General features: G+C 44.4%; 4 protein-coding genes and 1 long non-coding RNA gene across 10 annotated transcripts; 3 read left to right on the forward strand and 2 right to left on the reverse strand.

The window, feature by feature from the left end:
- The first annotated feature begins 1677 nt into the window (after nucleotides 1-1677).
- Nucleotides 1678-112028, forward strand: MOB3B (MOB kinase activator 3B). 4 transcript variants are annotated; one of them, XM_079959834.1, is made up of 4 exons: nucleotides 1678-1985; nucleotides 51273-51837; nucleotides 97442-97644; nucleotides 107396-112028. In XM_079959834.1, exons 2-3 carry the CDS (start codon nucleotides 51424-51426, stop codon nucleotides 97601-97603), a joined length of 576 nt encoding a protein of 191 aa, XP_079815960.1. In that variant the 5' UTR covers nucleotides 1678-1985; nucleotides 51273-51423; the 3' UTR covers nucleotides 97604-97644; nucleotides 107396-112028. The 4 variants fall into 4 exon arrangements, with proteins under 4 accessions (XP_079815960.1, XP_079815957.1, XP_079815959.1 ...); XM_079959831.1 differs by having other exon boundaries at nucleotides 1682-1985; nucleotides 51273-51841; XM_079959833.1 differs by lacking the exon at nucleotides 1678-1985 and adding an exon at nucleotides 2249-2342 and having other exon boundaries at nucleotides 51273-51841.
- Nucleotides 112029-113561: 1533 nt separating this feature from the next.
- Nucleotides 113562-116930, reverse strand: LOC307206581. Its single transcript, XR_013834377.1, has 3 exons — nucleotides 116730-116930; nucleotides 116282-116305; nucleotides 113562-114513 (listed from the first exon to the last, which is right to left on the reverse strand). It is a non-coding gene; the product is annotated as an uncharacterized lncRNA (long non-coding RNA).
- LOC307206382 (uncharacterized protein) lies at nucleotides 116927-126327 on the forward strand. Of its 2 annotated transcripts, XM_079959617.1 has the most exons (8): nucleotides 116927-117098; nucleotides 118398-118517; nucleotides 120354-120443; nucleotides 121521-121586; nucleotides 122639-122704; nucleotides 124454-124625; nucleotides 125345-125769; nucleotides 125842-126327. In XM_079959617.1, the coding sequence occupies exons 1-8, from the start codon at nucleotides 116969-116971 to the stop codon at nucleotides 125958-125960; spliced, it is 1188 nt and encodes a 395-aa protein (XP_079815743.1). In that variant the 5' UTR covers nucleotides 116927-116968; the 3' UTR covers nucleotides 125961-126327. The 2 variants fall into 2 exon arrangements, with proteins under 2 accessions (XP_079815743.1, XP_079815742.1); XM_079959616.1 differs by having other exon boundaries at nucleotides 116928-117098; nucleotides 125345-126327.
- Nucleotides 126328-128282: 1955 nt separating this feature from the next.
- Nucleotides 128283-149092, forward strand: LOC307206243 (RNA exonuclease 1 homolog). Of its 2 annotated transcripts, none has more exons than XM_079959223.1 (16): nucleotides 128283-128611; nucleotides 129650-131001; nucleotides 131396-131491; nucleotides 132146-132353; nucleotides 133486-133628; nucleotides 134681-134818; nucleotides 136902-137016; nucleotides 137173-137232; nucleotides 137692-137841; nucleotides 138329-138442; nucleotides 139728-139801; nucleotides 142135-142245; nucleotides 143079-143194; nucleotides 144075-144213; nucleotides 145446-145566; nucleotides 148588-149092. In XM_079959223.1, exons 1-16 carry the CDS (start codon nucleotides 128443-128445, stop codon nucleotides 148677-148679), a joined length of 3198 nt encoding a protein of 1065 aa, XP_079815349.1. In that variant the 5' UTR covers nucleotides 128283-128442; the 3' UTR covers nucleotides 148680-149092. The 2 variants fall into 2 exon arrangements, with proteins under 2 accessions (XP_079815349.1, XP_079815350.1); XM_079959224.1 differs by having other exon boundaries at nucleotides 131399-131491.
- A 785-nt stretch (nucleotides 149093-149877) lies between these two features.
- On the reverse strand, nucleotides 149878-201717 carry TEK (TEK receptor tyrosine kinase). The gene is made up of 23 exons (XM_079959190.1): nucleotides 201272-201717; nucleotides 187156-187467; nucleotides 183803-183913; nucleotides 183206-183358; nucleotides 181860-181991; nucleotides 178391-178531; nucleotides 176097-176228; nucleotides 174637-174791; nucleotides 173816-173966; nucleotides 171953-172108; nucleotides 169994-170128; nucleotides 167959-168252; nucleotides 165542-165838; nucleotides 164710-164876; nucleotides 162838-163048; nucleotides 160630-160740; nucleotides 157992-158182; nucleotides 156652-156765; nucleotides 155948-156018; nucleotides 153380-153420; nucleotides 151838-151934; nucleotides 151129-151228; nucleotides 149878-150266 (listed from the first exon to the last, which is right to left on the reverse strand). The coding sequence occupies exons 1-23, from the start codon at nucleotides 201342-201344 to the stop codon at nucleotides 150192-150194; spliced, it is 3420 nt and encodes a 1139-aa protein (XP_079815316.1). The 5' UTR covers nucleotides 201345-201717; the 3' UTR covers nucleotides 149878-150191.
- Between the last annotated feature and the right edge of the window lie 10611 nt (nucleotides 201718-212328).

Raw genomic sequence — 212328 nt, forward strand, 5'->3', positions numbered from 1 at the left:
CCCAAAGAAGAGTTCCTTAGAGGAATGGAGATTATTGCATAGAAATTCTTCTCTCTACAGAACAAGGCTGCGTAAACATTGCCATTTTCTCCAGCTCCCATGTGCTCCCATTGCTGACTTTTGGACCAAGGTGTCCAGATCTCAGGATCGTGGGTTCGAGAGCTCCACACTGGGCCAAAAAATTCCCTACATTGCAGGGTGTTGGACTAGATGACCCCACACATCGGAGTAGCCAGGATTTATGTTGGGGGGGAGCAGGGTGCCCATCTGCCAACCCGTCACCACCCTCTGTCTGGCTCTGTCCAGCAGATTTAGAATGAAATGTCTCAGCAACAGTTGTTCTAAATTACTTTCTTTGGACTCCCAGAGCGCTCAGAAAAAATCTGTCAAAGCTTTCAGTCCTTTGTATAATAATTGAAAAATTAGCATTTCCTGCAGTCTTTTTATTTTTTTGCAAAATTATACGCCTTCTTTCAGGTGTGCCAGTTTGGCCCCATGACCATGGGTGCCCGGGGCCCTGGGTGCCCTGCAGCTTGCATGGCCCTGGCGCCGAAAGTTGTGGGTGGCCCTTCATGGGGAATTTTGTGGGTGCTTGGAAACCCAGGGAGCTGGAACCTAGGCATTCTCAAATTATTATTATTTTGTAAATCTAAACTAAAACAAGTTTCCTTGCATTTGTTGAAAACCTTTCCAGGGCTTTCTCCCCCCCCCCCCCAGTGCAGTTTTCCTGTGTCCATTTATACTTTTGAGCAGTGCTTTTTTCCTGGGGGATATGCATACCCCTAAACATTTTGCGAATCTAAGTTTGGCCTCATTGTCAGGGCCGGATTGAGGTTTGATGAGGCCCTCAGCTACTGAAGGTAACGGGTCCCTTTATATGTCCAGCTGTCCTTTGTCAACAGCAAATTGTTGCTGTTTTTTTGTGCTGAATATATGCTATATGGTAATTTATGGACCTAATAGGTATCAAAAGCCATTTGCACATAACAAAATATGAATTTTATCAAAGTTGAACTGAAATACAATTAAGAAGTGATATTTTAGAGAGCAGGCTAGCCGGCAGGGCCCATTACTTACATCAGGCATAGGCAAACTCCGGCCCTCCAGATGTTTAGGACTACCATTCCCATCATCCCTAGCTAACAGGACCAGTGGTCAGGGATGATGGGAATTGTAGTCCTGAACATCTGGAGGGCTGGAGTTTGCCTGTGCCTGACTTACATCATACTGTTGCTGTATGTAGGTTTTATTTTATTTATTTTTTTACCTTATATTTTGGAAATGTACATCCCGTACATCTCAGAGTGGGGCCCTGAGCTATAGCTTCTTTAGTTTATGCGTAAATCCGGCACTGCGAGAGGCAGTATTTCAATATGAGTAGGATAATGAGAGTACCTTTAAACATTTTTGGGGGGAAGGAAGCACTGCTTTTCAGTACTGTATTTTTATTTATTCACCTGATTTAGAGAGGGGGTGCGCAGCTGCTACGCCCATCATGCCCCCCCCCCCCCCCGCTTTCCAATCCCACACTTCTAGGGCTGTAAGGCACTCCAGGCTTTCCGTTTAGGGACGGGACTTTAGCCACGCTCCCCGGGCCGCCCCCGGAGCTTGCAAGGCTCGGGCTGCAGCGCCCGGCCGCGTCCGCCAGGGGTTGCGCCTCGGCCCTTTCCCTGCTCAGCCGCCAGGGCCGCCCGAGTCCCGGGCGAGGGTGGACGTCGGCGCGGCAGCAGCAGCGGCTCTCCTCCGGCTCCTCCGCCCCAGGCACGGCGATCGGAGAGCGCCATGCCCCCTGGCCCCGTGCAATAGATCCCTCCCCTCCTCCCGCCTTCCCAGGGCCAGATCCCCCTCTTTTGGAACCGACTCGGCGTGCGCTTTTTCTTTTTTGTGTTTCCACCCGTCCGCAAAGCCTTGGATTTGCGGGTGCGCAAAGAAAGAAGGGAGCGCCAGGAGAAACCATCGCAGGCAGCCGCCAGCGGGCTTACAAGGTAAACCCCCGGGGAGACGTGGATCGCTTTATTTTTGCGCGCGGGGGGGGGGCTGCCCAACCCAACCCTTCCTCCGCTTTCCACTTGGGATCGCTTAAGATCCTTGCACCGGAATGGAAGGAGAGAGATGGGGGGGTGGGGGGGGGTGGACGTGCGTGTAGGAGAAAGCTGCGCATCTTGAATTGTGCAACAATGTGTGCGTGCGCGCAAACTTGGCGCGCCTCCCCCCGTTCCTCCGTTTGCAGCCAAAATGCAAGCCAGATCCCAACTCGTTCCCCCTGGGCAGCAAGTCCCACGGCTGCTCGGTGCTCTGTGTGTGTGTGTTCATTTACTCCCGAGTAAGCGTTGGATGGAGGAGTAGGTGGGTCGTGGGGCAGGAGCGGCCGGTGTGCGGGGGGGCATCCTCTCTCTGCATGTTTTTCACTCGGAGGTGACTTTGGAACTTTACTCGCGAGGAGAGCGTGCAGCAATGCGCCCCTCCAGTGGTGCAATTTCAATGATCCAAGGGCTGGGCATTCCCGACATCTTCTCCCCCCCCCCCGCCAAAGAGCTCGTGCCTTCTGTTCCCTCCCCCCCCCCCCTTCTCGGAGCGATTGCACGGTGGTTTGAATTAAGACCCTGTAGCAACAGCGAGCACAAAAAATGAAGTTCTTTCTTGCCTCGTTGCAGTCATGCGCTCGCCTCTTGCCCTTTTGGCTCCGCTGCCTTTGGCTGGAAGGAGGTTCGAGAAAATAAGTGCGCGTGGAAGAAAAAATTGCGACTTGAAGCAGATCGATATATGTGTGTGTTAAGGGGGGGGGGGAAATCCAGCCCTTGGTGATATTTGGGGAAAAGGGGAAATAGCAACGCCTGTTGTGACTTTTGTTGTGCAATCCCATTCAACTGGTTGTTGCTTGGACTTTTTACTTTACTTTTTTTTTTGCGGCGGGGTGGGGGTGGGGGGAGAGAAACACAACCCACATGCAATTTAGTGACACAACCACATTCCACGAGTTGCAGTTAAGATTCCTTTCTCCTCCGCTGGGGAAGCTGGAGATTTGTTGTCAGGGAGCTGTTCTGGGTCTTCTGTCAAACATCTGGATTTTCAGCCTCTCCCTTTATTGCATTGGGGGTGGGGGGGTGGGGAGAAAAGTTTCCTTCACTCTTCTCTGGTTTTTCTTTTTTTAAACATTTTAAACAGCAGGCACACAGAGGATGCAACAGCCCCCTTTTTATTTTCTTCCTGCACCCCATTCAAAGATTCCTAGCATTCTCTTAAAACACACACACACATACCCCAGTCACCCACAGAAACAAAGGGCTTTTGTTTATCCTATTGTTTAAAAGTCAGATATCTGGAGATGAAGAGAGCAGAAAGGAGGACCCTTTTTGGAAGCAACCGTGTGTTTTTTTTAAAAAAGGAAACCCTGAGGATGGTTGGTTTTGAAAAGCTGAAGTATGCATTGAACCACATTTGGTAAGGAAGGGGAAGAAAGCAAACATATGGATTTGTGCAGAGCCGAAATCCCAAGTGGCCAAGTGTGCTGTCTGTTTATTCCCTGCTTAAGGGATTTGCCTGGTGCTTTTAAGGGAGCTCTGATTTTGCAGCCTCGTGGGGGACTGGTTATTCCAGGTTTGCTGCTTCAAAGTAGGTTGGATTTGTATTTATGGAGGGAGGGGAAAGCCGGAAACGTGAGTGTCCCGCAAGGGTGTCTCTGTTATCTGACAAAAGGGCCGGGGAAGAAGGCCTTTTCGCAACAGCTCTTAGCCCATTGCCTCTGCGCAGCCACAAGGCGGGAATCTCAAAATGGAAGCCCCCTCCCTTCGTTTCCGGGTGCGGGGGGGGGGGGGAGGCCCAGAGCCGAAGCCCAGGGATTGGTGACCTGTTTGTCACCTCTCGGGCAAAGCTCATTACAAATGGAAGTGACACACGGTTATTATGTAAACTGGAGGCTGCAAGCGCCACAGCTGAGTAGATCCCAGGCGCCCGTTTGCATGTCAGAAAAGCAGTCCAGGAGGCTGGTTCAGCTCGACGGGTTTCCAACTAAAGCCTGGCAAATGTGGAAGGTGAGTTGCCTTGTTGTTGTTGTTCTTGCTGGGCAGGTCGTGGGGCAGGCCACATCCTTGTTTTTTCCAGCGAAGGCGAAACAAATAGGGCACCTGGGGACCTCTCTGTAATCATGGGTGTCCGGTGGCAATTGCTTTTAATTGCGAAAATGTGGAATTGAAAAATGAGTGGTCATTACAGGCCTTTGACTAGCCTATGCAGGAGTCTGAATTTCTCCCAGAGCGGATGTGACAAGCTGTGTCGTAATGCTACATTGCATTACATTGCAGGCATGCAAAGCTAATTAACCCATATTAGTTCTTTCGAAAACATCATTTGCTGAGTGTTGTTGTTGTTGTTTGCTGCTGCGTAATCTCACTTCTCTCCGCGCCCCTCAAAACGAAAAACTGGGGCCGGGTGGAGATTTCAATCCCCTCCCAACCGCCCCATTCAGTATTCGTAACCAACAGTTGGGTTGGCACTGATCCTGGACGGTGTTAGAAATTAGCCAGGCGCGTTTTGCGACTGGTGTGGGTGCGATGGTGACCACCTGGGGAATCTCTGGTTGGCAATTTGGGAAAGCAAAAATGTCACTTGGAGAAGAATCTGAACTATTTTCCTTGAAGCTTGACTTTCTTTTATTCTGGATTGTTTTATTGGATGGTGTTGTAAACTGCTCTGAGATTTGTTCTTCAAAATATAAAGTGTTATTGAAATGAAAATAATAAAAATAATCCACAGCAAAAAAGGTGTCTAGGCATTCCATTGTGGTGACTGTAACCTGGGTTTAAGGTGCCATTTGGTGATTAGATTATATATCTGAGTTTCGAACACGGCTGATCCAGGGGCCTTTGCATGAGTAGAGCCTTCCTCAGAAAGCAGTCATCCAACGGATCTTGCAGAGGAAGCCCAGTTACAGCTTTTTGGATAGGATCCATGCAGCCCTGACAGCTGAGTTGGACAGACGAACCTCACACTTGCCTGCTCAGTTCATTATCAAGCCTTCCTTCCACCAGCTTTGGTTGGTGGCCCAGCTGCACCCCTCTCTGCGCAGGGACAGCCTAACTACTGTTGTCTACGCTCTGGCAACCTCAAGGTTAGATTACTGCAATGCATTATATGTAGAAGACGAAACCTCAGCTAGTGCAGAATCCAGCGGCCAGGTTGCTTGCCGGAGCAAGACGGTTTGAGCATATTACATCGATCCTGGTCCCACTGCACTGGCTGCCAATTAGATTCTGGGCCCAATTCAAAGTGCTGGTTTTGACACTTAAAGCCTTGAACGGCTCAGGACTGCAGTGCCTCAAGGACTGCCTCTCTCCATATGAACCGACCCAGACCCTAATCTGAGGCCCTTCATTGTGTGCCTCCTCCATGAGAGGTCTAGAAGGGTGGCAACACGAGAACAGGGCCTTTTCTGCATTGGCTCCCTGTTTGTGCAATTTTCTCTCCTGGGAGGTTTGGCTGGCACCTCTAGTTGCCGGGCAAATGCGTTCCTCTTCAACCAAGCCTTTGGCTGCTTAAATGTCTTGTGGGAGGGGAGTTTTTGCTTTTAGTCTTGTTTTTATTACCTATTTTGTGTTTTTCTTTTTTTTAACTTGTGCTTTTGTGTTCTGAACCGCCCTGAGATCTATGGATGGAAGGTGGCCTGCAAATTTAATCAATGACAATAAAATAAAGCTGGAATGTGTGGGCCCAGAGTCCTTTCATTGCACCCACATTTGATGCAGCGTGTGTTCGTTGCCGGCAGTTTCTCCTGCTTTCAGTTGTGCCCGTGGACCCTTGAGTTAGAAATTCGCTTCCCTGTTGACCCTAGCTGCATGTGGGAGTCTGTTTCTAAAACATGCCCTACTTAACTTCAGATGATACCTCCAAAACGAACCAGTTTATGGAAAAAGGATTTAGCTCAGTAGTAGAGTGGGTTCGATCCCTGGGCAGGGTGAGTGCCAAATTGTAGCTTCAGAGGGCAGGAACGGGAGATGTTGAGTCCAGCCCTTGGGGATATCCCGCGCGGTCGCTAGGCTGTGGATGGGAAAGTTATGTGATCTCAGCATCCCTGACTGTATCCTCATGGTAGCCCTTCAGGAAAAGCATTGGCCTATCCAATATTCTGGCGTGGTGTTTGCTGGGAGAACCCCAGGACGATGGCTCTGGTTAACTTCAGCATCCCATGCAGAGGTTGCCATTGGGGCATCACACGACTTTGTGTTCTCCATGGCAACCGTGTGGCTGTCTCCAATATCCATCAGTCCCACCCTTCGTGCAGGGGATATGATGGGTGGACTGCGGGCAGAGGGGTGGCAATGCCTTCCCTTGTTGGTTATACGTACAAATTTAATAAATAATACAGTGGTACCTCTGGTTGCGAACGGGATCCGTTCCGGAGGCCCGTTCGCAACATGAAAGGAACGCAACCCACAGCGGCGCGTCTGCGCACGTGCAGGTTGCGATTTGCCGCTTCTGCGCATGCGCGTGACGTCATTTTGCGCTTCTGCGTGAGCGGCGAAACCCGGAAGTAACCCTTTCCGGTACTTCTGGGTCGCTGCAGGACGCAACCTGAAAAAACGTAACATGAAGCTAACGTAACAAGAGGTATGACTGTAATAATAAAATAATTTGGCTGGTTTGGGCCAGAGTGTAGCCCACTGGATCTGATGAACTGGTGCTGCGTAATGCTCGTGTGGGTTGTTTTGTGTGTGTGTGTGTATATATATATGTGGCACAATGTAAACTTAGCAACTCCTTGCCTATTGACATTAGGCAGATGCCTTTGCTGTTCTCTTTTGGGACGCCTCCTTAAAACATTTTGGTTTGGGCAGGCCTATCCAGACATGTGGGACGCGGGTGGCGCTGTGGGTTAAACCATAGAGCCTAGGACTTGGCGATCAGAAGGTTGGCGGTTCGAATCCCCGCAACGGGGTGAGCTCCCATTGCTCGGTCCCTGCTCCTGCCAACCTATCAGTTCGAAAGCACGTCAAAGTGCAAGTAGATAAATAGGTACCACTCTGGCGGGAAGGTAAACGGCGTTTCCGTGCACTGCTCTGGTTCGCCAGAAGCGGCTTAGTCATGCTGGCCACATGACCCGGAAGCTGTACGCCGGCTCCCTTGGCCAGTAAAGCGAGATGAGCGCCGCAACCCCAGAGTCGGTCACAACTGGGCCTAATGGTCAGGGGTCCCTTTACCTTTACCTTTTATCCGGACATGCAGTTGTTGATTGTGTTTTAAGCTCTTTGGTTGCTGGTTTTAAGTATCTGATAATGTTTTTAATTTTTGTCATTTTTTTAAAGGTATTTTTACTATTTCGTGTAAACTGCTTAGAGGTTCTGTTTCAATCTAATGGTACGTACAATTCGTTAAATAAACCAGGGATGTAGCACACGGAGGGTGACCTCTAACTTTGGCCCGCAAGGGGGGACCAATTTGGTCCGTAAGGCCGTTTCACAGGGCGATGTGCAAAGATGGAAGAGGTGTGTGGTTCGTTCCTGCTGATGAAGAAGACCTCTGAAGATGAGCAGAGAGTTCAGTCCTGCCTGCTGCTTCACTGGCATGTTGTCTGTCGGTGGGCATATCAAAACATATCGCTGTGATTCCCGGTGTCTCGTAGGAGATGGATCTACTAACTTGTTTTCTTCGCTTGGAATCGAAACGTGCCCAAATTGCCTTTTCCTTCTTTTTTCTCAGCATCTTCTCTCCCACAACAAAACTCCACCCAGCTGTGAGTCATTCCAAAACTTAACAAATCCCTGATTTAGATAAGTTTTTAAAAAATGAAGCAAGCATAGAATGAAATTATACTTCTCTGCTTCACCAAGTTTAAATTACAGATATTTAGTAAAACGGGTCAAGCTCTTTGATTGGAGCGAACCGCCGGAATACGAAATAACGTCGTGCGGTTCTACTGATCGGACGGGTTGTTGCAAAGCTGTATTAAGTTTAGACTGAAGGCAAATTGTGCGTTTGGCTAGATGTCTACTGGTTACAGAATTAAAGGGAAGAAAATCCCTGTAACACCAGGAGACTTACTGAACAATCTGGAACAAAACAAAGCCCTTGTGTTCTGTGGATTGTAGCTGCCTTTCTAAATTGTGATTCCATTGTGCCTGGCAGATACCAGTTTTTCAACATTGTGGTATATCACCAGCTAAACATCGCGATACACCGGTATATCACGATGTCTGAAATAAGGATGGAGCTATATAGAGGCAGTGGCTGGCTTCATGGTTTTTCCAGCGTTGTGATTTTTGCATGTGAGACTCAGTTTAGCCAAGGATTCTTAAAGCGCTGTGCATATTAGAAGTGCTATAAAAATGCTTAATGTCCGCACATAATTAAGAAACAAATGGCACAGAGGATGATTTGGTTGACTAACTCGTCTGCCTGTTTTTTTGTTTGTTCATCTGTAAATGCAAAGCTGGTGGAAGTGGCAGCGGCAGCAAAAAAAAATAGAATTGGTGAAGCTGGTCACAGTTGTTGCTCCCTGAATGTTGTGGACATGGGTTTCAGTGTCTGTATGCTGGTTGAGGTAACTTGTAACAAATCGATGAGCAAGGGCTTCTTTCACCTGTTCCTAGGGGAAAAGAAAAAGTGGGGGATTTTTTGCATTAGTGCCATTATTTCAGGGAATTAAGAATAAAGACCATCTGGACACAGTGTTAGAAATTCAGATATACAAGCTAGGTACCAAAGGGCTGCAGTTGCCAAAACGGAACGTCTAGTTGCCATTTTGGGGCCAGATGTCAAAGTGCAAGTAGATAAATAGGTACCGCTCCGGCGGGAAGGTAAACGGCATTTCCGTGCGCTGCACTGGTTTGCCAGAAGCGGCTTAGTCATGCTGACCACATGACCCGGAAGCTGTACGCTGGCTCCCTCGGCCAATAAAGCGAAATGAGCGCTGCAACCCCAGAGTCAGTCACGACCGGACCTAATGATCAGGGGTCCCTTTACCTTTACCTTTACCACCTTGCTATGCCATTGTGGGTCACATGTTCTTGGGGCAGGGGCCCAGTAGGAATTTTCCCAATTGGCTGATGTACTGGTGCCACTTGGGTTTCGCCTGCCGCGTAGCAAATCGCCATAATTTTGTAATGTTTGGTGGTTAGGCATTGGTTCAATGTGGAGGGTAGGGTAGGTTGTCATACCTGCCCCTCCCAATGTGTGATAGGGTATTCCATTAAAAGAATCCAGGTGTTCGCCATGCTTTTGTCCGATCCCCTTCCAGGGTTTGTTTACCCTTACTGACTTCTGCCTATGTCCAGTTGTCAGTGCTGCTCTGCCAGAGGTGTCGGCGCAGCTAGTCGTACCAATGCCTAAGCAAACCACTCACATTCTGTAATCGATAAAGCTGTGGCCAAAATTATGCCAACAACCTTCAACTAATATTGGTGTCAACTGTGTCTTTCTTTGGGGGGGGGGGGTCTTCACACGCAACAGTTGTACAGTGCTGCAACCCTGGTGTAAGTTACGTGAAGTGCTTTGAACAATTGTTCTCTATAAATATCACATATTATAATTATACAGTGGACGCTTGGGTTGCGAACGTGATCCGTGCGGCATGCACGTTCGCAACCCGCATCTGCGCACACACAGGTCACGATTCGGCGCTTCTGCGCATGTGCAAAGCGCGATTTAGCACTTCTGCGCATGCGCAACCGCCGAAACCTGGAAGTAACCCGTTCCGGTACTTTCAGGTTTTGGCTGTCCGCAACCCGGAAAAACGCGACCTGAAGCAGCTTTAACCCAAGGTGTGACTGTATATATTTTTTAACGATGCTTTTAAAAATGCCAAGAATAATGCAGATACAAAACTAATACTCTAAAGAACAGGAAACCGTACAATAATATGGTATATAGGACAGTAGAAATATTTTGAATCGCTGATTTTTAAAAACGTGATTTGAAAGATCCCAAGGGAAAAGACATGATTTAGACTTCAGCCTTAAATCAGGTTTCCCATTTTGCAATTCCTATATTTGCTGGATAAGCATGCATGCCAACTGATTGCTTTCGCATAATGGTTTGCAACTAAATACAGCCTTTAGTATAACCAAGGAGCTTAATCGTTAAACCTTTGCTCTTGCAACCAACATGCCTTTTGCAGAGCAGAATTAAGCCTGCTTAGGAAAAAGAGGCAGATTTGTTTGTGACGACCCCCTGTTCACATGCGAGGAAGCAACTTCCATTTGATGGTTGGAGCCCCACAATAGGCAAAACAGTCCTGCATTGTGGAGGGTTGAACTAGATCAGGGGTAGGCAATCTAAGGCCCGGGGGCCGGATGCGGCCCAATCACCTTCTCAATCCGGCCCGCAGACGGTCCGGGAATCAGCATGTTTTTACATGAGTAGAATATGTCCTTTTATTTAAAATGCATCTCTGGGTTATTTGTGGGGCCTGCCTGGAGTTTTTACATGAGTAAAACTTGTGCTTTTATTTAAAATGCATTTACGGGTTATTTGTGGGGCATAGAAATTCATTCATTCCCCCCAAAAAAATATAGTCCAGCCCATTTTCAATTCCCCCCCCCAAAAAAAATATAGTCCGGCCCATTTTCATTCCCCCCCCCCCCAAATATAGTCCTGCCCACCACATGGTCCAAGAGATGGTGGACAGGCCCACAGCTGAAAAAGGTTGCTGACCCCTGAACTATATCAGGGATCAGCAAACTTTTTCAGTATGGGGATGGTCCACTGTCCCTCAGACCTTGTCGGGGTGCCGGACTATATTTTGGAAGAAAAAAAAATGAACCAATTCCTATGCCCCACAAATAACCCAGAGATGCATTTTAAATAAAAGCACACATTCTACTCATGCAAAAACACCAGGCAGGCCCCACAAATAACCCAGAGATGCATTTTAAATAAAAGCACACATTCTACTCATGTAAAAACACACTGATTCCCGGACCATCCGCAGGCCGGATTGAGAAGGCGAATGGGCCGGATCCAGCTCCCTTAGTTTGCCTACACATGAACTAGATGATCCTGGTCGTCCACTCCAACTCTGCAAAGTATATACACAAAGTATCAAATGGGGTGACAGTAATAATAATGCAACGAAACAACACCTCCACAAACTGGCTTATAGGTATAAAACCAAATTTACTAGAATAATAGCTAGAATAGAGATAGACTTGTAACCATTCAAGCAACAAACATACTGAGGTGCCATGAGCAAAACAAAGCCTGGATATACTGTAAACATGGAGTGGGTAAATGTACAACTGTATCTTAACAAGCGTGTAGCGAAACATGTAATATATCCAGACAGCAGGTCTCCTTTTGCTTACTTGCGTTATTCTCAACAGTGTGGTGGCTTTGATTTGCCTTCCTGTGATTGATCCATGTACACGGCTTTGTGTTTCCAACTCAAGACCCATTGAAGAACATCTCATCCAGTTCAATCTTTGAAAAACAGCTTTGAGAAACTTTTTCATATTCTCCAGTGTGCTACCCTTGCCATTGTGGCGACATGGGGTTGCCATTCCGTGATTGGACTTACGCTACTTGTTGAATGGCTCATTTATCCAGTCTGTCTAACATTTACTGATTGCACATGTAACTTGTTAAGATGCAGTTGTACAGTGGTACCTCGGGTTACATACGCTTCAGGTTACATACGCTTCAGGTTACAGACTCCGCTAAGCCAGAAATAGTGCTTAAGTTTACGAACTTTGCTTCAGGATGAGAACAGAAATCGTGCTCCGGCAGCGCGGCGGCAGCAGGAGGCCCCATTAGCTAAAGTGGTGCTTCAGGTTAAGAACAGTTTCAGGTTAAGAACAGACCTCCAGAACGAATTAAGTACTTAACCCGAGGTACCACTGTACATTTATTCACTCTGTGTTTACAGTATCTCCAGTCTTTGTTTTGCGCATGGCACCTTAGTAAGTTTGTTGCTTGAATGGTTACAAGTCTATCTCTATTCTAGCTATTATTCTAGTAAATTTGATTTTATATTTTTAAGCCAGTTTGTGGTATGATTGTTTTGTTGCGTCCAGTCCAACTCTACAATTCTAAGATTCTAAGGCTAAGCTTCCAATCCGGGGCTGAATTGTCTGGGAAGAAAGACCCCTCTCCAAACATGGTTAGATTTACTCCGAGCAAAATGCACAGAATTTGGCTGCAGGTGTTCAGAAACGTCCAGAACAAAGAGAAAGTCGCTATTGCCTTTTAAAATGTGGCTCTTTTTTGGGGGGGGATGTGTGTTATTGGGTGGTTGTCTTTATTTTGATTATATATATTGTGGTTTTTATTTTGATCTTTGCTGTGAACTGCCCTGAGACATCCGGGTATAGGATGTATATAAGATCAATCAATCAATCAATCAATCAATCAATCAAATAATGGAAAAAATAGGTAAAACAAGAGTACCGCACCCTGAGTGAATTGGTTAAAATGTATAAAAAAGGGATCTAAAATGTGTTGGAAATGCCAAGAAGCAGAGGGGACCTTCCTACATATGTGGTGGGGATGTAAGAAACTAAGGGATATCGGGAGAGAATGGAAAAGGATTTCTCTTTGCTCCTCCGTTTGAAGCAAAACTCCCCAGCTTGTGTCTGAGGGATCATGTTCAGATCAGGTCGACCAGTGGTTCCTAACCATTTTTTGGCCATGCCCCATCTAAGCATCTCTAAAATCCTCATCTCCCCACCCCTGTGACATATAATTCTTCTTATTCAAAAAGCGAACTCCTCTTCCTATGGAAGAAGCCTAAAAGGCCATTAACTGTTAATAACTCATTCTCAAATTGCCCCCTGAAAAATCGAATTGTCCCCCTGTGGTGTATGCGCCCCACGTTGGGAACCACAGATGTAGACAGTGTGGGTTGGATCCCATGTTCTCTATGAATCTTTCAGAGCATCCGTTTACTCCTTATTTACTCCCAGTTGCCCTGAGTTGGAGGAAGGCACATTCTCGTTCCATCCATCACCCAGGAAAACAAGGACTACTGGCTTGTGTGCGTGTGTTGTGTACTTAAAGGCAGGGAGGTTCACCTACCCAGTTTAGATGGCACTGCTGATACTGGAACCTGAATTTGCTGCCTCTCCCCTTCCTTCACTAAGTTATTTTTTATTAATAACAATAATTCACAATGTGGTGTTTGATAGACAGTAATGATTCAGTCTTTTGTAATTGTAGGCTTCAGCACATTTGTTCTACATTCAGAATTTCACTTAAGACTCCTTATATATTAAAATAGACACACTATAATATATTTTTAGAAAACAAAATCTATCTTAATTTTTTAAAAAGCTGATTTAAAATTACAGATTTTTATCTGTAATTAAACCCCAAAAGTATTTGTTCTTTCTACACTAGCCGTGACCTTTCATATTGAAATGTACCCTACACATGAGTAAATACTAAGATTTAAGCGAAAGAAGGGAACCATACACATTCAGGATACTGGATGTGATTTTAATTATATGTTGCTAAATTTTTAATTCCTTATGCCCACCTGTAGATTAAAACTAGATTTTCTTTCATCTTCATGCTGCAATATCTGGTATACTATGCAGTCATCAATTCACTTTTTTTAAATTAAAATTGCTGTAAATAAGACTTCTTTAGCTGTTTTTTTAGACGGATGCTACAACCACTCCTGGCTAGTTTCCAAAGAGCATATTTAAGGTTTTGGGGTGTTAATACTTCGATATAGGTTACCAGGAACTTCTGTTATAGGTTACCTAAAAGATCCTTCCAACTTAATGGGTTTCCAATTCATTCCTGTTGACCAGTTCTGTTCATTTCAGTGGGACTTCTCTGACAGTGTTCCCCTGTGTTTTGCATTGTATGAGAATATTCTTAACTGTAAATGCATACATACATACATACATACATACATACATACAGAGTTCTCCTAACCTTAAGCCTTCTCCCTGCACTCCCCCAAGCTCTTACGCCAAGGTATATGAAAATACTACTTAAACAATATTACCTTACTCCTTTAGCTTGCTGAGAAGCTGGGTTATGAACAAAAAGCAGTCTTTCAGTTCTAGGTGGACCAGCTCCCAGGCGCAGCGACTCTGCTGGTTGGCGGCTAGGAAACTGTTCATTCTTTGAAAGTATCGCTTGACTTTCATGGGCGAAGGAGATGGTGCCCTGTTGGCGGAGTTTGCCAGTTTTCCTCCCTGTGTTTCTTTTGCGCACGCCTCCAGCTGTTTGGTTTGCTGGTAAAGGTCGCTTTGCAAGGACTCGAGACACGTCGCGTTCCAGGCGCCGCAAGGATGGTCTTTCCCGAGAACGTTGAGGCTCTGCTGGAGAACCTCGCGGATGATGATGACGGCGCCGTCGCTCTCCAGAGCGTTGAGAGCTTTCAGAGGGAACCTGAAGTCCGTTGTCTCAGATATGCATTGCAGAGGGAATTGTCCAGCCGTCCTACAGAGGTGGTTCAAGTTGGTCTGGATCATTTGGTTCCACCGGGTGTGGAGCACAGGGCATTTGGAAAGGGGGCTGGATTGGGCGAGTTTGCCGGAGAGCACCAGCACGAGACAAACGCTTAAGCCGTTCCCACCAGTAGTGAAGCCCATGATGAACCAATGGCTATAAGTACCTTATCTTCCTGGAGTCTCTTTAAATATATTTCGGAACACCTATAAAAATCTGCCATCCTGAATTCATTCAACATGAGACATTTGTATTAATCATGATATGAATTTTCCCCACCATCAAGATTCCAAATGCCTTTGAGGAACATGATTTGGTTGCTTTCAGTTTCGTTCAATGAGTTTTAATTAAAATGTGAGGTTTTGTTTTGTTTTGTTTTTTACTACCTTCTTACAGAAAACCTAGCAAAGTTTCAAGTGACCGTAGCCCTTCCTAGGAGAGGAGAGAGAGAGAGAGTGCACATTTTCTTTTTCTCTTCTTTCTGTTTATAATATTTTAAATTAATTTCCAGTGCCTTCTTAGAATTAGAAAATAAACAAGAGTTCAGCATTAGCTCTTTGCTGAAATCTGAAGAGATTTCCCATCTCATATGTCTACATCCTTAAAAGGTCCTTATTTGTTTATTCGTTGTTTAGTTTATACTTTTATAATGCTGTTATTCAGGCAAACTGTTCCCAGTTAATGAGAACACTAAAATAACAATAAAATTAATCTTAAAATCACACTAAAGTGGTCAATAAGACAACTGGTTAGAATAAAACCCAGAAGACTGGGAGAATAGGGAACTGTTTTCCTGGCCCCAAAGAGAAAGCAAAATGGTGGCAAGATGGACCTTTGATGAGCGGGATTGGCAAAAGATCACTACTGCAAGGGGTTTTTCTCTGGTTACCTTAAATGCCCTTGGATAGCTCATGGGAAAATACTCCATTTTTTATTTCTTGACATGGTGCAGACTGAGGTGGTAACAGCTATTCCTTCAGGTACTGAGGTCTCAAGTTCCTATTTTATTTTTAAAACAATGTTTGGTCCCTAGCCAGTTAATAACTTCCTATTTTCTTGTCTTTGGCACTTGAGTTGTAAGAGGCTGTTCTGTTTTTTCTACATGCACTTAGGTTATTGTTGTATCACAGAGAAGCCACTAAGGGAGCCCATTTGACTGTGAATTATGGTATCTCTGTTGTAGACTTAATTTTTCAGGTTTCTGTTACTGGTCAAAAAGCGAAAACTGCTTCGTTTCCTACTGCATTGCCCCAGCTGCCTAAGTGGTGGCAACTTAGCAACTCTTCAAACAGGAATTAGGGTGGGTGTAATTTGATAAAACTTGGAGGGCATAATTTACCGTATTTTTCGCCCTATAGGACACACTTTTCCCCCTCCAAAAATGAAGGGGAAATGCGTGTGCGTCCTATGGGGCGAATGCAGGCTTTCGCTGAAGCCTGGAGAGCGAGAGGGGTCGGTGCGCACCGACCCCTCTCGCTCTCCAGGCTTCAGGAGAGCCGCAGCGCCAGTCCCACAAGCTCCAGGGACAGTTGGGAGGCGCAGCGCGTCTTCCTGCTGTCCCCGAACCTGGTCTGCAGGCGGGAAGCGGAGAGAAGAGCGCTTCTCCCTGCTGCCTGCCCCGCAAGCTCCGGGGACAGCTGGGAGGTGCAGCGCGTCCTCCCGCTGTCCCCGGACCTGGTCTGCAGGCGGGCGGCGGGGAGAAGAGCGTTTCTCCCCGCTGCCGGCCCCACAAGCGCCTGGGGGGGAAATAAATTTTTTTTCTTTGTTTCCCCCCAAAAAAACTTGGTGCGTCCTATGGGCTGGTGCGTCCTATGGGGCGAAAAATACGGTAAATCCCTGCCTGGGCTGGTTTTTTCTCTGCTTATAGTTGCTTGTGCATTAATCTCAAGTGAGACTCAGTTAACCGGGATTTAACATAAGGTCCTATAGGTCTAGGGACACGGGTAGCACTGTGGGTTAAACCACAGAGCCTAGGACTTGCCAATCAGAAGGTCGGCGGTTCTAATCCCTGCGACGGGGTGAGCTTCCGTTGCTCGGTCCCTGCTCCTGCCAACCTAGCAGTTCGAAAGCACATCAAAGTGCAAGTAAATAAATAGGTACCGCTCCGGCAGGAAGGTAAACAGCGTTTCCGTGCGCTGCTCTGGTTTGCCAGAAGCGGCTTAGTCATGCTGGCCACATGACCCAGAAGCTGTACGCCGGCTCCCTCGCCCAATAAAGCGAGATGAGCGCCGCAACCCCAGAGTCAGTCACAACTGGACCTAATGGTCAGGGGTCCCTTTACCTTTACCCTTTTTACCTATAGGTCTGGCTGAAGGATGGGTGAGGAACTTGTGTCCCTCCAGAAGTTGTTACACTACAGCAGGGGCCAGCAGACTTTTTCAGCAGGAGGCCAGTCCACTGTCCCTCAGACCTTGTGGGGGGCCGGACTAGATTTTTTTTGGGAAAATGAACCAATTCCTATGCCCCAGAAATAACCCAGAGATGCATTTTAAATAAAAGGGCACATTCTACTCATGTAAAAACACGCTGATTCCCAGACCGTCCACAGGCCGGATTGAGAAGGCGATTGGGCCGGATCTGGCCCCCGGGCCTTAGTTTGCCTAACCATGTACTATAGCACCCATAATCTCTGACAGTTGGCCATGCTTCCTGGGGCTAATGGGAGTTGGGAACTCAACAGTGGCTTACTGTAGATCCTTAGTAGGTTATGCTTACGGAGTGATGTGTACTCACTTTGAACTGGGGCTGGTGAATTTTACTTCCGAGTAGAACCTTTACTTGGCCATGAAGCTCAGTGGGCAGTATTGCGCTATTTATACTTTCTCAGCCTAACCCACCTCACAATTTTTGTTGTGAGGATAACATTGGGCAATGGGCTGGGGGGGGGGATAACCATGTTATCTTGAGCACTTTGATGAAGGTAGAGAGAGAGAAAAAATAAAGATAGAAATAAGATAGAAACAGCAGTTTTATATCAGCTCAAGTGTCCTGGCTTCCCCTAAAGAAGCTTGGGAATTCTAGTTTGGGGAGGGTACTGAGAGTCTGTAGTCCAGCTTCTTGGAAGTATAATCTTCAGAACTGGAGTCTGGAGAGACAAAAATGTTGAAACAAGGGACTATAGTAGGCACCCTCAAACTCGGCCCTCCAGATGTTTTGGGACTACAACTCCCATCATCCCTAGCTAACAGGATAAGTGGTCAGGGATGATGGGAATTGTAGTTCCAAAACATCTGGAGGGCCGAGTTTGGGGTTGCCTGGACCAATAAAGTACAGTCTGTGATTCCTCAGTCTATGCTAATATCCACTTAATCATGAATTTAGGCAAGAGGAGATGTGATAAAAAAGGAACATGAATGGCTCACTTTTTCTGCAGCTCCCTTGAGTTTAATTTTGGAATATGCTTTAATTTCGAAAGGGCTGGGCCCTAGCTTGAAATGTGCAAATGACAAAGAGTCCTTGGAACAACGTGCAAGTTGTCCATCACATTCCTTCCCCATGCATCTTTGGCCATTTTCTCCCCATTTCTCCATACATGTTTTCAAAGTATCTGCAGAGAAATGTAACGTCAGAAGCAACGATCACCCTGTGTCCATCATGACGATTTTCACATCAAGGGAAGTCATAGAACCACTCTATTCTGCCTCGGTCAGGCCACACCTGGAATACTGTGTCCAGTTCTGGGCAGCATAATTTAAGAAGGATGTTGAGAAGCTGGGAGGTGTGCAGAAGAGGGCAACCTAGATGATCAAGGGTCTGGCAACTGAGCCTTATGAGGAACGGTCGAAGGAGCTGGATATGTTTAGCCTGGAAAAGAGGAGACTGAGAGGAGATAGGAAAGCATCTTCAGATATCTCAAGGGCTGTCGCATGGAAGAGGGAACAAGCTTGTTTTCTTCTGCTCTGGAGGGTAGAACTCGAAACCATGGCTTCAAGTTACAAGAAAGGAGATTCTGACTAAACATACAGAAGAGGTGTTCGACAGTGGAACAGGAGGAGGGAGGTTGTGGACCTTCCTTGGAGGTTTTTAAGCATCTGTCCTGGATGCTTCAGCTGAGATTACTGCATTGCCAAGGGTTCAGACTTGATGACTGTTGGAGTCCCTTCCAACTCAACAATACAATGATTTCATTTTTGTTATACCAGTGTTGTCATCAATTTGCTGTTTTAAAACCTTTCATTCCACAGTCTGCAGCCGTCGGGCACAAGACGTTGGGTAAATTCAACCAGCTCAGCCACCTAGTGGGAAATAAGATTAGACGCACCAGTTCACCAAATGTCTTCCTTCCCAAGCGGAAGGGGGTTCATTTTTGTCCTTCGGAGCGTTTAGAGCAGGAAACAAATCAATATTAAAGGGATTTATACAGATTCATGCTAAGTCTGTGTCTCCTCAAAACAGATGGACGAGAGCTGTGCAAGTGCGGTTTCTAAATTTGGCCCAGTGGAGCATTTAACTATTTCTCAATTGGGCTACTGCAGGCATGTCCAAAATCCATTTCGGGGGCCTAATTTGGCCCGTTGGTTGGTTTAATCCGGCCACTGTGGCAGTTTATTTTCTGGGGTAGAATCCTAAAAAAACCCTCAACAAATTCAATCCTAAAAAAACCCCCAACAACTTCAATCCTACTAAAAAGTTCAACAACTTTGGTTGGCCCTTCGGTCGGCCCTCATGGCCCTTCACTTCATCAAATCTGACCCTCTTTGAAAAAAGTTTGGACACCACTGGACTTGCAAACGGTTCTGAAAAGCCCCTTTTCCATTCCTCAAATTCTCACTTACAGGTATTTTAATTCCCTCCATTGCAAGCACATGCACAGGTTGGATGCTACCCAAGAGTGACATAATGACTTCTTATGTTTCATGATGACTGTGCACAGCTATATGGGTCGGGTGATTAAGAGCACGCTAAGCATTGGTATATAAGGAAGACGTATACTAGACAGAATGACCCAGACAGTGCTCTTAATTTGTGCGGCATCGCCTCCAGCATTTGTGACGAGGATAATTACTGTTGTTTAAGTGAGAGTGTTTTTCTATCCAGAGTTATGACTAAAGGAGCCAGTGTTTGAATTATTTGTGCTGTGCTTTTTTCTATATATACAGTGGTACCTCGGGTTACAGACGCTTCAGGTTAGAGACACTTCAGGTTACAGACTCCGCTAACCCAGAAATAGTACCTCGGGTTAAGAACTTTGCTTCAGGATGAGAACAGAAATCGTGCTCCGGCGGCAGCGGTAGGCCCCATTAGCTAAAGTGGTGCTTTCAGGTTAAGAACAGTTTCAGGTTAAGAACGGACCTCCGGAAAGAATTAAGTACTTAACCTGAAGTACCACTGTATATAAGAAGGAAGAAGAAATTTTTGAAAATTGTCATGATCCATAATCTTCTCTGATGTGCAGAGGCTGTTTTATGGAGGATGTTCCATGGTCCTCCTACCTGATTGCTTTAGGCAAAAATGCCAGGAATTGAACCTCGAACACTGTGCATGCAAAGTATATGTTCTGTGTCAAGGACCAATCCTAAATCACCAGATTACTATGGCTCTGCACATGCTTTGCAAGTTCCTGTTAAATAATAGTCTCTGAAAACTTTCCTTAGTTTGACTTAGTGTGAGTATTGTATAGACCAGGGGTCAGCAAACTTTTTCAGCAGGGGGCTGGTCCACTGTCCCTTAGACCTTGTGGGGGGCCGGACTATATTTTGAAAAATAACAATGAACGAATTCCTATGCCCCACAAATAACCCAGAGATGCATTTTAAATAAAAGGACACATTCTACTCATGTAAAAACACACTGATTCCCGGACCATCTGCGGGTCGGATTTAGAAGGTGATTGGGCTGGATCCAGGCCCCGGGCCTTAGTTTGCCTACCCATGGTTCAGAGTGTTTGCACACATGGAATCAGCACATCTGATCTCCAAACAGCTCTATGGAGAATCTTGGAATCGTAGAGTTGGAAGGATTCGTCTAGTCCTGGCATGTCCAACAGGTAGATTGTGATCCGCCAGTAGATCACAGGACATCAGTGGTAGATCATTGGTAGATCACTGGCTCCCCCCAACTATGGTTTCCCTAGAAAAATGGTTCCCCTGAGATTAAGAGTCTCGCGTTCCGCCAACTGAAGAGGGCAGGAATCGCCTCTGTTCGTTGTTCCTGGCTCCACTGTTGGGACAATCCAGCAAATAATGCCAGGCTCCAAAATGTGGAGCTGGAGTTTGTCCCAGATCTCGCACAGAGGCAGATGTCTCGTGCCAGGAGGCAGGCTGGGTCTTGCCTACTGCAAGGATCTGGCTTGGCTAGGAAGGCAAATCAAGATTTGTGGGCCTAAATAAAATGTCGGTATCAGGTCAAGGGGCGACATCAGCAAGTGGGGCACAGGTGATAACCTCAGTGGGTGGGTGCCCACGGGTGGAAGCCCAGCAAACCGTTTCCTCAAATGGTATTTTATTCCCAGTGACTGTTCTGCACAAACACTGCAAACACAGGTGGGAGATTTATGGGCTGCTCCTGAGCATGGTATAATAATTAAAAAGCTGTCAAGAGCAAAATGTAAATATAAATGACACTATAATCCTACACATTTTACATAATCTGACACTTTCTTCAACAGAATTTAATATGTAGTAAAAAGCGTTCAGGACTGCAGCTTAAACTATACAGTGGTCCCTTGGGTTACATACGCTTCAGGTTACATACGCTTTAGGTTACAGACTCCACTAACCCAGAAATACTACCTCGGGTTAAGAACTTTGCTTCAGAATGAGAACAGAAATCGTTCTCCGATGGCGTGGCAGCAGCGGGAGGCCCCATTAGCTAAAGTGGTACCTCAGGTTAAGAACAGTTTCAGGTTAAGAACAGACCTCCAGAACGAATTAAGTACGTAACCAGAGGTACCACTGTAAATGTTTATTTAAAAGTAATTCCTACCAAATTAGATCTCTGCAGTAAATGCAACCTAAATCACATTTGTCCAAATACACTTGCAGCCCATTTCCTAAAATGACCTGTGGATCAACTGTTTTGAGAACTGACGGCTTTTAATGGCGTCGTGCTTTTTTTATTGTAATTATTTGTATGTTTGAAACAAGACTTTTTAATGTATGTGTGTAGTTTTAATTCTGATAATGTTTAATTGTTTTTAATCATTTTTTTTCTGTGTTTAAAAGTTCTGTGTTCAAAACTTGAAACAGCTACTAGGTGTGGAAGAAGATCTTCTAGAATCGTTACTCGGGCCTTTTATGCCACTTGAAATTGAATTTCTTGTCTTAAAATTAGTAACATGTGTCTCTGTGTTTATTATTATATTTCCGACAGGTGAGAATCTTACCAATGCATGCAAACATCTTTCATTTTTATATTGTATTGCCCTGCAAGGACAAATATAAGAAGACTTATGAATGAATAATTTCACAGAATTGATTGTACGATCGCATTCATAAAATGAATATGACTTACTCGTCTGATGTAGCTTTTAAAGGATATTTTAATAATTTCTCACCACAGTGTTATTGCATCCCAGAGTTGGGGGGGTTTTTATTTAAAAAATGCTAATGCAATAGGCATGAACAGGCAATATCAGGCAAAGAATACAGACTTTATGCATATAAGACAGCAGTGCAAAGTGTTTTCCTGTAATGATCAAAGAGGTAATTGGGATTGATTTTTTGTTTAACCTACAAGTCTGACTGTTAAATAATTCCAAGGGACCTGCTGGGGGGAAATGTGCAGAAAACTAATGAGCGGTTTGCCAACGCTGGCTCAAATCGTTGTGGCAAATGAACTGGAAAAATAAAGAGAAGCCATCAGAATAGAAGCAGTTTAGGAACATTGGCATATAATCCTAGTGGAAAAGACAATAGCATTATAGCAAATATGGGGAGGAAAATTACTACAGTTTCCTCTGTATCTGAGCCATGGGAGAACTCTTCAGAACATGTGTAGAACCTACTGGATGAGGCCAGTGGTCCATCCATTCCTGCATCTTGTTCTCACAGTGGCCAACCAAGATGCCTGTTGAGCAAGATTCACACACGAGGACTCTGCCCTTTTGTGTTTTGATCTAGCATCCCTTGTAAATTACGTTTCCTGAAATAATAATCACAGTTGTAAGACTACGAAGCATCTTTTGTACATCCCATCTGCTCATGTTTGACATTTATTCATTCCCGTGAATGTGTGTTGTGCTACAAGTTGAGTAACGCCAACAGTTACGGGAAGGTAGTCTCTCTTGTTAAATCCCAGAGCGCCTATTTGCAGAGCATCTTGTTGTCTGTTGGCTCAGAAAGATAACTAGGGCAAATTAAGCGACCAGCTGACTTGGGTCATTACACATGACTAGGGCCATATGGTGAAACAGGATTACTTAAGTATGTCGCTGCTGGGCATTAAAAGAGAGCAAAATGGGTCAGATCATTAAAAAAACACACCACAATTTTAATGGCTGAATAGTGCCAGGGAGGTTACTCACCTAACAGAGGTCAGAATAATGCTTGTGACCTTACCTGGAGCTTATAACAGAGGCTGTAATTGAAAAATTGAAAAAGCTCATTGTCCACCTGGTGCATAAAGATGTCTGTGCCTTGCTCAATATTGGCAATGCTGTCTCCAGGTTTTTTTTTTTTGGGGGGGGGGGTCTGTGGTCCAACACCCTCAATAAAGGTAAAAGTAAAGGTAAAGGGACCCCTGACCATTAGGTCCAGTCATGACCGACTCTGGGGTTGCGGTGCTCATCTTGCTTTACTGGCCAAAGGAGCCGGCGTACAGCTTCTGGGTCATGTGGCCAGCATGACTAAGCTGCTTCTGGCGAACCAGAGCAGCGCACGGAAACGCCATTTACCTTCCCGCTGGAGCGGTACCTATTTATCTACTTGCACTTGACATGCTTTCAAACTGCTAGGTTGGCAGGAGCTGGGACCGAGCAACAGGAGCTCACCCTGTTGCGGGGATTCGAACCGCCAACCTTCTGGTCAGCACGTGCTAAGCTCTGTGGTTTAACCCACAGCGCCGTCAATGGCCCCCCCTCTAACCTAGACCAGAAAAGACTTGGAAACTGAGAATTCTTTGAGGCTGGTCTGATCTTTGATATTCGGTTCAAAGTGGCAATGGAAGCACTGTTGGGGCAAGGAGTCCTCTGCAGGTTTGGGGGCCATGGCAAATGTCCAACTTTGCCATCCCCTGGGGGGAGCCCTTGGGAGCGTGGCCTTACCATTTGGAAGAATGAGATAGCTGGTTTCTGGGCGTCACAGAAGTGCAGAAAACCTATTATTTGATTTATTATTGCATATTTTTTTCCGTCACAAAGAGGTGGCTTGTGAGATTTGGTGTGTCAGGTCTTGACTGGTCTTCGACATTCCTCACCTTGACTCGTGGAGAAAAGGGGAGACGTTTGCTATTCTGCTTCAGGCAGCAAAAAGTCTTGGGGTGGCCCTGCAAGTATACATGTCCCTTTGTCCGTGTGCAATCTGTTTATGGAAGTCCATTGATGGAGGCAAGAATGGGCTACCAAGTATCAGGGATTGTCGTCAGATTTTGTTCCCTATAATGGTAATGCTAAACTTTGCAAAGTGGTGCTGAGTCATTATTGAGTCGTTTCTCAGTCATGCTGAAGTATTGGGAAGTGGCTGTTCATGATTTAAGTACAGTCGTATCTTGGAAGCTGAACGGAATCCGTTCCAGAAGTCTGTTCAACTTTCAAAACGTTCGGAAACCAAAGTGCGGCTTCTGATTGGCTGCAGGAGCTTCCTGCAATTGAAATCCTTGTCGGATGTTTGGCTTCCAAAAATAGTTCACAAACCGGAACAGTCATTTCCGGGTTTGCAGCGTTTGGGAGCCAAAACGTTCGACTTGCAAGGCGTTCAGGATCCAAGGTACAACTGTAATATGGAAGATCTTTCAGATATTTATTATTAATAAAGCTTTGAGATGTACTGTATTTTTCCATGTATAAGATGTCCCCATGTATAAGACGTTCCCTATTTCCAAGTTAAGGGACGCGGGTGGCGCTGTGGGTTAAACCACAGAGCCTAGGACTTGCTGATCAGGAGGTTGGCGGTTCGAATCCCCGCGATAGGGTGAGCTCCCGTTGCTCGGTCCCTGCTCCTGCCAACCTAGCAGTTCAAAAGCAGCTCAAAGTGCAAGTAGATAAATAGGTACCCCTCTGGTGGGAAGGTAAACGGTGTTTCCGTGCGCTGCTCTGGTTCACCAGAAGCGGCTTAGTCATGCTGGCCACATGACCCAGAAGCTGTACGCCGGCTCCTCCCAGAGTCGGCCACGACTGGTCCTAATGATCAGGGGTCCCTTTACCTATTTCCAAATTAAGAAAACACCCCTTAGCACTACCCATGTATAAGACAAGCCCCAATTTCAAACCATTTTTTTGGGGTAAAAACCCCCCCTAGGCTTATACATGGAAAAATACAGTAAAGCAAGTCTGCATTTTTAAAAAATGCATTTTAAATATGGCTTTAGAAACCTGGAAGAATCAGGAAGGTGTGGAATTGGACAAGATCCCAAATGCTTTTGCACAGGTGTGTGTTGCCTTGTGTCTCGCTGCCCTTGGCTTGCGTTTTCCTGCCATCTGTTCGAGCACGTTGTAAATCGGTTGTCGCTAGGCAGCTGGTCCCCCGTTGCCGTATCTGCAAAGTGGTCATCTTGGACGCCAATAAAATTAGCACTCAACAGAGCTTATCGCAACATAACTGGAGAAGGGCTAGACATCTGTGTGGGATTCTAAATGCTCTGCTGTTTGCACCAATTAACAGCATCTGGACGGCAGTCTGTTTTCTTAAAACTTTCCAGCAGGGGAAGGTATTGGGGGAAGAGGAGTAGGGGAGGAAAAAAATCATAATAATCTAGTTAAGATGATGTTGTATGAGCATGCCAGATATATATCCCTGAGAGAATACAGGCTCCCAACTAGGCGCCTTATTAGATTATCAGAGTTTCCTAGCATGTTGTTCCCAGAGGATGAAAGATCAGAACAAAAATAAACTCTTGCTATGTGTCAAGGCTAGTGGCTACTTGAGTGGGTCAGCTGTTCATACAAGGAAGACGCAGGTGGCGCTGTGGGTTAAAGCCTCAGCGCCTAGGGCTTGCCGATCGAAAGGTCGGCGGTTCGAATCCCTGCGGCGGGGTGCACTCCCGCTGCTCGGTTCCAGCGCCTGCCAACCTAGCAGTTCGAAAGCACCTCCGGGTGCAAGTAGATAAATAGGGACCGCTTACCAGCGGGAAGGTAAACGGCGTTTCCGTGTGCGGCTCTGGCTCTGGCTTTGGCTCTGGCCAGAGCAGCGATGTCACGCTGGCCACGTGACCCGGAAGTGTCTCCGGACAGCGCTGGCCCCTGGCCTCTTAAGTGAGATGGGCGCACAACCCCAGAGTCTGTCAAGACTGGCCTGTACGGGCAGGGGTACCTTTACCTTTACTATGTGTCAAGGCTAGTGGCTACTTGAGTGGGTCAGCTGTTCATACAAGGAAGAAGGTTTGCATTGATTTGGCTAATAGGATTGTGGCTGACCCAAACCAATAGGGACTGTTAGATTAGTTGCAGAGCCCAAGCACTGCATGCAAAAAGTCCCAGGTTCATTTGCTGGTTCATTCTGCTTCTTCTTAGGAGGGTGATTAAAACTTCTTTTTAATTGGCCAAATAGATATTTGAATAGCTGTGCTGACCTGCTCTGTTTGTTGTTGTTGTTGTTGTTTTTATTGTGCGGTGCTCTGTGGAAGCGTGGAATATAAATTACTTAGAATAAATAGATTGGCAAACAGTTTGACTTGGTGTAAGGCACATCCTTATGTCCCGAGAGACAACATTCTTAAAAAGCCTTAAAACTTAAAACTGTCTGATAACTTATTAAATGAGGTCTGGGGCATTAGACTGGAGACAAGAACTCCATAATTTTGTTCCCATTTTTTGTATTATTACACAGAATGGCTTCTAATGGTCAGTTCTATTTTATATAACATGTAATGTAAAAGAGTTATTGCTGTTAGAAATTGACAATGTTTTTAGCCACTGCTATTTAATATAAAGCAATATGACATCCAAACACAGACTTCCCAGTAGATTGTATTGCCCAGTCCTCATACATCAATCCCCCTTTATGGCTATGTAGCAAGGTGGTAGAGGAATTGGAGCCTTTTATCCATCAGGGATATCAGTCCAACCTTCCATGTGTAATAATTTCAAGCACAATTCAAAGTGTTGGTGCTGACCTTTAAAGCCCTCAACAGCCTCGGCCCTGTATACCTGAAGGAGCGTCTCCACCCCCATCGTTCTGCCTGGACACTGAGATCCAGTGCCGAGGGCCTTCTGGCAGTTCCCTCTCTGAGAGAAGCCAAGTTACAGGGAACCAGGCAGAGGGCCTTCTCAGTGGTGGCACCCGCCCTGTGGAACGCCCTCCCACCAGATGTTAAAGAGAAAAACAACTACCAGACTTTTAGAAGACATCTGAAGGCAGCCCTGTTTAGGGAAGCTTTTAATGTTTGATGGACTGTTGTATTTTGGTATTCTGTTGGAGGCTGTCCAGAGTGGCTGGAGGGGCCCAGCCAGATGGGTGGGGTATAAATAATAAATAATAAATTATTATTATTATTATTATTATTATTATTATTATTATTATTATTATTGATACAGATGGGGCTCATCCACCTGGAAAAGTAGCCCATCTGGGAGGTGGAAAACTCCGAACCTGACCCTTGCAGCTATCTTGATTCATGAGGCTTCAGGAGTAAACCCTGAGGAAATATCTGTAACCGCTGCCTTGCGGGGGACATATTCTGGAGAAGAAAAGGTTAAGGAGTAAGCCCTACACAAAGTGGGAGTCCCTAGGATGGTTGGGTGGTGCCGTGTACACCTCCTTCCCGCAACTCCTTCAGCCAAGCTGGTGCCAAACATATTGCTCTGCTTTCCTTTGGACCACACCAGCAAGGCCGAGAGTGTGGGCTCTTGTTGTCTGGGCACCCCCAGGACCTCCATACACACTGCCCTGGCTTGCACCCCAGAGGGGTCACTTCAGTGCTACTGATGCAGCAAAAACAATACAGGAGGCAGCCCTTTACAAGCTCCTGATCTTTGCAACCACAGCTGGCGCTGCGATCCCCCAGCGGTTTGGCTTGACCCCCAGCAAGCTCACTCCATTGTCTCTTGAGCCAGACGGATGCCAACTGTAGATTGAAATGCCTTACTGTTAAATTAGCGAAGAGCGTGTGCGTTTTGCATGTTGACTCTTTAAAATCCTTTTTTAAAAGAACGTTGCCTTAAGGACCGTACACTTGGGAAGGCATCTAAAAATGTCACAAACAGGTAACATTTCTGTCGCTAAGACATGAATATTAAAATTAAGGAACAGTAAATGCAGGGCTGTCGCCACTTATGTTGGTCCCGGTGATATTTACACGGGTTGTTAGTCCTTGGTAATTGATCCCCCGCCCTCTCCGCCTTTATTGATGAAGGAAGGGGTTGAAAGTTGACTGCAGAATAAGTGATTCAAGATACTAGTTTTGTGGCATTGGAATGGGATGTGCGACAATAGCGGAGCGTGGGGTGGAAAGCTGCACCTGCAGCTAGAGACACATGGGAATCAAACTGCGCATTATGCCTAACGATGATAATTGCATAAATTAAAAACCAGAAGGCAAAAGAAATTGCATGTTATGCTCCATGTCAAGCGTGGCTTTACATCTCCTGTTGCTTTTAAAATCGCAGCCTCTGTGTGTGCAGTTAATGGGATTGTAAAGGTAAAGATAAAGGACCCCAGGACGGTTTCAGAGGCAATTATGGGGTTCGTCTCGCTTTCAGTCCAAGGGAGCCTGCATTCATCCACAGACAGCTTTCCAGCAGGACTAAACCACTTCTGGTGCAACAGGACACTGGGACGGAAACCAGAGTGCACTGAAACGCCGTTTACCTCCCGGCCACAGTGGTACTTATTTATCTACTTGCACTGGCGTGCTTTCAAACTGCTAGGTTGGCAGGAGCTGGAACAGAGCAACGGGACCTCACTCCATTGCAGGGTGTCAGGTCAGGTGTGCGTGCAGGAGCCAGGTTCTGTGACCAATAGGACTTTGCTGGACTGGGGCCTTCCTAAGTTTGTTCTGAAGAGGCAAGGTGCGGCTTCACAGGTGAGGCTGACTGGTAACTCACAGCACCTGGTGGCAAGAGCTGGGAAGGGGTATAAGGTCAGCATTTCCCTTCGGCTCTTGGCCACAGCAACAAGCCTCCTGTCTTAGGCTTCTTGCTTCCTGATCCTTGAACCTCGGCTTGTTGACTCCCTGCTTCTTGATCCTCGGACCCCTGACTTCGTGACTCCTTGCTTCCTGACCCTTGGACCCTCGGCTTCCTGAATCCTGGCTTCTGGAACCCTGTTCCTGCTCCCACCCCGCCATCTTGCCCCCGGTCCTGACGTCCCCTGCCGAGACTTTGATCGCCCATGAACACAGGGATTCAAACCGCCAACCTTCCGAGCGCCCAAGGAAGATAGGGTCATTTTCTCACCCCTGGACAGGCCCAGTGTTTGAAATTACCCGGGTGCCAGGTGCGCTTTGCAACCAGGTGACAGTGCCCAGCTCAAGATATTCATCTGAACTAGCCAGAGGTTCAAGTGAGAACCAACCACAATCAGTCCAACGTTTGAAAAATAAAACATTCGAGCTGTCTCACCCCCAAATGGCAACAAGGCGACCGCAACCTTGGTTTAAGGAGCCATTTGGCGCCTAGCTTAGATACCCGAGTTTCTAACACTGCCAGAGAGGTGCTGTCAGTCAATATTGAGCTGGATGGATTGGGACCCTGACTTAGCATAGACAGGGTCGGATGTTGCAGTATTGTGTGTTTCTAAAGCTGGCCTGAAGTCGATGTATTCAGTCTGACGCTTTCAACCGCAATGGTTCGTTTGCAGTGGTTTGAGAGTTTTAAGATTTGGGTCTAGTTTGAGTCTCTCCATGCCCTCCGGTGTAAAATTCATGTGCTCTTGGTCTATAGGTTTTGACTCATCCCGAAGGAAAGGCATTGTTTGTGCCAATAAATAAGAAAGGGCTGCAAGGTATCCAGGTGTGCCTTCTTCCATCTTCAGACGCCGATGATTCACACCTAGATAGTCTGCGGGTAGCTGCTGTCAGCTTCGGGCAAAGACAGTACAACATTAAAAAAAGAGGCTGTTTGCATGTTTCTCAGTCATGCTACAAGCTCACGTTTGCAAATGAGACAAGGGTACCAGCCCGATGAATGCTGTGGGTTGAGGCTCACAGTCTTGTCTGGTAATGGGGCTTATTTTTTAATTTCATGAAACGTATACACCACTTGATTTTTTTAAAAAAACAAAACAAAGCAGGTTACTATAAAATCGAGAAAGATTCAAAACCGTACAATATTATTATAAATTATTATTACTATTATTAGCGCTCTCCTTGTGGAATGCCTTCCCATCAGATGTCAAGGAGATTAAGAGCTACACAACTTTTATAAGACATCTGAAGACAGCGCTGTACCGGGAAGTTTTTAACGTTTTATTATGTTTTTAAAATCTGCTGGAAGCCGCCCTGAGTGGTTGGGGAAAGCAAGCCAGATGGGTGGGGTATGAATATAACAACAACAACAACAAAAACAACTTCAAAACCTACAAAAGTTAAAGTACCAAAACAGATGTTTATTTCACTGCTAGCTCTATTTTGGGAAAGTTAACCAAAACGCCCTCTAGCCAGATGTCTGACACAGAAGCCTTCCAGCATCCTTCCATCTCAAGCAACGAGGCGCTATCCTCAACCACAGGAGGAATGAGAGGCAAGAGCCAGTGGCAACATCGGCACCAACTCTAAGGGGCCCAGATCCCTTTGCCCCCCATAAAATATTCTCACCCCTCCAATGTTGAGAACAATCGGGGGCAGAGGAGGCCAAGTGCAAAGCTGAGCAGGGTATGGATTCAGTGACCGGTGGTTCGTCCGGCTCCTGCCACGGAGGGCAAGGAGCGGGCCAGCTGCCCTGGGCCGGTGGCGGCCGCAGGGGAAGGATGAGGTTGACCACGGAGCCGTGTGTGGCGCAGTGGCAGTGGCTGGTGGCTTTCTTTCCCCCTACTCCTGCTGCGGAAGGGGAGGAGAGGGGAGGAAGCAGCCCTGCGGCAGGAGGAGGAGAAGGAGGTGGTGGTGGTTGATCCCTGGAGAGGAGGAGCTGCCAGCCATTGAAGCTGCTCTGTAGCCGCAGCTGCTTTCAGCTCTGCCCCTTGGCTCTTCTTGGTGTCCCCGTGCCATACACACACACGTCATGTGCGTGTAATACGGTCATATACCCCACAAATCTTCTGCTCATGTTGGTGCCTCTGAGTGTGAAGAAGAGGCGTGGCCAGCTTGAGCCAGGGTTTGTTTGCTTTGCTTTGAGGAGGACATTGGTACCTCAGGTTACAGACGCTTCAGGTACAGACGCTTCAGGTTACAGACTCCGCTAACCCAGAAATAGTGCCACGGGTTAAGAACTTTGCTTCAGGATGAGAACAGAAATCGTGCTCCGGTGGCGCGGCAGCAGCAGGAGGCCCCATTAGCTAAAGTGGTGCTTCGGGTTAAGAACAGACCTCCGGAACGTATTAAGTACATAACCAGAGGTACCACTGTACATGGAAAAACACTGCTCTAAAAAGAATATGTTGATATGCGTGGATTAAGTATGTAAAGTACAAGTGAGAACAATAATTAGAAATGGCTACAAGAGATTATATTATCCAAAGAATGCAATGATAGTATTTAAACTTGAGCTAAAGGAAGTCGAGTCGTGGTGGAGGAAAGTCACGGGGGTACGTAGGGTTTATGTTTGCAATGTAGGGTGTACATGTATTTTCTTCAGTTTAATTTTGTTTTAGTATTTGTTTATTTTATTTCAGTGTTCTGTATCATTTATTAAGAAATTTTAAAAGAAGAGGAGGAGGCGTGGCCAGCTTGAGCCAGGGTTTGTTTGGTTTGCGTGCTCATCTGACGGCTCGGAGCAACGTGCGGAAAGGCCAAAGTGTGCCATTTCTTTTTCATGCAGCTGCTTCTGACGAAAGCCGTTGTGGCCTGTGCATTGTGAACTTCGAAAGCTCTGCCTTCTCTTTTAAAAGAAAGGGTAGCTTGTTATCTGCTGTACAGGATAATATAGCAGCTGGCCTGTAAAGCTGAGCTAACCTTATAAAACCAAGCTAACCTTAAACCTCTCCTGCACACGGAGGGGACAATGAGGCAACAAAGGAGATACTGTAGTTCCATCCTGGAAAGGACATTCCCATTGTTTTCTTCGTTGCAATGGCATTGTGATTCCACCGCAATTAAGGCAAATTGAGTTAAAATGCCATTGGAGACAGTGAAGTTAAAAAAGAAGCCTGTGTTTCTAAGTTAGCAGGTGGAATTGCTGATTTCTTCCTTCCTTATGGAGTCGGTGGGAGGAGATAAGGAATCTAAACCATAAATGATTGCTTTGTTGTTGCAGTTTCCACTGATGATGACTTTGCTCTTAAGTTTCAGTCTGTCACATTTTACATGCTAAGTTGTACAGTCAAAAAAATCATACTATATATTTTTTTAAAAAAAAGGGAGAGAGAGGAAAAAATTAAGAGGTCTTTCCCCATCCTTCAAAAAATTAAGCATGCGTGGAGCTGTTTGTAGATCAGATGTGCTGATTCCGCCTGTGCAATTACTCTGAACCATGGGTAGGCAAACGGATCCGGCCCAGTCGCCTTCTAAATCCAGCCTGCGGACAGTCCGGGAATCAGTGTGTTTTTACATGAGTAGAATGTGCCCTTTATTTAAAATGCATCTCTGGGTTATTAGTGGGGCATAGGAATTCGTTCATTCCTCCCCCCCAAAAAATATAGTCCAGCCCCCCACAAGATCTGAGGGACAGTTTGCTGACACCTGCGAACCTTCGCTCAGAACTCAAACCTGTTTTGTATCTTGACAGTTTCAAAGCTGACACCATCCAAATGGCTGAAGTCCCACAGCGTTTCTGGTATCCTTCCAGATTAGTCTAGTGCCTGTTCCCAGACAAAAGAAGTTCCCAAACCCAAAATGTTAGATTTTGAAATCTGCTGCTAATACAATAACAAGACCTCAGCCAGCATTTTGACTTCTATGCTCCCTATGGTTCTATTTTCATCTGTAACCATGGCCAGGTTTATTATTTATTACCATTATTATTATTATTAATTACAAGGCAGTTTACAGATAAACACAGAAAATCACTATAAACACAGAAAAAACAACCATTAAAAACAATTAAACATTAACAGAATTAAAACTACATACAGATATTAAAAAGTCTTGTTTCAGACATACCAATAATTACAATAAAAACAGCATGGCGCCATTAAAAGCCGTCAGTTCTCAAAACAGTTGATCCACAGGTCATTTTAGGAAATGGGCTGCAAGTGTATTTGGACAAATGTGATTTAAGTTGCATTTGCTGCGGAGATCGAACTCAGTAGGAATTACTTTTAAATAAACATTTATAGGATTATACCTTTAAGCTGCAGTCCTGAACGCTTTTTACTACATGCTAAGTTCTGCTGAAGAAAGTGTCAGATTATGTAAATGTGTAGGATTATAGTGTCATTTATATTTACATTTTGCTTTTGACAGCTTTTTAATTATTCTGCCATGCTCAGGAGCAGCCCATAAATTTCCCACCTGTGATTGCAGGGTTTGTGCAGAACAGTCGCTGGGAATAAAATACCATTTGAGGAATCGGTTTGCTGGGCTTCCACCCATGGGCACCCACCCATTGAGTGCCCTGTGCCCCACTTGCTGATATCGCCCCTTGACCTGATACCAACATTTTATTTAGGCCCACAAATCTTGATTTGCCTTCCTAGCCAAGCCAGATCCTTGCAGTAGGCAAGACCCAACCTGCCTCCTGGCACGAGACATCTGCCTCTGCGCGAGATCTGGGACAATCCACATTTTGGAGCCTGGCATTATTTGCCGGATTGTCCCGACAGTGGAGCCAGGAAGAACGAACAGAGGCGATTCCTGCCCTCTTCAGTTGGCGGAACGTGAGACTCTTAATCTCAGGGTTATGGATTTGGGCCCCACATGGGGCGAAGGATTCCCACATTACAGGGGGTTGGACTAGATCAGGGCTGGCCAACTCCCAAGAGACTGTGATCTACTCACAGAGTTAAAAACTGGCAGTGATCTACCCCCTTTTGGGGGGTTCAGGTCAAAGTTGTTGAGCTTTTATTAGGAATTAAGGCACTGTTTGGGGGGGTTCAAGTCAAAGTTGTCGAGCTTTTGTTGGGGGGCAGCCAGTGATCTACCACAGATGTCCAGTGGTCTACTGGTAGATCACGATCTACCTGTTGGACATGAATTCTTGTGGTCCCTTCCAACTCTACGATTCCAAGATTCTCCATATGGTTATTTGGAGGCACTCCAAATACCCGAATTGCAGGCCCCTGTTTTTCTCTCCAGCTTGCAGTGAATCCTATCTTGGGGAACATACATTAGGAACTCCATCTGGGATGCGGGTGGCACTGTGGGTTAAACCACAGAGCCTAGGACTTGCCGATCAGAAGGTTGGTGGTTCGGGTCCCCGCAACTGGGTGAGCTCCCGTTGCTCTGTCCCTGCTCCTGCCAACCTAGCAGTTCGAAAGCACGTCAAAGTGCAAGTAGATAAATAGGTACCACTCCAGCGGGAAGGTAAACGGCGTTTCCGTGCACTGCTCTGGTTCACCAGAAGCGGCTTAGTCATGCTGGCCACATGACCCAGAAGCTGTACACTGGCCAATAAAGCGAGATGAGTGCCACAACCCCAGAGTCGTCTGCGACTGGACCTAATGGTCAGGGGTCCCTTTACCTTTACCTTTATTCTCCATCTAGCTGATTATTGTCTACACTAATTGGCAGCAGATCTCCAAGATTTCAGAGGTGGGTCTTTCCCAGCCCTACCTAGAGAGGCTAGGAATTGAACCAGGAAATCAGCTGCCCTGTCACTAAGCTATGTCCGCAAGCTGAGGAGGAAAGCTAAGGCTTACCATGAGCTAGTGGAATTGTTGGCTGCTGCTAAAGACTACAGCGGGTGGCACTGTGGTCTAAACCACTGAGCCTCTTGGGCTTGCCGATCAGAAGGTCTGCGGTTTGAATCCTGGCGACGGGGTGATCTCCCATTGCTCTGACCCAGCTTCTGCCAACCTAGCAGTTTGAAAGCACACCAGTGCAAGTAGATAAATAGGCACCATTGCGGCGGGAAGGTAAACAGCGTTTCCGTGCACTCTGGTTTCCGTCACGGTGTCTTGTTGTGCCAGAAGCGGTTTAGTCATGCCAGCCACATGACCCGGAAAGCTGTCTGTGGACAAACGCCGGCTCCCTTGGTCTGAAAGCAAGATGAGCACCGCAACCCTATTTGACTGGACTTAACCGTCCAGGGATCCTTTACCTTTTTACCTGAAAGACTACAGAAATCTGTTATGGGTTGGAACTGTTACTTTATAAACTATTATTAAAAGGCGAAAGATTTATACGATCTGAAGAGAAACCAGAGTATCTTTAACACCTTCTGGGTATTGTCGACCAGAAGGTGTTAAAGAAGGACCGAACATTTTTTATGTATGCAACAACGGCAGCAAGGATACTCATCGCTAAGAATTGGAAAACTCAAGATCTACCCACACTGGAAGAGTGGCAGATGCAGCTGATGGACTATATGCAACTGGCCGAGATGACTGGTAGAATCCGTGACCTGGGAGAAGAGAGGGTCGAGGAGGACTGGAGGAAATTTAAGATCTATTTACAAAAATATTGTAATTTGGTTGAATGCTAAGAAGGATGCTAGATCATAAATAATTGCCTACCATTGAATTAGATCTGATTTTGACGCTAAGTGAGATTAAGGAAAATACAAATTTTTTGGAGAATTGCTAGATATTATTTAAACGAGTGGAGATAAGATTGTAAACAAGAGGGTAATTTGCTTGAAAAATTTCTTTTATGTAATGATGTAAGTGGGAGCGGGAGATGTGAGGGAGTCCAAAGATGTAACAAAATTATGTTACGATATAAGTAATGTTGTTTAATATTTACGTATTTGTATTTAAAAAAACCTTAATAAATCTGCATATATATATATATATATATATATATATATATATATATATATACACTAGCGAGCATTAGAAGGCCGCTCTTGGGAGTCAAAGTGCATTGCTTGTAACCTGTGTAGTTCATTGGAGTAAATATTACCCTTCTCCAGTATCCAGTGCAGGCAGACTGGCTCCCGCATTCCATTAGGGGCGAACACCTTGCTGTCCACATAATCAATGGAATGTTCTTTTTAAAAAATAAAAACCAAACCCCAAAGCAGCAACTTAGCTTAATTAGTTCCACAAATGTAAGCTTTCCTCACTGATTGGTTTTTGCTTTGCAGTTGATGCTCCTGGCTTGAGTTCAAGTGGTCTGCTGTGTCCCTGCCTGCTTTTAGGAAGTTGAGAGGCTCCTTTGCCCCTCGTATAACTTCAAGGAGGTGCTTTCCAAGATCAAATCCAGAGACCTAGCTTCAGGAGGGAAGAAAAAAATCTAATTAGAGTGGAACACGGCTATGCACTTTAGGGCCGTACAAAAGCCCAATTAAACAACATTCTTTCTTTTATCGGGTAGGGCAGGTTGGGCTTTGGTGATGGATGTGAAAAGCAATACTTTTTTTTACCTCTTTAAAAGTGTGCTGGTTTTTTTAACCGTTTCAGGAGCAGGTAATAAGCTTTTAGGTGGTTTATGTCTGTAGCTGAGTGAAAAAGCCATAAAGTGCCTTTCCCCCTTAAAAATTAAACCCTAAAAGGCCAATAAAGGATAGGGGGAAGAATGTGAGAAATGGAGACTTGGAGCAAAGGTCTTCTCTTAATCCTTTTACATTTATGTGAGTCTGGCGTTCCCAAGCTGCTCTTTTACCAAGGCTAATTCTAAGTACTCTTTCTTTCTCTTTCTGGGAAGATGCTGTTCGGATGAAGCCTAGCTACCTCTCCGCCTGGCTAAATGGTACTTGGGCAATCACAATTTTTATGTGACAGATTTCCCCACAAAGTCATCCTTCTGCTAAAGTTCAGTTTGCAGGATCCCAGAAATTGCCTGCATCAGGGACCCCTCCTGCAAGACAAACATCCTGAGCTTTTTGTGTGGCTGAAATGAAGAATAGGGTAATGTCAAGCTCAAAACTGCCCTTAGGTTGCTGCCTTTTGGCCTTTGCTGTTTGTGGACTTCCAGTTAAAGGTAAAGGTACCCCTGCCCATACGGGCCAGTCTTGACAGACTCTGGGGTTGTGCGCCCATCTCACTTAAGAGGCCAGGGGCCAGCGCTGTCCGGAGACACTTCCGGGTCACGTGGCCAGCGTGACATCGCTGCTCTGGCGAGCCAGAGCCGCACACGGAAACGCCGTTTACCTTCCCGCTGGTAAGCGGTCCCTATTTATCTACTTGCACCCGGAGGTGCTTTCGAACTGCTAGGTTGGCAGGCGCTGGGACCGAGCAGCGGGAGCGCACCCTGCCGCAGGGATTCGAACCGCCAACCTTTCGATCGGCAAGCCCTAGGCGCTGAGGCTTTAACCCACAGCGCCACCTGCGTCCCTCATGGACTTCCAGTTAGTTTTTCAGTAATGCAGGAGGACCAGGCAACTGAAGCATCACCCCGCCTGGTCCTCAGCCCTTGAAGACTCTGACACTACCAGAGTCCCTTTGGAATAAATTAATTGGCAACTTCCCTTCACCCCCCTTAACCGAGAGAGGGGTTGGATCCTGCAGCCATTTCATGCAATTTTCAGGTTCGCCTTCATAAGCGCTGCACTTAAAACATGTGCGTGCACACACAAATGTCTTATTTGGATTTCTGTATGGATTTGGAGCACTGTTTCCATGCCCATATGCCACAATCACAACATTTATTATTATGCTCCTGCAGACAAGAGATTAAGGGCCACTTCTTGGCTTCCATCCTGCCTCTTGCAGATGACTGGTGATTTTTAGATAACTGTCCAAACCATGGCCAGGTCAGCAAATGGCTAACAGCATAAAGCAGGCTAGTAAAATTTAGATGCACCAAACTGACAGTCTAATTTATAGAGGCTCAGCTTCCTTGAATAGATGTGGCCTCTGTTGCAGACAGCATGTGCACCGTTTATTGGCAATATCATTTGCAAAGCCATGGCTGTTTCTCTCTGGATCTAGCCCAATTGTTGCAAAATCTGTTTGGGACTATCAAGGAGACAACAAGGGAACGCAGGATAACCCAATAGCACGGCTGCCGTAACAAAACCATCTCCCAAATACAGTGTCCTAATTCGAAGCAGCAAATTCGTTTGGCAACAAGTTTACTAGCATGCCAATATTCAGATATGATCCTCGTTAATCGTACCCACAGGCGTCATTTTCCCCCTTGCGGTTGATGTAGACATTGGCAGGAACAGTGCCAGCAGCCATTAACCACTGTCTGGGCTTGTTGGCAATATCAGAGAGGCTGGTAGAGATGGTGGCTGAATCAAGTTTTGGCGAAGGCAAATAAGAAGCAACATTTATAAAATTAATAAAATTATAAAAAAGTTTTTCTCCCTCCCTCACTAATGTATAAGTCATGGACAGCCAGTAAACTGCTCTGTGTAAGGAACAGTGGAATAATATTACAGTGGTACCTCAGGTTAAGTATTTAATTCGTTCCTGAGGTCTGTTCTTAACCTGAAACTGTTCTTAACCTGAAGCACCACTTTAGCTAATGGGGCCTCCTGCTGCTGCCGCGCCGCCGGAGCCTGATTTCTGTTCTTATCCTGAAGCAAAGTTCTTAACCTGAAGCACTATTTCTGGGTTAGCAGAGTGTGTAACTTGAAGCGTATGTAACCTGAAGCATATGTAACCTGAGGTACCACTGTAATCTTAAGACGAGGATGAGGTTTTTCCAGTCCAGTTATTGAGCCAAATTTGACTCGGAAGTTTGATTTCCATTCACTTCCTTTATATTAAATTCTAAATGCTACTTAGGAGTGCAAAAGGGCTTTCAAAAACCAATGTATAGTATAACAACACACACACACACACACACACAAATGCTATGAAATGAGAGTAACGCATGCTATTAAAAATGGTGTTTTATATTTTAGGGAGTTGCAACCAGTCTTTCAATAAAATTCCCAGGATGGCTTACAAAATTTAAAAGCACAATAAAACAAATGTAAAACATTCAAATTAACACTAATAATAATAATAATGGAGACCAGTTCCCCCAGGTTTCTGATGGTAACTAGCAATCTTGAAGGTCAGGTGTGTGTTTTTTTCCAGATGGCTTGGAAAAGCAAATGAAATCCTTGCACTGGATTCTGGAGAATGTGGACTTCTTAACGAATGCCAGGTTGTTCTGGTTTTTTAGAAGCTGCTGAAGAGCCCAGCCTTTTTACTGGAAGTGCTTAGTTTAGAATTGCTTCCAGCTAATTATTGAACTTAAGGGATTGTGTCAGCAGCTGCTGCTGCTTTTTCTGGGATTGCAGCGTTCGGCTTCTTCATAGACGGAGTTGATCTCCGCAGAAACTCGTCACCGTTTTATAATGTTCTTGTTGCATACAAACCCTCCGTTCCAATTACGAAGCAAGTTGTGTGTGTGTCTTTTGTGTCACCCATGCTTCCGGGCATCCTTGTTAAAGCCTGCTGCACAATGTACTGTTTCTAGTGATCCGAGATAAGCTTCCACTTAAGACATGCCAGGATTTTTAGATTAGTGCAGGAACAGCAGGAATAGGCAGTTGTTTGGGGAGGAACGCAACTGCTGAAAGCTGCTTTCAGATAACGGCCCCTTAACATGCCCTGGGGATTTTTAAAACCATTTTAAAATCCACCTGTGGATAAAATAGCCCATTGCAAATATTATTTCCACGTTGAACCTCAGCTGTGGGGAATCTTCGAGGGCCGAGATGGGGGAACCTTTGGCCCTTGAGATGCCAAAGCATAATAATTATCATCCTGCCTGAGCTGAGTGTGGCCTCAAAACATGCCCACCTGTGCCTGTTCATTGTGAGGAGAGATCCACAGTGGTGGATCAGGCAATATCTGGTTTTCAACATTGCAATGTATCACCAGCTAAACGCTGCAATACGCTGATATATCATGATGTCTGAAAGAAGGATGGAGCTATGTAGAAGCATTGACTGGCTTCACGGTTTTTCCCACATTGCGATTTTTGCATAGTTCTCCCTCCCTCCCTCCCTCCCCCCCCCCCTCTCTCTCTCTCTCACACACACACACACACACACACGAGAGAGAGAGAGAGAGAGAGAGAGAGAGGATTCACAATGCAGTGGTACCTCGGGTTACAAATTCCGCTAACCTGGAAGTACCATATTTTTTGCTCTATAAAACGCACCAGACCACAAGATGCACCTAGTTTTTGGAGGAGGAAAACAAGAAAAAAAATATTCTGAATCTCAGAAGCCAGAACAGCAAGAGGGATCACTGCGCAGTGAAAGCAGCAATCCCTCTTGCTGTTCTGGCTTCTGGAATAGCTGCGCAGCCTGCATTCACTTCATAAGACGCACACACATTTCCCCTTACTTTTTAGGAGGGGAAATGTGAGTCTTATAGAGCAAAAAATAAGGTAGTTGTTCCGGGTTGCGAACTTTGCCCCAGGATGAGAACGGAAATCGCGGCGTGGTGGCCGCAGGAGGCTCCATTAGCGAAAGTGCACCTCAGGTTAAGAACTGTTTCGGGTTAAGAACGGAACTCCGGAACGAATTAAGTTCATAACCAGAGGTACCACTGTGTACTGCCGAGTCAAAAATTATAAAACTGATATCAGGATATGGACTTCAAAATGGTTTTGGACAATATATTGATATACCCAGTGCTTTTTCTTCCTTAAAAAAAGTGTTTAGGGGTACTCAAGAAAACCGCCATTTTATAGTTCAAATTGGGAGAAATATAAATACAGTAAATGGACAAAAGTGCAAAGATTCACAAAATGTTTATGGGTATGCATACCCCCATAATTTTTTTTACTGAAGATGCTTTTAAGAATACTAGCGTTCCTTGTATGCAGGTATCAGACGAAGAACTTGGAAGAATGGCACACGCAGAAAATAAGACAAGGATTCCAGGATAATTGTATTTCCTGATCAATCTGCTGGACTTTAATTTCTCATAATATGTTTTGTTTATATGATAAGTTGGTCTATAGAACCATATATTTTGATACGATCTGTTGAATCCCATTTAATAAGAATTTACATAGTTACATACAGCCTGTTACATTGCTTGTGTTGCTATCCCTGGATTAGGCAAGGCTTCTTGCTTGGTATCGGTGTCGACATGCGATAGCGTTCTGGAAACCAAACCCATGTCACAGTTTAAGAAGATGACAACTTGAATGCTTGCTTTGGTATTTTTCATGCCCCGGTGGTGTGAAACTGCTTCATTTCATCTTCCCATTAATAGGAGAATTAGTGCGATGAAGCTGGCAGAGGGATGTGGCGGATCAAAACCAAGCAGGTAGGGTTACTTATTACCCGTCGGCGATCTTGTGTTGAAATCTCCTTGCTTGTTTGTCGATATTGTTCATGGCCTATCGAAGGATGTGGCATGCAGGTCTGCAGCAGCCCAGAACCAGGAAATCCTCTATGTGCAACTTGAGGCCTGGTATCCAATAGTTGTTTCCAACCTCTCCATCTCTCGGATTTCTCGTTTTAGGAAAGTCTTCCTAGATCTAAGTCTCGTGCAGTTGTATTGCCTCTGTGTATGCACAGAGTTATTAGAGGCACATTGCAGGTTTGCAACTGAGAGTAGCACTGTGTCGATTTCAGGACCAGGAAAAGAGCTGCCTGCTTGAGTAGAGAGCTTATGGTTGCCACTTCTGGGAATTTTTTCCTCATGCTGTCATAAATTTGCTACCTGCCCCTGTGTGAGGAGTCCCAGCATGCAGAGTCTTGCACATGGATGTGTGGGAGTTGGGGAACAGCATAAGCGCCAAGCGATGTGATTGAGTCGAGTCGGAGAGACATGGAGGATCATGTGATTTGCATGTTTTAAATGAAAAAGGAGGTATGGACTAATCCAGACACAAATTGAGTAGATCTGGCCAAGTGCTGATTGCAGAGGATAAAAAGGATGCGGCTGATAAATAAGCTATATAACTGAATCATCCTCTAAGTTATTAGTCACATACTCTGGAATGTGGTGATAAACAAGGATGAAAGGAATTGGTTTGTGTGAGATCAGGTATTCTAAGTTTGTTTTGTTGTAGAGGTTTCTTTGATTGTGGGTTTCTTTGGGGGGGGTTATTGGAACTTGAATGGGCTTTTCTTGCTTTTTTTAATTACAGTGGTGCCCCGCAAGACGAATACCTCGCAAGACGGAAAACCCGCTAGACGAAAGGGTTTTCCGTTTTGGAGGTGTTTCGCAAAACGAATTTCCTATGGGCTTGCTTCGCAAGACGAAAATGTCTTGCGAGTTCCTGCGGGGTTTTTTTTCCTCCTCCCCCCCTTTTTCTAAGCCGCTAAGCCGCTTATCAGCTAATCCGCTAAGCCGCTTAACAGCTGATCCGCTAAGCCGCTTATCAGCTGATCCGCTAAGCCGCTAAGCCGCTTAACAGCTGATCCGCTAAGCCGCTTATCAGCTGATCCGCTAAGCCCCTAAGCCGCTTATCAGCTGATCTGCTAAGCCCCTATGCCGCTAATAGCGCTAAGCCGCTAAGCCGCTAATGGGCTTGCTTCGCAAGACGAAAAAACCGCAAGACGAAGAGACTCGCGGAACGGATTCTTTTCGTCTTGCGAGGCACCACTGTAATTTGTATTTGAGCATTATAAGGATTTCATTATAAGGATTTAAGAGTCTGTGATTCTAAACGCACAGATGTACCATCTGGGAAGGCAAGCAACCGAAAGTAGCCCAGCTCGATATTGGAATGCCAAATTACCAAGGCTAAGGAATTATATTACCATGCTGGGGAAATCCAGCCTTGAATGACTGTAATAAATTTATTAGAAGCTCAGAATAGATGACTTTGGTTGGTAGAGTAAAAAGGTAGTTAATTGATGAGGGCTGTTTTTTAATTGGCAAAGGTAAATGTTGCTCAGCCGTGCTGAGTAACATTTTGGAGGCTGTTCTCAGTGCCGGCCCTATCTTTAGGCAGGGTGAAGCAAGTGCCCGCAAACCAGTTGCTCCTCCTCAGTTCCCTGAGCAAACCCTTCTGCTGGAGAATGAAGCTGTTTGTGTCGCAGTTCTTGTCCTGCATCTCTGCTTTGATCAGGGGCATCTGAGGACATCGTAGTGTTCCCAGCGCTGAAGGAAGAGTCATTTTCCATTTGGCTTCTGCATATGGATTTGTAGCAGGAAGGAGAGCATCTTGGGGCCCATCCTGGCTATTCTGGTTCTGGCTTAATAACTATAACCATAACAGACAAAGGTATAACTTAAGTTTGCACTACCTAGCACTCTCTTTCCCACGCCAAACAGCCTCCTTTTACAAACCCGCTTGTTCAGATTAAGTTTGCATTGTGTCAGATTCCTCCTGAAACCTCTCACACACAAAAAAAGGTATTATGTCGAGGCGGGTTAGGGACTGCCAAATCTGATGCCGTGTTTTACATCCGTGTTGTGGGAAGTGGATATATTTAGATTATTTTCTCCCAACTTAATAGTAGGTTACTCCGGCAAAAATGACAAGTCTGTACACAACTAAATTGTAGGTTAGCGCTCCTAAGTGGGTTTTGGGAGAATTTTGTTGGGGAACGGACGTTGAGCAAACTTGTATTGGAGACTGGATTCATGGCACAGTCTCTTTCTGTGCCCTCCTTCCAAACATTACAGGTCATGGGGTCTATCAGTACTTGAGAAACATTCTCTCACTGCAATGATGGTCACTAGGATTTGAGACGAACCCTATCCCCGTGGAAACTGCTGGGAAGCTCGGTTTTTTGTGTGAAGTGCAGGATTACGGCAGCCAACAGCTCGTGCCAATTATGACACCGCAGCCCCGCAAGAGTAACCCAGGCGTGGAGGACAGAAAGTCCCCCCCAGGGGAACCAGCAGTGTTCTCAATCCAGACTCGAGCTGTAAATGCTTAAGAGGGATTCCTTTGAACTCTGAGATACCATTTCTCTTTGACAAAAGCTGTCAGAGGAAGCGTTGAACCAGCGGAGCGTTGCTTTCTGCACTTCCTCTCTCAAAGTTTCTTTAATGAGCGCTGCGTGGATATATATATGGTAGATTTGCAGCACCTCCAGCTTAAAAAGAATGATTTTGAGGCAGGATTTTACCGCATGCCAGCAAATCCATGTTGTGCAATCCGAGCAGATTTGGAGATTTTGCCCAACAAATCTAGTCCCCCCAAATGTTAAGTTGTTGGTGAACATATCAGACGACACAACGATTCTTCAAACAGCTCTTGTTTATTCACAGGCCAGAACAGAACTGAACTGAAGGGTTCAGCCAGCCTGCTTATATAGAGCTCCCCTAGAACGCAACAGTAACCATTTTATGTAACTATCCAATCACTGAACGTCACTTTCAATCCCTTATTTGCATATGTGGACCTGAGTGAAAACTATCTACAGTATCCCCCTGCTGGCCCAGGGTGAGAACTTCAGTACATAACACAAAATATCAATTTCCCCATAGGGAAATTGGCAGGAACATGCAGCGGAAAGTGTGGGATAATGGTGTGACAGAATGCTGTCTAACCTCCCTGCAAACAAATCAGGATGAATGTTCAAGAAAAAGGTCCTTTGGAAGCATCCAGACTCCCTTGTGTGAAATCCAGGATACGGAGTTACATTTTGGGGTGTGAAAAGGAGGCAGAAAGGAGTCCTTTGGCCAAGACAGGTGGGAATTGCAAGTAGCAGAGGCTCTTCTATTTGGGGAAATGGGACGCTATTCCACCAACCCCTGTACCTACCTGGTTTCTTATTTACAACTACTCCAGAGGTTGTAAGCTGGCTGACAGCTTCCTCCTAATTAGGCTCAGTGGGAGCCTATGGTTGAACTCAATAGGGAGGACAGTGGTGGCAAAATTAAAATCGGTTGTTTATCTAGGGGGGAAAGTGCTGGAACTCACCGCCTCAAGTTGCCAACCCAGACACCGACACCATCTTGAAACCAAAATCATGTGCCAAGATGCCGGGTTACACCATCTTATAGGGAGATTCGGCACCTTCGCTCCTTAGCGGGGAGCAAGATGCACACATACTGTTCCTTGCCTTGGCCTGCTCTCCTCCAGTCATACAAAACGCTCAGATCGGTGCGTCGCAAATAGTTTGAGTAACACAGTTAGCACAACCCTTCCGAGACGGCTGTGTTGCCCACATTTGCCTATTGGCTGGCTGCTTCCTTTTTTTATTGGCTCCGGAGCCCCCTACCCACCCCAAATGCCCATGTCTTGCTGTTTCTGATTGGTAAAACCATCCCACTTTCCTTGTCGAATTTTCCTGCAGCCCGTCGCCTTTTGGGGGGTTGGCTCAGAAGGGCCTTACATCCTCCACTGGGCGCCCGTGTCTGATCTGGCAGTGATAATTTTGCCTTATTTGTTTTTTACGTGAATGGGCTGCCTAGCGACATTGACTATCTCGCTGTGTCTTGTGGTGCTGGCGTCGTCAACACTTCCCACCATGCTCTGGGGCACGTACACTCAAGGCACAAGATGGCGGCACAAGGCAGGTGACAGAACTGTGTTCCGGCACATTCCAGCAGGAAAAAAGCGCCAGCTATGGCTCTTTCTACTGTTGGCCTCCTTGCCTTGCATCCTGCTAGTCCAAATAGTCACTAGTCACCACTGAGTGTGAGTTCTGCTGAGCCCCACCTCAATATACTCTCTAGACCCCTTGGGATCTAGAAGTGGCTTATCACAGACTTCTGTTAGGTTAAGCTGTTACATTTAACAGCCAAGGTCTGTCCTCCTTTGCCAGTTTATATCCATTGCGGAAATGATCACTCTATAACGGATGAATGCTCTTTTGGCTCTGCAAAAACCCAAAAAACCAAACTAGGATTTGCTAAATGTCTGGTAAAATCAGCTCAGCTCTTGTAGAAATCAGAGCTTCTCGCCTTCTACCCAGTATTTTATTTTTTAGTATTTAGCCTCGGTGCCAGTGAATGGAACACTTCAAATATCGGTCTATTTAAACTAGTGGAGATCGAATTGCCATTGAGCAGACGGATTTAAAAAAGCACACCTTCTCCTTTATCTCTAATAAATAATTGGCAGTGTAGAGTAAATGTTTGCTAAGAGTGAGTTTTCTCAACGTGGGTTCATCTTCACTTTGGAGATGTGGATGGATCCTCTCGTTTTATATATTCTGGTCAGCTTTGCCATTCTTATTACAGTGGTACCTCGGGTTCAGTACTTAATTAGTTCCGGAGGTCTGTACTTAACCTGAAACTGTTCTTAACCTGAAGCACCACTTTAGCTAATGGGGCCTCCCGCTGCCGCCGCGCTGCCGGAGCACGATTTCTGTTCTCAACCTGAAGCAAAGTTCTTAACCTGAAGCACTATTTCTGGGTTAGCGGAGTCTGTAACCTGAAGCGTATGTAACCCGAGGTACCACTGTATATGTTGTCTATGCCACTGCGCTGCCTCCATCTGCATTTTCCGAAACTTCAGAGCAAGGAGAAACCTATCTCATCTGGATTTAAATGGGAGGCAAAGTGGGCTACGAACAAAAGGTTAAGAAGCAAACATTACTTTGGCAATAAATTCTTATCTGTCAAGGAGTGGGGGCTGTTGTTGGCTGAATTCTTGAATGCCTCATCTGTTCTGCCCCTCCTAATTGAAGGTTGAACGAGGCTTAAACGTCTAGCATAAAAGGTCTTAATTTATCCCTCTCGAAACTGACTCAAGCTCGTTCGCCAAGCAATACACGTGCCACTACAATAGCTGCCTTCTATTGCTGGAGGAATGAGGTACTAGGTCGTACATGGTTTTTTTGAATAATGGCATATATTGTTTTACGGTCTGCAGCTTGACATAATTGTTGCTCCTGTCCCTCTCTACCATGTTCACTATGTGCTTCTGAATCTCCAGTGATGGTAGAGGAAAGGTTACAGTGGTACCTTGCTTTAAGAACAGCTTAGTTTGCGAACAACTTGGATTAAGAACGCTGCAAACCTGGAAGTAGGTGTTTTGGTTTGTGAACTTTGCCTTGGTTTAAGAACATGTTTCGCTTCCTGTTGAGTGTGTTCCATTTGTAAATTGAGACCCCCGCTGCTATGGGAAAGCGCACCTTGGTTTAAGAATGCTTTGGTTTAAGAACGGACTTCCAGAATGGATTAAGTTCGTAAACCAAGGTACCACTGTACATAATAAAAACAAGAACACAAACACATTCAAATGGATGTTAAATCAGCCAAGCACATTCAATTAGGATGCTAATCAGCCCAAGGCATGGTTGCAGAGAAACATTTCCACCTAGCGCCTTAAGCTATATCATGAAGGCACCAGGCGGACTTCCTTAGGCAGAGCATTCCTCAAACGGGAGCCACCACAGAAAAGGCCCCGTTCTTCTGTTGCCACCCTCCAGACCTTTCATGGAGGAGACACACGAAGAAGGACCCCAGAGGATGATTTCAGGGCCTGGGTAGGTTCATATGTGGAGAGGCAGGCCTTGAGGCATTGCGGTCCTGAGCTGTTTAAGGCTTTACAGGTCAGAAGCAACACTTTTGAACTGGGCTCCAAAACTAATTGGCAGCCAGTGCAGTCGAGCCAGGATTTGCGTTATATGCTCAAACTGCCTTGCCCTGGTGAGCAACCTGGCCACTGAATTCTGCAGCAACTTAAGTGTCCGAATCATCTTCAGAGGCAGCCCCACATATAACACATTGCAGTAATCTAACCTATAAGTTACCAGAACATAGACAACAATGGCTAGGCCAGGGGCCAGCAAACTTTTTCAGCAGGGGGCCAGTCCACTGTCCCTCAGACCTTGTGGGGCCGGACTATATTTTGAAAAAAATATATGAACAATTTCCTATGCCCCACAAATAACCCAGAGATGCATTTTAAATAAAAGCACACATTCTACTCATGTAAAAACACGCTGATTCCTGGACTGTCCGTGGGCCAGATTAGAAGGCGATTGGGCTGCATCTGGCCCCTGGGCTTGAGTTTGCCTACCCATGGGCTAGGCTATCCCTGTCCAGATAGAGGAGAAGCTGGGCCAGCAGAGGACCATTCCGTTGAGCCTCAGGCATGGACTTGGTGCAGACCTTGGCCACCATCTGAGAGACATTGAAACAAAGCTGGCATTCAAGGAAGGAAGAGGTGACTGATACCAACATAATTAGGTCCTGTAGGCTGGCAGTAAGGTTCTGCACAGATCAGGAGCGGTGTTTTTGCTGGAACAATGCAAGAATTCTTGGCATCTTAGAGAGGCGGGAACATGCAAACCCCACAACTTTTCCTGACCGCACTGAGATAGTTGGAAGCAGTTGCAAAGGATCCTAGTTGTTGTTGTTTAGTCGTTTAGTCGTGTCCAACTCTTCTTGACCCCATGGACCAGAGCACGCCAGGCACTCCTGTCTTCCACTGCCTCCCGCAGCTTGGTCAAACTCATGCTGGTAGCTTCAAGAACACTATCCAACCATCTCGTCCTCTGTCATCCCCTTCTCCTTGTGCCCTCCATCTTTCCCAACATCAGGGTCTTTTCCAGAGAGTCTTCTCTTCTCCTGAGGTGGCCAAAGTCTTGGAGTCTCAGCTTCAGGATCTGTCCTTCCAGTGAGCACTCAGGGCTCATTTCTTTCAGAATGGAGAGGTTTGATCTTCTTGCAGTCCATGGGACTCTCCAGAGTCTCCTCCAGCACAATAATTCAAAAGCATCAATTCTTTGGCAACCAGCCTTCTTTATGGTCCAGCTCTCACTTCCATACATCACTACTGGGAAAACCATAGCTTTTACTATACGGACCTTTGTTGGCAAGGTGATGTCTCTACTTTTTAAGATGCTGTCTAGGTTTGTCATTGCTTTTCTCCCAAGAAGCAGGCGTCTTTTAATTTCGTGGCTACTGTCACCATCTGCAGTGATCATGGAGCCCAAGAAAGTAAAATCTCTCACTGCCTCTATTTCTTCCCCTTCTAGGATCTTGATAAGGGACCATAAATCTGTGGCACCATATTCCTTGACGGGGCACTGGTGAAACTGTTTTAACCCCGTGGTTTTGGTGATGTTGGCACACACAAAAACCCAGTCCAATGCCCTTCATTATATTCCCTTTCTCCTCTCTCGTTACGTTAATTGATTGCAGACTTTAGCTTGCAGCCAAATACGTTTCCCAAGTTTGAGGAATTATCTGGGGAACAATCTCAGGGGAAACTGTTGGACCCCAAGTTTGCACAGAGGAAGGCGGAGCGGGGCATTCATGGCATTTTCAGAAAAAAGGCGTTGCTTCTGTGTTGCTTCCTGAGTTGAAAACTTGATCGCAGATGACCGCAGAAAGCCTTGGGAATGATCTCAGAGGCTTTGGTTCACCACAGAATCCCATGAAAGTCAGATGATCATGGACTTTTAAAAATACTTTTCTACACAAGGAGGAAAGAGAGGAGGGGTGCAGTTTTCTAACTGAATGGTTCTCATGTGCCTTTTCCACAGCTGTTGTTTTGATAAAAGCAGTCGAGATCTTTCCAGTCCAACAATTTTCCAGTCCTCAGAAGTTTATCAGAGTTTCTTGGTGACAAGATGAGTAACAGTTGTTGTTGTTTAGTCGTTTAGTCGTGTCCGACTCTTGGTGACCCCATGGACCAGAGCACGCCAGGCACTCCTGTCTTCCACTGCCTCCCGCAGTTTGGTCAGACTCATGTTTGTAGCTTCGAGAACACTGTCCAACCATCTCGTCCCCTGTCGTCCCCTTCTTCTTGTGCCCTCAATCTTTCCCAACATCAGGGTCTTTTCCAGGGAGTCTTCTCTTCTCATGAGGTGGCCAGTAGGGAACCTTTTTATTGAAATACAGTAGGGAACCTTTTTATTGAAATACAGCTTTCCCCTAAAACACATCGTTGTAGTGTTGAATATGTACTTTGAGTTTATGCAGAGCAGTGGCCCAACAGCCTTGCCACACCAACTGATTTAGGAGAGAACATGGAACATGGTCTAGGCAAATCACAAACTAGGAAGCAGTGAGTGGACAAGCCGGGAAGTTGAATGAAACCGGCTACTTCTAGTTTCCAGTTTCTCCTTTCAGTTGACACTCCTCAGCAGACCATCCCCTATTGCCATGGGTGAAATCTCCAAATCATACCTGCATCACAACCAAAATTGCTATATGTGCAAGGCTCTGATGTTGCAAAGACGCCTCTCTTGCACAACCACCTGAAATGAAAACGAAAAGTTAACGTTGGTGGCAGTTGATAGGCTAGCAGTCACTACGGGGCCATTCCTGTGACATAATGAGATACTGATTAGCAGTCCTTATTGTGTTTAATGTGTCAAGATGCATTGGAAAAGGGAGACACTGTAATTTCTGGCTTATTTTTATTGTCCTTATTTTTATAGTTGTTTTTCCAGTCTGTAAACGGGCAGTATAACAGAGTCAGCCTCTTGTCTCTCCATTTCTTAATTGTACTCGGGATGGATAAAAATCAATGTGGTTTTTTATTTATTTATTTAAATCAGGTTTTTTTTCTTTATTTAAATCAGATTTTTTAAATAAAATGCTTTCGGAGGAAACATCTTTCTAAAGATAGTTTTCTGTTTAAGTTACATTATAGTACAAAGGCTGTTCATCAGGAAATAAGGATTTGTTTTAAGTTTTTCATGTATGCTAAGACTCAGTCTAAGTTGTTTTTTTAAAAACAAAAACAAACGTTTAACCACATCAGTTAACAAACATGGATACATATGCTATGTTACTGCTTTAGTTAAATAAATTGTTTAAATTGTTATTAAGAAAATGATTATTTTTCTCCTTCCAATAAAGTACAGCAGAAACGTTGTCCAAATATAAACAATTATTAAAACCTCACAATCATTTCATAATTATCTGTCTATGTATTTCTAATAGTATAACCAAATCAGAAGTTTTTTATATAACTGTAAAAACTACTCTGAATATTTATTATTATTCCAAAAATGAAACCTTCCTCTGGTTGTAAATATTAAGATTATACCAGCAAGAATGAGTCTTTCTTTAAAAGAAAAAAGAAAAAAAGAGAGATTTAAATCAAGTCTTACTAACTAATGATTTAAATCAAGTCTTGCTGACTCGTGATTTAAATTGAGTCCACCCTGATTATACTGTTGATATGCAAGCCACCTTTTGGCATCCTTGGGATGCAGTGAGGTAGCATATATGGGACGAAAATACCGGCAGCCCTCAAATAGTAAAGGTAAAGGGACCCCTGACCATTAGGTCCAGTCGTGACCGACTCTGGGGTTGTGGCGCTCATCTTGCTTTATTGGCCAAGGGAGCCAGCGTACAGCTTCCGGGTCATGTGGCCAGCAGGACTAAGCCGCTTCTGGCAAACCAGAGCAGCACACGGAAACACTGTTTACCTTCCCGCCGCAGCGGTACCTATTTATCTACTTGCACTTTGACGTGCTTTCGAACTGCTAGGTTGGCAGGAGCAGGGACCGAGCAACGGGAGCTCACCCCGTAGCGGGGATTTGAACTGCTGACCTTCTGATTGGCAAGTCCTAGGCTCTGTGGTTTAACCCACAGCACCACCCGCATATATGGGATGAAAATACCGGCAGCCCTCAAGTAGAGCTCAGTTTAATTTAAAGGGTGGGTGGGGAGAAGAGACTGAAGCTTGTCTGGCTATCTGAAGTGCCTTCTTGATATGGGTGTAACTCTGCATAAACCTGTTAAGTAACAACACTTTTACCCCGGTAGACTTGCAGGTAAAGGTAAAAGCAAACAAAAATCAAATGAGTGCATGTCAAATTTACCACCAACTTGCTGATTTTATTCATTTACGTTTTGTCTCTGAACTTTCAGGACCATGAAGTCTCCTGGGAGAACTTTCAGCAGGAAGAGCTAGTGGACCAAAGGACCTCCTGCCGCTGTTGAAGTCCACTTTTACCTTGGATGTACCAGGGTATTCTAGTGCCTGATTGTTTGCTATAAGGAAACTTGAAGACTATAAGACATGTCCATTGCACTCAAACAAGTTTTTAACAAGGACAAGACGTTCCGCCCCAAACGGAAATTTGAACCCGGGACCCAGAGGTTTGAGCTCCACAAACGAGCGCAGGCCTCGCTGAACTCTGGGGTGGACCTGAAAGCAGCTGTGCAGCTGCCTGGTGGAGAAGATCTAAATGACTGGGTAGCAGTTCACGTGGTGGACTTTTTCAACAGGATCAACTTGATCTATGGAACTATCTGTGAGTTCTGCACAGAGAGGACCTGCCCTGTGATGTCGGGGGGCCCAAAATACGAATATCGGTGGCAGGACGATCTGAAGTACAAGAAACCTACGGCGTTGCCAGCACCCCAGTATATGAATCTTTTGATGGACTGGATTGAGGTGCAAATCAACAACGAGGACATATTCCCTACTAGTGTAGGTAAGTTTACACTTGTGTCTTAAGAATCGCATGCCACACAACAGGTTCCTCCGAAGACTTGTCGGATATGGTGTTTGGCTAAACCATCGGCCTACTCTTCAAAATCCCTCGCACATCCCTTATTTGAATCTCCGTTGGGTTTCCAAGTCTCCCCACACCTTGCAAAGCCCACCCAGAGGTGCTCTTTTCAGTCGGCAATTTGGAGGTTTGAACAAAAACCGTGTGGTGGGGTTTGCAAGGCCTAAAGAAGCATGGAAAGCCGGCTTTGAAGGAGAGGCATGTGAGGGATTTTGATGCGGGGGAGCAACACACCTATTGGTCATGTGATGTCACTGTGACACCACATGAGCGACAGATGGGTTGCCTGAAGACCTGTCACAGTTGGTCTACAGGGTTCCAAAAAGCTGGTATAAGGTCTTGGTGCCAGGTGTGCGTGCAGGAGCCAGGGCCTGTTACCAGTAGGACCTTGCAGGACTGGGGCCTTCCTAAGTTTGTTCTGAAGAGGCAAGGTGCGGCCTCACAGGTGAGACCGATTGGTAACTCACAGCGCCTGGTGGCAAGAGCTGGGAAGGCATATAAGGTCAGCATTTTCCTTCAGCTCTTGGCCACAGCAACACACTTCCTGCCTTGGGCTTCTTGCTTCCTGATCCTTGGACCCCTGACTTCGTGACTACTTGCTTCCCAATCCTTGGACCCCTGACTTTGTGACTCCCTGCTTCTTGATCCTTGGACCCCTGACTTCGTGCCTCCTTGCTTCCTGACCCTCGGACCCTTGGCTTCTTGACTCCTGGCTTCTGGACCCCCGTTACTGCTCCCACCCTGCCATCTTGCCCCCGGTCCTGACGTCCCCTGCCAGAACTTTGATCACCCGTGAACTGGACCGTGGCACTTGGTTGATAAAGAGGTGTGGAGAACATGAATGTTTGCCATACTTTGAGGGACATTTTGATTTGTCTCAATACAGTTGTACCTTGGAAGTCAAACATAATCCGTTCTGGAAGTCCCTTCGACTTCCAAAACGTCCAGAAACCGAAGCGCGGCTTCAGATTGGCTGCAGGAAGCTCCTGCAGCCAATCAGAAGCCGCAGAAGCCCTGTGGGATGTTCAGGTTCCAAAAAAAGTTCGCAAACCGGAACAGTCACTTCTGGGTTTGCGGATTTTGGGAGCCAAAAACATTTGAGAACTAAGTTGTTCGAAAACCAAGGTACGACTGTATAAGCATTGTCCAACTGTGGGTTTTGGAGTTTTATGGACCAAGCTACCCTTCCTTTATATGTACTATTAAAGTTTAGTTTTGAGATTTACATGGATATACAGGTGACCCTCAACTTACTCTGGGGTTACAATCTGGGAATAGTGCTGAAAGGCAGTGTTAGAAATCTGCCAGGTCCAAATTTTAAACTAATGTCTATGTAACCTGGCAAAGTGAAGAGTAACCTTACTGATTTATCAGAAATATGTTAGTGTGTTTGGGAGAAGGACGACTCGCAGGTGGGATGTTCATGCCCTTGTGGCTTGTTGGATGGATTTGTTAAGAGACACTTGCAGACAGCAGAAGCTACAAGGAAATGCCAGAAACGTTCTGTTTGTTTGGATGAACAGGTGCAAGCTCTGCTTCCCAGTGATTGCTCTGTTTCTTTTGTTGTGTGTTCATGGGAAAGGCAACAAACTCCCTTGTTAGAAATTAGCCAGGCGCGTTTTGCGACTGGTACCGGTCCAATGGCGACCATTTGTGGATCTCTGGATTGCCAGGTTGGCGACTGGGAAAGCAAACTGTCACTTGGAGAAGGACCTGAAAGATTTTCCTTGAAGCTTGAATTTCTTTTATTTGGGATTGTTTTATTTGACGTTTTAATGTGTTTGTAAACTGTTTTGAGATTTGTTCTTTAAACATACAAAGCAGCATAGAAATGATATGAATAATAATCAAATAGTCAAAAAAAGAGGCGTCTGTGCATTCCATTGTGGCAACCGTAACTTGGGTTTAAGATGCCATTTGGCGATTAGATAATATATCTGAGCTACTTATGGACGTATCAGTGCTTCTGAAAGCAGTAGATGTTACACAAAACCCCATCTTATTCTCAGCAACCAGGACATCTTAGACTAACGAACAGGGCAAAGGCCCCACATGTGAATGTGGGCCTATAAGGGGCAGCAGCAACTCCTCTATATGTGCCTGAACTATTTTGTCGTGAATTTCCTAGTTATTTGCCATACTTAAGATGCTCAAGATAAGCAGGTGTGCATATCTCTACGCAAGAAGGAACATTTTCCAGAATATTATTTGTGGTCTCCATAAGCAATTGCCTGCTTCGTTTTGTTCCTAAATCCCTGTAGTGTCTTTGAGAGAGATGGATTCCTTGCTGCCCCTTTCGGAACGAGTAGCTTTAAGGAACTGTATCTTTCCCAGCCTGCTCCGTCTTGTTCCAGGACAAAAGCCAAGAACAAAGAAATCAATACATGATCTCCTGCCAGCTTCCTCTTCCCTCGAGTCTGTTTCATCTCTGAAGGCAGCAGTAATAGCTAGGGGAAGGAGTTCCTGCATCAGCCTTGGGCAAGCAGGAACAAGAGTGCCACTATTTTAAAAGACATATCTGTAGCATGGGCCTAGCCAGGATTTATGTTTTTTGGGGGGACAGGACGCCCACCTGTCATCATCCTCTGTCTGGCTCTGCTGAGCAGATTCGGAATGAAACATCTCAACAGCAGCTGCTTTGAATTACTTTCTTTTGACTCCCAAGTGCTCAGAAATACCTGTAAAAACCTTCCGTCATTTGAAAACTAGGAAGTTAAGTGAGCATCAGGTAGTACCTCAGTTAATGAGTATATTTTGCAAAATCACAAAGAACACTCCTTTTCCCCATCTTGGTTTTTTTAAAAAATCTAAACTGAAACAAGTTTTATTGGATTTGGTGAAAACCTTTTCAGCACTTCCTTCTCAAATTCCTCCTTTCCCCCATACATACATACATAGTTTTTCCCCCACTGTTCACTAGGTACTTCTCCACCAATTTTACCTAAAAGAAAAGCTACTGGTTTTTTCACAGAAACTACCTCCATCATTCCCCTCACCCCTAACTCATTATAAATCATTTCCCAGAAGTGATCAAGTCACTTGTTAATCATTTCTTTCTTTGGGTAAATGAAACTCCTGTTTATCTTGCAGGAGAATACTGCCGGTGTTCCTTTCACAAGCACAGCCCTGTTGTTGCAAGTGCAAAGATAGAGGCTGGTGAGACTTTCAGATAATGGACTTACAGTGGTACCTCAGTTTACGAACTTAATCCGTTCTGGGAGTCCGTTCTTAAACCAAAACCATTCTTAAACTGAGGCACACTTTCCCTAATGAGGCCTCCCACCGCCAGTGCCCTTCCACCGTTCAGCTTCTGTTCTTAGACCGAGGTAAAAGTCGCAAACTGGGACACCACTTCCGGTTTTGCGGAGTTCGTAAACTGAATCGTTCGTAAACAGGGCTGTTCTTAAACCGAGGTACCACTGTAATTCCTGATTTCACTGAGCTCAATGCGGCGATGACCAGGAAAGTGTTCACTGGAAGAGTGCCCCTCCTGTATCCTCGAAAGGGTGTGCCTTTTTTTTTTTTTTTTTTTTTAGGAAGGAGGGGGCTTGGCATGGAAATATCTGACCCATGACCTGGCATGGCGTCATTTTGGATGCCATAGTAGTTGCGGCCAGGGTGATGGGGCGGCAGAATCTGCCAAATTGGTCTTCAAAGTCTTATACCAAGGAAGTGGCCGTAAAGTTCTCTGTGGGCCATTGGCCTTGGGAATTACAGTGGTACCTCGGGTTACAGGCGCTTCAGGTTACAGGCGCTTCAGGTTACAGACTCCGCTAACCCAGAAATAGTACCTCGGGTTAAGAACTTTGCTTCAGGATAAGAACAGAAATTATGCTGCGGCCGCGGGAGGTCCCATTAGCTAAAGTGGTGCTTCAGGTTAAGAACAGACCTCCAGAACGAATTAAGTTCTTAACTCGTGGTACAACTGTATAAAATGTACAAGTCGTCACCAAATGTGCCTCATCAATCAGGGATAGGGATCTTGTGGCCAATGTGGCAACGAGACATTCCATTTTGACAACCGCACCCTTGGTTTGAGGAGCCACGGCGGCACCTAGCTTACTGCATATCTTGAGTTTCTAATGATTCGAAAAGGTATGAATGAGAAATGACTATCGGGAGTGGCGTTTGAGGGTTAAACCTGCTGTGCTGGTCCCGGGGGGAAGGAACCGTGATCGTAGTCAGAGTTCACAAGATGAGAGGCGAGGTCCGAAACTGGGAGCCGGGCGGGAACAGGAATGCTGGAAGGTCAGAAGCAGGAGGCCGGGCAGGGAACAGGAACACTGGAAGGTCTGAAGCCAACAACGACGTTGCTCCCGCAACCTGGGACCGGGCTGACTGACCTTTATTTTCTTCTAAGGCCAGGGGCGGTCCCGGCCCCCAGGAGCCCCGCCTCCTCTGGCCTTAAGGCGAGCACTCCTCCTGGGAGCAACCAGTTCCCTTCGCCTCTCTGCCCTAAGCCTCTGTAGTTCAGGAGAGGCCGAAGGGTTACTGGGCCCCGGAGGAGGCTCACCTGTAGCCACTGAGTGAGTCCTCAAGCACCTCTGGGGCCAGAAGGGTTTCACCTGGTGCCTGCTCTTGAGGATCTGACACAGGTGCAGGCTCCTCAGAATCTAGGCTTTGCCCCAGTTCAGCCGGCCCTGGAGGCGGGGACTCCTGTGCAGGCTGGGATTCCTCTGGTTCAGCCTCTGAATCGGAATCCCAGGCCATCACACCTGCCCCTGTGGCGAGCCTTGCCCAGTGGGGCATGAGAAACAGCAGGAAGAAGAAGAAGAAGAAGAAGAGTTTGGATTTGATATCCCGCCTTTCACTCCCCTTCAGGAGTCTCAAAGCGGCTAACATTCTCCTTTCCCTTCCTCCCCCACAACAAACACTCTGTGAGGTGAGTGAGGCTGAGAGACTTCAAAGAAGTGTGACTGGCCCAAGGTCACCCAGCAGCTGCATGTGGAGGAGCAGAGACGCGAACCCGGTTCTCCAGATTACAAGACTACCGCTCTTAACCACTACACCACACTGGTGGGTTTCCAAGTCTCCCCACACCTTGCAAAGCCCACCCAGCGGTGCTCTTTTCAGCCTGCAATTTGGAGGGTGAAACAATAACCATGTGTTGGGGTTTGCAAGGCCTAAAGAACCAGACCGATACAGTGGTACCTCGGTTTAAGAACAGTCCGGTTTAAGAACAGTCCGGTTGGTTTACCAACTCCGCAAAACCTGAAATAGTGTCCCGGTTTGAGAAATTTACCTCGGTCTAAGAACGGAAGCCGAACGGTGGAAGGGCACTGGCGGCGGGAGGCCTCATTAGCGAAAGTGCTCCTTGGTTTTAGAACGGTTTTGGGTTGAGAACTGCACTTCCGGAACAGATTAAGTTCATAAACCGAGGTACCATGAAAGTTCCATCTAGCTCAGTGTTCCCTACACGAAATGGCAGGAGCTGTCCAGGCAGAGTCTCTCCTACCTGGTGATGTTGGAGATTTGATGCTGTGACCTTCTGTATGCAAAGCTGGTGACCTGTCCCTGAGGTCAGTTTGCTTCACCTGTCCCTGTTCCTCTTTTCATGGATGTGGCAGCTCCTTTGTCTCTGGAAAAGGACTTACCCTACCCTCGCTGCGGCGGATGGTGTGAGAGGCAAGGACTTCCCCAGACTGTGTATCACAAATGGGTCAACGTGGTGACTTTAAGGATCTAGTTGTATGGCTGGGTGCTTAGTTATTAACAGTGAATTACAATTTGATGCTGTGTGGTGTTTCAATGCAACACCCCCTAATTCGATTCTTTTAGGGAAGCACGTTTGTGTTTGTTTGCTGGATTTGTGCTCCATTAGCGAATGGACTTTGCAGAAGGAAAGTCGGCGAGGAATTCACAGAAGCTGTAGATGTTTTCTGGGTTAATCTTATTAAAGCCACCCTCTTTAATTTTGCATGCATCCATGCACAGTATTTAGAGAAGGATTTCAAGAAACGCAGTTAAGTAGGGCTTTGGTTAAAGAGTCGGTTGCAAAGGGGTGGGAAACAATTTCAGGGAAAGCACAAGCCTGCTTGGACAAATAGCTGCCCCCCCCTTCCCATTCTTCTGTGCCTTATGATGGATAGTATTATGGGATTGGGTGATCTTGGGGATTACCCCTATAAAGTTGGAACCTGGAAAAGAAGACAGTTAAAATGGCCAAACCATTTTCTTCCATTAGGTAAACAGCCAGGTCTATTAAGTACCTCCTTTGTTATGTGGACTAGGAGCAATATGTTGCCCCAGGAACTAAATATCTGGAGGCAAGGACAAAGAGGGCCTGTCTTTCTTCCTCCCTCCCCTCCCTTGGCTGGAGTTGATGCCATGGAAGTGGGCTTCTTGTGCAGAAGGGTAGGTAAAAAGATAAAGATAAAGGACCCCTGGATGGTTAAGTCCAGTCAAACTTGACTATGGAGTGTGGTGCTCATCTTGCTTTCAGGCCGAGGGAGCCAGTGTTTGTCCGCAGACAGCTTTCTGGGTCATGTGGCCAGCAGGACTAAACTGTTTCTGGTGCAATGGGACCCCGGGATGGAAACCAGAATGCACGGAAACGTTGTTTACCTTCCTGCCACAGTGGTGCCTATTTATCTACTTGCACTGGCATGCTTTCAAACTGCTAGGCTGACAGGAGCTAGAACAGAGCAATGGGAGCTCACCCTGTCTCAGGGATTCGAACCGCCAACCTTCTGATCAGCATGCCCAAGAGGCTCAGTGGTTTAGACCACAGCGCCAGAAAGGTACTTGCTGTGCACATTCCCAGCTCTTTATCCTCCACTGATTCCAGGACACATTTCAGGCTAGGCCAAAACACTTGAGGAAGGTTTGAAGCAAGGGCAATGAGGTGTGGCTGTTGAAAAGATGGTGTGGCCGGGGAGGATGCTTGGCCTCCCTAGAACCAGATGTAGAGGTCCGGAAGGCGGGATTTAGCTCCTCAGCCTGCGGTTCCCGAACCCTGAACTAACGGGAACACTCATAATAAAGTTGCAATGTCATCAGTGGTGCACTTTGGGCTTTAAAATCTCAGCAGTGCCTCGTGATCCACATATATATATACTTTGTAACTAAGTCTGCCTTCTGTGATCCAACTGTGAACAGAATGTGAGTAAACTACCTTTATATACTTTATATAAGATTGTGGTGTGTCTATTCTTTTAAGAGGGATATATGGGAACCTACCAGGAACCTAATATTCAGAGGCTTAAACAAGCCTGCAACCAGCTACCCGCTGTACGTTTAAAAGGGGAATGCAAAACTCTGCGAAGTTCTAGAACTTGCTAGCGCAAGTTAGGAAGGATATTAATAAACAATATATCCTCTCCTGCCTCCCTGAACATTCCCACACCATATTCTGCTGGTGGGAGGAGGAGTCTGTTTTTCTTGGACAGTCCTTACAGCTGTTTGACTCCTCTTGTTCCCTTGTTCAAAGATGGTATTCATGACTGTTCAACCCGCACACTGTCTTTGGATTCACCAATCAATACTGAAGCCTTTGTGCATTTCGATAGCTAATAATGCCAGGCTGTGTTGTCTTGTCTCTGAAGCAGTTTCTGTCAGTGCCTTATATTTGTGAGGAGCCTATTCCGAAGAATCAAGAGAACACCTTCTATCTCCCTCTCATTGTATCCAAGTTCCATATTTCCTGTCTTGGAACAAGAAGTTATACGCTTTCATTCTACCCTCCACCCCCCGTTTCTGTTATATGAAACAAGCCAGAGTATTTGTTAAGACCAGATGTCGCAACACTATTTAATCATTATGTCTAATTACAGTTAACTTTCCCCAGCAGCCTCACGTGAGCTCTCTGGATTTAGTGGACCAAATTTTACTTTGCTAAACTGAAAAGATAGATGTGTAACTGAATTAATTAAGCGACAAGAAGCCGCTTTCCTTCACATAACAACTAGCAAGTATGTGTTTTATCTATGCACGTGTGCTTTTTTGCAAATGCTACACCTCAACATTGTCAGTGATTCATCCTCCTGCATGGCAGCTGTTCTGATGCATGCAAACAGATTTCCCGTATGGGAAAAAACCACAGTGGATCCCTTTCTCTTCATGCAGTGATCATAGCTATTTTTCTAGAAAAAGTGATGCCGGAACTCGCCACGAAGTGCCACACTTTTAACATTGGCTGTGTGTGCCGGTACTGAGTACCATTGAGTGCCACCAGGAAAACCCACTGGCCAGAAACCATATTATAAGTGCTGGAACTGAGTTCCTGTGAGTTCCGCCTGAAAAAAGCCCTGCCACTGACCATCAAACGATTGCCCCGGGCCCCCAAATTTGGGTGCAAACCAGCACCCGTGCACCTGGGAATGCCATTACATAGCATTGTTACTGGTGGGATTTTTTCCACGAAAGTGGCCACTTCCAACAGATTGCAGTGCTTCCCCGCCCCTTTGAATTTAACACAAGATTTATCTTAATTTGTTAATTATTCCATGGAAATGAGAGCTATTCCATTAGATTTCCACAGGTGGCTTTTATACTTGTGCGAAAGCTCCAACAGAATATGGAAGCAAACAGGGAAGTGTCAGGAAACGGAGTCAACAGCCGTGTGAATGCAACCTTAATGCCATTAGAGTGTTAGTTACAGGTAGGTAGCTGTGTTGGTCTGCTGTAGTCGAAACAAAATAAAAAAATTCCTTCCGGTAGCACCTTAGAGACCAACTAAGTTTGTTATTGGTATGAGCTTTCGTGTGCCGTGCCCTCAAAGTCTCTGAATGTTTGCCCCTCTCCCCTTTGGTATAGGGTGAATTTTGTCACACAAAATTGAGGAGCAGATTTTTGTCTTAACACGAGACAAGCCCCCCCCCTTAAAATGGTAATTCAGAGAAGGCTCTGAAACTGTTAAAATCATTTGACACCTAAACAAAACACCCCAAAACCTGCTGGGTGAAGGCAGAAAGGAATGGCTGAAGATCTGCTGCTGCCAAACTGCTGGCGTGGGAACAGGGTCGTCTTTTGAAACAAACTCCATGAGGAAGAATAGAGAAGACACTGTGAGGAAGGCATATATGCAATGGGGGGTTGCAAAGAAACGGCTCACTCTTGCTGAACCAGTTTGCCTGCTATTTCCTTGCGCCTGGGATCACTTTTGCCAGACCTATGTAAATTTAATGGGCGCTTGTCTCGGCTGACAATTGAATGCCTGCTGGAAGAGGAACAAGATAGCGCAGCTCAGCAGATGCCAGAGGTTAAAAACGCGAGGGATGGAGCTACAGCAGGAAAGCTAATTTCAGCAGCCCAGCCGACTGCTTTCTTCCACGTCCCACCATCTGGCAAATGGCAAACACCCCGCTTCATTTTATATCGCGTCACCCTTTCATGTTTAATTGGTGCTCTAGCCTTGCGCAGATGAATTCCATAATCTGCAGGCAGCGCTTTAGACAAGACTCGCTTCTTGCAAACTCAGTGGGCGTCAGGAAACATAGGAACGTAGGGAAACACAGAGCTACAAGGCTTTGTGGGGTCCCTGATATGACCAGGAGGGTCTCTTGTCATCGTGTTTCGACTTAGGGAAAATAAAAGACAGAATCATCCCCGTTTTCATCAGTATTTAGCTCATGTACAGAGCCAATGCACATGAGTTGTTTTTAAGCACTGGATTTTGCTGTAGCACCTCAGAAGTCATTGTTCTTTTACGCCATAGCTGTGGAGAATGTGTGCAAGCCGCTAATGGGTACAGCGGTGCCTTGGTTCTCGAATTTAATCCGTTCGACTCTCGAAACGGTTCAAAAACCAAGGCGCGACTTCCAGTCGGCTGCAGGAGCTTCAGATCTTCGGCTTCCAAAAACCATTCGCAAACCGGAACACTCACTTCCGTGTTTGCAGCGTTCAGGAGCTGATTTGTTTGGGACCAAGCCGTTTGATTGCCAAGGTAGCACTGTATTTTTGAATTAAGGACAGGGTAGGTTTTCACTTAGAGGGACACGGGTGGCGCTGTGGGTTAAACCACAGAGCCTAGGACTTGCCGATCAGAAGGTCAGCGGTTCAAACACCCGCCACGGGGTGAGCTCCCGTTGCTCGGTCCCTGCTCCTGCCAACCTAGCAGTTCAAAAGCACCTCAAAGTGCAAGTAGATAAATAGGTACTGCTCCGGCGGGAAGGTAAACGGTGTTTCTGTGTGCTGCTCTGGTTCGCCAGAAACAGCTCAGTCATGCTGGCCACATGACCCAGAAGCTGCACGCCAGCTCCCTCGGCCAGTAAAGCGAGATGAGCGCCACAACCCCAGAGTCGGCCATGACTGGACCTAATGGTCAGGGGTCCCTTTACCTTAGGTTTTCAATTGCAAAAATTCTGACACCTACTGCTGAGTAGCTCTGGGCATGTGTGAAGTGCCTTTCCTTGCAAAGAATACAATTTCTTTTCCTTGCCTGTCCAGATGCGCTGTGGAAACCAGTATCCTATGCCTCAGCCAGCAAACGTGCCCCACAAGAGAGTTAACGGTGGGGTGCAGAGGCAGGCAGTTTCTTGTTGAAGAGTTTCTGCTCTGGGCTGGCAAACTTGCTTGCATCGCGGCCGAGGGTCTAACACAGAGAGGTATCCTTTCACTTGCTTTTTTTCTTTGCAACTGGTGCAGTGCGAACCCAGAAGCAAGCACCAAGCAGTTGCTAGGAAATGCCCCAATCGACGTGCCGGATTCACGTAATTAGCAGGTCGTTGCGTAACGTGCCATTTTGGCTGCCGGGGGTTTGTGGATAGCGGCACATTGCAAACGAACCTGAAGCCATCCTCCTTCCAAATGGAAGAGCAGAAAAGTTAGAAGTCTGCAAGGAATGTTTGCAAGCTTGCCTGCCAGCAGATATCTGTTAGTCACATATGCCACATCGACAGCCAAAGAAAGAAAGAAAGAAAGAAAGAAAGGAAGGAAGGAAGGAAGGTAGCAATTTACTTCCAGTACGTAGAAAATACTGGCTGTAAAATTGCCCCATTATACCGTATTTTTCGCTCTATAGGACGCACTTTCCCCCCTCCAAAAATTAAGGGGAAATGTGTGTGCGTCCTATGAAGCGAATGCAGGCTCCTTGGCTTCAGCGATAGCAACGCGAAATCTCCGAAGCGCAGAGGGAGCGCTCCCTCCGCGCTCCGGAGGTTACGCGTTGCTTTCGCTGAAGCCTGGAGAGCGAGAGGGGTCAGCGCACACCGACCCCTCTCGCTCTCCAGGCTTCAGGGTAGCCCTGTGAAGCCTTTGGAGTGCAGCGGGAACTCGCGCTGCGCTCCAAAGGCTTCCGGTTCCTTTTGCTGAAGCTGGGAGAGCAAGACTTTTCTGGCTTCAGCAGAGATTGAGAGCTGCGCACCGCTCCTTCAGCAAAGCGGGAGAAGAAATGGAAGGGGCTCCGTTTCTCTTGCCGCTTCGCTGAAGGGGTGCTGAGCAGAGAGGGGGAGATTTTTTCTCTCTTGTTCTCCTCCTCTAAAACAAGGTACTTCCTGTGGTCGGGTGCGTCCTATAGAGCGAAAAATACGGTATATGGTTACCAGTTCTGGATCTATCAGAGTCTTTTTCCTTTTAGAATTGCATCAAAGGTCCAGCTTTGCCAAGCGCACCTTTTCCTCATCATTTCTGAATTTATGAGAGGACCCTCACCTGGATAAACCTCCTTCTCCTCCCCCCTCCCACCCCATCCTAAGGGCTTTGTGCCACAAGCCTTCCAAGATTTGAAGCCAGGAAGACTTCTGTTTCAGCATAATTTTTGCCATTAAAGATAATTAACCCGTGTGCATTTTATTTAGGGCATTTTCAGCACAGCTGGGTGTTTTAAAACGGAACAGGGCACTCACCTATAGCAACCTTGTCTTGTCAGGAATGTGATTTGGGTTGTTTTGGTTCATATCTAGGCCTAAAAGAAAGCAAGGGGTGAATCTAATCTCATCTGCCTCCCCCTCAACCCACTTCCTTGGATACAATACTTAGGTGTGTGGTTTAAAAACAGCACAATTTCAATTATGAAGATACATTAAAAAGAAAGAAAGAAAAAAATACAATGTAATATATTCTCATAAATTCTTATATAAATATATATGTGATTATTGTAATACATACACTAGTGGCCAAAATTGTGGAAACTTTTTTGGGGAAAGTGTATTTCCGAGGTTTGATAGCTCATAACACCACTTTTTTTGGAGAAATACCATAACCATTGATATATAATTTTATGGCATTACTCCAAAAAAAAGTGGTGGTAGGAGCCATCATTGCCAAAAACAAGATGACACCTGATTGGCTTTCTATAAACACTCCCTTTTCTGGTTATTTTGATAGAATACAGATAATTGGACAAACTTTGTTGCATTACATTCTTCATTAAACTATCTCTCCATTGATATATATTTTTATGGCATTTGTCCAAAAAATAAATAAATGGTGTTATGAGCCATCAAACCTCAGAAATAGTTTTCCCCAAAAGGTTTCCAGAATTTTGGCCACTAGTGTATGTAGATATTAATAGCCTGCTATATTGTGTATAGACTCGTTCCAAATGTCATATTTATCCAAGCAAAGTCTACATCTATAAGCAGTCTGTTCAGAAAACTGTGAGTGTTGTCGAATTGTCAACCCGTTGGTTAAAGGGTATCATATCTTTATTCTTCCAATCTGTCAGTTGGCCACCATTAGGACACGTAGAATCCATTTTTGTTGTTCCATTAACTTCCATACAATAGGTATATAATTAAAAAGAATATTCTCTGCTGGAAGTTTTAACTTTCTCTGTAGAAAGTTAAGTATAGAACATTGTACAAGCATTTGTTTCAAAGGGGCACGTTCCTTGCCCCTTCTCCAGCAGAAAGCTACCTTAGATAGTCCTTTTTTATACAAACGTAAAGGAGTCCAGTAAATTCCATATATATATATATATATATATATATATATATATATATATATATATATGTAGTATAAGCAGTGCTTTTTTCTTGAAAAAAAGGTGGAGGAACTCATCACAAAAGTGGTTTATGCCCAATCGCAGTGCCAACGCCCCCCGGGCTAAATGTAAGATGTGATTAAGAAACTCAAGCAGACGGTGATCTGGTTTAGAAATGGCCACAACTTTATTGGATTACAGATATAGATGGATTTTTCGCTCAAGCATTGGGTGTATATTCTGGGGGGAGCAAATCAATTATTTAATTTAAAAACTAGGTAGGGGAACTCAGTTCCTGTGAGTTCCTGCTCAACCCCCCCCTGAGTATTATTATTATTATTATTATTATTATTATTATTACCCCGCCCTCCCCAGCCAAAACTGGGCTCAGAGTGGCTAACATCAAATGTATAACACATTAACATAAAATCAGGCAATCAATTAAAATACATCCTAATTTTTTTAGTTTAAGGTCCATTGATACCTTTGATATTGAGGCTAAAACACTGCCCCACTGTCTAGGAAATATTGAAAGTTCTGATTCTTAGTTCTCATGGGTGACCAGGAGAGAGAAAGAGTCTCTTTGCAAACTAGACTGCTGCAGGTCACACTTGTACCAGATGTTAGGGGCAAACCTGGGGTAGCCACCCCCATTTTGCATGGCCACCTGTAAATCTGGAGACCTTGGAGCAGGCATTGCCAGACTTGGCCCTCCAGCTGTTTTGGGACTACAACTCCCATCATCCCTAGCTAACAGGACCAGTGGTCAGGGATGATGGGAAGTGTAGTCCCAAAACAGGTGGAGGACCAAGTTTGGCTATGCCTGGCTTAGAGGATCTTGCCTGTTGATAATTGGAGAAACAGGATGCTGCAGGGCCCCTTAAATCAGTTTTAGGGCCTGCTTACTCACGACTGGCTGGGCCCTTTCAAAAACAACACAGAGAACCCATCTCTTACAGTACGCTATTCATTTGTTTCACATAAATACAGACCCAAAACCCCACACGGCTACTTAAAATAAGCTGTCACACCAGGAAACCCGAAAGAATGCTTTGATACCGAAGGCACTTTCGTAAGTTGAAAGAATCCGCTTCTTCCAAACTTCCAAACATCCGTGGGAGTTTTGGAAAGCGCATCTTTGTTGATAAGAATTGATTCCTCTCAATGCTGGGATGGGGAACCCACTTTCTCCCCTAGATGTTACTGAACTACAAACCCCACCATCCTACAAACCATGCTGATTGGGAGCTGACAGAAGTTGGAAACCCACAACATCTGGAGGAGCCACAGATCTCCCATCCCTGTTTTAGTGTGTGTCAGGGTGGATTCGATTTAAATCACTCATCAGTAAGACTTGATTTAAATCATTGTTTTTCCAGAAAGACTCATTCTTGCTGGCATAATCTTAATATTTACAACCAGAGGAAGTTTTCATTTTTGGAATAATAATGTTCTGAGTAGTTTTTACAGCTATATCTAAAATGACTGATTTGGTTATACTATTAGAAATACATAGACAGATAATTATGAAATGATTGTGAGGTTTAATAAGTTAACTGTTTATATTTGGACAACTTTTCTGCTGTACTTTACTAGAAGGAGGAAAATAATCATTAGTAACTGTCAGGGAACTGCCATCGGAAGGACAGGTGGTGAGAAGGCTTCAGGAGAATAGGAGAGCCTCTTCTTCAGCAGAAGAGGGAACCAGTAGGGGGAGTGCGAGAGCTCCAAAGGAAAGGGAGTCGGAGGGGAGGCTCTGGGATACTTCCAGTGGGAACAGCGAGGAGGTATCAGAACAGCCCTTAAGAACTCCCACCCCCCGCCGGAAACTGTCACGCAGGGAATCCAGGAGGCGCATGTCTGTGAAACAGCTTTTATGCTGGAAACGCTTCCGCAAACGCCCACTGTCAGATTCTACCAGCGACTGAGGGAGCCATGCTCAAGGGCTCCTCTCAAGGCAGGGTTTCACTACACTGAGTGAGCTCTGAGGGATCGAGTTTCAACGCACAAGCAGCTCATTATCCCACCACAGCAATCTGACAGTCCCTGAAAGCAGCTTGTGCAAAGAGAGGCATCATGAGCAACCCAGCCGGAGCCGGAGATGGGAGAGCAGCTGCAGCCGGTCCTAGCCTGGAAGAAAGGTACAGGATGTTGGAGGTACAGTTAGCTCTGCAAACGGCGAGGTTGGAGGAGAGGAGGGCTCATGATGCAGAAAAGGGGAAAGCCGCCCAGCTCTCGAGGAAAGTGCCAGGACTGGTGCAGAAGTTTGGGGGTGATCCCAGGAATTATCAAGCCTTCAGGACTGAGATGCAATATGCCCTCAATCTGCAGTTTGATGATTTTCCTGATGAGGATTCGAGGGTTGCTTTTGTGATTGGGCATCTCGAAGGCCCGGCCAGAGATTGGGTGAGACCACTAATGGCAGCCAATAATGAAGCCCTAAGGGACACAAGGAAGTTTTTTCGCGCCATGGATCTGATGTTTTCCAGCGAGATTGAGCAGGGAGTGGCGCGCAGGCAGTTAATGGCGTGTAAACAAGGGAACCGATCTGTCCGTGAGTACTGGACTGAGTTCACCATGTTGATCCATAAATTAGGATGGGATTTGTCAGCGGAACCGATACAAATGCTGTTCGAAGAAGGACTATCTTCGGCAGTGAAAGACGAACTTTCCCGGGGGCCCAGGGCGGAGTCTATGGACCTTCTGACTAAATCAGCGCTGGCCATAGGCTCACGCCAGGAGGCCAGAGCCTTGGAGAAGCGGGAAGGGAAAGGGGAGCGTTGGAGGGATTTCCGCATTCCAGAGATGCCAGAGCAGCCTTCTCTGCCAGCAGAGCCGATGGAAATCGGAACAGCGCGCGCGCGCGCAATTTCAAACCCCAGTGAAGGGCGGAAGAAGGAGGGAAAAGGCGCCAAGAAATGTTTTCTCTGCCAACAGCCAGGTCATTTTGCCAGAGTTTGTCCGCAAAGAAAGGAATGGCAAGGAATGGCGGGAGCTGTTGGGGAGGAGGGAGAAGGAGCTAAGGAGCAAGTAAAAGCCAACGCCTGGCTGCCACCGACGGGGCACAGCAGCCAGGCCAAGGAACAGTAAATGTGCCCACGCCAGAACCCCCAAGACCAGCTCTTGTAATAGAGGTGTTGCTGGAGCTGGCAAACGGACACCCACTAAAAGTGAAGGCGTTACTAGACTCAGGCAGCTCCTGCAACTTTATGAGTAAGGAGTTTGCAGCCGCCCATCAGATACAAACCATTCCTTTAAAAAATCCCCTGCAGGTGACCACGATTGATGGGAGGGCGCTGTTGGGGGGAGAAGTAGACCAGCAAACTGTCCCCATGACAATGAGGGTGGCAAGACACACAGAACGGATAGCGTTTAATATAGCCACGTTGGGAGGAGCGCCCATCATTTTGGGGATGAGCTGGCTAGCGCTGCATGATCCGCTTGTGGGATGGCACCAGAGAGTGGTTTCCTTTGGGTCAGCACATTGTATGGGACACTGCACAGAAAGAGGGGGCCAAGTGGGGACTCAGGCCACGTTAGCAAAGATAGAAGCAATGGAACAAGGTAGGGTACCACGACAGTATGCAGATTTTGCCGACGTCTTCAGCGAAAGGGAAGCAGATAAACTACCCCCGCACAGACCCTTTGACTGCCAAATCAACTTACTTCCAGGGGCGCAATTGCCAGTGGGCAAGGTGTATGCAATGTCTGACAGAGAAATGCAGGAGCTAAGGGAGTTTATTGACAAAAACCTCAAGCGTGGGTTCATCAGGGAGTCACGAGCGGTGGGGGGTAGTCCAGTGTTCTTTGTAGACAAAAAAAACTCGGACAAACCGAGATTAATTGTGGATTTCAGGGCCCTAAACGCCGTGTCCGAACCCGTGAGCTTCCCTATGCCCAGAATCGATGACATTCTGACCCGGGTGAGAAAGGGGAAGATTTTTACCAAGCTGGACCTGAGGGGGGCGTATAACCTGATACGTATGAGAAAGGGAGATGAGTGGAAAACCACTATGTTCACCCCCTTGGGGGCATTTGAGTACTGCGTTATGCCCTTCGGCCTCCAGGCGGGTTCCGCAGTATTTCAATCATTTATGAATCACGTACTAGGACCATTGCTGTACAAGAACTGCGCTGCGTTCTTGGACGATGTACTGGTGTACTCGGAGGATGAAGAGCAGCATGTGCGAGATGTGCGAGAAGTACTGAGCAAACTGCAAGAAAACCAGCTGTGGGTGAAACTGGAGAAGTGTCAGTTCCACACCAGGGAGGTGGAATTCCTTGGGTACCGGTTGTCGGACAAGGGGCTGGCCATGGATCCTAGCAAGGTGCAAGCGGTGCTGGAATGGAGGCCACCGAAAACTAAGAAAGATGTGCAGAGGTTTTTGGGGTTCGGAAACTTCTATCGGAAGTTCATCAAGAACTTCGCCCATTTAACAGCCCCCATCACGGATTGTCTCAGCAGTAAGAAGAAATTTGTCTGGACGGAAGAAGCGCAGCGAGCTTTCGAAAGTTTAAAGAAGGCGTTTGCTTCGGAAGAACAACTCTTACACGTGGATCTGCAGCAGCCGATGAGGGTGGAAACCGACGCGTCTGACAGAGCGGTGGGGGCCGTGCTTCTGCAGCCAGGAGCGAATACGTCGGAATGGAGGCCGTGTGCCTTCTTCTCGAGGAAATTGAACAAGTCTGAGAGGAATTATACAGTGTACGACAGAGAATTACTCGCTGTCCACGAAGCGTTCAAGAGATGGAGACACCTGTTGATTGGAGCGCAACACAAGGTTCAAGTGCGGACAGACCACAAAAATCTAGAATACTGGAGGACAGCCCGAGTGTTGAACCAGAGACAAGTAAGATGGGCGCAAGAGTTCTCCAAGTTCAATTTTGAGATTCGCTACGTGCCAGGGGCTGAGAATGTCAGGGCGGACGCTCTCTCCAGAAAACCTGAGTACTTGGAGGGGGAAGGAGGGGCGGAAGAAAGACATATCATCTCAGAGGACCACTGGGTTTGTGGGGCGGCATTGGTGGGGCAAAGAGAACTGGTAGAGGGTATTGAAAACGATGAATATGCCCAAGAGAAACTTAGGGAACTCAGGGAGACAGGTGAGAACGCAGGGGGGTTTGAGGAAAAGAACGGAAAACTATATTACAAAGGGGCGCTCTACATACCAGGTGGGGAACTAAGAGGGCGGGTGCTTAAGCAGTTGCATGACAGCCCCACGGCGGGGCACTTCGGGCAGCACAAAACCATGTGGTTGGTTACCAGGGAGTTTTGGTGGCCCAAGGTGCGGGAGGACGTGCGGGAGTATGTCAGGGGATGCGACAGGTGCCAAAGAGCAAAGGGAGAGAGGTTGGCGCCAGCGGGGTTATTAGAACCCTTACCCACCCCAGAAAGGCCATGGGAGATGGTATCCATAGACTTCATGACCGATCTACCGAGATCCAAAGGGAAAACCACGGTCATGGTGGTGGTAGATCTACTAACTAAGATGTGCCACTTTATAGCTTGTTCACATGCAGTGACAGCGGAAGAAACCGCAAGGTTGTTTGTGGAGCACATTTTTAGGTTGCATGGCGCCCCCTTGAGGGTTTTGAGCGACAGAGGAAAACAATTTACTTCTAGGTTCTGGAGGAAACTAATGAGCATGTTGCATGTGGAGGTAAGTTTTTCCACCGCCAGACACCCAGAAACAAATGGGCAAGCAGAAAGGGCAAACGGGGTTTTGCAACAATATCTGAGGTGTTATGTAAAGGACAGAGAAACGGATTGGGTGGACTGGTTACCTCTGGCAGAATTTGCCTACAACAACGCGGAGAACGTGTCCACAGGGATGAGTCCCTTTCTAGCCAATTATGGGTGTCATCCTCGGGCGTTTCCAGGAGAGGGCGGGGGAAGGTGGAGTGTACCTGCAGCGGAAAATTTTGTTGAAGAGATGGAAGCGATCCACCGTCAGCTCCAACTCAACTTAGAGAAAGCCAAAGAAGAATATAAGAAGCAAGCTGACAGAAATAGGAGGGAAGGCGAAACCATAAGGGTGGGTAACCGGGTGTGGCTATCCACCCAAGGACTGCCGTTCAAGGGAGGGTGTAAGAAATTGAGACCCAAACGGTTGGGACCCTTTGAGGTCATACAGCAGGTGAACCCAGTAGCATTCAAACTCCGATTGCCCAGTCACATGAAATTGCATCCAGTATTTCACAGGTCATTACTGTCGCCATACAGAGAGGGGTGTGAGTGGGGGGAACATGAGAGGGAGGTCACCCGGACACCCGTCATAGAAGAGAGAGAACGCAACATGGATGTGGCAGGGATCATTGATTCCAGGTGGAAGGGGAATCAGGTGGAATACTTGGTAGAATGGGAGGGGGAGGAAGAGTCAGAAAACGCATGGGTACCGGCAGAGGAAGTCAAAGACGAGATTTTAATAGAAACGTTTCATCGGCGTTTCCCAAGTAAACCACAACCAGTGGCAAGGTTTAGGAGGGAACACTTCGGGACTACAGATGAGGAAGGGGAATTTGAAGGGTTCCCAGAGTCGGAAGTGGAGGTGGAAACAGATTCCGACGAAGAAGAGGAAGAGGGGGAAAGAGGCGGTAAGCCGTGGTTAGAAGTGTTTGAATCCTCGGAGGATGAGGGGAGTTCCTTCCAGGGATTTCCGTCCTCGCCGCCAGTAAGAAAAGAGGCGGGAGGGGGTGAAGGGGGCCCTGGGGGGGAGGTGGATGTCAGGGAACTGCCATCGGAAGGACAGGTGGTGAGAAGGCTTCAGGAGAATAGGAGAGCCTCTTCTTCAGCAGAAGAGGGAACCAGTAGGGGGAGTGCGAGAGCTCCAAAGGAAAGGGAGTCGGAGGGGAGGCTCTGGTATACTTCCAGTGGGAACAGCGAGGAGGTATCAGAACAGCCCTTAAGAACTCCCACCCCCCGCCGGAAACTGTCACGCAGGGAATCCAGGAGGCGCATGTCTGTGAAACAGCTTTTATGTTGGAAACGCTTCCGCAAACGCCCACTGTCAGATTCTACCAGCGACTGAGGGAGCCATGCTCAAGGGCTCCTCTCAAGGCAGGGTTTCACTACACTGAGTGAGCTCTGAGGGATCGAGTTTCAACGCACAAGCAGCTCATTATCCCACCACAGTAACAATTTAAACAATTTATTTAACTAAAGCAATAACATTATAGCATATGTATCCATGTTTGTTAACTGATGCGGTTAAACGTGTTTTGTTTTGTTTTAAAAAACAAAACTTAAGACTGAGTTTTAGCACATATGAAAAACTTAAAACAAATCCTTACTTCCTGATGAATAGCCTTTGGACTATAATGTAACTTAAATAGAAAACTGTCTTTAGAAAGATTTTTCCTCCAAAAGCATTTTATTTAAAAAATCTGATTTAAATCAAAACAATCCGATTTAAATTTTTTAAAAATCCGATTTTTAAACAATTTTTTAAATTAAAAAAATCATTGATTTTTATCTACCCTGGTGTGTATTCATGTGCTTGTGGGTGGTTTGTTTTTTTTTTGAGGGAGGGTGGGGGTAAGGGTGTGAGCCTTGAGGCATTATGTTGTGAAGTGAAATCCCGAGGTGATTCCTTGAGGACTGTTGAAAGTGACCCGGAAAGTTAAAGGGGTAAAAAAGAAAAGCAGTCAACTTAGAAGAAGTGCTTTGCATATCTTAGGGAAAGAAGTGAATCAGATACACCTCACCGCTGACGCATGGTGCTTTATCCTCCCTTCTCATGAGTTGAGTTCACATGGCTACTTCATTGCACAGTGGCTGCTCAGACACGTTCAGAACTTGGAATTCTGCCTCTTCTAGTGAATCTACATTAACCACACAACGTGAGAGGTCCGGTCTTTCACCCTGTTTTAGCAACAGCTGCGGAGAGCATATTTAAGGATGGTGAGATTTTGTGTGCTGCTTTCCAGGCGTTCGTCTTCCCAGAGGGTCGGTAATGTTGACCCAGGAAGGACCTGTATCTGCAGAACGACATGGACTTGACTCACAAAGAACGACAGGTCATGGCTTTGGAGAGATGCTCAAACTTAAGTTACTAGAAACTGCCATGCTTCTTGTAACGTTCACATGTCTGCATCTGTCCAACAGATCTACATGAGCTCTCTGACATGTTTAGTGTTACTTGCTTTCAAAAGCGTGACCGGCTTCAGGGTGGAGTTGGGATTTGAACCACAGTATGACTGCTACGCTGCACAACTTAAATGAAACTAAATGACAACAACAATTATTTTATTATTTATACTCTGTCCATCTGACTGGGTTGCCCCCAGCCACTCTGGGCGGCACCCAACACTGAGATCCAGCGCCGAGGGCCTTCTGGCGGTTCCCTCATTGTGAGAAGTGAGGTTACAGGGAACCAGACAGAGGGCCTTCTCGGTAGTGGCGCCCATCCTGTGGAACACCCTCCCTTCAGATGTGAAGGAAATAAGCAGCTATCCTATCTTTAAAAGACATCTGAAGACAACCCTGTTCAGGGAAGTTTTTAATATTTAATGCTGTACTGTTTTTAACACTCGATTGGGAGCCACCCAGAGTGGCTGGGGAAACTCAGCCAGATGGGCGGGGTATAAATAATATATTATTATTATTATTATTATTATTATTATTATTATTATTATTATTATGATATAAAAACATAAGAAACCATCACACGTTAAAAATTGCATGTCGAGGTCCCCAGGGCCACCCCAATAACTCACACATCACACAGAATTTTTGTTTAAGATTTTTGGCATAATTTTGGCCACAACTTTATTAAAATACAAATTTGTGTGTGGTTGCTTAGGCATTGGTTGTGACTATCTGCCCCCACCATGGGGGACAGACTGACATTCCACACGATGCGATGCTATGGCCCGAGCCCCCTTGACAGAGTGGACAAGCAATAGTGGGCCCCCAATTCCTTTAACGGAATCCCTTGCAGCAGCAGCAGCATTAGAGGGGCAGGCACAGCCAATCCATGCCCCTCAACCAACCAAACCATAAACCACTGCCTAACCACGAACCCTACAAGTTGTGATGATTTGCTACGCAGTAGGCGAAAACCAAATGGCCCCAGCCAATCAGCCAGATGGACAAAATTCCTACCGGGCCCCTGCCCCAAGAGCAGATGACCCCATGACAGGCATAGCAAGTTCAAAGCGAACAATCCTATTCTAGGGAGGGAGGGACGGGCAATCCGATGCATGGGAGAAAAGAGGAAGCCCTAGCCTCGTGCAAGAAGTTTTAGCATTTCTGGCTGTCACTCAACAAATGGCAAAATTAACTTCTTTCCAACAACAAGGGAAGCCCCAATTGCATCAGTGGCCAAGGGTCAATTAGCCCACCCCCAACTTTGGAGTGTCCTGGCGGCCCCCACCGCAACACGTGCTCTCCGTGAAGGAGAACATGCTTTCCCGAAACAGAACTGCCTTCAGATGGCTTCTAAAAGTTGTATGGTTGTTTTTTTCCTTGACATCCGAAGGGAAGGTGTTCCACAGGGAGGGTGCCACTACTGAGAAGCCCCTCTGTCTGGTTCTCAGCCTGTGTATCAGATGGAGCTGGTAGACAGCTGCCCTGGACACAGAATTGACTGCCATGGACATCTATGAGTTCAAAATGACTCCCAGGCTGCACAGCTGGTCCTTCAGGGGCACAGCTTGAAAGTGTAGAGCCGCCCAGAGTGGCTTTTAAACAAAAGCTTTAAAGCTAAACACATTTAAAAACAACCACCAAAAAACAAAACAAAAAAACCCGGTAGCTGTTTTATAAGACTCTGTATCAGCTGAATATTTTATCATGAAACCACTCTTGGCATGATAATTAGCTTGAAAAGACGACGACTGGAAGCTCTGTCTAAATTGCAGCTATTTTGTTAGTGATTTCTGTGCAGTTTGACCTCATCAAGGCATGGCATTTGGCCGCTCCTCTGAATTGCTAATAATGATGCATTGTTTTGAGCTCTGAGCTTCATTAAGCTTCCTCCGTCATTGCTGGTCGCAACTCTAGGCAACTTAAGAAGATTAGCATCAATCCCGTCTGGGTAGCATCTCTTAATGTCACAGTGTTTTGACAGAGTTATATGAGCTTTTTAAAGAAACTCGTAAAACGGGAGTGGGTTGCGTGCAGCCCCCCAAGCATACTTGCGTTGGCAACAAATGTTAGATTTGGGGGTCTTGGACAGGGAACCTGGCCCTACAGTGACTTGGAGCTCGAATGCTTTGCCGTCCCCATAACAGCAGTCCCCCCCCCCCCCAGATCGGGGAACCCTTGAAACGAGGAGAGTGCAGGGGTCGCCCAAGCTTGTGTCACAGGCGCCTGCCACAAATGGCTGCCGCATCTGAAAAAGGAGACAATGCCATCAAACTATGTGGACACCTCCTTCATCCAAATCAATGGATGCCGCAGCCATGTTTGCTTGCAGTGAGAAGCTCTTTGTTCAGAAAGGGATGGTGTCCAATCCTGGCATCCAGTGAAATGTGAGCAGGTTTAATGTGGGACAGGATAAGGGCAGATCTACATTTCCATTTGCCCCACTGCTTTCCCCAAATCGGAGCGAATGGCAATTCGCTGCAGTTCTCTGCAGAAGTTTGCTTGTTCCAATATTTATCCTAAGAGCCGTTTTTTTTCCAGGGAAAAGGGACAGGGCAAAGGCAAGCCTGCTTGGACCCGTACCTAAAAAGTGTGGGGCAAGTGGAAAACCACTCGAACCCATGCTTTCTCGGCACGCAACAAGTGGACGATCCCTAAGCTGATGCAAACAGGAGCTGAGCAGGAGGTAGAAACAGTATTGCGTGCATTTTTGCGGGTTTTTGACTGGGTGGCCCTGCAGGTGTTGCTCCCATCAGCTCCAGGCAGGTTTGCCAATGATGAGAGATGATAGGAATTTGAGTTCCCCTGCATCCTGCTGCTGGGCAGTGATTCGGATCTGAGATCTCCAAGGCTGTGTTTTGTAAACAAAGAGAGCTGGGCCTGTTGCAAGCACATGAGTCAAAACTGCGGTTAAAATCTGACCCTTGGAACCTGTGGTTTGTGTCTGCCTTCCTGCTAAATGCCAATATTGCTTCTGACACAACATTTATCTGTGGTTAAAGTGAGAGGGATGGTGCTGAAATTTGCTTTGGGAGGTTGCGAAACGGAACAGATGACCTAGTAGTCCATTTGCAACCCCTGAACTAATAAAAACCACTTTTTGGAACCAGTGGTACCTCGGTTTTTTAACGCCTCTGTACTCAAATGTTTCAGAACTCATACACCGAAAACCTGGAAGTAAGTGCCTCAGTTTTCGAACGCGCCTCAGAAGTCGAACAAGAAACACGGCTTCTGTTTTGAGTTTTCCATATTGAGGCTTGTGTTTTGAGGCTTTCAGTTTTCGAATGTTTCAGAACTTGAATGGACTTCTGGAGCTGATTATGTTCGAAAACTAAGGTACCACTGTATAGTGGAATATTGCACAAGTTTAGCACCCATTTCCATATTGTTTGCAAGTAACACAGAAATGAGCCCTGAGCTTCCAATATTGCGTCACGTGAAAGCTCAGATATATGAACTTAACAATTAAGGGAAATTCATGGAAACAGAATGAACTACCATGTCAGGGCAGCCAAAGCAGAAAGATGGGAATTTGGGGGGGGGGGGGAAATCCATGCAGATAAACTCTACATGGAATTTTTCAGAAAGTCTCATAACCCACTGCATATAGAAAACTAGATATTAGGCAGAAAGGCGCTCACATTGGCCTCCCCTATTGTTTTATGTGTATTGTGAAGCCTGTTTTCCCAGGAGAGAATGTTCAGACATGCAACTCCTCCCTGTTGTCTGATGCAGTCCAAAAACAGCTTGATCGCCTTCCCAAATGTTTGTTTTAGATCATGCCAGAGGTATAAAGGGAAATGTCTGCCATGAGTTGGTACCCATTTTTTCTCTTTTTTGCAAGTTACTACTTGTCTTAGTCTGTTAAAGTGTGTGGGTGGGGGAGAGATTATGATGTTTTAATTGTTTTCTCTACATCTAACAGGGAAAGGCACCCGTTTAAAAAACCTGACAACCAGCAATCGGTTATTTGAATGAACCCTATATTTACTAGTAATTTTGGCAGTGGCATTGCTCAGATACTGATCTGGCTTTTCACTTTGAAGCAGCAGCTGTTACTGCCATACGCATGTGAGCTGGAAACATTAAAACAAGTGACATGCATTTGTAAAAAACCAGGATGGGTAGGAAGTGGGTGGGAATCTTCCTTTAGAATGTGGAAATGAAGGGTTTACTTGTTATCTTTTCTGTCATCTGCCGGACTGGATGCCAGCTTCCCCTGTGATTATGAGAACTCAGCAGTTAATACACATGTTGTCAACCTCCTTCCATTCATTTTATATAGGCAGATCCTGCGTGTGTATGTGTGTTGAAGAAGGAAAAGAAGATTTTTCTTTTTCTTTTTAAGTTTCCGAGCGAAAAGTGACCAGTGTGATAATAACCTTGAGGATTTGGGCTTATCAAAAAGTTGACATTTAGAAAGTTAAGATATACTGATGAGGGAGGATCTTGTAGTCCCTTTTTTCTATTCATTCTTTACTTCCTTTGTTTATTTCTTGCATATTAGTTTGCTTCTTTTACCGTATTGTGAAAAGAAGAAGCAATTTAGAACAGGGAGCCTAATTGCTTGGTTGTATTGTTTTCTGTTTGCTTGGCAGTTTCTTGTGCTGTCTCACTAGCAGCGCAAACCTATTCACGTTTACTCTAAAGTAAATTCCGTGGCCTTCAATGCAGCTTACTCACGGCTGAGCGTGTTTTCGGATTGCAGCCGAAGAGTGTTGGTTTATTGATGAGAACATTAGATATTGGAATAAATATTTATGGGATGGGAGGCGGGGAGGCAGCAGAGGTAAGAGCACAAATTACATTGGCAGTCAGTTGATAAAGATGAACAAGCGTCCCTTGAAGCTGAGTTGGTTTATGAATCTGGTTTTCTCTATGCTGAAACACAAGGGACACAGGTGGCGCTGTGGGTTAAACCACAGAGCCTAGGACTTGCCGATCAGAAGGTTGGTGGTTCGAATCCTTGCCACAGGGTGAGCTCCCGTTGCTCGGTCCCTGCTCCTGCCAACCTAGCAGTTCGAAAGCACGTCAAAGTGCAAGGAGATAAATGGGTTTCCGTGCACTCCTCTGGATCGCCAGAAGCGGCTTAGTCATGCTGGCCACATGACCCGGAAGCTGTACGCCGGCTCCCTTGGCCAACAAAGCAGGATGAGCACTGCAACCCCAGAGTTGGCCACAACAGGACCAAATGGTCAGGGGTCTCTTTATCTTTACCTGTGCTGAAACACAGTTATTTTGTGTGTTTGAGGTGTCTTTAGTTATTTTCCCGTGTCACTCTGTACATTCTTGGTTCTCTTTCTTCCCTTAGAGACCATTGCTTCTTCTCATACTGACTGTGAACACAATTAGATGGTTATTGTTTTAACTTTGGTTTTAACGATTCACCCCTGACCATGGGTCCTGCTGGCTAGGGCTGATGGGAGTTGCAGTCCAAAAACAACTGGAGGCCTTTAAGTTTGGGAAACCCTGGTCTACTCCGGCCCCCTGCGATGCAGGAATCTCAGCTAAAGCATCCATGACAGATGGCCATCCAATCTCTGCTTAAAAACTTCTCAGGAAGGAGAGTCCACAACCTCCCGAGGGAGACCGTTCCTCTGTCAAACAGCCCTTACTGTTAGAATGTTCTTCTGTATGTTTAGTCAGAATCTCCTTTCTTGTAACTTGGAGCCATGGGTTCGAGTCCTGCCCTCCGGAGCGGGAGAAAACAAGCTTGCTCCCTCTTCCATGTGACAGATATTTGAAGATGCCTATCATATCTCGGCTCACTCTCCTCTTTTCCAGGCTAAACATGCCCAGCTCCTTCAACCATTCCACATAAGGCATAGTTTATCTCAGGCATCCCCAAACCTGGCCCTCCGGCTGTTTTGGGACTACAATTCCCATCATCCCTGACCACTGGTCCTGTTAGCTAGGGATCATAGGAGTTGTAGTCCCAAAACAGCTGGAGGGCCGAGTTTGGGGATGCCTGGTTTATCTATTTGCTTTTTTAAAAAAACACACACAATGTTTTATAGTGTGATGAATTTTGCGATAGGTCAGTATGGAAATACTTTTATTAATACATAAAGAAATAGAGAGGGGTAATCATCTTCACTTCAGCCAATTTTGTGAAGCAGAAATAAATCTTCCAAGCTCTCTCAAGAGGAAATATAAAGCGCAGAACTTCAGTTCAACTAGCTGAAATGAGCTAGTTGAAATCCAAGCGCTTAATTAATTACCTCTTCGGGGACATAATGTCATACTTGCATTCCTTCTGCTGATGCTGCAGGGCAGGATTTTTCCAGCATGCCCAAGAATCATCTGTTCACTCCTAATTGTCTTCCAACTCTAGCAAGATTACAATTAGCAGCCCTTTCCCCAAGGATCTCGTTGTCAGGAGTGCGTGCAGGAGCCGGGCCCTATGACCAGTAGGACTTTGCAGGACTGGGGCCGTCCTAAGTTTGTTCTGAAGAGGCAAGGTGCGGCCACACAGGTGAGGCCAATTGGTTACTCACAGCACCTGGTGGCAAGAGCCAGGAAGGGATATAAGGTCAGCATTTTCCCTTCGGCTCTTTGCCACAGCAACACATTCCCTGCCTTGCTGTGTTTGGTTTCTTGCTTCTTGATCCTCGGACACTGACTTCGTGACTCCTTGCTTCTTGATCCTCGGACCTCTGGCTTCATGACTCCTTGCTTCCTGATCCTCAGACCATAGCTGTCAATCTTCCCTTTTTTGCGGGAAATCCCCTTATTCCAGCGCCGTTTCCTGCTGCTTCCCGCTGCTATTCCGGATTGTTAGATATCCTGTAGACTGTCCCTGGGACAGGTGAGGCTGCTGGTCCCTTATTTTCAAGGCTGCTGATCCCTTATTTTCAAATCTGAAAGTTGACAGCTATGCCTCAGACCCCAGACTTTGTGACTCCTTGCTTCTTGATCCTCGGACCCCTGACTTCGTGACTCCTTGCTTCCTGATCCTCAGACCCTTGGCTCCTTGACTCCTGGCTTCTGCACTCCCATTCCTGTTCCCACCCTGCTATCTTGTTCCCGGTCCCAACGTCCCCAGCTGGGACTTCGATCGCCCGTGAACCAGACCGTGACAGTCGTTTAAAGTTGGTGTCAAGGATCACCTTGACTATAAGAAGAGAGAACACAGTACGGAGTGCTCACGCTCCGAATAACATTCACCCACAGATACATGCTGTTCTAGGCAATTATAGTTTTATGTGAATATTTATTTGCAATCCTGGCAATGATTTAATTCCTCCCAGGTAATTCCTGCCAAGATTGCAGGGGTTGGACTATGTGACCCTTGCAATTCCTTCCAACGCTATGATTCAGAACACTTCCTGCGTTGTATTCAGTAAGCTGTTTAAGAGAACTTCAGATCCTGGCAGTAGATGCTACTGGCATTGCTCACCTTTTTGTGGGCAGAGAGTTGACTTCCACCTATCTACTTATTGGTTCAGTCATTCATTTCTACCTGTTGTTTTATCCAAAGAGACTACAAACATTTTTGTACTGTACTGCGGTTCCTCCTCAGGACAGTGGAGTTCACAATTTATAAAGACAACGTTTAGCTTTACTTTCTGAGTCATGTGATGGCTTAGCGCGCTTTACTCTTGGGTAGGGTTGCCATATTTCAAAGAGTGAACGTCCGGACGCAAAAATTGTTGGGCATTTTAGGGCAAAGTTGTTGAGCTTTTTTTTTTATTGCAAAATCTGAAAAAAAAGAAAAGAAGAAGTAGTAGTAGTTTTTGAGCTATTTTAAAGTAAATCCCCCAAAATCCACACTTCTGACATGGTTTGCCATTTTCCCGGACACTTAATTCCAGATGTATGACAACTCTGCCCTTGGGTTTAGGTCTCTCACTCTCTCTACCATTAATTGTTCACTGGGTGGAATCGGAAGTCCTTGACGAGACTTTCTTGCACAGTTTTCATATCTAATGATCACCTATTATTATTATTATTATTATTATTATTATCATCATCATCATCTTCCATACATTGCTTTAACTTACCTTAAGCTCCTTCCACTACAGGGAAGTGACCCTATCTCAGTGGTGGAGCATATATTTTTATTTCTGGTTAAAAGTATTGGGTAGCCATAACTGGACAAATAATATGCATGACTTAGTCTGTGGAAGTTCTCTTATGTTCAAATCATAGAATTGTATAGTTGGAAGGGACCATGAGGGGCATCTAGCCCAACCCCCACAATGCAGGCGCACTCCTCCCAAGACAGACGGATGCCAACAGATGCTTTGCCCAACGTGGGGCTGGAACTCTCGACCCTGAGATTAAGAGTCTCACGCTTTATGGATTGAGTTGACTGCTACTTCGATAGGAAAAAAGCATATATTTGCATAATGCAACAGCAGTATTCGTTAGCTAAAGTGAAATTTGCAATTTGTTCCTTCTACAAATGGGCTAGGGGATGTGGGTGGTGCTGTGGGTTAAACAACAGAGCCTAGGACTTGCCAATCAGAAGGATGGCGGTTCGAATCCCCGCAACGAGGTGAGCTCCCGTTGCATTTGTTTCAGCCGTTTTGTCGAGGAAGGCCAGGGCATTGGATCCTCTCCCGGTTTAGCTACCGTTTTCTTATCTTTTCGATAGAGTCTGATTACAGTGATGTCTTTTTTTAGTATCGATGCTGTTTTGCAAGCGTGGCAAGGCTGAAGGTTGACCTATAGCCAGTCGAAGTTTTATGACGGGTTACCATAATAAGGGCCAAGAAGAATTGGCAAAGAAAGGGGGAGGAACGGGGAGCAATTAAATAAATTGCAATGCGGACAGACCACTGGGAGATCAATGCAAAGTAATCACATATTTCACCTGGGCTCTGCGAAGTTGATCGGAAATCATTGCAGCTGTTGGCGACCGTCTTGTGATTCCAATTATTCTTACATGGTAGACATCAGGGGTAGAAAATTTCTGCAGTGAAGCAAGTCTAAAAGGAAGTCAGCATAATCGTGGCCCAAAACATTTGGAACAGTGGTATGTTTTGGTGTGATAGACTATAAGGTGGCATGCAAAGACTATCGTCCCCAAAATCCATCCGTTGAATTCTACCAACAGGCTGTAGCAGATGTGTTTGCTTGTTTTAGCACCAAGCTGGCAAAATGCTACTTCCCATCCCCTCATCTCAAGGATAAACACCAAGCTGCAAAATGGTCTTAAGGCTACTAAAGGTAAAAGACCCCTGACAGTTAAGTCCAGCTGCAAACGACTCTGGGGTTGCGGCGCTCATCTCGCTTTACTGGCCGAGGGAGCCGACGTTTGTTCACAGACAGTTTTTCTGGGTCATGTGGCCAGCAGAACTAAGCTGCTTCTGGCGAAACCAGAGCAGCGCACGGAAACATCGTTTGCCTTTCCACCACAGTGGTACCTATTTATCTACTTGCACTTTGACGTGCTTTCGAATTGCTAGGTTGGCAGGAGCTGGGACTGAGCAACAGGAGCTCACCTCGTTGCGGGGATTCGAACCGCCAACCTTCTGATCGGCAAGCCCAAGAGGCTCAGTGGTTTAGACCACAGCGCCACCCGCATCTTAAGGATACTAGAGGTACCTATAAAACGACCCATCTGGCTTCTGTGGCTTGAGATCAGTGACTCACAGATGCAGATCAGAGCTCAGATTCTGAATACACAGGCCTTGTTTTAAAAATGGTAGCCCTTTCCTTCCCCTCCCCCCTTTTATTTTATTTTTTAAAAGACTGATTAAACGTTAAACTTGCCTTTTCCGACACACGCGAAGTCAGACCACACATTTCTGCTGCAAAATTGTTCAGATATGCTCAGTGATGGTACTGAATTATTCTAAATAACCAGAGAACTTCTTGTATCTCTAGCCTTGTTTGAGTTACACCGATTGCCAAGGCCATTTTAAAATATTTATTTGACCAGGCAGGCAATGGGGATGATGAGGTTAGACGCTCTCCCAGTATGGCCCACGGGAGGAGATTTGACAGCCAAATTGAGGACGGCTAGAGAATTCGTTGTGACACTCTCTTGAGGGATTTATAGCTCACTGAAATAATGAACTCGTGGGAGACAAAAAATAATGAAATCCCTTTCCAGGGCAAGCTCCAAATTTGGCGACTGCGACTTTTGTGTTAGTGCGGCATTTGGCCAAAGTCCTTGCCTCATTTTTTTTTAAAAAAAATATATATATCTGTGAATGTCGATTTTTTGTGTTCTAGATTCAGGTAGGTAGCTGTGTTGGTCTGACGCAGTCGAAATAAGTAAAACAATTTAAAAAATTGTCCAGTAGCATCTTGGAGACCAACTAAGTTTGCTCTGGGTATAAGCTTTTTGTGTGCATGCACACGTCAGAACATTTGGGTTGTGAGTGTGAGAGGTATTTCTTACAGGATTTTTAAGTAAGGGTTTTTACTGATTTAAAGTCCAAGGACAGTCAAGTCCAAAGATTGTCAAGTCCAACGATTACAACATACAGTTTCTGTTGGCAATGCCATTTCATACTGATATCTTCCTTCTGCATCGTCCTGTCTTAAAAGTGTAACAAACGAACTTGCCTTCGCATTCATTTGTTTGTTACACTTTTCCTTTGACTATCCTTGGACTTTACGACAATAAAAACATATAGAAGGCTAATAGCAATATGATATGTCATTGCCACCACAAACTGTGCTTTGTAATTTTTTGATACGACGATTACAGTTTTATTATATATAATGTTATGTTACTTCACAGCCAGTTACATGTGTGTTGTGGTATTCTGAACATGATTTGCGTAATGAGGCAATTGTGGTGTGTGTCAAATCTGCAGAGAGCCCAGCTTGGGACAGAGTTATTTGCAAAAATGGGCTGCTTGCTGGAGCAATGTATTGGCAGCTCAGCCTCAACACGTCTCTGAAGGAGACAGGTCAGTGAGATTGGCAGAGTGCCACCAATGTTTCATGGTTCAGAAATGGGCGGGGCTTTAGTGCTAATCCAAAGTTTCCCACAAGGAAGGAAATGAAATTCCTCACCTCTGGGGGGCAAAAGGCTTTCTTTCAAACATTCCCCCAGGTGTGAATGAGAAGACATCATTGGTTGGTGATAGTACATCTTTGTGGTTTAGGGAGCTTATGTATGTTTTGTGCAGTTAATGAAAGTCTAGACAGGATCCAAGCGAAGCTATTGAGGCTTTGAAAAGGTGTCTAGGTTTCTTCATCAGAATTAAAAACACTGTCTGGTTATTGGTATTTTTTGTATTCCTTCCAGCTAGGAAACAGAAAGATTTTCAACCATTCATAGCACATGATATGAATAACCCCATAAATATGTAGATATTCATAATGTGCTGTTCTGTTGCTTCAATGCAATCCCACTTTTATGAGTTACCGTGTTTGCTACAATGCCTACATATTTGCTGCATCCCAATTATTTGTTGCATTTAAAAAAATAGGCTTTGCAAAAAGAAACCTGTGTGGCCGGGAACCAGGAAGGAAAAAAGCAGCGTTGTTTTCCATGGGACTTCCTTAGGAATTGAATTGCACAGTAAATGTTCTCAGAATCACAATCTCTGTTGGTTTGCTGTTTAGGCTGGGGGATCCAGTTCTGTTTTCCTGAGAATGCAAAGTCGCCTAAAGGAAATGGGCGTCAGGTTGGTCTCTTTATTGTCAGGAAGCAATAACGACTCTTTGGCAGATAAAAATGCAAACATTTTGGAAAGCAGAGGCTTTAAAGGCCTTTGGTTTGTAATTATCTAGCAGTAAAAGACTGTTGCAATTAGATTTGGAAATGACAGAGTAGGGTTTCTGTCCTTTTTTCCCTCCAGTGCATGCTTTCCTTCCATGTTTTGGTTCCACTGGGCTTCATTTCTGCTTATAAATGTAGAGGAAAGAGATTGGTTGCCCTGGTCTTTCCTTTGCCTTTGCAGAATAAAGTCTGCTGATGGCTATCTCTGCAACGAAACATTAATTCAAGGGAAAACGTGTTAATTGTGTGCAGAAAATGTGCATTTATTGTACAGGAAATGGACAGTGTGGGAAGATCCCATAAAATATTAAGGCATTATTGCATAATCTGTAAAAGTCCCCTATGATACTGGCCAAGTAACGATGACATGCAAAATATAGGGTACAATATACGTATATCAGGTCCATCAGTTTAAATGGGCCTCCACTGGATGCAACCACTCAGGCAGAGGGTATTTTCTTTGCAGGAATACATTTGAGCCAATACAACTTAGGGCTCTTTGTCCATATTTTCAAAGTGAGGGGTGATTCCCCAAAAAATAACCTTGGTCTGTCGGGTCAAACAGTATTGGGCAGTACAACTCATGGAAATTCCAGGAATAGAAAAGCAGTTCAAAAAGTCCTTTTCAATACATGGCCTGCTTTGCAGCCGAGAAAAGCAAATTTGAAAATATCCAATAAAATAAAATCCAGTTAAGCCACTGAAATGTAACAGTATAACATGCAAACAATTACTGAGACTTCAGAAACCATATGAAAAGTTCCCAGAATCAGTGACAAGGCTTTCCTTTTTCTTAACAGATTGTTTTCCCATTCCTCACCCCTTGAAGATGTTTCTTGCTTTGCTGGCCATAAATTCTCTGTACCTGGCATAGCTGTCAAGCGTCCCTTATTTGGAGGGACAGTCCCTTATCCCAGCGCCATGTCCCCTTATTGATGGATGTCCCTTAAATTTCTCAGGTTTCAAAGGAAGCAGCTCCTCTCCCTCCCTCCCTGTCGCCCAGGGAGGAGGGAGGCTCCAACTGTGTCGCTGGGCTGCCCGGCTTGCCCCCCTCCGGCCTCCTCTCGCCACCCTCGGCCCCCGGGAACCCCTCCCTGCCAGGACTGGAGGGAGCCTCGGGCCCTTCTACCACCATCCTCCTCGCAGCCGCCGAACTGAGCGTCTGTGCCGCCGAAGGACCCGAATGAGATGGGCAGCCTGGCATGATCTATGAATTGATGAGGAGCCTTGAGAGGAGAGCGAGGGCAACCATAGAGAAAGCAGTTCAGAGAGAGGAGGAAGAGGAGGAGGTGGAGGCGCGGGCAGGTGTTCCAAGGGCTACAAGGGAAGGACCGCAAGCGCTTCTCCCATAGATTTGTAGTGGTAGACTAGCATAGATGGTCTGATCTGTGGGTTTACTTCGGGCGCTATTTCCCCCCCCCCTTCCTCCCGCCCCACCTGATGGAACTGAGAGCTGCAGATGGAGCACGAGAGAAAAGATACAGAACTGCAGCAGCATCTTTGTAGCTTGGATTTCGTTTTGCACGAAAAGTGGTTGCTGCTTGTAGTTATTTAATTACAGTGTTTCATCGGCTGGTGTCTTAAGCAGCAACCTCTGGAAACGAAGGGCTAAAAACCGGTGCTGCTCTCCAAAATTATCTGGTCCCTTTTAACTGGTTGACTAAATTCCCTTATTTTGGCTGCTGGTCCCTTATTTTCAAGGCTGCTGGTCCCTTATTTTCTTTCTTTCTTTTTTTTAATTTGTTTATTAAACTTTTACAAAATACATTAAACAGAAAAAAAAGATAACATCAACAGACACTTTAACAGACAAATACCAGATAAAAAAGCAAAAAGAAAGGAAAACAAATTCAGTAGGAGAGAAAAGAAAAGAAACAAAAAAGAGAAAAGAAAACAGAAAAAAGAACAAAATTGGCGTTACCATGTTTCGCTATACAACAGACAAATTTACATAGACTAGACCTCCGTCCAACTCGGTTTAGGTTAGATAAACTTATAATCTTACTGCAGTTGCAATTTTGCTAGTCCTGTACATCGCAGGTGTTAAATACCGTCTACTGTGACATTAATAGTTCCCAGATTAACTTCAATATAACTTAAATATTTATTCCATTCGTTTTTTAATTTTGCGTTATTTTGATGCCTAATTCTTTGTGTCAGTCTCGCTAGCTCTATGTATTGAAACAGTCTCATTTGCCATTCTCTGACTGAGGGGGTGTTGGGAGTTTTCCAGTTTTGCGCTATTAAGATCCTAGCCGCCACCGTGGCATACTGGAAAAATGTTTGGTCCTCACTTCTAATCTCCTCTCCAATCATGCCTAAGAGGAACGCCTCCGGTTTTTTAGGAAAATTATATTTCAATATTTTCTTTAACTCCTCATAAATTTGTCCCCAGAATCTTTTCACCACATCACAGGTCCACCACCTATGGAAGAAGTTTCCTACCTTGATTTTACATCTCCAGCAGGTGTTGTCTCCTGTTTTGTACATCTTCCCCAGTTTTGCCGGGGTGATGTACCAGCGATACATCATTTTTTCCAAATTTTCTCGGAGAACAGCACAAGCTGTGAACTTCATACCCTTCTTCCAAAGTTTCAGCCATCTGTCATATTCCAGATTATAACCAAGGTCTCTATCCCATTTAACCATCACTCCTTTCACTTCTTCATCTTTAGTTTCCCAATCCAGCAATTGTTTATACATTTTGGAGAGAAGTTTAGTGTTACTTTCTAAAATTTCCACCTGGTATTTCGACTTTTTTTCACTCATCCCTAATTTTTTGTGTTCTTGCCACAGAGTGTTAATTTGGTGGAATTGTATCCAACCATTTAACTTATCCTTCACCTCTTCATACGGTCTAACTTTCCACCCTCCTTCTGTTTTGACTAGGAGGTCTTCATATGTCCATCTTTCACCTGTCAAATTTAGTTTTTTTATTCTTATAATGTCAATTGGTGAGAGCCACCAGGGCGTACCTTTTTCAATCAGATTCTTATTCCTATTCCAGACTTCGAGTAACGAGCCTCTAATAATATGGTTAGAGAAGCCTCTGTGAACCTTTCCTTTCTCCTGCCATAAATAGGCATGCCAGCCAAACCTATTGTTAAAGCCCTCAAGGTCTAATAAATCTGTGTTCTTTAGAGTGGCCCAGTCCTTTATCCAACAAAGGCAGACTGCCTCATAATAAAGCCTTATGTTCGGAACTGCGAAGCCCCCTCTTTCTCTTAAATCCGTAAGGAGTTTAAACTTGATTCTGGCCCTTTTCCCTTGCCATATAAATTTAGCTAAATTTTTTTGCCAGTTTTTAAAACATGTTGTGCCTCTAATTACGGGGATATTCTGAAATAGAAATAACAATCTTGGGAGAATACTCATCTTGATCACTGCCATCCTACCTGTCCATGATAATTTCAGCCTATTCCAGGTATCTAGGTCTTTATTAATTTCTTTCCATACCTTGGTATAATTATCTTCTACTAAATTTATATTTTTCGGGGAGATCCATATTCCCAGGTATTTTACCCTTTTCATCACCTTAATACCTGTTTTTTGCTCCAGCTGTTTTTCTGTATCATCATCCAAGTTCTTTGTTAAAATTTTAGTTTTTTTCTTATTTAATTTGAACCCAGATAATTTACCAAATTCCTCTAAAAGTTCTATTGCATTACTGGCACTGTCTATTGGGTCCTCTAAAGATAATCCCAGGTCATCGGCATAAGCCTTTAATTTATATTCTTTTTCTCCATCTCTTATCCCTCTTATTTTTGATGACTCCCTTATTTTATTTGCGATTATTTCCAAAACCATAATAAATAAGAGGGGAGACAGTGGGCAACCCTGTCTTGTGCCCTTCGTAATCATAAAGGAATTGGAGAGGTTATTGTTGATAATCAGCTTAGCCCTTTGGCCTGAGTATATTGCCTTTATACCCTCCATGAAAGGGCCTTCTATTCCTACTATTTTCATACATTGTAGTAGAAAATTCCAAGAAACGTTATCGAAGGCCTTTTCGGCATCAATGAAAATCAGAGCCGCCGGGATGTCTATCCTCATATCTAGGTATTCAATGATGTTTAGTATGTGCCGGACGTTATCTTTCTGTTGCCTATTGGGGAGGAATCCCGCTTGATCTTTATGAATAGATCTCTTTAGGTACTGCTTAAGTCTGTTCGCTAAAATGTCAGCGAAAATTTTATAGTCACTGTTGAGCAAGGAAATTGGCCTGTAATTTCTTATATCTGTTTTTTCAGTTTCCGGTTTTGGTATTAATGTAATATGGGCCTCTTTCCATGAATCGGGGGTCCTCCCTCCTTGGAGAATATTATTAATAACCTCACTAAGCACCGGAGCTAAATATTCCCCTAGAGTTTTATAATATTTAGAAGACAGTCCATCCGGACCAGGGGCCTACCCGGGCTTCATCTTCTTAATAGCCTCCTTAATCTCATCCACTGTGATCTTCTTGTTTAGTTGTGCTCTATCTTCTTCAGTTAAGTGTTGCCCTCTACATTTATCCAGGTATTTTTCTATATCTGCCTTATCTTCTTCTCCTTTTTCATACAACTTTTCATAGAATTGGATAAATCTTTTTTCTATTTCAGCTGAGTCTTCTATTATCTTATCATCTATTATTAATTTGTTAATCACATTTTGCTTTTTGCTTTTTCTTAACTGCCACGCTAGTAGCCTCCCCGTTTTATTCGCCGACTCAAAATACTTCTGCTTCATAAATTTAATTCTCCATTCTACTTCTTGGTTTAATAAAGCTGAATATTGTGCCTGCAACACTTTGGAGCTTTGTTTAATCCTTTCATCTCCCGGGTTTGTTATCAGTTTTTTCTCACAATCTTTTAGCTGAGTAAGGATTTCTTCTTTCTTTTGTTCTCTCATTTTCCTTCTATAGCTATTTTGTTGTATTAAGAAGCCCCTTAGGACTGCCTTACCTGCATCCCAGACTATATCAATGGGGGTATCCTTATTTAAATTTAGATCAAAATAATTTTTCAGAGTGTTTTTAGCCTTTTCTATCACTTCTTCAATTTCAAATAGGTATTCATTCATCCTCCACCTATACGGGCCCGTTGCTTCATTTTTTATTTCCAAAACTATTGGGCAGTGGTCGGAAAGGGTCCTGGGTTGTATTTCACATTTCATTACTCTTGTCGATAATACCCTTGACACCTATATCTGATCAATTCTACCCCAGCTCTGGTGGGGTTCTGAGAAATGAGTAAACTGCTTTGTTAGGGGGGTATTATGCCTCCATATGTCTATTAAGTCTAGATTCTCCTCAAGATTATTAAATGTTCTCGGGAGTTTCCCTTGGTTCAGTTTTCCCTTCTTTGCACTTCTATCCAAATCCGGTACTGGTACACCATTCATGTCTCCAAGCAGGATTAATTTGTGATCTTCTAACTCTAACAAAATTTGTTCTAATTTCTCAAAAAATTCAGCTCTGTTTGTATTCGGGGCATATACCGTTACAACATTAATCCCCCCCCCCGATGGTTAAGTTGAATTCCCAATATTCTTCCCTCATCATCCTTACAAATTAGAACGGGGTCCCACTTTCCTTTAACATAAACCACTACTCCTTTTTTCTTATTTGCCTCCGAATTGATAAACTCCACCCCCAATTTTTTATTTATCAAGATGTGTTCATGTCTTTTAGCTATATGAGTCTCTTGAAAACAAATCACGTCATAATTCTTATTTTTCAAAGCCTTCTCAATTTTATTTCTTTTAAGTTTCTCATTCAGCCCGTTCACATTCCATGACAGAAGTTTCAGTGTAGTGGCTATTGTTAACTTTTAACTATTAGTATCTCTCTAACCGGGTTATCGAGTTTATAATCTAGAGCCTTTGCTCCCTAGAAGCTCCTCCTCCTTCTGCCGCCTCTGCACGGCTTCATCTTCTTCACTTCCTTCTTCATCTTCTTTCTCGCCCTTCTCCTGCCCCCTCTCTCTCCCTCTCCCTCTCTCTCCCTCCTCATCCTCCTCCCTGGACCTTAACCTGTTTTCTGCCTTACCAAGCTCCCTCTCGTATCTTCTTAGGAACTTCTCCACCTCTTGGGTGTCCATCAACTTAAATTTTTTGTCTTTATAGAAGAAGGTGATCCCTTCAGGGAACTCCCATCTATGTTGTATACCGTTTCTCTTTAAAACGCCTACCACTTGTCTGTACCCTTCTCTTTTGCGTAACAATCTTACTGGTGTATTTCTTTGTAAATAATAATGGGCTTGTCATCAATTCTTAATTTATTTTGGTAGCTCATTTTTAAGATCAAATTTTTCATTTCTAATGAGTTGAACATCACTAAACAATCTCCCAAGAACTTATTTGCTTTTAGATGTTGTGGTCTCGTCCTTATCCTAAATGCGTTCTCTATAGAGAGGGCCATCTCTTCTTCCTTTAATCCCAGCCACTTAGATAATTCCTTAATCATTTTCCCTTTTATATCCTCGTTCCTTTCCTCTCCAACTCCCCTAAATTTTAAATGGAGCTGTTTTTGTCGCATTTCTGCCATGGCTAGATTGCCCCAGATCCTGTCTTGCGTTTTATTTAGCTCTCTTAATTCCTCTTTCATCTTTACTGACTCTTTTTTCTGTTCCCTCATCTCTCTCTGCATTTTTTTGTTGGATTCCTCAATTATTTTAGATTTTGCAGACAGATCTTGAATCTTAATTGAAAGTTCTCCAACAGCACCTTCTATCTTTTTATCAATCATTTCCTGCACTTCTCCCAGTTTGCTTTCCATATATAATTGATTTTGTTTAAATTCTTCCTTTATTTTTATCCATAAAATATCTAGATCTTTGATTTCTTCCTGACGTGATAACTTCCTGTCTCCTGGGGTCCCTCCTCCTCTTTTCCCGTCTCTCCCCATCATTACTGGATCTCTCCCTTAAAGGGCTCACAATCTCCTTCTCTTTTTTCCTTTAAAACCCCAGGTCAGAAAATAAAGATTATAACGAATTTCAAGTAAATCGTTTTCAAGTCAGTTTCCAAGTCAGTTTTCAGACACACTTGGAGAGGGGACCAGGTTTTGAACCGCAGGTCCTCACCTACACCTCCTCTCTCTCAAAACAAACTTCCAATATTACGCGTGCAAACCTGTGAGAGTCAGAGGGCGAAGTGACGATACCGTTGTTATCACTATGATCTCCGAATTCTCAACGAGAAGTAGCTTAAGCTAACCCCCCCCGAGACAACTCATAAACAAAATCTGAATGCTCCAATAATCAACTAAACCGCACTGTCACCAAATCTGATCAGGAGAGAGGGGGAAGAGGAAGAAAGTGGAAAAAAGAGAAAAGCATACTAGTCCAGAGGGAAAAACTTCGCCGAAGGGAAACCCGGGAACAATACTCCGCCAGAGGGATCTCTCTCACTTAAGTCTCGTTACTTCTGTTATCTAATCAGATCAGTCCTGTATACACGGCGGTGGGGCAATTATCAATCCACGGCGGGAACTTGACGACGTATTATTCGTATTAACACGGCTCTGATAAAAAAAAGTCCCACATGTTGTTGTTCATATTAACACAGCTCTGATAAGAAAGAGTCCCACACAAAATAACGTCAATGGTCCCTTATTTTCAAATGGTCCCTTATTTTCAAATCTGTAAGTTGACAGCTATGGTACCTGGTAGGCTTTGGAGAGAGCATGTGTTAAACATATCTGAGACATAACGGTGTACATCTAATTCTTGAACTCCTTTCTCCCTTCCTCCCTCTCTATTTCTGTGTTTTTAGGAGGAAGGGCAGAGATGGTATTTATATTTGTGTAGCTTAATGTGCATGCACATTGAGCTTCATGTAGCCAGCTGTATGTAAGGGAAGAACACAGTTACTCTATAAAAAAAAAGAATTACAGGCCAGCAATTGCTCTGACCTTCAGTTATTCCAAATTTTCAAATTCTTGGGCAATGTGCTTGGTGCATTTTCTTTCTTTTATTATAATGCAAAGTACATGGCCTTGGCTGCCAAATTCTGATGCCTGCTTAAACTTGTTGGTGCATATGCAAACCCTGATCCATTAGTGCTCTGAATGCCCAAGAATAGGCAGCACCTAGAAAAGTGACTATTTTAAAATAGCACAGCTGGTTTAAAAAAATGTTTGTGGTTTTAGCTTGAGGCTTTTCAGGTGCTATGGTGTAGCTAGAAATAATTTCAAATGACTTCTGCTTGCATGATTATCTCTCCCCCCCCCCTTTCTTAATAAGGCATGGTAAAAGAGAGAAAGGAAATTGCAGAGAAGTTGGAACACCTTAGCTTCAGAAAATGTAGGACAGATCTCTGTCATGTCCTCAGAAAGGGAATCTGAGGAACTGTGGCAAATAGTGGGAACGAGGCCAAGTTCGATGCAATAGGGACAGATTGCAAACTGGAACGCTTACTTCCGGGTTTGCAGTGTTTGGGTTCCAAGTTGTTTGAGTACCAAGGTGTTTGCGAACCAAGGTACCACTGTACTGAGAAACAAATTTGCCCATCTCCTGCTGTGCTCCAGATGTCAAGCTTGGCCCCAAGGGATAACATATATCTGCGTTAACAGGGCTACTGTACGAATCGCCTTGTGAAAATCTGCTTTGAAAGGGGGCTTTTCAAGAGAGAGATGTGGGCAGCGCAAATGAAGGACTGCTCCACGAGTTGACAGCGGCTCTCTGTGCTTTAAGGCCATTAGAGCTGCTTTTCACAGTCCTTTGCTGAGCTGGTGTTTATCACAGCTGATGGCATATAATTTCTCCATTAGAGGTGAGGGCGCTCTGTGATTTGGTAAAGAAAACCGAATGAATGAAACGCCCTTCTCCATAATGGAAAAACGATGGATGGATCAGGATAATAATCCATACCAAAAAAATAATAATGTAACGAGTCCTCAGGGTGTCTTTAGAAGTAGATCTTAATTTATGCTAACTTCATAACATCAGCTTTTCTTGGGTTGTTGTATTTATTTTGGTTATATATTTTGTGGTTTTATATTTTGCTTTTGTTCTGTGAACCGCCCTGAGATCTCTGGGTATACGGCAGTATATAAATTAATAATAATAATAATAATAATAATAATAATAATAATAATAATAATAATATCACAAGGGTTTCCCAGCGGTGGACCTGTGGTTCCCAATGTGGGGCACAGGCTCCACAGGGGGACAATTTCATTTTTAAGGGGGGCGATTTGGAAGCTTGTTCAGACCAAGTTAATGGCCTTTTAGGCTTCCTCCACATGAATAGGAGTTCACTTTTTGAAAAATAATTATTATTTGTCATGGGGGGAGGGGCATCAGGATTTTAGAGATGCTTAGGTGGGGCATAACCAAAAAAAAAGGTTGGGAACCACTGCTTTGGACCCAGGTCTTATGCCCCACCCAGGGGTGAAAAAACCTGACTAGCCCCCCACCGTAGCCATGGCTATGTCCTCACTCTTTAGAAAGCCATGTGCATTCTTCTTTTGCGATCACTTGTAGCCGAGTAAGATTGTCTTACATAAACACGGATTTAACAATGAGTCCGTAAGTGGTTGTGGAGGCCAATTCTGGATCCACACATCCTTCCACAGTGGGGACATTGGTTTCTGGGCGGGCAATTGTCTTTTACGACCGCTAGGTGATGACCCCACTGGGTGCGGTAATCCAGTCAGGGAAAAAGGGAGGCAGGCTTTTTTTTAGGGCACCTTTTCTAGCCCCTTCCCCTTTTCGGGGTGAGCAGAGTGGATCCTAAAAAGGGCTGCTCAGTCATGGATACAGCTGCTGACCGGCTCAACTGCCTCCTTCCTTGAGTCAGAACGACTGAATCTGTATCCACCGCCCATGTGCCGGTTCATGACTAGGGGCTTCCAGATTTCACAATCCTGGCCCTGTTACCATTTGCCGATCGCCATGGGACTTTTGGGGTTTGGGTTGGGTTTTTGGAAGACGCCTGTGCATGAATTTGTTTTATGTGCGTAGATCAGTGCACACTGACCAACATTACTTTAGTTGTGAAGGACACATTCCATTTTCTTCGCCCTTGTCCAGCCTAGTTCCATGGCAGCGCTCCTGCTTGTCTCAAGCATTAGGTTGTTTCAGAGCTCTCCAACACTAGTAAACCAGAGGTTAAACTACACAAAGAGCACGGGAAGCTGTGTATCACAATATGCACAAGGGCAGCGCTCTCTGATTTTATAGGACCTGCCTATGGCCCATTCCCAGAAACTCACAACCACTGCTAAACTGGTTGTGTGTGTTTTTTACCACGCTGAACATTCCATTTTGCGCATTGTGCCTGGAGAGCAATTAAAGCCCCATCCATAATGTGTACATCAGCTCTTAAGACATCTATGGAACATTGAAACTTTACTTTCTGCCCACCCTCTAGATCAGGGGTCAGCAAACTTTTTCAGCAGGGAGCCGGTCCACTGTCCCGGATTAAGGATGGATGGCGGTTAACAGATCGAGGTTGAATCCTGACAAGACAGAAGTAATGTTTTTCGGGGACAGGAGGCGGGCAGGTGTGGAAGACTCCCTGGTCCTGAATGGGGTAACTGTGCCCCTGAAGGACCAAGTGCGCAGCCTGGGAGTCATTCTTGACTCACAGCTGTCCATGGAGGCGCAGGTCAATTCTGTGTCCAGGGCAGCTGTTTATCAGCTCCATCTGGTACGCAGGCTGAGACCCTACCTGCCTGCGGACTGTCTCGCCAGAGCGGTGCATGCTCTGGTTATCTCCCACTTGGACTACTGCAATGTGCTCTATGTGGGGCTACCTTTGAAGGTGACCCAGAAACTACAATTAATCCAGAATGCGGTAGCTAGACTGGTGACTGGGAGCGGCCGCCGAGACCATATAACACCGGTCTTGAAAGACCTACACTGGCTCCCAGTACATTTCCAAGCACAATTCGAAGTGTTGGTGCTGACCTTTAAAGCCCTAAATGGCCTCAGCCCAGTATACCTGAAGGAGCGTCTCCACCCCCATCGCTCAGCCTGGACACTGAGATCCAGCCCCGAGGGCCTTCTGACAGTTCCCTTACTGTGTGAAGTGAGGTTACAGGGAACCAAGCAGAGGGCTTTCTCGGTGGTGGCACCCGCCCTGTGGAACGTCCTCCCATCAGATGGCAAGGAAATAAACAACTATATGACTTTTAGGCGACCATTGAGGGCAGCCCTGTTTAGGGAAGCTTTTAATGTTTAATAAGTTATTGTATTTTAATGTTTTGTTGGAAGCTGCCCAGAGTGGCTGGGGGGACCCAGCCAGATGGGCGGGGTATAAATAATAAATATATTATCTTATTGTATCTTATCTTATCTCAGACCTTGTGGGGGGCCGGACTGAATTCCTGTGCCCCACAAATAACCCAGAGATGCATTTTAAATAAAAGGACACATTCTACTCATGTAAAAACACGCCGATTCCTGGACTGTTGGCAGGCTGGATTTAGAAGGTAATTGGGCCAGATCCAGCCTTCGTTTGCCTACCCATGCTTTAGATTTTTGCCCATCCTAGAAAAGGTCCGGACTGGTACAAACGCATGCGTACACGTGGGCAACTCAGTACAGGAGTTATTGTGGCAGCGTGAATGGGATTCAGCTTGCATGAGCTCTCCAGCCGTAGGGCTGGAAGTTGGATCAGATCAGCTTCAGGTTCTTTCCAGGCCTGCCACCACATCTGCGAGGATGATATTTTAGGAGCCTGAAGTGCGTGGCTGGAAAGCTCGCAAATCTGTTGTGTAATAACTTGGCAATTTGTAAAGGGGGGGGTGGAATATATCTGGAGCCCCCCAGGATTGTAAACTCCAGGTTAACCGAATTTTTCTGTCATTCTCCTTTGTTCAGAGACTGGATCTTGGCTGAGTCAGTAGTGCTGCTTGAACTACAGCCAGATACTTCATCCAGGAGTAAATTCTTTTCTTCTATTTCAGCAAGTAGCTGCTAGCTCAGAAATTCCACCAAGCATCTTTTCTTCTCCTAATAATGACAGCAGCTCAGTGATCTAATTTAATGTCTTTATCCTTGTTTGTCTGCCCACTGTGCGTGCTTTTGTTAAAATTGATCTCCACTGTCGGAGATTATCGTATAAGTTTTCATCTTCGTCTTCTTCTTCAGCCACTTTTAAGTCTATTTAAAATCATTATTATTATTTTGCAACAACGCACCAGGAATTATTAAGTGCATATGGGCTATTTGCCAGTGTGGATTTTTAACAATGGGAAGAATGGAGCCATTATGTTGTGAGATCTGCGGCACAGGGCAGTATACAAATTTAAATAACAATAATAACAATAAACAAATAAGTGGGAAAATGTAAATTACCCAAATATAAATTGTTTTGCTTTACTTATTTACTTGTCTTTATCTTGTATTTTATTCCGTGAACCACACTGAGATCTTATGATGAAGGACACTATACAAATCTAATAAATAAATAGACTGAAATCAAATCAATGTATGTAGGCTGCTCTGGAGAACTGGTTGTGCTTCGCGGCTGATTTACTTCTGAAGGAGCACTGTCCTCTTTGTTATAGAAGCAGTGTTCAAAACTAGCCAGATGCTAGGCGCATTTTGCGACTGGCGCAGGTCCAGTTGCGACCTCGTGGAGATCTCTGGATACCCAGTTGGCAAAGCGGGTTCTCCTTCATGGAGAGCATGGGTTGTGGTGGGGGCAACCAAGACATCCCTCTTTTACTGGGTGAGTATAGATGGCCACAAATCAGATTGGGCACCCCTCAGTCATTGGGGATAATTTGGTGTTGCAATTTTATGAGTGACTGTTGAGGGGCTGTTTATTCCCTGTGCGCAGCATTGAGCTTCCCCTTTTTGCTGCGTGCATCAGATCACCCTCCCTATACTTACAACAACCGCCATCATGACAGGGTGGGAGATCTCAACTCCTCTCCTTTTCCGTTCCCAGGCGTGCCGTTCCCAAAGAACTTCCTTCAGATCTGCAAGAAGATCTTGTGCCGGCTCTTCCGGGTCTTTGTCCATGTCTACATCCACCACTTTGACCGCATTATCATCATGGGGGCCGAGGCCCACGTCAACACCTGTTACAAGCACTTTTATTATTTTGTGACGGAGCTCGCCCTCATAGACCGCAAGGAACTGGAGCCTTTGGTAAGTGTTTAGTGCTTTATTTATTTATTAGCTGTGGAGGGAAATGCAGAGCCAACAGGGGCAGCTGCTCCTTCCTTGGTCAAGGGTTTTGGTCAGGCCAGTCTTCCACTCAGCATGGACCTTGATTTCTCACTGGTGGCAGAAGTGAGAATGAGTCTCTCTTCAGTTCTGCAGTTCCAGGGCAGAATGAAGAAACCAAAGATCTGGTTTTGTTGGCTTTCCAGATTGTGTTATCCTGCAGATCTCCTGGGCCAATAGAGTCCTACCAGTTTTCTGTCAGTTTCCTTGGGTGTATTTTGTTATGAAGGGAAGTGATGGCACTGACCCATGCCTCGGATGTAATTTCTGTTCCCCCAGGACTTGTAAGTCTTTCCAGAATTGGATTGATCATTCTGGGGAGTATCAAGATTGATTTTACATTCAACCCAGAAGGGTCCTGTTTGTCTCTCCACCCCTCCAATCCATTTGTGTAAGAAAGCTTGCGCATCATATTGCTTAAGTACGGCATGAATAATTTCCCCCCTGTGAGCACACGGCAGTGTGTTGGCTTTTAACCGAATCCAGCTACAATTGCACAATCTACAGGTTGTAGTTGATTGCTTTGCTAAGTTTAATTAATGTAATGGAGTTGCATTTCGGGGGAGGAAGAAAAATCAATCATAATAAAGAGCAAGGAGTGTTTCGAAAGCAGATTCTGGTTTTTCATTGCCAAAGCAAGACGCTACCAAGCAGCTAACTTTTTATATTTGATTAAAAATATAAAGTAAACAAACGACTACATCACCTGTTTGTTGGACCTTCTAGCTATGTGGAAATCTGCACGTGGTTGCAAAGGGCCTGAGAATGTACACCCAAGTTTATGTACCCAACGCGTACTTTGAAACTTTATCTCAAGGTTCAGGGGGCATTGGGGGGGGGGAAGAGGTATATTCAAGTCTAAACACCCACCAGACCTCATCCTCTGAGGCAAGCCATTTCGTGAGAGAGGCACATTGTCGCTCAAGTGCTGGGAAGTCTCAAAATACTAGTATTTGCGTAGTACAAGCCAGTTTTTTAAGAACGAAACTGTTCCAAGTATGTCCCTCCATACCCATGAAACTGACCCGGCAAGGTTAATCTTTTTTATGCAATGCTAAATACTGCTCAATTATTAACTTGTCGCTCACTCATTTAGTCCTGGTTTTTCCCTTTTGTTTCTAAGAGGCTCTCCCATCCCCTCCTAGAAAAAGACGGGAGAGAGAGAGAATAAAATAAAGAACAGGATTGTTGTCTCTATGGATTTCCACTCTGATTTGTAGCATTAATTTAGGGGCAACCAGTGCAGTACTTTCCAGATGTTGTGTCATGCCTGATCATTGGCCATGCTGGCTGGGACTGGTGGGATTTGGCGTCCCATCAACATCTGGGGGACCCCACTTTGCCTATCCTAGTACTGTTTTCTGCTGCTAGATTGCATAGGCAAGATTCCTAGAACGGGAGCAGATATTCTGTGGGGCAACGCTGTAGAAAACAGAGGCCCCATAGAGAATTCTCCTCCTCGCTTGACTATCATTACTATCCTGATTTTCTTTTTCCTTAGGGGGAAACAGCCATGCATTATGATGTTACAAGTTTCTCTGCTCCCACCAGCACCATTTGACAGGATGTGAAGCAGAGAAACTTGACTTGATGTCAAGTCATGAGATGGGGAATCTGGGACGTTCCAGATATTGCAGGACTCCGACTCCCATCAGCCCCTTCGAGCCTGGCCAGTGGGGTCAAGGGAGCCGTGGTTCTGTCCTAAACATTTCTGAAGGAGGGAAGAGCTCCCCATGGGGACTCAGTTTTGGAAGCACTCCCAGAGCGCATGTGTGGCATCTGTTCTTTCCGTGCTGAGGCTTAAGGTTGGTGCAGAAAGAGCCCACCTTGAGAAAGAGCCCCATGTAAGTTTGAAAGGACTGTTCGAGAAGCTCCCATAACCTGGAGGCTCCATAGCACTGAAAGCCTAACAAAAAAGATATCAGGACACATGAATCAGGTGCTCACGCAATTGGCAATTGGTCCTTGCATACTCCAGGTTCTCCCTTTTGGCACTTATGGGCACAAATTGCAGGGGCAGGAGGGAAACATCAGTGAATGGGAACTACTGAGAGTGCTCTGGGCTTTCAGGTCCAGGGAGAGCCTAAACAGAGGAAGCAGGGACCTATTCGGAGGGTGCATGAGAGTTCGCCCAGCGCATGGGAGCAGGGCTGGATTTAGGTTTGATGAGGCCCTAAGCTACTGAAGGAAATGGGGTGTCCAGCTGTCCTTTGTCACCAACAAATTGTCGCTGTTTTTTGTGTTGAATATATGCTATATTGATTGAGCTTGATTGAGAGGTTTCTTTGAAAACTCTTTGAGTTTTTCTTACAGTCAAGGGGTATGTATAGTCTGTTAAGTAATCTCCACATCAAAGATATGTGTTGCATGGATGGAGGGGGACCATGTGATTATGGACGGAGCTCGCAGGTGAAGGGAAGAGGTGGAAAATGCTAACAGGGGCATGGATCGATGGAGGAAGAGCATCATTGTGCTGAGAGTCTTACTGACCAGTTCTGCAAGGTTTTGGGGGCAGTGCTGCAGTTATAGCACATGAGCTGCGCACAACTCGAGCCTCAGCTCAGCCAGATACTGATTCTATGTTTATAAATAGGAGCAATCACCACATTTTGTGCTACCCACCTCCCTCAGTTGACGTGTGTGCTTGGAAGAATTTGGGGAAAGAAATATATCAAAAATAAAATATGCAAATACAAAGTCCATCGTAGCGTTGCGCAAGGAGAAATCTCCCAGCGTTCCCTCTAAATCTGTTTTGGAGCATATTTAGGGGTTGGTTCGTAGAGGTAATTCTACTGTAACTGCACTAATTCAGTTGAATATTGCTCAAAGTTTGGGACGCGGGTGGCGCTGTGGGTTAAACCACAGAGCCTAGGACTTGCCGATCGGAAGGTTGGTGGTTCAAATCCCTGCAACGGGGTGAGCTCCTGTTGCTCGGTCCCTGCTCCTGCCAACCTAGCAGTTCAAAAGCACCTCAAAGTGCAAGTAGATAAATAGGTACAGCTCCGGTGGGAAGGTAAACGGCGTTTCCGTGCGCTGCTCTGGTTCACCAGAAGCGGCTTAGTCATGCTGGCCACATGACCCAGAAGCTGTACGCTGGCTCCCTCAGCCAATAAAGCGAGGTGAGCGCCGCAACCCGAGTCGGTCACGACTGGACCTAATGGTCAGGGGTCCCTTTACCTTTACTCGAAGTATTTCTGCAGGGAATTGCAAAGAGCCACAGAGAGTGGCTGCTCCTGTTGCTATTAGGGAGTCACTTTTAGTCCCAGAGCCAAATGTCATTCTGGGCAAAGGTCCAGAGGTTGCGTGCCTGAGATGTGCATTTTACCTTCATATAGTAGGCTACTTTCTACACACACGCACCCTCTATATCAGGTGTGAGGTACTTTGGCTCTCCATATCTTGCTGAACTACATTTCCTGTCAGCCCCAGAAGCATGGCCAGTGGCCCTGGGTTTTGGGAGTTGTAGTTCAGCAACATCTAGAGAGCCAAAGTTTTTCTACACCCAGTCTATATCGTCCATCCAGGCAAATGAGCAGCATTTCCTTCAGACTTTCGCGGGAATCTTCTCCATTAAATCTTCGTTGCCATGTTCGTAGATCTAAGGAGAGCTCGGTTCAGGTAGCAACAAGTATATAATTAAAAAGGGAACATTTTGCATTTCTTGATGGCTAAATACCAAGGCAGCTGCTTATTTCCGTGCACGTTGAAAATCTGTGCGCAGGTTTGCTTTGCCTCACGTCCATGTTGCTTTCATAATTAACTGGATGTTTAAATACGGGACTGTAATTTTGCAATGCTGACATTTGGAATTATGTGAGTGTGTCGTGTTTGTTTTTCACTTAGCAAACCGCTTTGTGTTGGTGCCTTTGTTGATTGGCCTTTATGGGCACGGAATGATTTAAACGAGGAAAAATCTGCTTCTGTTTTGAAATTGCAAACATTCACAAGCCCACAGAGTCTTATCATTTGGGTCTGCGTAGGCTAACGGGTTTGCTTAAACCGTTGAGTCATCTTGTGCGCTGCAGCTTTTTAGTCTGCTTCCAGTTCAGATGTTTCCAGCTGCAGAGCATCTGTTTCTCATGCAGAAGGCCCCACGTTAGACCCCTGGCATCTTCAGGTGCGGCTGGGAGAGAACCCCCCGATTCTCTGGGGATGCCTTCTAGGAAGATGAGACTGCGGTAGATCAGGGGTCAGCAGACTTTTTCAGCAGGGGGACGGTCCACTGTCCCTCAGACCTTGTGGGGGGCCAAACTATATTTTGGAGGGGGGGAATGAATCCCCGTGACGTGGTGAGGGATGAGCTTCCGTTGCTCGGTCCCTGCTCCTGCCAACCTAGCAGTTCGAAAGCACATCAAAGTGCAAGTAGATAAATAGGTACCGCTCTGGCAGGAAGGTAAACAGCATTTCTGTGCGCTGCTCTGGTTCGCCAGAAGCAGCTTAGTCATGCTGGCCACATGACCCGTAAGCTGTACGCTGGCTCCCTCGGCCAGTAAAGCGAGATGAGCGCTGCAACCCCAGAGTCGACCACGACTGGACCTAATGGTCAGGGGTCCCTTTACCTTTACAGCAAACTTTTTTAGCAGGGGAATGGTCCACTGTCCCTCAGACCTTGTAGAGGGCCAGACTATATTTTGGAAAGAAAAAACCCAGAGTTGCATTTTGAATAAAAGGACACATTCTACTCATGTAAAAACACCAGGCAAGCCCCACAAATAACCCAGAGATGCATTTTAAATAAAAGGACACATTCTACTCATGTAAAAACTCACTGATTCCTGGTCCGTCCGCAGGCCAGATTTAGAAGGCGATTGGGACGGATCTGGCCCCCGGGCCTTGCTGTAGACCATGTGTGTCCCACATATGTGAGTTGCAACTAAAATGTGAGGAGGGTACCAGCTTGCAGAAGCCTAAGCTATGGCAAAATCCTGAGATATGAAGCCAGATGCTTTGGAGGACGGGATCGAGACCAACCCTTCGCACCTGAAGTGGTAGATGATGTTCCCCCATTTTATAGGCATAAAAACTACAGGGAAGACACTCATGTATCAGAATGACTTAGTGGTGAATGACAGCTTTGCTGTCTAGGTCATTTTTTAATCATCTTAAAAAAAAATAGACTCACACCATTACACTTGGTTCCTAGGCAATGGTTGCGCAGGCAGAAAATTCATCTCATTCTGCATAAATCAGCTCTCAGAAGCTGTAAAAGAGAGGGGTACTTTGGTATGGCCCTATAGTGCACTTGCAGCAAAGGGAGAGATGATAATTAATTAATTTAATTTCTGTACCTCCCTTTATCTCAAGATCATAGAGCAGCTTACAAGATAAAAACACAAAATGCCTTACTATAGTAACAAATAATAATAATACTCCCCCCCCCCGAGTTTAAAAGACCATAGGTTAATTACTCAAACCTTTACAAACTCAAGGATTTAAGATGCCTACATGCACTTCAGGTTACATGCACTTCAGGTTACACACTCCGCTAACCCAGAAATAGTGCTTCAGGTTAAGAACTTTGCTTCAGGATAAGAACAGAAATCAGGTTCTGGCGGCACGGCAGCAGAAGGAGGCCCCATTAGCTAAAGTGGTGCTTCAGGTTAAGAACAGTTTCAGGTTAAGAACAGACCTCCGGAACGAATTAAGTACTTAACCTGAGGTACCACTGTACACCTGAGACAGCATTTGTTTAACCCAGATACAGAACCAGATAGGAATCTTATTTTGCGTGTGTTTATTTTCCCATTCAGAGCTGGGATAACCAGTTAGGAGTATTTTGATCATAAACATTTGAGCCTGGGACTGTCTGAGGACAGGATCTGGAGTGAATGAGGCAAAAGCTATTTTGCAGGGCAGTGTTTTCCAGATATTCTGCTGTTTGTATTCCTAGGTATATCAGAACAGAGAAGCTCACAGAGGGTCATCTTTTAATGATTGGGAGAGAAGGCCGGGAGTGGTCCAAAAGCTGTTTTGGGGAGCAGATGTGTTTAATTTCAACATCCACATTCAGGATGCATCTGCACCTTTAAATCAAACAGGGAATTTGGAAAAGTGGGCAAGTAACCACCTGTAATTCATCTCTCTTTGGAAGGCTGTACCGTTAAAAATAGTCCCGCATCAATTTTCATCTCCCGGCCACAGCAATAGGCTTGGCGCCGCTTAGTGGCTAGAAGTCAAAATAACACAAACAGGAGCTGATGCTTGAATCTGTTTTGTCCATTTGAGAACCATCAGAAAGCTGGGGTCAGCAAGGTTTATCTTGCCTGGGCCGGATCAGTTCTGCGGAGATCCCTCCATGGGTTGGATCTCGATTTTCAACGTCTGCACAGGTGCGATTTTCGGCACCGCACTGCGCCGGTTTAGCGCAGCGGGCAACTCAGTTCGGGGGCGGCTCGTGGGCTGGTCAAACGACCTCTGCGGGCTGCTTCCGGCCCATGGGTCTTAGGTTGCTGACCCCTGATCAGAAAGTATCGTTCGGCAAGTCTGTCGACTATTCCTCAGAAATCCCGCACTCGGTCGCTTCCTATTTGCAGTAACAATTCCAGTTTTTGCACCGTCTGCAAATATGAACTGTGGAACTCCCCACCATAGCTGTCAACCGTCCCTTATTTGGCGGGAAAGTCCCTTATCCCAGCGCTGTGTCCCGCTGCTGTCCCTTATTGATGATGTCCCTTAAATTTCCCGGGTTTCAAAGGAAGCAGCTCCTCTCCCTCCCTCCCTCCCTCCCTGCCGGCCAGGGAGGAGGGAGGCTCCAGCTGTGTTGGTTGGCTGCATTGCTCACCCAATAAGGAGTCTAAGAATGACTGGGGGGGTGGAGCTTGCATGCCTTGTACCAATCAAATCGGCCGCGTTGCCTGGGGACTCGCCTTTGCTCAGCGCTTCCCAGCGGAGAGGTGATGGTGGTTTTCCTTGCTGCATCCCCTTTGCTGGGTTGCTATGCTGTGGGAACCATCGCTTGAGGCTTTGTTTGGCTGCTGGCTGGGCTTTCTGCCTTTGGCTTGGAGGGGCTCAGAAGTTGAACATATCTGTGACCGGAAAATCCCTTATTTTGGCTGCTGATCCCTTATTTTCGAGGCTGCTGGTCCCTTATTTTCGAATCTGTAAGTTGACAGCTATGCTCCCCACAGAGACTTAACCCTGGCTTTTGACTCTTGATATGTGTCTTTTGAGGATCAGCTTGGTTTTATTAGTTTTTCTCCCCACTGCGTGGGGAAAGAATTAGAAGTCATATATTAATACCACTGTTACCTGTAAGAAGCAGCTCTGTGACCTTACATGCGTCCATTAGTATTGTGGTGGTTACAAGGCAAAATACATTGTTTTCCCTGTTGTCCTAAGTCTTCTGACATTGTAAACCAGACCTGCGCAACTTGTAGATCCACTAAGCTAAGCTCAAGCCCACCAGCCATGGCATCAGAGAGTATTTGGCGACCGCTTTGTTTTTGAAGTCCTGTTCAAGCAGCAAATACAGGACATTTATTGGGCTGCTGCTGGCCTCAGTCGGTCCGTAGATGAGTAGTAGAGCAGGCAGAAGGTCTTAGGTATTATTCCCAGCATCTCCAGGCATGCCGGGGAATGTCCTCTGCCCGAGCCACAGACTAACTGGTTGTAGACATTATTACTGAGTTAGATGGACGGCCCAGTGATCAAACTTGCTTTATGGCAATTTCCCATGTCCCTGTGCCTTTGTTCTGCACAGCCCTAGCCTAGCATACCCCTTCATGCATCACTGCCTTGCTGTGGCGAAGGGGCTTGGCTCAGAGAAGCTATGAGCTATGCCACGCAAGGCCACCCAAGATGGACAGGTCATAGTGGAGAGTTTTGACCAAACGTGATCCACCTGGAGCAGGAACCGGCAAGCCACTCCAGTATCCCTGCCAAGAAAACTCCATGGACAAAGACAACGAAGACAGGGGTGCCTGGCGTGCTCTGGTCCATGGGGTCACGAAGAGTCGGACACAACTAAACAACAACAACAAAGCCTAGCATAAAGCCCTCTAAGAAATGGTGCCAATTCAAAAATGTCTCTTCCTTCCCAGCCTCAGCCGGGGAATTGCAGGTCACAACCAAGGCCCTAAAATTCACCCATTTAAGGTTAGATTAGAAGCTGGCTTTTCATTTGAGTTCAAAGTGGAGAGTGCAAACAGCAAAGTTCAAATTTTCTTTGTCTGACTTATACAATACAGTTTCTTTTATTGGCTGCTTGATATTTCTTTATTTGTTACCTATAGTTTATCCCACTTAAGGTGTATCCCATTCTATTGGTGATTTGACTGCAGTTCCATCAGCTGCTACTCCCTGATGGAAAACTAACTTCCAATGAGGGGTTACTGGCATATTAGGAATCCCATTGTATGATCTTGAACTGCTTTTTGCCTATCTGTGCAGCTAATTTCCTTGTTTTAAGGTAGGATGCAGAAGATTAGGAAATTAAGCAAGCCATTAGAGCTGTCAGAATGATAAAGGATAGCACACGAATTTGCTGGTTCCCAATACTGCCCTTGAAGATGGCAGAGAGAAGACAAACAGAGAATGTTATGAATACAGTGGTACCTCGGGTTAAGTACTTAATTCGTTACAGAGGTCTGTTCTTAACCTGAAACTGTTCTTAACCTGAAGCACCACTTTAGCTAATGGGGCCTCCTGCTGCTGCCGCGCTGCCAGAGCACGATTTCTATTCTCATCCGGAAGCAAAGTTCTTAACCCGAGGTACTATTTCTGGGTTAACGGAGTCTGTAACCTAAAGCGTATGTAACCCGAAGCGTATGTAACCCGAGATACCACTGTACAGGTGGTGACTATTTTAGGGATGTTCAATCGACACACAGGTCCTTTTTGACCCGGAAGAACGCAGAATAGAAGTGGGGCAGGGCGTAATGGGGCAGGGGGCGCTTATATGCTCTCTGATAATGCATGTGGGGACGCAGGTGGCGCTGTGGGTTAAAGCCTCAGCGCCTAGGACTTGCCGATCGAAAGGTCGGCGGTTCGAATCCCTGCGGCGGGGTGCGCTCCCGCTGCTCGGTCCCAGCGCCTGCCAACCTAGCAGTTCGAAAGCACCTCCGGGTGCAAGTAGATAAATAGGGACCGCTTACCAGCGGGAAGGTAAACGGCGTTTCCGTGTGCGGCTCTGGCTCTGGCTCTGGCTCTGGACAGAGCAGCGATGTCACGCTGGCCACGTGACCCGGAAGTGTCTCCGGACAGCGCTGGCCCCTGGCCTCTTAAGTGAGATGGGCGCACAACCCCAGAGTCTGTCAAGACTGGCCCGTACGGGCAGGGGTACCTTTACCTTTACCTAATGCATGTGGGGTGCCGGAAACAGAACCCCCGCCTGAAATGGCTGCCCCTTGCCAGATCATTTAGCTCAGCATGGGATTGAGGAACTTTTTTTAGCCTATTTGTGTTTCACCCCCCAGGCCTGAGACTCTCCTCTACTTGTTGACACTGTCTGGAAATACTTCTCCAGGGTTTCTGACGGGAATCTTTCCCAGGTTTTCCTGGAGATGCTGAGAATTGAACATGGTGCCTTCTCTATGCACAGCAGGCGCCCTGCTGCTTGGCTCCCCAGCCCTGTAGAGATGCACATAATAACCGCTGCTGGTGTCAAAAACCTGCCCAGATTTGTGATATGTTAAAGGAGCGACTTGTGACTTTAACTGCTTCCATTGTTTTACAGAAAGAGATGACAGCCCGGATGTGTCATTGAAGAACCACTGTTGAATGAACGAAAAACACAATTTCCTGCTAACTAAAGAAGACCTAGAGGACACGCCAGCCCTCAGAGGGAAAACTTGCCTCCTTTAATCCTTAAAAAGCAGGAACCGTCAGGGACAGAAGTTTATTGCTTTCACAGACACCTTCCCACAGTTGTGTATGCTCTTAACCCTAAAAATGCTGCTCAGTACCTCCTTGGAATGATGTGGATGACTTGGAAAGAAAGGACAAAATGACTCTTTTTTCCGTATTCCCTGAATTGAGTGAGGAGGAACTCGTCAGACTACAATTTGATTCCGTCCACCTTCCTGCTCTTAAAGCTTTACTGCAAGTTTGGTCTCTCGGTGTACTTTCAAAACCAACTATTGTTAAACTGTGGTTATAAATACATTGCTGTCGGGTATAGTACATGTTAAAGACCTCAGCAGAGTATCTGTCAGCCTGTTTTTTGCCTAAAAGGGGGGAAAGAGATGATGTGCATTACATACACACACTCACACACACACACACACACAAGAAACTGAGATTGATACTTTAGGCATCAATCTTTGTTATCCAGAGCTCAGGTAGGGAAGTGGCCAATTGCCTAGTGGAACAGACAAACTGGTTTTTTCCACTTGAAACTGTCATGCCTTAGAAAGGTGGCGACTTTCAAAACACCATGAGTTGTGTGTGTGCTTCTTGCCTGTGCTACATACAGCTCTCTAGGATTGATACCTACAGACCTTAACTCAGTCCTGAAACCACTTGCAATGATCACCACAGTCCTGAGATCTCAGATAAAAACTGGGGGCTTTCTCTCTACTTTCCCCTGGCAACAGGCTCACTCAAACCGGGAAAAGAAATGCCAAATCTTACACACACACACACACACACACACACACACACACACACACGTTGTTTTCCAGCTCATGTTAGTGAGTAGCAATGGCAGTTTCTGGAAGGAGGCCATAGAGAATGCTCTGATGCATGAGATTCATGGATTAAATACAGTGGTACCTCGGAAGTTGAGCGGAATCCATTCTGGAAGTCCGTTCGACTTCCAAAACGTTTGGAATCCAAGGCGTGGCTTCTGATTGGCTGCAGGAAGCTCCTGCAGCCAATCGGAAGCCGCGCCGGACGTTCGGGTTCCAAAGAACATTTGCAAACTGGAACACTCACTTCCGGAACGTTGGACTTGCAAGGCCTTCAGGATCCAAGGTACAACTGTAATACATTTCAGAATTTGGAAGGCACAGTTTGCGTGTGCACGCAGAGTCCACTAAGGAAACAAAAAGCGCAGGTATGGGGAACCTGTGGCCCTCTAGAAGGTATTGGACTACAATTGCCAACATCCTTGACTATTGGCCATGCTGGCTGGAGCTGATGAGATTTGTAGTCCAACATATGGAGTGCCACAAATTCCTGTTCCTGATTTCGAGAGAATTATTATTGTTGTTATTTTAAAAAAGGAAGGCAGTGACAACTTCTGAGTGACAGTAAGAGAGAGATAATATGAGTCGCAAAGAATTCCAATTTGTTAGCCCCATAAGCGTCACTCAGCTGCACCATGTTTATTGAAATCAGTGACTTGTAGGGCATTTTCAGAGAGCTGGCTTGTGCACACCCACCTCTGAACTGCAGTTATAGTGATTGAGAGCTACACTATGAGACCATAGTACATGTCGTGATCACCTATGCAGCTTTCTAGATCTTCTTTTACCTTACTCAAGATGACCTGGCAAATACTTCGAAACGCCACTGTGCCTCAATTATTTTTCTACTAAAACGTTTGTTTTCTTTCTTGACACTTCACTTACCAGGAAATTGGTGGTTGGTGTGAGTGTGATACTGGTTTCAGTGTTGAGTGGGGGAAAGGAGACCTTTGTTTGAGGAAACGATAAAAGTAGCATGGCTTTAAGGCGGCATCCCAGTGCTTGTTAAAAAGCGATGCACTTTGTATGTGCAAGAGATCTGTAGTTGATAAGTTGCATGTGTGGCTGACTGGAGTGGTTATGTACATGTCTTGTTCTTCCGATTGCTGTCCTTCATTCCTAATTTTATCCCTTCTCATAATATGAAAAACAAACTCCTTGTTGAATGTTGCAAGAATCATGATTGAATGTTGCAAGAATAACGATTAAGATGATGATGTTAGACTCATTCCATTTTGTCTGGTGTCTGATAAAATACCCTCACTCCAAAGCTTAGTAAACAGATGAATTGTCACCCAGTCTTAGCCAGTGAAATTGATATTGGTGACATCAGCAAACAGCCAAGAGATATCCACGGCTAAGCCTATTAACCAGTATTTACTGACAGTTTTAGAGATGCAATTTAGAAAACGAAAGGAGTACTGCAGAATTCGCCATGTGCCTTCTGTGGAATTTAGTCCAGTCTTTGATCATATAAATAGCTTTGGAATTTATTTGTCCTTTGACTAACTGGTAATACTTTGACTTTTTGAAAATCAATAATTTGGAAACTAATCCCACAGGAGGTGAAGATTTAAAAATATTGATGGGACAAGGCAGCATGTATTAACCTTGCAGCATAATGTGCATCGAAAGATGTTGGAAATCTGCAAGAAGTTATTTTTGATATGCACATGTTTTTGTTCCCATATGGTCTGAATACCAACTTTTACAGTTAACACAAAAATGTGAAGTTTTGAATCACAATATCAGTGTAATGTTTTTCTATTTAAAGATGAAGGTTTATAATATGCAGAAGTGCTAAGGGAATGGATTTGTGATGTCACAAGGGCAAATCTCATCACTGTTAGGTAGAGGTGGTTTCTACTGCAAACTGGTAAGAACCAGTTTCCCCTAACCTCAGTCCTGACAAGAACATTGTACATTTAAACACAACACAGTGAATGAGCTACCCCACTTCTACCACTCAGGATTTAAGTGGTAAAGATTACTGTTTCCATTTAAAAAACCACACCACTTTACTGGTTTAACTTTCTGCTATTTCAAGAATTTTCAAACCTAAGCCAGGATCAGAGCAAGCTGACAACTTCCACATGTTAAGCAATGTTTTGGATACTCAACTTCCTGAACCTACCGCCCATGGCACCATGCCAGCAGATGGCACATTTATATTTTGAGGACGAAATTCTTTGTGTCTGTTTCTTTTAATAACCTGGCATTTAGAATTTATTTTAACATGTAATCCCAGGGGAATTAAATAACAGGGACCTTGATTGGGTTGATTGGAACCACTCTGGGTAAGATTTTGGAAGAGCTTTGAGGCAGCAGGACAGCTTTAATACAATTTGGTGAAGCGCTCTTGTCTCATTGCACAGAGTTGCTTTGTAAGGCGTGAAGTGGCCAAATTCTAAGCCACTACTCTGGGTGGGTGGAATCGACTATTGCTCTCCATGGTTCCTAGTGGTAGAAGATGCACTGGAAGCTCAGTTTTTCAAAAGTAGTCCATATAAATGAGGGCTCAAAGCCTGCAAACTGGCCAGAGATCTCTGTTGAATTTCACAACGGTTAATGTCCCAGGATACAAGATAAAGCTGATGGGAGTTTATCAGAGAGGCCCTGGGGTCCCTGTTCACAGATTGCCGTATTTTTCACTCTATAAAACGCACCAGACCACAAGACGCACCTAGTTTTTGGAGGAGGAAAACAAGAAAAAAAATATTCTGAATCTCGGAAGCCAGAACAGCAAGAGGGATCGCTGCACAGTGAAAGCAGCAATCCCTCTTGCTGTTCTGGCTTCTGGGATAGCTGCGCAGCCTGCATTCGCTCCATAAGATGCACACACATTTCCCCTTACTTTTTAGGAGGGAAAAAGTGAGTCTTATAGAGCAAAAAATACGGCAATCTACAGAAGGTAACAATGCTGCTAAGTCTGGATCTTAAGCAGCTCACTCTGATGATGATAAAATATTTTTGGGAGCATTCTATTTTACGGACAGTGAAAGGTGAGTACAAATTCTTTGCAGCTGCCTTTCCCTAAACTGGTCGCCTGCAGATATATTGGTCTACAGCTCCTAGTAACGTGGCCAGTGATCAGGAATCATGGGAGTTGTAGGCCAAAACATCTGGTGGCCACTATGAACTGATTTTCTCCTTCTGAAGTTTTGAATAAAACATGGCTGGCCTGAAATTTCAACAGTTTATTAAACACAGGCATAGAAACGCCGTCTGTCATGCATTCCCAACTCTGTTTTGAGAACCCAGCAAAAACCAGATATTTGAAACTGATAAATAATGCTGCTTCTTTTTGACTGTTCAGGTGTCCCTGCTTTGAAGTGGGTATAGTTTTATGTCGGAACAGTTTCCCAAGGAGCACAGGTAATGTGTCTTACCTGGTCTGTGATGGTATGTGGAAGTTTCCCCTCCACTAATTTAGACAAAGACTATGGTTTGTTTTGTAGTGTTTTTAGGGTTAACGTTTTTCAGCAAGTAATTGGTTAGATTACATCGTTCTTTTTCCGCCCCATCAACCGATCAAATTCTACCACTGTGGGCTTTAGCAGTGTCAAAGTCAATGCATTTGCAGAATATTTTAGTTATGTGTGTGATTAAATTAAGAGTTCAACTGTATGATGAGACCAATGCTGTCAATGAAATAAAATGAGTTTTACAAAACGATATAAAGTTGCATCAATCATAATTCATGCTTTTAAACAACTGAAATATCACACAAAAAGCAGCACAACCCAACAGGTGTTCTGCATCAGCATCATAGAGCGAGATGAGCCCACAACCCCAGAGTCATCCGCAACTGGACCTAATGGTCAGTGGTACCATTACCTTTTTACTTTAATTAAAAATGTTGAAAAAGTTTTGGAGTCAGACATTTTTCTTGGAATCTGCTTGCCCTGATTTATGTCTTGAACAGCCCAGCACTAAAAAGACCAGTTTAGATCCAAGACATTGTCGTATTTAAATTAGACTAATTAAAACCAATGTGGCTTAAGTTATGAGTAACTTAAGTCTCATTGTTCCAGTGGGCTTACTCTGCATATGACTTAAGTCTGGATCTAACCCAGCTAGCTAGATTCATTCATGCTGTGAGCAAACTGATGAGCCTTCTCATCTGTTGCAGTACTTTTCAGACTGGTCCAAGAAACTCAGGAGCTTATCAAAAGAAAGTACCAGCAATGGAGCACAAGGAGTTTGAAAGCATTTAATCTGCCATTACTCATGTTCCCTAGCAGGACACTGCAGCAAGGGAGTTATGGATATATGATTCCATGTGCGATGAGTAGAAGAGAGTTTGGATTTGATATCCCGCCTTTCACTCCCCTTCAGGAGTCTCAAAGCGGCTAACATTCTCCTTTCCCTTCCTCCCCCACAACAAACACTCTGTGAGATGAGTGGGGCTGAGAGACTTCAAAGAAGTGTGACTAGCCCAAGGTCACCCAGCAGCTGCATGTGGAGGAGCGGAGACTCGAACCCGGTTCCCCAGATTACAAGACTACCGCTCTTAACCACTACACCACACTGGCTCTCAACAACTGACCTAGCGTCAACCAGTCTCTCTGGCCCCCGTGTGAACAGAGCATACCCTAGAAAGCACATTCAAAACCTAAAATCAGGGTCAACCCACAAGTTACCTCCATTATAAGATACTGCTGCATGTTCTCTCCCTGTCTTAGAAGGACATCTGACCTGAACAGGCATATTATTGCATAGATTGGTTGGAGAGCCAATGTGGTTCGTGTTGGACAAGGTTCAAATCCCCAAGAAACTCAGCCAGGAAGCCTCACTGAGCCAGTCACTGTCTGAGCCCAGCTTGCCTCGCAGAGTTGTTGTGGGGATGAAATGGGGAGGAGGGAACCATACCCAGCACCTAATAATAATAATAATAATAATAATAATTTATTATTTATACCCCGCCCATCTGGCTGGGCTTCCCCAGCCACTCTGGGCGGCTTCCAAAAAAATATTAATATACTGTATTACATTAAACATTAAAAGCTTCCCTAAACAGGGCTGCCTTCAGATGTCTTCTAAAAGTCTGGTAGTTGTTGTTCTCTTTGGCATCTGGTGGGAGGGCGTTCCACAGGGTGGGCCCCACTACCGAGAAGGCCCTCTGCCTGGCTCCCTGTAACTTGGCTTCTCGCAGTGAGGGAATCGCCAGAAGGCCCTCGGCACTGGACCTCAGTGTCCGGGTAGAATGATGGGGGTGGAGACGCTCCTTCAGATATACTGGACTGAGGCCATTTAGGGCTTTAAAGGTCAGCACCAACACTTAAAAAAATAAAAATGGGAGCTTCTAGGAGCATCTTGCCAGCATCAGCGTAGTAAGCTAATCATGGCTTGCACTTCTGTTATGGAAGTCTGAGCTTCCCTAACTTAAATGACGCTAATATCATTCCCTAACTTAAATGACGCTAATATAATAGTTAAACTACCACTGAAGTTCCTCAGATGTTTTGCCCAAGGAGAAGCCTCCAGTGTCGAAGATGGGAGCAACAAGACAGTTTTGCTGATTTTCTCCACCTTCTGCTACCCAAGTTTTTATGTGCATCTTATTCCCACCAAATAAATTAAGATATTGTGCATTCTAAGATGCTTAATGGAATCAGATGGATTGTGGACCACTTAACATAATTGGAAACTAGGATAAGATGCCTACAGAACCTTAATCCTTCTAGCCAAGTACTAATATATATTGCACACACCATGAGCACACCACAGTAGACAGACTTCACTTCTCTCAGCAACTTTTAAGAAAACCACAATACAGAACACAGAATCATCGATCATTTCAGCTTGGAAAAGACTTAACTTGCTGACCTGGCTATGCAAGAGAGAGGAAGTGACCCACCTGTTTGCCTACAGATAATCTCTGTCATTGCTGCCATTGCTTTCGGTATCTACTGCATTTTAAATGGGGTTTCCTTTGGTGCCTTCAACTGGTGGTACATCGTGGGCATTTGCTGCATTGTGGCTGGTGCCTTTGCCACCTTCCGCATCTATGAGGTCTGCATCTCGGTGTCGCGCACAGAGGCATCCCCAGAACTCAGCCTGCATCCCTAAACAAGAAAGTTCCAGGAGATGGATGCGATCCAGAAAAGTTGCACCACCGCATAAGAAGCCCTTTCTGTAGGATGTTAGTAACTGCATGATGCCTCTGCCCGAGGAAGAAGAGGGGGAATTTGGATTTGATATCCCACTTTATCACTACCCGAAGGAGTCTCAAAGCGGCTAACATTCTCCTTTCCCTTCCTCCCCAACAACAAACACTCTGTGAGGTGAGTGGGGCTGACAGACTTCAAAGAAGTGTGACTGGCCCAAGGTCACCCAGCAGCTGCATGTGGAGGAGCGGGGAATCAAACCCGGTTCACCAGATTACGAGTCCACCACTCTGAACCACTACACCACACCGGCTCTCAAAGGAGCAAGATATTAGTGGCTGAACTGTAGTCTGTATGGCGAAGGGGGAATACTTTTTTATTTGCTGCATTCCAGGATATAGCTAAAGGCACAGAACGTGTAACAGGTAATATTTTTAGCTCCAGACCAAAGAAAGCAAGAGGGACAAATAGTTCCAGCTTCCTTATGCATCATTCCAGGGCAGCTCAGCCAGCTCCTTCGGTTACATTGCCTGCCTCTCCTCCTCCCTATAGTATTCTCACAACTACCCTAGCCCAAGGTTACCCAGTTACATAGCTGTCAATTTTCAGATTTGAAAATAAGGGATCAGCAGCCTCACCTGTCCCGGGGACAGTCTATGGGATATCTAACAATCCGGGATAGCAGCGGAAAATGGCGCTGGAATAAGGGAATTTCCCACAAAAAAAGAGGGAAGGTTAACAGCTATGCCCAGTTATTTGATGGGGATTTGAACCCTGGTCCCTCCAGTCCTTGTCTGACACTAACCATGACACTGCACAGGTTGGCTTACAATAATATTCTGTTTCCATCCTTGGGCTGAGGCAGAGCTGGGCAAACTAACGTGGTACAGGGTGGCTGCTTGGCTTCTCCTTCTCTCCCCCCCCCCCCCAAGTCCCTTGTTCTTTTCTTCCCAGCCAAGCTGGCATCCTTCAGCAGCCGCTGCTGGGCAAGGACTGGATCTGAAGCAACCCTCAGCAATAGGTCTGTCTTGTGCAGAAAAATGGTGGGCTGGACATTTATAGCAGGGCGTACAAATTACTTTTGCTTTAGGTTTCAGAAGTGTCGTTTTCCTGCCTTCACTTTCAACCTCCCCCAATCCCTGTAACATTTTATTTTATAGATAATAGGGAAATGGCTCTCTTGTATTTGCCCCTGCACTCTACCCCATGGTGGTAGTCTGGGTGGTGGTGGTGTTTAAAGCGGGGTTTGCGAAACAAATGTCAGTCAATGCCTTCTTAACCAAATGCTTCAGTATGCCAAATGTTCTCTTTTTCCTTTCTTCCTTGCCTCCTTTGCATTTTAAAAACTATCTCAGTACCTCACAGTCATTCATTCTTCCCTTTTCTCCCATTAAGTTATCTGAGCATTTCCATTCTTTTCTAATCCTGTCGTGCCTAATTTCCACACAATTCTCTCTCTTTTCTGACCTTTCCCAAAAAAAGTTGATTTAAATATACTTTTTTGACGCAGACCTTGCTTTTCCTTCTTGGCCTCTTTTTCCTGTTTCCCATTCACTATTTCTACCCCACACCCTAAATCATTTTGTTTCCCTTCCCCCTTCATTTTTCACTTTTCTCCTTTCCTTGCCCCTATGCCTCTTTGTATACACCTGTTTCCTCATCCTGTTCCTCCCCTCCCTGACCCACTTCTCTGAAAGGCTTTATTTTGACTAGGACTTCCCAAAGCACAGCTCTAGAACACATTTAAATGCTTGGGATCAGCTCTGGAAATGGGTAACAGTATTAAAAAGAAGAGTAGCTGTGAGCATATGCAGAATCCTTTACCTTATCACAAGCAGCAGACAAACACTGGAAGCAAGAAAATATTACTGTTGTTGTTGTTATTTGCATTTATTCATCACTTAGTACAAAAATGTCTCAGAGCAATACAATTATTAAAGCATAAATGGTAACAAAAAATCAAGCGTACCGAAAAGCTAAAATAACAATTGACTGAAAGCACTCAACCTTCAGTAACATACGGACCAATTCTACCCTACCCTGGTAAAAGATGAATAGCAATACATACTTGGATTATCACCCAATTCAGAGCCAAATGCCTGGATGAACAGAAGCAATTATTTCCAAGGAAGCTTGAGCCATTAGACTTTTGACAACACTGCCTATGGTCAAAGTTGAACCTCAGGCCGCCCTAGGCCTCTCTGGCCGCCAGAAGACTTCCTGGCCTCAGCTACACACCCTCACCTCAAACCACACCCTTCATAAGCCTTACTTTATTCTGTCCTTCAGGGATTTTGCTTGTACATTTAAGCTGCGCGTGCGCTGTACACTTACAGTACGTTTGATGCACATCCCCCTCTCCCAAGAATTCTGTGTAGTTTGGAAATTGATCCAAGTTAGATGTGTTTGTTTTAATTCTGCAAAATGCCCAGTCTTCCATTCTTCTCCAGCTGGTTCATTGTGAGGTTAAAGGGCATGGTGATGTCATAATGAGATACTACAGCATGCAACATGAATGATTCCAGCAGGGAAAGAGTGAGAGTCGCCCAGAAGAATGATTTGAGACGTTGGACAGTTTCCCTTATGAATCTGCTACTGTTTATCTTTTTATCATCATTAATATTTGCAGGAGCTACTAAAGGTATGATCTCTTTGAAAGCTATATGCCTCATCTAAGAACATGATGTTTATTGTACACTACTATTGTGCTGCAAAACCACAAACAACGGCCAGCCGGGGGGGGGGAGGGGAGGAAATGAAAGTGACAATAATCAGACAATAATCACTGTATGGTGTCACTCAGAACCTCTCTTCAGCTGGACTCTTCTGTTCTCTATTATATTTGGTGTACTTTGTTGAATATTTTAAGCTCCTGCTCCTTTAATTTCTGACACCACTCTACTGGCAACAAAATTCAGTGATTTGGGGTGTGTTGGTGGCTGGATACCTTGTCTTCCTGTCCACAGCTATTATTTGCCTTTTGTCTCCATCTGTAGTCATGTTAAGAATATGAGAAGAACCCTGGTGGAACTGACCATAGCTCCATATAGGCCAGGTATGCCTTCAACCTTTACAGACCCAGGACCCACATTTAACCCAAACTTGCATTTGGGGACCCACTTCTTAAATCTTTTAAGCATATATTTGCATGGTGGTAGTGCTCCTATTGCAACTCATCTTGGATCAGTCTGCAACCCACCGGTTCAGGACCAGGATGTAGGCCAGCAAATCCACTTCTCACAGTGACCACCCTGATTCCTTTATAAAGCACACATGTGAGACCATGAAGGCAGTTGCCCTTCCCTGCTGTCATTCCTCAGCCACTGAGATTCATTGGTATATCTAAATCTGGAGGTTCCATGTAGCCATAATGGACTGAATCTAGCACAGAAGTTAGTCTCCTGGTTTCCATGGCCTCAAGCAGACCTCTGATGGATTAATACTCATGACCTAAGAGTAATCCATTTGAAACATATAAACCTGTTCTATAATTATCTTAGAGCCGGGCTGGAGAAATATTTGGCTCCCCAGATGGTGCTGTACTACAACTCCCACTACCCCCATGTGAGTTGGAGCTGATGGGAGTTGTCGCTTGACAACTCCTGGAGGGCCAAAGGTTCCCAACCCCACTCTTAAGAGTATTGGTCTTCAATTGCTGGGTTGGGACCCACTGCCAGAGCATGGCCTGATCTAAGGCATGGGTTGCAACGCTAGCACTAACAAACCTACAAGTATATGGTATAACATTAAGAAATGGGTCCTCGAATGCATGTTTGGGTTAAAGGTAGATCCAAGGTCTGGAAAAACTGAAGACTACTGTCTCAGAGTATTGTTTAAAGGCCTGATGTTGGGTTTGGATGAAGAATTCATAGCAGGCTTCTGCTCTTTCAACCATAATTGAATAAAGTGATTTTTTAAAAAATGTATCTTATTTATCTAGAGAAACATAAAGTTATTATTCGGATAAATCATGAGAAGAAAGCAAACGAGGAGGAGGAGGCAGGAAGTACGAAGCACATCATCATACACCCTGCTGTACATAAGATTTCTATAATGGAAGGTAAACTTTTTTATTATTCTTTATTAAAAATAAAAAGAACTATAAGGCAAAAGACCAACAACTTTTACAGCCTCAGAGGCCCAGAGTTATTAAAACATCTGATCAACACTTATGTAACAAAAAATACCCCACTGTCACCTTATGAAAATGTTTATACAGCAAACCAGTTTGATATGCAGATATTAAGGGACGAATGGAATAACGTATTAGGGATGTCAATCTCAACCAAGCAAAGGGAAACTGTGCTAAGTTCTATAACAAGGGTGTTTCTGGACCTTAGAGTAAGGCGCATACAAAAAAATTATATTTTGAATTTACTGGAGTTAGGAAAGGGCTATCTAAGCTGCTGGAGATGATAATGCTTCTTTAAAACTTATGTTCATACAATGTCCCACATTGGTATATTTTTGGGAGAGGGTAGCAGAAATGATTAATGCAACTGTACGAAAAAACATTAAATTTGCAGTACTTGGAATCTAACTAAGGGGCAGTATGGAAAAAAGACTAGTATTGATGAACTGGAAGGAAAAAAATGTGGCTCTCTTCAACAAATGGATAGAAGATATGTATAAATTCACAACGCATGAACAAGTTGCAAGGGATAAAGTCAATGTATAACAGTGTCCCCAGCTCCTCTAGACAGTTCAGAAGGATGTCATGGTCAATGGTATCAAAGGCCACTGAGAGATCCAGCAGAACTAGGAAACAGCTAGTTCTGGAAAATGGCAGACCTCCATTTTCATATGGAGTAGGCAGTGGTAACAGATGCTCCATCTGGTCTTCAGTGTAGCTCCCAATCAAAAGAACCCCTCTTTCTTACTTCAAGTGTTTGCTTCTGCATGCTGTATAGTCATGAGCAACAAAACTCTACACTTGTGTACCAATGAATAATAATGGCACCGTTTTAATTACAACAAGGCTCCAGCTGTTCATTCTCCTTGATCTATGTCTTTCATGGCTGATATTGGAATTTGCACAGCCAAACTATACAATAAGGAGAGTACTGCCAAAGTCGTTGTTCTTCTTCACACTGGGAAGAGGGCTATCTCTGCACTTAGAAAACAAAGAACTACAGTAAGCCTGCAAATTACGTGGGGGTTATGTTCTGAGGATCATGCCTAAAGCCAAAATTGCATATAGTCAAAATGCACTGGGTTCAGTGGCAGGTGGGATTGCCAAAGGCATTTTTCCTGGAACCCCAGGAAAGTTGTGGGCTTGCTGTATGTACATAACAAAACAATGGACAAAGAAAGTGGTGGGTGCATTAAAAAATATTGCATACTTCTGCAACTTTGTTACAGAAGTATGGGATAATGAAGAACTTGGCAAACATCCATCTAGAGGTGTCTTTTTCTATTGAGTAGCAGGTAAGGACATAGTTCAGCGTGCTTAAAACTGAAATTTGTGTGTGAACCCACATTATGTATGTGCATTTTGCATTGCCCATATCTAGGACTGGGGAAAACCATGTAATTTTTCACGGAGCCATCACTGGGTTTTCAGGAATTGGTACTACTGCTGAAAAATGTTGGCAATGTATGTGTTGGGTCTGGGCCACTTTATTCTTCCCTGCTAGTATGCGAGAGAAACAAAACAACATCTGTGGCTTAGCTTTATGTCTGAGCTGGGAACTGTGGTCTGTTTTGCCTCAAACAAACTACAATCTGTAGCTGATATTTATTCTTAGACTACTGATCATTCATCAGTAAAAGAAACCATAATCCCCAGTTAAGACATAATACTAAGCCAGTTCATTAACTAGAAACAAAAGGATTGCTTATTTTTAAGTGATTGCTTAATTTTAATTGAATTGCACAGTTCTTAACTTTACTATAGGGCCACAGAATCATGAAGATGTTGGATTACGAGATAATGAAGATGTTGACAAAAGTCTATCCATTGATCACCTTTTCCATCCAATACCACGTAAGAACAGTTAGCGGTGATGAAACCTGGAAATCCCATGTGGTCCAACCTTACATATCATATTTGCATGTCATGATAAACCATAGTTACTGGTTTGCACAAAAAGTGCATTTTCATGGCCCATAATTACATTTTCAGGGAGCCATCACTAGATTTTCAGAAACCAATTTAAATTCTGAAGAGTTGATAGTGACCTCATTTGCACGTCACAGTAAAACCATGGATAATGAAAACTGTGGTTTACTGTGAACACATAGTTCTGGGCTGCTTTGCTTCTTTTTTTATACCAAGTGGACACAGAACCCATAGACTGCACACTGTCTTGTCACGCAGCGGGAGGGCGGTGGAGCAAAGCCAAAATTTGACAACATGCAGCCTTCCCAAAGCTAGGTAAGTGAGGTACTGGGTTTGGGGAGGGAGGTGTGAGGCTCTGGCAGGGTCCTATAGCCCTTCTATCTCCTTCCCAAAGCTGGGAAAGTGCTAACTGGCTTTTAGAAAGGAGGTAGGAGGACTCTAGGACCCTGTCAGGGCTCTCACAGCTCCTTCCCAAGGTCCAGTGCCTCACTTACCTGACTCTAAGGCTGCTGTGGGCTGCACATCCCAAATTTACCTATATGGGGTGGGTGGGCTTAACCCCTTCCTGTCTGGAATCTCCACCTGCAGTGAGAGTGTGGCATATTAACCCTTTCCTGCCCTGAGGGGAGAGGTTTAACTCTTCCCATAGCGTCTTTTTTTTTTCTCTTAGAGGGAAAAGCATGGAGGAGGGGCCCATTCAGTTACTGCCCTTTCTTCTCACCTACCCTCTACAACTGCAATCTAGAGATACAGACCACTTACCTTTATGAATCAACTGGGGATTTGTTTTGTTTTGTTTCAGACAAACCACAATCTCAGACAAACAAGTTTGGATTACTGATTGTGATTTGTTTGAGCAAAACAAACCACGGTCCCAAGTTTGGACATAGTACAAAGCCAGTTCATTAACTACCCCATGACCTATGTTCATAAGAAATTAGTGAACAAGGAATCTGATTTATTTTTTTAACCGAATCACATATTTATTAACTTTTATTATAGTACCACCAAAGAATGAAGATGTTTATAAAAATCAACCAGAAGATGTCCTTTTTCATCCGGTACCGGGTAAGGGCACAGTTAGCTGTGGAGAAACTTCCATGTGATCCAACCGTACAAATAATTTTTCAGAGGCCATATCTACTTAGGTCTCACTATTGTTCAGTTACCAAAGCTACCAGAACACCTAGGCCTAATCTCTGATGCTTGCTATGTATTATTTATTTGGGGTACAGGCAACCCCCCATTTATGTGCATTCGATATGTGTGCGACCACACATCACATCCAGTGTTTGAAACTCCCATTGTTCTAGGCGCATTTTGCAACAGGGAATTTCCTACGTGCAAGCAGTTTCTGAGCTTTGGGCACAGTCCTGTGCCTAAGATTTCAGATTAAAACTGCAGAGTGGAAGGAGGACCTTTTTCTGCCTCCCAACTTCCAGCTATTCTCTGAAGATTGGAGAAGAGAGCCTCTTAAGAACATTAGGGGGTGGGCAGGGGAAGGACTAGACCATGTGAAAAACGAACATAATATTTCAGCTGCAGTTCATTCATTTTCAGCTTTGTATTCTTGCTATAAAAAAGCACGCCTAGACATTCCATTGTTGCGCCCATAACCTAAGTTTATGCTGCCATTTAGCTCCTAGCTTTCATATCTCAGTTTCTAACACTTATCACATTAAAGTCTGGAAGTGATCTAAAAAGTCACAAAAGGGGGCAGAATGGGGTGGAGGTGGAATGGGGTGTTTGCAGGCTTTTTCAATGGTGTTTCAAATATACGTGATTTTACTTAAGCATGTGGTGCCTGGGAACTTAACCCCCACATAAATGAAGGGTTGTCTGTATATACTTTGCCCCCCATGCCCCCTTTGGGAAGATTCCTGTGTATTTTCAGGAATCAGTAAAAAGAGTTGACACTGATCACATTTGCATGTCATTATAAACCATAGTTAAAGGTTAGCTGTGAATTACTGACCAATTTGTTTGAAGAAAGAAACCATGATCCCTGGCTTGGACATAATGGACAGTCCATTAGCTATGCTTGAACTATGTACATAAGAAGTATTGCACAAATTAAATATTTGTTTTTAATTGAATTGCATTCTTAACTTTTATTACAGGACGAATGTTTAATGAAGATTTTGACAGAAGTCCAGTAAAAAATCTCTTTTTCCAACCGGTACCAAGTAAGGACACAATTTAGCAGGGGTGAAACCTGAAATTGCCATATGATCTTACCTTACATAACATTTGCACAAGAGATGAACATTTTGTATTGCCTATATTTAGAGCTGAAAAATAGTTAAATTTTCAAGGATCCAGCCTTGACTTAGCTTTATTTCTGGCCTAGAGATTGTGGTATGTTTTGCCTTAAACAAAGTATGTTCTGCAGCCACTGCTGCTGCTTCTTTTAGTGATAATGATTTGTTAAAGCAAAAGAACCCATCCCTACATCAAACATGATACTAAACCAGATCAGCACATTCACAGTTTAACATCAACTATGGATTACTTGCAGGGGTCACCAGCCTGTGACCCGCAGTGGTGTGTCATTGAGCAGGTGCCCCAGACTGAGTTTTCAATTACAAAAAAAAAAAAAAGGCCTCAAGTTCTCCTAGAAAGAAAGATAAGGGGCAAATTGTGCAGGTACCTTCTAAATGATTTCTGTGAAATGAGAGTGGTGTGGTTATCTTATATATTTTCCTCAGTATTGTACAGTGGAACCTTGGTTGTTGAATGTAATCCGTTCTGGAAGAGCGTTCGACTTCTGAAATGTTTGACAACTGAGGCGCAATTGCCGGTCGGCAAAATCCATTGAAAAAATGGAGAAACGTGCCTCAGAAGCTGTTCGACCTCTGAGGCATGTTTGAAAACGGAAGTATTCACTTCCAGGTTGTTGGCATTCAAAAACCAAAGCATTCAGCTTCTGAAGCATTCGGTTCCACTGTATTGAGGAACGCTCTCTGTTGTTACTAGACAACAACAGCATCAGTGAGTGTGTGTGTGTATAATCTCCATAATTAGGAACCATTAAGACATAGCTGACTTCCCATAGTATGTGCATAAAGTTGTTGGGAGTGATAGTCTCTCTAATTTTATTATGCCATGCCTCCTCCATGGCAGTCATTTTGTGACTGGTAGGTACTCTAACACTCTCTCAAAGTTCAAAATCTGCCTGCTAGTCAAAAAATGTTAGTGACACCTGGTAGACTGTGACATGTAAACTGGGTTACTTTTTCAAATCCCTGGGAATTTTCTATCCAGAGGATCAGGTATCTAGGATTCCTGCAGCCCTGCCCATGTATTTTCAACATGTGCTGTCAAGATCTCTCAGATAAACCAAGAATACACTTCTCTCTATGACATCTGTGCACCAAGTCCAAATGGCAAATGCATGCACAAAAGTGTTTTTGGATTGCTCCCCCATAGTGGATTACCCATTGCCTGGAGAACCACTATAAGCTAAATCTTTCAGGATTTTTTTTTCAGTCTGGGCTGGCTTCAGAAAATCTACAGTAGAACAACAAAGGCAACAATGGCAACAACTGCAGATAAAACAGTGACCTATACAAAGATGTACAATAAGCAGTTTTCAACATATATTTATAAATTATATTCAGAGCTTGATGATGATAACTTACTTACATAGTGAATAATTGGTTTCCATTCATTTGTTCATTCATTGCTATGCCGATGAATCTGTTGAAACTTGTAATTCAGTTAATTTAACAACAACAAAATGCTTGGTACCACATCTTTTTCTTTTTCCATCATTTAGCAAAAAGAATGCTTCATAAAGTTAAAATGCATGGTTTTAATTCTTGCTGATCACACATTGACTTCTTTTCATACAGAATTTGGTAAGCAATTTAGTGGATTTAAAGGTAAACAGCTGTTTCCATTTGATTAATTTTAAACAACTGCCCTGCCTTAAGTTTCAGACAATGCAGAGATTGAGAAGCGCATACAACTTGTCTCCAAAGAAGAAGAAAGACCACGACCCCGGGAACAGATACTGTTGGCTGTATCCTCAGCAACTCTGTGTGTTTTAATATTGCTTACAATGCTTTGTGGTATGACTATATACCAATGTAGCAAAAGAATTAGGTAAGTCTTCCCATCACACAAATGATGAATTCCAACAATCCATCTGTATATTCTGTATTAATAGTCAACACATTATCTAAATGTAGTTCCTTGTGTAGCCAAAATGGCATCGTCCACACACAAGAGGAAGGCATCAATAGGCTTGGGGGAATCCAAAGGTTTAGAGAAGTATTTTTTTAAAAACCCCCACAAAAAAACCTAATTTGTAGTAGAAGAGGCAAAACAACTCAGTAAAGACAGAACATGCTCAGTGGGCGCAGAACAGTGGCTAACTGCTATAGGGGCAGGGGAGGAAGAGCAATGGAATGGAGTATCCCGGAAGGCGGAATACACGATTAACTGACTCAAATCTTGGAATGGGAACACTCCATCTTGCAACTTTATACTTATAGGTCCTATATGTTCTTGCTCTGATATTAAAGGGGGGCAGGGCCCTGCCACTAGGGGCAAAAAGTTGCCTGTCCCTTTTTAACATACATTTTTCGCATCTCCCCTAGTATGCCTGCATGCTGCCATCTCCACATGGAAGTGGCTTGGTAAAGCAACTGTTTGTCAGATGACCATGCAGGTTGCAGGCAAATGTTCTGCATTGTGGAGAAACCTACATAGGAAATGCTGTGCATGGGAGTGTCTTCCACGTGGGAAGTTATTTCGAGTGACACAGCCCTGAGATCCTTAGAAACAGCAGACACAAAATCAACACCCTCTTTGCATTCCAGTTTCACAGAGCTCTCATTTACTTCTTCTGAAAATCAAGCACTATTTGGGCCATCCTTTTTCCATCCCTATCCATCCGAATCTGCAATGTCTAGAACTGAGAGCTTGATATGGAACGAGTCCGGACCAAGATCAGTAGGACGGAGCCCCTCGGTGGCTAAACCCTCAAGGATGCTAACATTTGATCCTGTTGTACACTCAGTAGATGAGGTGTCATCATTTTCTGATGAATCAGCCCGCACTCTAGAGTCAATCAGGCTTAGAGAGACAGAACCATCTGAAATAGTGGCACCCTCTCAAGCCCCATCAACTGAAGCACCACCTCCAAGTGCACCAGCAGCAGCACCGCCACCAAATGAGCCAGCAGCAGCAGCACCACCACCACCTCCACCAAGTGAGCCTGCAGCTGCAACCCCGCCACCACCTGGTGGCCCAGCAGCAGCACCACCACCACCTCCACCAAGCGAACCTGGAGCTGCACCCCCATCTGGTGGCCCAGCAGCACCACCTCCACCTCCACCAAGCGAGCCTGGAGCTGCTCCCCCACCCCCACCCCCACCTAGTGGCCCAGAAGCACCACCAGCACCGCCGCCGCCGCCGCCACCACCACAAGGTTAAATCCTGATGTTGACGATGATTTTTGAAAAAGGAGGAAAGAAATCTAGATTACTAACTTCACAGTTGGCTGCTCCGTACAAAATTCAGAGAGAGAGAAATATTGAGATTCTGAAGTGAGGAGAAAACCAACAAGGAAGTTGGGACTACAGGGGTCTGAAGGCGTGCTGGAACGGTATTGATAGCTGAGCTTAGTGAGAAAAAAGTGGTGTCAGAAAGTACGTACTCCCAAGAGACATTGGAATAGTTTCATATTATGATGTGGGAAAATAAATAAATAAAGCTTTGAATCACTAGCCATGGCAAAAGCCACATAAGGTTACGTTACATGAATAAATTTTCTGTACAATAAATCAACTATATGAATGAACTCTCGTCTCCCCTACATTAAGATGTAGACTTGATGGCTATTTTCAGCCAGACTAATGCAGAAGTCACTAAATATGGTGGTGTGGACAGTCAGCTAGGTCCCCTTGCTGGTGTTAACTGATCCTGGGAATAAAACAGGTTTCTGTGGGGTTTGGGAGTAATACGGTATGGAGCTATAGGAAACCTCTTTCCATGCATCCTGAAATTTATGAAATCAGCAAGGCATTCTTTCCTGAAAGACAGCATTAGTATGGGGTCTCCCCTATGTGGAGTTCATAACTTTTCTACTGGGCTTGTTCAGCAACCTAACCTACAAAAAGTTAACTACTGTACTGAAGCTTTTTCTGACATGCCAGTAAAAAGGGATGTGATTAAAAGCAAGGAGGCTGGGTATGCAGCAAGCGAGAAACCCTCTGTGTGGTTCTGATTGTCCACTGAAATAACATCCAAAATGTTCAGCGCTTACGGGAAGCCTGCTGGGATCGGCTGTGATAGAGTTCCCTTGGGGGAATGCCATAATGCAGATGGTCGCTGCAGGCTAACTGTCACCGCCAGTTGGCTGATCAGCAGTTACAAGAAGCACGGCCAGCAAGCTTCCCTTGCCAAGGAACAATCAGGAACACTTTAAGGCTCCCAGTTGTTCCTTGGAAGCCAGCTCAGGTTACTACTCTCAGCAACAATAAGGCCACAAGTGCATACCTATCCAAATGGATGGCATAAAACACACAACGTAATGCTGCAACCAAATTCCACTGCATGTTTCTTACCACATGTTGCACACACCTGTGCAATTACAAGTCCTCCCCCATGTAATTCTCTATAAATTCACCTGCTCAACACAGACATAAGCAAACATGGGGGGGGGGGGCAATCAACTCATCAACAGCAAAACCTTAGACCCACTTCAACCACACACATTGAGCAAATAAACTTTAATATGCATAATGAAACACAGTATTCTACCACCTTAAACATAGTTTCCCCAAAGAATTCTGGGGGGTTTAACAATCTCTCTTCCCAGCAAACTCTGGGAATTGTGGCTCTGTGAGGGAAATAAAGGTAAAGGTAAAGGTACCCCTGCCCGTACGGGCCAGTCTTGACAGACTCTGGGGTTGTGCGCCCATCTCACTTAAGAGGCCAGGGGCCAGCGCTGTCCGGAGACACTTCCGGGTCACGTGGCCAGCGTGACATCGCTGCTCTGGCGAGCCAGAGCCGCACACGGAAACGCCGTTTACCTTCCCGCTGGTAAGCGGTCCCTATTTATCTACTTGCACCCGGAGGTGCTTTCGAACTGCTAGGTTGGCAGGCGCTGGGACCGAGCAGCGGGAGCGCACCCCGCCGCAGGGATTCGAACCGCCGACCTTTCAATCGGCAAGTCCTAGGCGCTGAGGCTTTAACCCACAACTCTCAGCACCCTAAACATGCTACACTCACCAGGATTTTTTGGGGGAAGCAATGTTTTACACCTGGTATGTCAGAGCACAGGTAACCCTGGCAGGACAGCTTATTCTATGGTGTTAACTCCTTCATGCATTAATTAGATAGAAGCACGTTAGCCATACAAGGCAGATTACCCCACATTATGTATTTAGGGGGGTCTCATATTATGTCCTTTATTTTTTCCTGACCAAAGAGGCCTGTCCTGACATTACCCAGAACGAAAGCAAACTACAACTCCCAGCGCCTCTAGCCAACCACAATGCCCAAGCTGTATAAGACAACACAGCACCAAAAACAAGGAACCGAGACGCTTGGCAGAAACGCCCAGCCAGGATAAACCCAGTAGGGCGCATGCGCGGGGGGGGGGGCGCTACTTCAGGCAGGCTTAATCAGAAGCAACGTGCCTTAACCGCTCTCGGGGGACCGTTGCAAAAGCCACGCCCCGAAAGTGGGTGGGGCTTGCGTTTTTCTCTTCATTTAAATATAAGGAGGCGCCTTTGCGGAATGAGGGCCGTAGGAGCTGCAGCAAGCAAGCAAGAAAAGGGGCGGGGCTTCAGTAGCAGCGGCGCGTGGCCTCGCCCCGCCCCCTCCAACGGTCTCGCGCGTGAACGAGGCTTCGCCGGGAGCGTTGCGCGCCTTTTCTCCGGCGGCGTGGTGGGAGGCGGGAAAAGGCGGGATGCTCCCCTCGGCGGGTTACTTCAGGAGCCTCCCTTGCCCCTTCGACGCCCGCGGGTGCCGGCGGCCCCACTGCCAGTACAGACACGAGGCCCTCCGGCGCCGTCGCCGCCTTCAAGGGGAGCCCCCGCTCCCTCAGCCGCGGCCGCTGAGCGGCTCTTCCGCGCAGGGTGAGGGAGGGGAGCAGCCGCTGGCGCGTGTGGACGGCGGGCCTTAAATGCGCGTTTTACTTCACGCCTCCGGGAACCGTGCGTTCCCGCCTTTTCCCCACACAAGTTTCCCCGAACTGGAGCCTCTTCCCCACGAGCCGGATAAAATATCAAGGCTTGTCATCCCAGCCTGCGCTTTTAAAAAGCGATATTCCTTGCTTTGTGTCTCCTCGTTCAGAGAAATGAGATTGAAAATAGGCCCTTTTTAATTACCGACATCTGTGTTGTGCAGTGCCGGATTTAAGTGTAAGCTAAACAAGCTATCTAGGACACCCCCCAAAAAAAATTTTAAGGGAAAAAACAACAACTGGATGTACATTTCCAAAATATAAGATAAAAAGCAAATAAAACTTAACATACAGCAGCAGTGTTTTGTGTTGTGTAGGCTCCTATGATGTAAGTCAAGGGCCTCGTCTGCTGGCCGCTCCCTAAAATATCACAGGTTTGCTCATTTCTGTATATAGGATGCCTACATTCTGCATGTGCAAATGGCTTTAGATACTTATAGGTCCATAAATTACCATATAGCATATATTCAACACACAAAAAACAGCGACAATTTGTTGTTGATAAAGGACAGCTGGACATAAAAATTACAGGGCATCAGACCTAAATCTGGCCCTGGTGTGTTAATAGTCTTTTTACCTTTCTTCAGTAGTTCTTATTTCTATGTTCCTGTGTTGCCATGGCATTATTTTTCAGGTGATTTGGGATATGGTTTCTTTAGGCACCCCTAAAATGCATTCACTTTGGCTCCTTCACAATGTCTTTGTTGAGTAATTCTTAGAGACAACACACATGGTGTGCTGGGTTTTTGTATCGTGTGTCACTTTAAAGCAATAAAGTATTCCAATGCCCTTCAAAAATAGTTGATGACAGAACTAAGAGTTCGGGCTAAGTTCTGTAATTGTATTCTTTAATGCTCTGTTTACGTATAATTGAAATATTAGTGTATAACCTAAGGCTATGGTATTTATAAAACTTTCTTTTAATCAACAGGTCTTGATAAAAATATCCAAGAATTAGAAATGATCAACAAAGCAATTCAATCACTCAAGACTGAAGTTGAAGAGCAGAAGAAACTATTTTGTTACGACTGGGTGCAAGATTTCAAAAATAATGTGATTCTTGCAACAAATCACAACAAAGGAAATAAATCTTTCTCTGATGAAGGTGATGCCTGTAATAGTCCTGTAGAAGTAAAAAATAATGCCATTTCAATCTCAAAAGAATCTAAAAGGTCCAGTAAATATAGTCTTGACCATAGCTGTCCAGCTACTGATCTTGAATATGACCCATTACTCAATTATTCTGCAGATCTCGGGTCTTCTTTGAAGGAAGTAGATAAAAATGACACATGCCACTCTAAACATTTTAAAATCTCTCATTGTAGAGATTTACAAGCATCTATAAAAACTTTTCCAGGTGAAAATAGATTTAGATCCCCAAGGAAGAGATCAGTAAGTTCTTCACCAATAAAACTCCAGGAATCAGATGATGATATGCTTATAATAGATGCCCCACCAATGAATGTATCAAAGAAACCAAGAATAAGCAAGACCTATAAAAAGTGGAATAGGGAAGTAAATGAGATGAGTTTTGGAGCTAATTTAGAAACTGTTCAGAACTCTGGAACATCAGATATTTTTAAAAAAATAGAGGGAGAAAGATCAGAAGTCATCACTGTTGGCCTGCATAGTGTTAATCAAAGTGATGGAAATAAAAGTAAAATAAAAATTTCAGCAGCAGAAAGTGATTATTTAGCAGATGTCAAAGCGAGTGCTTTGAGTGTAGGAAGCAAACTTCGGACAAAATATTACCCTGCTACTAAAGGCAATAATGTATCTCCTCAGATGAAGTTTGAAACGAACAAAGAAATCTTGAAGGAGGAGTCACTGAATGTTATTTCTGTTAAAGCATGCAGTATGACTGAGGAGGTTAGTAATCATAAAACTTTGCTGAAAAACAAAACTCAGACTAACCTATATTCTAGAGGTAGTACAAAAGATAAAGTTACCGCCCTACAAGAAAGCTCTAAAAAAGATCCAGTACCTTTTGGGAAATGGAGTATTCAGCTACATGGAAAAAGCAATGCATTGCCTATTAAACGAAGCTGTGTTCCAGTTTTAAGTGAGGACACATTTGTTGAAAAAACTGGCGAAAATTGTACTGATAAAACTATGAAAAAGGATGCCAAAGAAAATGAGATAATAGTATTAGATTCTTCTGAAGAAGATGACGTTGAAGAGGATAATGAACTTTCTGAATCAGATGATACTATGGAAGAATGTCGGAGAATCTTCAATGAGTATGTTGAACATGAAGCACAAAAGGAAAGATTAGTAAAGCAGGTAATTTTGCTTTTCTCAGTTTATTCCCTCCTTGTAAAGGCAGACACAAATTGTTTTCTATTTAATCTTTTTTCTGACCAGCACTTTTTTGGGGGTGTATCAATGCATATTCACTTGGTGAGGATCTGGAATTAACAGATGATAAAATTCCAGCTAATAGCTAGGGGGAAAAGTAGTACTTTTTTGTTAAACGAAGGTTTTTTGTAATATTAAAGATTGCCTTTGGATTTCCATCCTCTGAAAGTCTTTTAAGTTTCAGGAAGCCAGAGTTCATTACAGAACTGCAGTATCATGAAAACAAACCGTAATTTGTTGTAATTTTATAATTTATAAACAACAATCTTGCTAGTTTTTGCAGTTTGTGTATGGCTATTTTCCTTTCTTTAAAAAAAAGCAGGCCCTTGCAGTGCAAACAGACGTAGACTCAGATTTGAAGACAAGTATGCTTCCTGGACAGAAGAGAAGAATTGCACACACTGCAAAATTTGATGTGAGTTTCAATCTAGCAGTTTGGGGAAACATTTGCTAGTATTTCATTATGTAAACATGGATTATGTTAATGGCAAATAAGTGGTGTTAACCTATTGAAGTTAACGGACCTAACTTAGTCATGTTAATTAATTTCAATGGGTCTACTGTGAGTAGGAGTATCAACAGCCCCTCGTGTGGGAAACAGTTCTTAATATCTTAAATGAGGTACTAACACTTTGTCTGTTAAAGCATGTTAAACCTGTCAGGCAGGTTCTAAGTTGCATTTTCATCTCTGCATTTTCCTCTCTTTACTACGATTCCAAATGTTGACTTAATTTGTGTTTGTTTCATCAATAGATTGTAGATACAATTTGCATATCACCTTAAAGTTAAGAGCCACCAAACACTAAGATGCCAAGTGACAAAATATCAAATGATACATTGGTGAACAGGTCCAAATTGCTAATGGACAAACCGTTTTCTGATGCAAGGTGCTCTACTTTTAACAGAATGGTATTGATAGTCACTGAAATAGTGACAAAACTGTTTGACCATTTATCTTTATGAAGAGATGGGAATACTGCTTTACATTCTTGGGGTGTAACTTTAGGGTAGTAAATACAGTATTGCACTTACTGAATTTAGAAATTGTTCATTCTTCAATACTCACCAGGTTAATACCACTAAAGAAATAATTGTGCCTTTAAAAGCACCTCTTCCACAGCGGACCTGTCATTCCAGAATACTGCAAGCACAGCAACAAGCAACACAAATAACAACTGCTGTTAAAAGTGGTCAAGCTTTTGTTGCTGCAACTTGCGGCCCAAAGAGAACTACATCTGTAATACCAGCTACTCAGATTCAAAGCATGGGCCCCATAGGTATGACTAAGTAGTATATTACACTTTTGATATTTGTTGAGTTTCATACGAGGGTTTGTGTGAGTTAAAACAAGATCTCATAAAATTTAGCTTTAATTTGCTTCCCAGTCCCCCAGACCAAGAAACCAACAGCAGGGTGTGTAGAGAATGAGTAGTTGATTGTTCCTAGGTTTCTGATTCAGATCAGGTTTCATCAAAACAGCCAGTGTCCATGCATTGATAGCTTAGAATTTGTGAGAGACAAATGTGTCTTCCAGATGTTTTCAACAATTCACATCAGCCCTAGCCATGAAGGGAAAAGGGAATAGAACACTGTTCCACGCTATTTGAAAACATGCCCACCTGTGTGTATAGACAATACAGATGGTATCTGTGACTTTAAATGAAGTGATTGCAAGAAGGTGTGCACAATTGGTAACCACTGTACAAAAGCACCCTGTGGAAAAATGACCCCAGTGCATTTCAAAGGCTACATTGTACACAGCTTGTATCACAGCCATTGCATCTTACAATACTTGTTTTCTCCAAAGCAGAACTAGATTGCTTTTTCCCCTAGTGTCTCTGATAGAATTAGTGATGTGTGAGGGATGAGCTTCCGTTGCTCGGTCCCTGCTCCTGCCAACCTAGCAGTTCGAAAGCACATCAAAATGCAAGTAGATAAATAGGTACTGCTCCGGCAGGACAGTAAACGGCGTTTCCGTGCACTGCTCTGGTTTACCAGAAGCGGTTTAGTCATGCTGGCCACATGACCGGGAAGCTGTACGCCAGCTCCCTCGGCCAATAAAGCGAGATGAACACCGCAACCCCAGAGTCGGCCATGACTGGACCTAATGGTCAGGGGTCCCTTTACCTTTTTTAAGGGATGGTTTTGGGATTTTTGCTTTATGTACCAGTAATCACTGTTATATGTAAAATAAATGCCGGTACACATGACAAGTTGTATTGTCTGTCATACCTGTGGCAAGGAATGGTCACCACACAAAAGCTGTTCATCCCATGTGACTGCCTTAATGGTCACTCCGGCATTTACTGTAATCATTCAGCTTCCAGATGAAGTTTAAGAAGATAGTTTGGCTATGTGAAGTGCATTTACAAATGAAGCTTCAAACTACACAATATTTGTCTATTTCAGTTTGTTTAAATGTGTTTGAAGTTCAGCCTGTTGGAACAAGCACTGGCCAAGTGAATGTACTACTTCCTGGAAATGCATTAACATCAGTGCCATGTAGACTTCCCAATTATCCTGTAAAAAGAAATACTCCCATGCCAGTTAAGGTATTTCATATTTTCTTTTGTGTTAAAATAGAGTAAAAGGCTTCTGGGTTTATAGTCAAATTTATTAAGAAGTTATTGGGGGACATATGCGGGGGGTGGGGGGGAGTTTGGATTTGATATCTCGCCTTTCACTCCCTTTTTAAGGAGTCTCAAAGCGGCTCACATTCTCCTTTCCCTTCCTCCCCCACAACAAACATTCTGTGAGGTGAGTGGGGCTGAGAGACTTCAAAGAAGTGTGACTGACCCAAGGTCACCCAGCAGCTGCATGTGGAGGAGCGGAGACGCGAACCCGGTTCCCCAGATTACGAGTCCACCACTCTTAACCACTATACCACACTAGTGCCATACAAATCTAATTTGAAATGGAGATGTCGTAATAGTATTTTTTTAATTTAAAAATCAATGCAGTAAAGCCGAGGTGGTTTGTAGGTTGAAGGTGACCAATAGAGCCTTCCTATCCAGTCTACAGCCCCTTCTCTTCACTGCAATGTGTTCTTTAGACTTTGACATAAACTGAAGACTGTGTTCAAGCCTAATTCTAGTATGAACATTTTTGGTATGTAGGTTGTTTATCTGTGTAGGGATAATCCTCCATTCCTGTGTGCTGTGACCCAATAGTAAACAGTGCTTATTTTGATTTCATTCACATTTGAGCCAGGTCAATGGGTGTGTGGGTGGGTGTATGTCCATGTCCATGTTTGCATGTGTGTGAGAGTAGGCCAGGACTCATTTTTGGCCCTGCTGACCATGATGGGCTGGCAAAGAGGGAATGCAGCCAATGGGATTTAAAGTGTGCACAAACCACCACAATACAGTATATTTAGAGAGATAGTTTGCTGTTGAAAAATATTCTGACTTTGCCATACTCTTGCAATTTTGGGGATAGGATTTGAGGGAGAAGAGTTTGTAGCTATATAATAAGGTATTTGTTCAGAAGTCTTTTCAGTGATTTAGAATCCTTTTCTTTTACCCAAAACAATACTTTTCAATAAGTTTAGGAATGTTATTTCAATTCATGCACGTAGCAAGTTAAATATAAGTTAACATTTCAGGCATCAAGTCGGAGAAGGCCTCCTGTGATTGCCGAGCTGGGATCCAAAGTACCACATGACACAAGGCAACGATATGTCAATTTTTTTTTGGAAGAATTCTTGAAAGTTTGTGCAACAGTCAATGAAGCTTTTGACAAGGTCTGCAGTAGTTTTAAAAAACAATGTAATTTATTTTTTATGACAGTTATATGAATTGTGGATATGTGAAATAAGTGCTGAGTGCTTTGTTGCAAACATAACATGCAGTGTGATCCTGTGTGTGTGTATACTCAAGAGTAAATGCCATTTATTTTGATTGGACTTTTGCTCCTAATGAAGCCTGCAATGTACTGCAGTTTTAGGCTGCAATCCTAAACCTATTTACTGGGGTGAAAGTTCCTTTGACCATAATGGGACTTGTTTCTAGGTGAACATACAAACGTTTGCAGTGTTAACTGGTACCATATTGGCCTGAATATAAGCCTCACTTTTTTCCCAAATTCAAACCGTGAAAAATTACAAAAGTGCGGCTTATATTTGCGACTTGACGATATGCAGCCAGGAGCGTGGGTCAAACAGCGCCCGCCCAGCGCATATTCCTCCATCCTCTCCCCCAAGGCCAGGGAGGAAGGGGAAAGGCCGCCAGCAACGCAGCTCCATTCCTTGCTACTCCCAGTATGCAGCCAAGAGCAATGAGGAATGGAGTGGCTTATATTTGTGTATTTTTCCCCCTCTCCAATTTTATTTTATTTTTTATTTTATTTTTGTAATAATTTTTATTAAATTTTCAATAAACATTCCACCAAAATTTAACATCCACTTCTCTTCAAATACATCTTTTAGACTTCCCTCAGCATGTCTGACAATTCTCCGTATTATCACTTTTGCTCACATTTCCTAATTTTATATTGCACTTTAACATTCTTAATCTTATATTTTTTAAACAATATTTCTATCAGTTATTTTCACAGAGCTTCTTGGAAACCAGCAAACGTTACCTGTTCATCACATACATTTTTGATATACTTTGTAAATTTATTCCAGTCCTCGGTGAATCTTTGGTCTCGTCGGTTTCTAATCCTGCCTGTTAATTTGTCCATTTCTGCGTATTCCATCAATTTCATCCTCCATTCTTCTCTCATAGGCATTTCTTCCTGTTTCCACTTCTGGGCCAACAAAATTCTAGCTGCTGTTACTGCATACAAAAATAACTTCTCATCCTTCTTTCTAATTTCCGTACCTAATATTCCCAATAGGAATGTTTCCGGTTTTTTAACAAATGTATATTTTAACATTTTCTTTAACTCATTATAAATCATTTCCCAAAAACTTTTCACTAAATGTATCTGTCACTCATCAATTGAAAAATAAACATTCCTTAGTAATAAAAAGGCTAAGAATAGAACGCTCATTATATATTATTAAATTGTTACTGCATATTTAACAAAAGAAACCTAAATTGGAGATAACAGGAAATCAACTAACACAATCTTCTTGAATGAAAATAATTGATTTCAATAAAGAATCTGATTTAAAATAAATTTTGAATTTAAATTGAAGGCGGATATGGTGATTGTACTTATCTCTGAATCTGTTGTGAGACCATCACAATTAAACACTTAATGCGGTGCAAAACTATAGGACTATTTACAGTACCGTACATCACTAGTGGAGTGTTGAACTTGTTTCTCAAACTGCATACAAGCACACATCAGTGCCACACAGAAAGCCACTGATGAAAACCAGAACACCTTTAAAAGCAGTTTGTGATGGAGGGAATGAAAACATTAAATTGTTGCAACTGAAATGGATCTCTTGAGTTGTGACCACTGAACTTTAAATGCCACTTTCTCTATATATATCGGGGGAAAGGCAGGATATAAATAATATATTATTATATATTTATTTATATCCTGCCTTTTCCCCTAATAGGACTTAAAGTCGCTTACGTATAAAAACAGAACCACTAAAAAGGACATCCGAAGGCAGCCCTGTTTAGGGAAGTTGTTAATGTTTGATGTTTTATCGTGTTTTTAATACTCTGTTGGGAGCAGCTCAGAGTGGCTGAGGCAACCCAGTCAGAAGGGCAGCATATTATTATTATTATTATTATTATTATTATTATTATTATTTGTTTGGATGCTCTTCCCCGTTACATACTCTGTTCTATCGCAGGGGACGGAGTGCAGGGTAGATGTGCAATTTACAGTATGTATCATACACACTTTTCTTTTTAATGTAGGCATTGAAAGAAGAAAAAGCAATATATGACCGTTGTGGTAGTAAAAATATATACTTGAGCATAGCTGTGAACAAGCTTAAAAAATTGAGGGATCATAGCAGTGTGTCAGCAAATGGTAAGTTCCAATGATATGGGAAGGGAAAACTGGTAGTTACAATGGACCAATTTTATTTCTCTTCTAAGTACATTAAAATTACGTACATACAATGTTTGTTTGTAGAAATAAGTTCACATTAACAATGTGAGACATCTGTGCTTTTATTTTGTATAGGCCAGCCCTCAGACAATAAACACACTACTTCAACTGGCTTTAGAAAAGAAGAAAAAAATGGTAAAATAAAACTATTACTGTCTTTTGAATAATTTGCAGAAAGTATTAAAATTCTTTCACAACTGAAGTACTTATAATATAAAAAGCTACTTTTTTCTAGTTCTAATACTCTTTGATTACTTGCTTATAATGAAAATGAAAAGTAATGAAAAAAATTCAGTGCTTTCAAAATATTTTTATTCTTGTTTTTATTATATATTTTTCTTTTTTGTATTTTTATGCTGTGAACAGTGCTGAGATCTTTGAATGAAAGGTTGTATATAAATTTAATAAATGCTATGACAAAAGGCATATATTTAGGATGAATTTGTAAAGTTTCACAGTATATATAAACTTAACCAAAGAAAAAGTAGCTGCTACTGACTACCTATAAGTTAAATCTGAAAATAATTCTGACAGTTATAATGTCTGAATGACAGCTCTTCAGAGTTTTTTAACTGTTTTGTTGGGGTGATTAAGATTTTACAGGAATTACTCTCTATAAACTTCTAAAAGAATATGCTTTGACTGATGAACAGTTGAAGGAAAATGGCTTCCCTGAACCAAATCCTGAGAAACCTGGCAGTGCTGTACTATGCAGTGGCGCCATAAAAACAGCTTTATCTGACTGTGAGTAAGTGAGAATGGCATGAAAAATCAAAACCCATCAGAAAAATCTTCCTATATTGTTCAAAAAATGCCTTCCAACATTAGATTTCATCCACAATGTGCTACAATAAAATGCTTGTAAGTGTCACTCATTGCCAGTACTGTGAATCAAGTCATCCTGGTTAGTAAAGCTTGAAGAATAACTATATTTTTTTCTGCTCCTGAACTATCAATTTAATAACTTAATTAATATTGTTTGGATGATTATCCATCTGTTCCATGCATAATTGGAATATATCTGAATTACTCCTACCAAAGTTTTACTATTTTGATCTGTAATTACACAAGTATTAGCAATTCTGCTGCCTGATAATGTGAATGAGAACCAAATCTATTAGATTTCTTGCAGTTGTCTCTGATGATTAAAATGGTTTCTGGGGGTAAGTGCAGATGAACATCTTGCAGGTCTCAATTCTGGCTTACTACTGGATTGTGTTACTGGTTACAGCTTCCAGAAGAATTTGTTGTCGATGCGGAGAAATATATACTGTAACTTCATCAGGAAGGCATGTTCGGAAAGAAGAATGCAGCTACCATTCTGGCAGGGTATTAAGGCACAAAGGTAAGAATAAACTCCTGTCTCTCCAGACATAGACTGGACATGCCGGTGAGTTTGAGACTACTAAGGTAATGTCCACTGAAGCAGGGCCCCAAGTTAAATTTTGATTAACAATGGATTAAAAACAGTTTTGCTTGCATTTTTCCTTATTAAGCCGCCAATCACTTACCATTAGATACAGACTTTGCACTAATTTGTGGTGTAATGTTCTTAAGCAAGGAGCAAACATTGAGTCTGTGTTCTTCTCACCACTTTCTGTCACACATGGTTTTTCATGCTTGTTTCAATATATAACAATACAGAGAACTGTGACTTAGTATTTTAGTAGCCAGGATCTTAAACTGGAATTGATTTTAATATTATGCTTAATAAACCAACATCACAACACAGTGCCCTATTTCAGATCTAACAAAACTGATTCTGTGATGGTGATTAAATTAAACCAAAGTTGGCATCTGAGGGAGGAACATCCAGGTCTAATGCTTGTTCCAACTTTCCTAAATGGTGGTTTAGCATGCCAGGACTGTCACCACCCCCAAAAGAGCCCATGTAGGTAGTGTAGTTAAAACTAATAAATTATATTCAGCTATTTATGCTTGACTTTGAACAGTACCTCACCTCCATTTTCCTGCTCTTTTTAGTAAAATATATGATGGGTGATAAGGTGGTTGTTTCATATTCTCAGTATAGCTACAATTTTGAGAGAAACTGACACACATTTGTAATAAAACTATAATTTCTTTGGATAGTTAGAAATCCAATTCAGTATCCCTTTCTTCAGTGCATGTATATTTGATCCTCGGAATTCAACTTGGTTTTGTTAAACTGATATTTTTTTAAGCAGAGCTGCTCCCATAGTGTTCTGGTTTGCATATTTAAAATAAATTATGGTTTAATGTGAATGAAAAGTGTATTGGTGTATGCTGCTAAAATTATGGGCGCTTCACGCATCCCTCAGTATTACTGCTGCCAGGAGACAGACTGTTGTGTTGTCAAAACCTGGGGTTGTAGTTTCTTTCTCCAAACAAACCATGATTCAAAACCAAAGTATGGTATGTTTCCTGACAGCAGTGAAGGGAATTTTTTTTTTCGATTTCAGCAGTGTGCATCAGCTTGTTTGTTCACATTAAACCATTGTTTATTTTAATTATTTGATTGTGATTTGTGAACCAAGTCAGGGTAAGAAGATAACTGATAGTTCACAGTACAGTTGATCAAAATTTTAATTTTTAGGATAAGAATTGATTTGAAATTACTCATCTGCTTCCTATTACTTACCCTGTAACAGTTCCGGGTGGTTTGGAAACACGTTACAGTTGTTGCGAAGGAGTGGTAGGATCTCCTGGATGCCAGGTTGCAAAGGTGAGAGTACTCTCCAGTTGCTGTTCTCAAACTTTTCACAACAAACCAACAACACCAGAACAGGCTTATGAATATAAACAACAATTTTACTAGAATGAGTATAAAACCTCATAAACCAACAAGACAATGAACAAACTAAAGTGAATAACCAAGCCTGGAGATACTCATAAACATAAAATGTGGCAGTGTCTCTCTCGTTGCTATACTGGTTATGTATGCGATAAGAATGTCTTAACACAGCTGGAACAAATACAGTGGTACCTCGGGTTAAGTACTTAATTCGTTCCGAAGGTCCGTTCTTAACCTGAAACTGTTCTTAACCTGAAGCACCATTTAGCTAATGGGTCCTCCTGCTGCTGCCGCGCCGCCGGAGCACAATTTCTGTTCTCATCCTGAAGCAAAGTTCTTAATCCGAGGTACTATTTCTGGGTTAGCGGAGTCTGTAACCTGAAGTGTATGTAACCTGAAGCGTAAGTAACCCGAGGTTACCACGGTAGCCATTCACTGGAAGTACAAAGCCACAAACGTGGGAGCAGTTGCCAGAAAGCTTTCTTTAAGAAGCCGTTAGCTGGAAGCGCAAAGCCAAATGATCAGTTGAAGCCAAGTAGATGAGACCTGTTCTCTGGATATTATCCAGGTTTCGTAGCAAGCTTCATCAGTCCATAATGCTAATCACTCAACACGGTTCAATAACTGCCTGTGAGTACCTTTTGTCTTCAGTGAACTATGTGTTAAGACATTCTTATCGCATACATAACCAGTATAGCAACAAGAGAGACACTGCCACATTTTATGTTTATGAGTATCTCCAGGCTTGATTATGCACTTTGCACTTTAGTTTGTTCATTGTCTTGTAGGTTTATGAGGTTTTATACTCATTCTAGTAAAATTGTTCTTTATATTCATAAGCCAGTCCTGGTGTTGTTGGTTTGTTGTTTAATTATTGTTTATAACACCTGATACATTTTGTGTATACTCGGACTTTTCACAGCATATATATTTCTCAGGATTTTGTTTTAGCTTTTGCTTGCAGCAACCTGCCTATAGCCACTGATTGGCTGTCTACACAGAGAGGGGTTGGCAGGGGTCAAGCATGAAAGACAAAGTTTTAAAATCTCCTCTTGAATTCCAGATACAGCTGTTCTGTTAGTCTTGTTATCTATCAGAACTAGAGCAAAATAGGTGACCAAGTTTCCTTCCAAGAAGCTCCAACCCTCCTCCTTTGTGTAGAGCAGGGTGGTCCAATGTGCAGCTCAAGGGCCACATGGAGCCCTAGATGTCTTTTTTTTTTTTTTTTTTTTTGGTGACCCTTGGTAACATTTGACACACACACCCTGTGATGCAGCTCTCCCACTGCCTTCCCAAAGCTGGGTAAGCAAGGCTCTGGGCTTTGGGAAGGAGGCTTTGACAGGGTCCTAGAGTTGTCCTACCTGCTTCCCTAAGCCCAATTAGTGCTTTCCCAGCTTTGAGAAGGAGATGGGTGTCAAATGTCGGCCTTGCTTCCCGCCCTGCAGTATGCCACTTGCATGTTCCATATCAAAGTACTCTGGCGGCCCACTTGGTATGAAAAGTTGGGCTGCCTGGGTGTAGTGTGTGCTCTGAATTTTTTCTTGGCCCTAGAAGCAGTTTCCTGAACTGAATATTGGTGTAAGTGTAGTCTTTGGCAGAAAGACAAAAATGTATGCATTTCTGAAGTTCTTAAAAGGTAGATGAGAATAGGGGTAGATTTTTAATTTGTTTTTGGGAATTCTGTTCTCATGATAGCATAATATGCTAGAAAACAAGATGGAACTGGTTCTAAAAAAGTGTTGGGGTTCAAGCCGGTCCTCATTTCCTTAAATTTAAATTTGAGAGAGAAAAGCAGATAAGTAATAAATTAGTGTAGAACATGCTAAGGGACACTTTACTTTACACTTTCTGGGACTTGGTCCTGCTATTAAAACAATCTGTATCTTGATGGACCAGTGGCAGATGCTGCAATAGTTTTGCTTTCTGTCTTAAGGTTTAGATTGTGGTCTTCTATTTAATTTTTTTGCTTCCCTCATCTTGGTTACTGTGTGGGGAAAATGAACATTTGAAATGCATGAAGAAGTAGCATTTAAAATTTAAAAGACAGATAATGAACTATGACGATTTCAACTTCATATTCTTTGACATCAACCAATAATCAAGTGCCTGACAAAATAGTCTATAAACTTCCAAAAGATACTTAGTAAATTTCTAAGGTGAATTTCCAGAAAAGGGAAGTTGGAAATGCTATGGTAACTTAATTAAAAGTTACTGAAAATATGTCACTTCTCAGACTAATTTGAATATTCCTTGGTGCTTTGTAGCTCCATGTTCATGATGGCAGAAAAGAAAATATAGATGGCTTTGTGAAGACTTTCATCAAACCACCTCCACTTGATGGAAATCATGGTGTATTTGCGTTAGATTGTGAAATGGTATGCTAAGTTAGGATCCTTTTAAAAAATGCAATTTAAAGTGCAATTGTGTTTTCTTAGCAGTATGACTTAAGGACAGATGTTATTTGTCAGGACAGGACAGGCTGACTTGAGAAGGAAAAACTGCCTCATAAAATGCACCTGCTTTTGTTGCTCTCCTGAATTGTGATTGGGAACTATTTTTCATGGTTTTTATTCTGATTGTATCTAACCCTGGTGTTGCTACATGATGAAGCATGGGTCAAAAACTTTTTAAATATTTTGAAATTAAATAAAATATGTAATCCTGGCAATATACTTCTCTGGGGGTTGGATATTAGTGGCTTTTTGTTTTTGTTCATTCCTTCTCTAGGTATAGAAAGTACAGGATGTATAGGAAAGAGTATAGGATATATAGGATTGTTTAGCAAAAACAAGTACACATTTTTACATGCAGCTACCTATGTATTTTTCCTTCAGTGTAAGAAATTACTTATAAAACTTGACGTAGAACTTCCATTGTAAATTAACAGTATAATCTTTTGGGTAATCAAGTAGCTTACTAAGAGGTAACTGATGAATTGAAAACACATTTTATCATAATAGCTGACAGGAATTTCTAGAAATGCCCGAGAGAAAAATGTTACTTTAATATTTTAAAGTTTCTAGTATATACCTACGCCATGCACTGCCATGATTTTCAATGTAAAAAATATGTTTACAAAGTAGCAAAGATGTGTTCACCTATCTCCACCATTTCAAAATTAGATTAGTTTTCATTTCAGTTTATTCAGAACATAATCAGGAACTAAACTTAATTATGGAAAATTCTATTTAACACATTTCTCTTCTAGTGTTACACAACACGTGGATTGGAACTCTCCAGAGTGACAGTAGTTGATCCTTCACTTCACGTCACCTATGACACGTTTGTTAAGCCTGATAATGAAATAATAGATTTTAATAATAGGTATGTGTCTTATTCAAACACCAAAACATCAAGTGTTTGAAGATAAGTAACTGTGTTTACACTCAACAGAAAACCAGAAATCCTGAGAATAGGTCAGACTCTGCATGAGCTACATGTGAGTGCAATAGGGCTCCTTTGCATTTGCTTCACTCCTCCCTTTGTGTGAGCAACTGAACAAGCCAGGTTTTAGTGCTTTAGCATGTGAACCCAGGTATAATTAATTGTTTCTAATCAACCCAAGATATTAAGCATACCTTAAAGCATAACTTCCTAAGTGTAATGGCAAATGGCTTCAAATCAAGCTAGGTTATGAAGCTGTGTTTGGCTTAATATCTTCAGTTGTTTTGAATCCACAAATTATGATTCTAATCTTCACGTGTAACTGATAAGCTATTATTTAAGTGCTGAAACCCAACTTTGATCAGCTGCGTGCATAAAAGGGAGAAGAAGGAGGCTGTCCTTGTGCATAACTTGGCTCATTAAGACAGGATTTTTGATTAGCATTGCATGTGAATGCTGTCAGTGATGTACCCATGGGGTACTTGTATAGCGTCACTGCTTTTTGCTGTAGTATTTCTATAAGAAGTGCATCAGGGCTCTGGAGTTAAGTTACTTATTATTTTTTAATTGAATTTTATAAGTAATAATTAAGTGTAGGTAAAATATATGCAAAATACCAGCAGAGAATAGGATTCAGACAAATAATAGACAGATAATGTTATTACTTTGTCATGGTCTGATTCCTTCCCCAAATCTTTCATTCCAAGAGGAAAATCAAAAGTCTTCAGTTGTATCAGTTGTGGGATAAGTGAATCTGGTATTTCTAAAATATTCTTGTCTCCCTATTATTTTACTTCCTTGACACTCTGATTTGCGTTAGGTTTTCTGGAGTGACGGCAGAAGACATGAAGAGTACTGTAACATCAATTCGGGACGTGCAGGCAATATTGTTAAACTTGTTTAGTGCAGACACAATTTTAATTGGACATAGTTTAGAGAGTGATTTGTTTGCTCTTAAGGTAAATTATACAGGATGATAATTTATTTAAAATGATTTGAAATGTTTTGCTTAAAACCTGTTCAGGTTTAACTTCTGTGTACTGTCTAATACTGCACACAGAAGTGCCCTGCTGGATTTATACCATCTAGCGCAGCATTCTGTTTCCCACAGTGATTAACCCACTGCCTCTGGGAAGCCCAGAGACAGAACTGGGGGACAATAACTCTCTCTTTTGCGGGTCCAGGTTCACTGGTGTGGGGTGGGTGAGGGATAGATCTAACATGAATTGTAATAAAACAGGATAGGAGTATTGGAATTTAAAGAAGCCATAACTTTTTTGATTACAGATTTCAGCAGGTTTTGGCACTAGGTGTATATCCTGAAATGGACCAATTGTTGTTCCCCAGCAACCGATATTCATAAGCACACTGCCTCTAGTCTTAGAGGTGACATGCAGGCATATAGTCATCATGAATAATAGCCATTGATGGGTGCCTGCATACTTGATGAATTTGACTAATTTTTTTAAAATAAGCAAAGCTAGTCATCATCACAGTATATTGTTGCAGCAAATTCCAAAGTTTAACTATGCTCTGAGAAAGAACTGCTATGGTAAACATGTTACAGAGAATGGGTGGATGGGTTGTGTAGCTTGCTAGCCAGGAAAGAGTCTAGGATGTGTAGTATGAGGCCTTTTATAACCTTCCCCCAAATCTAGTTAAAATGCCATGTTGGGCCAAAATCCAAACCCTTGTGAGAGTACCTTGCCCTCTCACCCTCAGAATGGCCAGGGCTTCCCAGCCATTGGATGCTATGCTACTGGAGAGACATGGGAATAGTGCCACAAGGTAGCTGCATGCAGCCTTTTCACCACTTCCCAATGGCATTGCTGTGGCTCAGAGGCCCCTATGTGAAAAAGTTAATGTGATACGGTTTTTGTTGTTGTTGTTTAGTCATTTAGTCGTATCCAACTCTTTGTGACCCCATGGACCAGAGCACGCCAGGCACTCCTGTCTTTCCACTGCCTCCCGCAGTTTGGTCAAACTCACGCTGGTAGCTTCGAGAACACTATCCAACCATCTCGTCCTCTGTCATCCCCTTCTCCTTGTGCCCTCAATCTTTCCCAACATCAGGGTCTTAAAGCTTTAACTGAAGCGATAGTGTGTTTTTTAACCACAAGAATATTTTAGGAGGCAAGACCCAATCCAGTTTGAAGTGTCACTGAATCATCCAGCTTTGTTTCTTTTCCAGCTGTTTCATAATAAGATTGTGGATACATCTGTAGTTTTTCCTCATCGTTTAGGCCTGCCTCATAAAAGAGCACTTAGAAATCTAATGGCTGATTATCTCCAAAGAATTATTCAAGATAATGGTAAGACCTGACAAAAATGACAATGTATTTTACAGTTAATGGAGAAGAACCAAGAAGCAAGCAATACCTATGTTGTCACTCAGACTTTCCAGTTTGATCCAGGTTTCCCAAAATAAGGATTGGATTGGTCATGTGCCTTGTTTGATCACTGGAAGCTGAGTGTGTGAACTGACTGCATTGAAAATAACTGTCTCTGAGGTGATATTGAATGACATGAAATTCTCCCTGTGATGTCAGGTCTCTGGTGCCTATTCACACATGTTAATCATATCTCAATTGCTTATTTTAAGTTATGAGCATGTGTATCTAAGAATCAGCTGTAAGTTCACAAGAATTAAATAGTACGGGCTGTGTATTAGAAGAGATTCACAAGCTGTCCTCTTTTCCTTAATTCAAGAAACTAGCAGCATGTGCCTTCCCCAGGTATAATTAAAACTAATCACGCAGATACTACACATTTAAAACTTGGCCAGAGGCATGCCGTAGCAGAGGCTAAGTTAGCTGGTTTCCTCGGTGATTTTAAGATCTTAAATGTAAATTAAGACTACAGATGTATGGGATTACACGTAAGTTGAGCTAGTAAGTGGAAGAATGCACAGAGAATATGTACTATTAGAACAAATATCACTCAGAAGACAGCTTTCAATCCTCTCATCATTTTCAAGAGCTACACTGCTAAAATTGCAATAGTATTAGTGGTTTCATGTCTAGCTTGTATAAATCTGTGCTCACCTGCAGCGCTGTCATGCTATTAAAGCATCTTCACCTGTTCTAAATAGATGGTCTCCAAACACTGGATGTATTTTGTATGACTGATACATGTTCTTGAATTGAGTTATTCACCTATACATAATGCATGTTGTCTTTTTAAGTCTCATGGGGTTACAGTTACAGAAAACTAATGCATATAATCACACATGTACTTTACAGTTGCTCCATTACGATGTAATGCTGGAGTCATCAGGAGTTCAAAAGCCTTTCTTCAGGATTCAGAGCTGGAGTGGGGAACTTGTGGCCCTCCACATGCTGTTGTACTACAACTCTCTTTAGCTCAATCAGCATGACGAATGATGGGAGTGAGTCCCACAACATTGGGAGGGCCAAAGCCTATCTGTACCTTCTGAGTTGCCCCTTTTGGAGCCCTAGAGAAGATATTCAAAGCCTATCTAGCGCTTGTTTTATGGGCTATGCTATTTTTCAGTATTAGGCCCTGAAGTGTATTTTGCTGCACAAACAAATTCTTATGAACTGACGAGCTCCAATCACACATGAAGTTCTAAATAGTGAATGATCTGCTGTTATGGGACACTGTCAGGGACTCAGCGGGAGCGCAGGGAGGAGAGGAGATGGAAAGCGAGGGGGAGCAATCCGAGGGGAGCGTAGGAGAATATGACAGCAGCCCGATAGATTCCATGAGCCTCTCCAGCGAATCGGAAGATTCACAGAAGGGGGCGCCGATGGGCAGGGCAAGGGGCGACACAAGGGGGACACCCCAGAAGCAAGGGGCCAGCGGGGACTCCCAGAGCAGCAGTTGCAAATCAGGACCAGCTTCCCCACCAGAGCGTAGTGGGGGGGAGGAGTCCCAGGTGTCAGAGCCCACACATGCACCACCAGCGAGAGAAGATGAGTCAGGGTGGACCACGCCTCCATCGGAGAGCGAGTTAACGGTTAAGAGGAAAGTTGCAGGCTGGGCGCGCGCGCCAAGTTCAAAGGTACAGGCGAGCGGCACAGAAGGTAGCCCGGATAGGGAACCAGGTCCTAAAGCCCGCCGGAAGGAGGGGCAAGAATCGTCAGGGTCAGCGTCAGAGGAGTCCAGGAAGGATGAGACCCTAGCGGGCAGGAGGGCCCAGAGGAGAAAGGAATTTAGGAAGAGGTGGAGCAAGGCGGGGGTCTTAAACTGGTGTGGAGAGGGAGGAGACTCAGACAGGACTTCGCCGGTCTAAGGTCGGGACGTAGAGCTGCACGCTGCGGCTTTGAAATGGAGACTGAATCTCAATAAAGACTTTTGTACATAACTACAGCCTAGCGTTGGTCCTCTGTGAGCTGGGACCTGGAGGCAGCTCTGACAGACACGTATGTTCGGGCATAGCCTTGCATACAAATGCTTATTTTAAAAAATCCAAAAGTGATGTAGCATTAAAATGTGTACTACCTGTTTCTTGCATCTGTAAACTTTTCCTTACAAAACTAATACTTTGGAGTGAAAGGTGTCTGATTGCTTCAAGTGCTTCAAGTGCCAGCAGTATCAGCTGCCAGTTGGCAGCTTTTGATCTAGTTGAGCATAGGTCCTATTCTGTGACAGATCTAGATCATATTGTAGTGTGACTGAAATCTGAAACCTTGAAACCTATTCAAGTTTCTTCTGTAACACTGTGACATTTTTTCTATACTATTATCCACCCTCAGTACAGTTAGGCTGTGTACACATTTGAAATAGCAATAATTTTATTATTTATACCCCACCCGTCTGGCTGCACATTCTTTCCCTCAAAGAATTATGGGCACTGTACTTTACCCCTCCCAGAATTACAGCTCCAAGGAGCAAACTATAGTGCCCAGAATTCTTATGAGGGAAAGAATGTGCTTTGAGGAGATAGTGTACAGACTGCCTTAGCGATCCATTATCTTCAAGATAATTTTCAAACTTGCTCTTTTAATGGGTAATTTTGGAAACAAATGCAAATACCGTATTTTTTGCTCTATAAGACTCACTTTTCCCCTCCTAAAAAGTAAGGGGAAATGTGTGTGCGTCTTATGGAGCGAATGCAGGCTGCGCAGCTATCCCAGAAGCCAGAACAGGCTGCGCAGCGATCCCTCTTGTTCTGGCTTCTGAGATTCAGAATATTTTTTTTCTTGTTTTCCTCCTCCAAAAATTAGGTGCGTCTTATGGTCTGGTATGTCTTATAGAGCGAAAAATACGGTACTTGAGTTTATTACTACAACCATTAATGTTAAATATTCAGTGCCAACTTTCTAATCTTTTAAATACTATGCATATTCATGAATGTTATTTTTTTCTAGTTGGTGGTCATGACTGTAGTGAAGATGCAACTGCTTGTATGGAACTTATGCTTTGGAAAGTAAAAGAGGATACTAAAGGCAGAAGATATTAATGCTTTGCAACAACAGCCTTTCTTCATCATTGCCTAGTGAAAGAGTTTTCTGCCCCTGTTATTGTCCTAATTCAAAGTACTGTGATAAGTATATGCACTAGTTAGTTTTTAGTTTTGCTGGAAGTTTGGGTTAATGTTATTCAGGATTATATTTTTGTTCAATATAATATTAGAGTTGATTATGGGAGCTTTGTGCTAGTCAGAATTGTTAATGTAAACAGCGAACATTTCCCCATTTTGGCAGTTTGGAAAGAACACTGTACTTATTTTCTTTTTATGAAGAATCCTGTACTTATTTTCCCTTTATGAAACTTCTGTGTGTCCTAAGCAAAAAAGTTGTTTTCTGGCTGTCATTGTCTGCTGAAATAAAAACTCAAAAAAGCTGATATAAATAAAACAAATATTAAACATTATGCAGTCCATTCATTTGGTTAGCAGATCTCTCTAGCAGTTGCATAGCTGGCCATAGGTAAGCAATTTGTCACTGTCACTGCTTTATGGCTTTGATCTATTTGTTAATCTTATGGAACAAAGTAAGTTAAATTGCAATTAGAGATTAAAGGCAGCAGTGAAAATGTAATTTTTATTTTTAAATAAAGAGTCAAAGGCTGTCCATTACTGAAATTTCTGTCAACTCCATGTTCCAGTTCTCAGTTGTATATATCAGCTTGAGATGAGCATACAGCACTACTTAAAATATTTAGCTAGTTAGCCCAATGAGCCTAGGAGAGCAACACTGGATCATCCAAGCTGGACTGGAGCAAGTCTCTCACTAACTTTTAGGAAGAATCTAAAAACATTCCTGTTCACCTCATATATTTGATGGCTAGAAGGTCTGTTAAAGGCCAATCCTGAAATAACCTATGATTCTTTTAAAGCGGTTGTAAACTGTTTTTAGAAGTTTAAATTGTTTTTTCTTATTCATGTGTGTGCCACGCAGGACTCCTTCAGGGAGGGACATGATATAAATTTGATAAGAAAATAAGCAAATATACAATATTTGAGAAGATGGGTGCAGAAAGAACACCGCGTACTACAACACAAATATACATGACAAATCACTGTCTCCTTTACATTTCTACCGTGTTTTGTTTTGCTTGCAGTGGCTCACAGGATTGGCGGAGGTTAAGTATGCAGTGTGACTATATTGCTTGCAGTAAATTCCAACATTATAGGGGGGAAAATACATAACAGTCTATGAAATGTAACATGTATTTATTTCAGTCACTTTCCAAAAAGTGTATGTGTGTGTGAGTGCATGTATAGGCAGACAAAAGATTTATATAGATATATATAGTGCACATGCACACAATACACATAAACACACAAACATACCTATGTACACACATACATACACATTCCTACAGCATACTGATTCAGGATTCACTCAAAAAGTGTGTATATAGCTAAGAAGGTATTGTACAGAAAGCGTTCTATGCAGTTTTGTACATCAGCACATTTCATCTTCCTTTGAGGTTGCTCAAAACGATAAATAACTGAAGATTTTCCATCTCAAGCAGCTTCTTCCGCAGAACAGTCAATGCCTGCATAGGTGAACTTCTCATACAGGGTTGTATTCACATAAGTCTGGAATTACAATTAAGAAGAATAGGCTCAGTATTTTCTCTTTGCCCTCAGCAACGCATAGAAATTTTCTGTGTTGCAGATAACATCCAGCTCCCAAGCCCAAATTGTGTCCTTTTATCCCTAATGTGTCACAAAGCTGCACTGGTCACAGGACTGGAAAACAGTTTTAGGCTACCAGTTTATGCCAGAACTGCAGGACCTTCAGCTGTTGTTTGGTTAACAAGTTGCATCGACCCTGATCGTGGACTACAACAACAATTGTTGGGTGACAGGTATCCCAGCCCTAGTTGATGCTTTTTCTTTCTCTTAAAAAAACAAACCTATTTTAAAAAGATACTGTTGATGCTCCTGCTGATCAGACCCTCCTATGTCAGGACATAACCTATAAGCTGCAGACCAAGGGTTAGACCATCTGACAAAAGTCTCCTTTAGAACCTGGTGATGCACAGCAATTCTAGGTACAGTCATACTTTGGTTTTCGAATAGAATCCGAAAACCAAGGCGCAGCTTCTGATTGGCTGCAGGAGCTTCCTGCACTCAACTGGAAGCCGTTTTAGACATTCGGGTTCCAAAAAACATTCGCAAACCGGAACACCTCTAGGCTTACAGCATTCGGGAGCCAAAACATTTGAGTCGCAAGGCATTCAACAACCAAGGTACGACTGTACACCCAAATAACTCATCACATTTTATGTGAAGAATCATATGTGAATATGGCCAAACAAACACGTGCAAAGTTTTCACATGGGACAGGAGCTGACCAGAGGGGAACGATTTACAGTGGCAACCAAGCAGACCTGTGAGCTGGGGAGCTGAGTAATGCTTGTTTGACCCCAAACTGACAACCGTGATAATCTTTTACCTTTCTTTCTTCCAACATTCTGTTCAGTGATACGAGTATTTGGGCAAATGATGGCCTCTCATAAGGTTTTTCTCTCCAGCATTGTCTCATTAGGTCATAACTGAAAAAGAAGAAGAAGAAGGTCATTACAGCACTTGAATCTCTACAAATCCACAGCAAGCAGCCCAAAATTTAAAAGTGGGAGGTGATGATTGTGATAGCAAAAAGCAGAAAAGTCAGGCTTTCCAATGTCCCTGGAGTAGAAACACGAATGGCAAGAGGCTGGGGGAGGTTTTCCTGGACAAACGGTCTTGTTATTAAAAGAAGATGTAAAAAAACCCCTCACATTTCATTTCAACAGGGCTTAAAGTAAGAGAAACAGCAGGTCAAGTGTGTGTAGGGAAAGGTGTGAAGCTTTCTCTTGACCTATGTGAAACATCAAAACAGCAAAGCTGTGAACACAATCAATTGACAGATGAAATTGTGGTTTCTGCTCCAGGGTAATCACTCTAGAACTTCAACTTCTTTCATGGTTAGCAACTTCCTTCTGCTTTCCAAACTAAATTGGTCAAAGTATAATTAATTCTAGGAATCATCTCCTAACCTAACTTACCAGAAGTAAATTGCCCCATATTCAACACCTGTCAATGACAGATGCGTTTTCTAAGAGAGGTTGTCAGCCAAAGAGGGCACAGGGGAAAAGGGCATCCAGTGAGATTGAGTTACTTACACCTCATCATCGCAGTTGAGAGGCTTCTCCAGTCTGTACCCTTGGGGCAGTTTCTCATACAGTTCTGCACAAGTCATCCCACAATATGGTGTCCCTCCTAGAACAGAAGATTCAACAGATCAGTGTCCTAAAGATGCTTGGGGGAGCGGACGGAGGACTGTGCACAGGGTGGGCACCGCTTTGCCACGCTCCTGGCGCTGTTTGCCCCATGTTCCTGGCTGCATACCGTAAGGTCGCAAATATAAGCTGCACTTTAACTTCACGGTCAGAATTGGGGGGGGGGGAGTGAGGCTTATATTCAGGCCAGTACAGTATTATTGTCAGGAGTGTGTGCAGGAGCCAGGCCCTGTGACCAGGAGGACTTTGCAGGCCTGGAGCCTTCCTAAGTTTGTTCTGAAGAGGCAAGGTGCGGCCACACAGGTGAGGCCGATTGGTAACTCACAGCACCTGGTGGCAAGAGCCAGGAAGGGATATAAGGTCAGCATTTTCCCTTCGGCTCTTTGCCACAGCAACACATTCCCTGCCTTGCTGTGTTTGGTTCCTTGACTCCTTGATCTTCGGACCCCTGACTTCATGACTCCTTGCTTCCTGACCCTTGGACCCTTGGCTACTTGACTCCCGGCTCTCTGACCCTCGGACTCCTGGCTTCCTGATTCCTGGCTTCTGGACCCCAGTTCCTGCTCCCACCCCGCCATCTTGTCCCTGGTCCCGACGCCCCCAGCCGGGACTTTGATTGCCTGTGAACCGGACCGTGACAGTTATCAGCAGTGAAACCACAATAGGTAATTAGTCTAGGCATGGTCTAAACAACTGTTGCACCAAGCCCAGTAACCATGTATGAAGGCTTGCCAGTATTTGGTAAAAATACTATATGTAGTTGTGGGTTAAGCCAATCAGGGTCACCCAGTAGCTTCAGAACTGACCAAAGAAAACACTTTGCACAATACATAATCTGCTTACAGAACTCCTTGCCCCCAGTGATAGTGATGGCACTGAGGTCTGATGGATTTGAATAACGACTGATTTGTATCATTTTGTCATTGCATATTATACTTTGTCAATCATATATGGCCGAGAGCTCTCACAAAGGGCTTTAGCTGTGTTATTAAGAATTTACATAGTGCTCACAGACTTCTTAGTGGTTTACAAGTATAAAAACCAATTACATAAACATTATGAATGTCCATAATTAAAACAACACAGCAACTAAAACAGGAGAGACTCGGGTAGAGAGAGACTCGGGTAGCTAGCAGGATGCCAATACAGTTGGGGCTTCTTGCATTTTGGCACGATAAAGTTTCACCCTTTCAAACGTACCAAGACCTGCTGGCTTTCATAGTGAAAAGGTCAGTGATTGCCACTGAGCGATTCTAGCTAAATTGAATCTCCATGTTCAAAGGCAGTGTATCTTTAAAGAATAGTTGCTGGATATAAGCAAAGAAATTACTGCAATGGACAAAATGGACCCTTGGTCTGCTCCAGCTATGTTGTTCTCATATTCTTAACCAAAATAATGATGCTAAAAGCACACACATTACTTACCTAAGCTAACTATTTCCCATAATAGCACACCATATGACCACCTATGAAAAGAGTAAAAAGAAAAGCTGTAACAATTGTACAGTGGTACCTTGATTTGCATACGGCTTGGTTTGCATACGTTTTGGATTACAAACACGTCAAATTTGGAAGTACATGTCCCAGTTTGCAACCTTTTTTTGGATTACAACCCATATATTTTTATTACGAACAAATTTCTTTTGGAGGCTCCATTGGCGAAAGCACGCCTTGGGTTACAACCTGTTTTGTTTTACAAACGGACTTCCAGAACAGATTATGGTTGTAAACCAAGGTACCACTGTATTTAGAAGTACTGGGTATTATAAAATATCTAGTGCTAGTTAAACAGGCACACACCTATAATTATTACAGCTAAAATCAGGTCCAAGATACTTGCGCCATTACAAAAAATATTTGTTTTGCCTCCCCCTTCCCTATTTTTATTATGAAGAAGACAACTAAATACAAAACCAGAAATAAACCTCAATGTGCTTGAAAATAAGTTGGTTTTTCCGGTTAAACTGGCATGAACACATCTATTTTAAAAGAAATGAAGCAGAAGTAATAGAAATAAAAGGATGCAATCGGACAATTGCTTCTTAAAATGTAAAACCTTTGCCTTTCTGTAAACATGCTGATACAGGGAACTTGCATGGCATTTAAAGGCTCAACTACTGCTCTGAAAACCATTGGGATTGCATTGGCTGTCCAATCTTGTCAGTGTGAGGGTTGACAGACATTGTATGCTATTCTAGAGGAGGAGACCAATGGTAGTTGGTCTCAGCCAAGCCAATGGAATGTCCCGGTAACCACTGGAATATATGTTCCCATTTGCATCATATGCTAGACCAGGACAGGACCTCTCCATCAAGGGTCCTCTAATCCACTAATGGAGAAAATCCATTGCTACAGCATCTCAGATAGACCTGTTGTCAGGGAACTGCCATCGGAAGAACAGGTGGTGGGAGGGCTCCAGGAGAATAGAAGAGATTCAGCAGCAGAAGAGGGAACCAGTAGGGGGGGAGCAGGAGCTTCCAGGGACAGGAAGTCGGAGGGGAGGCTCTGGGACACTTCCAGCGAGAACAGTGAGGAGGTATCAAGGCTCCCTTTAGCGACCCCCACCCCTCGCCGGAAGCTGTCACGCAGGGAATCTAGGAGACGCGTTTCCGTCAAGCAGCTTTTATGCTGGAAACGTTTCCGCAAGCGCCCACTGTCGGATTCTACCAGTGACTAACGGAGCCATGTCCAAGGGCTCCGCTCAAGGCAGAGCTTTGCTACGTTAAGCAAACTCTGAGGGACTAATCCTTTTACGCACAAGTAGCTCATTGTCCCATCACACCTGTCAACCAGCCTCTGCTTAAAACCTCTAACACAGGGCTTTCCAAACTGTGGTTTGTGGGCTGCCAGTGGTCCACAAGCTTCAATCAGATGGCCTGAGGCATGTCCGCATTAAATATCCATATTGATTTTTTTTAAAAATTGCATTCTATTGCATTACAATTTTGAATTCCATGGAGGGCAGATTATTATTATTATTATTAAACATTTTATTAAAGTTTTCTTGGTTTACAAAGGTATGTGCAATGTCTCTTTTTTCAAGTTACATTTTCCATAGGTCAGTTTCATTTGTTGAGACATTAGGGTTACATTAGGAAGAAAAAAGGGGAGAAGAGGTGGAGGGGGCCATGGTGGGTGGGGGTGGGGTCGGGAGGCAATATTTCTATTTTGCTTAATGTATGTGTGGGTTTTTGTGTCAGTGTCGTTTGTGCAGGTTCTCTTTGCTATTCGCTTTTTGTTCCTTTGGTGGTGAGAGAAATTGTGGTTGGCCTACGGTGCGGTTGTTTGTTCGTGATTGGCTGTGCTGAACTTGGTTTTCGTGTGTGAGTGGGGTGTGGGTGTGTGTTTTTGAATCGGGTTAGCCATAATGATTCGTATGTTGTTGGTGGACTCTTGTCATTGTCTTGTTGGGCTGTGTATGTGATGAAGGGGAGCCATACCGGGGTGACGCTCTGCTCAGGAGGCTTCGGGAGGCTATCCCTGAAGCCAGGAGAGCAAAAGGGATCTATCCCTCTTCAGCAGAAGCAACGCGAAGCCTGCATTCACTCCATAAGACACACACACATTTCCCCTTACTTTTTAGGAGGGGAAAAGTGTGTCTTATAGTGCAAAAAATACGGTAAGTTCTTAGCTCAAGGTACCACTGTACGGTGGTACCTCAGGTTACATACGCTTCAGGTTACAGACTCCGCTAACCCAGAAATAGTGCTTCAGGTTAAGAACTTTGCTTCAGGATGAGAACAGAAATTGTGCTCCGGCAGTGTGGCAGCATCAAGAGGCCCCATTAGCTAAAGTGGTGCTTCAGGCTAAGAACAGTTTCAGGTTAAGTATGGACCTCCGGAACGAATTAAGTACTTAACCCGAGGTACCACTGTATTGTTACAAATCTATTTATGAATTTTTATCCCAGCTTTCCAATGCATCTGCATTACTGAAGGTCACTTTAAATCCCAGCATCACAGAGTCAGAAACTACATAAACGGAGTCACTTACACATCACTGTTTGAGGTATACACGCTGTAATTTAGGGACTCAATCGCCATCCATCGCACTGGAAGCCTTCCCTAGAACAATGAATTTGGAATGGTGTTACAGCCTCACAACAGTTCTGTTCTGATGCATTACCAGAGTCCCCTAACCCAGAATGGCTTTCCCCTTCATTTCGATAGTTAGACTTCTTTGTAGGCAGCCCTTTGCAGACTGGCTCCCTGCCCTTAAATTGATGGATACTTCCCCCGTGTTTGTTTTTTGTTGTTCCCCCATGCACAAGAGAACCAGGGATGCATCTAGAGTGGCACTGGTGAAGGTTTTCAAATCTGTACATTATGAAGTTTGCACTTTGATCTTGCTCCTGCATTGATGAACTCTGAGGTTTGTGGAAATGCAAAACTCATCTCAACTTTTGTCACATGTAGCAGCTGGTTCTCCAACTCTGAATGGGTGAAATCTACAAATAACAAAAGCTGAAAACTTCCCCCTTAACTGTCCACTGTCCCAGTCCTAAACTATTAGACTTTAGGCTTAAGTCCCAGTAGTTTCAACAGGACTGCAGCCTTTGTCCTCTCAGATGTTATAGGAAGCTCCATTTTTAATTTCTGCTGCTTCTGAAGAGGTATTTCATTTTTTTACAGGTAATATCAAAGGGCAGTTGTTACCTCTGCGCAAGAAACATAGCTGACAAATTTGGTCTTTCTTACCATTGTCTTCTTAACATAAACCTCTTGGCCTCTAGACAGTCCAAAATCTGCTATTTTCGCAACATAGTTTTCTCCAACCAAGATGTTCCTTGCTGCCAGATCCCGGTGGATAAACTAAAGGAAACAAAAACATTATTGCTTTTTCTCTCTTCCCAAAATAGAAAATGTTTGTCCTATCTTTCTGATGTGTGCATCACACATTGCAAAGGCTTATTGCAACTTAAGCCCTGTGCATACTTCACGGGCTTTTGGCTGGTAATTATGAGGTCGCAGAACCTGTAGCCCTCCAAATATTGCTGAACTCCAACTAGACAGCTTGGCCAATGGTCAGGGATGATGAGATGTGTGGTTGTTGTTGGGCTGGCATAGGCAAACTCGGGCCTCCAGGTGTTTTGAGACTACAATTCCCATCATCCCTGACCACTGGTCCTGTTAGCTAGGGATGATGGGAGTTGTAGTCCCAAAACATCTGGAGGGCCGAGTTTGCCTATGCCTGTTGTAGGGGAAGAGGCAGGCCATTCAAATGCAGGGGGGGCAGACTTGAGTAAAGCTTGCAGGCTCAGTCAGGTCCTCCCTTCATCCAGCTTAAAATCCATACGCCTACGTGTGATTGGCCAATTAGGCAGGCAGGCAGTATTCGATCTCCCCAGCCGTCAGAGGGGAGCCAGGAATCCACCGGCCAAGCAGTTCCCGTCGGGGGGGCTCTGGCGGGAGGTGACAGTGCCCCACAGCATAACTGCACCTAGGAAGTAGGTCAACGGTCTTCCCCACCCCTGTCGCTGATAGAGTTGCTACCTTTGGTCTGGCAAAATACAGGACAGAACGGAGTGGGGGACTGCATACCTTGCTAGTGTCCCAGACTGGGACAACCCATTTTTTATCACAAGAGCACAGTGGCCATTTGGGTTCCCATGATCTCGTGCGATTTCGTGGTGCAATTCCCTGCCCCCAAAAGTGCTTTCTCCCTCTGCATGTGAATTCGTGCAGTGCCCCCAAAGTCACATTTGTGGGTGCTGTGTGTGAAAAAGATCTTTTTTCAAGTGTGGGGAGCACGGTGCAAAATCGCAACAAAAATGGGCACCGTGCTCTCGCGACAAAAAAACCCAACAAGATGGCGTCCGGCAAGATGGCCTCCTGGATTTTGGCTTCAAAGTGTTGGAGTGTATGGGGGAGAGAGACAGAGGGAGAATCAGCAAAACTGTATTCTGCATTGATTCATCTATCCTATGTTGATTCAATGATAGCATTTTTACATTGAAATATTACACAAGATGGGTGGCAAACCTAGTGGAAGACTCGGTAAATAACTTGCATTAACAAAATGAAACAAAGCAACCTACCTGTTTTTGACTCAGGTAGTCCATCCCTCGGGCCACATCCGCTGCAAAGTGCAGTAGCTGCTGCGAGGAGAGTGTGGAGGCTGTGCTGTTGGCAATGGCAAAGGCTGGGTCGGTCTCTAAGACCCTGCTCTTCCTCAAGAAGTCTAGCAGGTTTCCATGGGGAGCATATTCAATGGCGAGGTAGAGGTACCCTGGCATAAAACAGCGAGGAGTTCAGAGAGCCTGTGCAAAAAATGTTGGCCTTCCAAATTTAGGAGTCTTGGGGACAGGGCTTCTTGAAGGGTTTGGGGGGCCCAGAGCATTTTTCCCCTCCTCACCCCAGCCCCAAATGAAGCTGACCAAAGATTTTCAGTTCTCTCTATGCTATCCCTGCAGGATGAAAGGTTCTAATGCAAATCCTATCCTACCCACAACTTCTCTTGCCTTTGGTGTTTCCAATACAGTGGTACCTCAGTTTTTGAACAACTTGGAACCCGAACGCTGCAAAACCAGAAGTAGGTGTTCCAGTTTTCAAACTTTTCCCCGGAAGCTGAACGTGCTCTGTTTTGAGTCCTGAGCTTCCGTTTTTACTGTCGCCTTCCATTCAAGCCTTCCATTTCTGATTGCAGTGTTCTGAGGTGATATTTGGAGCTTATATTTGGTGCTTTTATTTTTGATATTTACTCTGTGTTTTTTGTTTTTGAGGCTTTCTCGGTTAATTTGTTTCTGTGACTGTGTGGAACCCAGTTCAGCTACTGTTTGATGGATTTATTGAGTGATTGTGTGACTGTGGAAATGGATAAAAGCCTCCCATCCAATGACTATCATCAGTGCAGGTAAGAATAAATTTAAATTTAAATTTTTATCATCTACAATACTGCGTATTTTATAGTAAAGTACATTATTGCTTTCATTTTATGGACCAATGGTCTCATTAGATAGTAAAATTCATGTTGAATTGCTGTTTTTCGGGTTGTTTTTAAAAGTCTGGAACGGATTAATCCGTTTTGCATTACTTTCTATGGGAAAGTGTGCCTTGGTTTTGGAATGCTTTGGTTTTGGAACGGACTTCCGGAACGGATTAAGTTTGAGAATCAAGGTACCACTGTACCCGGTATGTACTGAGCAAATGGCAAAAGCAAGTCAAGTCTTCTTGACTCAGATTCTACTCTGGGAGATGATCTTCCATCTTTTATAGCAGAGGTAGGGCAGTACCACTCTTGTCAACCCATGTTGTTGGCCATGCCAGCTGGGGGATGATGGGAGTAGCAGATTCCCCACCCCAGGTATTAAATGAAACTAATTCTCCAAGTGCTAATCCTGAGGCAGCCAAGACAGCCTGTGCTCACATTGGAACAGGGAGTCAGTGCAGATGTTGGAGCACTGGAGAAATGTACCTCCAGTGGCCCTCAACTGTGGAAGTGAGCCAATCCCACTTTGTACTGGCTGAAAGGACGCGGGTGGCGCTGTGGTCTAAACCACTGAGCCTCTTTGCCTTGCTGATCAGGAGGTCAGTGGTTCGAATCCATACAATGGGGTGAGCTCCCGTTGCTCTGTCCCAGCTCCTGCCAACCTAGCAGTTCGAAAGCATGCCAGTGCAAGTAGATAAATAGGTACCACTGCAATGAGAAAGTAAATGGCATTTCCATGCACTCTGGTTTCCTTCACAGTGTCCCGTTGTGCCAGAAGCGGTTTAGTCCTGTTGGCCACATGACCCAGAAAGCTGTCTGTGGACAAATGCCAGCTCCCTCGGCCTGAAAGCAAGATAAGCGCCGCAACCCCATTGTCACCTTTGACTGGACTTAACCGTCCAGGGGTCCTTTACCTTTACTCTTTTTTTTTTTACTGCACTGGCTGAAACTTTAAAACAGGGCAAAAAGCAGCAACACTCCCTGTTCATTTCTGGGCAGGATTCAAAGGGATGCTTCTTTCTTACAAAGCCGTCAAAAGCTTGAGGCCAGGATATCTGGAAGACTGCCTTGTTCCATATGATCCTGTCCACCCAAGGCATTCTGCATCAGAGGTGGATATGCTATGCATCTCGCCACTCTCAGAAACACAACTGGTTGAGAAAGAGCCTTTTCTGCTTTGGCAAGTGACAGTTTTCGAGTCCTAACCAGAGAGAAAGGATTCTTCTTGAAAATCTGTGCTTTCGTATTCTGGAAGAGATGCCTTTGTGTTTGTGTGGTGCCTGAAGCATATCATCAAACAGGAATATACATATATGTGTGTGTGTGTGTGTGTGTGTGCATGCGCACGTGTGTGCGTGCCTTTTTGTGTTTAAAAAATTGTGCAACCTGTCTACCTGTGCACAAATTCCAGCTGATCTTATTTTGAATATGTTTTAAAACAAATGTAGCCACAAAACTTTAAAACAAACACCTATAGAAAAGCATTGTAGCAGGTGAGAGCTGGGAAGATTCAGAATGTAGATTTAATTGTGATTGAGAGCTCTGTATAAAAACACACACACACACACACACACACAACATTGTTGTTGTTGTTTTATTTCTCTTTCCTCCTTTTTCTTCCGTTTCTCTCTCCCTCTTTTATCCTACTTCTTTTTCTGTATTTTTAAAATAATTTTTAAACTAGTTGGGTTTTTATTGTCTCGTATGTTGAAAACTCTTAACAAATCTGAAAAAGAAAAGCATTGTACCTCGGTGTTCGCATGCTCCCAAAAGGTTTATGATGTTGGGGTGATGTCCAAGTTTACAAAGTACTTCCAGTTCCCCAGCAAAATCTCTGTGATCATCCTTGGAGGCATATTCTGCAAATTAAAAAAAAAAAGTGCTGTACATCAGTTACTCCTGCAATGTTTACCATGTGTTTGTTTAATGCACCTGATGAAATGTGCTTTAGCCCACAAAACCGTACGTCATAATAATTTACCGTATTTTTCGCTCTATAGGGCGCACTTTTTCCCCTCCAAAAAATAAGGGGAAATCTGTGTGTGTCCTATGGAGCGAATGCAGGCTCCGTGGCTTCAGCGATAGCAACGCGAAGCCTCCGAAGCGCAGAGGGAGCGCTCCCTCTGCCTCCGGAGGCTTCAGGTTCCTTTTGCTGAAGCTGGGAGAGCAAGACTCTCCTGGCTTCAGCGGAGAGGGTAAGCTGCGCAGCGCCCCTTCAGCCAAGCGGGAGGAGAAATGGAAGGGTCTCCGTTTCTCTTGCCGCTTCACTGAAGGGGCACTGAGCAGCGAGGGGGAGATTTTTTTTTTCTTGTTCTCCCCCTCTAAAACAAGGTGCATCCTATGGTTGAGTGCATCCTATAGAGCGAAAAATACGGTGTTTCTTAAATGTGCTTCCAGCTGAAATTTGGTCACATGCCCAGAAGTTCAGGTTGACCCTCTTGCACAAAACCCCTCTCCCCAAATAGACTTCCTACAGTAAGGAAAGTGATGGGGAAGATTCGCTAGAAAGCGTGGGATAAGAATTGTTTGACACTGGGCTCATCCACACTCTCCCTTGATCCTCCTTTGTACAGTATGTTATTTGCACCTTCCAATATTTTTTTTTTGGAGGGGGGGGGAGAACCATATGATGTTCCTGCTGGAATGGTGGCATGTTGATTTTTCTTAAGTTTAAATTTGCTTTCTTAAGTTTAAATTTGCTTGGACAAAACGTATTTGGAAAATGCGGATTTTCAGCTGTTGGCGAGCCCGCTATGTCAAACAATATTCCCACAGGGAAGTGGTTAAGCAGATCCTGACCCTACAGACAGAAAGAGGACTTTGAATAATAAAAAAGGGGGTAAAGGTTCCATGCCCACTTTTTAAGCTTTGTGTATAGATGTTTACGTTAGTGTAACTTTTAAAAACTCACTTGTGTTAAGATGAACAAGGTCTAAAAAATGGATTATTAAGATTATAAGGACATGCATGAACAAGCATTAAACAATGAAACTAAGAGGGGGAGGGGAGGGAAGTCAAGCAAAAATTATGGTTTAATTTTTTTTATTATGATGGTTTTTTCTTTTCGTTTCTTTTCTCATTTTTTTCTTTTTCTTTATATATTGTTGTTTTATGTTTATTTTTGATGTTATATTTTTGGGAAATTAATAAAGGTAAAGGTACCCCTGCCCGTACGGGCCAGTCTTGACAGACTCTGGGGTTGTGCGCCCATCTCACTTAAGAGGCCAGGGGCCAGCGCTGTCCGGAGACACTTCCGGGTCACGTGGCCAGCGTGACATCGCTGCTCTGGCCAGAGCCAGAGCCAGAGCCGCACACGGAAACGCCGTTTACCTTCCCGCTGGTAAGCGGTCCCTATTTATCTACTTGCACCCGGAGGTGCTTTCGAACTGCTAGGTTGGCAGGCGCTGGGACCGAGCAGCAGGAGCGCACCCCGCCGCAGGGATTCGAACCGCCGACCTTTCGATCGGCAAGCCCTAGGCGCTGAGGCTTTAACCCACAGCGCCACCTGCGTCCCTAATAAATTAATAAATAGTCATAGAGAAATTAATAAATAGTCATAAAAAACAAAAACAAAGGCAGATCCTCACCCTACTGCCGGTGGCGTAGCATGGGGGGTGCAGGGGGAGCTGGCCGCACCGTGCGCAACATCTGGGGGTTAGGGTTAGGGGGCGCAAATCCACGGGTTAGGGGGTGCAGATCCATGGGTTAGGGGGCGCAAATTACTTGCCTTGCCCCGGGTGCTGACAACCCACGCTACGCCACTGCCTACTGCTTCTCTTCTCATTCCCACTTTTTAAAAAAAGAACTGCATCCAGGCTCTGTTACATGCTTTTGCATATAATACAGTTGGCCCGTTAAGCCAACATTTAAAAGACCATGATTCGAGGCCAGGTATTAGCAACCTGCAAATCTCTCCTACAGATTTGCCACCTTAAGAGGCTCCCGCAAAGACTCACCCTTCATCCTTTTAATGGCTGCGTCCATTCGCAAGCCATCCTTCTTGATTCGTGCTTTGAGAACTTGGCCAAAGTTGCCTTCTCCAATCACATCCTGAAATTTGATGTCATTCCACTCCAGAACTGGGTAGATTTTGGGTTCTGGGCTATTTTTGGCTTTCCTACTCAGAGTAAGAGTTCCTGAATTGAACTGCACAGCCGGTTCATCTCTCTGGGGGGGAAAGTTAGGCAAACACTATTTAGTGGTTGGTACAGAAGAAGATAACAACTCAGAACGGGTTGCATTAAAAGCATATTTATGTAATCTTGTTGTGTGAAGTGGTGTTGTTCTGTGAAGATGAAGTTTCTCTAAAATGTGTTAAAAAACAACACCACTTGTATCGGTGTGCAGCGGAATAGGTTTTCCTTGGCTTAAAAGCACCCATAAACATATAGTCAATTTAACTGACCGAAGGAAAGTAGGCAAAGATTTTCCAGAGGGAATATGAACCTGCATTGCAGGAATACAAGTGTGGAATGAATCCTGTTATATCTGGTTACTTTTATTATATCTGCATGAATTGGTATAATTCCTCCTAATTTTTACTAGGCACAGCCCACCCATCTGGTGATCTGTCAGTGGGTTTGGTTTTTGTAAAGTATCACCATTTAGGGTTGTAGCCTTATTGGAGTTCACCGATTAGGTCTGCGTTGCTCCGGGACAGGAGGAAGGAAGTCAAAATGACACCGAGGTTGGTTCAAAGAAAGAGTTTATTCTGCTCTCCGGATAGCAGAAGGCACCTGCGTGGTGAGTCCACAGCAAGTACAAAGAAATGACAAGTTTCATGCAGTATTTATATCCTCCAGGCATCCTCTCCCTCCTTCCAACCACGTCAGCCTATGTACGCAGGTTGACATCACATATGTTCCTGCTCTGGTACTCTCAACCATAAAAGAGATTTCCTTCCTGTACTTCTGACCATAAAAGGATCTTCCTGTTCCTACTCCTATCTTGGAGCAAGAGGTCACTACTTCCGAGAACATGCTCTGGCGTTAGTCCCAGACTTGGGTCTCCCCGTCATTTGTGGTCAGAACATAAGATATGTCTGTGTCTGTTCTACTGGTAAAGTCAAGGCCAGTCTTGCCGTCAAACTGATAAGGGAGAGAGCTGTGTTCTTGTTTTGCATTTGCTCAACGGCTGAAGTTTATGCATTTTAGCTAAGGAGAAATGGGGATTTTGGTGCAGTTTAAAAACTGTCTGCACAGTCAGTTTTTGGGTTTTGGAAACCCATTCCTTCAGGGTAACAATCAAGGTTTTAAGTAAGTTACAAGCAAAACCAATTTTGATACAGGAATGTTTAGGGGAGGGGAATAATCATTTCCCATTTTGGGAGTCCCATGTTAACAGTTCTGTGTGACACCTTTAAGATTAACCAATTTGAAATGGGAAACGCTCATCAAACTGTATTTGAAAGGGGTAAAGGTAAAGGTACCCCTGACCGTTAGGTCCAGTCGTGAATGACCCTGGGGTTGCACGCTCATCTCGCTCTATAGGCCGAGGGAGCTGGCGTCTGTCTGCAGATGGCTTCCAGGTCATGTGGCCAGCAGGACTAAGCCGCTTCTGGTGAACCAGAGCAACGCACGGAAACGCCATTTACCTTCCTGCTGGAGTGGTACCTATTTATCTACTTACACTGTGTGCTTTCGAACTGCTAGGTGGGCAGGAGCAGGGACCAAGCAACAGGAGCTCACCCCATCGCGGGGATTGGAACCGCCAACCTTCTGATCAGCAAGCCCTAGGCTCTGTGGTTTAGACCACAGTGCCACCTGCATGTACTCTTCACTTAATGCCTCATTCGCAGATCTATCCTCAAGGAAAACCAAAGGACTTACAACCACGTTTTGGAATGCCTGAGCCATTCGCCGCTGGAAATTTGCACGCTTTAGCTGCAGCATGATGAAAAAGGCCAGCAGAATTGTCAGGCAGGTCATCCCTGCAGAGCCCAAGATAGCAATCAGTAGCATTCTCCCTCCTTTGTGCTCAAATGGAACTGTGGGAACTATATGCATTAAAATAAAATAATAAATCAAAAGAAGTTGAATTCAGTACCTCATCGACAAATACTAGAACCCAAATTTCACAGGCATAAAATCAAAGGTAGGGGAATATTGGTGCAATCTAATTAAAGCTAGATGCCTTTATGAAACCAGAGGGATGTAAGGGACTCACTCACATGCTTCAATGGACTTTAGGTTCTCTGGATCGTGGCCTAGAATCCATTTTGGCAGAAGTGGGTGCTAACAGTGCATTCACCCTGACAGCATAATATTCCTGTGGTGCTTTAACTTGTGTTTCTTACACCCTGTCCTTGTATCTAAGTGCTGACAATATTCTATTTCCAATTGCCTGCTCTAGAAAGCATCGGTACTGAGAGCATAACTGCAGACCACAGGCAGTAAAGTTTGATAAAAGTTCTGCAAAGGAGTTTCCCTCCGTTCACATGAGTGAAGTTCTGCTCGTGGGAAATTAGGGTGTATAATGTCCTAATTATACATAAGCCACATACCCACAAATGGCAAAACAACAGCAGTTAAAGCATCACCATGGAAATCCTATCAAGCACAGCATGCATTTTGCAGCTTTTGCTGGGACTCGATTCATTTGGAATAAACATGCTTAAACTTGCTCGGTACATGAGATGTTCTGATCTCTGCTAAAACTAACCTTTCATTTCTGGGAGGGTTTTCAGTTCAGCCGAAAGATTATCGCTTGGCCCAACGTTGTTCTGTGCCCTTATCTGAACCACATATTCGGTGTTTGGTTCAAGACCCTTGAGGTGGTACTGGGTGACGGTAGTGTTTTTTATGGTGACATCGATGTGGTTGTGCTCTGTCTTGCCACGGCCTTTGTAGCTGAGGATGATGGAGGAGATGGAATGCCCCACCGCAGTCGACCAAGAGATGACAGCCGAGGAGTCAGTGACATTTATAATTGTGAAGTTATCAGGTGCAGGGGGACGTTCTAGAAAAGAAACAAGCGTATTAGCTTCTGTCTCGCATCACTCTGCTCACCCCGCTACAAAAAGTCACGTGGAGTTGTTTTCATCACTTGCAATGAATCAGGATTTGAGCCGGACAGGATGGCCTTGTGAGTTCAAAACTTGGCATCAACAAATAAAATAGTTAGCGTAACAGTGCAATTGTATACAGTGGCACCTCGGTCCTCGAACGTAATCCATTCCGGAAGACCGTTTGAGTTCCGAAACATTCGAAAACCAAGGCGCAAAGAGCGGCCTGCAACTGCAATTGAGAAAATTGAAAAACATGCAGCGGAAGCCGTTCGACTTCTGAGGCGCGTTCGAAAATGGAAGCATTTACTTCCGGGTTTTCGGCGTTCGGGTTCTGAAACGTTTGTCAATGGAGACATTCAAGAACGGAGGTACCAGAGTTATAAGTGGGACTTACTTCTGAGGCAGTGTGCATAGGATTGCAGCCAGGGGTGCTGACCTGGCCCCCCCATTGAGGGGGCCAAGAGTTGTGTGACATCATACACATGACATCATGCACACCTCTGAGCGTCCCACCCCTGGCTGGTGCATGAGCGCTCCCCCCTGCAGTGGGGGATGGGTACGCTCCCCCTCAATATTGGGGAGGCTCAGCCCCCTGCCCACAAATATTAAAGCGAGCGAAGCCCCTTCTGCCCCCTATAGTTGGTGCCCCTGATTTCAGCCTGTTAAAATACACTGTGAGCCCTAGCTTGCAAAAGATTTTATTTTTATTTTTGGAGGGGTCGTTCTGCCATTTCTATTGATGCACTCCTTAAGCCGCAGCCCCCTGAGCTGCATCTTACACCACGTTCTTCTCTTTAACTTTTAATGGATGCAGCATGTTCAACTGATGATTTCAGCAAGCACTCTGACACATCTTCAAGAACTTCATGTGGGATAATACCTCCCAAATGTTTTGCAGGTAAAGTGTTAGCTTGTTTCACATGTGGGCTAATGCAGAACCAGTCTGAAATGCAGAACCAGTTGTTCCAGGAAAGAAACCAGTTTCTCAAGAAATGCTTTTCAGGGGCATAATAATAATAATAATAATAATAATAATAATAATAATAATAATGCAATAGCTCTACCTTGTGTGTGGACTATGTAGACAAAAACAAGCGTACAGTCTCCACTGATTCTAGAATAAAATGCTTTGTAGATGCAAGCCCTACTAAGTAATTTTGTGAGCTTCCCTGGGACCTTCTTAAGCTAAAGAAAAGAGTTTTTAAAATGCTTTTGATAAATCAGTGTCTCTTTAAAAAAAAAACAACAACAACCGAAAACCCTCCTCCGCTGAGGTTTTGGCAGTATGCAAAGTTATTTAAGCTGCATTGATTGGTGGATTTAAAAGGCAAGTTAATAATGAAATTAAAAGTACCTAAGAATCGTTTCATCAACTGACAGATTTAGAAGTTAGGGAACGGTATTGGCCCTGGTGAGGAAATATAATTATGAGCTCTGTGAATTCCTGAAATAAGTTTTCCTTTCAAGATACTTGAGCGTGAATGAAGTGAGGAGCGTGAAATGCCTTTTGCTGCCACTAGGTGTCAGCAGGCACTCAGTTATTATGAGATCTCAGGGCGGTTCACAGCATAAAAATACAAGGGGGGAAAACCCACAAAACATACATAATAAAAACAAAAACAAACCTATGACCTCCCTCTCCCCGCTTCCACAACACATTTTAAAAGGGTCTTGGATGTAATCAACCCAAGGCCTGGTTGAAGAGGAACGGTGAGCCTCCCTGGGGAGAACATTCCACAAATGGGGAGCCACCACAGAGAAGGCCCCGTTCTCGTGTTGCCACCCTCGGGACCTCACGTGGAGGAGACACACAAAGAAGGGCCTCAGAGGATGATTTCAGGGTCCAGGGAAATTCCTATGGAAAGAGGCGGTCCTTAAAGGTATGGCGTTCCTGAGCCGTTTGACCTCCCTGACCCATTGACCATTCTGGCTGAGGCTGATGGGAACTGGAATCCACAATGCCAGGAGCAAAGGAGGTTCCTCAGCCCTGGGGTGGACCATGCTGTACAAATTACAAATGAGGCCTGCTAGGTCATCCAAAATGGGCTTGTTAGACTCTCCTTTCACTCACGGTCACTGAAGGTCCACGCGTCCAGATAGTCGCTCCATTCTCCTTCGGACTTGCTGTTCACACGGACTCTGCACTTGTAGTGGTGCCTGGGCTCTAGATTCTTGATGACCAGGGTGGAGTTGTTTCCCCCCAGCCGATCGGTCAGGGGGACACCCCCGTTCTTATCATCCACGCTCTTACACTGCACTTCAAGTTGGACGTCCTCTCCCACCTGCTGCCCCACCGGCTGCCAAGAGAAGGTCAGCGCCGTCGTGCCTTTAGGAACGAGGGAGAGGCCCCTTGGCGGAGGGAGGCCTTTAGAGAGTCATGAGAAAGAATGTTAATGCCCTTGGAACCCCTCAGAGCAAAGGAAGAACCTGCCAAGATGATGCCAAGAGTCCTTTGTGGTCCGCCATCTTGTTCCCCACTATGGCTGCCCAGGGGTTTCCAGAAAGCACAGTAGCAAGGTGCGGAGGGCCTCCTCTGTGTCCCTAGCGTTTAGCCTCTGAGAGCCCATTGAGCTATCATGAATATTTTTATTTGAGATAACCACCATTACCCACCACTACCCGGCCTTGGCCCAGTATACCTGAAGGAGCATCTCCGCCCCCATTGTCCATCCCGGACACTGAGGTCCAGCTCCGAGGGCCTTCTGGTGGTTCCCTCCCTGCAAGAAGTGAAGCTACAAGGAACCAGGCAGAGGGCCTTCTTGGTGGTGGTGCCTGCCCTGTGGAATGCCCTCCCTTCAGATGTCAAGGAAATAATGCAGCTCATTGGTTAGTCTGGAGAATGCTCAACCACAAGCTTGTTTTGGATGACACTCTAAGCCAAGCCACGGGTCAGCTCTGTACAGCTGCAAAGTGATGAAGGAGGTGCAAAGTTATCACAATCTCCTCCCCAGGAGCTTGCACACCTGGATTTTATTTATTTATTTATTTATTTATTTATTTATTTATTTATTTATTTATTTTCATTAGAATTTATACACCACCCTATACCTGGAGGTCTCAGGATGGTTCACAAATAAGATCACAATATATAAAATCAAATTAAAAACAACAACCCAATAAAAAAACCTCCAAAAGGGGCCACATTCTAAAAGGGTATTGGATGTCAGTAAGATCAACCAAAGGACTAGTTAAAAAGGAACATTTTTGCCTGGCGCCTAAAGGTGTATAGTGAAGGCACCAGGCGAACTTCCCTGGGGAGAGCATCCCACAGATGGGGAGCCACTGCAGAGAAGGCCCTGCTCTCGTGTTGCCACCCTCCGAACCTCTCGAGGAGGAGGCACACGAAGGAGGGCCTCGGAAGATGATCTCAGGGTCCGGGTAGGTTCATATGGAAAGAGGCGGTTCTTGAGGTTTTGTGGTCCTGAGCCGTTTAAGGCTTTTAAGGTCAAAACCAGTTTGACTTAGCATGATGCGCCACTAGGGCACAGTAACAAAGTGTGAGATTGTATACAATGTACTCTTTAATGGCTCTAATTCAAATTATTGTTATTTTTACTTTAAAAACACACACCAGCATGCTCAATTTATCGCTTTTAGGTAAATACCTTTTCCACATGCAAATGGCTATGCACAGTGCTATTTTTCTAGAAAAAGGGGTGCCAGAGCTCACCATGAGCTTTCTCCCTTGTTCTCTCAGAATAGCAGTTGCGCCCACCCGAGAGGTGCCAGAGCTGAGTTCCAGCAAGCTCTGGCTGAAAAAAAAGCACCTGGCTATACAGTGGTACCTTGGTTCTCGAACAGAATCCATTCCGGAAGTCCATTCGACTCCCAGAATGGTTCAAAAACCAAGGTGCAGCTTCCGATTGGCTGCAGGAGCTTCCTGCACTCAATTCGAAGCCACTGCGGACGTTCGGCTTCCAAAAAACGTTCGCAAACCGGAACACTCACTTCTGGGTTTGCGGAATTCGGAAGCCGATTTGTTCAACAACTGAGATGTTCGGGAACCAAGGAACCACTGTACATGCGCACAATGTAGCCACAGGTAGGAAGACAGTTGTAAGATATTGAGCATCCCCTTTATGAAAATGGTCTGAAGACCTGCATACCAACAGCAGCTGTAGTGAAACTGGCCTCTGGCCCAGGATGCCCAACGCCCTTTTCTCCTCTGCGAGTCAGCCGGACACAGAAGGAATATTCTGTTTTGGGTTCCAGATCGCTTAACTTCCAGATCCTTTCAGTGACTGCATTTGAAAGGAGGAACAACAACAGAATTACACACACTGCTAAGTGATAAGGGAAGATAGAGTTGTAAACAAACATACTTCTTTTGCTCAAAGGTTGCGTGATGTTTACTGAGGCGCATGTGTTCTGGTTGGCTGTGTAGTTTTGAGGGAGTTTTCCTCTGTATGTTTGGTCATATGTCTCCCTGCTACGTACAGGACCTGATCTAAGAAAGACAAAACCTCTTTGCTCCTTTCTTCTCAACTAGGTTGCTCAGTAAAGTATTATCGGGACTTTTCTGCTTGGACTCTGCATTTTAAAGATTTTAATGCTTTGGGGAACAATGTAAAAACCTATTTGCCAGAGGTAGGACTGGGGACACACCACAAGCAGCACCTTTGTGGGATTCAATACAAGTTTTGTGCTTTAATTGTAACCATGTTGAGACCGTTTTTGATGTACATATTGTGATGAATAAAGATATAATACGGAGGGGGAGGAGGAGGAGGAGGAGGAGGAGGAGGAGGAGGAGGAGGAGAAGGAGGAGGAGGAGGAGGTGGAGGTGGAGGAGGAGGCATACTGACGTCATGCACGCATGCTGCAGGGCATGCGCACACAGCGGGGTCGTGTGGCGCGGCCCCAATGCAACCTCAACCAAGGCAAGGCGGCGCATCAACTGCGAGCACTCTGCTAAACACAAACAGTGTACCGACGTGTGATGCTAACCATTGGCCCACCACCCAAACCAGGGTTAACTGCACCAGCATTTTAACACTGCAAAGCCCGTATCAGTGGTATAATAATAATAATAATAATAATAATAATAATAATAATAATAATAATTTATTATTTATACCCTGCCCATCTGGCTGGGTTACCCCAGCCACTCTGGGCAGCTTCCAACAAATATTAAAGATTCAATAAAATTTAAAATGTCACACATTAAAAACTTCCTTGAACAGGACTGCCTTCAGATGCCTTCTTAATGTCAGGTAGTTGTTTATTTCCTTAACATCTGATGGGAGGCGTTCCACAAGGTGGGTGCCACTGTTGGGGGGATTTGAATATTCACTGAGGGGGATCTCAACCAGCCCATGCAAGAGTTTCTTTTCAAGTAATAATAATAATAATAATAATAATAATAATAATAATAATTTATTATTTGTACCCTGCTCATCTGGCTGGGTTTCCCCAGCCACTCTGGGCAGCTTCCAACAAAACACTAAAATACAATAACCTATTAAACATTAAAAGCTTCCTTAAACAGGGCTGCCTTCAGATGTCTGCTAAAAGTTTGGTAGTTATTTTTCTCTTTGACATCTGATGGGAGGGCATTCCACAGGGCAGGTGCCACTACCAAGAAGGCCCTCTGCCTGGTTCCCTGTAACTTGGCTTCTCGCAGTGAGGGAACCGCCAGAAGGGCCTCGGCACTGGACCTCAGTGTCCGGGCAGAACGATGGAGGTGGAGACGCTCCTTCAGGTATACTGGACCAAGGCCGTTTAGGTAGACCTAAAGAATCCTGGGAATTGTAGGCTGGTGAGAGGCTGAAGAACCTCTGCTAAAATTCTCCCTCATGGAACTGTAAGAAGAACTTTGATGGATCAGTGTCTTGTCTTCAGTGGCCACAAGCTCACAAACAGGAAATGAGTGCCCTAACCCCCTTTCCAGTTTTTGTCCCCCCCACAACTGGTGGCTGAAGACAGGATCCTGGAAGTAGCAAGCAGCCATGATGATCAGAAGCTACTGACCAAAGTGTCCAGATCGTTTGGGGGGAAATAAAATGATGGTAGCACCTACATGTGGCCTATATGAAGAAGCAGAAACTCTTGTGATAAACTCTTACCTTCCAAGGTCTTCCACTGAAATTTGGCGGTTTTGTAGAGAAGCTGCGTTGAGACAATCGGTCCATCCCCGCTATATATATCAGCATTTGTATCAATGAGGAGAAAATTATGTCCTCTTTCTACCAGTGTTGGAGCTTTTTGAGGCATGGGAAGAACTGGTCAAGAAGATGAATTGTTTAACAACATCAAAAATAGTAATGAAGCTTTTTTTCTGTCTCCTGAATTATCAGGAGGCATGCAATGGAGGAATACGATTATTATATTTATTCTGCTGCTCTGCCTTGTAGGGAGTAATCCTCATGTCATTTTGTCCTGATACATCCTTTCAGAATGTGAGCCCCTAGTATGGAATCTACAGAAACCTGTTATTCATACATTGCAAGACAGAGTGATTAGTTTCCCCATCAGAAATGGTAACTTATGAAACAGCTCTTGAAACGGGTGACATTAGAGAGCAGTGGAGACTGGTCTATAGTTGGCTCTGCCTCTCTTTGGCTCTGTCTCCACCTACTGTTGACCTCCTGCCTTACACCCAACAGACATCAGCCACCACAGATAAGAGGCCTCTCTGGTTTCAAGCACCAGGTTTGGCGATGCATTTTAGGGTGTGCTCGATTTCGGTCACGTGACTAATGCCACCACAGCTAAGAGACCGAGTCATTTACTTCCCATTGGCCATCATGGCTGAATTGATTGCCCATCTTCCTTTTCAGGCAAGGTTCTCCTCCCTCTGTCTCCCCATTCTCCCCACTCTGTCTCCTCATACTCATTCCATTTTTCTTTCCAAAGAAAATCAAGTGTCCCTACAGTTGATCGGACTCCCTGACAGCAATGCTCTCCGTGTCGTTTGGTCAAAAGCTACTGTTCTTCTCTAACCCAAAACTGTACTCAAGTCAACGTTGGGTGACTGTTGTTGATCTTCTTTGCCAGTGACTCATTTTGTCCTCCTGTTATGCAGGCAAGACTCAAAGGGCCTTTAAGATCTGTGGGCATTTACATCTGTCAGATTTAGCTGACTGCTTTCTCAGTTCTTTGGTTTCCTTGACAACTGAAATTATTTCCAGAGGCCTCTGCTTCTGGGCATTCTCATTAGTATGGGAAACCAAGCACCAAAGTCATATACTGTTTATCACACTGGATTCTGGGAGAAATTCCCTCCTCCTCTTTGAGGGCATTTTCTACTTCAAATCAACATTTCAGCAAAACTCATGGCTTCCTCTCAGAGGAACTACACCTTACTCTTAAGGGTGCATCACCGTTGAATATCAACAAAGATTTACCAATCCATTAATTAATGCGTGCCTATTGCAATCAGTGATGGGACGCGGGTGGCGTTGTGGTCTAAACCACTGAGACTAGGACTTGCCAATCGGAAGGTTGGTGGTTCGAATCCCCACAACGGGGTGAGCTCCTGTTGTTTGGTCCCAGCTCCTGCCAACCTAGCAGTTCGAAAGCATGCCAGTGCAAGTAGATAAATAGGTACTGTTGCGGCGGGAAGGTAAATGGTGTTACTGTGCGCACTGGCTTCCATCACAGTGTCCTGTTGCACCAGAAGCAGTTTAGTCCTCAAAGTGCAAGTAGGGAAGGTAAATGGCATTTCCGTACACTGCTCTGGTTTCGCCAGAAGTGGCTTAGTCATGCTGGCCACTTGACCCGGAAGCTGTACGCCGGCTCCCTCAGCCACTAAAGCGAGATGAGCACTGCAACCCCAGAGTCGGTCACGACTGGGCTTAACTGTCAGGGGTTCTTTACCTTTACCTTTTTATTGCAATCAACATCATTTAAGTGCATACTTAGGCCGCACTGATTTGGGTGAGATATTTTGGTGTAGTCAAGTCTGAAGTCAGACGGTTATCAGTTACCTTTAACTGTGACTTGGAAAGGTTGTTCCACCATGCCCGCCACTGTCTCAACAATGTAGACCCACGTTCCAGAATCAGAAGGCTGGACTTTTTCAACATGAAATGTGGCTTCTGTAACTTCTGACTGGTTTCTATTTGCCACTTGTTTAGGCTAAAACAGCAGACAATAGAAACAAATTATTTAAATTAAACATGTGCAGACCTCACTCATAACAGTTCACTGGATTTACTGACACTTTTTTTCTCTCTTTTTCCCCCTCCCCCCTTTTTTGCCTTCCTTGACATTTCTTAGATATTTTGACCAAGCAGGTTACTCCAAAAATTCACCTAGAAATTTCATTTAGGTGAATTTTGAGGCTGTTCAAATGGGCTTTATTCTATATTTTTGGGGTGGGGTGGGAAGTGTCATTCAAAAACAAATGGAGCCTTTGAATGTTGCATATCAGCTGAGGGCTTAGTAACACACTTAAAAGGATATCTTGTTTATTTGGTCACAGTATCTGAGGAATCACTGTGCTGCAGGATAGGGCTAACACACTTTTAATAGTCACATCTGCTGAAATCCTCTCTTCCATGCCATTATTAAAAGTGCAGGATGAGCTTTTATTTTTATTAGGTATTTTGTGTTTTTTTATATAGTAATTTTATGTTGTGAACCACCCTAAGATCTATGGGGCAGTACACAAATAAATAAATAAATAAAATAAAATAAAATAAAATAAAATAAAATAAAATAAAATAAAATAAAATAAAATAAAATAAAATAAAATAAATAATACAGCTCCTGCACACTCAAAAGAGGGAACTGATCAGCAACTTACCTTAAGGACCATCCCATCTTTTTTTATCAGTTTAATTTCTTCTTGTGTAGGAAGTGGCTTGCCGGTAGCTATACAGCTAGATTTGAACTCTGAACCGGCATTGAGCTCCACAGCACCAGGCAAGTTCTTTATCTCGGGTGATTCATCTGCTGCACCTGTGTGTGAGGGAGATAAAAGAATTTACAGCATGCTATGTAGGTTGTTCATTCTTGCCAGAGATAGAAGGGATCTGGCCTGGTATCCCTGGCTCAGTTTGGGGAAAAACACACTATCCTATTTGCAGCCAGGAAGCTAAGAAACCAGGGTTGATAGGTTTAATTGGATTAATCAGCTTATGATAGCAGACCCTCCAAGTGTCCCTATTTTCCAGGGGCAGTCCCAGATTTACAGAAGCCATCCAAGTTTCTGATTTGATCTCAGAGTATCCTACTTTTCCTTAGGATGTCCCTGTTTTCATCAGAGAAATGTTGGAGGGTATGGAGTTATGCAACCCACAAGCCAAGGAAATACAACCTTTAGAAGACATCTGAAGGCAACCCTGTATAGGGAAGATTTTTAAAAATGTTTTATTATGTTTTTATATACATTGGAGAAGGGACGCGGGTGGCGCTGTGGGTTAAATCCTCGGACTTGCCGATCAGAAGGTCAGCAGTTTGAATCCCCGCGACGGGGTGAGCTCCCGTTGCTCGGTCCCTGCTCCTGCCAACCTAGCAGTTCGAAAGCATGTCAAAGAGCAAGTAGATAAATGGGTACCGCTCCGGCAGGAAGGTAAACGGCGTTTCTGTGCACTCCTCTGGTTCGCCAGAAGCGGCTTAGTCATGCTGGCCACATGATCCGGAAGCTGTACGCCAATAAAGCGAGATGAGCGCCGCAACCCCAGAGTCAGTCATGACTGAACCTAATGGTCAGGGGTCCCTTTTACTATATATGTTGGAAGCTGTCCAGAGTGGCTGGGGCAACCCAGTCAGATGGGTGGGGTATTAATATAATAATAATAATAATAATAATAATAATAATAATAATAATAATAATAGACTAGTCTAGGACGTCCCTATTGGAGAGTACAGAGTTATGCAAACCCTGAGCCGAGGAGATAACTAACTATACAACCTTTAGAAGACATCCAAAGGCAGCCCTGTATTGAGAAGTTTTTAACGTTTAATGTTTTATTATGTTTTTATATATGTTGGAAGCAGCCCAGAGTGGCTGGAGCAACCCAGTCAGGTGGATGGGGTATAAATAATAATAATAATGATGATGATGATGATGATGATGATGATGATAATAATAGACTAGTGTAGGACATCCCTATTTTCATTGGAGAAATGCTGGAGACTATTAGCATGTTCTCTGCCACTGAGCTATGGCAAGCAAGTCTTGGCAAAAAGAGAGAGAGAGAGATAACCTTCATACGAAGCACAAAAGACTTTTGTTGCACTACAGTGTTACCTTTGCTTTACCTTCTTTTTCACATTCCAGACCGTGCCAACCCACGTGGCAGATGCAGCCCTTAAAGCTGTCGCATGTTCCCCGGTTGCTGCAGCCGTTGCACTTGACTTTGCAGTCGGGCCCATAAAAACCAGGCTTACACCCTGCAAGAACACACAGGCGGGATAAGAGTTAACCGTGTGGCATCAGATAAAAGGATCGTTCTGGATTTCATGAATCAGGTGACTGCTTCAGCTTGTTAAGAGTTATCTGCTTTGAGCATTTCTGTGTGTACTGGGGACATGGGTGGCGCTGTGGTCTAAACCACTGAGCCTCTTGGGCTTGCTGATCAGAAGATCGGTGGTTCGAATCCCCGCGACGGGTGAGCTCCCCTTGCTCTGTCCCAGCTCCTGCCAACCTAGCAGTTTGAAAGCATGCCAGTGCAAATAGATAAATAGGTACTGTTGCGGCGGGAAGGTAAATGGTGTTACTGTGTGCACTGGCTTCCATCCTGTTGCGCCAGAAGCAGTTTAGTCCTGCTGGCCACATGACCCGGAAAGCTGTCTGTGGACAAAAACCAGCTCCCTCAGCCTGAAAGCGAGATGAGCACATTGGATCAAATCTATGCTTCCAGGTGCCGTAAGAAAGCTGCAGAGATAGTGCAGGATAGTGCGGACCCTGGAAATGATCTCTTTCAGCTTCTGCCTTCTGGAAGAAGTTACAGGGTTATAAAGACGAGGACCAGCCACCTGAGAAACAGTTTCTATTCAAATGCGATTTGGGTTTTAAACGCAGTGTAAGGTAGTCTCTATGGGAGTATATTGTATTTAATTATGGGTATCAGAGTTTTTATGAGGGACGCAGGTGGCGCTGTGGGTTAAAGCCTCAGCGCCTAGGGCTTGCCGATCGAAAGGTCGGCGGTTCGAATCCCTGCGGCGGGGTGCGCTCCCGCTGCTCGGTCCCAGCGCCTGCCAACCTAGCAGTTCCAAAGCACCTCCGGGTGCAAGTAGATAAATAGGGACCGCTTACCAGCGGGAAGGTAAACGGCGTTTCCGTGTGCGGCTCTGGCTCGCCAGAGCAGCGATGTCACGCTGGCCACGTGACCCGGGTGCAAGTAGATAAATAGGGACCGCTTACCAGCGGGAAGGTAAACGGCGTTTCCGTGTGCGGCTCTGGCTCGCCAGAGCAGCGATGTCACGCTGGCCACGTGACCCGGAAGTGTCTCCGGACAGCGCTGGCCCCTGGCCTCTTAAGTGAGATGGGCGCACAACCCCAGAGTCTGTCAAGACTGGCCCGTACGGGCAGGGGTACCTTTACCTTTACCTTATCAGAGTTTTTAGGGGGCTAACTAGGCTGAGATAGCTGGGACAGCAGGCTTGTTGGTTTCTGAATGTCTGATGTAGATTTTCAATTTTTTTGTTCTGTATGGGACAATGACAATAAAGATTATCGTATCGTAACCCAAAGTCAACTAGATTTAACCGTCCATGGGTCCTTTAGCTTTACGTTATTTCTGTGTGTCTCAGCTGGAATGAAGAGTCTTTCTTACAGTGTTCTTGCAAATGTGGGTTTGTAGGCCACCACTCTTTGAGAAACTATGAGATTTGCACCTTGCCCTTGTAAGTACCCGTGCCAAACCCTTCTCGCAACCCAGTCCACAGATATGGCAACTCGACTGTGCATGTGTGCCTGAAGAAAGCTGCTTTACATTTGTAAAAGCACTCATGTGAGTTTCATCCAAGATGCTCGCTCAAATCGCCCAACATTGTTTAGATAATACTGCAGTAAAAGGTAAAGGTTAAGGGACCCCTGACCATTAGGTCCAGTCATGACTGACTCTGGGGTTGCAGCGCTCATCTCGCTTTATTGGCTGAGGGAGCCGGCGTACGGCTTCCGGGTCATGTGGCCAGCATGACTAAGCCGCTTCTGGCGAACCAGAGCAGCCCACGGAAATGCCGTTTACCTTTCCGCCGGAGTGGTACCTATTTATCTACTTGCACTTTGACATGCTTTCAAACTGCTAGGTTGGCAGGAGCAGGGACCGAGCAACAGGAGCTCACCCCGTCACGGGGATTCGAACCGCCGACCTTCTGATCGGCAAGTCCTAGGCTCTGTGGTTTAACCCATAGTGCCACCCGCGTCCCTAATACTGCAGTAGATGGATACAAATAATTTATATGAATGAATAGGGAGTGGATCAAAAAACAAACAAACCTAGCAATCTGGCCCACAGTCTGCTTTTAAGTGAGTTTTTGTCCCTCCCACTGCCCCCCCCCCCACAACACCTTCACACATCACCAGTATAAAAGTATGTATATGATTTTACCTTCATCACACTGCAGTCCGTTCCACCCTGAGGCACATGAACAGCCGTATGGGTCAGGCAGGCAAAACATAAAAGATTTGCAACCTGACTTTTCTTTACAGCTCTCTTGGCAAGCCTTGCCAAATTTGTTTTCTCCACAAGCTGTAAAAGGAGAAGAAAAGTGTCAGACCAATGAAGTATGCCTCTTATGACTCTGCAAAAAATATCAAACACCTTAAATATATTTATGGGTTATAAACGTAACAAAAATGGGATATATTAATAAAGTTAACTAAAAACCTTACAAAAGACCAAGTATTCTCAAAGCCTAAACGCACATGCAGGTTTAGCTCTAGGCATGAATCCATTCCAGAAAGCTGAGAGTGGCTTCTCCCCATGAAAATGATGCATAGGTGGTATATCACCCCTATAAAATTAGTTAAAATGTATAAAAGAAGTAATAAATTTTGGAAATGTAAAGATAAGGAAGGAACTTTTTATCCCATGTGGTGGGAATGTAAAAAAGTGAAAAGCTTCTGGGAAATGATATATAATGAGATAAAAAAGATGTTTAAATATACATTTATTAAGAAACCAGAAGCATTTTTATTTGGCATTGTAGGAGATGATATTAACAGACAGGATTGTAAGTTGTTGCTGTATGCAGTGACAGCAGCAAGAATATTATTGGCACAAAAATGGAAGCAAGAAGAATTACCAACGAAAGAAGAATGGAGGATGAAGTTGATGGACTATGCAGAACTGGATAAATTAACAGGAAGGATTCGAAACCTGTGGGATCAGAGATTCTTAGCGGACTGGAGTAAATATATGAACTATTTGAAAAGTAATTCTGATGAACAGATCAAGCTAGTAGGACTGCAATAAGTTTTGTAAGGTGGATTATTTGAAATATTACAAGAAAGACTATGAAAAGAATTATTAGTTAAGGACAATTAAATGCAATATAGAAATTAAGAAATGCAGAATAAGTGATAAAGAACGGAAAATCATCAGAGGTGTTGACGGAAGTCTAAAACATTGTATAAGATGAGAAGATATGTTGTATGTTGGAACTGATATGTGTGTATGTATATATATATATATATATATATATATATATATATATATATATTGCAGGTGTTGAATCCTCAATCCATATTGGTACCCAGAGGGGAGTCCAAGGTTTAAATTCCCACCATCGCCACACCAGGTATTCTTTGAATAAAGACTAGGGACTCTTCACCTGAAGGTATGTGGGGCAAGCCAGCACTCATAATTTTTATTTGATTTTACAAATTAAAATTTACATTCAACATCATGAATAATAAAAAAGTAAGTATACACAGATTCATCCGAATCTCTGGACTTTCTCCCACCCCTCCATGGGTTCCATTGCTAGTCCTTTTCCGCTGTATATTTTAAGCCGCTCCAATTTTTAAGTATCCCATTGTGGCGTTTGCCTCCTAGGTGGGTCATAAGGAAAGTGTTAAAATGAGTGTGATGTGATTGGCCAGTGGAAACCGATAGGAGGAGTTAGGGTTAGAGGGGGAGTGGTGTGAAAGTCAGCTGAGAGTTGGGAGTTGGAGAAGGAAGAGGGAGGATAAGTCTGTGGGTTGGTCGAGTTGTGTTGTGAGAGAGTGAGAGGAACTCTTAGGTGGAGTCACATAGATAGTTGGAATAATCAGTTTAAAGTTGTTAGGAACGTATAGGACATTAAAGGAACTAAGATTAAGAAACTGACAAGACAAATTAACTGAAACCATAAACTTGTTCATGCTTAAAAATAAACTTGATTATTTGTTAATGTTAACAACTGTCTGGACTCCGTGTGTACCCGAGAGAAACAGGTTGGTGGCAGCGAAGAGGCAATCACAGTGGTGGCACAGGGATCAATAGACCGTCAAACGTCCGGGGACCCTGTGTGATCGCCACACCCATATACCACTAGTTCTTGTTACATTACAAGTGTGATTCACTGTTTACAGTGGTCTCCAAGGCAAGTTATAAATCCATCCCCCCCATTCTTTATTGAAATTCTGGTCTTCCTGGTTTCTGATTTTCCCAGTCATTTTCGCCATCTCCGCAAAGCCCATCAGTTTGGTCTGCCATTCCTCTCTGGTGGGAACTTGGTCTTGCTTCCATCTCTGGGCTAACTGGCTTGTTTCTTCATAGTGCACAGAGCCAGTTCAATACATTTTGGCGCCTGAGACGAACACCAAAATGGTGCCCGCTTCCCTCCCCAACCAGAGAAGAGAGGGCAAGTTGAGATCCACATCATGAACAAGGGTGGAACAAAGATCTACATCACAAACAAAGCAGGAATAAGGATCTACATTGGGTACAAAATGGCGGGAGGAGACCAGCAGCACCTCAGATTTGTCAAGAGGCCACTGTAGAGCCATCATGGCGGCCAATGAGGCAGCCAATCTGGCCTCCAAGGCATATACCATAGCAGTGGGCAATGCATTCCTCAGAGGCTGGATCTGCTGCCCCTTGAACCCTGCTGCCTGAGGCACTTGCCTCACCTTGCCTCATGGGTGGGCCAGCCCTGACTGTGCACCACAGGTAGGAGAGGGGCAGATTCAACTGAGCAGCATGACCAGCTCACTGCTGCTTCACGGTAAGGACAGTTTACGGTTTACCATGACGCGCAAACCAGGCGAATGCATGAATGAAATGTGGAACTCAGTAATTTCCATAATGAACACTTTGTCAAGCAGGGGCATGACCAGGCGTAGGCAAACTCGGCGCTCCAGATGTTTTGGGACTACAATTCCCATCATCCCTGACCACTGGTCCTGTTAGCTAGGAATGATGGGAGTTGATGGGAGTTGTAGGCCAAAACATCTGGAGGGCCGAGTTTGCCTATGCCTGGTCATGACCATTTGGAATGGCTGATGGTTAACGTTCTACCTGTTGGAAAAAATGTATTGTACAGTGGTCCCTTGATTCTCAAACGCCTTGGTACTCAAAGAACTTGGAACCCAAACACTGCAAACCCGGAAGTAAGTGTTCCGGTTTGCAAACTCTTTTGGAAGCAGTACGCACTCCGTTTTGAGTGCCACACTTCTGTTTTGAGCGTTACACTGAGGCCTGTTTGTTTTTGCTATTTATTTTGTGTTTTTGTGGCTCTTTTTGTTTTGTTTTTGCAACTGTGTGGAACCCAGTTCAGCTACTAATGGATTGATTGTCTGACTGCAGTACATTGTTTATTGCTTTCATTTCATGGCTCAATGGTCTCGTATAGATAGTAAAATTCTTGTTAAATTGCTGTTTTAGGGGTTGTTTTTAAAAAGTCTGGGACAGATTAATCTGTTTTGCATTACTTTCTATGGGAAAGCACACCTTGGTTTTGGAATGCTTTGGCTTTGGAACAGACTTCCGGAACGGATTAAGCTTGAGAACCAAGGTGTCACTGTACTTTTAAGAAAGGAAGATTTTATCTGCAGCGTATGCTTTCATTTTTGAATGTTTCAACATCTCTTACCCTTTTCGCACGTTTTCCCCATGAATCCAGGGGGGCAAATGCACTCCCCAGTATCTTCATGGCAGATGCCGTTGTTCTTGCACTCTGGGCAGTGAGAGCTACAGTCAGGTCCCCATTTTTGAGATGGACACCCTTCGTGGAAAAGTATAAGAGTCAGTGAGGGAAATAATACAGAGATCCTGAGCCAAATACAGTGCTGTGTGTGTGTGTGTGTGTGTGTGTGTGTGTGTGTGTGTGTGTGGTTTTTTTAAACAGGTGTCTCATGTAAAAGCTTCTACAGCACCACCCAAGTATGCACTGCTCTGTTTCCTCCTCTGCTAGGAGTGCTTTTAAATGTGTTTTAAATTTATGGTGTTGATGTGTTCGGAGATCAACCCCGTTGTGTTCTGCTGTTTGTTTTTAAATATTGATTAAGCATTCAAAAAGAACAGTTCCTTACATGTACATTTCCTTCGGAACTGTTTATAGCTGTGTTTCCCCCCCCCCCCCCAAACACGTGTGACTTTGGCTCTATTTTGGGGGGTGGGAATGGCATACAAATTGAAAGAACACGTGAGAGAACAAACCAGCAAGCATGGTTTTTCCTGTCCATTTAAACTTGGCCTTGTTGTATTCTAACTATCAGTTGGGCCTCCCCTGCTACACAGTTTCGGTAAAAATAAAAAGAGAACTTTGACGTTTCAGCTTTTTTCTGCAAACCATCACTTGCTCCTTTGCCACACAAGTTACAAAATCGGACCCACCTGTACCCCATTTCCCTCACCTGGCAGCGTACCAGTTCTACACTCCTCCAGCTCTCCATCTAGGAAACCTACTACCATTATTACAAAAGCTATAGCAGCAGCTGGAGAATCAGCTATGCTAGCTTTTATTCCCCCTTTCCCTTTAAATTCTGGGTTGTCATTTCATTGTTTCTACCTTGCTGTGTTTTAACTAGTATTTAACCAAATCACCCTGGGATTTGGATCAGATGAAGGGAAGTTTAAATGTTGAATTAAATAAATAAACACATAATTTGCTCGTAACTAAATGTCAGCCCCATTAATTTCAGTGGGTCTGCTCTAAGCACGACTAAGTCCTGATCCAACTCTTTGTATAATAATAATAATAATAATAATAATAATAATAATAATAATAATAATATAAAACATCAAACATTAAAAACTTCCCTAAACAGGGTTGTTTTCAGATGTCTTCTAAAAGTCAGGTAGTTGTTTATTTCCTTGACATCTGATGGGAAGGCGTTCCACAGGGCAGGCGCCACTACTAAGAAGGCCCTCTGTGTGCACAATTCCAAGGGTTTCTTTCTGTAGTTTTAACTTAAGAAGAAGCGGATCAAATCTTACTTCTTACTATCAGCCTAGTATAAGCTGACGTGAAATGGCTTCCTCCTATGTATCTGACAGAGTACACCGCTGAATCTTGAGTCTGGTCATTCTGCAAGAACACATTTAGCACTTCTGGGACTTCGTGCCTGAGGACAGAAGATATGAAAGAACCTGTAGTGGAGAGAAGAGCCCATAAAAACATAACTGACGAGAAGATCGATGAAGGAAAAGGGCTTGCCAGGTTAAAGGAGTGAGGACTCTCTGAAGGACTTCAGGGTGCCTCATACCTCAAACACGAGACTTCCCATAAGATAAACTTTTCAAGTGCACACATTCAACTAGCAACAATCAAGATCTCAAGAGAGATAAGAGGCACATTTCAGATACTTCTCCAGCAAAGGAGTGCCTCTCCTTTCTAACACATGCCTATGATGTGTGAGGTGGGCACTCATAATTCATCATTTTCAGTTCGCTTGCTCCTTCCCCACTCCTGAAGACACCTAAAGAACCTTTAATAAGAGGCCACCTAGGAGTCTTCTCAGATCATAGCCATAGTCATATCAACACAGGTGCTCACGTGTTAACCATAAAAGCAGAAAAAAGGGTCATAGATACCATTTTTATAGATAACTGCATCTTCTTCCTTAACAACCTTTCTGATGAAGGGAATGTCGACAGGTTCTCCGCGGTTTGTGGTAATGGTTAAAGCCACTGGAAGAAAGGTAGCTAAAATGAAAAAAATAAAGGGGGGGGGGAGGTTTGAATGAAATGTGGATTCGCTCTAATAAACTTTACTTCTTTGCTAGTCCTTCAGAACAGAAGATGGAAATGTGATATACTGGGGGAGCAATCTAAATGTGAAAAGATGGGGCAACTCAATTCATAGCTTGCTCTCTCTTTTGGAAACTCATATAAACCCTCCAGAAAGGGGGGCAGGGGGCCGAAGCATAACAACAATGAATACTTGGGCAATGATCAGCAGAAAAGATAAACAAGTTTGTTGCAAATGATTCCACAAGCCAGCCTTGCAGGGTTCATCTATGAAGGCTGTTTGGAGTTAGTTAGTTTTTTTAACAAAAAAAAAAATACTTTGGAATAAAACATGTTTCTTTTTGGCTTCCTTGAGTCCCACCCACCAACGCAGCCACCCCAAAGCCCTAGTCCTTTTGTAGGTGTTGTTTAGTTTATCTGCGAACTCTTGGGTTCACAGTATTGTTGGACTGGAAAGGAATCCACCTTCTTTAATGGGCTCTGTTCCAACGTATTTTTAGCTCGTGGCCTATATTTGAGTTAATTCATTAGTTTACAAATGGCCTGGAACTCGCTATTCAGAGAGGAACAATAACTGGGCTTTGGAGCAGAGGGCTGTTTGCATCACATGTCGATTAGCATCTTGGCCAAGGATACAAAGGTTCCTTGAGGTATATACACAAGCACTTCCGCGCAGAATGAAGTTTCGCTGCAGTTGGCTTTCCCAACCATTACTACTCCCCTTGCCTTGAAACGGTGGTCCCAAAACACCCCTGCTTGTTTCAGAAGCAGTTTCTTTGCTGCCTCCATATATTTCAAACGCACCTGCTATTAGTGGAGGGACATGAATTGTTATCCACTCTGAGTAGCAGCTGTTCTCTGGGATAATGGACAAAGATGCCTTTTTCCGTTACCACCAACTAGGGATGGGCACAGGTGTCAATTCTGGTCTCTCCCATTTTTCTGTTCTCCCAGTCTTAAGTCTACACGTTTCTTCATCAGTGTCAGATGGCAATGGTGGTTGCTCGCGAGTAACCAGTCAGGACTCCGACCTGTCTTTTACAGGTTTTATTTTGGTGCAAAACTATTTACAGTGCAGAACCACAAGTTCATGTCTGCCTCAATCGCTAGCAGAATCTGGGAGTGGTCGTTTCTGGGTCCTCCCCCAACATAAGAGCTTAGTCACCCGCAGCCTTTTCCTTCCTTCTTTGCGTTTTACATCTCTGCGCAGGGTGGGTGACGGAAGAGGCATGCTTCCCTCCTGGCCAGCTTGACCAGCAGCATCCTCTGGTCCATTCCCCTCTTCCCCACTGGAGGTGGGGCTTTCCCCACCACAGGAAGAGGAACTGCTTCGCAAGATTTTCGGAGGTTCCCTGTAACCCAACTGCTCTGCTTCCCTTCCCTGTTCCGATGGCAGTCCCCTGACAATCAGTTTGTGATTTTCTTTTTTATTATCATATTTGCTCATCAACGAGCTGGAGGCAGATGTTTGGAACCATCGTGCGAGGAACCTGTGGAAGTATTCAGTGCTCCTCGCTACCAATGTGATCCCAGCCTCTTGCAGAGCAGATGACAAAGGGTGTGGATCTCCTTGTTCCTCATCATGGGAGTGCCCGAATAGGACTTTCCACACTTTGCAAACTTGGGATAAGCTGGCCTGGTTTTGGCTGACATGATGGGGCTAAATCAAATCAACGACATGTCACTTCCAAAGTACCATTAATTTATATATATTTTTGCTGAACGGCCATGGGAAGGACATATAACACAGAAGACTCTACTGGGGAGAAAACAGATGTGTGACAAATGGCCCCTGGAACACATGGCAAAATGTCTTTTTCAGGCTAGAAGAGCGAGATCATTCTGAGGTTCTATTCTGGTCCTAAACATTAAGACATTCAGCTACACACACAATTCCTTGTCTGTTTCAAGAAAATTAACAAGGAAAGCTTTGTCTGCTGATAAAAAATCTGGAGGATGGGCTGGTGTCCTTTTGAAAAAAAAATTATAATTAACGTAGTATGCAGTCCATGCCAAAACATGCCCAAAACTTTCAAAGGAGCATCTCCTCCCCCATCGTTCTGCCCGGACACTGAGGTCCAGCTCACTGCGAGAGGCCAAGTTACAGGGAACCAGGCAGAGGGCCTTCTCAGTAGTGGCGCCCGCCCTGTGGAACGCCCTCCCATCAGATGTCAAAGCGATAAACAACTACCTGACATTCAGGGAAGTTTTTAATATGTGACATTTTAGTGTATTTTTCATCTTTGTTGGAAGCCACCCAGAGTGGCTGGGGAAACCCAGCCAGATGGGCGGGGTACAAATAATAAATTATTATTATTATTATTATTATTATTATTATTATTATTATTGAGCACAGAAACAAAGCTTTTCATAATACTCCAACAACTGAAAAGGGTTTCCAGCTACTTAGTTTTGTCAAGGGTTCCAGGAAGTTTCAGAACTCTTCTACTTCAACACTTTTAATTTATCATAGACCTTTGATGAGCTCGTGTTGATCACATCCATTTGCATTTGCTAGCTCCTATAATTTAATGTCTAGGGATGACTCGGTCTAAAGATTTGTCTGGTCTTCCAATACCCAGGCTGCAATTCTTTTGCCACTTACCTGGGAGTAAGCCCCATTTGACTCAACTGAACTAATTTCTGAGTAGAGGAGGACTGTGTATTATTCATCTGATTTGCTCCAGGAAGGTCCCACTTTTCCTTAGGATGTCCCTATTTTCATTGGAGAAATGTTGGAGGGTACATCCTTCCCTGTCTCTCTGCTACAAATTTAAAGTTCAAAGTCTTGGTCTCTCTGTTTTAGAGGAGAGCCTAGGTCTATGCCTCTTTGTTCAGACTGTTAGATGCTCCAGCACTGTTTCTGACTGGGTCCAGCAAATCTGAATATGCAAATTCAGGGAAATAAGCTTGCAGGAATATGCAGGTGCCCTAAATGGGGATCAAACCTGCAACCTTGGTGTTACCAGCACCATGAGCTAACCAACTGAGCTATGGGCTAGCAGTCAAGGCTAGGCCTCTAGCCCTTGATAAATGCACCATTCCCATCCCAATACTAAACTGGTACTCTTCAAAAATACCACGAGAAGCAACTTATCCTACTTAGAATTAATATTTGCCTGTGGATAACTACTGTTATCTATTTAGAGTCTATTTTCAAGCATGACACACCTTTTTTTTGCAAATGTATAAGGTACCTGTTTGTTGCATCTTCATCGTATGTACCCTCATCGCTTTCTCTTTGAATTTTCCTTCACAGAAATACGCTCCAATGCTTTCGCCGGATTTTTCCCTTGGCCATACCACTTTCTTCGCTGCCCCTCTCGCCTCGTCTTCAGCCACGGCCAGGGGGTACGGGTGCTGGCCCATCAAGGCCTCATAGTCTCTCCCAATGGTGATCGAGTCGCGAGAACGCCATCTCGAGGTGATGCAGGTCAGCGATGTCTCTGAATCAGCCACGGTAGGGAGGGAATTGATCAGTATCAAGTCAAATGCTCCTTCCACATTACCTGGCAAAGAAAGGGGAAAGTTGGTTGTTATTAATTTTCAAAGCGCCATCCGTTCTCTAACCAAGCTGCCAAACGGCTCCAGTTCTGGTGAAACTTTCTTGAGAACATCACACAGGTACTTGCCAATCAGCACTGTGCACAGCCGGCTTCTGCTGTCTGTGTTAACTGAGGTTGTTTTTGGAGAGATCCTGCTCTGCTCCAGCAAGGTATGTCAAGTGTGCTTCCAGCTAATATGTGATTTTGAATGCACTGGTAGTAGTAAAGTATGTGATTACTCTTTGGTTTCACCTTTATGTTTAGAGTCAGCTGCACTCTGTGTATGCACAGTGGACGCTCCATAGGCCTACTAAGTGTGGTCAAGTTTTCAAAGAGCTTCCTGAGTTATAGAAGTAATGCGCTAAGATGCAGAATATGAATAAAGCCAGAGCTTACTATAGGTTTTTAACATGTGCACTTTGGCTCTCTATCAAAGAGAGCACGGCACATTTATGTATCAGCGTTTTTCCACTGGAGCACATTGAAACACACTTATACTGGCCACTCCCAATGAGACTGTCACAATCACACTCTTTGAACAGATAGCTATGCATTACCTAATGGACAAAGAAAGCCTTCGGAAAAGAACATGCATAGTCAATTAATATATTAATGCTTTCTAGAGAAATGATAGCTTAAAGAAATGCCTCTCATCATAAGTTAATGGAAAAACTTCTTTGATTGAAGTCATGTCTCTTAAAGTCTTCTTTGCTGCTGGTTTATTCCTACTATTTACTAGCAATGGGGCAAATTCAGGATGGATTAGCAAATGAAAGGGGAAGATTCAATATATTTGCCCTTGTGGCATCTGAAAGGTAAAAGAGGTAAAAGGTAAAGGACCCCTGGACGGTTAAGTCCAGCCAAAGACAACTATGGGGTTGTGGCGCTCATCTCGCTTTCAGGCGGAGGGAGCCAGCGTTTGTCCACAGACAGCTTTCCAGGTCATGTGGCCAGCAGGACTAAAACACTTCTGACGCAATGGGACTCCGTGATGGAAACCAGAGTGCACGGAAATGCCGTTTACCTTCCCACTGCAACGGTACCTATTTATCTACTTGCACTGGTGTGCTTTCAAACTGCTAGGTTGGCAGGAGCTGGGACAGAGCCATAGGAGCTCACTCTGTCACAGGGATTCAAACTGCCGACCTTCCAATCGGCTAGTCCCGCTGCTTCTGCTGCCAAAAGGAAGGAGTTCCAGTATGTGGCATTACTTCTCTTCTTCCCTGCCCTTGGATGAGTGGCAACGATTTGGGGAGCTCCCTGGCTCCTGCTGCATTTGGCTAAAGCTGGGGAGTTCCTGTGTGCCAAATTGCCAGCTGGCTTTCCCTGCCCCCCAGGGATAAGTCAAGCTGCAACATGTGAGGAGCGCCCTGGCTCTCACCGAGCCTCTAAAATGAACCCTACAGTGTGCAAATGGTTCATTGCAAGCACAGTTAACACCTTGTTAATGTAACCATAGTCCAGCCTGCAATAAAACATTTCCTTCCTTTCTTACAGGGTTAATGTGCCCTTCTGAATTGCATCCCAGGCAAAAAAACCTTCAAGAGTTGAAACTTTCCCAATCATTGTATAGCCATGCTGCAAAAAGATAAAGCTGAAATACAGTGGTACCTCGGAAGTCGAGTGGAATCTGTTCCGGAAGTCTGTTCGACTTCCGAAATGTTCAGAAACCAAGGCACGGCTTCCGAGTGGATGCAGGAAGCTCCTGCAGCCAGTTGGAAGCTGTGGAAGCCACGTCAGATATTCGGTTTGCAAAGAACGTTTGCAAACCGGTACGACTGTATATATTTGTGCCCATGACATAGCTGTTTAGCAGGCAGCTGTTTTAACGCACTTCATTAAAATATGTTGACCTGAGAGCACTGAAGTGCATTGTGTGTATCTCTCCTGCTCCAGACTCCACACTCTTAAAAAGCTTGCAACTTTAAATGCTCAATGCCACTCTAATGCCCATGGGAAAGATACCATCATTTTAGGGGGCTTCCAAGGCAGCAGTCTTGCTTTAATACCTTTATTTCACTTCAGCCAGCTAGCAAGCTCAGACATGTCACTTGGTGTCCTACTCATTCATTTATCCCATATGTTTTGCGCGTTGGGATTTTATCAGGAACGTGGAGCAAAACAACCTGAATTCAGAACAAACCCACAGAGAGAGCTAGGAGACAACTGTCTCCAAAATGCTGAAGTTCCTCTGTGTATCCTTCAAACAGACTTTTGATACCAGCCGTTCTTTCTGTCCTTTCACCTCTCTATGAAGACAACTTGCCACTTGAGGAATAAGGATTTGAATGAAAGAGTCCAACCACCTCCGTATCCTCCAACATTTCTCTGATAGAAAATAGGGACGTCCTAAGGAAAAGCGTGACATCCTGGGATCAAATCAGAAACACGGGCAGCTTCTGTAAATCTGGGCCTGTGCCTGGAAAAGGACACTTGGAGGGTCTGCACTGCAGCTTGATAATAATACTGGAATCACACTTGAGATCATGCCACAGCTACACATCTTACCTGATGAAACAATTTTATGAGGTACAAGGTAAAGGTAAAGGCGGGACCAAATAACACCGGTTCTGAGAGATCTGCATTGGCTCCCAGTACGTTTCTGAGCACAATTCAAAGTGTTGGTGCTGACGTTTAAAGCCCTAAATGGCCTCAGCCCAGTATACCTGAAGGAGCGTCTCCACCCCCATTGTTCAGCCCGGACACTGAGATCCAGTGCCGAGGGCCTTCTGGCAGTTCCCTCATTGCGAGAGGTAAGGTTACAGGGAACCAGACAGAGGGCCTTCTCGGTAGTGGCGCCCACCCTGCGGAACACCCTCCCTTCAGATGTGAAGGAAATAAGTAGTTATGCTATCTTTAAAAGACATCTGAAGGCAGCCTGTTCAGGGAAGTTTTTAACATTTAACACTGTATTGTTTTTAATACTTGATTGGGAGCCGCCCAGAGTGGCTGGAAAACTCAGCCAGATGGGTGGGGTATAAATAATAAATTTATTATTATTATTATTATTAGTATTATTATTAGTATTATTATTATATTAAAGGACCCCTGGGCGGCTAAGTCCAGTCAAAGGTGACTATGGGGTTGTGACGCTCATCTCGCTTTCAGGCCGAGGGAGCCAGCGTTTGTCAATAGACAGCTTTCCGGGTCATGTGGCCAGCAGGACTAAACTGCTTCGTGATGGAAACCAGAGCGCATGGAAATGCCGTTTACCTTCTTGCCACAGTGGTACCTATTTATCTACTTGCACTGGTGTGCTTTCGAACTGCTAGGTTGGCTGGAGCTGAGATAGAGCAATGGGAGCTCACTCCGTTGTGGGAATTCAAACTGCCAACCTTCCAGTCAGCAAGCCCAAGAGGCTCAGTGGTTTAGACCACAGCGCCACCCATGTCCCTTTTTATGAGGCGCGCGTGCACACACACACACACCATATATATATAATCTTGTCCTTTTAAACCCAGTTCACTGAATACCTAGATTCAAGGCCATTATCCAGTTTTAGCACTTTGACCTTGATCCCCTTGTTGAGGTTCCATGTTCCACACATATTGTGGCGCTATATGAAAACCACTTGCTTCTCGAAGTATAATTTGCCACTCTTTTTGTCTTCCAGTTCCAGAACACACGACGATGTCCCCCACCCAAAGAGATTGCTGACTCCGTTTCTGTCTCAGTATGCTCACATGTTCTGCTCACTTCCTAGGAAGTACCGTATTTGGGATTGGCAGAGCCAAGGCATTCGGTCACAGAAAACCTGGCCGATTGATTCACACACCAGTTCACTTTGTCGGCAGGTAATGCTGGAGACCAAATGAGAGAACCATGCCTATGCCCCTCTATTTGAATACCAGGGACAAACTGCCAATGCTTGGTCAAGCAGTATTCCCTATTAATAATGGAGAGCATTGCCCATATGTTCATCAATTTGCCTCCAGTGTGAAAATAGCTTAAGCTCAGAAAATATCCCAGCCAGAAAAAAAAAAATATTTGTGTGTGTGTGCGTGCAGCACGTGCAACTCACAAAATAAAATTATGGAACTCAATCATGCTGCCTAAGAAACTGTTGACATGTTTTCACAGAATAATCATTAAGTTTCCTTTCTAACTGCACATTTCCTCCCTATCAGCTTCGTATGGAAGGCGGAACAGATTACAACTCACCGTGTACTTTCTAAGAGAGATAACAGACAGGGCTTTTAAATTATTATTTTCCCCCATTGAAACAGTTCCCTATTTAGCTCGCCTCTTGTGTAGCCTCTTGATTTTGCAAAGTAGAGCAAAGTTGCAAACAGCATTTCCTTTTGCTCTTAGTTCCTTTTGCATGCTATATTTTTCCTCTCTTGGTATTGTTTTGCTTTCTAGGCTTTTAGGTACTTTTGTGTACTGGAAATTGTTACTGGAAATCGACGTGGCTTTACCTTGTACCTCATAAAATTAGAGAATGATTGTTACGCATTACTTTATCTAAAAGTGACTTGCCTAAGTCTCACGGGTGTCACTGAGAGGGGAGGGTTTCGGTCACTTTTTGAAGCATCAGTTCATGTTCAAGTAAATGTTGTTGCACTACAAATCCCGTCATTCCAAACCACAGGCCATGCCGGCTGGGACTGATGGGACATGTAGTCCAACATATGGAGGGTCACAGGCCCCCCACCCCTATTTTCATGGATACAATTGTTTGAACTTGGGCATGATACTCCCAATCTGGGCATGCATATAAAATCAATGCAAGACAATAATTCATATTAACTTTTCCATGTAAAATACACTTGAATTGTTGTGTAGGGAGACCTACTAGGCATTTTTGCTGTAGCACCAGAATTAAGGCACTGGAGTAACTGAGTAACTAGTGAGATTCAGGACTCCCTGGTCCTGAATGGGGCAACTGTGCCCCTGAAGGACCAGGTGCGCAGCCTGGGAGTCATTTTGGAGTCACAGCTGTCCATGGAGGCACAGGTCCATTTTGTGTCCAGGGCAGCTGTCTACCTACCAGCTCCATCTGGTATGCAGGATGAGACCCTACCTGCCCGCGGACTCTCTTGCCAGAGGTGTGCATACTCTGGTTATCTCTCGCTTGGACTACTGCAATGCGCTCTGTGTGGGGCTACCTTTGAAGGTGACCCGGAAACTACAACTAATCCAGAATGCGGCAGCTAGACTGGTGACTGGGAGCGGCCGTCGTGACCACATAACACTGGTCCAGAAGGACCTACACTGGCTCCCAGTACATTTCTGAGCATAATTCAAAGTGTTGGTGCTGACCTTTAAATGGCCTCGGTCCAGTATATCTGAAGGAGCATCTCCACCCCCATCGTTTTGCCCGGACACTGAGGTTCAGTGCCGAGGGCCTTCTGGTGGTTCCCTCACTGCAAGAAGTGAAGTTACAGGGAACCATGCAGAGGGCCTTCTCGGTAGTGGCCCCCACCCTGTGGAACGCCCTCCCATCAGATGTCAAAAAAATAAACAACTACATGACATTTAGAAGACACCTGAAGGCAGCCCCGTTTAGGGAAGTTTTTAATGACTGATGTTTCAATGTATCTTCTGTTGGAAGCTGCCCAGAGTGGCTGGGGAAACCCAGCCAGATGAGCGGGGTAGAAATAATAAATTATATTATTATTATTATTACTATTATTATTACTTGAAAATAAACTCTTTCATGGGCTGGTTAAGAACCCCCTCAGTGAATATTCAAAAATACCCAACAGATACAGTTGTCTGAGCCAATCTGAAAAACGTATTCTTCTGCCGCTTTGTTAATATGTAGATAATATAGCCAATCCATAATCCAGAAAATTGGAGTATTATTATTCTCATATGGTTGCTGTCCACTGAAGAGACCAATCAGGCCTTCTTTTTACCTGGAATTCACCTGAACGCATTTCCGTCACCACTCAGGTGGGCACCGTTGCCATTATAAGAGAACAAAGAAGGTGATCGTAGTGAGTTTTGCCCAGTGGCATCGTGGGCATTATGAGCACCTACCATGCACCCAGGGGGATGCGCGTATCCAGGGGGCAGGGCTCAGAGTGTGGAGCCAACGCTGCCGCCAGCCGCCCCCACCAAGTGGGGCCACGCTGCGCCCCTTTCCGCCCGCAGGCCTTGGTGAGCACAACTCACATGCACCCAAAGGACACACTCATGCTGCCTTGTGATGCTGAAAAGCTGTGGGAGAAGGTTGCAACAGGCATGCGCCCGGAAGAGGGAGGGCACATGCTTGTCGCATCCTCCTCAGCCAGCCCTGCGGCATTGCAAAGTGGCATGGGACTGGCAGGGCAGCAAAGAGTAAAATATGCCCCTACAAATGTACCCTTGGCCACTGCCCCTCTGGCCTTCCCAAGGCGACGCCACTGGTTCCGGCACCTCTTTTTCTAGAAAAATAGCAATGAATCAACCTATACCTTAAATGGTGCTGTCAGGAAGTAAAAAGATAAAGGTAAAGGACCCCTGGACAGTTAAGTCCAGTCAAAGGTTTAGTTTTTGTAACGTATCACCACTTAGGGTAATGATCAAGGTTTTAAGTAAGTTACAAGCAAAACCAATTTCGATACAGGAATGTTTAGGGGAGGGGAATAATCATTTCCCATTTTGGGAGTCCCGTGTTAACAGTTTTGTGTGACACCTTTAAGATTAACCAATTTGAAACGGGAAACGCCCATCAAACTGTATTTGAAAGGGGTAAAGGTAAAGGTAAAGGTACCCCTGACCATTAGATCCAGTCGCGGACGACTCTGGGGTTGCACACTCATCTCTCTCTATAGGCCAAGGGAGCCGGCGTTTGTCTACAGACAGCTTTCTGGGTCATGTGGCCAGCATGACTAAACCGCTTCAGGCACAACGGGACACCGTGACGGAAACCAGAGCACACGGAAATGTTGTTTACCTTCCCACCACCGTGGTACCTATTTATCTACTTGCACTGGCATGTTTTCGGACTGTTAGGTTGGCAGGAGCTGGGACAGAGCAACGGGAGCTCACTCCGTCGCGGGGATTCAAACCGCCGACCTTCCGATTGGGAAGCCCAAGAGGCTTGGTGGTTTAGAACACAGCACCACCTGCGTCCCTCAGGAGGACAGGGCTGTGGACCATATGTCCTGGGCTTCACCCAACAGAATATGCAGGGTGGTCTCCCAAATACAGTAGGATTAGCTTACCACATTTTGAAGCAAGCAAGACAATACCCATTGCTAACTACCCAAGGGAGGAGGTGTAAAGCCACTGTCAAAAACTGCGTATCATGCATCGAAAGAACGCATGAGGGGGCTTGAGGAATCACGTAGGCTAGTGGTGCCCCTACCCATCATGCATTTGGAGGGTGTGGGAGGGGGCTCTGTGCATAATTTCACACACAGATTCCCTTTGGTTGTTAGCCATATGTGTGGGCAACTGTTGGGGGACTTTCTCATTGTGCCTGGTGAGAGAAGGCCTAGGGTCATGCAGCTCTGTGCCCCCCGTCCCCATGCATTCGTTAAATTTACTAACGTCTTGTTTGAACCCCCCTACCCATTGGGCTGTGGTGCTTTTGCAACCCTGAGCAAAATTAAGAGAGAATTGCTTGTCCAATAGCCTTGTGACATGTGGAGATTTCAAAAAACGTATTTAACGTTTTCTGAGGAGGGAAAACGTTGCATACTATTTTTTAAAAATGGCATATACAGTAGTACCTCGGGTTAAGTACCGTATTTTTTGCTCTATAAGACGCACCAGACCACAAGACGCACCTAGTTTTTGGAGGATGAAAACAAGAAAAAAATAAATTCTGAATCTCAGAAGCCAGAACAGCAAGAGGGATCGCTGTGCAGTGAAAGCAGCAATCCCTCTTGCTGTTCTGGCTTCTGGGATAGCTGCGCAGCCTGCATTCACTCCATAAGACGCGCACACATTTCCCCTTACTTTTTAGGAGGGAAAAAGTGAGTCTTATAGAGCAAAAAATACGGTACTTAATTCGTTCTGGAGGTCCGTTCTTAACCTGAAACTGTCCTTAACCTGAAGCACCACTTTAGCTAATGGGGCCTCCCGCTGCTGCCGCGCCGCCAGAGCACGATTTCTGTTCTCATCCTGAAGCAAAGTTCTTAACCCGAGGTACTATTTCTGGGTGAGCGGAGCCTGGAACCTGAAGTGTCTGTAACCTGAAGTGTATGTAACCTGAGGTACCACTGTACCGTTATAAAATATGAATATGCAATATGAATATATTGTGCAAGGGTGTCTGAGTCATAGTTTGCCCAGTCTGTTTGCCGGGACTGCTGTTGTTTTGTCTAAGGCTACAATGCTATGCACATTTACTAGGAAGTAAGTCTCGGTGAACACAGTGGTGTATACTGTACTTCTCTGTAAGCAGGTTTAAGATCGGGCTGAAAGATAAGCTGCCTTGTTGTGTTAATTGTGCGAGGGAGCTGCAATGCACCATGGGTCCCCCTCCCCCTGGTGTTGCGTGGCTTTCCTGCCCCACAACCGCTGTGTGTTGAGTGTGGACAACTGAGCAGGGGAACCCTTTCTGTACATGAAATATTCAGTGGAAGCTGGAGCACCGATGGTGCAAGACTTGTACAAAATCCTATGCACACAGAGGTGCACGTACAGAGGTCCATATATCCAATGCATGGGGCATGACTGCCCACTGAACCTCTTGGGCTTGTTGATCAGAAGGTTGGCGGTTCAAATCCACGCAACAGAGTGAGCTCCCATTGCTCTGCCCCAGCTCCTGTCAACCTAGCAGTTCGAAAGCATGCCAGTGCGAGTAGATAAATAGGTACCACTGCAGCGGGAAGGTAAATGGCGTTTCCATGTGCTCTGGTTTCCATCACAGTGTCCCACTGCGTCAGAAGTGGTTTAGTTCTGCTGGCCACATGACCCAGAAAGCTGTCTGTGGAGAAACGCCAGCTCCCTCGGCCTGAAAGCGAGATGAATGTTGCAACCCCATAGTTGCCTTTGACTGGACTTAACTGTCCAGGGGTCTTTTACCTTTACCTTTTGCGTTCACGTAATTCATTTACAAAGATGGCTAAAGTGTAATTGTTTTTGCTTTGTCACAACTTCTGGTTCCTTGCCTTCCTAATTCTCCCACCACTATCAAATACAGGAAGCAAATGTTGAAATGTGAGAGAGGGTTGAGGTGGGCAGAGGGCGGTCTCTGTGGCAGCCCCTAAGCTGTGGAATATCTTTTTTCACAGAGCTGTGCCTGGTAATGCAATTGCATAGTTTTTGTCATATGCTGAATACCCACCTCTTTTGCTTAACTTGGGACACCCAAGAAAGGCATTTTTAAGCCACGCTCTCTTATTCTGATTGTTATTTGTGTGTGTGTACATTTTTAAACTGATTTTCAAATGTATATTTATATTGTTGAAACCTTCCCTGGAACATCATGGGACTTTATGGCAGGGTTAGAAACTCAGATATATAAGCTAGGTGCCAAATACCTCCTTAAACCAAGGTTAGGGTTGCCAAAATGGAATGCCTCGTTGCCATTTTGAGGCCAGACGGCTAGAAAGTTGTATTTCTCAATACAGTGGTACCTCAGGTTAAGTACTTAATTCGTTCTGGAGGTCTGTACTTAACCTGAAACTGTTCTTAAACTGAAGCACCACTTTAGCTAATGAGGCCTCCTGATGCCGCAGCGCTGCCAAAGCACGATTTCTGTTCTCATCCTGAAGCAAAGTTCTTAACCTAAAGCACTATTTCTGGGTTAGTGGAGTCTGTAACCTGAAGCGTATGTAACCTGAAGTGTATGTAACCCGAGGTACCACTGTATGACTTTTTAGCTCGCAAAATTCATTCGGATTGTGCCAATAAAATATAACGGATAGAATTCTGCAGGATGTGTTGCTGGTACAGTCAAACCTCGGTTTCTGAACGCCTCCGTTTTGGTACATTTCGGCTCCCGAACGCAGAAAACCTGGAAGTAAATGTTCCGGTTTTCGAACATTTTTCGGAAGCCGAACGTCCGATGCAGCTTCCGCTTGAGTACAGGAAGCTCTTGCAACCAATCGGAAGCTGTGCCTCGATTGTCGAACATTTCGGAAGCCAAACGGTCTTCCAGAACGGATTACGTTCGGAAACCGAGATTTGACTGTATGTGGAAATAGTCCAGATCCTAGAATCCCCAGGCATGCGACTCCAAATGGTGGAGACATCAGGCACTATCCTGGCACCCAGGCATCTTCACTTGGTTGCAGGTGGTCGACAGCCAGGTGCAAAATGCGCTTGGCGCCTGGCTAATTTCGAACGCAGCTTTATGGTAAAAGGCAGATAAGAAATCCTAGTAATAATAATATTGCTATATGTCGTGGCATACAGAATTTAAACCACGAAGCGGGTGGCGTTCTGGGTTAAACCACAGGGCCTAGGACTTGCTGATCAGAAGGTCGGTGGTTCAAGTCTCCGCGACGGGGTGAGCTCCTGTTGCTCGGTCCCTGCTCCTGCCCACCTACCAGTTCGAAAGCACGTCAAAGTGCAAGTAGATAAATAGGTACCGCTCCGGCAAGAAAGTAAACGGTGTTTCCGTGCGCTGCTCTGGTTTGCCAGAAGCGGCTTAGTCATGCTGGCCACATGACCGGGAAGCTGTACGCCGGCTCCCTCGGCCAATAAAGCGAGATGAGCGCCACAACCCCAGAGTCATCCGCGACTGGACCTAATGGTCAGGGGTCCCTTTACCTTTACCTATGCTGGTAGATTTTGCATTCTGTTACTTTCACATAATGGCTTCACTTGGCATTTAAGGGCATTTTTGTTTATCGGAGTTACACCTATGTAGGAATGGGGAAAACATTCCTTCGTGTATTGCCTACAGCAGTAGTTTTTTTGGCAGATCTATAGGGTTACACAAGGAAAGGGAGGGAAAGCAATTTCTTTGGCAGCCATGCTCAGAGGCCTTGTCCCCACCTTGGAACAAGGGTGGAGTTGATTTTCGCCTTCTCGGCTGTGGCAACACCCGCAACAGACCTCCTCCCTTCTTTCCTTCCCCACCACCACTTGGGGGCAAGGTTAAGCGAGTTTTAAAAGCTCTGTCATTGACTCTCCTGCCTCTCCTGCTCAGGGGGAATGTCAATACTGTTTTCCTGGACTCCGCCTGTTGTATCTAAAGGAAGGCGTATTCGCATTGTCTTCCACAGCTCGCCCCAGGAAACATGATATCACACTTGAACAAAAGCGGGAAAGCTGACAGATCTATTGAGATGGGTGTGGCTACATAACACACCTAAAGCAGCTGAGCCTTGTGGATTGGTGGGTTTTCAGCGCTAGGTTTTCTCCTTGCCTTCATTCCTCTCCCATTCCCACCTATGCCTATGTAATTTTAAGGGCTAAATGTTGAGGTTTCAAGGACAGAGCCAATGGGACAATTACCAAAATAAGTATCTTCAGGGCAGCTGCTCATCATACAAGAGAAAAGATTCTCACCGGGGGCAGAAGGGGTACAGTAGCTGTTGTTGTTGTTTTATATAAAGAGCTGCAGGTGTGCTAAGTTCGCTTAAAAAAACTAAATAAAGCTCCATTTATTCCAAAGAGGACCGAGTGGGAAAAATGGGGTGTGTCCTCCCCCCTGCTTTTATCACCACACTACCCCAGATGGTACATTTGGCTGAGAGAAAGACACAGTGATTGGCCAAGGTAACACAATGAACCTCATGGTTGCTGAGCAGGACTCGAACCCAGCTCTCCCTGGTGGAAGTTGACCACTCAACTTCCATGGAGTCTCAAAAAGAGATCCTACGATCTCTGCTTTCTCATCTGTTCAGTAGCAACTTCAACTTTTTAGCCTGAATAAATTTGAGGCCTCACTAGATGCAGGGTCTCCTAACTCATTTGTGAATCACCAAGCAAGCGGCAAGCTAAGAGCCGGGCATATTTAAACCTGTTGATTTTGAACGGGATGAAATTCATCTCATTTTCTCTTGGATTGTACCCATTGTACAGATATTTACACAAAGACCATACTTTTGGAACCACTGTGTATTCAGACAGGTATGAAGGTTAGCATTTGTTACGGACTTTTCTGTCTTGTTTTCTCTTCAAGTGCTTGACGCTCAATGAAGCTAATGTGGGGGTGATGTTCTAGCAGTGGCGTAGCGTGGGTTGTCAGCACCCGGGGCAAGGCAAGTAATTTGCGCCCCCTAACCCATGGATTTGCGCCCCCTAACCCTAACCCCCAGATGTTGTGCCCGGTGCAGCCGGCCCCCCCTGCACCCCCCACACTACGCCACTTGTGTTCTAGTACTCTAAAGCCTTTGCCCACCTGGCGCCAGATGACAAATTCCACGATTCCTGACCATTGGAGTCCAACAAAATTTAGAGGGCGCCAAGTTAGGCAAGGGCTGTTCTAGTAGTTCATCAGATACAGATTTTGCTGCTCCCAAAAGAACTGAATAGAAAGTTTTTGGAGGTGACCTCTAGAGTCATTCACAAACTTTATGTTATTTATAGCATGTTTTACAACCTGGTTTTCAAATTTCCTGAACCAACGCGCAAGTATTCTTTTTAACAGAGGGGACTAAAACATAATAGAAATATCATAAACATGGCAATGATTTTGGCATCAACACTCCAGAGTAAATGGTTAGCAATAAGTGATGGCGTGTGGAAAAAACTGCTCCCTCCCCTTCTTATTTCCCCTCAGAAGCATACTGTGCAATGGGCTCCTCTTATCCCTATTGTACGGATGGACCAGTGAGATAAGTAAAAATGTATTGGATAAACTCATCCAGTGAATCCATGGCTATGGAGGATTTGAACGCAGACCACCCAAGTCAACATGCTAGTTATCACAAGTTTCGCTCTACTTTTCTTATTCCACCTGCCTTGCTTTGCAAAGCTTTCCTTACAGTGCATCCCTATAAACAGCTCCTTTAAAAAGCCGCATTGAATTCAATGGGACTTACTCCTGAGTGAGTATAAAATTGGTCCCATCTCAAGTTTGTTTAGGATTACAGCCTTAATGTTGCAGTGTAGAAAGACTGCCTGGAGATTAGGGAAGTGAGCAATACTTGTGATAAACAGAGAAAAAGGAAAAGGAAAAGGAACAAGCTACATTTTCTCATTTTAAGTATCACTATCATCTTTGACTGAAGTAGCAAAACATCTCCAGGCATTAAAAGCTTGCGTTTAATTGCCAAGCACTAATTATAATAAATGCCATACTTTGCAGTTCTCACAAATCTATATAAACAATGGATGCTAACTCTGCCATTAAGCAGTGATTTAAATCCGTTTGTAATGTAAGCACTCACATTAAATGCATCTATCACAACAATGTTTTACCCCATTAGTGCCTAGATTAGCTAAGTGAAAGGGATGTAATGAGAGATTTCAAAAGTAAAAACACACCCTGATATTGTAGGTGTGTCAAATTTATTTGCAAAGCGCCCCGGGGAACAAAATTGGGAGTCCTTTTCTAAGCAAATTCTCAGACGGTTGATGTGCTACTTCTGAACCAAGTTAGGAACAGTCGCATTATCGTCATCAATATCATTATCAAAAAGATTTATTACACCAATCTAAAATGTATATTGGACTCAAGCAAACACCTGCAAAGTTATCTGCCTGCACCCTCTCCGCAACAAATTCTCAAAAAATAATAATGTGACAGGCAGGATTCCGTCATAACAAGCTGAACACAGCCGGGTGACTTCTCTGGAACACAATGAACAGACGATTCCAGGATCAAAAGAGACAAGGGAAAGGATTTTGCAATCTGACCCTTCCTTGGTGCATTACAGAAGTTCACTGACATCCTCTGACAGACCCTCCCGAGTAACTGAAGGAGTCTTACCTGAAAGCATGAAGCTGAACCCACAGAAAACCAGAAGTGGCAAAACAGTCCCTGCTTTGCCAAGTATATCCATCCAGTTCACGGAATAACAGATGCCCCTTTCAGTGGTAAAAGACCCCTTAGTCGTTGCTCTTTTCTTGCATCGTCAGTGCGATGCTCGCTGGCCCAGGAAGCAACAAGTTAACTGCAAGACCGAGAGTGGGCTAGAACAAAACTCTGTGGCTGTCTGAGCAAGCAAAGGGAGTTTTAAGTTCCTTTTTCCTGTTTCCTCTGTAGATTAGGATGGGGAAAGGCAGGATCTTAAAGGCATTATGCATCAGCAGGATTCGAGAGGCTCTCTGCGAGCTCCATCCATCTCCTACATCTAAACACTTATCTGCGGCTCTGGGGAGGTGGAAAGAGGACTGCACTTTGAGAACCCCCAGCAGGTCACGGCCAGCGCTGTCAGAAACAATAGGGACATCCTCTAATAGGAAGAATTAAGAGAATAACAAGCCCCTCCGCCTATGTGTGGTATGTGAAAATGTGCCAGTCCACCTCCTCTTCTAATTACTCCCAGAGATACTATTCAAACTTTCAGGCCCCCATAAAAGGCTTTTAGGGTGGGGTAGAGGGGGGGAAAATCCTTTTGTTTTCTTGATTTATCTGTTTATAATGGCTAACTTCTGGGTTCTCAGGGGTCATTCGAGTCTCCAGAACCTGATCTGGAATCCCCCAGGGTTCTCATTGGTGGTCAGGTTCTGTAAAAAGCAAAGCTGGCACCATACTTAGCAGTTCTTAGCTTTTCAGCTATCTGAGAGGAAAAAGTGGATGGGGGTGCGAGATTCATTTTTTAAGGGCTAGGGGAGGGAGGGGAGGGTGGTTTGATGTGCGGCTTCCTGAAATATCACCTTAGAAGTAAGATCAGCATTCACACTTTAGAAAGCAATGTAGCAAAGATGCGCTTGTGGGGGGTTGGACTATATTTTGGAAAAGAAAAAAAAATGAACGAATTTCTATGCCCCACAAATAACCCAGAGATGCATTTTAAATAAAAGGACACATTTTGCTCATGTAAAAACATGCTGATTCCTGGACCGTCCGTGGGCCGGATTTAGAAGGCGACTGGGCCAGATCCGGCCCCCGGGCCTTAGTTTGCCTACCCACGCTCAAGAGATTAGCAAAGGAGACAAAGAGATGCAACAAAATGTTGCAGCATGGAGGGTCTTGTTCATTGTTCCGGTCAGCCAGTCATGCTCTTTTCACAGATGTCCCATCCCATTTCGCCGCCTCCCCAGTTTCTTCCCTGGCTACATTTCCAGCTGAGAACTGAGCTCACATGTGATAAGCAAAGAGCTGCCAGATGTTTCTAAACAGCACTGGTTGGCTTTGGGTGAGCAGAATTAAGCTGTTAATTTGGCGGGGGTTGGTTTTATTTTCTCTGGATATGTCTGCTTTGGGGTGGGTGGGAGTGCAGCAATTTGCCTGAATTGTAGGCTGGGCAGAGCAGCAAATCTCAGATATATTTCTCCCAAACAGATGTGTCTATAAACTGCTCCAACATGACGTTTTGGGGACATGGAGGTCAGAGGCAGCGCTAGCTGCTCCGGCAACTGGGGGCGGGGCGAGCATCCCAGGGGGCGGGGCGGTGATGTCACCCCCTCCAGGGATGACACCCACGGCACACCGCACCCACTACCCACCCCTTCCTCCCTCAGTGATGGAGGTGATTCAGAAGATCAATTCCATTTTTCCTTTTAGGTCAACATCAAATAGCATTCTCTGATGCTACAATGACACTGGAAGGTTAAATACACATTAAAAGTGCAATCCCATGCACATTTACACCGAAGTCAGTCCTACTGTATCCAGTGGAACTTACTTCCAGATAAGTTCATATAGGATCGAAGCCAAAGGATGGAATTGTGAACATGCTTACTAACGAAGAAACCCCACTGAACACAGTGGGACTTATTTCTGTGTAAGCACGAGAATATTGAGCTGTGAAGTCGCCGAATTATTCTAATGATCTGCTAAATAAGAGCGTTAAAAATCGTCTGGAGTGTCTTCTGCTGAATTCGCATACAAATTTATTAATGGACAGTTTCAGTGAGCATATCTCTATTTTCAAGAAGATTGATGTTGTGTTGTTTAAAGGGGTTGTTATTTTTTTAAAAAAAAAACTGCAAGTACTCCAGAGGAGAATTTTTGCACAACAGATAATCTTTCCTATGAGTGGGTTTTTTTTCCAGCCAGCAGAATGTAAGTCAATCTGGTGAACAAGTCAATCTATGTAATAGAAGTTTTTGGTTTTGGGGAATCCACTACTATGCACTATTCTGCATGGGAACCTGCCCTTAGCTGAATGTAAAACGCAGCTTTGCAAACCCATAAACTGCATTTTGGTGGGGAGGCGGGTGGAATTTGCAGGATCGACACCCACATGCGATGCTCCATTTGCACTGCATAACTCAAGAGGACCCAAGAGGTTTATCCCAGCTCATTTCCTCCTGTTACTATCTCCTCCGAGAAGTTAAAAGAAGCTAAGTTTGGTTCGGTGTTATGCATATCCTGCTTTGGAAACAGTAACAAATGCCAAAAGCCACAAGAGAACAAAAGGCAGATTTTTCGAGAGCTCGGAGAAATGCTTGTGCCCTAGAATCCTATTTCTGTACAACAAAGTTGTCCAAGTTTCCCCAGGGCAAAAAAAAAGCAAGTATTCCTTAGTATGTCTAAGAGGAAATAGAGATGGACAGTTTACAAGGCGGTTGCTCACTCTTGCTCTCAGCCAAGAAGGAGGAGAAGGTGATAAAGAATGGAAGAATAAGGCCAACTGGGTTATACCAGGGATGGGGAACCTTTGGCCCTGCAGAAATTGTTGGCCAGGGAGGTAGCATAGTGGTGGCAGGTAGCAAAAATGGAGCCCAGTCAAATTGAGCCAGTTTTGATATCGAGGGCCTGGTCCATATTTTGCATCAGGGCAGGGCTGGATTTAGGTTTGATGAGGCCCTAAGCTACTGGACTACTGCAGTGTGCTCTACGTGGGGCTACCTTTGAAGGTGACCTGGAAACTACAACTAATCCAGAATGCGGCAGCTAGACTGGTGACTGGGAGCGGCCGCCGAGACCACATAACACCGGTCTGGAAGGACCTACACTGGCTCCCAGTACATTTCCAAGCACAATTCAAAGTGTTGGTGCTGACCTTTAAAGCCCTAAATGGCCTCGGCCCAGTATACCTGAAGGAGCGTCTCCACCACCACCGTTCTGCCCGGACACTGAGGTCCAGCTCCGAGGGCCTTCTGGCGGTTCCCTCGCTGCGAGAAGCCAAGCTGCAGGGAACCAGGCAGAGGGCCTTCTTGGTAGTGGCACCCGCCCTGTGGAACACCCTCCCACCAGATGTCAAAGAGAAGAACTACCAGACTTTTAGAAGACATCTGAAGGCAGCCCTCTTTAGGGAAGCTTTTAATGTTTAACAGACCACTGTATTTTAATACTCTGTTGGAAGCCACCCAGAGTGGCTGGGGAAACCCAGCCAGATGGGCGGGGTATAAATAATAAATTCTATTCTATTCTATTCTATTCTATTCTATTCTATTCTATTCTATTCTATTCTATTCTATTCTACTGAAGGTAATGGGGTCCTTTATATGTCCAGCTGTCCTTTGACAACAACAATTAGTTGCTTTTTTGTGTTGAATATATGCTATATGGTAATTTATGGACCTCATAGGTATCTAAAGTCATTTGCACATGCAGAATGTGGGCACCTTATATATATAGAAATGAGCAAACTGGTGATATTTTAGGGAGCAGGCTAGCAGGCAGGGCCCATGACTTACATCATAGGAGCCTACACAACAGAAAACACTGTTGCTGTATGTAGGTTTAAGAACAGCCATTTACAAATGATTCGGTTTACGGACTCTGCAAAACTGGAAGTAGTGTCCTTCTTTGCGAATTTTCTCTTGGTCTACGAACAGAAGCCAAACGGTGGAAGGGCACCGGCGGCGTGAGGTCTCATTAGGGAAATCACGCCTCGGTTTAAGAACGGTTTCGGTTTAAGAGCGGACGTCTGGAACAGATTAAGTTCGTAAACCAAGGTACCACTGTATTTTGGAAATATACATCCAGTTGTTTTTTTCCTTTAATTTTTTTGGGGCCCCCCAAGAGAGTGGGGCCCTAAGCTATAGTTTTTTTAGCTTATACAGTGGTACCTCGGGTTAAGAACTTAATTTGTTTTGGAGGTCCGTTCTTAACCTGAAGCACTTTAGCTAATGGGGCCTCCAGCTGCCACCGCGCCGCCGGAACCCGATTTTTGTTTTCATCCTGAAGCAAAGTTCTTAACCCGAGGTACTATTTCTGGGTTAACAGAATCTGTAACCTGAAGTGTCTGTAACCTGAAGCGTCTGTGTCAGGGAACTGCCATCAGGGCCGGAGGGAGAGAGAGGGCTCCAGAGGGATTCCAGAGAGCGTCCCGGGATGGGGAGAGGCAGCCCATCTTCTGGGGAAGGGAATCAGTGTAGCACCAGTGGAGAAGGGGGGCAGATGGGGGAATCGGCGAGGCGGTCCCATGACTCCTGGCTGGGGACCAGCAGGGAGAGTAAGGGTCCTCGGCTGCCCACACCCTCCTTGCGCAGAAGGCTTCCGCGCAGGGAGAGTAGGCGGAGACTAGGCGTCAAAAGAGCTTCTTTGCTGGAAGAAGTTCAAGAATCGCCCACTGACGGATTCTGCCAGCGATTGAGACAGCCACGGGCGAGTGGCTGTCCGGACAGATGGAGGGGGGGTGGCATATCACAAAATGAATCCAGTGGGAGCATGACACAGAACTGGAAATTTCTGGAGACCCTTTGCAGGCACCATAGAATGTTTTGGTGGCACCTGTGAGCATCATAGTCATACCTCATGTTACATTCGCTTCATGTTACGTTCTTTCATGTTACGTCCCGCGGCAACCCAGAAGTACCGGAACAGGTTACTTCCAGCTTTCGCTGCTCGCACATGCGCAGAAGCGCAAAATCACAACCTGCACGTGCGCAGACGCGCCGCTGCAGGTTGCGCTGTTTTCATGTTGCGAATGGGCCTCCGGAACGGATCCTGTTCGCAACCAGAGGTACCACTGTACTGGCAACCCTTGTATTACATCAGTGGCATGGTGGAGGAAAAGGACACATTGCCTGCAGACCCTCCAAGTGCCCCTATTTCCCAGGAAAAGCCCCGGATTTACAGAAACCCAGTTTCTAATTTGATCTCAGAATGTCCCGCTTTTCCTTAGGACGTCCCGATTTTCATCGGAGAAATTTTGGAGGGCATGGAAGGGATGTCCTTATTTTAATGGGTCATGGAATTATGTGACTCTCAAACCAAAGAGATAAGTAACTATGCGACTCTTAGAAGATATCTGACGGCAGCTCTGTATAGGGAAGTGGTTTTTTTATGTTTAATGTTTTCTTATGTTTTTATGTGTGTTGGAAGCCTCCCAGAGTGGCTGGGGCAACCCAGTCAGATGGGTGAGGTAATAATATTAATAATAATGATAATTGAATAGGACCTCCTTATTTTCATAGGAGAAATGTTGGAGGGTTAAGTGCCTTTGCCATGTAAAGGGTGAGTAAATTGGGGGAGGAGAGGACATTTTGCAAAAAAAAAAAAAAAAAGGGGGGGGTGGGGTGGGGTGGGGAGAAGAGCTGTGCTCAGAAAACCTAGGCTGCCCTTTTTTGTTTCTTAGCCAAAATACTCCTTTTTTTCATGGCTATATAGTTCCAACTACTGCTTTTGGTTGTCCTGCAGCCGGCTGTGAATAAGAGCCGGAAGCTACTTAGCTTTGGAAATATGCTGTGTGTCATTTCAAGGCTGGAATTTGAACTCAGCTCTGTAAAACACATCGTCCTTCCCTTCTCATTCTTCCCTCTCCCGTTTTAATGCAAAAATAAGGAATGTTTGGTTTGGAAACCGTTCATTTATGCTCTCCTGGCACTTCCTTGATTAATGTCTCAACATTGTTCATGGTTCGAATGGCCACCTCTGTACACAACAATTCACTGGCACATCAAGTTCTTGCGATGTGCCCAGTTGCAAAACTGACTTTATGGTTTCCGATGTACACCCACCCCACCTAAACATCAAATTTGCATGCACATAATAAACATAGGTCAAACGATAGACCTCCTTCATGTGGCACTTCTGGGAAATTTCAAGGCTGGAACTACAAGGGCAAATTCTGAGATCTTTTAGAGAGAATTCCTAATTTGGTGGCTGATGAGTCACACACATTAATTAAAGTTCAAGGTCGACCCAAAGCCCAGTAAATCCTGCATAGATGCTTCTCTTCTATCATTTGGAAGTAATGAGATTTGAATAATAGTTGGCATTTTGAGGTGATTTGGTTAGAAAGCCGAGGGGAAGGGGTGGGGAAGGCAACTGACATTCAGATTTACACAGCTCCAGAAATCACATTTTGCTGCCTTCCATGGAAACAGGTCACAGAAACCCACATTTTACCAGGACTGCAATACTTCAGGACCGCCTCTTTCCATATGAACCTAGTCGGTCCCTGAGATCACATTCCAAGGCGCTCCTTTATGTGCCTCCTCCTTGAGAGGTCCGGAGGGTGGCAACATGAGAACAGGGCCTTCTCTGCAGTGGCTCCCCATCTGTGGAATGCTCTCCCCAGGGAGGTTCACCTGGCGCCTTCATTAAACACCTTTAGGCGCCAGGCAAAAATGTTCCTTTTTAACCAGCCCTTTGGTTGACCTGATCAACATCTCACACCCTTTTAAAATGTGGCTCTTTTGTAAAAAAAATTACCTTTGGATGAAGGGTGGGCAAGGTAAAGGACCCCCAGATGGTTAAGTGCAGTCAAATTCAACTATGAGGCGTGGTGCCCATTTCTGCTTTCAAGCCAAGGGAGCTGGCGTTTGTCCGCAGACAGCTTTTTCCGGATCATGTGGCCAGCAGGACAACCATTTCTGGTGCAATGGGACACCATGATGGAAGCCAAAGCGCATGGAAACGCTGTTTGTCTTCCCACCGCAGCGGTACCTATTTATCTACTTGCACTTTGACGTACTTTCGAACTGCTAGGTTGGCAGGAGAAGGGACAGAGCAACAGAAGCTCATCCCATCGCACGGATTCGAACTGCCGACCTTACGATCGGCAAGCCCAAGAGGCTCAGTGGTTGAGACCACAGCGAGGTAGGTAATAAATTGTACTACTACTACTACTACTAAATGCAGCAAAGACTTGTTCCTATTTTGGGGTGGGATTCAATTGCATACCAGCAAATTCAGCTTGTGCAATTCCAGCTGATTTGGTGCTTGGAGGCCACACACCCACCTTTCCAATGCCCAGATTTTTCTGTGATAAGGTGGGAAAAGGCACGGGAAAGCGGTCGGACATCAACTGACTGAAACAACATTGTCTAACCTCTTTGCAAACAAATCAGAATGAATGCTTAGTAAAGCGTTCCGGCTGGAAAAATATCCCCACACATCACCTTCTAAAGAGCACCTGTCAAATAAGACCATTAAGTCATCTAAAATTACTGAGCCCCATAGTGCCTTTTCTTGCCCTCTCCCAGCAGTTTGCTGCAGTAGTAGACACGGCTTTCCTAAGCATTTGAGGTTAGCATCTTTGTTCTGGCAAAATACAGGACAGGACGGAGGGCATCTTTTTTTCCACCTCGTGGTGCAAGGACTTTCAAAACAACCCAACACAATCCATTGCAGCCTAACAGGATGGCCCCTCTGGAATTTGTCACACACACAAATTTGTAAACTTGTCTATTTCTTGCTGCCCAGAGCTAAAATATATGAATTTTCACACATCCTTTCACATATATGCAGTTCTACACAGCAATATATGCAGGCCAGGTGGAGAGTGGGGTAAATTAATAGGGGGCCATATTCTGATGAGGGGATGAACTATGTTCCACATGTTAAATATCAGAAAGAGAGAGAAAATATTAGTTGGGGAGAAGTAGGGCAAGCCTTGTGGGGGGCAACTCCTCCCCACTCTCCTGTCTCAAATATTATGCAGATAACTATATCCAAAATTGGGGTTTATGGCTACGCTGACACAAAACTGCTTGTTTCTAGAACCTCAGAACCTGTTGCTTTCAGAGGGAAGTTTTGAGGGAGGAAATGGACAGTCAGTCTTGAAGTACCTATAGGTTAATGAGAAAAGCTTCATGGGAAAAGAAAATAGGAACATATAACTCTACAGGCAGGGTTTTGTTTATGGTAGAAGTCCTGCAAAGGACAGAACAAAAGCTGGTGAACTTTCCCATGCTATTTTGCAAAAGCAGTGCTATGTTGTAAGGAGCCCATGAGAAGAGCAGAAGCGAATTTCATTCCTTATGTTTATTCAGTAGGTGGGTTCTTTCCATCGTTCATCAAAACGTGTTGTTTTAAACGCGAAGGGATTTCAGTGGGCAAACCGAGCGGCCGAGGAAGATGCCTGTGAGGATATTAGACACCAACTTTACCTCAGCAAAAAAAGGGAAAAAAAGACTCTCACTGCAATAACTGAAAGCTCGCCCCCAAAGGAAGGAAGAGATATTAGTGGGAATTTCCCCTAGATAACAGATTCAGGCCTATACAAATCCTGTTGTGTCTTATCTAGATATATTGTAATATGAAGGAAAGAAAACCCAGAATGCAACAGATTTACCAGGTTGAGCAGGAAATTGGCTAATACATGTATGTTTTCGCTTCTTAATAGTGCTCTCACTTTGCTCAAGTTAACCAAATGGTACACGTGAATTCACTTTACAAAAAAATAAAACCTATTGGGTGTCCAATATGGTCTGGAAGGCAAATTCTGTGTAAATAATCTGCCAGTGGATTATGTCAGAGTAGAGGGGGACCATTTCCCTTTGCACCTCCAGGTGTCTCCATTAAACGAGTCACCCTTCCTGAGAACAGTATACCCTGCAGAGATCACCGCATTAGAGCGACCTGGTTGCCGAGTCAAATGGACCCCTGCACTTGACTCCAAACTGAAAAACCTCTGAAAAACTCCATACAATTTTAACTGGCTTTGGGGATAATCCTAGGCCTGAGAACCAAGTTTCCAAGTATGAGAGCCTGCTCCAACAATTAAAATCCTATCTTTTTAATACCACAGAGAAAAGGCCAACTAAACCAACAACATCAAATAAGCCCTGGTTTGATTACACCTGCTTTGAGGCAAAGAAAGCCCTGCAAAATGCTTACAAAGCTGCCCTGACAGCCGAAAATTTTTCTCAGACATCAAGACTATCTTGCTGTCCGTACCTAAAAAAAAGAGTATAAAGATCTAATACTCCACCAAAAGAAAGCCTATACCAGAAAATGTTGGCTAGAATTAATTAGTGCGGCAAAAGCGAAAGATCAGACACTATTCTGGAAACTGGTAGCTTCTGGCATCCATAAAGCTATTTCCCCCTTAACCTTACAAATTCCCCCTAGCCTGTGGGTCTCATTCTTCCAATCTTTGTACGAGGACACTGAACCTCCACTACGGAATTATAATATAGAACAACTGGCTAAATGGCCGTCTGTTTCAGTAACTGAAGTGAAATCATATATAAACCAACTGAAAATGGCCAAAGCCCCAGGCTCAGACGGCATTACACCAGAAATGATAAAAGCCCAGGCGGATTGGTGGGCACCTTTCTTAGCCACCATCTTCACCTATATAGATGACACTGGCCGCATCTCAAGGGAATGGGGAACAGCCATAATAGTTCCAATCTATAAAAAGGGCAACAGAGGCGACCCAGCAAATTATGGGCCGATTAGCCTATTAAGTGTGATCAGTTAACTCTACGCAAAGCACCTCCTTAATAAGTTAACAGAATGGCTAGAGAATGAAGATATCCTGGCAATAGAACAAGCAGGCTTCAGACCCGGAAGGTCCACAACAGATCACTGCCTAACGCTACAACATCTCATCGACAAATACAAATCAGGAGGGCAGGCCTCACTATACGCTCTTAATTCAGGCACTGCACGCAAACATGGCCCTTAGAGTCAGGTGCAGCCGCCTAGGACACCTAACGGACCCAATTGAAACCTTCAAAGGAGTCAGGCAAGGGTGCCTATTGGCCCCTCTACTATTTAATTTCTACCTAAATAACTTAGTATCTGCACTCAATGACTCAGAACTCCATCCGCTGAAGCTTGCAAATCGGCATATTTCGTTCCTGCTATATGCCGATGATGCGGTAATTCTATCTAGAACCCCCATTGGACTCAAAAGAGCACTAAGAAAGCTTGCAGCATACTGTGAATCTGAATGTCTCAAAATCAACTATCGAAAGACCAAGATACTCGCTTTGGGGAAAAAACCAAAGCTTAGAAGCTGGGAACTCCAAGGCCATAAATTACAACAAGTCACAAACTACAAGTATCTAGGAATGGTGGTACAGGCCTCAGGAACCAACAAACTACATATAAACTCCATCGGGAGTTCAGTGGAAAAAACGCAAATTGTATTCTTAAATTCTTCAGAGCACAAGAGGGCTTCTTTGTTCCCACAGCTCTAAAATTATACAAGGCCAAAACTCTGGCATAACTCCTGCATGGTTCCTTTTTGGGTCTGCCTTCCTCTGCTTTCTCCCCCCCTTGAGAGAGTTCAATCTAGACTTCTTAGAGCTCTCCTCCAAGTCCCCAGATGTGTCTCAAACACATGGGTGGGATTGGAAACGGGGATGATGAGAGTGGAGGCTAGCATTTGTTTAACATCAATCTACTAATGGCTGACATTGAATCTGCTCCTCTGCGACCAATTCCAGTCAGGCTGGCAGACTGCAGTTCTGAACACCCTCCAGAAACTGGGTTTTGCTCCTCAAGCCCTTCTACGTCTGGGCTTGGGCCAGGCAAAAGCCACGGTCAGGCAAAGAATATTAGATACCGAGAGACAACAGGACTGCGCACAGTGCCCCGACTATAGAATTGGAGAAATCGAGAGATACATATCCGCACCGGCAGCATATCTCTTCTTTCTCGTATCTAGAAATGCAAGAAGGGCCTTTACACTCGCCAGAAGCGTGGCTCTTCCCTTGCCGGTCCTGCATGGAGCCTTTAGAAAAGTC

Source organism: Podarcis cretensis (genome assembly GCF_951804945.1).
Source record: "Podarcis cretensis genome assembly, chromosome: 17".
Lineage (NCBI taxonomy): Eukaryota > Metazoa > Chordata > Lepidosauria > Squamata > Lacertidae > Podarcis > Podarcis cretensis.

What these genes read in the sequence shown, in the direction of transcription:
- LOC307206243 (XM_079959223.1), top strand. Translation starts at nt 128,443, where the DNA reads ATGCTCCCCTCGGCGGGTTACTTCAGGAGCCTCCCTTGCCCCTTCGAC. An exon ending in CACACACTGCAAAATTTGAT is followed by an intron (nt 131,492 to 132,145) that starts GTGAGTTTCAAT and finishes AATACTCACCAG; the next exon opens with GTTAATACCACTAAAGAAAT. An exon ending in AAGAATTATTCAAGATAATG is followed by an intron (nt 145,567 to 148,587) that starts GTAAGACCTGAC and finishes ATTTTTTTCTAG; the next exon opens with TTGGTGGTCATGACTGTAGT.
- TEK (XM_079959190.1), bottom strand. Translation starts at nt 201,344, where the DNA reads ATGGATATACTTGGCAAAGCAGGGACTGTTTTGCCACTTCTGGTTTTC. An exon ending in GATGAAGATGCAACAAACAG is followed by an intron (nt 183,914 to 187,155) that starts GTACCTTATACA and finishes TTTTCATTTTAG; the next exon opens with CTACCTTTCTTCCAGTGGCT. An exon ending in TCTGGAATGTGAAAAAGAAG is followed by an intron (nt 174,792 to 176,096) that starts GTAAAGCAAAGG and finishes CCTCACACACAG; the next exon opens with GTGCAGCAGATGAATCACCC.
- LOC307206382 (XM_079959616.1), top strand. Translation starts at nt 116,969, where the DNA reads ATGAATGATTCCAGCAGGGAAAGAGTGAGAGTCGCCCAGAAGAATGAT. An exon ending in ATTTGCAGGAGCTACTAAAG is followed by an intron (nt 117,099 to 118,397) that starts GTATGATCTCTT and finishes TTATTTATCTAG; the next exon opens with AGAAACATAAAGTTATTATT. An exon ending in TAAGATTTCTATAATGGAAG is followed by an intron (nt 118,518 to 120,353) that starts GTAAACTTTTTT and finishes ACTTTACTATAG; the next exon opens with GGCCACAGAATCATGAAGAT.
- MOB3B (XM_079959831.1), top strand. Translation starts at nt 51,424, where the DNA reads ATGTCCATTGCACTCAAACAAGTTTTTAACAAGGACAAGACGTTCCGC. An exon ending in CATATTCCCTACTAGTGTAG is followed by an intron (nt 51,842 to 97,441) that starts GTAAGTTTACAC and finishes TTCCGTTCCCAG; the next exon opens with GCGTGCCGTTCCCAAAGAAC. An exon ending in GCAAGGAACTGGAGCCTTTG is followed by an intron (nt 97,645 to 107,395) that starts GTAAGTGTTTAG and finishes ATTGTTTTACAG; the next exon opens with AAAGAGATGACAGCCCGGAT.